This window comes from Lethenteron reissneri, chromosome 51, assembly GCF_015708825.2.
Source record: "Lethenteron reissneri isolate LAM-NWPU_2019-01 chromosome 51, ASM1570882v1, whole genome shotgun sequence".
NCBI lineage: Eukaryota > Metazoa > Chordata > Hyperoartia > Petromyzontiformes > Petromyzontidae > Lethenteron > Lethenteron reissneri.
This window is the reverse complement of record NC_083829.1, coordinates 10,755,410-11,021,840: the sequence shown is the minus strand read 5'-3', so window position 1 is coordinate 11,021,840 and position 266,431 is coordinate 10,755,410. Positions and strand designations below refer to the sequence as shown.

The 266,431-nt window shown below is 47.7% G+C and overlaps 1 protein-coding gene across 10 annotated transcripts; it reads right to left on the bottom strand.

Annotated features, from left to right (window-relative positions):
• Positions 1-36,795: 36,795 nt before the first annotated feature.
• Positions 36,796-216,945, bottom strand: LOC133355618 (uncharacterized). 10 transcript variants are annotated; one of them, XM_061572973.1, is made up of 9 exons: positions 216,915-216,945; positions 194,474-194,539; positions 191,310-191,412; positions 184,132-184,202; positions 167,850-168,526; positions 155,896-155,990; positions 67,328-67,431; positions 51,815-51,911; positions 36,796-36,980 (listed from the first exon to the last, which is right to left on the bottom strand). In XM_061572973.1, the coding sequence occupies exons 2-9, from the start codon at positions 194,523-194,525 to the stop codon at positions 36,806-36,808; spliced, it is 1,374 nt and encodes a 457-aa protein (XP_061428957.1). In that variant the 5' UTR covers positions 194,526-194,539; positions 216,915-216,945; the 3' UTR covers positions 36,796-36,805. The 10 variants fall into 10 exon arrangements, with proteins under 10 accessions (XP_061428957.1, XP_061428956.1, XP_061428958.1 ...); XM_061572972.1 differs by having other exon boundaries at positions 216,803-216,932; XM_061572974.1 differs by lacking the exon at positions 216,915-216,945 and adding an exon at positions 211,036-211,067.
• Positions 216,946-266,431: the final 49,486 nt, after the last annotated feature.

Sequence of the window (266,431 nt, the reverse complement as noted above, 5' to 3'; positions counted from 1 at the left end):
CGCACCAGACCACCAAAAATACATGTGTTCACTGGAATTTACAAATGCCATAATTCCACATGTATTCAACTGGGCAGTGCTGTGGAATCATATTTACAAAGTCTTTGTGTACTGGAAGTTTAAATCTGTCACTGCGCACCAGACCACCAAAAACACATGTGTTCACTGGAATTTACAAATGCCATAATTCCACATGTATTCAACTGGGCAGTGCTGTGGAATCATATTTACAGACACAGCCTCGCCATAGGAATGTGGAATGTCCATGCGTAGGTCTGTAAACGGGAGTTGAGCACTGCTCACCTGTTTATGAGGAATTCACTTCTGTTTGTTAGTACTGGGACAGTGAATGTCTCATGATTGGAACATGGTTGAATCTTGGTGATGATTTAAGTCAGTCAATCATCCCTGCCAGGATCGTAACATTTAGTACCATTCCGTACAGACACTTTGTGGAGAGTCGAATGTTGTTGTCCAATGGAGAGAGAGGCCCCGTTAAAATTAGAATGTGTAATTGTTATATTTAGTTCGGGACCACCAGACGAGATTATTAGCATTGCTCAACGCTGGATAAAGTCGGCACCGGCTGAATGTTGATGGGTTTTTTTGTATTCTGTCAATTCCAATGACCACATTTAACTCAATTACCATTGTCCAGTTTGCATTAAATGCTCTCATTGGCACGTTTAGGCATTTCCATTAGCCTGTGTGAGCTGGATTTTCTAAGCACCTATACAGCATTCAGAATTCCCAAATGCCAATGACTACTGGAATTTCCTGCACCAAATGTGTCGCGAACCGATCAACGACGCTCGTTGAGAGACAGAATGAACCGTTCAATCTCCTGCACAATGAATGTGACATTGGGGGCAGCTCTGAGAAGCTCACTGAATGAGGCGTCTCATCCAGGAGCCGTCCCCCTCCTGGATGCGTACACTTTGTCAGAATGGACATTTGTTTATGTGTGACTGGCTCAAACGGCGCACGACTGAACAAGTACTCAGCTCATAAAGGGCATTTTTAAAGACGGGAGGATAACTATTTCCTGGAGTGATAGTGGGGTGACCAATATCACACGGGTATTAGAATTCACGGATTATACATCAGAGGTTTTACTCCACTCATCTTCGGCGAGGGTGGGACACGTATGATCGCGGATAATAGGACGAATAGGGCTCAAAATCGAAAGGTTGACATCAGATCGCTGTCAGGAGCCATCTCGGCCGTTTCCTCTCTCCAAGATCATTACAATTAAGACGACTCTGTGGGAAGTCAACAATGGTTATGGTCCAGTTAGACCAAAACGCGCCAGAGCATCTTTATATTCTCACAAAAGACCACGAAATGGAAGATTATCAGCACCGCCCTGCACTCCTTTAAGCAGGACACCACTTCGACTTGTCTGCTGTGTTTCTCATTCGCAATGCCTCTTGTTGCGATGATGATGATGATGATGGTAGAGAGCGCTCGATGCACAATGAATGTACCGTCTGACAGGGGAAGGGATGTTTTGTCCTGCGGACTACAACACGACCTCACGGGCCACACGAGACCTACCACTCCTAAGCGGCGCGCAAACGACACTCAGCCGTCGCCGCACGTATCTTGGCCGCACTAATCGGGTACCGGAGGGGAATACATCTGGACGCGACAACGACACCATTCCACATTGTTCTTGTTGTAATGGGGCCACTCTCCCCATTGGACAACAACCTTCGACTCGCCACGAAGTGACCGCACAAAATGGGACTATATTTATTGACCCTGGGAGGGATGGTTGGCTGAATTAATTCCTCACCAGGGTTCAACCATTTTCCAATCACGGGACAGGAATTATGTCCCAGTACCAACAAGTATAAGTGTATACCTCATAAACATACGAGGCAATACTCAACTCCCGTTTACAGACTCTGCCCGTTGTCTTCAAAGTAATTCTCAGCACACAATCGATGCATAGTCCTCGAAAAAAATCGAAAGTGTTCAGGATCAATCAAAGGTATGTGAATATCCTAATTGGTGCTCGGCAAAGATAATATTCCCCACCACCTGGTCCGTGACATCCAGACCCTGGCGCGAACCCAATCCCTGAAGTCAGTATCAACTCGAGGAAGTCAACTGAGAAAACCAATCACACACGCACCCCATGCATTGCCGCCAGCTCGATGTGAATGCAGTACGAGCAGACTGCGGGAAAATGCAAGAAACTACAATTGTGTGTTATCTCCACTGGTATCGGCAATGCTAATCGCTCTAGGGAATTCAATGGTGGGAGCCGGGCTTATTAAAATCAACATCGTCAGCAGCAAATGTTTAAAGCGTCCTCTCAATTGAAACATTTCACATTCTGTGGAATCTATGGGAAGAGTTTGCTGTTACGTTTGAGTGTACGGGCCGACATCTCAAATTAGTCTATGTTGAAGAAAAAAAAAACATGTTTCCCTTGTGAGATAATAATCTCAACAGCCTCTCAATGCATCGAGTTACTTTATTAAAGGCATTAGTGCACCAATTAAAAACAAAATGCATATGTGGCTGTGCCTATACTGCGCCAATTAAACAAGGACTTAGGGTTTAGAGGCTATTTTTGTTCGGAAGAATTATACCGGCAAAGGCATATATTTTGTGTTTAAAATAATATTTCATTTACAATTTCCCATGCATATCTGCTTTTGTTTAATATCTCAAAATTGGTGCCCAGTGCCTTGGGCGGTAACGTGGAACGAATGCAAGCCTTGAACATGATGTCTTCACTGTCAAGTCAAGCAAGACGACATAACAGGAATGCCCCACAAACAACATGCAATTCAACACCGCACGATTGCCTGTGCAAAACAATCTTAAGATGCCCTGTGTCTTATGCGTGTACGATGTGCCGTGCGGCGTCTGTGCTATGTGCGCCCGTGTGCCAGTGTAGGTGTGCATTGTGGGAGCGGTGGTGCAGCGGTTAGCGCTACGCTGCGAAACGAACCCGTCCAGCCGAGTTCGATTCCCGCTCACGGCCAACACCGGTGACAATTATCTGATCCGGTCCTGCGCCTCCCCTAGGTCGACTCAGCCTCAAATGAGGGCGTGGTGCCGGCCACCAACCCCCTCGTGTGCCGTGCCGGCCTTCATAGGTGCTACTCGCTAACAGCACTTAGTGTTGTTCCATACTGCAAACAGTACACATGAAGACAAAGATATTTGCCAAGACCTTACAGGTATGTAATTGGATATTTAAAAATATTAATCTCCAAAGCAAGTGACCAACGATCATGAACAGTGCGAATATGGAAGTGTAACAGCAATTTAATTACCTTTTAGTCCCTGCTTAAGACTACAAAGAAAATGGGATAATCATTTGCGTTCGCTGAATATTGGAGCAACTGATTTTTGTTTTCTTAAATGTAGTCACACATTTACCCAGACTACCCCAAACCTCCTTCTCTCCTATCCTCGTATTATTATTCGCAGCCTCGCAAATTCACAGCGCTCCCTCCGCGTGGTCCAAAGCAAACTCTTTGTTCAAAAATCCCAAGGAGCCCCATCTCTCACGCCGAGTTTACCTTTCATTCTTTTGCGGGAATGCATTTCGTGGAGACTTTGGCTAGAAATTCACAAAACGAGATTGGGTGATATTCATGCAGTGGGTAATTTTGGGGGTCGGGGGGAGGGTTGTTTGGCCCAATGTGCTGTGTGGAATTGTTGGAGCGGTCTTTTATGCACAACACGCAGCAGACAAGTAGCCCGGGAGGGGAATGTCGATGGGAGTTGTGGACTCGCCGTGCTGACACACGCACGGCGGTCACGTGGTGTGAGATGTTCTCATTCGTCAGCCGAGGTGCGGAATTTTAGTTTCTAAACCAAAGACAGTTGAGCGCTACGTAATAACTTAGCGAGATGTCAACTACCTCGCCTGCTATACAGGTGGTCGTGGATTCGATCCCGGCCATGACGGCTGTATATTTGGAGTTTGCGTGTTCTCTCTCCACGTGGTTGCGCACATTTTTCCCCGCGTCCTCCGGTTTTACCATCCACGTTAAGAATCAACGCGCTTAGAGTATTTGGCTGCTATAAATGTCCACATCACAGGCCACTTCGTTGAGTTATCATTTGTGGCCAAGTCGCTGCTTTAAAAGAGCTGTACAGCTCAATGAGCATTACCTGGTAAAGTACAAGATAGTAAAACACAAGTTTAATGACAGATGGTGATGATTGATGATTATGAGAAATTTGATAACGATATGTTTACCCGCGCTCTCATACTCTGATGGTGCATTGTCTTTGAGTTGTGCGCCTTTGGCGTCATCTGGTCCAACCCATGTGAGACTAGGCTCTAAGGAAAGCTGTCTCGGGTGTGGACCAATCAACTTCAAGGACAGTGCATACATTATCAGAGTTATGTTTTTTGTTTGCATTATGACTGCAGCTAATGTGGTCTATGCAAACATGACTCCTCGTAAAAAAGGTCAGTTTTGTTGCCAGATAAAAGGGTAAAAAAACAATTATCATATTTTATACTGGCAAATAAGGTACCAATGGTGAACGATAATAGTAGTATATGATGAAAGATAATTACCACGGTAACCATAATGAGAGACGATGTTGATGATGACGATGCTGATAAGATGAAGATTATAATAGACGATTTCGATGACGATTACGAAAATGACGTTCCACTCACCCAAAAGCCCAATCCCGCGGCAATCCACCAACCCTTTGCCGGATCACAAAAGGTGGGACGCGTGCGCACCGTGCCAGGCACCCAATTAGATGCCGAGAGGCTCGAGGGGAGGCTCTGGGAAGAGGCACTGCTGGTGAACTCAGTCCGCTGGGCTTGGCCCGCGACATTCCCCTGCCCCACGGTCTGGCCAAACAACACAACGTGACTGGCTGGCGTGCAGATGGCCCCATCAAGCGGTGGATTGGGAACAACAACAACAACAGACGGTGTGGTCTGTACACGCCGGAGTGGTTTTTCGAGAGCCATTTAACTAAAATTGCGGTGATGTTGGTTATTGAGCGAGGGTGCTTAGTAACCATAGTGATGGATGCTTAATAATTGCAGTGATGGAGGCTTAGTAACCATAGTGATGGAGGCTTAGTAACCAGTGATGGAGGTTTAGTAACCGCAGTGATGGAGGCTTAGTAACCATAGTTATGGGGGCTTAGTAACCATAGTGATATAGGCTTAGTAACCGCAGTGATGGAGGCTTAGTAACCGCAGTGATGGAGGCTTAGTAACCATAGTGATATAGGCTTAGTAACCGCAGTGATGGAGGCTTAGTAATCGCAGTGATGGAGGCTTAGTAACCATAGTGATGGATAATTAGTAACCATAGTGATGTAGGCTTAGTAACCATAGTGATGGAGGCTTAGTAACCATAGTGATGGATGCTTAGTAGCCATAGTGATGGAGGCTTAGTAACCACAGCGATGGAGGCTTAGTAACCACAGTGCTAGCATCGAAATGCAACTGCTCCTCAAGATTCTGGAAATAAACATGGGACTTGATGAGTATCACTGGGTTTCATGGGGACACAAGGGACGAAGGAGAGGGATAATAGTGACCCGGTCGCTCGAGCAAATTAGATTACCTTGGTCTCTTGAGTTCTCACCTGGTTTCTACGAAAATAAACCTAAACCTAAAGCACATAATGCAGAGGAACCAGGACTGAATGTGGTATCTGTGATATCCGAGAAGAACACAGAGATAGCGTACGTGAGACCTGCACGGGCACACACTTTGAGATGCTAGGGAATGTAATCACCTCGTGTATTACAATCCCCATTACTTGCAAGTTATGTCGGCACATTCCAGCTTTGTTAGAATGGAAATGTTCCATTCGATTGCCACGTGGCGGACAAGGATCGGAGGACGCACGGAATGCCAAGCGGTTACAAGCCACCGCAGAGCCCAACGCTGGAGGCGGCGTTCACGTCAACAGCGTGACAACTGCATCAGAACAACAGCCCGAGATCGTTGAGACAGGGCGTGTGGGGAATTGACGAAGCAGTGGTTAATGGGGGTGGGAGTGACGTGGCTGGCGTGCCTACCCCAGCTCGCGCGCACGACGAACGAGCCTCGTGTTCACGAGCGTCCATTCTCCCGGGCCGGCAGAAGTCACTGAACATCTCCCCCCACCACCCCCCCCCTGTCTCTCTCACCCTGCAGTCTCGCAATGGCTCAAGCGAGCAAGACAACCCTCCTACCTCCCCTGGTGTGATGCAGGTGGCACGCGGGTGCATATAACAAACTATACGGAGATACAAGAGAGGACCGCTCTTTGAGAGGGTTTCCGCGCACACTCGAACGTTTGTCCAGAGCTGCTGTTCGTGAAGCGTTGGTCACGTGGGCAGAGAGAAGCGACGCATGCGAGGCATTTCTAAGTCGTGCTAATGGCGCCAGCAGCAGCAGCAGCAGCAGCGATATGTCCAGGAGCTCTATGTCGCTGTCGAGGTCTGCTGGCCACGGGGAGAGCGCTTCGGAAGAGAGCTCGTGCCGTTCCGCTATTCCTCCGTAGAAGGAGCGCAGGCTGCAGAGGGTTCACCATTCTGGTTCCGTTCATTTGAACACTTCAAATGTCCGCAGAGAAGGTGACAGGAATGAATGTGGAAGAGGGTTTTTTTTTTTGGGGGGGGGGGGGGGTTAGATCGCGTAAATCTATAAATGTGTCGTTAAACCCGCAACCAGCCGACACAGCCAACTAGAAAGGGTTGTCACGTGAACAGAACGTGCTAATTCGTCACTCGTACAGCACACCGGTGTGTTGGAGAGTAAAACCACAACATTTACAATTCGATATTCTTAGGTTTTTTTCGGTAAAGTCACGTAGGAAAAAAATTAAAATTAATAAAAGTAAAATAAAAAATAAAATAAAAATCACGGCGTTTCGGAGGCAACACAAGCTTCCGTCTTCAGGTGGAACCTTCACAGCACGATAGCTGTATCAAGTGAGAGAAATTCCAAGAACACATTATTTGTATATATATTGGTTGAGGGTGGGAGGAGCCAAGCCAAGCTTCAAATCTAGAATTTACAATTCGAGTACGACGTTCCGCCACTAATTGCAACCAGGCGGTACTGCCATCGCCTGGCTGCCCTGGTGTAGCAAGTCTGTCGCGATGTGGCAACCCCTACCTCAAAAGAGCACGACTAAAGATGTGATGACGCAGGGTTTTGTGTGTGTGTGTGCTTTACATGGAGTTTGAAATAAATTGGTTTGAAAATGTTAATTCGCGAATCAACGCTGTCTTGATGCTCGCGTTAAAAATGCCAAACGTGCCCCCCCCCCCCATTCATAAACGAGCACCGCGTGGGCTCGGTCACCATCTTCGTCGTCAGTTTTGAGCCAGTTGTGTAAATTCCACATTCGTATGGCGGGAACCAGTCTGTCCATGAGGACAACCAGAGTTGATTTCCCACAAAGAACTACGCCACACATTTGTGTCTCTATTGGCTTCGGACAGGAGCGATGATTGAGACTTCCATTCAGCAGTGGATTAGAAAATGGATGTAGCATTGTCTGTTTTGCCAATTTCTCTACTATCTACAGGGCAGCTACGGGCAAAGTATTACAGCAACAGTATCACAGTAATTTTCAAAAATTACTGTCATATCAAACGTCTGCACAGACGGTTCACAGCGTATCTTCCTTGTTAAGTATGGGCTTGCATTGGGATCTTTAATTAATTTGACGATCGGTGTGTTCTTCTTTTTGATTGGAAGGAAACAAGAGCTCCCAGAGAAAACACATGAAGGGATCACACTCAAAATCCAGAAATGTCAAAAACACAATTATCGTGCTGCTACCATCTCCTGGACACCTCAGAGCGACACAATCCATTTCACAGGAGCACAAAATCACATCCGCATGACCCTGCTACAGAAGCAGTGAATTATCATCAGTGCACAGGCGGTGCTCGACTCTAAGTGCGGTTCGACTTCAGGTCGATCCGCACTCACCCCCCGGCGTTGCCACTCACGGTGACGACTCGGGCGCCCTGCTTCCTACTGCGGTGCGGTATTAACAAAGACGATTTTACGTGAGTAGTAAAAAAAAAGATCCCGCGATGTGATTGGCAAGAGTTGGAAAAATCCCATGCCAAAATTACTCGATTGGAATATCGAGAGCGATTATCTCCCCCCAATACTCATCCACTTACCCCCCCCCCCCCCCCCCCAACTGGGAAAACTCAGCAGGACCCTCCCCCAAAAGAGTCTTGAGACTCGGCGAGGCTGTCCCGGGCAACAACGAATCGTCGCGACGATCTTTAAAACAACACGGCACCTGCATCTGCCGTGGTTGCCACTTCACGGGGCCGCGCGTGAAAGAAAAAAACACGGCGGCTGGGCTCCCCGTTGAAGGGAATCAGCGCAGCGTGAAACAGGGCGACTTCAGGTGGCCTGGACTCCAATTACATGTCCATGGAGGAGGGCCGGCCGGGTTACTTATCCGACTGAGCGCAGCCTCTCTACCGCTCACGGTGACACGGGCGGGAGGGGGGGGGCTATTGCTGGCTGCTCACTGCAGTGGTTAATTCTCTGTGCATTTGCTCCCCAGGGCGGCTTTAAATTTCATTCTAAATTCCACCCCCCCCCCACTCCCATCTCCCCCCCCCCCTCATCCGAAACACGCATTGTGCAGGGGACATGCCGTGCACAAAGACAAAGATCTCCTGCCCCCCCCCCCCCCTTATATAGCCTCTAACGGACTGTTAGGGCAAGTGCTGTTAGCGAGCATCTCTTCAAAATTACTTACTCAAATGTCACTATAAACTAATTTATCAGGTAAGGCCGACTAAGCCAGCTCTCTTTCAGAAGCGACCTGGCCACAAATCATAGCCCAACGAAGTGGCTTATCACGTGGAAATTTCGAGCAGTCAAATACTCTAAGTGTTTCTAAATGTGGAGGAAAAAATCGGAGGGCCCGGAGAAAAATCCACGCGACTACGTGGAGAACACGCAAACTCCAGATATACAGCAGGTGTCGGGGTCGAGATTGAACCCATGACCTCCTGTAAACCATGCGGGGTAGTTAACATCTCAACACTTGGAGCCCAGTATAGCCAAGCTAAGTCTGCACACTTTTTGTCAGGGGTGTTCTGCTACATGTTGGTCACAATGTCAGTGACAAGGATTCCCCAATATATCCTTGAATAGGCTGTCGGGGCAAGTGCAGTTTGTGAGCATCGATGAATGCCTGTATGGCTCACGAGGAGGTGGGTGGCCAGCGCCACGACCTTTTGCCTCCACTGATGTTTGCACACCAATTGAGGGACTGCTTTAAGGCTGAAGCCCAGGACTGCTTCAAATAATCGCTCCTGAGTAGGAATAAAACTCAGGTCGCTTGGTTCATAGCAGAGTGTGGTAACCATCAAGCTACCGCTAACCAAAGACAAAGACCCTCCATATATCCTTTACCAGGCTGTTGGGGCAAGTGCTGTTAGCGAGCAGCACCTATGAAGGCCGGCAAGGCACACGAGGGGATGGGTGGCCAGCACCACGCCCGGCCGCCTTTGTCTCCCTAGTGGCGATGTTTACACGCCGTAGCAGGTACTCATTTGAGGCTGAGTCGACCTAGGGGTGACCCGGTACCAGTTAAGATAATCGTCACTGGTGTGAGCCATGAGCGGAAATCGGACTCGGGTCGTCAGGTTTACAGCGCAACGCGCTGACCGCTACACTACCGCTCCACACAAAATGGAATAAGGATACATGCACACAAAATCCTGCGGCTCTGAGTGAGCATTCATTAAGACGAGCACAGCAAATGAGGGTAGAGTGCGGTCAGCACCATGAAAGTCCGGCCACCTGTGTCTCTCCAGTGCCGGTGCTCACGCATAACCATCTTAGGCCGAGGTGATGTAAGGCGGTTTGTAAGGTTGCAGAACAAGAGGCAATGACTGTCGGATTGGAGAACAACAGGATACGGGAACCGAGGACGTGTCGTTCCAGTCAGAGTGTCATAAAATTGATCAAATAATAGAGCAAGGAGTGGGAGTTGGAGTGGTTTTTTTTTTAAAACTGATTTTGATCATGAAAAGCAATAAACCAATGTGCATGATGCACATCAACTGCCACGGTACAGGCATACAAATTAATGGATAATTATAAAAGCAACACACATTTATTCTAGATTTGAAGCTTTCGTGACTGCAAGGATTCATATTCTTAGTTTTTTTCTACGTGACTTTACCGAAAAAACCTAAGAATATCAACACACATTTCTCACAATAAAAGCTGAAAAGTATGGAAGGAATCAGGTGCACGCTTGAAATTACACCGAGAGACAGAGAGGAATACAAACTTAGTTTTATTTTTACCAGGTAAGGCCTACTGAGCTACCGCTTTTTCAGAAGCGACCTGGCCACAAATGATAGCTCAAAGAAGTGGCTTATCATCACGTGGACATTTATAGCAGCCAAATACTCTAAATGCATGTTTCTAAATATGGAGGAAAATACCGGAGGACCCGGAGAAAAATCCACGTCACCACGAGGCGAGAGACATGCAAACTCCAAATATACAGCAGCAGGCGTCAGCGTCGGGATCCAACCCACGACGACCTACTGCACACCAGGCGAGGTAGTGGACATCTCTCCACCGTGGCGCCCCCGGATATATGGATTGGAGAAACAATACAAATTCGAGACGTCGCGTTGACTGCTGAGGACAGTGTAAGGAAGAGATCAGCTCAGCCCACGTGCAGAGGCGAGGATGGATTCTGAGATGGTGACGGCACAGGGGAGGGACTGCATCCGTCAATAGAACGTGGATGATGATGATGCATGGATGATGATGATGCATGGATGATGATGATGCAGGGAAGGCCCTTGGTGTGGTTCACATTGCCGGTAATTACAACCAGCATCATCAGGCGACAGCCGGAGTTTAACGACACATTCATATTGACGCGAGCTCACCCAAAAAAATCTCGATCGTGAAATAACATCGGTCGCGAAAACCTGGCACGCGTTAAACCCCTCGATTTGTGGAATTTCCCTTTCCACGTGGCAACGGCGGTGGGACCGAACGCATCGCATCTTTTGTGGGGCAAGTGCAGGCGGGCCGGCAGGGTCTCGCGTGGCACGGCACTGTCCATGGGAAGCGCCCCAGGGAGCACTTCGCGCTGTGCGCACGGTCACGCGGTGGGGGGTGGGGGGGGGAGAATGCGGAATAATTAGAGGCGGTTTATGCCGGCTGCATGGGTGTATTGATCGGTATGGCGCGATCAATACTGTTTTCTGATAAAAGCCCTCCCAGATCTACAAGATTCCACATGTTCTGCAGTAAAATCCCCAAGGGGAAAAAAACTGATTTTCCCCCCCCTTTACCCACCGCCCCTCTTAAATGTATGGGATTCTTGGGGCGGTTTTTTTCCGGTGTTTTTGTTGGGGCTCCCGGCTCAATTGGTCCGATGGTGTTTTTATTGTTGTCTGTTGGTGTTCATTGGGTGTTTACCGGAGAAACGGAGGCAAATGATGGATGCCTTGAAGAGGCTTTTTGCGCCCGCTGTGGGCGACGACACGAGTAGATGCGGCACACTCTACGGTGCGATTGCTTGCGCATGACAGGCAAGGGCGTATTAGCCTCATGAGAACCCTTTGACTTGGAACAAGTGCTTTTAGTGAGCACCTATTAAGGACAGAACCATGCATTAGCTTCATTTTCTCCCCGCTGCTGATTTCATGCGTCAATGTAGTGTAATGGCAGACTGGAATGGAGCCTATTATTAATCTATGATCACCGACACACATAATCATACACGCACATACATGCATATGTACAATAGCACAAACAGAATCACATTAGATACACAATTAAATACGTACACACAATGACACAAACACGCAACGTGTAGACAAACAGGCATATACACACACACACGGCAGATGGTGGTCTCGCCACAGCACTCGTGCCAGGCTAGGTGCACTTTGAGACTATGTGTAATGTGTAAGAGAAGTGTCCCCGTGACAGGTCACGGGGACACACCAAGGTGGTATGGGTTGACTGACTGAGATGACTGGCAGAAGCACCACCTGTGTCAAAAGGTTGTGTTTTAGCAGCCCAGTGTTGTGAGCGTTATCTCTGCACCCCATGCTGCCTCCAACTGCCCATAACATGAGCCTCCGCCACAAAGGCCGATCTTAACACCACTGGTAGCAACTAGTTCCACATTCATTCTGTATCTGCATCAGCCCCTCTCTTCTCTAGCCAGTACCTTGCCCGTTGAGCCCCCTCTATCCACCCAAACGGAAGCTGTTTGGAATGTGGTGGCTGGGCATGCCGGCTACCTGACGCAGCTGCAGCGACCTCACCCACGTGTCCAGCTCCTTCAAGGATCCGTGAGCCCCTCACACGATCCGGCCTCGCGAAACCCAGATGTGGATGTTGGTTGACCAGCCTCAATGGTTCAAGGCGGCGGTAGGTGTTCGTGTAGAGGGGGGGCCACGTTGAGGCGTGCAGACCAGAGGGCGCATGGCTGTGGAAGAGGGGACCCAGAAATAAATGTGGAGCACAGCATTGTGCACAGTTCGTGAAATGAACAATACGCAGGCAAGTGTTGCCTTTTTCTTTCCAAATGAGTTTCTATTTTTTTATTTAAAGCTTTCGTGACTGCAGGGATTCATCTTCTTGGTTCTTTAGGTAAAGTCACGTAGAAGGGAAATAATAAAATGATAAAAATAAAACATAATAAAATTATTCTCACGACGTTTCGGCCACAACGCAAGCAGCCGTCCTAAGGTGAAGAACAGGTCTGTCGGAAAGACAGTGTCTGAATGAACCACTGGCTTTCCGACAGAACTGTTCTTCACCTGAGGACGGCTGCTTGCGTTGTGGCCGAAACGTCGTGAGAATAATTTTATTATGTTTTATTTTTATTATTTTATTATTTCCCTTCTACGTGACTTTACCGAAAGAACCAAGAAGATTTCTATCTTTGTTTTACTGGTGGGGCCCAACCTCTCTGGCCACTCCGTGTGCATGTTCAGGATGAGGCAACAGCACGTGCATACGGAGCAGTCCACGCGTGCATTTAGAACGCACGCACACACGCAGATAATTACATACAAGCACACGAAACGAAGACCTCCAGTTGGCATCACCGTAGGAACAAGTGCTGTTCGAAAGCCTCGATCAGCAACCTTTGTATCCCTTGTGCTGATGTCGTAGCAGCTACTTATCTAACAATAAGAAGAAGAATAACAATAAATAATGTCAACTTGCAACGCGCCGCTGCGAACTTGTCGCTCGTTCTCGAAGATGAGCTGGAAACAAACGCGGAGCGCGGCGCCAGCACCGAAGACATCGCCACCGCTACCAAAGCTGAGAATATTCAAAGCCATTAACAAAAAACAACACCAACAATGAAATTACGTATTTGCTTCTTTTAGCAGGTAAGGGCACCGCTGAACGATGTCGCTCTATTTCGGCAGAGACCTGGCCACAAGCGCGAGCTCAATGAAGTGGCTTATCGCGTGGCAATTTATAGCAGCCAAACGCGTGGTGTTGATTCTAAATGTGGAGGGAAAAACCGGAGGATCCGGACAAAAGCCCATGCGATCACGGGCAGGGAGACACGCAAACTCCAAATATAAAGGTGTCAGAGTCGGAATCGAACCCACGACCTCTTGTATACCAGGCGAGGTAGTTAACCTCTCGCCATTATGGTGTTACACACAAAAGACAAACATCCCCCATATAGCCTCTTACCAGATTGTTGGGGCAAGGGCAGTTTGCTAGCACTTAAGGAGGCCGGAACGGTGAATGAGGGGTGAGTGGCGATCACCACGCCTGACCGCCTTTGTCTCTCCAGTAGCGATGCTTACACACTGCACCAGGTATTCATTTGAGGCTCGGTCGACCTTAAGGGAGGACTAGGACCGGTTCAGACAATCGTCACTGGTGTCGGCCGTGAGAGGGAATCGAACTCGGATCGCGGAGTTATTTGCGCAGCGTGGCGCTAATCGCTGCACCACCGCCAGCCTCGTGCATATAAATGCAAAGACTTTGCCACAAGCAACCCTACCCTATCTCTCAGAGGAGCCCTGCGCAGGTGGCTATGTCACCGTGCTCGTTGAGGGTTGTATTCAAGACGAGGGCAATTTCGTGCGGGTGTCTGTACGTCGCCCAAATAAGTTTTGTTTGTGAGGAAGCAATGCTAATTAATGTCACTCGCGTGGCTGAGCAAAATGCATTTGCGTGGGAAAAGTTGAACGTCAGCACGCGACCGCGAAGCTTGAGACACGGATTGCATTTTCCATGGGTAATTGTGGAAGGGAGCAACGGCGGACGCAGGGGGTGATGAAGAGATCACTTTGATTGGCTTCGTGGAAACAGAGCGATCGCGAAATGAGCGGCTCGTGGGAGTTCAAAGGGAAGCAACCAAAAAAAAATATGAAAGATAAAAAAACAAACACCATGGAAATCCGTTAAATGGTGCTTTGCTTTGTACCGCGAATTTGCACATTAGAGATCAGGTTAGAATGTGTATTCATGTGAATGATAAAACGATGGAGATGGGGCTTTTCTCTCTCTATCTCTCTCTATAATGACTGAGCCGATAGAACACGTGTGAGTCTCAGCTGGGAGTTGACCACCATGGGAGACGAGGCCTCAAGGCATCATTACTCAGTTTGTCCAAAGTCAACAAATTGGCAAGAGGTCCACACGACGAGAAGGGAAATCCACACCTCAATGCATCCCTTCCACTCCCGGTGTACTGGAGGTCATCGGTTCGATCCTGACCCCGACGCATGCACATTTGGAGTTTGCGATGTCTCTCTCCCCGTGGTCACGTAGATTTTTCTCCAAGTTCTCCGGTTTTTCCCTCCACATTTAGAATCAACATCAAGCGTTCAACAGCATTTGGCTGCTGCTATGAATTTCCACGTGATAAGCCACTTCGTTGAGCTATCATTTGTGGCCAGGTCGCTTCTGATAAAAAGCTGCATAGCTCAGTGGGCCTTACCTGGTAAAATAAAAAGTTAAGTTTATAGTTTTTTTTTAGTTTAATAACCCAACCACGGGGGAGACAAGAGCAGGGAGAAAAAGGCAGGCGTGCCTTCAACACGGGGTCACCTCTCTTGGTCGGCGCGAAAGTATCGTTTCTTTACCCCCGATGCAGGAATTACGTCCCAGGGACACCGCGTACTCTCCCCCACCCCCACGCCAAGGGGGAGTCTCAGAGCGCGAGATTAATCTGGAGTGTGTGCCACCGATCCTACCCTCCAAAGCGGCGGATTACACCCACGCGCCAGGGTGCCCGGCTCATCCGTGCCCTGTTGAGAGCTGGAACACATTCGCCGCTGTCTCTCAATGGCCACGCCGGAGCACCCCGTCACCGAACGGGTCTGGGTGAAGTGCCAGGGTCGTTCCACTGGGTGGGGAAAGCAGATCAGCAGCACCACCAACAAAAAAAACGCACTCCGTAACAATTAGAACGGCGCAATTTTCAACTTTGTACGCGTGCAAAAGAGGGAATTTTAAACTCTGAAACGTTCATGTTTCATTATTTTACAACGTCTAATTAGTTGCAATTGTGCTCGAATCATCACGATTTCAGGGGACCTACCTCTGTCAGTGCCGCGATAAGTTTGGTGGCATTTATGAAAAGGGCTGTGAATTAATTTGTTGTCAGAGCGCACGAAATAATCACTTGAACTACTGCGGGAAATGTGAAAGTGTCGACCATTAAATTTGTAAATTCCATGGAAATAAAATAATATTTAGATTCAAAGTATTGGCTGAGAGCAAAAAAAGAGAAACTACGCGCTCAAGTCCAAACGTTGCCTTCGCATTTCGTTACGTGGGGCCAGGTGAAGGGAACCTGGGATTCAGCGACTTGACAGCGAGCGTCTGGGTGAGATGTTTCAAACCGCGATGCTTTGCGGCTGCTTGTGATGGCAGTGCGGCGAAGTCGGCAGGCTCATTGGCCACCTGTGTCAAGTTTTTCTAACGAAATTCCGCATTTAGCACGTGCCGAGTATTTTATTGAAAAACAAAGCACGGGGAAGAGAGCACACAAGTGGGACGGGGTTGAGTGGGGTGATGCGAGGGGGTACAGCGGAACGGAGTAACACCTCCGATTGACGCGGTTGGTTACATACCGTGTGAAAGGAGTTCAACATACACGCACAGAGACGTACGTACGGATCACGACGGGGCAGAATCTCCTGGCTCTGCGCCGTGTTTTCGGGTCGTGTCGCGGCTTGTTCGGCATGATGCCCGACGATTCGCTCCCCCCGCCGAGAGGTCCAGCGCTGAGAGCTTCACTCACTGATGAGCCAAACGTCAGATGTCATCGTCAAGCTCCTGAAGAAGCATGTGGAGCGAAACGTCGGGCACCATGCCGAACTACGCCGCGGCATAACCCCCGAGAACACAGCAGAGAGAGAGAGCTACGCAACAGCACACCCACGAAACATCGACGGCAGCGGCTCTCCCAGTGCCCAGCGTGAGAATATCGCTACAGCAGGGGTCGGCATCCAAAATCACAAGGCGAGAGAGATTTTTCGAATTCGGTAAAAAGAAAAAAACTCAACATTTAAAGATCCGCAATGCACGTGGTTGATAAATGACGTCACGGACAGCAGCCCTTTGAAGGGCCGCTGTGCGGTTCCGGACCCGCCGGTTGCCGGCAGCTGTCCTCTACCCTGTGCGTCAGCCTGCGAACGCGGTTGGCCAGGTACGGTGCGAAAGAAGTCCAAGGCGCGGACACACACAGAGCCAGCGAGTCAAGAGTCCCCAAGCATGGGGGGAACTTCGCGAGTAGAAGGGTCGAAGTGGAGGGGCGATGGCTTTGAGGAGGGGTTTATTTGTTTGAATTAAACTTTCAGTTGGCTTCCAAACTGGGCAGCACTCATGAGGAATTAATTGGCCAAATGTCTCAGTGCAAGAGCCTCCCGCGGAGAAAAGGAAACCCAATTAAATGAAGAGGGACGGTGAGACGTGCATCCGAATTAAAGTGGATCTGAATCCTTTCCCCGGAACGCTTTATGAAGTCGACGACTTGTGAAAAGGGTTATTTATGAATTAAGCCGTCACAGCCCGTACAATGTAAACGTACGACTGTAACAATCTCGCACACGCACTTTGCTGAACTTTCCAGCAGAGACAAGCACGCAATCTTTCTTCTTCTTGGTTCTTTCGGTAAAGTCACGTAGAAGGGAAGTAATAAAATAATAAAAAAAATAAAACATAATAAAACAATTCTCACGACGTTTCGGCCACAACGCAAGCAGCCGTCCTCAGGTGAAAACCAGGTCCGTCGAGGCGACAGAGTCTGAATGAAACAGCACACGAGCTTGGAGCATATATATAAGCTGGGCGCATTGACAAAGGAATTTGCATATCAAAAGGAATTTAGCATATTTATGGGAAATGCAGGAATGTGATTAGTCCTGCATATGCATGTGCATTATGCAGGATTAACAGCATCAAAGGGAGCTGCAGTTACTGCTGCTGCTGAAATTACTGCTGCTGCTGCAGTTTCTGCTGCTGCTGCAGTTACTGCTGCTGCTGCAGTTGCTGCTGCTGCACTTGCTGCTGCTGCTGCACTTGCTGCTGCTGCAGTTGCTGCCTTATCCATTTTAATATAACACTATGTATTATTCTACCCACCCTAATGTGTATCACACTGCTATATGTTTACTATACAATTACGACACCATACATTACTCTGCACACTGCACCAGGCCAGTGAGTGGAACGCGGTCTGAAAGTCACAGTAAACGTGAACACAATCAGTTAAGATCCGAAATGGTTTATTACGTCCTTCCAATGATTGCTAAGCCAGAATCCATCTTTTCGGTTGAAATTGTCTCTGTGTTTGTATATGTGGATCGCCTCATGAACGAATCTCTCATGATAGCCAAATGGCTTGCAGAGAACCTCTGTCTTGGAGAAGTCAATGTCATGTGAGCCCACTGAATTGTAACAGTGATCTGCCACGGCTGAGGTGTTTGTCCTACCGTGTTTCAGGTCTGCCTTATGTTCACGGATGCGGTCCGAGACATGTCGTTTGGTTTCCCCAATGTAACTGCTACCACAGAGGCAACTTAGTTTGTAGACGCCAGGGTACTGTATGTCTGGAACCACATCTTTTACAGACGGGACCAGATCACGGATTTTATGTACTGTGTTGAATCGGACCTGGATCTTGTGTTTAATCAGGATTTTGGAGATCTTTTTTGTGACCCCAGCAATGTAGGGTAAGGTGATGGTCTTGAAAGGCTCCTGAACAGGATCCTTCTTGATGGTTGGAGTGATGGCTTTGCGGATTGTGTAGTCGGAGTAACCATTAGCCTTAAGAGCTTGGCGTACGTGTTTGAGTTCACTGGAAATGTGTTCATGGTCGGAGATGCATTGGGCTCTATGATATAGAGTCTTGATGAGGGAATTCTTCTGGGATGGATGGTGGTGGGAATCCGGTTTTAGATAAGCATCCGTGTGGGCTCACATGACATTGACTTCTCCAAGACAGAGGTTCTCTGCAAGCCATCTGGCTATCATGAGAGATTCGTTCATTAAGCGATCCACATATACAAACACAGAGACAATTTCAACCGAGAAGATGGATTCTGGCTTAGCAATCATTGGAAGGACGTAATAAACCATTTCGGATCTTAACTGATTGTGTTCACGTTTACGGTGACTTTCAGACCGCGTTCCACTCACTGGCATGGTGCAGTGTGCAGAGTAATGTATGGTGTCGTAATTGTATAGTAAACATATAGCAGTGTGATACACATTAGGGTGGGTAGAATAATACATAGTGCTATATTAAAATGGATAAGGCAGCAACTGCAGCAGCAGCAAGTGCAGCAGCAGCAGCAAGTGCAGCATCAGCAGCAACTGCAGCAGCAGCAGTAACTGCAGCAGCAGCAGAAACTGCAGCAGCAGCAGTAATTTCAGCAGCAGCAGTAACTGCAGCTCCCTTTGATGCTGTTAATCCTGCATAATGCACATGCATATGCAGGACTAATCACATTCCTGCATTTCCCATAAATATGCTAAATTCCTTTTGATATGCAAATTCCTTTGTCAATGCGCCCAGCTTATATATATGCTCCAAGCTCGTGTGCTGTTTCATTCAGACTCTGTCGCCTCGACGGACCTGGTTTTCACCTGAGGACGGCTGCTTGCGTTGTGGCCGAAACGTCGTGAGAATTGTTTTATTATGTTTTATTTTTATTATTTTATTACTTCCCTTCTACGTGACTTTACCGAAAGAACCAAGAAGATGAATCCCTGCAGTCACGAAAGCTTTAAATCGAAACGCAATCTTTGTTTCGCAAACCTATTTTTGGACGTCGTGACTCCAGCTGCACCTCCTTTTCCGCTGTATTATTGACCAACTGGCACCTCCTGTCATCGGCATTGTTAAAAGAAGCAGATGCTCTTTTAAGTTCAACATTCCTAAAGGTCCTGGGATCAGTCCAATTCTTTCACTTGCACTGCACGTGTGAAACGTCTCTTTTAAGGGGTGGGAGGGAAAAACACAAGCCTCCGCTCACAACGAGGTAACGTTATCTCCGTTGTTTCAATGATTTCCACAGCATGCTGGTGGCCTGGTGGCTCAAGGGGCTAATGCCTTTGGCGCGGAAACCTTGTCGGGTTGCAAGGCTCTGTGGCTGCAGTTCAATCTACAGGGTGCGCTGCAGAAGCAGCAGCGGCAGCAGCAGCGGTAGCTCGCCTGGGCTGGTCTGGCAGCTCCTCGTCCCAAACGTGTCTCACTTCTCGCCACGAGCACGGCGAGGGAAGCGGTGCCCGTCTGCGAATTCTCGGTCTCCCATCGTCGCTGGGGACAGAATCGCGCAACTGCAGAGCGAACCGCTGCCAGCACCGCCACCACCACCACCGCCGCGACCACCACCAACACCACCACCACCGCGACCACCACCACCACCACCACCACCGAGACCACCACTAACACCGCCACCGCCACCGCGACCACCACCACTACCGCGACCACCACCACCGCCACCACCTCGACCACCACCACCACCACCGCGACCACCACCGCCACCGCCACCACCACCACCGCCACCACCACCACCGCCGCCACCACCACCACCACCGAGACCACCACCACTACCACTACCGCGACCACCACCGCCACCGCCACCACCACCACCGCCGCCACCACCACCGCCGCCACCACCACCGCCGTGATCCGTGCAGGCGTGTGGCGCTCAAGGTGTTGTGTTCTCACTCGCAGCAGAATGCTTCCTCCCGTCGACAGTGACGCTGCAGCGACATCCTCGCATCTGTCGCTTGAGAAATGTCAACATCACAGTCCAAAAATACAGTTATCTTGCGTATGTCTCCTTAAGAGTATTCATTATTCACATCGCAGGCTGTATAATGTAAAGAGGAACACATGAAATATTCAAATATTATGAAGGAAAAAATATTTTGATTTGTTTAGGCTTCCGTATGTTGGAGGCGAAATATATATTCATGATGACGTCTTGTGGGTTATGTCTCGTAAATGTAACAAGTCGTTCCTCCCACTACCACCAGACTCATCCAATTAGTGAGGTTTGTCAGGGAAACAGAACGTGCCAATTAGTTACTACTTCAGCACACCAGCGTGTTGGAGAGCAAACCACAACATTTATAATTGAGTACGACGTTTCGCTGGTGATTGCAACAACATTAGGCGTTCATTTTCAACACACAATGTCGGGTGGAGGTGGATGTACGACACATTTATATTGACGCCACTTCGCCCCGAAAAAAACCCATCAATAATTAATTGTGGTCGCACAAAAAGCCTACGTGTTTCATTTACAAATGATGCACCTACATTTCAAACTTAACGAATGAAATATGCATGCAAAGTAACCAATGGAGAACATGAATATGCATTGAATGTTGCAATGCAATGACACGCATCTTTCTCACCAGAGCTGCGGCGCTATCGTCATTTATCAAGACGCAAAGGTTTGCTGCTCACACACAGCAGGGAGCCACGACTCCCGTCACGCTCTCGTGTTCGTGTCATGTGACCACCACCACATCGCACGTGCAATGCGCCTCGCCTCGCCTAGGCCACCAACACGCAGAGAGCTGGAAACGTGGCCGTCCAAAACGTGACGGGAGCCGTGCCTTCGTGCCGGCTTTTGAGCCACACGCCAACTTTGTGTGCTGTCGAATGCATCTACTTGCTGCTTTCTAGCATTGACTTCGTTCTCAATGTACGGGAGGCCACTGAGAAGAAGTAATACGAAGATTGTGAATGTAAAGGAGTTTGTATGGTTGGGAAGTCTACTGACATGGAGCAACGATCGCACGAAAGACGTAAGGGCGATGATAGCAAAGGCAGCATAAGTAAGGGCAGGATTGATTAACATCCGGAAAAGCAAGCAATCAGCTACAAGACCAAATTGAAAATCCTAAGAACATGCGTGTTCAGTACAGCGTTGTATGCCTGCGAGACTTGGACATCGAAAGAGACCGACAGATTTCAATTTAAACCTTTCGTGACTGCAGGGATTCATCTTCTTGGTTCTTTCGGTAAAGTCCCGTTGAAGGGAAGTAATAAAATAATAAAAATAAAACAATAAAATAATTCCTGGTTTTCACCTGAGGACAGCTACTTGCGTTGTGGCCGAAACGTCGTGAGAATTATTTTATTGTGTTTCATTTTTATTATTTTATTACTTCCCTTCTACGTGACTTTACCGAAAGAACCAAGAAAATGAGACCGACAGAGATAAGATATTGGCACTCGAAGATACTGCATCTCAGCTGCACCCATAGAGTGACCAAGGTAGAAGTGAGAAATAAAGTTTGAACATAGAAGAAGAAGAAGACGACTTGATGATGACGATGCAGGCAGTTATGAGAAGGAAGCCGGCACTATTTGGACACACATCTGTAGGATGGACAACAGGAACACTAAAAGTGTGTTGCTGTTGGAAGTGGAATGAGAGGAAGACCTCACAGAGAACGGCTTGATGACGACACCGCAAGAGATTGGTGCCGGACGAGATGTTGTACGACTTGAAAATACATTCGCACACGACAGAAGAGGAAAGTGGAAACTAATGACGAAATGTGCGGTGGACACCTCCAGGGCTATCTGCCCGTGGATCGTGACGACGACGACGATGACATTTATTTGGTTCCAGCCTTCACGCATTTTCCCATCGCTAGGGGTTTTCTCATAACTTACAGAACATGTTGGATTCAATAGCTGCGACCAACACCTGCACGCCATTTCATTTCCAAAGCCTGCAAAGCAAATCGTATGACCCGAATGTATTCTCCACCCTGCTGTACAGTGGTAGAATAAGGACATTAGTTGGACGATTTTTCAACTCAACTTGTGACCAATCACAGCCACTTATTAAGTCCCACTTGGCCATGAAGCTAGCGTAAGCCAGTGTACCAGAGCATCATGGGACAGACAGATTAATCAATCCGCATTCTTAAATCAGCCAATGGCAGGGGCCAGCTTTGTTCACACAACCTGAATTAGGCCCAGATAATCAATGGTTAATGGATTACTTCAGAATGACCAAATCGATTATTCAAGGCACTGATTGATTGGTCCAAATAATCGGGTTAATTGCCCAGGCTTAGTCTGTAGAGAGGCAAAAAGTTCGGCAAACCCCAACACCCACACGGCTGCTTTCTCTGGAATTGTTAAATCGTCTCCACAAACGGACCTTCGGCTAAGTCAGAAGCAAAGATTGAGTTCAATGAGTTGTTGTTGTTACTTAAGACCAAGGTATTAATCTTCCACGTATTGTCAAAACACATCCGTGTAAAACTATAATTAACACTGGGCACGACCATATGACGGTTAGAACCGCAGAAGGCAGCACAGCAAGTAGTTTGAGGTTTTAACACCCCAATCGTGGATTTTCACGAAGCACGATGTGTTTTTTTTTCATTTTCATGTACGTGGAATTAATTAATATGGTTAATGCAGCTATGCCTTTGATGCTTTGATACTTTGAGCCCATCATCTCTGGGGTGGTTAAACTAAATATCGCTCAGTTGAGGCTGCATCGATCATAGAGACGTATAATTGTCGTCTTATTCAGGCCTGTCCCCAACATAGCAATGTGGAATTTCCACGACTTGTGGATGAGCACTGCCCTGTGCTCTTCAGAGAAAAAAAAACTACTTTGACTTTCACTTCACCTACTTTTTCAAGTCGTGGAGGTTAGGGCTTAACAATTATTAAACCATGATTACCGGTGTCTCAGGGTTTAAGATCTCCTCCCCTCCCAAAGCTCACGAATCTCACCGGCAGGAAGCGACACACGACATTGAGTAACAATACATGGACGAGCAAACTTTTTACTTGATACAGCAAGCGTGCTGTGACGGTTCCACCTGAAGACGGAAGCTTGTGTTGCCTCCGAAACGTCGTGATTTTTATTTTTAATTTTACTATTATTTTACTTTTTTTAATTTTAATTTTTTACCTACGTGACTTTACCGAAAAGACCTAAGAATATGAATAAGCCGAACCCTTCCTCGGTCACGCTCCGTGAGACACCGCGACGGGAGGGCTTGGAGCGCACTTCTCACCAATGACATCGGGCAAGCATTACGACGAGAGGCCATTTCTGGAAGAGCAAAAAAACACGTGTCAAATGCACGCACAAGCTTTCCAGGGTGAATAAATGATATACTTATGGATATTTTGTCGATTGCCACAGACACACTACCTTAATGGGCTGTCGGCTGCTTTTATATATATACACACAGTAAGCCGAAATAAAAAAAATAAACCTCAATAATTAATGAATTCGCGTGCTACTTTTTGTTTGTCTCCTGCACGGCTGTGCATCCCCATGAGGACACGGGGAGTGCATTAGCAGGCGGAGGTGATTGGCACCACACTGACAAAAACAGGATTCCAGGGGTTTAAGTACCGAGACAATATTAATTCAGTGCGAAATCCATCGTGACCGCCAATTTACACAATTTATAGGTGTCACTTTACTTTTCTAGGCCAGAAATAATTACACGTCGCTTCTGACTAATTGCTCACAATTGTACGGCTAATAATTTGCAATTACTAGGCGCGGAGCAGGTAAGGGTGGAGAATTACTGTTGCTCGGTAATTACGCAGAGAAAGCCTGATTCAATCCACAGTGGTTTATGTAACAAGAGTGCATATTGGTAAGGTTCATTTCATCGTGGGGAGGGGGGGGGGGGTTATGGGTCAGCCTCAGAAGAATGAACATTTTTGGAATGCCCCAATGACATGGCTGGTGGAGGGAGGGAGGAGGTATTATATGGCCAACAATTTAATTATTTTTGTTGTTCATTTAGTTGAGCAGGTAAGGCCCACTGAGCTACGTAGCTCTTTTGCAGAAGCGACCTGCCGATCACAAATGATAGCTCAACGAAGTGGCTGATCATCACTCTAAACGCGTGATGTTGAATCCAAATGCGGGGGGGGGGGGGGGGGGGGAACCGGAGGACCCAAGGTGGGCATTGGGTATTCTGGGAAATACTCTTAGTTCTTTCGGTAAAGCCACGTAGGTAAAAAATGAAATTAAAATTTATAAAAATAAAATAAAAATCACGACGTTTCGGAGGCAACACAAGTCTCCGTCATCAGGTGGGACGGTCACAGCCAGATTTGCTGCATCAAGTGACTTGATGCAGCAAATCTGGCTGTCACAGCCAGATTCGTTTCGGAGACTTGTGTTGCCACCGAAACGTCGTGATTTTTTAAAATTAATTTTAATTAAATGTTTTACCTACGTGACTTTACCGAAAGAACTAAGAGTATGAATCATTGCAGTCACGAAAGCTTCAAATCATCTAGAATTATCCTGGGAAATTATTCATAAAATTGGCCAAGTGTCATGCGAGTGTGAGAACCCACTTTGTTACTTGCAAATGTGATGCACGCATTGTTAATGGAACAACATTAATTGATGAACTTTGTTTACACTCCTCGTAAAAATTCTAAAAGGCTAAGCTGCCTTTGTCTCTCCAGTGCTGACGGTCACACGACACATCAAATACGGACTTGATGGAAGGGAGCTTCGGGACAGGTGCAGGCAACGTTCTGGCAGTGTGGGGCAGTGTGGGGCAGTGTGGGGCAGTGTGGGGCAGTGTGGGGCAGTGTGGGGCAGTGTGGGGCAGTGTGGGGCAGTGTGGGGCAGTGTGGGACAGTGGTAACGCTCGTACCTCACACCACGAAGGTCCTGGGTTCGATTCCCGACAAGGGCACCTTACCCCCCCGGCTTTCTCCCGTGGCTGAAACAACCCATACGATGTTAAGGGGCCGTCCATAAATGACGTCACGCGATTTTGGACGATTTTTGACCACCCCCCCCCCCTTCGTCACACGGCGTCACAAAAAGTCAGACCCCCCCCCTCAAATATGACGTCACAAAGCTCTGTCCCCCCCCAAATAAAACATGCTTCAAATCGCTTTAAACTATTGTCATTGAAGTGCGTATTTAATGTGGCGCTGCACTCTGATGTGTTGTAGGAAAAAACATTTATTAAAAAGTTTATCTAATTAAGTAGAACGTGTTGTTCATATTTGTTTAAAGTTGCGCATTGTGATGTGACGTCACATTTCTCACCCCCCCCGCCCCATCGTCACACATCGTCACAAATGTCTGACCCCCCCCCCCCCCTAGGTGCGTGACGTCATTAATGAACGGCCCCAAACGGCTATTGGCCAAACAACATCCCGCTGATGCACTTCACTCAATTGGGATCCCACACAGAGCCGCAACGTCGCTCGCCCTCCTGTGTAAACGTGGCAGGACCCTCTTGAGAAGGAGTCTTGGGACTCGGCGAGACTCTCCCGGTCACGCAAGCACAACGGTGTGAGCGGGTGGAGCTCCGAGGCATTGCCCCTAGGCGGGGCTGTTGTGAGTGACCTCTGACCACGTGGTGTTCTAATTCAGAAACAAGTATAACCCGTAAAAACAAAGTTTTTCACTCTAAATCCTTTATATGCGTGGTGGCTAGAGTCCTCTCGTCCTCTGGCTTGAGATGGCTGCCACCTATGGGTCAGATGATTGTCTGCAGTATTAAACAATTGGTAATTAAATATTTAATTTGTTTTCCCTAAACAGTGTAAAATGTTGGAAAAAAAATTTCACGAACATTAATTGTCTCGCACAACGAGTCTGTGTGCAAAATGTCAGCTCGATTGGATCACGGGAAGTGGGTTAAAAAACGATCAAAAGGTTTGTACGGTCGTAAGCAAGCAAGCAAGCACGCAAGCACGCAAGCAAGCAAGCAAGCGAACTTAATATAAAGGATTTAAAAACCCTCGTCATGTGCATTGGCCTTCCCGTGCAAGTGATGCAGCTGTCTTATCTACCGACGTTTGACGTTTATAAACAAAACACTAAAATGCTGTCCCCATGACCCCCAAGTCCACACTACACAACCCCTTCTGGAGCGTGTAGGCCGTGTGAGCTGCTGTACCTCGCGTCGTGACGTCGTCTCTCATCACTGCCACGGGCGCCTTTCTCACCGCCCTGAATGGGTCTCAAGCGGCGTGGCTACAACGCTCGAAGCTCGTCGCAGTGAACGAAGGGAAACCTCTCACTCGGACGCCTTCACAGCCGCCCCGAGACCTCCCAGAGGCACGGCTGTGGTGTTGCAGCGGTTTCTAACATGAACTTAAAATGTTATCATCATTAGGCAATTCGCGGTTGAAAGAATCGTTATATTTTAACTGCTTTAAACACAACAAAACAATTTCGTAGAAAATGTTTTTTTTATTCGAAAAAAAACACTTCTCATCTCCAGGCGCGTCGTGTGACGGCGGCGGCCCCAACGGCGCTCGTGTACGAGCCGCGCCGAGCGCGAGCGAAGTGATCGTGGTTTGCAGGGACAGGGATTCAATCCAGGTGGCTGGGATAACACCGTGGCAAGCTAACCACTGCACTAATGCCACCCACGTACACACAATGTGGTCTCTCACACACACTCGCGCGTACGGATATGGCCATGTATATACCGCAATAAAATGCACAAACATTTGTGCATTACCGCCTCCGTCTCATCAAACACACGTACATACGCACATCGTTTAATGGATATTTCCCTCGCGCATGGATGCACGCACGGGCTCTGAAGCATGCACAGCCATATGCGGGACATGTAATGAACAATCGCTAACACGTGCAACCTTGCGTGGTGAAACGATGTTTTGGGAAGGAATCATCGAGAGATGGAAGCGCATAATTAAGTATTCTTAGGTTTTTTCGGTAAAGTCACGTAGGTAAAAAATTTTAATTAATAAAATAAAAATAAAATCACGACGTTTCGGAGGCAACACAAGCTTCCCTCTTCAGGTGGGACCGTCACAGCCACAATAGCTGTATCAAGTAAGAGAAATTCCAAGAAAACCGTCCTTGTATATATACTGGTTGAGAGTGGGAGGAGCCAAGGCAGGCACCTGGACATAATAATTATTGTGAAGTTGGTGCGGCATAATTACGTGTTTCAAATATTCTTCAGTGGGTGCAGCAATGACTTCTTCTGTGTCGATGCATATGCACGTACGTGCTAATCAGAGGCGCGGTGCCCTTCTATCTCTCGTGTTGAGCTGTCGGTGCAAATTCCACATTACTTTGGGTAGGGACGAGCCTGTGCACGATGTAACCACTTGTGACTTGGCAATCGTCGTGCGGTTGCAGCCCCATCAGAGGTTGTGTTCCTTTACCCGAGGATGAGGAGTCAAAATAAAATAAGAATAATGAAAGTCCGATTTAAAAGCGCGTACAAAGTTCGCGCAGTGAGCCACTGACGGCAAGTCAGAGACACGGGGGAGTTTAACGCCCCACTGGGATTTGAAGTCACGAACTCGCGGCCAAAATATCCAACGCGGGAGTGTTCGTGGGTACACATCGCTTCGACGAATGGCAGCCCTGTCGTCCGTCCAGAAAGCCGGAATACATAAAACACGTGGCAGGGAAGACAATGACCATATGACCTAGACCTCACCAAAAGGTCACCGCTAAATACCCAACCTATTGTTTAAATGTCGCAACAATGGGGCTGCGTTTGTTATGCCAAGGCTGTATGGACAAATGCAGCCCAATTACGTCCCAGTGTTCCGAGTTATTTAGAGCAAGTTGGAATCCCCAGGTCCGCCAGCATATGTAATGTGGCTCCGTGGCAGGCAGCGTGATCCCCGAGACATCCGCATTATCGATTGGATTTCCATTCCATCTGTACCACGGCGAGGCTCTCCTAGGACACAGCCTGGAATGGCTCCACGGACTGTGCAGTCAAAAGTCACAGCATCTCCTCCGATTACCATAATTGGTCACTTTTTTTGCCATCAGAACCATCCTAGCCACCACCCTCACTTTGGTTGCCTGATTTAATGAGTTCGATCCCAGTCCAATTATCAAAATGGGAAAAAATATCTGAAAATGATGTGGATTTGTGTCACATGCTCAAAGTAGGATTTAGTAGGAATGACAGTCTTTAGCCAATAATCTAGTCACGGAACTCTTGCAGGGGAAGGCCCTACTTGGGATGCATTTGCAATCATGTTTAGTAATTTGTTTATTTATCCGTCACCAATTTTATCCTGACCGTGCTATCGGCCTCTTGTAACGAGCTAAATAATCTACGTAAATCTCACAAAATCGCGAGATCCACGTGGATCTCACGATTTTGCGACCTCTTCAATCCCTTCGTGCGCTACTGTGCGGCCTCTCGTCCACACGGTAGCCCACAGCTCCTTCCCACCACGGGAGGTGAAGGGTCTTGCGACGGAAATTTGGCCAGCATAGTTAACTAGCTCAACTTGAGCAAATATACAATCGAGAACAAAAGCAAAGGAATGGTCAAGGGCTTTGTATTGTATTGCTTACAGTGGCTCCAGAGGCAGAGTGGGATAACCAAAGCCAGGTGGCCGCTGATCCAGTCTCGTGAAGATGTCACGAGTTGCTGAAGATCATCACCATCACGATCCACGTGTCCACTGCACATTTCGTCATTTATTTCCACTTTCCTCTCTGCCTTGTGCCAATATGCTCGGGTGGTGGCCACATCTTGTCTGGCACCAATCTCTTGCGATGTCATCGTGAAGCCATTCTCCTTCCGGTGCCTGTGGAAGAGGCATTCTCCCATTTCATCGAACACAGTGAGCTGGCAATGTTCTCGCCAAAGACGCACACACGTGGTCGTGACGGGCACTGCAAGGTCCGACCGTGTCCGTCCAGTGCTCGCAGAGCTGCATTGGCTTCTGGGTGCCGAACGAACACATCGCTGTAAGTCACGTAGGTAAAAAATAATACAATTAAAATTAATAAAAGGAGTAATAGAAATAAAATAATAAATCACGCCGTTTCGGAGGCAACACATGTCTCCGTCATCAGGTGGGACCGTCACAGCCAGATTTACTGTATCAAGTGACTTGACTCAAGTGACTTGAGACAGTAAATCTGGCTGTGACGGTCCCACCTGATGACGGAGACTTGTGTTGCCTCCGAAACGTCGTGATTTATTATTTTATTTCTATTATTACTTTTATTAATTTTATTCTTTTTTACCTACGTGACTTTACCGAAAAAACCTCAGAGTATGAATCGTTGCAGTCACGAAAGCTTCAAGTCTAGAATTACATTGCTGTAAAGTCGCACTCGTCACACGCACAAAGTGCTTGCTACAAATGATCAATTCTAGATTTGAACGACAACACCTTGCTGGTCTCGTCAAGGAGCATAAACCATCACGCAAATTCCGGTCATCCGAATCCAAAGGAGGTGGTAGTTCCGATCACGACCCTCACGCCTGTATATTCAGAGTTTGCATGTTCTCCCTGTGGTCGCGTGGATTTTTATGCGGGTCCTCTGTCTTTCTCCACATTTCGAAACGTTGTTTTAAAGTATTTGTCTGATGTATTTGCATGATGTTAATGTGATAAGCCACTTGGTTGAGCTATCGGTAGTGGTCAGATTCCTTCTGAAAAAAAGATATACAGCTCAGTGGCCTTACCTCGTCAAATATAAAAAAAAAATAGTTTCGTTGAGGCAGACCCCTCACTGTCGCAGAAATGTAAAAAAAAATTATTCTTGCATGCACGAAAAAATTACTGTTAGTTTTAAAATAACTGTGTATTCCGTGTTGTTTTCTAAACGTTCAGCTATATTTCGATTTAAAGCTTTCGTGACTGCAGGGATTCATCTTCTTGGTTCTTTCGGTAAAGTCACGTAGAAGGGAAGTAATAAAATAATAAAAATAAAACATAAAATAATTCTCACGACGTTTCGGCCACAACGCAAGCAGCCGTCCTCAGGTGAAGACCAGGTCTGTCGGGGAGACAGCGTCTGAAGACAGCGTCTTCACCTGAGGACGGCTGCTTGCGTTGTGGCTGAAACGTCGTGAGAATTATTTGATTATGTTTTATTTTTATTATTTTATTACTTCCCTTCGACGTGACTTTACCGAAAGAACCAAGAAGGGTTCAGCTATATTTTACTCTTTATTTACAAACTTGATTTCTAATTTATGAACAAACAAATGGATTTTATGAACAAATGTTAAATATTTAATAAAAATGACTTTTGACATAAATGGCTTCCCTCGCTACGTCACTCGCCTGGGGACAACAGCAAGACAAATGCATCAGCATCAGCATCATCGGCAATCAATTGTTTCGTTTGATGCATAGAGGCGATGTCGTCTTTTTGCTCTTCCCCCAAACAAATCTCGTCAGTGACAAAGCAGTTCCGTGTGCACCAACTACGAAACTGAAGATCATCACCATGAGACAGCATTTCCCTCTGCCGCATGAGGGCTTCCAAAAGCGTTTTGGCTCAGCGATTATATCGGTGTCACGCCGCTCCCGCTGCTGCGTTGACAGCGGTGTGCAAGCACAAACGAACGTCACAACTCGCACTCGTCAACAGTTAAAAGAAAAATAGCAAAAGGAAATGTGTATAACAGGTGACGTTTCAGGCAATGACCCCATCCGATGTGCTGAGAATGGCCGTTGCGCTAAACGCCGTCTATCACATTCATATTGTTTATTTTAAGGCAGCGTCATTGACACATGTGTTGAGATTGTTTTAGTTGATAGCGGCTGTACTAAGGAGTGAGAGGCCCTTGCTTTGTGTATGTGCCATTTGCCCTCAGCGGCTCTGGATCACTGCCCTGAACTAAAATGAGTGTAGAGGGCAATCACGTGTATTCACGTGGACATTTGCGTAAACGTGCCGTATCTTTATACATATTCTCAACGAAACTATGTCTTTATTTTACTAGGTAAGGCCCAGTGAGCTACACAGCTCTTTTTCAGAAGCGACTTGGCTATCACAAATGATAGCTCAACGAAGTGGCTTATCACGTGGATATTGATAGCAGCCAAATACCCTAAATGCACGTTTCTAAATGTGAAGGGAAAAACCAGAGGACCCGGATAAAAATCCCAGCAACCGCAGGGAGAGAGACACACAAACTCCAAATATTCTGCAGCTCGGTAATACATTTGCCAGCCGTCCGGGAGAGTAGTGAGTTGCGCTGCTTCACTTAACGAGCAGAAAGACAGCCTGAGTAGAGTCCTACTCAGAGGGGGTTGTGGAATGGTGACGTATCTCGTTGACCTCGTTGGCATGCATGGGTCCAAGAGTGGCTGCCAATATTTGACATCCTATCAGGAGGTGTCTTGACCACCTCTCGCCTCTCCATTGGTCCTCGCGAGCGTGCAAAGGACACTGGTGCCAGCCGAGTAAACACCCAATTACCTTGGTAATCTCTCAGCGTTAACGAGAAATGGGCCAGGCAATTACCCGGACACTCTCTGCTCATTCGCGCTCTCCCTCAAGGCGAGCGTTGCATTTTCATCGCCGCCACCACCGGCGTGTCAGGAGGAGGCCATCAGGCCGGGACTGACAATCGCGCGCAAATGAAAGTGAACTCCCAGAGATGAGTCTGGTCAAGCCAGGTCACACGCTGCAACATTCCCATTAATTCGGCAGGACTGGGGGTAAGAGCCACCGCAATGCGACCGCTTAGCCGAGCCGAATGGGAAAGCGCCTTCCCCACGGTTCGTTAACACGGGTGGGGCATGTAGTACCGTGAATCATTATTACGTATTTTTTTTAAACTTACGCTGCCATCAAATAGTGTTGGCACCGCGGAGAGACGAGCGCGAGCTTTGCGGAACGTGGGACTTTTCCCACCGGCTCGCCGAGCTGCCAATGGAGAGCGCGAACAAACGGTAAGCGATTTATTTCTCGCCGCGACAAGTCGCTCGGAGTCATTTGATCGTCTCAAAAGAGGTGCTTCGGACTTCCTGTTCACAGGCTCTGAGTCGGTGGCGGGAAATTCCACGTTCCTAATGGTGACGGCGAGTTCCTCCATCGGACAACCAAACCGGGATTAACTTCGCCGCAAAAGTGTCGCTGGCTGTATCGACACCGCAGCGAAGATGGAGCGAGTCGACCCCCAGAGCCGGGATTTTAACTCGGAACCTTACGATGGGGCCCGCTCACTCGCTCAACCGCTCGCTGGCCCTACCGCTTCGGCCGGTTAAGCGCCACTGCGCTGCTGTGGCCGGATGCAACGGACTGCGTGGAGCTTTTTTTGGGGGGGTGAGGAAAAAAAGAAACACTTCCACGCGCACGGCAGCGCGGCCAAAGTTGTCGTCAGGGCCACCCCCCCGCCGCCCGGCATGGTCACGCGCGAGACCCGCGGTGTCTTCGCTAAACGTGGACATTTAGACGCGGTGGATAATTTTCAAGTGATTTGTTGCTCCTACGAGGGCCGGACGTCCCTGTAAATAAGATCATTAACGCGCCTCCGCGGATCACTTCAGGACGAATGCTTTAAATAACCCGGCGGCTCGTAAAGTGCTCAGGCCCCGACGCGAATGGGTGTTACACCACGGGAGGCAGCGCTGTGTTCGCAGCGCTGGTGAAAGCCCTTTTTGTTAAGCGGCAAACCAGCACGACGAGGGTGATAAATCTAGGCGCAAGGTCCCAAACCCCGCCACCGTGCAGAGTGACCGGCCTGGCTTGATGCCGCATTCTTTTGCCACATTCACGGCCAAGTTATTATATATATTTTTTATCGCAGGGCTTACATTAGTCCCTGTGACCTTCCGACCGGTCAATAAACAAGGCGAATGTTTGAAACGCAAGGGACACTGGAGAAGAGAGAAACCCACCCCAACCGCGCGAGATGTTTAAATGGCATCTTTTATTAACAAACGGCAAATGTAGAAAGCAAACCGAAATAAACGCTAAATCATTACAGGCAACCACGAAGCGATTGGTGCATACGCCAGGCGCGTAACGATTCCCCTTCTCGGTGCTTCTATGAAACTGCCCCAAAATCCGGCAGTCACGATCCGATTCAGGAACCACTCACCGATTGTCTCGTTTTGACGAATCTCACATCTTGTTTCTTGCGTATTTGCTTCTGTCCCACGAGCTTAGTCAGGTCTATTAGCCGAAATATAACAGACTAATGGATCGCATACAATTAGCATGAATGCGTACACATTTAATTCCTCCGGGTAAGATTATGTGCGGAAAGTATTTAATCATTGAGTCGATGCATCGTTACATGCCTCGTACGTATGTCGACGTTGACCCACGAAGGCTGTACACATTGCACGAGTGTACGTACGTGTGTTGAACTTCCGACGCAACCGACGTAGCCCACCATGCTAATCGGGGGGCATGCAGGCGATGCGTCTAAAATGATGCAGCTCAAGTGAGCATTGAGTCACTGGTGCTCAGCTCCTGCTCACAGCCCTGAGCCAGCTGTGTCAATGCCACACTCCTTCGGACGAGGGAGCGAGTCAGGCCATAGGACAACCACCATCGACTTTCCCCACAAAGTGGTACCCGTTTTATTGACCCTGGAGGGATGATGGGCCGAGTCAAACCACGACCAGGATTTGAACTCACAACCTTCCAATTGCGAGCCACGAGCCCTACGGCTGAGCCACCTGCATACGAGTCAAATATATATAGATTTTATATATATATGTGACTCTTCGTTCAAGAAAACACACTGCACGTGTATACACAGCATGCAGGATACGCAAAAACTCGTTTGTATGCACGTTACGTTTTTAGATGACATATTCTGTTCCGAAAGATCAACTCCGAACATCAATGCCCTTATTATCACTATTGCTGCTACTACAATGATCAGTTACATATGCAGGGCTCTGACTGTGCTTTATGTTTAGCAATGGAGAGAAGCGATATGTTTCGTAGCAGCATCATCTGGGTGCTGCTGCTGCGATCAAACCGCATGGCTCATGAATGCGCCATGGTGATGAGACGTTAACTACATCGCCAAGTCCACAGGAGGTCGTGGGTTCGATCCCGACCCTGACGCCTGCTGAGTGTTTGGAGTTTGCGTGTCTCTCTCTCTCTCCCCGTGGTCGTGTGGATTTTTCTCCGGTCCTCCGGTTTTTCCCTCCACAATTATAAACACGCGATTTGGCTGCTATAAATTTCTACGTGAATAGCGACTTCGTTGAGCTATCATTTGTGGCCAGGTCGCTTCTGAAAACGAGCTTCATAGCTCAGTGGGCTCTTACCTGGTAAAATAAATTGTTTAGTTTTTATAATTTAATGCAATGTCACGATTTAAAACACCCCTGGCTCAAGGGTCAAATCGGTCCATCAGCTCACCAGTGGATGACAAACCCCCAAGTTCCGCTGAGCGTTGCTTCTTCTAAAAGAGAGAATTGGCCCGAGTTATACGAATGTGGAACCTCCTTCACTGGCTTCGGGGCTGCCAATCGAGATGAGCAGAGTCCCATGCCCACGTGAGTTCTGTACGTGGAGATGCAATCGCTTGTGTTTAGGCCTCAAAACCTTTGGGCGATCTCTTATAAATGACTGCCCCGCGTATGAACATTGCGTCACGTGCCACTGCTCACGCCACTGCTTGACAATAATCACGCATCATGGGGCCTCCTTTGCCAGTACCGAAATATACTAATAGGGTTTTTCCATTTTTTTTTCTGGCAACAAAACTGATACCTTTTGCAAGGAATCATGCTTACATTAACCACAATACGTGCAGTCAAAGGCTCCAAAGAAATCTGTCTCTGGTGTGGATCAATCAGTTTCAAAGACAATGCATTAATTATCAGAGTATTGTTTTTTGTTTGCATTTTACTGCAAGTATTGTGGTTAATGTAAGCATGATTCCTTGCAAAAGGTATCAGTTTTGTTGCCAGAAAAAAGGGGAAAAACCCTATTAGTAATATGCACGCAGTTTGTTCTTGGCTCTGTGAAGGCACATTGCGCTATTTTAGCAACGTCAGAGACGGAGATCAACGTACGCCCATTTCTGCTTGCGGAACCTCGTGCTGCTGGGATTGCGTAATGATCACGTGTTGCACGACTTTAAAACACAACCCAGACTTTAGTCCGCACCTAGAAGAGTTCAAATGGAGAGGCAACTCACTGCAGTGAGTAAATGCTCAGCCGCAAACGACTGCCGACAGATGATTAACGATGTAATTATGAACAAACAATAACAGAACAACAAATCGGTGTTTTCGTGGCTGAATAATGACGACGTCAAATCCCTTGGACACGTGGCCGAGAGTTGCTACACCATCGTGAGTCTCAATGCTCTCAGCCACAAGTCTGGAATGTTATACCCCCCCATCTGAGGTTTACCAATCGGGTCCCGTCCATTGGGATGATAACGAGTGGCATGTGGAGCGGGCACTGAGCACCCCGTGAAAAACCCACGCGTTGGATGAGGGGCGTTCAAACTCACAGCTCCACACGGACACGTCACAAACTCGGTCGCGGTGAGTGGTGATCACGCCCATCGCCACGATTCCATCTACCTGCAAACTCACGGCCCTTGCGATATGCCCAAGCCACCGGCAAAGCGCTGGTGGTTACCAAGCCAAAAGCTAATCAGGCTTAACACTACACAGCAGCCAAGATCCGATGGGATTAAACACATTCAGGGTTGCAGGCCATTGACATTTCTTGGGTAGTGCCTGGGTGTTGGCAAGCACATACAAATGACCCCAAGAACAAAACTTTGCAACTGACGGATGAAGGAAATCTCGGGTCCACCTTGCTGGAGGCTATCTTTCATAACCCCGTGAAGCACATGGTGTGTGATATTGCGAATAAGTTTGCGAGAAATAAAAAAAAGTTGGCTCCAGCGGTGACTCTGTAACTGCAAATAAAACTGTTTCATGTCAACTGAAACAACGAATATGCACATCGGTTATGCAGATACTGTACCAGGTTTTCAAAACGTTCCGTGAAAATGGTGATTTTGCAAGAGAGTAATCGAATGGCTTCTAAGGACACTTTCACCGTCGCATAGCCACTGGTAGATATAATTAAGCGCAACATCAAAATGTCTGGGAATATCCCAGCGTTCACGATACTTTCATCACTTAAACGCTTCTGCAAGCAATCCGACGGTTTTCCGTGCGTATATCTGCATTTACGCTGCCTTCAGAAGTCTAAAACTGTACCCTTAAAAGTTTGCGCTTATCTCGAAATGCGTTCACACACCGAAACAACAACAACAACAATGAAAGACATCAACAGAAAGTAACCCGAAGACACGGAGCAGCATCAACAACAACAACAAACGCTTCCTTAAGAGTTTTTTTTTTTAAATGCTTCCTTGTTTAACAAACAAAACAAATTCCTGTATCTTCAAATATCCAATGGCTCAGGGTGAGCGAACATTGATGTGTATTTTTTCTTTCACGCTGTATTGAGATACTTTCAAAAAGGGGTTGACGTTACGGAAAATTAACGAAAGACACTTTCCCCCCCCCCCCCCCCCCCCCAATGTTTATTTCAACCATTTTCTTTCTTAAACCTTCCGGCTTTACACACCGCGACGCAAAATACCAACCAAGAGTCGGCCTAGAGCTGTGGATAACACGGCCAGAGCGGCAGCATGGGGAAGAAGAGGTCGGCCCGGCAGCTCAGCGACCCGCCGTGGGGAGCACAACAAGCACATCCTGCGACGCGGGGCGATGGTAGACACGACCGAGGACATCCTGCGGAGAGAGAACGCACCAAAGACAAAGATCCCCCGTGTAGCCTTAACAGACTGTAGGGGCAAGTGCCGTTAGCGAGCACCTACGAAGGCCGGAACGGCACACGAGGGGGTGGGTGGCCAACACTACGCCCGGCCGCCTTTGTCTCACCCGGTGGCGATGTTCACACACCGCACCGGGTACTCATTTGAAGCCGAGTCGACCTAGGGGAGGCCCAGGACCGGTTCAGATAATCGTTGGCGTCGAGCGGGAATCAAACCCGGGTCGCCGGGTTCATAACCGCTACACCACCGCTCCCCGTACACACACAGACACACAGACACACACACGCGCGCGCATGCATGACACGCGTCTATGATGGCGGCGATGACGGTTGCCGAGTAGAGGGGACGTTTCTACCGCTCGTTTGTCGCAGACGTTGTCGGCGGACAGCCAGGTGAAAGTGGCCGATGCCCTGCGGGTGGATCAATGGTGAGGGCCACATGCGGCGCCGGCGTCGTAGTCAAGATTTGTAAAAAAAAATAAAAAGCTTAGCCAAGAACTTTCATTTCCTCTGGCTGTTCACACTGCTGAGACCCTCCGTGCCAAGTGCGGTTTGTTCGATACCCAGGCAGGGTAGAGTTAGCTGAGGTTACTTTTACCAACGAGGCCATCCCAGTCTCCGGAGTTCTCACATCGTTCAACAAAATACGTGCACCTTCTCTACCATTCCATCGTCTCTGGACGATGGTGTTCTACCGTTGGCTTGTCAAAAAATCTAAACCACCTCAATTCCCTCTCCTCCGCTTCATCAAGCTCAAGGTATGTGCTGCACGTGTCGCCCACCGTTTGTGCGGAATCCTGAGATGAGGTCACACTTAAATGAACGGAACACACCAACAGCAAGTCAAACATGTAACAACGTGATCGCAATTAAGACATTCGTCCCAAGCAAAATGCTGTGGATATTTTAAGGACAATTCTAAGTGCTAATCACGCATTACAACGCGTGAATTAGTGTTAAATTCAGAGATGTGGGTCACGCCAATTTACCGAATGTGCACGCCACATCAGACCGGGTAGCACTGCAGCCGTCAAGATGAAGATTGTCATCGCGATCAAAGGCACCGCTGCCGCCACCACCACCACCGCCGCCACTACCGCCACCACTACCACCACCACGACTCGCTACCAACGCTCTATACCCCTCCGCCAGATCTCACACAAGTAGACGCCACGGTGGTGCGATGTTAACGCCCTCGCCTGGTGCACAGGTGGGCATAGGTTCAATCCCGACCTTGACGTCTGCATATTTGGAGTTTGCGTGTCTATCTTCCCGTAGTCGTGTGGATTTTACTCAGGGTCCTCTCGTTCTTTTTCCCTCCACACTTAGAATCAACGTCACGAGTTTGGAGTATTTGGCTGCTATACATTTCCATACGATAAGTAAGCCACTTCGTTGAGCTATCACTTGTGGGCCAGGTCGCTTCTGTGGACCTCACTTGGTAAAATAAAAAATTGTTTTAACAGTTTAGTTTTGGACACGCCATGACAGTCTCCAGCCGTTTCCTCTCAGTTCACGCCCTCGGTCGCCAGATTCGTGGAGAGCACTCCAACGCCCGTCTTGGCAATCGGCCCATCCCGGAAGCACAAGCGCGCGTCCCAGACGACCTCTGGACTTGCGCCGTGCCCTCCGGCGCAAGTCCAGCAGGGTTACGAGTTCAAATCCTCAAGGAGATAACTCGCCCTGATCGTCGCTCTGTGGAGCAAATGACGTGAGTAAATAAATACAAAATAATAATCAAAGTGTACCGCTTTGGTGGACGTCAACCTTTGGGTAAGCTGTGACGAGACCGGGGTCGTGCTAAAGGAAAGCGGAGTTTCCATTGCTAGCTCAGGCCCCACCGATGCAGATTGGGCAAAGCCCCATACCCGTTTGAGCCGTCGATACAATTTTACTGGATGATGACCGTTGAGAAAAAGTGAAATGTAATCCCTAATTACATTGAACAAAGCCTACGTGTTCAACTAAATAAATTTGAAAAGTAAAACCAGCATTGGTTCAAGCAAGTCGAACTATGCTGATGAGACGGGGAATGTCAAAAACCGCACCAGAGTTTCGGTTTCGTTGAACCAACGATGCTGAAATTGCTCACTCCCAGAAGGCCTTTTGCTTAATGGGAAGTATCAACAAAACGTACATTTGTTTTATACGCGAAGGAGGCGCACTGCCCGCTTAGTTACCTTGTTGCTATTGGTGAAGGTGCTCGCCAAATTGAGTACCGTCAACAAGAACACACGCAGCAGGTGTGGTGGGTGGAGGACTACCTCAGCGGCAGTTAACCTTTAACCCCACGGCTGACGTTGTCAACACAACGCCAGATACGACGTTGTGAAGATCAAACAAAAGCCGACCGAGGCAATAGCGAAGACCGCCTTTGACGCTAAGAGTCTCAAGCACCAGTGGTACCCTGCGCAGCGCATCCATTAAAAACGCAAAAAAGTATTTCCGATTAAAACTGCAGACGCGTCATTCAAACTCCTCCGTAATTTATTTTCACTTTAAAGCACCGCGTGCGAGCCCCCCCATCCCCCCCGCACCGCCACGGTCGCGTGCCGCTCACAAGGACAGATTAATTACTCTATTTATGCATTAGGCATTCTTTAACGAGGGCTGGCGATTTTATTATCCGGCACATCTGCTTGAGTTAACACATCGCCCGCCTCCGCGATCTATCGGGGTACCCGCATTCGTGTTGTTGATGGGAGAGGACTTTTTCCACGGAAAATAGCGGAAATTTTGGCGAATTATTTTTTCACACCCTCCTCCTCCCACACCACCCTGCCAACGAAAACTTCATTCCTACCAATCGATGAATTCATCGCGCGGCAAAACAATTTTCTACTAATCTTGATTTGAAGCTTTCGTGACTGCAGGAATCCATACTCTTTGGTTCTTTCGGTAAAGTCACGTAGAGAGAACATTAAGAGATATCACGACGTTTCGATCGCAACACAAGCAACCGTCATCAGGTGAGACAAACACAGCAGGCAAACTGCTGACGCAATATTCTACTATATTAGCGGCGCTTCGGTGAATGCATATTTTGCCGGAATGTCCACCTAACTTTTACCCCGCCTTCGTTTACGAAAGATTGTTCGGGTAGGCGATGTAATTAACCGGCCAAAAGTATGGTTAATATCCCGCCACCCACTGACGCAGCACAACCGCTACTGTGTCAGCTCACTCACCGTGCAAGTTGAAGGACAATTCCCATGAGGACATTTAGCAACTGGATACGCTGTGATGTGATTCTAACAACATAATGTAGCAATAGCATGCAATGCATATAACTGCTAAATGCAGTTAAAACGCATGTACACCACGTGACAAGTTGATTTGTTTGGCCGTGTCTGCTGGTAGAGGGCCTTAAGTGACACAGATTAGTCCAGATTACTATGGAGTGGCCTAACACAAACATCAACGAATAATCATAATACTGGCTGCAAAAACCCACGTGTTACAGTCACACATGCAGGTTCTTTAATGTACTGCTTCGTGACGTTAGTTATTAACGGACCACCGTCTCTAGTATTCACCACACGGTGCATTGGGGCTCTTGAAATATTGAGGTTTTTTTTGTTGTCACCCGAATTCAAATAAAATGGCTCTACCTGTGATGTTTGGTTGCCCACGACCTGGTTTAACCACTTTGGGGGACATCAACGAGAGTTGCGGCAAGCGGAGGCAAGTCGCTGGCAGACGAAACGCTGACGTATCCACTCATGGCCTAGGTGTGCCCACAGAGAGACAAACTCCACGTGCACACACGAACTTCATCTTTATAACTATATTTTATCCTCGCCGTGGCTTTTGGATCGCCATCGAACAAAGGCAGTGGTCACCGCATTATGCGCGGCGCTTTCAGATGCGCTTCTGTGGCTGTCTGGAATGCTCTTCCTTCAGACCTGGAGAAAAATCCACGTGACCACTGGGAGAACACGCAAACTTAAAATATACAGGCGTTAGGGTCGGTATCGAACCCATAACCTCCTGTATACCAGGCGAGGTGATTAACATCTCGCCATCGTGGCGCCCCCAAGCTTCTCAATGAGAAGGGAGTTTCACAACATTTGTATTCGTGTGTTTCACCAGCCGTCGCCTCCAGTGCTGGATTACAGGCGTGCATAGCCACCACCACCACCACGGCCCAGCCGGTCAGCCGCTGATGGACCCTTGAGCGAGCAGGGCGGCAGTGTCTGCAGGAGGCACTGCGGCAAGGGTGTTTGTAACGACGTCTGTGCAGCGTTCGCTATCCACCCCACACTCTGTGTGTGTGTGTGTGCTCGCCCTCTCTTAAGGGGGGATGCAACTTGACAGAGAGCAACAAAGAATCGCTGCTGTATGCAATGGGTTTTCGTGCCAATATATGCAGCACAATATGTAGACAAATTATAATCTCGAAGCAAAGTCCTTCACTTGTAGGGGCTGTGAATTGTTACACTACTATTTAACATTGACTAGCCTTTTGCTCGTCCAAGGACGGGTGTATTGCAGTAAATCTGAAGCTTGCAAGCGAAAAGCAGAGCAGCGATGTGATATTCATTGCATCAATGCGTGCGCAGTTTGTAAGGCTGCGGTGACACAGACCTATTTCATTTTAAGGTTATAATCACTTGTTCATCGTGACGTCCTTTTTACTTTGATGTCTCAACAGCGTCACGGAGATCGCGTGACGTGAGGGTTCTGCCTTTGTAGTGAGGGTTGTAAGTTGACGCTGTGGAGGGGGGAGGAGGCGCCTCGCCCAGCCATGTGGAGTGACGTCACCCGCTAATTATTATTAATGGAGGGGGGGGTGTCTATTTGTAAGACGTCACTTCTTCATGATTACAATGAGGGGGGCTGTTCGACGTGGAGTGACGTCACGCGTGTTACACACTGACATTCTTGGGTAAATATAGTAGTAATATATAACTGGCCAAGTTAATTCAAAATGTTGCACAGACATGGGCTGCCAATCACGAGAACAAGAGTTGAATTCTCACCCACCGTCCACATTCAAAACCACGACTACCACAGTAATTTTTTGTCGTCAATACCATTCCGCCAGCGTGGGTAATACCCACCCCAATCCACGAGGAAGTCACCAGCAGTCGTCCTACGGAGACGATCCGGAGCCAAACAAAAATAAAAATATAGCGTTTCAACTTGTAAATAAGGACCACGGATGTAAACGAGCGGCGCGTTAAACGCTAATTCAGGTGTAGAGACACTCGGCTCATTTCCCAGGAACAATCAGACTCATGATGCCACCATTGGTGACCTTGGGGATAATGGTCCCAGAGTGCACCTTTGAGATCGTTATGACCCCTCGGATGGGGCGAAATGTCACGGGATAGTTTGTTTTCTCTCAGCAGCAACTCATTTTGATCTATTAGCGTGTCAAAGAAATATCTATATCACGGAACAATAAAATCATTAGCATCACTCACGTTGCCTATTGAGGTCCCCTTTGGTGGGATTAAATGTTAAATGTTGTTATTTCCTTTAAACTGGCACATCATAAAATATCACTTTATAAACGAGCACCGGGATTTATTTGAAAGCAGCTCACCTCCACACTGCGAACAGTGAATATTCTCAGAATTAAACACGACCAGAGACACACGTGTTGCGTGCGTACGCTACGTTCATTTTGAGCGGCCGCTATGCGCACGCTTAATCTAACCCGAGGACGGGCTCCGTGCGGGCCGCGTTGTCGCGACTGTGCCACGATTGGACCGGCGACGTCTCCACGAGCGACACAAACCGCTCAAGAATTCCATCGTTGCCGTGTGCGTGCGTCAGCCCAGACGTGACGCGGATCCCGCAGTGTCTGTGCCTTCCTTTCAGCCGCTCGATCGGTTTCACTCGTGGGCTTTCGCGGCCAATGTAATGATTCATAACGAGGGTGGGATTGTCAAAACGTCGCTTGCTTTTCAACATTTCTACGAAACCGAATAAACCGGCGCGATTGCTCACGTGACAACTTTATTCGAATGGCTTCCTGTCGCTGGGTGGTGGAGCGTTTGCGTTAATAAATTTACATTATACCAATACGTTCTAATCTAAAAAGACACTCCAAAAGAGGTTTTTGGGTTAGATCGCGTAAATATATGAATGTGTCGTTAAAACCCGCCACCACCCGACACAGCCAACTAGTAAGGGTTGTCACGTAAACAGAACGTGGCCAATTCGTCACTAGGACAGCACTAACCGGTGTGTTGGAGAGCCAAGCCACAACATTTACAATCTGAGTAAGAGACTAATAATGAATCAATAAATCGATCAAAATAAACTTTAAATCAATTAAATTGAAACATGAATTAGGTTAATCTACTACTATACATTTTGTAACAATAATCTATTCATCTGCAAAAATACCTGGTATCGTTGTACTTAGTTGCCAGGAGAGCCATGGGACTTAGCGAGACTCTTCTTGGTTAACAAGAGCAATAATAAAACAAATATCGTATAAATAAATGGACAGCATATAAATCAGCGGTTTGCTGACTGTGCGATGAGCGCAGAAACACCCGCTTAAATTCTCTGCCACGGCTCACATCGGTGGCACGCAGGAGGGCAACCTTACTGTGGGTGTCACGCGTGTCTGGGCAATCCCACGTGGTTTATCAATGGCTAAGGGACACCCCCAATATATTGACTCCTGATCAAAGACAAAGATTCCCTGCATAGCCTCAGCAGACTGTTGGGGCAAGTGCTGTCCACGGAGCAGCGCCTGTGAAGGCAGGCAGGGGGTGGGTTGCACGTTTGTCTCCCCAGTACTGATGCTTACACACTGCTCCAGGGACTCAGTTAAGGCTGAGTCGATCTAGAGGAGGCCCAGGATCGATTCTAAATTTCATCACCAAAATTGGTCGTGAGCGGGAATCAAACTTGGGCCGCTGGATTCGTGTGCGTGTGCGCGATGGATATCTTCAGACACACACACGCGCGCACGTGTGAAAAGTATCCTGAAGTATACCTCCACGCACACACACACACACGGTAAACATCCATATTGACACACATTTAAAGTCAGCACACGCGTGCATATGCACATTGACAAGTCAACAGATATTCACGAAGCCAGCACACACACATGATCACATTCGTCAGCATACACACGGTCATTAGAGACAAAGATATAGCCTTCTACGTATGTGTGTATGTTGAACCTCTTTCGCACCGTACGTAGCCAACCGTGCTAATCGGAGGTGCGGGGGGAAGACAACAACACTGAACACAACAAGCAGTTCCAAAGAAATTAGTTTGTCAATTTAGAATTATTTAAATATGCATAGCTCCCAGTGGCTTCCTAACATCGGAAGGAAGAGCGTTCCAGACGGCCGCAGAAGCGCATCTGAAAGCGCGTGATGCGGTGACCTCCTTTGTTTGATGGTTAACCAAAAGCCGCTGCGAAGATGACCGGAGTCCACGTGATGGTTGATGCTCCTTGACGAGATCAGCGAGGTGTTGTGGTTCATTTGTGGCGAGCACTTTGTGTGTGTGATGAGTGCGACCTCATAATGTGTTCGCTCGGAAACCGGGGCAAGTGCTGTTAGCGAGTAGCACCTATGAAGGTCAGCATGAAACACGAGGGGGTGGGTGGCCAGCACCACGCCCGGCCGCCTTTGTCTCCCTCGTGGCGATGTTTACACAGCGCACCGGTACTCATTTGAGGCTGAGTCAACCTAGGGGAGGGCCCACGACCGGTTCAGATAATCGTCACCGGTGTTGGCTGCGAGAAGCAATCGAACCCGGGTCGCGGCGTTCGTATCGCAGCGCGCTAACCGCTGACCCACCGCTCCAACCTACACGGTAAACACACACAGATGCACACAGTCAAAGACTCCCCCTCTCACTGTGCTGTGAGTTCACCATGCCCGCGCTGAACCCACGGATATCGGACACAGCAAAGTTTGTCTCCCCACATCAGCACGGATGAGAGGAATTCTGCCGCAGTATATATGTACGTGGTATAGGATCCGTAGCGTCACAGTATTTCTTCAGACTATTGCAGACTGTCATCAGTGTCAATGGGATTGGGGCATTTGGAATTGAAATTCTCGGATAACTTTGTTTATTTCGTCATAAGCTTACACTGCTGTCGTGGAAAACACGTTCAGTACTAGTTAACGATAGCAAACAATTAGCCTCTCTGCGCTTCATAATTATAAATGCGCCGCGATGGCGAGACGTTAACTCCCTCGCCTGGTATACAGGAGGTCGTGTGTTTGATCCCGACCCTGATGCCTGCTGTATATTTGGAGCTTGCATGTTCTCCCCGCGATCGCATGGATTTTTCCCCGGGTCCTCCGGTTTATCCCTTCACATTTAGAATCAACATCACGCGTTTAACAGTATTTGGCTGCTGCTATGAACTTGACAAGCCACTTCGTTGAGCTATCATTTGCGGCCAGGTAGCTTCTGACAAAAAGAACTACACAGCTCAGTGGGGCCTCGCCTGGTTTTCAAAATAGTTTTATGACCCATAACCACCGCAACTATTACGTCTCTAGCAGTGCACCCCCAACCTGCAGGCAGTGGCTACGGTGCCTGGTGGGTTCGTGGCCATCTGGACCTCCTCCCCACTCCCCGTGGGTCAACCCGGTCGGTGAGTAAACATCAGCACCGGAGGAGGGGGACCGAGTCGGCACGGCAACGCCCTCCTGCCGGCCGTAATCGCTGGTTGCGAGCGTCCCCCGGCAACGCGGGGGGAGCACGCGTCTTTGCGCGCGTGCCATGAACTGGCTGCAGCATCTGGCTGCTCGTTGCACTACAGCGGCAGGGGGTCTATGAGAGCAGATGTAAATATCACAGCTTGTTCTTCAGTGGCCTTCAGACGACAGACTAGGGACAGCGAAAGCGGTTTGGCGTTTGACTCGCGGCAGTGAAGAGCCCTTCAGAAGGCGCACGATATGACGCGGCACTAGTCACGGTGGCCGCACGGCTCACGGGGCTCGTGATGCCTTTGTTAGAGCACCGGGCGAGCTCGCGCTAAGATCCTGGGTTTGAATCTGGGCAGCAACTCGTGGTTGAGTGACACATCGCCAGCTTAGCGAGCTGATCGCAGCCTGTCCGACCCCTTAAAACGCATTCAAATTATACCATCCTCATCGTCAGAAGACGAAGAATTAATTTATAGATCCCACTGGACGGAGTGTGCCACACGTGCCAGAGGGTCAACTTGACATCTGTGAACGACTGGACACTCGTGTAAAAGAGTTTGAAGCTCATCGGATTCCTCCGGTCTAAATAAAGATTCTGATTATGATTGTGGAGGGCTGTCGAGGACTTTTGTTCACAAGCCTTTTCACAAAAAAATTATAATAATTTGTTTGGGCTCTTATTATTCATTGCACGGAAGTTGTACAACTACGGATTATTTTTTTGTCATTGGTGATTAGGCCGGGCCCACCGGCTCATCGATGAGACTGCCACATCACCGCGCATAAGGACCCCGCTTAACCCCTTCCCATTCCGATGGAGTATGCGTACGGTTGTAAAGTAACTTTATCGGTACCGAGGCTCCCACAAGGCCATGAGGGAGGGCGTGTGGCACATTTTGTACCCGGCTATCGTAGAGTGCGGTAGTGTCGCTTCGGTTCTCTGCGGTGAGTAGCAACGTCTTTAAAAACAACGGCGCGATCAGAGATCCAGCTGCGAACGGGACCCGCATCCTGCAACTTGCAGGCGTCTCGGAACGGTGAAAGGGTTCATCAGAGGTGGCTGTGCAGATTGGAGCCCAGGATGTGAGCAGCCCTGACTCAACACTACGACGTCGGAGCCACCTGTCCATCACCAGAGCGTGGTGATCGATGATGGCATGAAAAAATAAATCGTATTATTATTGAATGTATTGTAGCCCATCTCAAATGCTTCTTAATGCTCTGTAAATCGTGGTTTGCCACACATCAATGTACATTGGCTAAAATGTTAGCCTCATCGTCAGCCCTCATCGATCCACTGCTGGATGAACGCCTTCCTATTTGGGGTTGCTGGGATACGATGGCGTATCATAAGGAACCATGTCCACTGGTCATTGGTTGGCTACGTACGGTAGTGAAAGAAGTTGAACATTCACACAATGTATTGTCTGTTTAAAAAAATAATAACTTATATCACGATTACCATGGTTTGCTTAAACATATATAATTTTATCTCATGTCAGAAGAGTTCTGAAATAACAAGAGCACAATTGTTAAAGTCCTAAATAAATTGCTATTACCCGTTAAATTCCCGCGTAAAGTTACCCAATAATATAATGGAATAAAAAGTTAGGATTTGCATAATGGTCAAGTTTGCTTCCTTTTAGCAAATTCCGTCTTTGGATTGTTTGTTGCATGCAGGAAAAAAACGTGGGAGTGCTCCAGAGAAAACTCTCGAATATGAGGGGAGATGACTGAGGCTCACACACATTGGTCACCAACCCCGGTTCTGTCCTGACGCTTATCATAACCGTGCTGTTCAGAGACATTTCTCAAACACATGATCTCTGCGTAATCCACCAACCCCATTCTCACGGCTCACGTTTCCCAGGCACGCGACACCACAGACCCTTAAAGTTACGTTTTTTCTGCCTAACCAGGTGGGAACTCAAAGAGACCAGGATAAGTGAAAAGTTCAATCGTGATCTGGGGTAAGACGTTTTAAGTTGTCCGAAAATCTTACTCTGAATGGATTCACCGCGACTGTGTGAAAACATGACGCCGTTTACAAGAACCCACACTCCCGAAACTCAATTCCAAGCCCTAAAGTGGACCTGCGTGCTTCCTTAACCCCAGAGATTGTACACAGACAAGACGACGGCGTAGTGGGATTGGAGAGATGAAATCAGAATATGGAATAAGGAAAAAAAAGCAGCATTACGGGAAAGCCTGACGAAAAGAAGGGCATTTGAAAGAAGGATGAAAGGTCATCACCCAGTGGTAGATGGACGGTGGATAATGAAGAAGAATGCATTTATTTGTAATATATTTACTGGCCAATATTTTCCACTGAGGTGGTGCGCATCTCATTCGCCGAGACGTCCGGCCCTCAAAGGGAGGGAGAATTTATTTGGCGAATTATTCATGCTCGGGGAGCGAAATGTGGCCAGACTCAAGAGCTTATTATTAAGCCGCGGTTGTATTTTATCCAGGCCACCGGGGGTTAACGTCGCATTGCTTTCATCCGGGAGAGACACGGGATCTTCAATGTCTGCAGAGGGTGGACAGGACCGCCCTCCCCACTACCCACGCGCCCCCGAAGGGATACGTGTCATCACCCCACACGACTGGCACCTCCGCCAGCAGCCGTGCGGTCGCCACGAGCGGGAGCCACACTTAAAGCGAACCGTAGGAGCTTCAGCCACAAGAGAGGCTTCTTCCGGCACTGAGCGAGGGAATAGATGCTGCACGACCACTGGCAAGTGAAGTGCTCTCGGTCAAAGGTCAACCTTGTCTCTGAACAGGATGCAGTGCGTAGGCTTTCGCGGCCAATATTGATAAGTATTACGAAGCAACAATTTGTTTTATATCACCAGGTGCAAGGCCCACTTGAGCTACACAGCTCTTTTCCCAGAAGCAACCTGGCCATCACACGAAGTGGCGGCTCATCATGCGGACATTGAAAGCAGCCAAATACTCTAAATGCATTCCGATTCTAAATGTGGAGGGAAAAACCGGAGGATCAGGAGAAAAATCCACGCGACCATTGGGTAGAACATACAAACTCCAAATATACAGGTGCCAGGGTCGGGATGCAGCCCACGACGTCCTGCATACAAGGCGAGGGAGTTGACATCTTGCTACCGTGGCGAGGTGTTGCGTCGGCATAATGCCACACAATATCCGAGCTCGCAGTTAACAACCTGACGATGCTGGATGTAATCTCCTGCGAAACGTCGTGTATGAATTGTCAACATTCCATGCGGTTTCGTTCATAAACCAAATCAATGTCCATGTTTGCCCACGTGACAAGTTTATTGGCTTTGTCGGGTGGTGGAGGATTATAGTTAAACATTGATGTTATACCTGCATAAAAATCGAACCCCAAAGGAAACCGGTTACATTAACCGAGGTTTATAAATCTTGCTGCTGCCACTGCAGCAGAATTTACTTGATTTATTGCCACCGTTGTTGGAGCGACTTTCAGGAGCCCCATGGTTTAGCTGTGTGTGGCCTTTCGCTGTGATACCCCACCCATAACATTCAGAGTGGTCTGTAGCTGAGAGCATATGAGCACTTAGGGAAATAAGTTTTTCTTTCTTTCTTCCATGCAGAGGACTGCTTTGTATGCATCAAAGAACGGTTAGAAAAAACAAAGTGAGTAATATCTGTCAATGAGTAAACTTTACTCGATACAAAAACACATTTGCCTTCAGTATCAGATTTTCCAATAGATTCCTTTACAGTACGAGCTATCATGACACAGAACGCATCGGCAAATGTATTCCGAATGTGATATTTGAATTATGTCGTGCCAAGAATGAAACTTTGTTTCGCGAGCTCTCTTTTGTCGTCAAACAAATGTTCAAGTTTTACATTTATGGTACTCGTCGTCACGTAATGAGTGAGGATCTCACAGGGCTGTGTGTCCCATCTGTCAGTGCAAGCGCTCGCAGAGGCAATTTTTCTCAAGAATTATTCTGAAAACGGACTTCAAGCGGCCGTCTTTTTTGAATTATTAACATAACACGTTCATACCAGCTCTGCTGAGATCGTTGAATGACAGTCTCACCAAGAGTATCGTTATTAATTTTCAGATTAAATTATTCTACAACCGAGTTATATAAGATGCTATTCTCGTGCTGTCACTGGTGGGCAGGCTGAGATCAACAATAATAATACATTAAAGCAAAGGCTAAATGAAAGACACAATTTACAGATAGCATATGAATAACTCAAAAAGATGTGGACAAACAGAGAATAATGAAAAATATTTTCGTTCGTAATTTGCTCTTCCCTCGACTATGGGGTAATATGTCTGTCCTGTGTAGTCGCTGGACATTCTACTTGGCCAGCAACCACTTCCTGACCGAGTACATTTTTTTTGCTCATCAACCCCTTTGCCCTGGTACCTCGTGAGGTACCGAATGGGAGGTACGGGATCAATAATTCATGACGACGACGACAACGGTGACGGTGATGATGATGATGATGACGAGACACTCAACTCAGCAGCTCTTTTATCCCCCCAGGAGGCTCTAATCCCAGGGCCTCCTCTGCAGTGCCGGCTCAGGACGCTGACCTCTGAGCCACCTGGTACCCTCTCACGGAAGGAGTGCGTTAGTTCGACACTTTGCATGTCAGCCTTTTAACTTTACATCGGCTGGGCTATGCGCAACTAAGTTAAAGGCAAATTTAAAATTATGCGTTTTGTTGTTGTGGTTGTTGTTGAATTGGTGCCACGATTGTGTCTGGGCTGCAACCATCGACTTTATGCACTGACGAACCTGGATTTAACGATAGCTGGCTACCTAGATTTGTAGTCGGGATCTGAGGTGTCGGTGGAATGCTTTCGCCCCGTCGATGCGACCCGGCCCACCCGTAGTGGCATGCGTTGCATCAGCAAGGCGGCAAGAGAGGGAGAGAACAAGCCAAGCACAGCACTGACGGAGCGGGCATGCACTGTAATAGCGATAGGGAGAAGCTCAAACACACATTCAATTACTCTTGAGGGCATGTAAGAGTGACAGCGGGAAGTGCTGTAAAACAATATGAGTTACGATGTTCGACATGCAAAAAGCAGCAGCTAGCCGAATTAGCAAACACATTTTAAACTGCACGGCATTCAAGCAAGATTGACCTAAATCTAGAACCAGTGCAATGATGTTGTGCAACACTGAGGAGGATATGGCCTAGGTGATCTGAGCACCCAGTCCATATTAAACCCACGGTCGTGCTTCCATATATTTCCCTGTTTGATAAAATGTGTAGTCGTAATAATAGCAACAAACACACATTGGTAAGGCGCGTTTCGTCCGTAGAGCCCAAATGTGCCATATATGGAAAGCAGGAAGCAAACAGAACCTGCAGGGCAAACGGCCAGAACAAGGGATATGAAGGCGAATCTAAAGAGGTGCGTTACCAAGACAGAATTAAACAGCGCTAACGGCTCTGGTTGTCTTGCTACCCAGAGGCAAAGTGTTCCGTAGTCTGAGAGCTGTACTGTCACAAGCCTGATCACCCTTCAGTAGACAGATCTTCCTGCTAACAGGCAGATATTACTCAAAAGTGACTGGGACAAATTCACGAACATGCCGTGCCTCGTACTGCAAATTATTATCCTCCGTTAAAACTGTAAAAAAAAACATTAAAAAGTAACCATGAATTTTATAACATTAATTTAGTTTCCGTCAGTAAATGCGGCTCTACGTTCACAGAGCTCATTTAAACAGTTCGAAAACTGCTCAGAAAACAGGCGCGCTGGAATTATGTTTGTGTTGGTCCACAACAGCAAGGCACTGGAGTGGAGTGTCAAGAGCGTTGCATGTATCAAAGACAACCATGACCAAGGGAGTTGTGATAGCCAACGTCATTGATCGCTCCATTCGTTGCCACTGCTGTAGTACAGTAGTAGTAATACTAATTGTGACTTGTAACACGGGAGACGCAAGAGTGGTCGTTAACTCTGGAAGGGAGAGAGAGAGGAACGCGGAGGCGCGAGGAACCACAGACAAGGGGCAAAGGCAGCAGCCACGATGTGAGCTCCTGCCAAATTTCCCCCGCCCCAAGCTCTGTGGTCCTCTATATGCTAAGGTGTCATCGGCTAATTATTGGGCGTTTTGCATGCATGTGGGAGGAAGCCGGAACACCCAGAGAGAGCTCACGTGTGGCGAGGGTACCCGCTATCCCATCCGGACGAAACAGGTGGAGTCCACATTTTCCGTACCGCCTTCTCCTGCCAAGCCCAGGGCACGGCACCTCCTGGACGCCCACGAGAAAAGAGTTTCACTGCCTCCACGGTGCTGGATTGCTACAACAACAACAACAACAACCGCCATTCGCCACCAAGTGGCGGTGACGTCACCACGGCGCTCGTTCCAAGCTACGTGCACGTTGAGGCCACGTGAAGTGTCGAACGCCCGCTGGCAGGAGGTCACGGGACAGACCCAGGTGCCACGGGTTGACTGACCGAGTTGGCTGGCCGATGGATTGCAGGCCACTTGCATAGCCACCACTGCCCGACTCCATTGATTTTTGCTAGATCTCACAGCTTTTGCACATCGGACATGTGACACTATCACCCTCTGGCTCCGGATCTTCTCATTGGTCGCCGACAACTGGGCACCACTCCGATAGCCGTCTTCGCGACCTGACCTCCATCTACAAAAAAAAAACATTCCCTCCCCGTCGTTCAATTCCACCAACGGATGGAATTTTGTTTATTTTGCACGACGCGAAAAGTGTAGATAAATAAGCCTCCGTTCTTTCCCATTACTAGCAGCACAGGAGGTGATAAAAGTGACGGTTTTTCGAAAAGCATGCCCTTCCAATGTTGTTTATTACTTTGGTAAGTGCTCTGAGGGTCTATTCATCTATCTAAACAATGTTAATTAGACAAGGTGCAGCAGCAATGTATTAAGCTTCCACTGAGCGAACAAAACACCCATTTTTAAAGTGCACGCGTCTAGACTGTGCGGGGAGCGCAGGTTCACGGCAAGTGCCTTCTTAGAGCTCGGATGCACAAAATATCACAGTAACTTTTTTTCACATACCAACCCGCACTGACCAGCCTGGTAAAGTATGGTCAAATAACCCTCAAGATCTGCAGCCAGCAGTGGATTACTCCTCCCCCCTTTCTTACCGAGATAACCTCCTGCCACGGCAGCTCTCTCCACCTGATGAGGATTGCTTGTGTTGCGATCGAAACGTCGTGATTTGTTTTATTTTATTTTTCTACCTACGTGACTTTACCGAAAGAACCAAAGAGTATGGATTTCTGCAGTCACGAAAGCTTTAAATCAAGATGAAAGGCATGTACGTTGACACATACCAGGGCACCTTTAGTGATACGGCGGTTCATTTGTAAATTAAGATTTACTTACGTTACTTATTTTAAGAATTATTTTGTTTTTTAACCTGGAAAAATCCCTTGGGAACGGAACGCATCATTGGCGTGAGTGCTCAGGGTGTCAATTGCCGCAGATAGCAAACAAGCAATGACACGTACACCAACAATACCCGCGGCTCAGAAGAGAACTGACATCCCCGATATTTTAAGGGTTCGCTGTTCATGCCCGCGGGTTATAAAGACAGACTGAAACGCCTTTACAATTTTAAGGGTTAGACTGTGAACGCTTGAGGTCCAACAAAGCCAGTTGCAAGAAGTGCATGGCTGGAGGAAGCCCAGCTGGTGTGAGCAATGTATTCATATGAAATATTAATTAAATCGTGTCTGCTCATCCGTCCATCCATTCGAAACCTCTTGCATGTGACTTTACACACACGCAAAACTCATCGACGTGAGGCGATGTAAATGTAATTTGTTCGCAAAGATAAACTCAAACTTTGCAGGGGAGGTGAGGTTTAGAGGGATATGGGACGACTGAATCATCAAATTAGTGGCTATGCACACTCAGCACTGTAGAGGCATAGTGGATCACACAGACCACTGTGAAACTCACTTCCCGTGGGCGTCGAGGTGGCAAGCTAATACCCTGGCTTGCCAGGAGGTGGTAGAGAAACATGTTTTGTCTGTATGGGATAGAGCGTTGCCCCCTCGCGGGTTTTCGTCCGTGAGCTACTGGTTTCCTCCTACGCGTAATCCACTCACCAATTGGGGCGATAACACCTTCGCGTACAGAGGGCCACAGAGCTTGGGCAATTGTTGGCACCGGCTTATGGTGTGGCCGCTACCTTCCTGCTTGTCTGTGGTTCCTCCTCGCGCATCCGAGTCGTTCTCCCTCTCTTCCCTCGACGGCGAGTGAAGGCTGTGCAACGGCGTGTTACACGTCGAATTCATTACCGTCGTGTTGAAATGCCCTTATCGAGTAAAGCATGTCAAAGCGATATAAATGTGTCTCCCTGCTCAAAAGAGATGCTCATCTCATGTTGCTACCCATAGCCCAAGAAGAAATATACGCATTTTTTTTTACCCTAGAAACTATTACAAACTAAACGAAGACGTTTTATTTTAACAGGTAAGGCCCGCTGAGCTGTATAGCTCTTTTTCAGAAGCAACCTGGCCACAAATTATGCCTCTACGAAGTAGCTTATCACGTGGAAATTCATGGCAGCCAACTACTGTTAAACGTGTGATGTTGATTCTAAATGTGGAGGGGAAAACCGGAGGCCCAGGAAAAAAATCCACACGACCTCAGGGACAGAGAGACACGCAAACTACAAATTTCCAGGCATCAGGGTCGGGATCAAACCCACGACCTCCTGTATACCAGGCGAGGTCGTTAACATCTCGCCACAGCGAGGCGTTAACTACCTCCGTGGAAGGATAATCGGTTGTGAATTTCAAACCAAGATTTGAACTCACAAATCTTCCCTCTATATGATTATCTTTGATAGCCAGAACATGGTTAAAGAGGTTTAAAGATTTAAGAATTAACTCTAGATTAGAAGGTTTAAAGATTGGCAGCTGTCCACCGCTTAAATAGGTGAAGTGGCAAAGCATGCATATAGCTTAGAACAAATTAAGCAGCTATCCATTATGCAGTTGAAACTGAGGGTGAAAATGTAAACACAATTCCTTGCATTAAACGTATGTATATGTACGTTGAACTTCTTTTGCACCGTACGTAGCCAACCGTGCCCATCGGAGGTGCTAAACGTTGTAAGATGTTGCCACTTTTTACACCGTCGCCGAGCACAGGGCCAAAAGGCCCAAGACGTCAGGGGGCCAGCCGCAAACGGCACTGTTGTCAACGTTGTCATGAACAAGGCGGGAGGACATTCCTTTCCACCAGCGGGACAAGAGCTCCGCTCGCATCAACCGCCCGGCTGGTCGACGGTGGCAGAGCGAGGAGGACAAAAGCCCAAATGTCAGGGCCAGAAAAATGGAGATGAGTGTCAACCGGAGCTCCTGTGACCCGGCGCTCCTGCGCTGCCAGAGAAATTCCACCTTCATATGGCGGGGGCCAGTATCGCCGCAGGAATCTCGCAATTATGCTCCCACTCAAAATTACCCACTCCGTAAAATAACAGGTGGAGTAAAAGTGTTAAAATATGCATTGTGCGAGACAAAAATAACAAACCTCTTAAATTAATAAAGGACTGTAATGCCGCAATGGAAGATTAAGCAGATCGTATTTAAAAGGTTCGAGAAATTGTAATATTTACACATCTAAGGCACGGTAACTGCCTTACCCCCTGAGTGCATGCCTACTGTGGCTTTTCTTTCAAAGGCAGCCATCGCATTTGATTGGTTAGACATGAATCACATTTGTAAAAAAAATTAAATCTTGTTTCAATTGTGCACGCCTCAAAGCCGTTGTGCCATTCAAACTACCAACGCCATAAATTTCGATTTCAAGCTTTCGTGACTGCAGGGATTCATCTTCTTGGTTCTTTCGGTAAAGTCACGTAGAAGGGAAGTAATACAATAATAAAATAAAAAAAAACATAATAAAATAATTATCACGACGTGTCGGCCACAACGCAAGCAGCCGTCCTCAGGTGAAGACCAGGTCTGTTGTGATTTTACCGAAAGAACCAAGAAGATACCAACGCCATAATAATGTTGAATTTTGACCACCTGTTTAGAATCACAAAGTTGATAATAACGATGAACACAGCAACAGGAATGTTGAATTTCCACTGCTGGCTCACGACAAAAAAGTTTATAATAACGATGATTGCATAAATGAATGCCCATGTAAGTCACCGTATCGTACTGTTGTCTTTCCTTGAACCTTGCTATTCCAGATTAAAGTAGTTCAATGACCACGTAGGAAAATACACGGTTTCCGCACATTCTTCGTCGTAACTAGATGCAACTGTTGAGTGTGAGGCTAATGGCGTTGGCAATCAGCCTTCACCAAAACAGACACCAACACAGCTCTGTGGCAGAAATGTTGTGTCAGTCTGCAAGTCTGTGCGTCACTGTGTGCAATAATACCGACTGTTTTATTATCCTAATTTCCACTGCCAGTCCTAATTCACAACTGTAAATTGTACGCAATTATGGTGATGGCAAATCTATCCAGAGGACAACTGCTGTTGATTTCCTACAAAGTGGTGTATCCATTTTCATCGACAAAGGGTGGATGGTGGGCCAAAAAAACCCTTGCGATATTTGTTCTGCTCGAAGGTTGTGTTCATGGTGACATTGATTGTGTATTTTTTTTCTGGTAGAAACATTTAATGCTATTCAACGATACCACGTAGGCGAGATGTTAACTCTCTCGCCTGGTACGCAGGAGATCGTGGGTTCGATCCCGACCCTGACGCCTGCTGCTGTATATTTGGAGTTTGCATGTTTGCTCTGTGGTCGCGTGGATTTCTCTCTCTACATTTAAAATCATGCACGAGGAGTATTTGTGGCTGCCGCTATGAATGCCCACGTGATGAGCCACTTTCGTTGAGCTATCGTTTGTGGCCAGGTCGCTTCTGAAAAAATAGCTAAATAGCTCAGTGGGCCTTACCTGGTGAAATAAAAAATAGTTTAGTTAATAATTTAGATATCCTGTTGAAATGTGGTCAGAAGTTTTATTTCAGTATCCATTTTAAAATGCTGGAGGGCATTGCCACAGCATACTGTTGGCTGTAAAGTCAACATTAAAAACAAAACCAACTGGTGAACTAGGGCAAGCATGTTCTAATTCGAATTACAACTTTAATTACCGATTATAAAAATAAATAAACCTAACTGTGTCTTTTAGCATATACAAATGAAATGCGCCTTTCAAATGGAAATTATTACAACACGAATGAAGGTTTAATTTTGTGAAAAAATATAATTAATACAATTGGATCTGATTAGGCTAAATAATTTTCAACATTCATTTGGTATGTATGGCTTGTGAGTGTTGTTTAAAAGTTTCAGCAGAAAGTAAACTATAAATTACGGCAATCTATCGTTCAACGATTCACAGAATATCTCTCTAGAAGAGAGATGATGCTAAAAAATACAATTAAAATGATGACTATGCTCACAACGCTGGAATCAAAATATCCGTGTGCAAATCCTTATTTATAACAAAGACGTGTTCGTGATATATGGATAGCACCACAAATTCCACGCGTGATCAATCGACTATTCACGCAGAGCAAGGCTTCACTAAGTATTGATTTGAGAACTTAATCATTACCGAATAGTCAATTCAACACGATGTGGAAGGTGTGAATGGCTTCGTCTCGAATGTTAGACCATCGTAGACCTCTAAATTATAACACGAAGTCAAAAACATGGGCTCACGCAGCCAAGTAGTATTGGTATGCGGGAGATCAGAAGAGGGGTCCTACAATTCGGGTCCTTGGCCGTTAAACGGGAATTTTAAGTTGATTTTATTTGTTGGACGGACGGACCTGTGTAGCCAGCTACCTGGCCTAAGTTGCACGGAAGATCCGTGCTGCGTGAGCACAGCAGCAACCAACAGAAAAAAAGAACGTCAACGTTGCAAAGGACGCTTATGTTGCGCTTGAAACGTCGTGATTTATTTTATTTTATACCAACGTGACTTTACCGAAAAAAGAGTTTGAGAAGAGCGTTCTTAAAGGGACACTGCACAGGTAACAAGAGCATCCTTAAGGGACACTGCACAGGTAACAAGAACGTCCTTAAGGGGCACTGCACAGGTAACAAGAACGTCCTTAAGGGGACACTGTACAGGTGACAACAGCGTCCTAAAGGGGCACTGCACAGGTAACAAGAGCGTCCTTAAGGGGCACTACACAGGTAACAAGAGCGTCCTTAAGGGGACACTCCACAGGTAACAAGAGCGTCCTTAAGGGGGCACTGCACAGGTAACAAGAGCATCCTTAAGGGGACACTCCACAGGTAACAAGAGCATCCTTAAGGGGACACTCCACAGGTAACAAGAGCGTCCTTAAGGGGGCACTGCACAGCTAACAAGAACGTCCTTAAGGGGACACTGCACAGGTAACAAGATCATCCTTAAGGGGACACTGCACAGGTAACAAGAACGTCCTTAAGGGGACACTGCACAGGTAACAAGAGCGTCCTTAAGGGGCACTGCACAGGTAACAAGAGCGTCCTTAAGGGGCACTGCACAGGTAACAAGAGCACCCTTAAGGGGGCACTGCACAGGTAACAAGAGCGTCCTTAAGAGGCACTGCACAGGTAAAAAGAACGTCCTTAAGGGGACACTGCAGCAGCTAACAAGAGCGTCCTTAAAGGATCACTGCACAGGTAACAAGAGAGGCAATTTAGGGTTGTAAATGAAACACGTGCGAGTCAAAAGCGACAAGTTCAGGTGGAGCTGCACGTCAGCTCTCTCTCTCTCTTTATTTTAGCAGTGACACTCTACCTCGCGGGATGGAATTTGATCATCGGAGAGAAATGCCAAGCATACGAGGGGACGATGCCTCAACGTTCAGATTGAACAGCGGCCCACATGCTCTTCATCCTATCCGCCGGATTCTGTGCGGAGTCCACCAAGCCCTGGCTGCCCGTGGTCAAATGTAGCTGTTGCACTCACCACGGGCAAAGGGCACGTTTTGACTTCGTGGCTGGGGACACGCAGCGCGATATTTACACCTGACGGACGGCACACATTGTGCCATTGCATGAGAAAGTAGGAAAGTAAGCCAGATATGGACATGCAGAGGATTCAATATTTTTGACCGATGGAGAAGTTGATTTCTTCTTCTTCTATATATATAGACTTAAAAAAAATCATTCTAAAAAACAATGTAAAATGTAAGTTAGGAGTGGACTCGTGTGTGTGTGCGTGTATATGCCGCATATACTAACGTTTTGCCATTTCAGCAACTTGGCAAAGGATAATACAATTAGGGGGGGGGGGAGGAGAAAAAACAATTACATCTGAAAGGGAAAGAGTCACCATTTTGATTGACAGGTCTTTCCAAGATACGCGGCCAGATACGCACGGACCCACAGTGCATTCAGCCACACGCGCACACACTCACTCACTCAAACGCAGAAGCATTTACAAAGGTCCCCTGTTTACCCTGCCTGGACTGCTGTGCCTCGCACTCCGAGTGAGCGTGCGTGGTAGTGCTGAGCGGTGGCGCTGCGGTTAGCGCGCTGCGCTACGAACCCATGAACCCGGCCACCTGAGTTCGATTCCCGCTCACGGCCCAACACCTGTGGTGAATAACCTGAACTCATTCCGAGGCTGCCCAGGGCGACTGAGCCTCACATGAGTTCCTGGATGTGGCGTGTAAACATCACCACGAGGGAGACAAAGGTGGCAGAGTGTCGTGCTGGCCTTCATAGGCGCTCCTCGCGAACATGGGAGCTCCAGTCTTCATAGGTGCTACTCGTTAACAGCACTTGCCCCAACAGTCTCTTCAGGCTATAGGGGGGATCTTTGTCTTTGCAGCAATTAGGACACTGCACCGTGAACCACCACCGGTGACGTTAATTTGAACTGGGCCTCCCCTAGGTGGACTCAGCCTCAAATGCGTAACCGGGAGTGTTTCTGGCCACCCCTTTAACCTCGCGTGCCGCCTCAAGTCTGTGTAGGTGCTGCTCGCTAACAGCCCTTGCCCCTGCAGTCTGATGAGGCTATGTGGGGGACCTCTGTTGTGTTGTGTGTGGAACACACACGCTCACTCACCGCACCAACGCAACAACGCAACAACCAACAACGACTCGCCAGGCTGAATAGATTTAGTTGTATGAACACATTGGTAAGAACAGGTTTTTACCCTGCCTGGCAATAAAACTCGTTAGGTGCTAAGATGCTCAAACACCAAATACAAAATATGCTGCAAAGAATCAAGTCTGCATTAACCACGTGTAATTGTGGTGAATATGCAAACAGACGTGCTCTGATAATATATGCAAAGGCTTTGAAACTGACTGGTCTACACCAGAGACAGCCACCTTCTTCAGGGCAACCCACACGCTTTCTCACTTTTGCCTCCAAAGCAACGACTACGTAGCCAACCGTGCTGAGAACAACGCCAAAAGGCGACCAGAGCATGTTTCGTTTGCATGCTCACCACGAAGTCGTCTGTGTGTGGTCAATGCGGACTTGATTCCTTGCAAAAGGTTTATATTTGGTGTTTGAACATCTTAACACCTCCGAGTTTTATCGCCAGACATCATTTGAAACTGGCATGAAAGCTCCCTGATTTCGTTGTGTGAGCATCGTAATTGTGATGTATCCACTCACTGATTAAAATCGTTTCTTAAGATTTACCCACGCACGGATGGATCGTAAAACATTCATACAAAATGCTAATTGTCAGGGTACTAGCACGGACAAGACTGCACGCATGAGACGGAAACAACAGCACAGACAACAACAACTACACACAAATCATTGATTCGTGCATGAATTTGCACAGTAAACTTATGGCAGCTTCACTAAACATCTGGGGAGGGTGGGGCGGTTAATTGATTAATTGATAGACGCCTCGTGCATGCGTCTCGTAAATGTGTCAGTAAATGGCACAATTGGGCAGACATATGTTCTAGGTGTTAGTGACCGTGACATATACAACATCCACCGTTCGCCATACTGCTACAAAAAGTTCGAGTAGCGGGCGTCGATCAACATTAGAAAGTGGACTCTGTTGCCTCCGAAACGTCGTGATCTTTATTTTATTTTATTTTTTATTAATTTTGATGTTTTACCTACGTGACTTTACCGAAAAAACCTAAGAATATGGACTCTGTTGTCAGAAACCCACACGGAGTCTCAGTTTTGCCTCCAAACCCTGCCGATCGAATTCGCACGGTTGGCTACGTACGGTGCGAAAGAACTTCAACAAACATACATCTCGGGCTAAAGTGTTGATCTGCGGGAAAAATCCTGGCCATCTGCAAATACTCACGGTCATTGATGTGCGTTGATGTGCGGTGCCAGAAATTGAACCGTGTATTGCTGGGATTTAGCCTTGCAACACTTTTGGGCTTGGCCGCCTTTGTCTCCCCAGTGTTGATCTTTAAAAATGTCATCGGGTATTCATTTAAGGCTGGGTCGACCTGAAGGAGGCCCAGGAACTTTTCAGACATTACTCCCCGATGTTGCCTGTGGGCGACAATCGAACTCGGGTGGCCGAGTTTCTAGAGTAATGCACTAACCACGACACTACCAATCCCCACTCACATAGAAAAACAAAGACAAAGATCACCCGTATAGTCCTTAACAGGACTGTAGGGGCAAGTGCTGTTTGTGAGCACCTATCAAGGCCGGAATGATATACGAGGGGGTGGGTGGCCAGCACCACGCCCGACCGCCTTTATCTCCCCGGTGGCGATGTTTACACACCACACCAGGTACTCATTTGAGGCTGAGTCGACCTAGGGGAGGCCCGGGACCGGTTCAGATAATCGTCACCGGTGCTAGGCCGTGAGCGGGAATCGAACTCGGCTCGCCGGGTTCGTAGCGCAGCGTGGCGTTAACCGCTACACCACCGCTCCCCATAATAACACACACACACACGTTTAGGCTGTAAGAATAATTCCACGTCCAGTTCAACTATCACAAGAGACACAGCATAGGCTTCGCGTGCAACTTTCTTTAATCGATGCGCTTGGCCAACTGAAATGAATCCCGGGTCACCACGACCGATGTGAACAACACACGAAGAGGGCGCCCTGCTCACCACCAGTGACGCCTGGCACGCGCGGCGCGTGAACGTCGCATCCGTGCGCACGCCGCTCTCGTCAGAGCTTTGCTCGCGCGTTTCTACGCAGGAACACGCGGTCCGATTACTAAACCTTCGGCCAGCGTTAAACACCTGAGCTCAGAACGGTCGTGACCTGGCCAGACCGCCGCCTTCCGCGGGGAAAATCCCTGCCGCCCGTCGAGGCCCCTGCCGTCCAGAATGTCAGGATGTCGCAATGTATGATGTGAGGGAGGATGTGGGGCGAAAAACAAAAACGATTTTAGAAAATAATACCCCCAAAAAAACCTCGCATTTCAACAGCGGTCGACATGGAAATCCACGAGTCGCGGCCACGAGAGCCGCCGGCTGTCGCCTTGCAGGCCGGTGGCCGCCGACGTTTGCTCCTCAGAAAGGCGCCAGCACGCACGCACACGCGCACGCACGCACGCACACACGCACGCACGCACGCACGCACACACGCACGCACGCACGCACGCACACACACACGCGCTTTCGACGCTCTGAGATACGCGCCAGTAACTTAAGGCGTTCCCGTTGGACACAGGCACAATACTACCACTGCACACACAGTACTGTATGCATACACATACAACAGAGACAAAGCTCCGCCGTGTAGTCTACACAGGCTATTTGGGCAAGTGCTGTTAGCGAGCACCTATTAAGGCCGGCACGGCGCACCAGGGGGTGGGTGGCCAACACCACGCCCGGCCGCCTTTGTCTCCCTAGTGGCGATGTTTACACATCGCACCAGGTACTCATTTGAAGCTGAGTCGACCTAGGGGAGGCCCAGGACCGGTTCAGTGTCGACTGGGAGCAGGAATCGAACCTACCCGCTGCACTACCGCGTACAAAGACAAAGAGACCCCCGTAACGTTGGGGCAAGTGCGGCAACAATGCCGCATACACCCACACCAACACACACAGACATGCCACTTGCAAGGGTGTTTAATCATCTCACATTCCTTGTTACTGCATCTGCCTGTATTGATTGGCGGGGGGGGAAAAATAATAATTATACACAAAGTGAAATACAACAGCCAACGTTAGCAATCAGCTCTGGCCCAAGAACCGCAGTCTCGACTTTTTATTGGGAGAACACGGAGCACGTAGTTTTCTGTTGTTCCCCGGCTGATTCTAACTCCCGTCTCTCTCTCTTGTCTTCTACAGTCACACAATTACACAGGTTTAGCGTTGGGCCCTTTCGTACGTGTGGCCGTGTGTGCGTGTGTGTGGGGAGCGGTGGTGCAGCGGTTAGCGCCACGCTGCGCTACGAACCGGGCGACCCGAGTTCGATTCCCGCTCACGGCCAACACCCCGGTGACGATTCGGCCTTCCCCTAGGTTGACTCAGCCTCAAATGAGTGGCTGGGTGACACCAATGTGGCCGAGCACGGTGCTGGCCAGCCACCCTTCCCTCGTGTGCCGTGCCAATGGTTTGTCAAGGTTACAGGGGGGGATCTTTCGCTTGTTCTGCATAGAGTAAACGTTTAAGGGTGAGCATGCAAATGCATGGACAAGTTTGCGTGTGTGCGGGTGCGTGGAGGAGGCTCGTGAAGGATGCTGCTTGAAATTCGGAAGCAGTCGCCCTCCAGCAACAACGGAAGGCAGAGGAGCCATGCTCACAACAACGAGCGGAGCGCCGGGCGGCTAAAACTGCCGATAGTTGGCACAGTGGGGAGCACAGTTGGTGCATCTGCCATCCATCTCAGTCAGCCAACCCATGGCACCTGCTGGGTCTCTTCCGTGCCCTCCTGCCAGCCAGCGAGCCTTCCACACTTCGCGTGGCCTCAAAGTGCACCTGGCATGGCACAGGCGCCGTGTTGACGTCACCGCCACTTAGTGGCGAGGGGCGGCCGGTTGTTTCGCCTGCGGCAAGCTGCCGCACGCGGGCTCGCGCGCACGCGTTTGGAGCGCTGTCGCGCGCGCTCCCGGCGAGTTCACACGAGTTCACGTGCGGCACGCGCGGCAGTGCCGCGGGGAGCCCCGTGCGGGATCCCGTGGCACTCTGCTCGCGCACAGCGGGGCCGAGAGACCAATACGGCTCAGGTCCACAGGCCGCCAGCCTGAGAAATCCATGACCTTGCAGAATTCCACGTTTGGGTAGGGGAGGGGGGGGATTGCTAACTAGGGTCAGGCGGTCCCTGCACACCCAGGCATCAGTGTGACCTTTCCCTGAGGCCTGGTTCTCAATCTGGTTACAGGCAATACCACAGAACAAAGGCCGTTCCTGTTAGGTTTACCAATAAAACCATGAGCACAGACAAAGGGCCAATTTAGTCGACAGATCTTTTGCTAGATATTTCCACAGCCTTGGATACGCGTTCTTTTTCGCTTGCCTTTCAAGTCTAAGAGTGTCTGGCACAGTGCATGCATGGTCATCATCATCGTACCTTCACAACAAGACTGATAGGGTCTTTGCATAAAATACAATCTTGGACTCAGCCGACATAGTGTATTGTGTGGCACACAACGAATTTCTTAACCATTTAATCTTAATGCGATATGTGTGCTTCCCCTGGGAAATTTAATCAGAAAGCATCACTTTGCTTTTCACTTTTAAGTGGATGAATGGCAAAGCCACCCTGTAATGGGCACAGGAGGGCCTCTTATGCCGTTCCCCACGGTTGAGAATTCTCTGTCACCGATTCGGCCACTCACCTTAAAATTGTCATTGGCAACAGAGTGCATTATGCAACGGCGCAGCGGACATTGCAAAAACCGCCTCTCAAAAAATCACATTCGTGACTATTGCCAAAAACACAGCACATTTCATACACACACTACATCCCGCAACGATTGGTTCGTGCCTGCCTTGATGAAGCAACGGCAGAAACGCCCAAACATTTCGTTGCGTCTCATATCGCTTCCCCCTATGGCGGCTCGACTTTCAAACGGGCTGCAGCTCATGGAAAAACGAAGCCATCGGATTTTTTTTTTTCTTGCAGAGTAAAATTTATCTAGAACACATCCCGCCAGTCCTGCAGCAAGCAATTCCATTCGCTCTCGAGAGAATGCAATGCGTCAATTAAAAAATATATAATAAAATCATGACGACGATGCACGCTACTGCACGAAGCTACACGATAACTTTGCGCGAAGCAAAGTCCTCGCACCCCCCGTGCTCGCTCGCTCGCTCGCGCTCCTCCGACCCGGGCGACTGGTGAGATCGCGGCAATATAAATGTGCCGTTAAAACCCGCCAACGCCCCACACAGCCAATTAGTAAGGTTTGTCACGTATACAGAACGTGCCGATTCGTTACTAGTACCACAGCACGGTACTCAGATTGTGCATGTTGTGGGTTAACTCTCCAACACGCCGGTTAGTGCTGTACTAGTGACGAATTGGCACGTTCTGTTTACGTGACTACCCTTACTAATTGGCCGTGTCGGGCGGTGGCGGGTTTAAACGGCACATTAATATTCACGCGATTTAACCCAAAAAACCCTCTATTGTGGCCGACTTCACCATGCCGCTTGAACGTTGCGTACGTGAGTCGACATCTAAGCCTGAGCCCCCCCCCCAAAAAAATAAAGTAAAACTAATTTTTTGTGGGAAAGCAATTTGCAATCTGAAATTGATTCGTCAAAATAGTGCATTTGATGGGCAAAGTTTAGTTTTCTGCGTGAATGTGTACAACGAGTGATGTAAGCAAGATGTGAAGGAATGTTCACTGGTATCTTAGATGAAATACGCCGATGAAAGGAGCGATTGTCAGCACGATCCTTTCTCTGCTGCAGACCAATTCCCCTGAGAATGCGCCCCCCCCACTTAGTATGTTGATTGCATGACTATAACCACAATTAGTGTTGCGAATAAAAAGTCAAAGCGCCTCGCTGCTCAAATGCAACGCGTGGTGCGCATTCCACATTCCTCTGACCGGGATCAGTTCCCCAAGGATGCTCAGTGCTATCTACGGGACAATTTTTTGCCAGCATTAAGCTCATGAAATTAAAAGGCTTCATCCCCTTACAGCATGAATAACGGTTGTTACGAACGGCTCGGGAGCGAGGAACCACAGACAAGCGGGGGAAGGCGGCCACCCGATGGGCCGGTGTCAACAATTGCCCAAGCTCTGCGTTTCTGAATACATAGGAGCAAGGTGGGTGTCCCGTTCACCGCCGATTCTTTGCGGTGAACGCTCAGCGTTAATTTCACGACGAGGAGACGTTGTCACTCACCGCAGAGACCCACTCTACGATGGTTGGCGCCAAAATGTGCCGCACGCACCTCCCGCATGGCCTTGTGGGTGCCTCGTTTGGCACGGTTGGCTACGTACGGTGCGAAAGAAATTCAACCTACAAACGTACGTGTTCGTGAGCGATCCACCAGCGCCCGCTGCCTCCATAGGGAATGAAGTCTCAGCTGGGATGTAAAAGCATCGAACCAGCGCAGTTAGGTCAACTTCAACACAGGGTTTTGTGGTTGCACATTTAACTGTAACTCACAGGCTGGCTAACATCATAGTAATCATAATCGTACCTATTGTCATCTCCGTCACCATCAGCAGCAGAACTGGCATCAAGTAGCGCCATCAGTTCCAAGAAACAGAGCCACGGCTTCCCGCTCTCTAACTGCTTTCTCCAGCAACCAGGTGCACAGCAACGGCAGAGCTAATTAACCAGGCGCACGCCGGGTAACGAGCGTGCTCTCACTCCTCTCTCGCCAATCGAGCTACTTAGCATTGTCCTTAATTAATAAACCCCGTCCCCCAAGCCCCAGTGGTTCTACACAATCGCGGCTAAATTCTTCCCGAACAATAGGACCAGACAAGTTGGTCCGCAGCCGCATCAGCGACACGCGCGTACACTGCCTGCTGCACGTGTTTGATTTTCCAATGCTTTCTTAACAATACATCAAGAGTGGAGTACATTCTCTGTAGGTCCCCCAACCACCCCTTCTCTCTCCTTCTTTGGACCCCCACCCCTTTCTGAGTAGGGTGGGGGTGCAGCAGGAGTATCAGTGTGCACGAGAAACGCAGAGCTGAGTGGACTTGCCGATGACCGGTACCAGCGGTGTCAAGATCGGCCTCTGTGGAGGAGGAGGCTCGTGAAGGACGCTGCTGCTGCTGCTGGGCAGTTGGAGGCAGTCGCCCTCCAGCAACAACGGAGGGAAAACGAGCGACGCTCACAACAACGAGCGGAGCAGAGGCGGCTAAAACGCGGCGAGTTGGCACAGTAGGGGGGCAAAGGTGGTGCATCTGTCAGTCATCTCAGGAAGTCAACCCATGGCACCTGCTGGGTCTGTGCCGTGAACTCCTGCCACTTCACGTGGCCTTAACGTGCACGTAGCCTGGCGCGAGTGCCATGTTCACATCACGGCCACCTAAATGGCGAACGGCGGCTGTTGTTGTGGTGGGCTAGAGACCGTCGGGGTAGGGAAGCAAGGTGGCTTCACAGCACCCAGAATCCCTCTCAGGGCACCAACATGACAACAAATGTAACGGACACGCCGGCCCGGCCAGCAGCCAGCAGCACCGCATAATGCGCGTGGGTATTACCCAGCATTCCGTGGCACGGGGCCCCAATGGATGAGCTTACCACCACTTAGCGGTCGATGAAGTTTACCGCACAGTGTGTGTGTGTTCATGATCATGCAGGGGTACCTTGCTCCGCACTGTTGCACGTGCCCAAGCACCACGGCGCGACGGAAGGCGCCACATCGCCCAGCCGCTCTGCACAATCGCCGTCTGCAGCGGACGCCGTTGGGCTGCAATGAAACGTGGAACCGCGTAATTTTAGACGTGCCGACGTTTGCTTTGAAATCCCTCACCCGCTTCACGGGGGGGAGCACCGAGATCGCTGCGTTGGGAGTATGAAAGCAGCCGACTGCGTAGTTTGGTCGGCTCGTCGAAGCGTGGGACGAGTCACTCGCGAACGCGAACGTGTTCCTTTGGTTTCGTTGGCACAATTACAAACGGCGTTCGCGAGAATTCGAAACGGCGCGATATAAATCGGAGGATCGTTTTGCTTGCAACTTTCGACGGGCTTTCACCGTCATTTTAATGCGATTTACATCATTGAAGTTCCACCACAGGAAAAAACCCCGTTTTCACAATCGATAAAAATGTAATGTTAAGTCTTCCTCATTAAATTTTGGCCATTTACCAAAACGAAGACTTCTCTGCACATACGTGTCGTCAATATGGGGGCAATCTCCTTGCTAACCCACGCCGTTGTCTCTGTGCAGCAAAACCTTCCACTAACTTTAATTCTGCCCCAATGCACAACGCTGTTTACCTAACCAGAAGTTGGAAACGAGATCACCTTTATCCGTACAATGGAGTCTGGGCCATTCTTGCAGGCATCATATTCGATTCCGAGAATTAAACTCCATGCAATTCCTGCATGAACCGTGCCTTTCCAGTGGGTGATTTGAGTGTGTGCGTGTGTGCAAATAGTGAGGAGCGGTGGCACAGTGGTCTGCACACTGCGCTACGACACCAGTGAAATGAGTTCGTTCCCGCTCACTACCAATAACAGGGGCGAATATTGTAAACAGTTCTGGGCCTCCCCTAGGTCGACTCAGCCTCCAACGAGTACCTGGAGCGGTGTGTAAAACTTTGGCACTGGGGAGACAAAGGCGGCCGGGCGTGGTGTTGGCCACCCACCCCCCTCCTGTACTGTAACGGGCGTTCATAGGGGCTCGCAAACAGCACTTGCCCCAACAGTTTGTTAAAAGCTATGTCTTTGTATATATATATACAATTGAGAGTCTATGTGGGTATGTAAGTGAACAATCAACGACTTGTTAGCCGTGGTAGTCCCAGTTATGGCGGTGGCATCCTGGTAGTTCACGTGGCAGCCCCAGTGGTCTGATCTGTAGTCTTGGTTTTCACGCGTGGTCCTATGTGGCCCCAGCGAGTGGTAGTCCTAGAGGTTCCAGTTGGGAATTCGATGGTTCCAACGGCGGTCAGTGAGGCAGGTGACGGAATGGATGGGGGGACGGGGGCTGGGAATGGAGATGATGTTGCTGGGGTAGGTAAGGCAGAATAAGGTGGAATGTGGCGGTGAGTGAGGGTGTCTGATGGGTGCAACCTGGACGAGAGGCAGTGGGGTATGGGGCATGAGCGTGAAGTGGTGAAATGGGCATGGATGAGGGTAGGTGAAGGGTGGTAGGGGCAGCGGTCTTCAGATCGGGATAATTCACGTCGCTTTTGTATAGAACCACTCCTTCACTCTTTCTTTATCACACAGAAAGTCAGTCAGTCAAACCTGGAAGTTGGATTTAAGAACGTTATTATTAGAGCTGAGCAAACTTGTATATATTTAATGAGGAAACACGAGACTGGGAAATGAAAAAGTACAAAAAGTTAATTAGAGGAAGACAGCGAATTAAGTACAAACGCAAGTTTGATTAAATGGATGAAACTGGCAGTATCTAATGGATGAAACTGGAATTATCTAATAGATTAAACTGGGAGCATCTAATGCAAAGTTCTTGAGTAATATCATGGACAAGGATATGATCGCTGACGACTTTGAGAAGAGGCATGGCACATCGATTAACATTACCCAGAGACTCCCATTATCCAGAGACTAACATTGCCCATAGACTCCCATGATCCAGAGACGAACATTGCCCATAGACTCCCATTGTCCATAGATGAACATTGCCCATAGACTCCCATTGTCCAGAGACTAACATTACCGATCGACGACATTGCCCATAGACTAACACTGTCCAGAGACTTACAATGCCCATAGATTCACATTACCCCACGGAGTAATATTGCCCATTTATTTCATTTTGACATTTTTGCCCACTCAGAAAAATAAATTTGGAAGTAAAACTGGCTGCCATTTTGTAATTTTCAGGCGTTGTTGCCCTGGAGCATAAAATACAGCACTCCCCCTCCCCCCACTGCTGCCCCCCCCCCATCGCTGCCCCCCCCCCACCCCTGCCCCCCCCCCCCACCGCTGCCACCCCCCCCCCACCGCTGCCCCCCCCTAAAATTAATTTCAAAGGTGTCCCCCAACACCCTCTGGAAATGCCACCATGGTACTTCTAACGGCGGCCCTGCCCTTGTTGATGACTGTGCTGTCAAAGCAACGGGACCTCATTTGGACCAATCACAAGGCAACATTTTCTCATTTTCAGGAGCGGGTTCCTAACAACGTCGCGGTCCCAAAAACGCAACTTTTCATTTCCCCGCCGCGAAAGGTCATCTAAGACGGAGCAACAAAAAAAGCTAAAATAGAAACCAATAATGTCGCAAGCCCCGTTATTGGGCAAATATTGCGATGTTTAACTTCACCTTTAGCGGTATGGGGCACCTCAAAAGGTAATGAAAGTGACGACGGCCTTGCTGAAACAAGACGGAATTAATTCGTGATGAGTGCCCCGCGCGCGCTCTGATGAGAGCCTGAAGCGCAACATCTCACAGCGGAGTCCCGGCTACGACCCGCGTTCGATTCCCGCTCGCGACCAATCGCCGTTGCGAATATTTGAACCGGTTCTAGATTTGAAGTTTTCGTGACTGCAAGGATTCATACTCTTTGGTTTTTTGGGTAAAGTCACGTGGGTAAAAAATTCAAATAAATTAACTCACGACGTTTCGGAAGCAACACGAGCCTCTGTCATCAGGTGTAACTGCTACAGCAATTTCACTGGAGCGGTTACACCTGATGACGGAGGCTTGTGTTGCTTCCGAAACGTCGTGAGTTCATTTAATAAAATTTTTTACCTACGTGACTTTACCGAAAAAAAACAAAGAGTATGAATTTGAACCGGTCACGGGCCTCGCCTAGGTCGACTCGGCATCAAATGAGTACCCGGCGCGGGCGTGTAAACGTTGCTCCCTGAGGAGAGACAAAGGCGGCCGGGCGTGGTGCTGGCCACCCATACCGCCGCACGCCGTGCCGTGCCGGCCTTCGTAAGTCCCGCTACTCGCTAACAGCACTTGACGCAACGGCGGCCTAAATGGGGGGTTCGTTAGTCTGTTCCGCAACACACTCGCGCACGCGTACACACGCATGGACCCTGCATGTTCCCGGTTGTTTTTGCGAGCCTAAAATGCGCCACCCCCCTCCACCAACACCGAATGGACTTTTGAAGCAGGGGCGCGTGTGAGCTCACTAATCCTGAAACAAAATGAAATAACAATGATAGAACGACGACCGGCGCAAACAAGCGGATGTGTGAGAGCGGAGATGGAGAAACTTGATATTGAGCGAGAATTCAGTCAGATAAAAAAAATCACCAGAAAAAAACTAAATCGGCGAGGTTAGATAACCCCCCCCCCCGTCACCTCCACCCCTTTAAAGACAAATATCACGAGCATTGCACCTTAATGCTCTCTAAAACAGGGCCGTATGTCGGTGGGGGATAAGCGGAGTTCATCTGATGATGCACGATAAAAGGAAATGAAGCAAATTGATGGGCAGGTTGTCGTAATGGGGCCACACCGAAACTAAACACCCATTCCGAGACCCCCTCGGGATAAGCGCGGCTGAAATCGGCAAAGTTATTCCGCGTCGCTCGGTAACGCGACAGGCCACGCTGCAAAACCCGGCAACAATAGGGGGCATATATTGGAGCTCGCTTTGTGGGTGGCACTCAATGGGCACGCAAGCACATCCGTGCGTTCCCTTTGCCTTCGCCGGTCACGACGAACGAATGCGCGACGGAAGGGACACATATATAGCGTTAGCAAATCTCAACAGATTTCATCCAAACAGCCCGCACGAAAGTTGTATGGGTTGGTCTGCCCGTGAACCTATTTGGAATGATCATGATCAGCCCGTGGGTTGTTGTCATTTTAGAGGCCGCGTGCCTCTTTGGCCCCTATTACACCGTACGGCGGACCCCCATTAAATGCCAAGGCTGCTGTTTGTTTGTCAGAGCGTGGACTGTGTCACGACGAGTGATCTGCGTGTACTCTTATCGCGGCGGATCGTAAAATGGGACGCCGCTGAATGTACAATGGGGCGGGGGGGGGGGCCTCTATTTTTTCTTGAGAACGTCTGAAAAAAAAAGAAATCGTGATGGAATTTCGTAGAGGTCCTTTGGCTTTTGGCTCTTATTCTGTCACCGGTCTGTGATTGTGATTTGTTCCCTGATCCACGGTGTTCGTCAGTGTTTTTAGATCCAAGCATTCCTCGCAGCTGGCAATGACTTAAAGCGTTCCTCTTCAATTAGTGCATCAATGTTTAAAATACTTTGAAAGCGCACGCCGATTTTCAAAGCAAAAATTGCATGAAAGAATCATTATTTTCTTTTTAGAAAAATGCACAAAGCGATATGATCAGCTTTGATAACGGGGATGTGGTTAAGGGGTTTAAAGACTGGTAGCGGCCTACCGCTTAAATCAGTATGCGTGTAGTTCAGAAGAAATTAAGCAGCTATTCTTCATGCAGTGGAAGCCGAGAATACAAATTAAGAGAAAACACTCGTATTAAAAGTTTGAAGATGTGCCACCTTTTACACAGTTGCTGAGCACAGGCCCAACAACGTCAAGCAGGCCAGCAACAAGCGGCACATGTAAATTGTAACAGATAAGAGTGTAAGACGTGGACTTGAACTGAGCACAGATTATCACCGGGGCTCGGGGGGAAAAAAGACGACCATGGGAGACGGGAATTCCAAAATGTGGAGCGGTGCGAGGGAAGCAGCAGGAAGGTCAGTGTTGTGACCGGCAATGTGGTGAGTGGGTGAGTGAGTGGGTTGGTGAGTGAGTGGGTGAGTGAGTAGTGAGTGAGTTGGTGAGTGAGTGGGTGAGTGAGTTGGTGAGTTGGTGAGTGAGTTGGTGAGTGAGTAGTGAGTGAGTTGGTGAGTGAGTGGTGAGTGAGTTGGTAAGTGAGTTGGTGAGTGAATTGGTGAGTCGTGAATGAGTTAGTGGGTGAGTGAGTGGGTGACTGAGTCGTGAGTGAGTGATTTGGTGATTGAGTTGGTGAGTGAGTTGGTGAGCGAATGGTGAGTGACTTGGTGAGTGAGTGGTGAGTAAGTGGTGAGTGAGTTGGTGAGTGAGTTGGTGTGTCGTGAGTGAGTGGGTGAGTGAGTGGGTGAGTTGGGGAGTGAGTGAGTGGGTGAGTGAGTGGGTGAATGAGTGGGTGAGTTGGTGAGTGAGTTGGTGACTGAGACGTGAGTGATTTAATGATTGAGTTGGTGAGTGAGTTGGTGAATGAATGATGAGTGAGTGACTTGGTGAGTGAGTGAGTGGTGAGTAAGTGGTGAGTGAGTTGGTGAGTGAGTGGTGAGTGAGTAGCTGAGTGAGTTGTTGTGTCCGGCTGTGCGGTGGTTGAACACAGTGTGCAGGATGACACAAACAAGGCCGTGTCTGTTATACCGAGTCACCACTGTGGTGAGAATAATCCACAGGTAAATGGGATGGGCACAGTCACCGTGGCAGTAGCAATAGAGGAGCGATGAGGAGGTGACTGGCTACCGGTGAGCGAAGTGACTGAAGTGAATCAGTGAGATCCGTATCATCAATCAAAGCTGATGCTTTATTCTTGATTTGAAGCTTTCGTGACTGCAGGAATCCATAGTCTTTGGTTCTTTCGGTAAAGTCACGTAGGTAGAAAATTTTTATAAAAAATTATATATCACGACGTTTCGATCGCAACACAAGCGGTCGTCCTCAGGAAGAAAAAACAATCCAGCAGTGGAACTGCTGAACCAGGTAGAGTGTTTCTTCCACTCATTTACCCACCCACTCACCCACCCACTCACTAACTCACTAATTCACTCACTCACCCACCCACTCACTCACCCACTAACTCACTCACTCACCCACTCACTAACTCACCCACTCACTCACTAACTCACTCACCCACTCACTAACTCATCCACAAACTCACTCAATCACCCACTCACTCACTAACTCACTAACTCACTCACTCACCCACCCACTCACTCACCCACTAGCTCACTCACCCACCCACTCACTCACCCACTAACTCACTCACCCACTCACTCACCCCCTCACTCACCCACCCACCCACTCACTCACTAACTCACTCACTCACTAACTCACCCACTCACTAACTCACTCACTCACCCAGTGCTTCTTCCTGGTTCAGCAGTTCCACTGCTGGATTATTTTTTTCCGCCTGAGGACGACCGCTTGTGTTGCGATCGAAACGTCGTGATTTATTATTTTATTTTTCTACCTACGTGACTTTACCGAAAGAACCAAAGAGTACTGATGCTTTATGTTGACTTATACAAATGTGGCCAACGATTTCCACCGCTCGCCACATTTGTGCTTTGTAAAGCAGCAGCCGCAGGAATAATTGTTCGGAGCTTAGCTGAGTTTGGCAAAGAATATAAAACCAAGTTACTTTGATGCCTCCGTAGAGAGGTTAGTAACACAGCTACTCCATGACGGAGTGCAATGGGATTTTTGTGCCGAGAATTAAAGGATTACAAAATCGAATTCTGCTTTCTGGATGACAGATTGGCAACTGTGCCTCGTAGCTTTGTTTTTTAAAGAGAAAAACGTCCACTTGGAGCTCCGCTACGGTCACGAACAGGCACGACAGACGACTCCAGGTCACAGAGACAGAGATCCCCTGTATAACCTTAACATACTGTTGGGGCAAGTGCTGTTAACGAGCAGCACCTATGAAGGCCGGCACGGCACACGAGGAGGTGCATGGCCAGCACCACGGCCGACCGCCTTTGTCTCCTCAGTCGCGGTGTTTACACAATACAGCAGGTACTCATTTGAGGATGAGTCGACCTAGGGGAGGTCTAGAACCGATTCAGGTAATCGTCGCCGGTGTTGGCCGTGAGCGGGAATCGAACTCCGGTCGCTGGGCTCGTAGCAAAGCGCGCTAACCGTTGCATTACCGCTCCCCACTCCAGGTCACACACACACACACATGCTGATGAGGCAGCCTCCATTCCCAAAGCAATTACCAATGGGTCTGGGCCTGTGTACTCTGTTGCGCTGGGCTAGCCTCGTAACACGTCGGGGTACTTGCCACGGTCAATGATAGGTGTCCACTGCACGTCTCGTCGTTTGTTTCCACCCTCCTCTGTCTTTGTGCCACCACGCTCAAGTCGTGGCCACGTCTTGTCTGGCACCAATCTCCTGCGATGTCGTCGTAGAGACATTCTCTGTGAGGTTTTCCTCTCTTTACGGTTCCTTCCATTTTTTCGAACATCGCTTAAATCTCGATTGAAAGCTTTCGTGACTGCAGGGATTCATCTTCTTGGTTCTTTCGGTAAAGTCACGTAGAAGGGAAATAATAAAATAATAAAAATAATAAAAATAAAACATAATAAATTAATTCTCACGACGTTTCGGCCACAACGCAAGCAGCCGTCCTCAGGTGAAGACCAGGTCTGTCGGGGAGCCGTCGTGAGAATTATTTTATTGGTTTATTTTTATTATTTTATTATTTCCCTTCTACGTGACTTTACCGAAAGAACCAAGAAGATCGCACTTTTAATTAAAAAGTATTTGCCCCTCCTATATATGCATCCAAATATGCCAGTTTCTTTCTCATCACTGCCTGCATCATCAGGGTCTACTTCTGTGTGCAACATTTTTCTCATTTCCACTCTTTGGGTGCGGTGTAGATGCAGCATCCTTCTCCCGCAATTCATTTCTGTAGCAATGCAGTTGATGCAGGTACAGGTGTTGAACTTACGCCGTCTCTTTTGGAAATGACGACGCAAATCTGTAGGAGCTTCTGTGAAGGACTTAACGCATTCCTATGCTTGGCAATTGAAAGCACAATTATAATTACACAGTACTGATGATTTTGAGAGCTGACGTTGCGAATTAAATTACACGATGAAAAGCGGAATAATTAGTTTCGAGGTCGGTTTTAAATATCATAAAAGCAATTCCAAGGCAAGCAGAAAAGACACAACGCTGCAATGACCCTACATTTTGCCCCAAGAGAAATTAAGGCTCAATTAGAAAATCACCTGGAATTTCACCGTGCGGTAATTATTACATCACAATGAGATTACGAAAGCCAACGGGTTCCTAATAAAACACATCAATCCCCCTAATCGCTAATCTCGGATTTGAGTTGATCTTGCCGACCTGACCATGTATGCATGTGCGTTTAACTTCTTTCGCACCATACGTAGCCAACCGTGCCCATCGCTTATTTCATTGCGTGATGCCCTTTTTTCACATCCGCACCACACATCACACCACATTCGCATCGTACGTTCACTCCCCGTTCTTAGGCCGATCCTCTCTCATTCAGCCCTTCATCGACGTGGGACGATGCCAGGTCCGCTCCCGATCCACTTCCGCTCTCAATCTCGCAAAGGCCCACATCTGGGCTGCCCCAAATTTCCGACACCCTCCAATTGCTCAAGTGTTGCCCAAACACTCAATCTCCTCTTCCACTAACAACTGACAACGATTGATTTAAAAAAAAAAAAATTACGTTGAAACTTCCTCCACACTGGCAAAGGAGGTTCCATGACATATGAATAATGTTTAATACAGCTGAAGGTAAAAATAGTCGGTGATTTCCAAGGTGGAAAGAGTTTCATGGTCAGGACGCAGTAGCCAATGTCTCCCTGATCCTCCGAGGTCATGGAAACTATTGAGAACTGATCAACAAGCACGCTAATTTATTAAAACAAGAAAAACATTTCCTGCCGTTGCTGATATATTCGGCTCCGAATGTGAGAAGCTATTCGTGACTAAATAATATTCCCAAGTGTAGGGAGTCCATTGATCAACTTATGCACAAAATACCACGGTGGTGAATCAGTTTTGCTCACTTCACCACTTTCCATTCCGATAACGTCTTCGAAATTGGAGTGGTTAGTACGGTACAGTCAATACGGTAACTTTTTACCTTGGGATATTACTTTTTGTCTATTTGTATTTTTATTTATGGCAATTTCATAGAGTAAACAAATGTAAAACGCTGAAAAAACATATACACAACACCCAAAAACATGTTACGCAATAATGTGCTAAAATAAGCTGTTATAAATAACGATGACTGGAGATTATCACGCGTTTTGATAATCGATGATCGTCGATTCTAATCTATGATCTACCGTATTTAAATTTTGGTTTAACAAGATAAACTATGGAGCTGATTTTTGTTTAATTCATAGCACAGGATCTTTTCAGACCCGTCATTGGCAGGAGCAAGGACAAGTAAGAACGGTACGATGACCACGACTGACAGTACGCAGCAGCACAAGTCGGAGGAGTCAGAACCTCGTTCTCTTTGGACTTGGACCGTGGGGTCAACGGTGCAGACACAGAGCTGCGGAGAAGCCCTCCCAGACGCGCTAGGGACAGCACAAGAGGAGGTGGAGCTGCTGATGATGGCGAGTGGAGGAGGCTCGCGGAAGGCTTGTGAGCATCCTGCCGCTGCTTGTGAGTTTTGTTTTAAACGCAGCAATAAAATGCAAGCTTCCTTTATGTCAACATGTGCTGTTCAGATCAGTCAATCCCGGTGCTATTTTTAAGATTCAATTAAACGTCCTTATTTAAAAAAAAAAATTTAACTTTGTGATTTTATTTCCTCTCTATGCCCCATAGATATACAGGAGGTCGTGGGTCCAATCTCCACCCTGACGCCTGTATATTTGAAGTTTGCGTGTTCTCCCCATTGTATCGTGGATTGTGCTCCGGGTCCTTCCGGTTTTTCCCTCGACATTCATAAACACGCATTTAGAGTATTTGGCTGCTATAAATTTGCACCTGATAAGCCACTTCGTTAGGCTATCATTTGTGGCCAGGTCGCTTCTGAAAATGAGCTATGCAGCTCAGTGGGCCTTACCTTCTTCTCCCAAAATATTACAATGATAACAATAGAGAGTACTTGTAAATCATTTGAAAAAAAACAGGATATGAGCTATAGAGCCGTGGAAAAACCGGACACATTGCCTTTACATCGGCGATGTGGGTTACATTAATTTTCAATCCTCCGTGGGTCATGGGGGGTTGTTTGACCATACTTCACCATGCTGGTCATTGCTAGCCGGTGAAGGACCAGTTCAGACATCGCCCTCCCCGCTGATGTTAGACGTGGACAGAAATTGAATTCGGGTCGCCGTGTTCACATCTCAGCGCCAAATCGCTGTGGGGCACCGTCAACGAACTGATGTAAGTACACAGAGCAAAAGCAATGCCTTCCCATTAATTCTCAAAAAAAACAACTTTGAATTAGATTTACCCAGGGCAGCCGTGAAGATCTGAAATGTGTGCGCTACGTCTGTTGTCGATGCCACGTGGAGAGAAAGATCTCGCGTAGAGAACTAAACACGCTGTTGCCGCAAGTGCCGTTAGCGATGCACATTTGAAGACCGGCACGACGCAGGAGGGGATGGGTGGCCAGAACCACTGCGGGCCGCCTTTGTCTCCCCCACTCGCTATGTTTACACACCGCACCAGGTTACTCATTTGAGGCTGAGTCGACCTAGGGGCGGCCCAGGAGCGGTTCTGATAATCGTCGCCGGTGTGGGTGGCCCGTGAGCTGGAGTCGAACTCGGGTCGTAGCCGGGTTCACGGCGTGGCGCCCAGCCTTTGCGCCAGCGGGCTCGCTCGCACAGATGCGATGCGCGTTCGCCTGGTGTCCGTGGCACAAGTGCGTGAAAATGATTGCACGGGGATGGAAAACGGAGAAAACGACGGCAAAACCCAGGACATTCAAAGCACACCGCAGCTGCACGGGTGCCGTTAAGACGAGTTGAGTAACCGACACATGGGTGTGCCTCCTGAAAGAGAGCGTACGAAGCAAGTAACAATCACCTCGGGCTGTACAAGTCGTGCGTGGGCAATAATAGTGGCGCTCTGCACTTATAAAGGGGCTCTCAGAAGCTATTTCCTTTACTACTAAGCAATGCAGGAAAGAGGGCACGTAACGTGCCCACTTTCAATCAAGAGATATATCGACCCGTATACCATTAGGGCAAGTTCCTGCATTGGTGTGAGCAGTGGTTTAGTGCTTAAACATGATGCTTTTGAATTCGGGATTAACTAATTCTGTACGGAATGGTGGCGAGTGGGTTACATGAGCCAAATAGAACCCCTGCTGGACAATGCAGCACGATAACCGCTCCACTCCCTCTTCCCACACGTGCACACAAAATACAAAGATCCCCCGTACAGCCTTAACAGACTGCTGGGACAAGTGCTGTTTGCGAGCATCTATGAAGGCCGGCAAGGCGCACGAGGGGGTGGGTGGCCAGCACCACGCACGACGGCCTTTGTCTCCCCAGCAGCGATGTTTACACACTGCACCAGGTACTCATTTGAGGCTGAGTCGACCTAGGGGATGACCAAGACCAGTTCAGATAATCACCACCGGTGTTGGCCCTGAGAGGGAATCAAATTCGGGCCGCCGGGTTCGTAGCGCAACGTAGTGCTAACCACGACACTGCCGCTCACACACACAATCGCACGCAACAAGGAACGCACGAGAAACCACACAGCAAATGCACGCGCACGTGCATGAAGCGCACGCATGCACAGTGCACTGCACAGCGCCAAAGCGTGCAATCACCAGCAATGCTCCATTCTCACTTTAATTCCCTGGCTCCCAATTTCAATTATTAGAACCGCACACTCTGTTAATTGATTTACCTGCAGTGGCAATTCAATTAAAAAATTAGCAAGCTAAATATACGGTGCGGGAGGTCTAACAATCAGAACGCCGTTCACCGGAATGTAAATAAGGCTAGAGAACGAAAATTATCGGTTAGTTGGTGCTCTGGTCCAAAGGTCATCTTGGTCATTAAGAATGAAAGTGCGAACAAGTGAGACTGTGGCCCTTCATGGGTATATTTTACCTACAACCGGCGGATAATTCCAGCGTCTGTAATCCATACAACAGGGGCCCAAACCAGGTCAAACGAGTCGCCGCTAACAGCTTCCCATTGGTCAATTCATTCACGAAATAGTTCTGAACGAGGGCTTTCTTTTCACGGCCCAAGCGATGCCAGGTGAGTGGGTTCAAACGTGACATTACCGGGCCCTGAAATGAGTGCGCTATGACTCCTATTATTCGACAAGCGCCGTTATCTAGAGGGCTCAGCCGATCTGTGATTGGTTGTTGTGATCACAGAGCCCACCCCACCCGCCATCAGGAGTCAAAGAAAACCCCCCCAAAATTTTGTATAATCTTGTTCAGAAACTACTGGACAAGATACAGCGAGGTTTTTCTTTCCAACTGTCAGGATTAATAATGAGAGCAAAAAAAAAACCCCGTCTGCAGCAGTCGGGGCAAATAAAGTGGCGGCGTTGTGTAACAAGCATAAGGCCGTTGGGCAGACGCACAAGTGACTGTGGAGCGCTCCTTACTCATGTTCTACATCTTGTTTGAAAGTCGTGCCTCGGAAAAAATATTACAGAGTGCACAAGCCTGCGCAATTAAGGCTGAATTGACCTAGGGGAGAACCCCCAGGGAATGATGAGATGCTACTTGCCACCGATGTGCATAGCGAGGATTCCAACCAGGTCACGGTGACCGCAGCACACACAAAGACAAAGGTTCCCCACCCTACATCCTTAACAGACTCTTGGGGCAAGTGCTGTTAGCGAGCACCACCTATGAAGGCCGGCACGGCACACGAGGGGGTGGGTGGCCAAGCACCACGCCCGGCCGCCTTTGTCTCCCCAGTGGCGACGTTTTACACACCACATCAGGTACTCATTTGAGGCTGAGTGCACCTAGGGGAGGCCCAGGTTCACGTCAGATAATTGCCACTCTTGTTGGCCGTGAGCGGGGAATCGAACTCGGGTCGCTGGGTTTGTAGCGGAGCGCGCTAACCGCTGCACCGCCGCTCCCTCTGACGCGCGTACACGCGCACACGCGCCAATCACACGCAGCAAGGAGACGCGTGACAAACCAACACATCCCTACATGACACACAGGGATGTTCTGCTTGTTCCGTTTAGCAAGGGCGGGGGGGATAACACTCCAACATCCGCACAGATGGGACATTGTGCTCCCGCTGGGTCCTGACCACCTCACGGGTCACAATTCTCACAGGAGACGGTGACGTTTGCGTGATCCGCTAACCCCGCCTCCATAGCCCTGGTTTGTACGCGGGCAACACCATACATGGAGGAGTCATAACAGCAGTGCTGTAAGCGCGATAGCAAATTAAAACCAACTGTGCTTATCTTCTTGGTTCTTTCGGTAAAGTCACGTAGAAGGGAAGTAATAAAATAATAAAAATAAAACATAATAAAATTATTCTCACGACGTTTCGGCCACAACGCAAGCAGCCGTCCTCAGGTAAAAACCAGGTCCGTCGAGGCGACAGAGTCTGAATGAAACAGCACACGAGCTTGGAGCATATATATAAGCTGGGCGCCTTGACAAAGGAATTAGCTTATATATATGCTCCAAGCTCGTGTGCTGTTTCATTCAGACTCTGTCGCCTCGACGGACCTGGTTTTCACCTGAGGACGGCTGCTTGCGTTGTGGCCGAAACGTCGTGAGAATAATTTTATTATGTAAAATTTTTATTATTTTATTACTTCCCTTCTACGTGACTTTACCCGAAAGAACCAAGAAGATGAATCCCTGCAGTCACGAAAGCTTTAAATAAAAATTCAACTGTGCTTACCTTTCGACGAAGTTGAAACTCATTTTCTCGGGACTCATTTAGCCAGTATCAAGATAATTAATGATAACAAAAGGCTTCTCCCTCTCTGGTTTAAATACAGGGAGGTGTTCAGATGTCCAAAACAACAAATAGATAGACACTGAATACAAGACATCAGGGTCTGCACGAACTACACATGTTCTTTGGCTTTTTCGGTAAAGTCACGGAGATAGGTTCAAAGAAAATAACAAAAAATAACAAAAAACTGCGACATCTTCCTGATGACGATCGCTTGTGTTGCGGTCGAAACGTCGTCGTTTTTTAATTATCTTTGAACCTATCTACGTGATTTTACTGAAAGACCCAACGAATATTAATTCCTGCAGTCATGAAAGCTTTAAGTCAAGATTGAACCACACGTGCTTGTGGGAAAAAAAACACACAAACAAATGTTTGATGATATATGCGCTGTCCTTGAAAGGGATTGGCCTGCACCAGAGGCAGCCCCCACCAGTGCTATCGACCAAAGGCTGCCAAAAGCCGAAACAGTGCAGGAACAATGGAAATGTGACAGCTTGAATAGCTCGCGTTAAGCAGTTGTTAAATGAAGGTGACTGATTAATAAAATGGTTTTGGGTTAAGGCGGCGTAACGACCTGGCTAGATTTGTGTCGTCAAAACCCCCATCAGCCAACGCAGCCGATCAAATTTAATTGTGACGCACACAAGCATTGATCCGACCAATTATTATCGTTATATACTGGAAAAAAATTAAATTTTGTAGCTGTTCACTCCGAGCATCATCGTTGCAGTGTTCGCCTTTTGGCGTTCTCTGGTCTCACACTGGTGAGACTAGGCCCTGGTTTAGGCAGGCAATGCATGTGTTAAATTGAGGAAAAAACACGAGGACCCCGAGAAAAATCCACGCGACCAAGGGAGAACATGCAAACTTCAAATATACAGGCGTCAGGGTCGGGATCGAACCCACGACCCTCTGTGTACCAGGCGAGGGAGTTAACATCTCTCCACGTTTAAACGTGTTTACACGACAGCTCGAAGATTTGCGTCTTGAACTGTGGCGTTATGATCCACTTTTTTTAACTACGCCCCTTGGCCACACGTAAGGCAAACCCACACGCACGCCGATCGCGACGATAATCAACGGGGGGAAAATAAAAATCACCGGCTTTGCTAACAACATCAACAGAGCCCGGGCGCCAATGCGCCTATGCACACTTTGTAAATCCTCAAATTTGTCGACTACAAATGTCCCCTTTAAAATACAAACAGAGGGCACCTGGCATCAACCCGCACATTGAACTCTCGGATCAATGCCACACGGCGTCTTCCCTCCTCCTTCGAAAACAACGGCCCCACCAAGCAACGCTGGCAACCCGAATCGAATGCACATTCAAGTGCGTTCAATTTGCTGTAAGTGCAGCAAACTTCACGGGGAATACATCCACCCTGCTCCGCTAACGTGCCGCGCCCGGGCGCATAAATCAAGACACGGAAATATTTTTGGGGGAATTGGCTTTGCCACGCGGAGTGGCCGTGGCAACGTGGAATCCGCCTCGCTCGCGCTCGCTCGGGCTTCCCGTGCGTGATTTATGCAGTTGCCACTGCGGCAGTCAATTAATTTGGAGATATGTAACCCGGCCTGCCACGTGCACGAGTCGATACTTGCACGTCCGTGTGCGGTGCCCCACGCGACTCGCAAATTGAAATGTAAATTTGAAATAATACATATAAAAAATAAAAATAGGATGGACGTGAATCAATGCAAAAACTTAAATTGGATTGTGGCCTGCAAATTTGAAAGTACACGGGTTGCCAACGTAGCAGACACGCACTCGCAATTGTGCAACTTGCGCGCTGTGTGTTTGCTTGGACTCGCACACAAACACAGATCGCAGTCGGCGTGGCGTGCGTGTGTGTGTGCACACGTGCACTTGTACATTCCTGCTCGCAGCCAACATCGGTGATGGTTCTAGGCCTCCTCTGGATTGGTGTGTAAACATCACCATTGGGGATACAAAGGTGGCCGGGCAAGGTGCAAACCATCCTTGTGCACTGTGCTGACCTTAATAGGCGCTTGCTAACATCACTTGCCCCAAGAGTCTGTTAAGGCTATACAGGGAACCTTTGTCTTTTGTGTGCATGTGTGGGAAGCAGTTAGCGTGCTAACTGCTACAAGGCTATACTGCCCTTACTGATATACATTTGAGGTGGGGATAAATGGCCTTGTCAATGCAACTTTTAATTGGTTTACACATCACCATTGATTGTATGTTATGTATTAATTTTGTAAGTGTCATCTCATTGTAGAGTGCTTTCAGGTGTTGCTGCTCCTGTCTTAGAAGTTGACATTGACGGTGTGACTATAAACAGTTTTTTAGAAGCGTACATTTTTTTTTAATCAGAAAAAATGTTTTATCATCATCATCATCGTTTTGACAATACGGGGTGGCGAATGGTGCAGAAGTGGCGGAGATTGCAGAGGCGTGTGGCTCGATTCGTAACGTCCATCACGAGTGAATGCTGCAGCAGCAGTAGCAGCAGCACTAACCACAGAATACGAGCCGTCTGCTTCACAGAGGACACGGAGACCAGGCCACCGTGGCCTGGCGTCGTGGTCCACATGCGAGTCGTATTGCCTGCCAATTACTCGACTCGAATTACACGCAGCAAACACCGATCCGCAGCACACGGCCGCTACTGCAGACTGCGTCCGTGAAACACACGTGATGGCCTTGCGCTATCAGAAGAGCGCGGCCGCCGTCTCTGCATCGACCCCCGTTGTCTGAACCTTTCTCTCCAATGGCTGCACGCACCGCCAAACCCTTCACCTGTACCTGACTTGTGTTTTTTCGGGCGCCTCTTTCTCCCGCACGCTTGCACTCCAATTTGATTCGCGTGCGGTTAGTCTCACGGCCGTTAATTACTCGGGTGTGCAATATTCCGTAAGGAGCCTGCAGTCGGCAATATTCACGTTGTTGTTGTTGTTGCTGTGCTCACGCACGGCGGATCTCACGGTTAAAATAGCAGGACAACTGGCTAAATGGGATCATCCGTGGTGACAAATACAATAAACTAAAACAAGTTCACACTTGACGCCTTCATCTTCTCTGTCCACGAATTTCTCTCTCTCTCTCCCTATTTCTTTCATTTTCCATCCGACATCAAACGACCTCAAGTTGCACATTCCCCATCGTGTGCATGCTCTCCTTTAGTACGCACGCACGCGTGTCGAACTTCTTTCACACAGTATGTGGCCAATCGGAGGTTACGGGTGGGAGGACAACACGTCACTTAAACACAACAAACATCAGTTCTGAAAAAGGAAGTGAGTCTTCAATCTCGATTTAAAAGCGGTAGCTTCGCAATAACGGAACGGAGCGATGTGGTGTGGGCACATCCGGGGCGATTCGTTTCCCAGCCCCCCCCCCCCCCCCCCATTTGCGGACGAGGCGACGGATGATGGCAACGCCGTGGGTGCTCACGACGTTCACGCTACTGCTGATGCTAGACACCTGACAGGAGCCGGCTCATGTGGGTGCCAATTATCGTACATCGCACGGTGGCCACGGCGGGGACTTGTGCCTTTGTTGTAACGGGTACGTGATTATCCAGGGGGCTATGATGAAGCAATGGCGAGCGGCACATGTGTCAGACGCTGGGATGGTGCAACAGTACCCGCAGACACATTCCGCCAGGCTAACTCTCATTTGGTGGATCCGGAGGGGGGTGGGGGGGAGATTGCAACCTCTCCCATTGTCTAGCCTCAAACAATGGCAGGTGATTGCTATGCTCCGCTCGGCATAAGAGCGGACGAGCACACGTACGGTCGAGAGTGGGAGTAAATATGCGCAATGCACGCACGTTCACAAGCCCACGATCGAGCCCCTATGAACTACAATGAAGAGCTTGTATGCATGCTATTCCCCGAGACAATTGTCACGTGATATCACTGCCGTGTGAATGTCAAGCGCGAAGCTCGGGTTTCACAACGTCGCGAGCAATTGCCAGTCAATGTTATTTCATCGCGTTCAACGAAAGAGAACGCCATCTCAACAACTGTTACGGCTCGGTTCCAAACATGCCTTTGGGTCGCGGCATAGTGTGACACACTGCACGTCGGCGAGTTTCTATGGCCCTGAATGTACAACGAAATAAATGTGCGTCTGTACACCAGTGCAAGTCGCTACTGCGGTACGACACAAATGACCCAATAGTGTGTTGGCAAATGTAGTCTCAGTGCAACTGTAGAGGTGATACGCGCTGGGATTAAGGATCGTATGCACAGTGCGTGATGATTGGCTGTGTAGGTGGTGACGCGCGCTGACGGTGGAGGATCAGGGGTCAGCGCGGGGTCGTGGGTTACGGGGTACCGATTGGCTGTGGGCGGTGACGCGCTGAGAGGGAGTGATCAGGTGGCAGCGCAGTGTGATTGGTGGAGTAATGTTAACACGCGCTGGGGAAAGCGGATCGTAGAGAGAGTGCGTCGTGATTGGGTCATTAAGGAACGACGCTCACGTCGACGCCGCATCAGCTCCGTCCCTCGTGAGCAGGGGCTATAAAAGGGGATGCACACAGGCGTAAGGGCAGTGTGTAACCAGCGAAGAAGGAAGACGGGGATGAAGACCTAGAGCCCTGCGGTACCTAGCCCCGCTGTCCTAAGGGGACCGGGACTCTGTGTAACCCAGAGGCGAGTGTAGTGGGTGTAGCCATAGGTCTACACGAGCCGAATGTACTATGTGTAGCCAGGGCATAGGGCTTACACGAGTCGAGTGTATTGTGTAGCCAGAGGCATAGGGCTTACACGAGTCGAGTATATTGTGTGTAGCCAGAGGCATAGGGTCTACACGAGTCAAGTGTATCGGGTGTAGCCAGAGGCCTAGAGCTTACACGAGATTAGTGGAGTGTGTCGGAGGAAGAAGAGAGACCACACGTTGTATTGTGATACCTAAAGGATTTAATAAAAGTGTGTTACCCGTCAAGAAGTTCCTGCCGTCAATTCCCATACTTCAACTGGCGTCAGAAGTGAAACGGTCCTCCAAGCATGGATACAAGGAGGAACCGTCGGACCCACGGGATTGACCACGAGGACAACCTCGACGACGCGGGCCAGCGGGCATCAGGGGGTGAGGAAGAGGAGCTGCCCACGGGCCAGGATCCACCGACGGCGCCGGTCGAGCGACGGGGGACTGACACCGTGCTTCGCGAGGCACACTCCCGTCTGGCGGAGCTGCTGCTCGCCGCCGCGTCCATCTTGGCGGAGATCAGCTCGTCGGGAGGAGCGGGGACGGCGGCCGACGTGCTACAGGGTCGCCCTGCAGATTCCCGCCAAAACGATTTGGCGATTCCCGCCATTTCATCCGCTCCAACTTTTGGCGGGAACGGCCATCACCACGTGGCAGCGGTTCTCCATGCGCGGCCGCTGACGTCACCAACGCGCGCGGCGGACCGCCATCACACACCCGCCACTGGGGCCGCCATCTTACACACCGACGGGGGGGCAGAGAGGAAGCACGAGGAGGAGGACGACTTTATCTTTCAGCAGCGCCTTCCCACGTTGTCAGCATTCAAGGCGGAAGGCGGGGATTGGAGCCAATTTCAGCGCAGATTTTTGGCGCATCAAGAGATGTCCGCCTGGTCCGACGCTACGGCACTGCGGGCACTGCCTGCCATGCTGGACGACAACGCGCTCGCGGCCTTCACGTCCGCACGCAGGTCGGACCGCTCCACGCTCAAGGATGCGCTGGCTCTCATGGCCAAAGTCTACGGTCCTCCCTCGGCGTGCCGCCATCATTTCTACGCAAGACGGAAGGCGGACACGGAGACCGTGCTCGCCTACCGCACGGCGTTGCTCGCTCTCGCTGACGCCGCGTTCCCTCGTATGGACGAGGAGGGCCAAGATGCGATGGTTTTGGAGCAGCTGCTCAAGTTGGCGCAGGACCTGGGGGTCCCCATCAACACGGCCGACGACACCGATATTTCTTCATTACGGGTCGCCACGAGCATGCAAGCGCACGAGGTCCTTCAACGAAAGCAGGGGGTCGTCTGCAACGCTGCCGTGGCCTCAACTCCGGGTCCGGTTGACACCGTGCCCCAAGTCGTCAGCCCACGAGAGGACGCGTTCATCGCGGGACGAGCGGGGGACTGGAGGTCGGGGGGTCGTTCGCCTCTGCGAGCGGCCCGCAAGCTGGAGCAACCGAGATCTCCGACTACTGTCATCACCTGCTATAACTGCGGCCTTCGTGGCCACGTGGCCTCCGGTTGCCGCGCCCCACGTCAGCGCGCCATGGGACCTCGGCTGGACGACGACCAAGGCCCCAAGTCATCACTGCAAACCCCGGCAAGTCGCGGCACCTCACATGCTTGGCCCGCATACTCGACACGTATGGGTCGTCGCGTTGCGACGAGGGAGAGCCGAGTAGAGTTCGGGGATTCGGTTCGGAGAGGGGGGTTCGGCCGGGACCGGGGAGACATTAAATGGTCGGAATTGGGGCACAGAATAGTGGCTGCCTCAGCGGGTTCATCCGTCGTTACCGGATCGATTGATGGGGTCGAGGTCAGGGTGTTAGTGGACACGGGGGCATCGGCGACTATTATTTCGGATCTCATTTATAATATTCTCCCGGTACAATGTCGTCCGCTTCTTCCGGTGGATGTGCCATTTTACGCCGCTAACGGGGGATCGTTGGGCATTATCGGTCAGATTAGGGCGTCCATTTGCATTGGTGATATCAAATTGTCGGGACCCGTTTTCGTTTCATCTTCCCTGGCGGTTCCTTGCCTATTGGGCACTGATTTTTTGGCGAAAATGCCCATCAAAATTCTCATTGATCAGCGTTGCATTGAACTACCATCGGGTCGCCGTATTTCATTTTTGACGAGCCCTAATGTAATTCGGACGGCGTGCGCTACCATTCAGGCGTTAGCAACACAGACCGTGCACGTGCCCCCGGGTTCACAAATGTTGATTCCCCTCCGGTTACGGAAGCCATGGGGGAAGGAGGCCTCGGAACAGGCCATGCTTTTGGGTCCTTCTAATAGGGCTGTTGGAGGTCTCGATTTATCGGTGGCTCACACTTTGGTTGGGGCAGACAGGGATCCGTTTGTCATGGTTTTAAACGCTGGGGCGCGGCCGGCCGTCATTCAGCAGGGCACCGTGCTGGCTCACGCGGCACGGGTCCCTGCGGAGGAGAGGCTGGTTGCGCAGGCTGATCCGAGCCCCACGAATAGCGTACCATCAAAGGAGGACCTAGATTGGATTGATATGCTGTGCGCGGACTCTGACGATTTGTCAGCGCTACAGTTGGGTGCGTTGCGCGGGTTGCTGATTGAATTTTCGGATGTCTTCAGTAAACATAAGTATGATATCGGATGCACGGACCTGCTACGCCACCACATTGAAACGGGCGATGCGGCACCGGTCAGGCAAAATCCCTTCCGACTGAGTCCTGCTGAGAAGGAACATGTTCAGTCGGCAGTTAACGATATGCTGGAAGCCGACATTATTTCGCCTTCTTCCAGTCCTTGGGGAGCACCTATTGTGCTCGTTAAAAAGCAGGACGGGTCCCTGCGATTTTGCGTCGATTTCCGCCGCCTGAATAAGATCTCGGTGGCCGACGCGTATCCGCTCCCCAGGATGGACGAGTCTCTCGACGCATTGTCCGGTGCGCGATACTTTTCGACTCTTGATTTATTGTCCGGATTTTGGCAGTTGCCACTCGACGAGGAGTCTAAGCCTAAGACTGCATTCCGGACTCCAGGGGGCCTGTTTCAGTTTAACCGGTTACCCATGGGACTTCACTCCTCTCCTGCGACGTTTCAGCGTCTTATGGAATTGGTTTTGTCGGGCTTGCAGTGGGAGACGTGCCTCATTTACCTTGACGATGTCATTGTTTTCGGTAAAACGTTCGAAGAACACCTCCAGCGATTGAGAGGGGTGTTCTTGCGAATGCGATCGGCTAAATTAAAGTTTAAACCGGCCAAATGCCATCTTTTTCGTAAATCCGTGAGGTACTTGGGTCACATTGTCGACTCTTCGGGGATTTCTACCGATCCTGCGAAGACGGACTGTGTCAGTTCGTGGCCGACGCCCACGTCAGTGTCAGACAGGCGCAGTTTCATCGGTTTTGCTTCGTATTATCGCCGATTCGTTGAGCACTTCGCCACCATTGCAAAGCCCTTGCACGCTTTAACGGCAAAAGGAGTGAAGTTCCGGTGGGGACCGGAGGAGGAGGCTGCATTCTGCTCCCTCCGGGACGCCTTGGTAAGGGCCCCACCCTTGTGCTATCCGGACTTTGAGAGTCCCTTCTTGCTAGACACGGATGCTAGCAACACGGGCATTGGGGGAGTGCTGTCCCAAGTCGTTGGAGGGGTCGAACGGGTGGTCGCCTATGGTAGCAGGGTGTTGTCGCCGGCAGAGCAGCGCTACTGCGTCACCCGTCGTGAACTACTTGCCATTGTTTTTTTTGTACAACAGTTCAGGCCATATCTCTATGGTCGTCATTTCACGGTCCGGACGGACCATGCGGCGCTCCAGTATTCATTACGGGTTGCCCAGCCCTCGGGCCAATTGTCGCGGTGGTTGGAAGTCCTCCAGGACTATCAGTTCACGACTACGTACCGTAAAGGGTTGCGACACACGAATGCCGATGCCCTGTCGCGGTTGTTGCCTTGTCACAAATGTGCGTGCTTATCGGGATCGGCGCGCTGTAAACCTCCGGTTACGGAAGGTAGGGAGGCGTTGGTTGCGACCGCGAGCACACCAATTGGGGATGGTCCCGCTACCCCAGGGGGTCAGGACTCGCTGCTCTCACTGTCGTTGATTGAGTGGGGCCGTCTCCAAATGGCGGACAGCTCCCTGCTGGCATTGCGCCGAAAGACGGAGGGTTCCGAAGGTAGCCACGACCGAACTGGCTCCTACGAGCTTAAGCAGGGCCTGTTGATGAGATGGGACAGTTTGTCCCGGCGGCATGCGATTGTGGTGCCTTCTGCTGTGAGGGGGAAGGTTGTCTTGGCCGCACACGAACGCCTCTTGCATTTGGGAGTTAACAAAACGCTTGCCCTGCTTCAGCGTGACTATTATTGGCCGGGAATGGGGGGTGACGTGGTGAATATTCTGAAGGGTTGTGTTGAGTGCGCCAGACGGAAACCACCGCCCGTGGCAGCTAATCCACCGCTGCAATCTATTCAGGTCTCGCGCACTAACGAGCTCGTTGCACTCGATATTCTGGGGCCCTTTCCGGTCACGCCTAGGGGTAATAAGTACCTGTTGGTGGGGGTCGAATATTTTACCCGGTGGCCTATGGCGTGGCCACTCGCCAACCAGTCGGCGGCGGCTGTGACGGACGCCTTTGTCCAGGGCTACGTCCTGGACAAGGGGGCTCCCGAACGCTTGCTGACTGACCAAGGGAAAAATTTTTCGAGTAAATTACTGCAGGAGGTGTGCGACCTGTTGGGTACCAAAAAGGTGCGTACCTCCCCGTACCACCCGCAGACGGACGGGATGGTGGAGAGGCTTAACAGGACATTGACCTCTATGCTGTGCCAGCAGGTGTGTGAGTCGCATGTTGATTGGGACCTGCAGGTCCCTGGGGTCCTTGCCGCGTATAGAATGGCCCCCCATGCAGCTACGGGGTTTTCCCCGTTTTTTCTAATGTACGGTCGGGAAGCCGACCCGCCCATGGAAACGCAGCTGGGTCTGCCCGCACCACGAACTAATTCTAAATTGGCAGAGCATATTAAATTTAATATTCATAAACTGACAGAGGCAAGGGAGGCCGCACGGCTTAATTCGCGGGCTCGCCAAATTGCGAACGAGCGGTTGCGGGCACGGAAGGTGTCCGTGCACAATTGGGAACCAGGTGACAAGGCCTGGCTGCATTGCCCTCAGGCACCTTTGGCCACGTCGCCTAAATTGTTGAAGCCGTGGCGGGGACCCGTGGAGGTCGTGCGGGTGGCACGCCCCCAGTGCGCTCAGATAAAATGGGGGAAACGCCGTTGGTACGTCCACCCCTCCCGACTGAAACCGTTCTCGCCTCCGTATGGCCTCCCCTTGTGTCGTGAGGGCCGAGCATGTGACGTGACCGACGACCCTGAGGGGGAATTGTCCTTGCCTGCTCCTCACATGTCTCCGCCTGATCCGCTCCCAGGTGTCTCGGAACTGACTGCTGCCGACCACCGGCGGCCGGATCTTCACGGCGGGGCCGGTCCTTCCAGGCCCGACCCGTGCCGTCTAGAGCTGCCGGAGACACCGGACGGTCGCCAACGTCCCGTTCCATACGACGGACCGGCCAGACGGACTCGCGCTAGGTCGCGCTACTTTGTGTAACCTACCACGTGCGGAGTCGAGGCAGCCGGAGCGCCTCGGCACTGCGTGGGTCACAGTGACACTTGGCGCGTTCGTTTTACGGTGTTCGCGTTTATTGTGTTGTTCGTCGGGCTGTATATTGCTTCATATTTAAGGTTGTGTTATGTTGTTGTTGTGTTACGGGGCACACTGGGATGTGGAGTTCTTTATTACTGCGTTGCGTTATGTTGTGTTGTAGGTTAACAGCCGGGCCGGCTGCAAGCTATGTGGGAGGGGGTGATGTAGAGGTGATACGCGCTGGGATTAAGGATCGTATGCACAGTGCGTGATGATTGGCTGTGTAGGTGGTGACGCGCGCTGACGGTGGAGGATCAGGGGTCAGCGCGGGGTCGTGGGTTACGGGGTACCGATTGGCTGTGGGCGGTGACGCGCTGAGAGGGAGTGATCAGGTGGCAGCGCAGTGTGATTGGTGGAGTAATGTTAACACGCGCTGGGGAAAGCGGATCGTAGAGAGAGTGCGTCGTGATTGGGTCATTAAGGAACGACGCTCACGTCGACGCCGCATCAGCTCCGTCCCTCGTGAGCAGGGGCTATAAAAGGGGATGCACACAGGCGTAAGGGCAGTGTGTAACCAGCGAAGAAGGAAGACGGGGATGAAGACCTAGAGCCCTGCGGTACCTAGCCCCGCTGTCCTAAGGGGACCGGGACTCTGTGTAACCCAGAGGCGAGTGTAGTGGGTGTAGCCATAGGTCTACACGAGCCGAATGTACTATGTGTAGCCAGGGCATAGGGCTTACACGAGTCGAGTGTATTGTGTAGCCAGAGGCATAGGGCTTACACGAGTCGAGTATATTGTGTGTAGCCAGAGGCATAGGGTCTACACGAGTCAAGTGTATCGGGTGTAGCCAGAGGCCTAGAGCTTACACGAGATTAGTGGAGTGTGTCGGAGGAAGAAGAGAGACCACACGTTGTATTGTGATACCTAAAGGATTTAATAAAAGTGTGTTACCCGTCAAGAAGTTCCTGCCGTCAATTCCCATACTTCACAACTTAAATAACTATTGGGCTATGGGAGAATATCGATTGGTTAACCTTACAGACATTTTTTTGTTCACAGGATGAAGGCTCCTCCCGTGCAATGTCAGCCACGCGGCTTGTTTGATCAGTAGAGGTTCTGACCTCCGGAATAAAAAAAAAGTTGTGAAAATGCATGGAGTTATCCACCCTTTATATTTAATGTGAAATAAATCATGAAGCGCTCTGTAATGTTTGCTCGGTCACTGCTGCTGGTGGAAGCTTCTCCACTCGAGGGAGTTCCAGAGACGGAGCTCTGCACAGGGAACTCCAGAGATGGAGCTCTGCACAGGGAACTCCAGAGACGGAGCTCTGCAGAGAACTCCAGAGATGGTGCTCTGCACAGGGAAGTCCAGAGACGGAACTCTGCACAGGGAAGTCCAGAGAGGGAGCTCTGCACAGGGAACTCCAGAGACGGAGCTCTGCACAGGGAGCTCCAGAGACAGAGCTCTGCACGGGGAACTCGAGAGACGGAGCTCTGCACGGGGAACTCAAGAGACGGAGCTCTGCACGGGGAACTCCAGAGACGGAGCTCTGCACGGGGAACTGCAGAGACGGAGCTCTGCACAGGGAACTCCAGAGACGGAGCTCTGCACAGGGAACCCCAGAGACGGAGCTCTGCTCAGGGAACTGCAGAGACGGAGCTCTGCACAGGGAACTCCAGAGACGGAGCTCTGCACAGGGAACTCCAGAGACGGAGCTCTGCACGGGGAGCTCCAGAGACGGAGCTCTGCACAGGGATCTCCACAGACGGAGCTCTGCACAGGGAGCTCCAGAGACGGAGCTCTGCACAGGGATCTCCACAGACGGAGCTCTGCACAGGGAACTCCATAGACGGAGCTCTGCACGGAGAGCTCCAGAGATGGAGCTCTGTACAGGGAACTGCAGGGAGGGAGCTCTGTGGAGCCTCTCTCGAGGGTATGTTGTCCTGACCAGGCATCTTCGAAGAGTGCTGCAATCCCCACAATTGACTCCACCGCACGCAGCCTGCGAGTTGACTAAAACTGTGCTCCACCCGTTCACACAGCTGCGTGCACGGAGGCGGAAGGGAGATTCGCATTACTCTCACAGCAGCATCCACATTAACCTAGGCAGAGCCGTCCATGGGGGTATGGCGAATCGAAGTGACTGCCCCGGGCCCCGCACTTTGGGGGGCCCTGCACCCCCCTATGAAAGGCCCTGAACCTAAGGCATAGTTTGAGTGCAACCCGATACGTTCTGTTGATACGATACAATAAAATGCGTTGTGTTGCGTGGAGGTCACTCTGGCATATTGTAGAGTGAAAGTCGTACTGTGTCACGGTGTTCGTCAAGAAGTAAAATATATACTTCCAACAAGTTCTATTTACAAGCATCGAAGAGTCAGCGTCCCGCTGTTCACAGGAAGTGTAGGACAGTGCTCAACCCGTGACTGCCATGAGCCTGTGGTGCGAATTCCACGTTCCTATGGCAGGGTCTACTTCATCTACAGGACAACCATAAAAGCGATATTCATTGTATCAGTTGTTCATAATATTTCAATGGTAAAAGTCAGACACGTAGCCAAAGCACTGTCTTGTTCATTTATGTACAAAGATCCCTATGTACACATTTGCATTCCTATTAATAGCTCCGCAGGAAATGCATCCACTGTCATTCACGTCAACATGAAGCACCACTGTACCAATATGACATACTTTTTAATAATTATATTCTGTACACACGCACGCGCACACTCAGCATTGCACTCGCGAGCACGAGAGTGGTAACCCACCCATGCCTTTTGGGCGCCTACACAATTGTGAATGTTACCACTTGCGTCAAGACGCCATTAGACGACGTTTCCACATTTATATTTTTTATTTTTAAGCCCATTAGCGCACACAGAGAGAGAGATACGTCACCAAGAGCCAGAGGCACTCTCAAACCACCCCGGGCATTCCATGAGCGCTTGCATTGAGTGGAAATTGAGCTGCGTCTTGGGCTTTTCTCGAGGTCAGCCACCTTTTGTCATTTCAGGACATGAACAACCACAACGCATGGACGTCAATGCAAGTGCACTATTGTGACCGTGACATCCTTGATAGAAATATAGAACTTCGTAACATTTGTATCCGTAATGCAGTTTTTTTTTGGGTTTGATCGCGTAAATATAAATGTGTCGTTAAACCCCCCCACCACCCGACACAGCCAATTAATAAGTGCATCTAGACGGTACAGTCAACAGTTTGAAAAGTGAATATCAGTGATGTATTAAAAATACGAGACACAACGTATTATTATTAGTTAATCACGTCAAAATTGTTTACATTGGTGTAAAAATAGTGGCCGTGAATACGGTATGTGGGCAAACAAAAATCTGATCGAGTAGATAGGAGAGAGGCTGTGGCAAGTCAGAGACGCTGGTTCTCGGGCACCATCTGACACCTGAACAACATTTGGGGATTAAAGGTAAAGTTTGTCAATCTCGAGTACGCTATGGCGAGGTACCGCAGTACGTCAAACGGGACATCGGTATCAATGGGTTGAGTCCGTTGCCACGGATGTACGCAAAAGGTACGGGGGCTTGAATCGGGGTTTTACTGCGTGAAATGCTTGCGAAGAGCAAGAGATGAACTCCGAAACGGATGGATTACAACACCTCAATGTTTACAGTATGACATGCAAACACATTTGGCGGCATGCGCAAACAAAACACGTGCTCAATCGGTGGATTGATATTCATCCTTCATAATCAGCTCGGTATCCGTCAAGCATCGGCAGCTTCCAGTTGTGAACGCCTTTTCCCGAGACGTTTTACCAGTGCCATACACATGCACAAATTTTTATATTTAAATCTAGAGCTGTCTTTCCCATCCATCCGCCCTCAGTTGTAGGTGAATAACTGTCAACACACTATCAACGATAATGCCCGGGCACTATCGGCAAGAGGCGGGAACCCCTCCTATCACGACGAAGGCTACGATTTAAGCACGAGAAACTGCCCATTTCACCAATATGACAATCACAACAATGACGTACGCATTCGTACGGCCGTGCAACGATAGAAGTGTGAAATGAGGGGTAAGGGTAATCACTGGGTCTCGGGTTTGGACTGTATCATTTCACAGAAAAGGGTCTCGTAATAATAACTTGAAATCTATATCAGATCCTGATTTGCGCGTTGTGAAATTTTCTACGCGTTTCTTATCTCGCCTCAATTATTTTTTGGATGTAGTTGAGAATCATAACAAATGCCTCAAGTAAACTCACACAATGAGGTGTGAAATTTCTGTCCGTGGAGGTCTTTCTTCCACAAGAAATCTAATTATTTTCATGAACAGCCTCGAATACGTGATATGCACAACTTTTCCTGAATCGCATCGCCTCTGCAACGGCATACGCTGGCAACCTGCGATCCTGGCCCTGCCGAGAGCCAAAGTCATTTCAAAGTGATAATTTTATATGATCTCAATGTTGTCGCCTCAGCAATCTGAAGATGGACACATTTACTCGCACGTGGCAATAAATCTGTCGCAAATTATTGCGCAGCCAAAGATGTGCAGAAGTTTCTGGAACGTTTTGGATGTGAGCAAAATTGGTTAAACAGGGCAACGAAAAGATAGTCCATGGTTATAAACAACTCTGCTTCACCAATATCTGATGCTGAACAAGCACTTCTTATGCCCACTACAATTCCTGAATGAGGTATACAGCACTGCTACAAATAAGCAGTGAATCAAAACGATGTGTATTCTAATCACGGTAAGTGGCACTTCGGAATTTTTTGTATCCATAATTTCACCAAGATAAACAAAACAAAGACCCCCTTTATAGCCTTAACAGACTGTCAGGGCAAGTGCTGTTAGCGAGTAGCACCTATGAAGGCTGGCACGGCACACGAGGGGGTGGGTCGGCAGTGCCACGCCCGGCCGCCTTTGTCTCCCCAGTGGCAATGTTCATACACCGGACCAGGTACTCATTTGAGGTTGAGTCGACTTAGGGGAGGCCCAAGACCCGTTTAGATAATCATCACTGGCGTTGGCCGTGAGCTGGAATCGAACCCAGGTTGACGGGTTGGTAGTGCAGCGCCGTAACCGCCGCACAAGAGTTCCCCACTTGAAGCATCATTGCCTCTCTTGCAAAGGCAAGCTGGGAGTGTGTCCAGCAATTCGCGATGTTGTTGAAGCGTAAGCGCCTCTCTCAGCTAAGAAGTCATCCAATGTTTTCCCTGCTCCCAACGAGGTCACGGCAGCAGTGCTCATATCCTCTCGACAGCCCTGTACCACCGGTGAAAATTCCACATTCCCGTGGCAGTGATAAGTCAGCCCATAGGATAACCAATTATTGACTTCCCACAAAAGTGGTCATGATTGAATCAACTTCAGAGGCATATGGAGATTAGAATTTGGCAACATTTTCATTTTCAACCTTCGGACTGTGAGCCAAGCACTTCAAGACACTCGCGAGGCTTCTTGTGCAATTACAAACCGCGCTGATGCCACGAGGCGGGTTTTTTTTTCTTTACCCTTCAAGGATTAACGAATACAATCGACGCAAGAGACGGCCTGACAGGGCCCTGAAGCAAACGAAGCGGCGGAATCACCACGGGCGACATTATGAAAAAATCTTTATTTTTTTATTATTACGTCCCTAAAAATATGTATATCAATTTACTCTTATTTCATCTGCGACGAAGTGGAAGCCGGGCCGTGACCGCGCCCTCTCGTTACCGCGATCTCCCTCGCGGTAACGAGAGGGCGGTCAACGCGAGCGCCTCCGGCCACCGCAGAGCTGCGTGCCACTCCTCCTCCGGGTGCCGCGGATTTCGGCGTCTCGGCAGCCGGCGTCTTTAATTTGTCGCCGAGGGGACGTCTCAGTGGTCTCCCCTCGCTCGCACGGGGAGAGATTTGGGTTTTTTTTTGGAGGGGGGGGGAGTAGGGCGATTTTTTTGTAATGTTTAAAATCATGGTCTTCGCTTCTCTTATAAAGTTACAGTTTCAGTCGCGTTTCATGTTTTGTTTCTTTCTCCAGTGACGGGGATATGCACCTCATTGTACAGAATACAACTATAGTAACAGTTTGAACAAATATATTAATAAAGGGAGAGGTCTGTTTCTCGGCTGAAATAATCTTTTCAAAAATAACATTATTTAGATTAAACAGGCAAACTGGATTTGGTTTCTCTACATTATATCAGCAGGCCATGGCCTGTTAACCCAATGACACCGAGTTGCCTGATGGTATAGACAAGAGCCAGCCACAAATTCAAAAACAAAGATCCCCCATGTAGACTTAACCTACTATTGGGGCAAGTGCTGTTAGCGAGCACTTATGAAGGCCGGCACAGCATGCTAGGGGAAAAGTGGTCAACATTATGCCCGGCCGCCTTTGTCTCCCCAGTGGCAATATTTACACATAGCACCAGGTACTTATTTGAGGCTGAGTATACCTAGGGGAGGCTCAGGTCGGGTTCAGATAATCGTCATTGGTGTTGGCCATGAGCGGGAATCTAACTCGGGTCGCCGGGTTCGTAGCGCAGCGTAGCGCTAACCGCGACACCACCGCTCCCCACAAATGCACACACACGGTCTACAGGCCCCTTGCCTGCCTATGCAACCTACTGCTGTACATGTAGCAATCACATGGCAGATATTATGAACATCGAGTTGCATTGAGGGAAATGGATGTCCAGCAATATTCACTTCCTGTTTACAGCTTTGATCCAGCGGTTAGAAACCCACACTCATCGAGTGGGCCAATCTACAGGACAAGTCATATTTGCCACCTTACTAAATGGTGCTGATTGTATCGACACCAATCAATAGGACGGGCTGAGTCCACCCTTCGACCAGCTATCTGAATCCACAGCAATTATAATGAAACTGCTGTCACAAATGTGTTTGTTCAAAGAATAAACTGTTTAAGTTATCCTTTTAAAGTTTGGCTATGTACGGCACGAAAGAAGTTCAACGTACATCCGTGCATGAAGTGCTTTTTAAAAACCGAAATGAGCACGTGATCTAGTGCACGATGACCTCACGCTAGGGGCCGGCACGCAGTGTTTACTGGACACAAGTGACAAGTGCCAAATATTATGTGAGTGCGTGAAAGATAACTCGTAAATAATACCAGTGTGGATACAATTATAAATACATGTGTGGCCAGCCCATATTTCGGGTGGAAGTGGCTATAGTCATGAGCTTGTATCCATGGATACGGCAGGTTGTATCCATGGATACGGCAGGTTGTATCCAAGGATATGGCAGGTTGTATCCATGGATACGGCAGGTTGTAATCCACGGATACGGCAGGTTGTATCCATGGATACAGCAGGTTGTATCCACGGATACGGCAGGTTGTATCCACGGATACAGCAGGTAGTATCCACGGATACGGCAGGGTGTATCCACGGATACGGCAGGTTGTATCCACGGACACGGTAGCTTGTATCCACGGATACGGCAGGTTGTATCCAGGAAACGGCAGCTTGTATCCATGGATACGGCAGGTTGTATCCATGGATACGGCAGGTTGTATCCACGGATACGGCAGGTTGTATCCACGGATACGGCAGGTTGTATCCATGGAAACGGCAGCTTGTATCCATGCTCGAGGGCCGAGCTGACGGCCACGGTGGTGGCCTGGTGCTGTCGGCTTTGGGGAGCCGGAGATTGCTGGTCGATGTTCGGCATCCCGGGTTGATCAATACAGTCACCATTGCATGAGATTTGTAGCATGTAATGAGAATTAACAACCATCAAAGGATAACTTTTTTTTCATGCAAGGGGAAGTGGAAGAAATTGACTTGTATCTTGATTTGAAAATTGACTTGTGACTAATTGTGGGCTAAAAAATTACCAATTAATAACACGTTTCACGAGTAGGTTTTTTCAACCAAAACTATGATTCAAAAATTATTGCTGGGTGAGCGCACGCAATTTGTGTCGTAAATACCCTCCACCACCTGACCCAGCCAAACAAATGACATTGTTACTACCTGGCTTCATCCCGAAGATGCTCGGTGCAGTTCTAAGCCAAATGTCGTATCTATTTAAAAATGCTGGTTCTGAGAATTGTTCTAAAAACGTAACAGTGAGATGAGACGATACAAATCGCCGCGTTAAATGCTTGTAACACGTGACAATTTATTTTTTTCGGTTGCAACAGGTGGTGGAGGGTCTTGAGAACACAAAATTGACTTGATAATTTTGCTTACCCCCAAAATCAATTCGGAATTTTAGAGTAATCAATTGGCGCACTTTCTATTTCCACCCCCTCGCGAGGGATTTTCCACAGCTTTCCTTTACCGAATCGTCCCCAGTGGCGAATTCGCCGACCTTCCTCCGACTTGCTACATTAAAACAAACTCCGTGCCATTATCGCGTGACGGCAGGCGGGTGGCTCCCTCTGTGCCTGTCCGACAAGTAGACCATCAGAGCCAGGCAAAGCCGCATTAGGGGCAATAAATGCATTCATTTGCCACCAGAAATACACCTCGTTTCCAAGCCAACGTACATAGAATGTGCCGGCTACCTTACTTCCAATCACTTCAATTTGCCGCTCCAATTAAGGGCAGCAAGAGACAGATCCAAGGTGGAGGGGGGGGGGTGGTAATAGGGGCAATGCCCCCTTTGAGACCCTTAAAATTGGTATTTTATTGATATTAACGACAGTTAACCCATTGAACGTTTTATCATTATAATAAAAGTCGGGCCCTGTTTGAAAAAGACTGAAATAGCATTTTTAGATCTGCCTCGGTGCGAGGCCCATTCACTCTCACGTGCAAAATGATGATAAAATTGCAACCATTCTGAGAATTAAAAGTCTTTCAAAATAAATATATATAAAAATAATAATGATTAAGTGGCCCTGAATGCCACTGCTGGCAGAAGGGTCTCCACACTCGAGAGAATCCCTCTGGAGAGCGTTTGGCCTACTCCTCCACGCTGGCCAAGATGTCTTGGAAGAGGTGGCAGTACTCAAACTTTAGCCCACCGCACGTGACCTGCCTATCGACTGACTGTCGTAGCCATGATTACCATCGGGTGGACAGAGGCGGCGGAGGGAGAGGGGTGGGGGGTGTGGAGGGGTGGATGATATGAGAAACGTGAAGCACAAACGTGCGTAGGTTATAAGAGCATCGAAATCCATCATCGAGTTAAAGTTTCGCTCCAGTTCCTCGGTCAGAGACACCGCCATCGGCACAGCCGTTGTGCGGGTGCGACGTTAACCAGATTTGTGTTTTTAAACCGTCAGCTGTGTGCGAAATGGACACGTTACATATCGCGCTCCTTCCAACTTTTAAAAAATAAATAATCATCAAAACTGAGCTACCGACCGTGCAGAAATTGCTAAACCGCTAATATCAAAATTTTTGGCCAAAAAAGGATATCAGCATTATATTTAGATCATCTTTAGATCCACATTCATCACGTGGTTGCATTTTTATTGGCTGTTGTGCCACGTGTGAATATGGGGGAGTGAACACTGAGGCCATCGCGTCTGACATTGGATATCTTTGAATATCACGAGACAATATAAAAGCAATCAGTCCAAAATTGACTGTTTTACGAGAGACATTTCCGTAAATAGAAATGGTGCAAAAAGTACTTTATTTTTCGGTGTTCTCTGTGATTGAAGTTTTGAGGCCCAAACATTGACTTTCGACAAAATGTGTTTGAGTGTTTGCCAAATTAAATGCAGTCAAGTAAAAACAAATGTTCCTAATATTTTCCACATTGTTGCACTTTATTTTCCGTGATTGATTTCGTCATTTCGGTGATCGCAGGTGACTATAGCACGTGACACTATCCAAGTCTCAAATTAACTTTCACCTAAACGTAGATCTTCCGTATCACATCACGTCACGTTTGGGAATCACCTCGGAAGAAGGGTGGAAAAGTCACGCAACTATTTGCATTCTCTTCGAATGCACCCTGTGTAACTGTAAAAAGATACTCATTTACAACGGTATCATAAAGCAAAGTGGCTCAGCGATTGGGCGAGCGGCTCGCAATCTGGAAGGTTGTGAGTTCAAATCCCGGATAGGGGTTTGACTCTGCCCGTCAAACTAACATCCCTCCTGGGTCAGAACAGTGTTCTTCTTTCGTATGGATTCATATCAGCAGATTAAAGAGGTAATTTTCGATGCTGATAGCCACTCCATTGAGTGGATCTCGTCCATTCCACCTTTAAAGGAGTCAAGACAGCAGCTGTTGACAATGTGGTCAGCACAGTGGCGTGGGGCTGGTTTGCGGCCTTGTGCTCCACAGGGAGCGGAGAGGCGTAAACTGTAAAACTAGCTCAGAGTGAACACAGTTTGGCTGGTACACTGGTACCCAACCATGATGGTTGCTGTTGTTTTTATTGACTCTGTGGCGTTCATTTCGCCTCGCCCCTCACCTCCCCTCCAACCCACCCATCGTTAACTCGTCCCTGCCGTTCGTGCACTAGGCCCGTTTGTTAACCACGTCATGTTTTATTATTTAAGCACTGTTTGCCTGTACCTCTCCAACACGTTCGTTTCCGTTGTTCTTGTTCTGAGCACGGATACTCCCTTGCAAACTAAAGCTGGGACTTTCCGTGTAACAAATACGCATTGATTTATTGAAGGAGAAAAGCAAAAATTGTATTTATTCAAACACGAATTGCCTAAAAATTCTAAACAATGCAATGCTTTCTCTTGGTATGTGTGTTTTAATTGACTTCGAACTTGTTTTACGTATAATTGAGAGATTTCATATACAGGTTAACATCTACAAACAAGGCTGTGCGGGCCTAAGTTTATTTTTTAATGACACAGCTGAATTACTGGGCCTTTAATTTCAGCCAAAAATATTGGGCGCAATTATCAACAGCGGGAGAGAAAAATGAGAGGGCTTTAAAGCCTGCATTTCTAAAACTCGACTAATAAATGAATTAATTTGCAATCGAATTACTTAAAAGGAAGCTTCAATCAAGCTAACTATGTAAATCGCATCTATTTTTGTGATCATTGCAGCCAGTTATTGGTAACTCTGGGCTCATGCCGTCAAAGTTGTGATGTCTCAGAGGTTTTTCTAGCAGGAATGATTACAGGATGGGTCAGCAGCAATGATGCAGTGCCCCAACGTGGCCATGAGTGGCCCTATCACCTGTTTCTGTTGCATTTGGATCTCACCGTGTTGTGGAATTCACAATGCTCTCCATCACACAGGTGTGTGGTGTGTTTAAACATGTGCTTTATCCATAATACGTTTTTTTGGGTTAGATCGCATAAATATATAAACGTGTCATTAAACCCGCCACCACCCCACACAGCCAACTAGTAAGGGTTGTCACGTGAACAGAACTCGTCAGTACGGCACAGCCAAAGCAAAAAACCGGGTTGCGAAGTCATCACGCGTGACAGCAATCGCTAGAACTCCTCACTTGCACGCAGGCACCACAGACACGCACTGGCGTGCAATGAAGGGAGATGAGGAGGCACCAAATGGGCCTTCTCATGCAAACGATGTCACTTCAGCATTCCCTCGCTATTCACGAATGTGCTATCTGCGATTTTGGCGATCCGCAAATCGTATCTGGAACTCTACACGACTGTTGCATCGAGAGAGAGAGAGATAGTGTTGGGATAAAAGTGCCGCGAGAGAATGTGATGCGAGAAAGTGACGAGATAAAGTGATGTGGTATTATGCAAATGTTCACGTATTTAATAGCGTATTTATGCATTTATTTAAGGTAATTAATGGAATAGATAGGTTTCCGTTAGCCAATATCATTATCCTCAAATTTTGCTTTTCACGAGCATCTCCGGAACATGTCCCTCGTGAATAACAAAGGCAAACTGCGTTATTATTTTATTTCCTTGAGCAGGAAAGCGTCGTGCGAATTCAAGTTGCAGTCTCCTGACTCGAAGAAGCATATGGCAACTCCTCATCTATGCCAGAGATCCCCGTTGGACCAACAGCCACTATGACCGATGACAAAGTGGCACTCAGTAGTGATGCAGAACACAACGCGATCATTCGTGTCGTTGTGGAGAATATTAATAACAAAAATGGATAAGCAGACATTATAACTACTTCATACATCTGTCTCTACCCACGTAAGAAAAGTAATAATAAAAAAATGTAACCTAACCAACGGCCCCACGGCCTTCTGGGAGTGCCGTGACTGCAGAAGCAGATTCTGTGCAAGCAAACACTGGACAGGGTTCGACACAAAGTCTCTCCATCATCGAGGTGTTTTGGGTTAGGTCGCGTGAATATAAATGTATCGTGAAATCCACCACCACCCGACACAGCCTATCAGTAAGGTTTGTCACGTAAACAGAACATGCCAATTCGTTACTAGTACAGCACACTGGAGGTGTTGGAGAGTGAACCCACGGCATGTACAATCTGGGTGTGACGTTTCGCCAGTAACTACAACGAGTATCATCATGCGACAACCTCTATTATGGATAATTTTGGTTGCGAAAGCCTACGCGTTAAACGCAGTGTCCATCAGCAGAGTGGGGCTTCATTGGATCAATGATGGTGCACTGCCAGACATTAATAGGTAAGGACCATTCCTGTTTTAGTTTAACACAAATATGTGGAGAATATATATCGCAATGTCAGATTCATACTCTCGCTCTATATCCCACTCTCCACAGTGAGTCAATGAATTCTCATATATTCAAGTGAATATTTGTGTTAGATTAAATTTTACTATCTAATTTTCATTTGTATTGGCATTTATTAAATCGTTTTATTTTTGTATTTGTGGTTGGGTCGTTATCTTATACGTTATGTTCGCATATCATTTGCATGTCATTTGAAAGCAATTTATTCTTACAAACATGTCGTTAAATCAATGCATCATTACATACTGCTCAAAATAATCCTACCCTTGACAGTTGTCCAGAGTCTAACCGTGGCCTGGCGATTTGAACATGCAGCCTTCAGATACTTAGCCTAGGCCTCTTCCAAAGTACCACTCGCCCACAGTCGTTTATTTCAGTACCATATTTGCGATGCCGATGATGTCATCACTCGGATCTGTCCGACAACAGAAAGACCGCACGCGAAAAAGTACGATCCCCCTTCTTCCCATGTAACCTAATTAATTCCATCATTCATTTTCAAAATCAATCCAGAGTGATTTAAAATTAATTGTGAAGCACCAATGCCATCGATTTACTTGAAGAGGTAAAGTGATGCCCTTATTTGAAAATGGAAATCATCCGGAGTGAAGGCACTCACGACAATGCACGGGTACTGGTTATACGAGAATGCATGGTGAGTGGTAGGTACTGCTAGAATTTCTTTTATTTTACCAGGTAAGGCCCACTGAGCGATGTGGCTCTTTTTCAGAAGCCGACATGACCACAAATGATAGCGCATCGAAGTGGCTTATGATGTGGAAAAGTATAGCAGCCAAATCAACCCAAATGGATGTTTATAAATGTGGAGGGAAAAACTGGAGGACCCGGAGAAAAATCCACGTGACCTGGGAAGAACATGCAAACTCCAAATTTAAAGGCATCAGGGTCGGAATCAAAGCCAGGACCTCCTGCATATCAGGAGAGAGAGAGATAACATCTTGTCATCGTTGTGGGTGTACCTTTAAGCACGCTGCACTACGAGCTCGGCGACCAGTGTTCGATTCCCGCTCACGGTCAACACGACTGACAATTATCTGAGCCAGCCCTGGGCTTCCCCGAGGTCATTGCTGTTAGAGTCTGTTTAGGCTATACGCGGGGGGTCTTTGTCTTTGTAGGGCACATAGTTGACTATGAAGGGAAAGATGGCCACGGAAAATTGAGAATCACGGATTATCCCAAAATATCCATTTTCCGTGGACCTCTATGCCAAAAAACGAACGATTGACTGACCGATCGATGCGCGTTCTCAGTGATAATAACACTTTCCTGCTCCCACCCAGCAGAAGGCTCGGCCCACTAAGTGGACCGCAGCAGAGCCACGCCAATCAACATCAATCAAGACTCCGCCCACTGTTGTAAAGATATGGCAACTACTGTACTGTTGAGGCGATCACGAAGGTTTCGGATTAATCGGAGAAACATAATTGTTCGGCTTACACACGTGACTTGTCGTAAACATTTACAAGACTAACAACGTACACCTGTTTTTAGGTTATTAATTTGGGCTTAAGGGAAAATCCGTGAATTATTAATTCATGTCAAAACCTCAAGGTGCGCGGTTAATCCGCAAAATGGATAAACCACACGCGGATAACCGAGTCTCCTGTATATGTATGGGGAGTGGTAGTGGAGCTGTTAGCGGGCTGCGCTATGAACCCGGCGACCAGAGTTCAATACCCGATCACGACCAACACCAGTGACGATTGTCTGAACTGATCCTGGACATCCCCTATGTCGACTCAGCCTTGAATAAGTACCTGGTGCAGTGTGTAAACATCACAAATGGGGAGACAAAGGCGGTCGGGCGTGGTGCTGGCCAACCACCCCCTCACGTGCCGTGCTGGTCTTCATAGGTGCTCGCTAGCAGCACTTGTCCCAACAGCTTGTTAAGGCTATACGGGGGATCTGTCTCTTTGTGTATATATATGCGCACGGATGTGTCTGTGTGAGCGTGTGTGTGCGTCGTCGTGTGCATGTGTGCGTTTAGGAACGCCCCAAGACAGCACAGACACGTTTAACGCCGTACGCTTTTGTCGCAATAAAAAAATTATATTGCAATGTGCATTTGCATTTTTTTTGTTACTTTTTACAACAAACGTAAAATGAAAACCAGCCACAATAAACCCAAGGTATTATTAGTCGCGTGGAATAAGGAAGAGTAAGCAGGCAAAGTGAGGTGCAAGTGCTGAGAAAAATGATCGCCCCCGCAGAAAATATTCTTCCCTTTCAGAGCAAAACAATAAACCCTGCCGACAAATGGGATGTCTGCTCTCACGCGGTGGCCCCAATCCTGTAAGACTCTCTCCGCTCGCAGCGAGAGGAGCATCAACCACAGCCTGAACGGTGTACTCGAGGCGAGTGCCTCTCAGCCGAAGGGTGTTGGGGAGCGGGTACGAATGCTTTTGCAGGTACGAGCGAGAGCGTAACAAATACACGCGCACTCGCAGCGACGGGAGGGCATGTGCGTGCAGTGGTTAGCTCGCTCGCTGTGCTACAACCCTCGCGACCTGGGTTCAAAATTCCTACCCATGCGCATCGGTGCCAATTTTGAATCTGAACATTTCCAGCGCGTGCATTGGGCTCGACTCCCATCTGAAATGAGGATGCGTGCGTTGCTGCAGGGGGTCAACGCTTTGAGCGTCGGCAGACAAATGACGCCGCAGGCTAGCTCCCGGACGCGGCGCCTCGCCATGCGCCCAGGCTCGCCTCTCTCGTTCCTGTTTTGGCCAACGCCCCCAAAAAAATAAATCGTAGTGACTGCTGCGGGCATCATTCAAGAGGCTATCAATAACGTCACGTGCGTCGGCGGCACTGACTGGGCACAGAGCCGACGCGCGTTGGGATGTCCCGGTGATAACTTCCACGTGCGGCCCCAGACGCAGCTGCAAATAATGTAGTGAAGCACCACCTTCTTCTCCTGCACAGTATACATGCTCCAGCCTGCACTCCCCCCCGCCCTCCACCCACCGTACAGGCCTCCACCCGCAGGAAGCATGACAGACAGCCTTAGAGCCATAATAGAGGGTTTTTGGGAGGTTAGATTGCGTATAAAAATATAAATGCGTCGTTAAACCTGCCACCACCCAACGAGTAAGGTTTGTCACGTGAACAGAACGTGCCAATTCGTTACTAGTACAGCACACCGGTGTGTTGGAGAGTAAACCCACAACATTTACATTTTGAGTAGCAGGTTTAACGACACGTTGATATTTAGGCAATATAACCCCCCCAAAAAAACAGTTTTATGGATGATATTAGTCACAAAAGCCTTCTACGTGTTAAACAGCCTTACAGCCACTGCCTCCTTCGCCAGTGCTCACTCACAGCACACTCCTTAAAGAGTCTCCAACAGCTACTCAAAAGGTGTTTGTGTTGGCAATTGTGTTCGTGTTTGCCAAGTGGCCGACGTGTGTGACGGGTTGCGAAGGTACGCGTAGGAATGCGCGCTTATGTTGGTAATCCACAGAAGAGTCAAGGTGAACCCCGCAACGTTGTTGTTTTTTTACGCTACACTTTAACTAAAATAGATCATGCGAAGCTGAAAAAGCAATTAGTTGCAAGGTTGACATTGTCAACACGGATGTAAAATCGCATGCGATACCAGTGCCCAACACAACGGCCACAAATAAGGTGATGTCACCATGTCACTTCCGTGGAATCACATTGAAGAACGATTTTTACGACGAACAATGTTGAATGCCGCTTAGCGGACAACAGCAGAAGCCGCACAATTGCAGTGATAATTCCTGTGTGACGTAACTCTTGTAAGAGCATTGAGAGATAATCTTCTCACGTGAAGCGGTGATAATCTTCAACCGTTGTCTGAAGTCCCGTTCGCACATTGCCTGTCCTCTTCAAGAGGCTTAGGAAATGATTGGATCTGCCACGTGGTGTCTTTTTTGACGTTAAACGTGGACCATTGTTTCTGGGTACAGATTCAAGCCCAGAAGTTCCTTTTTGTGGGGTTAGCAATCGAGGTGTTTGTTTGTTTGAGACAACTGAATCAGTCCCCTTCTTGGTTCTTTCGGTAAAGTCACGTAGAAGGGAAATAATAAAATAATAAAAATAAAACATAATAAAATACAATTCTCACGACGCTTCGGCCACAACGCAAGCAGCCGTCCTCAGGTGAAGAACAGGTCTGTCGGAAAGACTTTACCGAAAGAACCAGGAAGATGAATCCCTGCAGTCACGAAAGCTTTAAATCGAAATTGAATCAGTCACATAATCCTTTTTATCCAGCGTGGCTCAGGATTGACAAAGAGGACACTTTACCAAGAGCAGTGTAAACTCGACATATTTTGGCACCTCTGTTATCAAGGTCGAGATTACGGCCTGAATCATCCCTCTGATAGCGACCGCTGCGGGGTGCTGACATTCGTCCCCAGCCTTCATCGGAACAAAGGCGGTCGCCGCATCGCGGCCGTCTGGAACGCTCTTCCTTCCGATGTTAGGACTTTCGAATCAAGACTGAAAGCTCATTTCTTTAGAACTGCTTTCGGTGTTGAGTGTTGTTGCCCTTCCATCACGCACCTCCAATTAGCACGGTTGGCTACGTACGGTGGTGCGAAATTAATTCGACATGCGTACCTACAACAGCACTTGCTTTTCGTGGTCTTTGTGTGCTCCTGTGTGTTTATTAGCATGCAAGTGTGCACATCGCTGTCCGTTCATGTGTTTGCATTAGCGTGAATTGTTGTACGAAACACGCCACGCACTGCTTAGCAATGTTTATAGATTCATTCCAATCATATATATAGAGGCAAATTTAGCTTTTTGGTAGCAATAATTACAGACCAATCTTCCACTCTCATTCCTTCACCCCCAACCTAATTGGCCACCCACACATCGGAATGACTTCATGACTTTGTGAAACAATGACTGGGTTTTTAGAATCCCTCACTCGTCCAGAGTGAAGCCAGAGGCACCCACACAAAGTCGGCTTGCACACTGCCCCCAGGAATCATCAAGAAACTTGCTGCAATTCGATGCGGAGGGTTTTCAGGATATTTCTGGAACAATGTTGCCCCTTCCTTACACGTGTGCTGGCATTACGGCGGTAAGGAGCCCTCAGTGATTAGTTTAAAGATTCTCTGCCACGTTACTCAAAAACTGATGACCGAGAAGTTTTTTTTTGGTTGATGTATCACGAAATGATGAAAGCAAACATGTATAAGTCATACATTTGGCGTCATGTCTGAGAAGAAATTAGATTGATGCATCGTCCTACGGGCCTTTTATATTAATGTATCCAAGTAGTTTTTTTTTATAAAGTAAACTTGTTGAACTATGATTCTTAATAGATTTTTGTGTGGGATCGCCGCAAGTGAAATGTGTGTTGTGCACCTCCCCCACCCGACACAGGCAAATTAGTGACGTTGTCACGTGATGAACAAATGCGGCCAATTTATTACTGCTTCAACAACATTCAACAATTTTTGTACGTGCTGTGGATTGCTTTCCAACACACAGGTCGTCCTGCAGCGGTAATAAACTGGTAAGTTTGTTCACCATGTGACAACTTGATTAATTGGCTGTGTCAGGTGGCGGAGGGTGTATAGTGGCGAGGTGTGCAAGAGATTGTGGGTTGGATACCGACCCCGACGCCTGCTGTTTACTTGGAGTTTGCATGCCTCTTCCCCATGCGGTCGCGTGGATTTTTCTCCAGGTCCTCCGATTTCTCCCTCCACATTTAGAATCAACGTGCATTTAGAGTACCTGGCTGCTTCAAATGTCCACGTGATAAGCCACTTCGTTGAGCTGTCATTTGTAGGAAGGTCGCTTCTGAAAATGAGCTGTATAGCTCAGTGGCTTTAGTTGGGTACGACACACATTTAATTTACACATTCTGACCCAAACGAAATCTATTACGAATCATCCACAAGGTGTGGCCTTCCAAAACAGTCGACGGCCGCCATCATCGTCAACACCGCCATCGTCATCCACACTCAATCCACTTCTAGATGCAGGCCTCCCCAGGCAACCGCCCTCTCTCGTGACCCTGCGATGTGATGGGCAGCTGGTAGCTCTTGATGTTATGAAAAGCGATCATCTGTAAACAGCATATGTTAAAAGCCCCGAATGGTATTTGTGCGTCGTAAAAAAAGAAAACATTCACTGAATTTTATGGACTGTTAATTTTAATGACTGCAAGGAAAAAAAAATCCATCACGTACATTTATTTTTCTGTTTCATTTCATATGGCGATGGCCAGCCATGAGGACTACAATTTCTAAACAGATCTGATGACATCCCAATCGGGTATAAAGACAATGCATCTCATTGTTGTAACGTATTAACAGGTGCCAATCAACACCCTGGACACTGATGAGATATTTCACCTCAAGGGACTTTTTTAGTGAAATATTTCATTTACCGAAATAAAATTTAAATAGAAGTAGAGTCTCTTATTTCGTACGAGAGAGGTCGTTGGGGGTGACGCCGTGAATGAACCTTCCTGGACTGTTTGTCTATCATGGTTTGAGGCTAATCTGACCCACAGAATTGTGGGATTTTGTTTCTCTCACGATATGACACTCTATGAGCACAGTTGGGAAGGGCAACGATTAAAACTCACGAATCGCTGGCTCGGCAAGCCGCCTCGGCTTCATGAAATGTATCTTGCTCACTGCATCTTGGCTCACCTGATTTATGTGTCCCCAATGTGCAGTGTGGGTAAAAGCGAAGGGTTTGAAAACAACATGATTTTGTCTTCTTGGTTCTTTCGGTAAAGTCACGTAGAAGGGAAGTAATAAAATAATGAAAATAAAACATAATAAAATAATTCGTGAGAATTCGTGAGAATTATTTTATTATGTTTTATTTTAATTATTGTATTACTTCCCTTCTACGTGACTTTACCGAAAGAACCAAGAAGATGAATCCCTGCAGTCACGAAAGCTTTAAATCGAAATTTAACATGATTTTGTTTGTAATTTCCCTCACCCCAGTTTTCAAAGCACTTCTTATCCTCGTGTCCTGCGTCCACACCCGCATGTTTATCCAGTGTGAGGCATGTGGTGTCCATACGGTCAGCAGTGTATAGACCATGGTACATGATCATGTGGCGCCACAGTGGCGAGATGTTAACTACCTCGCCTGGTATGTGGGAGGTCGTGGGTTCCATCCCGATCCCGAAGCCTGCTGTATATGCGGATTTCGCGGTGTCTCTCTCCCCGTGGTCACATTTAGAAACATTCGTTGAGAGTATTTGGCTCCTATAAATTTCCAAGTCATGAGCCACGTCATTGGGCTATCAATTGTGGCCAGGTCGCTTCTGAAAAAGAGCTGGATAGCTCAGTGGACCTTACCTGGTAAAATAAAATAAATAAAAACTGTTTACAGTTTCAATTTAGATTTAAAGCTTTCGTGACTGCAGGGATTCGTATTCTTGTTTCTATCACGTGACTTTACCGAAAGTCACGTACCGAAAGAACCAAGAATATGTTTACAGTTTAGTTCACGTGTCCTGGGCTGTCACTCTCGAGACGAGATCTTCCAGGGTGCACGACTCCTCCAGGAGCCGAGAGACCGACAGCTGCTCCGTGGTCTGTGGGTGACGGCAGGCACACGCGTGCCGGTGTCGCTAGAGTCGTCCCCCCCCCCACCCACCCACCCTGCCGTCCCTCGGCTGCCACGGTGCAAGGATCGAGAAGGCCTCGGGGCGTAAAATGCGGCCGGTGGGGAGAGTGTAATGAGAAATGACCGAGGCCACGTAGTATGGCAGGGACGTGACTCTGCCTCGCTTGGCAGTATTATCCCTACAATAGCTCTGCCATGTCAATAACAATTCATGGAAATAGAATAATAATAATGATAATGTTGTTTGCCTTGAGTAACACGCGGGATGGATGCACGTCCAGGACCAGACTTCAGTGTCTGAGAGAAGCTGGCTCGAACACTAACACCCATGGATTGGTTAAATCACCCAGCTACCTCGGTGTAACACAGTCATAAGTGGGCCATTTGGAACAAAGCTTTGCAGAAGAGGAGATGTAAAATTACGCTGTTAACTTGGTACAAACCAATATGCCTGCGAGCAATACATTTTTTAGCTTCTCTGAAGATTGGCTGATTACACGCCTGTTATGTGTGAAGAATAGCTGACGACTGTGTTGGTGAAATAACCTTTATACATCGTGCAATACTTACTTCAGATATATTGCTTGTTCAAGCGATGCATTACCATAATAATTACACTGCTGTCAAGTGAAAAAATGCATTAATATAATAAATTTGGTTGTCAAAGTAACGGCCCATTAACACGACACGCTTTTATATCCGTCCGCTAACGCAGGGTCATAATATATTCAGATGTTGCGTTCAGACAGCAACATGAAACACGGGGTAAAGGTCATCCCCGTGCGACGTTGCTCACATCAACACAGGTGGGCAGTGGGCCCTTCCCCATCCTCTCTCAAGGGGTACTTTGCCGTTAGTTACGCACTGCCCACAGGGGTTTACCCACAACCCACACCCAGAATGACGTGTTAACCCAGGAAGCCACCCCGAGTCCAAAGGCACCTCTTTCAGGACGGTCCTACAGCCATGGCAGTGGTGACTACATAAGTGGGCTGTGATCCAGCACTGTGCAGGCAGCGAGGGTTGGTGGATCACGTGAACATTATGAAACGTCCTTCCTGTGGCCATGGAGGGCATGCCATACCCAGGCTCAACATCAGGATGCAACAGAGCAAGTGTGGGCTAATAACACATTCATGCGGAGGGAGCTGGTAGGAACGTTGGGTTGCTCGGTGTATTCCGCAAATATGCCCGACTTTGAGGGCGGGCACAAGCCGGCGTGAGTAGGTTAAATGTTGAATTTTAAAAGGGCACCACGGGGTGACCAGCCCCTCCCCACCCAGCCGCACCCCTCCCACCCCCACGCAGCCCCACCCTCCCCACCAAGCCCCTCCCCACCCTTCCCACCCAGCCCCTCCCCACCCAGCCCCTCCCCACCCTACCCTCCCCACCCAGCCCCACCCTTCCCACCCAGCCCCTCCCCAACCTCCCCTCCCCACCCAGCCCCTCCCTCCCCACCCAGCCCCTCCCTGCACGACGGACGGACGGACACAATAATCCCCTGTGGGCTGGTGGAACCAGTGGGTTCCTACCAGTATCATCTATCCCTTCTGTACGGGATAGAGCGTTGCCCCCTCGCACACGTGGGTTTTCACCAGGTGCGCTGGTTTCCTCCCACACGTATACACGCTCACTACTAATTGGATGAAAATATCTTAATAGAGAGAGAACTGCAGAGCAATTTTTTGGTGTGGGCTAATATCATCTATCCCTTCGTCTGAATGGGCGCTGTCTTTCCGACAGACCTGTCTTTCCGACAGACCTGTTCTTCACCTGAGGACGGCTGCTTGCGTTGTGGCCGAAACGTCGTGAGAATTATTTTATTGTTTGATTTTTATTATTTTATTATTTCCCTTCTACGTGACTTTACCGAAAGAACCAAGAAGATGAATCCCTGCAGTCACGAAAGCTTAAAATCGAAAAATTGGTGGATTGTGTCCAGCGCGGTGCCGGAAGATCACATTGAAGCGGTTGGCTGTCCGCCTGATGATGCAATTTGTAATTACTGGCGGAATGTCGTACTCTGATTGTAAATGTTGTGGATTTGCTCTCCAGCACACCGTTGTGGCTGTGCTCATGACGAAATGCCACGTTCTGTTTACGTGACAAACCTTACTAATTGGCAGTGTCGGGTAGTGGCGGGTTTAACGACACGTTTATATTTAGCTACGTTTGTTGCTAAACATTAATGTAAGTGCGGCAAATATTCGTTAACCATCTTCTTGGTTCTTTCGGAAAAGCCACGTAGAAGGGAAGTAATAAAATAATAAAAATAAAACATAATAAAACAATTCTCACGACGTTTCGGCCACAACGCAAGCAGCCATCCTGAGGTGAAAACCAGGTCTGTCGAGGCGACAGCGTCTGAATTGTTTTATTATGTTTTATTTTTATTATTTTATTACTTCCCTTCTACGTGGATTTACCGAAAGAACCACGAAGATGAATCCCTGCAGTCACGAAAGCTTTACATCTAAATTCGTTAACCAATTCTTATTGGTTTTTGACTGACACAACATGGGCACGCCTTCATCCAGCAGTGGAGTGGCAAGGGTTGTACATCATCAGGTGCAGTTGGTTGATCACGCAGAGATGCAGCCTGTGTAAGAGACCAAGCTGCGGGTCGAGATGGTGGCTTACGGGAGGCGGTACAGCAAGTAGGTCGTCAGTTCGAGGGTGTAATTTCTCCGGGTGCTTCAGGTTATTATAACCACCACAAACAAGAAATCACCGGCTAAACATCCCAAAGCAATATCATGCCTTTCCCTCTCACTGCTCTGGTCACAATAAATATTAGTCCGATTTTCATTGACCATCTCCGTCCACAAAAAACTTCGTCAACGTGGCGTCGTGACTTTTTAGTTTTAATTTCAAGTAGCCGCCAATTTTCAATAGGGCAAGTAAGCAATGAGTCACGCGTGCGCACACGGACGATGTCCCACGGGCACACACGGGCGGTCTTGGACGACAAACCTCGAGGCACAAAGTCAAGAAGAATGTTACAACCCGTTGCACCCACGTGTGAACTTTGAATTTTACAGAAAAACCCCACGATGTGTTGCGGTCACTTTTCCCAAGCGACACTAAAAAATCCTCGATGGAGAAAAAGCATAATAATTCTCGGCCTGTGCATTGCCATGCAAAAACCACCACGGCCTTCCGATAAAAAAACCCGTCGGAATTTGATCAACGTCCTTTTGCTTACTACGTGCGATCATGCTGTGACGCGTTATCTCTTCTTTCTTTGGCTGTTTTGTTCAAACGATATCTGTTTAACACGTAGGCTTTCGCGACCAATATTATTCATAATCAACGTTTTTGGGTTTAGATCGCGTTATTTATAAATGTGTCGTGTAACCCTCCACCACCCGACACGGCCAATCAGTAAAAAAGTGTCACGTTGACAAAAGACAAATGGTTCACTGCTTTAGCCCACCGGTGTGTTGAAGCGTGAAACCACAACATTTACAATTTGAGTACGACGTTTCGCTGGTAATTGCATCCAGCATCATGGGGCAATTCGCCAGAATGGTGAGGCTCTGCTTTGTCTCCCGTTCTTATATAGAGCAGCAGCAGGGTGACGTCATCATTAACTCATTAACTCATCAGGTGCAAAGATTTGAGGGGGTAGTTATTGTAATTATATACTAGATTAGTTATCAGGCTATTGTTACGATGCGAGTTGTAGATTAGTAGTCATTTGGCATGTGTTTTATTGTGATTATGCTACATAGCTGACCGACTGCTTATTTGAGTACTAACCAACGGCCGTTGCACTCGCGGGCAGTTTGTCCCCACCAGAGGAATGTGGAATTCCACCACTGGACCAAGGCTGCAAATATAAATTACTTATACTCTAAGGTTTTTTCGGTAAAGTCACGTAGGTAAAAATAAGTAATAAAATAATAGAAATAAAAATTATAAATCACGACGTTTCGGAGGCAACACAAGTCTCCATCATCAGGTGGGATCGTCACAGCTAGATTTACTGCGAGCCAATGCTCACGAGGGCATTTGGACACATGTTGAAGAAACTGCAAGGATAGTAATGCAGGTCACCAACATAGATCTGAAAACAATGTTAAAACTTGTTTTTAACCATGGCACATATTTATCATTATATCTATATCCACTGCTGGATGAAGGCCTCTCCCACACCCTGTCGGTCATGTGGGTTATGTTATCATAATTACGTTACCATACTTCACCACGTTACCATACTTCACCACGTTTGTCAGTGCACAGGTTGGCTGAAATGTATGCCTAGGATCAGTTAAAATTTCACTCGACAATGATGTTGTAAGCCACGGTCAGGAATTGAACCCAGGTGGCTTGAGTTCACCGCTAAGCGACCACCACTCCTACACGAAAGATACAATTTAAAGATAAAGACTCCTTGCGATCAAAGGTTCATGTGTTGGTGGGAATAAATCACATGCTTGGCTGCCTGTGATTATGTGGTCAAATTTCCAATCACACGATTCTTAAAAACCCAAAAAGCAGCTTTACAAACCAATCAACGTCGCCGTTGATTTAATTTAAATCACAATCTCCTCCATTCAATATTGTGACCCATTCTCGCCTACGGAATGCTCGTGCATTCCTCTTCTTACCGCAGATGCAGCCTTCATTCAGCGCAGGGAGGGAACACCTCCACCACCGGCTCCCGATTGCCCGAGCGATACGTCCTCCCCAAGCCTATTCAATTCCCTTAACGGTCAATACGTTCTTTCTGATTTATGTTATTTTTCGCTGATCCGCGTGCGTTTAGATATTATATTACCGGCTAGATGGCATTGAATGCAGCGTGTGGTTTGTTTGGCACAACGGTTCAATCACCGCTGGTTGGCTGGTACCAGATTTTTGCAAACCCATTTTGTTTTGTTTTTAGCACGTGTGTAGGTAGTTAAGTGACCTCTTTCTGGGACCTCATTGGAAGTTGCCAAACCATTTGCTCAGGTAGGAGAGCAGCGATCAGACGCATCCACATTTTTGGGCAACTCAATTTCCGAGGGTCTGCTGATAGAGAGAGGGCAAAATTGATTTTGTGGATTGGATCGTGTCATGTACAGAAGGGGCCCCAAAGCTTATGCCGTGATTGATTGTGTACATCGCCAAGCACGTGGCAGTTCCGTAAAACATAAACAAATTAATTGATTAATAAATCAATCACTAACAAAAATGCCAGCGCCACTCGCGGGCAGCGATGTCAATGCACCGTAACGTCAATGCGCGTGGCAGCCACAGCAGTCAAAGTAATTAATGGCCCTGAGAACGATTGTTTAAGGGTGCTTTATACATTTAAATGATGATTATGAAAGACGAACATTTGTTTTTTAAACACGTCACGAAGTTTCACACGAAGTATACATTCTAGTTTTGGTTTCGACACGTATCAAAGTTGAGCACAATTTGTTCACGCAGTTGTGGATTTAGCGTGGCGAAGGAAGCACGGTTGTTAATCTTATCGCAGTCAAAAAGGACTGCGATAAACACTGCCGTGGTTCAGTCGAGTTAAAATGTAAATCAGCTGTAGCCTTTCCAAGAAGATATCAGTTGGTTATTGGGGTTATTATCTCATCGCATAAACTGCAAAGCATAATATAATGCAAGCATGATGGCTGCTCCATCATGAATATAAAACAAACTTACGGACAAACAAATAAGTTCATCAATACAAAAACAACAATATTCTTGCTTCTTTCGGTAAAGTCACGTAGAAGGGAACTAGTAATTGTTTAATTTTTATTATTTCCCTTCTACGTGACTTTAACGAAAGAACCAAGAATATGAATCCCTGCTGTCACGAAAGCTTTAAATCGAAAAACAATGCCATCTTAATAATAGGGGTTTTCCCCTTTTTTCTGGCAACGAAAATGAAACCTTTTTACAAGGATTCATGTCTGCATTAACCACAAAACTTGCAGTCAAAATGCAAACAAAACACACACTATGATAATATATGCATTGTCCTTGAAACTGATTGGTCCACACCAAGGGACGGCTTTCTTTTGAGCCTCGACCTAGAGGAAAAACCCTATTATTATATTTTGACACTGGCAAAGGACGTCTAATGAAACAATGTCATCTGTTTGTTGAAAAAGTGCACGTTTCGTGACACCTCGATTCCTTTGCTCAATCTCAAGTGATCTGAATAGCTTGCGTTGCAATAACGCACATCCCGAATGAATTTCAGTTTCAGTTGACAAACATGTCGACGTACAATATGCCCACGCTGCAAGAAGTGCCGTGCAAGTACCGAAAACAAGTGCCGCCTCTGCTCTTTGAAATGGTGCAGATAAAACGATCAATAACATTGGTCAATGTCGATTTAAAGCTTTCGTGACTGCAGGGATTCATCTTCTTGGTTCTTTCGGCAAAGTCACGCAGAAAGGAAGTAATAAAATAATAAAAATAAAACATAATAAAATAATTCTCACGACGTATCGGCCACAACGCGTAATTCTCACGACGTTTCGGCCACAACGCGTTGGCCACAACGCGTTGTGGCCGATACGTTATTTTATTATGTCCTCACCTGAGGATGGCTGCTTGCGTTGTGGCCGAAACGTCGTGAGAATCATTTTATTATGTTTTATTTTTATTATTTTATTACTTCCATTCTGCGTGACTTTGCCGAAAGAACCAATAACATTGATCAAGGTTGGCTCCGGGAATCCAAGTGTGGTGCTTGCGCTCGTAGGGAACCGTTGCGCACGCTGCCAGCGATTTCGACGTGAACGCCGTCATCCTCGTAGCAGCAGCAGCAGCATCGGCGGCTTGTGACTCACCGTGGAACAAAGACGGTCACTTGCTCTGGTCTCTCACTGTTTCATCATCTACTACCAGAGCGTGTTATTTTGTTTGCATGTTCACCACAAGTGTATGTGGTTAATGCAAGACTTGATTCCTTGCAAAAGGTTTCAGTTTGGTGTTTGAACATCTTAACACGTCCTGTTTATTGCCACAAAGGGTAAAACAATTTTTTATGTTGTCATACTTTGGGACTGGCAAACAGATCCCATTAGGAATTGGAGTGTTTGAAGTTTCTGTAAATTAACTTTACTGATTTTTCTAAAGGTTTCTGAAAATTGTTAATATTATAATTAATCGTGCACTCTTTTCTACTTCTTCTGCAAAACGGTTTTTTTTATCAGATTTTTTATTTGGTTGTTTTCTTTAAATTAGATTTCTATTCTCTCCATGATTGTACTTTGTTTTTTGATGACATTTCTGTGACCCAGGTTATTTTTTTTCCAAACGAGACTCACCCTGGGTTTTCTCTCTCGAGTTCGTCAGCTGGCAAAACAGAATAAATGTGAACTTCAACACGTGGGTTCGGTGCCCAGGTTACCGCTCGGGTTCAAAGAGGTTGTTCGTGCGGCAAGTTTAACATTCCCAACCCAGCCTCCGTACGCGTGGATGTGACCCAGCAGGAGTGAGCCACTGTGCACCGGTACCGCAGCCCAAATCGATATCGGGAACAATTACCAGTGTGCCAAATTTACAACAAAAATACACGCTTATGCATTTATATCGTTTGCGAGTCTCACTTGCATTGATTCTCAATAGGCTGCAGTTAAATAATTGAAGGTCGCTGTAGTGAGGCAGAGTGCTGTAGACCGATGTGACAGAGAGGTCATGAGCTAACATGGCCATGCTACCTTTATAAAGTTTACTTAACTTACAGAATGGGCTCTTTGGAATTTACTCAAGAGGGGAATTTACTTTACCCAATGCCCTTTCATAAACCTATCAAATCAGCGCGCCGTAAAGTCAGGACAAACACAGCTGCATTGATGGGGCGTGGACATTTGGAGAGATGGGAGACTTTGCGATGGCTGTGTGCATTTCCAGACTACCCGGACAAGTGCCCCCCATATCTTAGAACGACCTGGCAAGAGGAACATTGCATGAATAAAAGACAAAACATAGATTGACATGATTTACTTTCCATAATAAACACCGAATTATAGATATCCAAAGATTGTCGCACCTCCCGGCTTTTTACATTCCTCCTCGAAGACACCGGCGGTGGAACCGTCAACCGTGTCAGATGCATCAACAGGCCGATGCGCACAAACTCCGTCATGAATGGAACATTAAAGACACGAGCCAGAGCAGTGCGACTGTGCCCAGGCAACCAAAACTCTGCACCATTGAGTAAACCCACAAAGACCCATTACTCATCCTCTAGTTGCTTTCTTTCTTCTTTTTGAGATAACTTTCAACTGTTGTTCTGAATGGGGGGGGGGGGGGGGGCGATGAAATATTAAACATTGTAAACAATTTACAATGCAAATGATCGGATGAATAATTATCGGAGGTGACGTGTGAGAAGGCGTTTAAAGCTTCGTCTTCCGGAAACTGACGCGTTGAATATTTATGGAAGTATTTATGATCATTGCTGTAACGCTTTTGTTTACCAAAGAAAGTCTAAATGAGTTGTGAGAGTCCGTATGGGTGTCTGCGTGTAAGGTACGAACACTGAAATGCAATGAACTAGAAACTAAACGTTTTTTCATTTAACCAGGTAATGCCCACTGAGTTATTTAGCTTTTGTTATGAATCGACCTGACTATCACAAATGATATCTCAACAGAGTGGCTTCTCACGGGGAAATGTATAGCAGCGAAATACTCTAAACGGACGTTAATTCTAAATGTGGAGGAAAAAATCGGGGGACCCAGCAAAAAATCCACACGACCATGAGGAGAGCACGCAAACGACAGCAAAACAAACACAAAAAGTAGTTCTAAAGAAATGAGTTTGTCAATCTATCTAATGTAAACGCGCATAGCTCCAGTGGCTTTCTAATATCGGAAGGAAGAACATTCCAGACGGCCGTAGAAGTGCATCTGAAAGCGCGCAATGCGGTGACCACCGCCTTTGTCCGATGGTTATCCAAAAGCCGCTGCTAGGATGACCGGAGTTTGCGTGATGATGGTTTGTGCTCCTTGAAAGAGATCAGCGAGGAATTGTGGTTATTTTTTGTGGCAACGCTATGGTGTTGTACTGTGAAGAGAAAACCTTGGGAGATCATGTGAAACACGGTCTCGCAGAAAGAAATTGCACTGTATGACGGTTGTATCAAAGGCATTGGCCTATTGACCTTGAACCAGATTTTTCCATTTCACATTGATAAGGGATTTCTACAATAAAGTCACGCATCACCACACGTGCGGACAGCAACAAGGGCCTTGTGGCGGTTACACCGAGTGAGATCCCGACTAACGCGGCATTGAGGCTCTACCTCATGGCCGACTCTGGCTCAAGTAAGACAACAGAGCTGTCCATCTCGTTGGTGTTCTTTTTTCTTGTAACTTCAATTCGCTACTGGTGGCATATCCAAATTGAAGGCGTGGAAATTCCAGGTGACATTTTAACCTGTGAGAATGGCATCGCGGGCTATTTAATGTTCCAGATTTGAAGCTTTCGTGACTGCAAAGATTCATACTCTTAGGTTTTTTCGGTAAAGTCACGTAGGTAAAAATTTAAATTAATAAAAGTACTTTAAAATTAATCAAAGTATTTTTATTAAAATGTAACGTCCCATCTGAAGAGGATGTGTGCTCCGTACCTCACACCATTTTATGCTGTATAGTGTTCCCTTCTTCATACAATATCAGTTCTGAAAAGCTGTTCCATCTTCATATATATAAATATATACACAAATTTCTCAATACTCTTTTTGGGGTCGCAACTTTTGGGGATCTTGGGTGAATGCATACAATCCCACTGAATCAAATGCCTGTTGCACAGTCTACAAAGGCTAAGCATGAAGGCTTGTGATATCCAAGAGTCATTCCGTAGCGTATCCTACATCCAGCTTCCTCGTGTTAACCGCCCTCTGTTGTGGCATGATGCCTCAAACGTACAACATGCCCCCCTCGTTGTGCGCGACAGACACGTTCCGCAGATGCTTGTGAATAGCAAATTTCGCAGGTCAGAATCAGAATCTTTATTTATACTGCAGGAGGAATCCGATGAGCTGTAAAGCTCTTTTTTTACAGATGCCCAGTAGGGGCGGGTAAGAACGTTACAGCGACAGTACAACAACTTGATAGGAGTGTAAAGTACAAGAAAGGTAAACAAATCACCCAAACACAAACAAATACAAACACTAAACCATGCCCATCTTACCAGGCAAAGCCCACTGAGGAATTAATGATATTGCTATCAGTCTACGGAAATCTATCTTGTTAATGAATTAGCTTACTTTAATATATAAATAAGCTATTAAATAGATTAAATGTACCGTAACACAACAAAACATGTAATTGGTCATAATATACGTAAAGCAAATAAAAATAAATATGACAGTATTAAATACCAGTTCATAAATTAACGTACCTTACATTTTGATGTTAATGTATATGATCATTTTATCTCTCATCACTTTAACTCTTATCACTTTAACTCTTATCACTTTAACTCTTATCACTTTATCTCTCATCACTTTATCTCTCATCACTTTATCTCTCATCACTTTATCTCTCATCACTTTATCTCTCATCACTTTATCTCTCATCACTTTATCTCTCATCACTTTATCTCTCATCACTTTATCTCTCATCACTTTATCTCCCATCACTTTATCTCCAATCACTTTATCTCCCATCACTTTATCTCCCATCACTTTATCTCTCATCACTTTATCTCACATCACTTTATCACTCATCACTTTATCTCTCATCACTTTATCTCTCATCACTTTGTCTCTCATCACTTTGTCTCTCATCACAATCTCATAATTTTGTCTCGTCACTTTCTCTCTCGATTCAGTGGTGTAGAGAGTTCCAGATGCGATTCGCAGGCAGCCAACATCATCACGGATAGACAATGTTGTGAGTAACGATGAACTGCTGTACTTTTAATCAAAACAGGGTGATGCAACTGGCTTGAAAGACCTCTAGAACCTTTTAGCCTTCCTAACACATATATGAAGAGATCATTGGGAACAAACTAATTATAATTTTAGAGGCCAACCAATTTTACTTCAGTGTCACTGGCTTGTAAATAAGGCCAATTATTTCGTTCCAATTTGCAACAGCTATTCTGTCTGGTCGTGGGGCTTCACTCATGGGATATATAAATAATATAACTTTTTTTAACATGAAAAAAAACACTGCATAAAATGTCCCCGTGAAATGCTAAGATTCAGCCAATCACAGCTTCATTCCGTCTACGCTGAGGGTTATCACGTGAATCGCAAACAATCGGCGGCTATGTTTCCGCTTCCATGCTCTCGTCGCTTGCTACGACACCTCCAATCGATTTGCATTATGCTCTCTTGACTTCTGTTTGCAGTCTTGTTGTAACCTGTAACGTAGTTCAATGTACCGCACCTTTTGTTTGACATCATTGTCTAGTTTCTCATCACTCCCCCTACTCACCAGGTGTATGGTTAGAAATTACAGCTTATCCTGTTTGATTGTTTTATTATCTAATCCTGTACTCTCAGTGCATTGTCGATTATCATGTTAGGAACTTGCAGACCCGACCGCTGCTGTAAATCTGCGGGAAAGTAACTTCACAGCTCATCGGTTTCCCCCTGCAGTCTAACCAAACATTCAGACTCCGAGTCACTTCATTATTTCAAAGGTCTCTGTCCTCAGAAACGCCAGCACAGGAATTGATTCCCAGGCTGCATCGATGCGCGTTACCGAGTCTACGTGGCGCCTCAAATGAGCACGTCTGGCTACGTACGGCGTGAAAGACGCTCAACGTCCGTGCACGCAGACGGCCACAGAGAGAAGGCACGCCTGATTTTAAGCAAAAGCCAGGATCGTTAATCTAGGGTAGCATGCGGCTGTTTTTTAAAATTTCTTTTTCAGATAGCTCTAAGTAAGAGATTCAAATGCAGAAAGGATTACACAGAATTAATGAATGTCAGCACGTTAAATCGTGAATTAACTAACGTGGGAATGAAGTGCATTCTAAGTGTGGGGCGCGGGGGGGAAAGGTTAGAAGGCAAAAGCAGACCCAAAAAGCCTGGCGGTTGATCAAGAGGAGATGAATTAAAAAGTGATGGAGAAACAGAAGGTCGAAAATTCACGGCCAAAGAGAGAAGGCGGACAAAACTAATCACAGGCAGAAAGCAAACACGCGTCAAAAGCCTGGGTCAAGTCACAGCAGCAATTACAATAATTCTCAGCAACAGATTCAAACGGCAAGAGATGAGTAAAAAACATAACAGCACCTACGTAAATATTACTGGCATGCCAGCTTGTCACAGCCTCACTTTGCCAACATAATTTAAGAAGCGAGAAGAAGAAGAAAAAACAATTAATCGCAGCCTCTTTAATTTTAATTGCCATTGATTGAAAGTAACACTGCGGTCATCGCCAAAGCCGACGCTATACAAACTGAAGTGAGCATCTGTGCGGGAAAAGCCTCCAGCAGCAAGCAGCAGCTAGCTGCAGGAGCCATCATGTTAATGGGGAAGCCGCGTGCCTCCCCGCTGATAGCCAATTACTGGTGCGGTTTGTGTGGGATTGTGCCCATCGCTCGGGGAATTCTGAATCATGAAAGAGTGGTGGACAGCAAAAAGGAAAAGTCCATCAATTAATAACCGATGTTTGGGTTAGCCACACCAAGCCTTGAGGTATCACTGATGTTGCTGTGTGTGTGGGAAGCACGTGGATTGTTTGTGTGTGCTGCTTGCTAACAGCACTTGCCCTAACAGGCTGTTACAGACTACACAGGGATCATTGTGTTTGGGTGGTTTGTGTGCGAGGGGAGCGGGAGTGCAAGGATTAGCGCGCTGCGCTACGAACCTGGCTACCCGAGTTAGATTCCCGCTGACGGCAAACGCCAGTGACGATTATCTGAACCGATATAGGGCCTTCCCTAGGTCGACTCTGCCTCAAATGGGTACCTGGTGCGGTGTGTAAACAATGCCACGTGGGCCACTTTTGAGACCAAAGGCGGCCGGACGTGGTGCTGGCCACCCACCCCCACGTGTGCCGTGCCGGCCTTCATAGGTTTTCGCGAACAGCACTTGCCCCTACAGTCTGTTAAGGCTATACGGGGGATCTTTGTCTTTATCATGAACGTGTATGTCAGCGAGAATTTTACTTGCGAGGATGCACTCTCACAATGCAATACATAGTCGGCACACTGCAAATAACAACAGTAATGTCAACAAGAACAGACATTGATAGTCTTCTGTCAGCCTACTACTACTGCGTGAAAACGTCCCCATGCAAGGCCAGCTCATCGGGGTTTCGGATCCTACTTCATCAGGCTGGTCAGTGCAGGGTGGTAAAGGGGTGGGCCCAGAACTGGTTCGGATATCACTCGACGCCGATGATAGCCATAGCAGGCAATCACACTCGGCTCAATGGGATCAGAGCGTTGTGCGCTAACCACTTCACCACCACTCCCCTGGGATATGAAGCAATGCACCTGCGAATGTGTATTGTGCATGCACTGTGGTGCCGTGGGTCAAACACCACTGCATTATAATCCTTGCGACCAGAGTTCAATTTCACGATATAGATAACACCAGGCACGGCGTTTAAACATCAGCAGCGGGGAGACAAAGGTGGCCAGGCGTGGTGTCAGCCACACCACCGCTTTGCATGCCGAGTCGGCCTTAATATGTGCTCGCATACAGAACTTAAACCCTCGCAGCCAACGATTGGTAATAATCGTGAATCTGCGTACAAGTGCGGTGTTCACCGCACGCGAAACTAGCGCCGCGTGCGGTGCCTATGGCAGCGTGCGAAGGGCGAGCGACCGCATAGGACCCAAATTGATTCGTAACATTTGGCATCTCAATCTGGCACGGGCCTCCGCTAAGTCTCCTCGATTGAGAGGGATGAGTCTCTGGCACCGCGTGTCAGCATGCACACGGGGGAAGACAAAGGCAGTCGAGCGTGACGCTTCCGACACCGTCCCCCCTCGTGCGCCGTGCCAACTTTTTCTGGGCGCGCGCGCTAACGGCGCTTATTGCGACAGCCCAAAAAGGTTGAAATTGGAAATGTTCATTTCTGTGAGCGCGCTGCGCGTGTGCAGAGGGCGATGGCGGCGTGCGGATGGCCGGCGAACCGCGCCGTGACCTCCGTGACCCCTCCGCTCCCGGGTTCAATGCCCTCTGGCAGCTCTGCCGAAAATGAGCGCCTGGTGCAGTGTCAACAATCGGCACTGGGGAGGCAACTTTGACGACGCTCGTGTGAGGGCGGCCCTCCGTCACGCGCCCGCTCGCCGTGCAGTGTCAGCCCGCGCGCGGTCTCCATCCCAACAGGCCCCATGCCGCTGCAGACCCGCGTGGGAGTTGTACCTAACGTAGTCGTGTGTCAATGGCTGATCCAGGAGCGGGGGGGGGGTGGCAGCTAGGCAATGGAGACAACCGCCCCCCCCCCCCCCCCCCATCGCCGCCTCCATTCTTTAGACCCCGAAAATGTGTGTTAGTATTGTCAACATTTATTTGGCTACATATATCAGAGAAAATGCATCGACTTATTATTTGTGTTAATTATTATTATTATTACGAGCAGCTAGCGCACGTGCTTTTGGCGTGACCGCCCATCCGTCCCTCCCTCCGGGCGCGATGTCCTGCCAGCCGGCTAGCAAGCCAAACTTTTTGCTAATACGGTGTGAAGTATGATTAATGTAGGGAACGATTAAAAGAAAAGGTTTAAATTAAGATTCCCGCATTGCTCACGGCTTGAGATCCCCCTCAATCAACGTGCGGGCCCGCTCACTCCCCCCCCCCACGTCCTGTTTCTTCATCGCTCCCTCACCGCTCCACTCCCATGTCCCCCCACCCCTTCGTGTGTTCATGAACAGAATCGAACGGCCAACCCCGTGACATCACAGAGAGAGCTTCTCTGCGACGAACGTCGCGCACGACGACCTGCAAACGCCGGCCAGTGCGCGCTATTGTTGCTGAGTGTACCGTGCGGTCGGGAAATGTGAATAAACAAAATTATATATTTGTAGATTTTTTTTAAGTTGATATTTCACGACTGCCCCCCCCCCCCCCCGCCCGCCCCCTTTGACAAGTTTCTCTATCCACCTCCGGCGCGTACGGTGTGCCGCTCGCATTGCTACTCCCCCGTCGAGTGTAGCGTGCGTCAGCGAACTCGTCCATCACTACAAACATCGGAAGCTGTTCTGACCGTTAAACAATAAAAAGCATAGCGGGTAATGTTCAGTGCAGTCGCACTGTTATAACAATATTTTGCCTAAAGTACAATGTGGTTGTTCCACCTGATGAAGAATGTTTGTGTTGCGATCGAAACGTCGTGATTGGTTTCATTTTATTTTATTTCTACCGAAGTGACTTTACCGAAAAAACCAAAGAGTATGGATTCCTGCAGTTACGAAAGCTGCAAATGAAGGTTAAAGTACAATGCTTAGAATTCCCGTGATATAATACATTGAACGATGCATACGAAGGAGCATCGTTCCATGAGTGTGGTCCCGTCTCATTATGTACTCGGCACGTCCCATGCTCTCACGGTGGTAGTGACCGATTGTCACGCATTCCACGTCACTACGTGCCACACCACCGATCGGTCAACGTGGACACAGCCTGACTCGTGCTCCTGCAGGGCTTGGCGCCACTACCACTCAACCTCACGCCGCCCACTGGCCACTCTCACGACGTTACGCGTCTCCTAATTCGAAGGGGGTCATGGGGTGAGGTCAACTCAATTGTCGCTTTGCTTTATTTGGCAACACCGTATGTAAAAGGATGTGCAGGAGCGTGCATGTGGACGGATCCTATGTTTTGTTATCGGACTGCGTTTCACCGTCGCTTGCCATGTCCGCTCCGGTCGGGTGTACGGTGATCACGTTTGGTTATTTGGGCCACAAGAGAGGCACAAAATTATGAACTCGTGATGACCGAATCCAATTTTTGTAACTGCGTTTTTTGCGCGTACGAAAATTCGCATTTGCATTTTGATTAAAGGAAAACACAATGGCCAGGCACAGCTGATTGGTGTAATTTTCCAATTTTATATAACGTGCGCTCTTAGAACCTTCATCGGTGCACAATGCACGCAAGTGTTTGCCGAACAAGAGAAACAGGCTTCGCACGCCTGCACACAATGGGGGTCGATAAATCGTGTGAACAAAGCCTATTGCAGAGGGGGGTGATTTGCATGCCACTTTTAACTTTGGCTAAAACTTAAGACGAGTGGTCTTCAAGTAGGCCTCACGGCAGAATTTTTAAAAGGAGGTGGGGAGTGGGGGCGTGATGAACGTATTTCAACAAGTTTTGAAACGAAAGCTGAAATTAACCGAACATTTTAATCCTTTCCCATTCGTAACTTTATCCGTACGTCAAGTAGGAAGACGTACCGAAGCTCCCACAAGGCCATGCGGGGCGGACCGTGTGTGGCACAGATTGGCGCCGGCTATCGTAGAGTGCGGCGGTCGTGTCGATACGGTCCTCTGCGGTGAGTGACGACGTCTTTGAAAACGACGGCGCTGCTACGCCTCTTGAAATAAAATTAATGCCGAACCGCTCGCGGTGAACACCACCCACCCTGCAGACGTCTCGGGACGGGAAAGGGTTAACAGCTTTGTTTCAAGCAAAGAGATCGTCAGTGTAATGTGGTCAAGTAACTGAATGGAAATGTTTTGATTTAAAACTTTCGTGACTGCAGGGATTCATATTCTTGGTTCTTTCGGTAAAGTCACGTAGAAAGGAAATAATAAAAAATAATAAAAATTCTCACGACGTTTCGACTGCAACACAAGCAATCATCATCAGGTGTGAAATCCACCGCAAGAAAATTTTACGAAAATTTAAATTTTCTTGCTGTGATGATGATTGCTTGTGTTGCAGTCGAAACGTCGTGAGAAATTTAATGTTTAATATTATTTATTATTTTATTATTTCCCTTCTACGTGAATTTACTGACAGAACCAAGAATATCAATGGCAATGGTCTCACTAGGAATGCGCTTGGACGTCCACAGAATCAAGCGAAATTTTCATCAGGTGACTGTTCCTCCGAAAATGTATCCGAGAATCTTAAAAACTGCAAGCCTTCACAAATTCAGCTTCAACACCCACTCAATGCATCCGTGGGCTCCAAGGCCTTTATCTTCTGACGTTTTGTGCAGTTAGTTGATGCTTTTAATTAGCGGACTTCACAAGAATGGTCACTTTATCGAAAGCTTGATTGGGCGACTGATTGTGCGATTGCTTAGCATCTCCTTATTGCATTGTGTTAAGACTAACAATGTGTGTGTAATTGAAAACCTAATTACCTGGGTCTTTCGGTGACGTCATGCCACGGTAAGTATCGAGGCCTGCACTTCTATTGCAGTGTACTTCGCCAGCAGTGCTAATTGGAGCTCCACAAATACGGCCACGATTTATAACACTTTGTTTTTCTAATGTTTTTGATGATAAATAAAGAATTGTAAAATCATTCCCCTAATCATCCTCCTCACCCACCGAATTAAACATTGAATTCAAACCGAGATTACTTCAGCATCAACCATTAAAATCAATCGCTTAATCGACCTGCGCCTAAATCAATCCCTCTGCACTCCATTTTGATATAACCTCAAGCAAGGAGGCCACAGAAACCTCGACGCTGTCCTCACACTCACGCGTGCCGACCCACAACTGTACCCGCAAGTCGCGACTTAGCTGCTCCGGGATGTAGGTGATGGGAAATCTGACCAGAAGAGCAAAGGGGAAACCAAAAGCTCAACTTGCGTGACAAAACAAACGCGATGCAAGCTGCTCGACACGGGAAAACTGAGACAACCCAGCTACTGCAATCATTTCCCTCTCTCGTCGACTGCCCAATCACCGCCGATTAGCACGGTTGGCCACGTACGGTGTGAAAGAAGTTCAAAGTACGCAAGCACAACACATTCCTGCGGAGGGAGCTGGTAGGAACGTTGGGTTGCTCGGTCAATGGCCAGGGTCAACGGCGGCGTGGTGTATTCCGCAAATATGGCCGACTGTGAGGGCGGGCACAAGCCGGCGTGAGTAGGTTAAACGTTGCGTTTTATAAGGGCACCACAGGGTGACCAGCCCCTCCCCACCCAGCCCCACCCCTCCCACCCAGCCCCACCCTCCCCACCCAGCCCCTCCACACCCTCCCCACCCAGCCCCACCCACCCCTCCCCACCCAGCCCCACCCTCCCCACCCAGCCCCCTCCCCACCCAGCCCCTCCCTCCACACCCAGGCCCTCCCTGCATGACGGACGGACGGACACAATAATCTCCTGTGGGCTGGTGTAACCAGGAGGTTCCTACCAGTATAATCGGAGGTTGTAGGCAGACAATCAGAGGGGGTGGGGGGGGGGGGTAAGCAGGGGTAAGTCCATGAAACAACTGCGGAAACAATAAACGCGATCGTAAACTTGACTCGAGCGGAGATGGGAAGCCAGTAAAGTGAAATAAAATGGGGGCGATGTGGTCCGGCTTACACGAGCAGCAGCAGTAGTAATAATAATGATGTCGACTTGTGATGAGCTCGCTCTTGTAGAGAGAGAAAGAGAACGACTCAGAGGCGAGAGGAGGAGCCAGAGATGACGCGCGTTGAGCCAGCGCCAACAATTGCCCAAGCTCAGCAATCCTCATTATGTTGAGGCGTTATCACACAATTAATAATTGTAAACATGCGGGAGTAACAAAAACTAAACTCTTTTCGATTTTACCGGCTAACGCCCACTGAGCTGTACAGCTCTTTTTCAGAAGCGACCTGGTCATCACAAATGATAGCTCAACAAAGCGGCTTATCACCGTGTGGAAATTTAAGGCGGCCAAATATGCTTGAACGCGTGATGTCGATTCTAAATGTGGAGGGTAAAAACTGCAGGACCCGGAGAAAAATCCACGCGACGACGGCGAGGAGAGAGAGAGACACACAAACTCCAAATATACAGCAGGCGTCAGGGTCGGGATCGAACCCACGGCCACCTGCACACCTCCTGTATACCGGCCACCAGAGCATTCGGAGAAGACATGTGAGGGGAGGCAGCACTCTATCCCTTACGCACGGAACTGTCCACATTGTCTTGCTGTGCCGCCTTCTCCTGGAAGGCCAATGGCATGGGCACCTCCCCGATGCCCACAGGAAGGGAGTTCCACAACATTTGTGCGGTGATCCAACAACCCCCACCTCCAACACCACCCGGGTCGGGCAAGGGCTGTGTGAGTAAGGAAGATCACGTGAGAGAGAGAATTACAGTGATCATTTCTGGAGGTTGCAAAGGCACGAGAATGATTATCTCATCGGAAACTTGAGTAAGTTTGGAATGAGGAACACCTCGCAGAGATGAAAGATAAAATCAGCTTTGCAACAATAAAGAAACACATGGTCAACTCCGAATCAGGGATGGCTCCAGGATCGCACGCCATGCTTCCTTGATGACGAGCAAGTCAGGGTCAAGTAGATAACCCTCCTAGATGCTTAGAAAGAGGGCTCTGCATGATATGTTGAGGCAATTCCTTGCTTATTATTTATGTATGTGGGAGAAAAGCAGCATGTGTTAATAATCCAAAAAAATATCCACCTATGAAGGGCCGGCACAGCACACGATACAGGTGGGTGGCCAGCACCACGCCTGGCAGCCTTTGTCTCCCTAGTGGCGATGTGTACACACCGCACCAGGTAATCATCTTTGGATGAATCGACATCGGGGAGGCTCAGGATCGGTTCAAATGAATAGTTACTGGTGTTGACCGTGAGCGGGAATCGAACTCGGGTCTCCGGGTTCATAGCACAGCGCGCTAACCGCTACACTACCGCTCTCCACACACAACACGCACACACAGACACACGTTGATCGTATCTACGATGCACCAACCCCTGCCAGCGACCGCTGCCTCGAGAGAAGCGGCACACCACGGCACACCCCCCCCCCGTCACCCAGAGAATACCAACGCGCATCGTCGCGCGGGAGGCGTTAAGCACACAGGAGGCCGCCTTCGGCATCGGACGCCTGGAGCACTCGTCACGTGCGACGTCAACAGGGACAAACCCCGCGGCGGATTTTCCCAGAGGCCTCTCGAAATTTTTCAGCCATAGCGAGTGGCAATGTGTTGGGAGTGTCTTTTTTTTGTCATGGTCGTCGTCTTTGCTGCCGTTTTTATTGTCGTGTGCATTTTTTTTGTTTATGTACTTGCAGGCAAGGCAGGGTAATGCAGGGCTGGCTGCCAACAAACTGTCAAACTGGCCAAACAACTCCGAGGAGTTGTTGATGGGATTGGCTCTGTGTAGCCGGGCACTGCGGGCACGAGCAGTGTGCGTGGCAAGCTGCTACGGGCGATTAGAACCTACAAAGTGTCCTCAGGCCAGCGGCATCCAAGGAAAGTGTACAGGCGTGAGGGACGCACGGTGTGGGTGAAGACAAAAGCGAGGGCGGTGTGATTGATTCAATAGATTTTTTTTTGCACGTGGCCATAATAATACCTGACCGAATTTTGTGACGTCAAGACCCTCCACCACCCGGCGTGGCCGCTAAAACAAATTCAATTTGCCACGCGCGAAAGCGTCTGACGTGCCCTTTTTTGCCGTATCAGTTCAACCAGAGGTCGGAAGGTTAATCCTCACAACCACATTTTTTCAGGAGATACTCCTTTGCAGGAGCGTCTTGGATTGAGATGTTTAGCCCAACACCAATTCACTTCATTTCATTTCATTTATTAGGTATAACCCTGTGAGCCATGTGGCTCTTGACTCGGGTGCAACCGCAACAAAACAAAAAAATGAACAAGAAATATCTTAACATGACTACACGCAACAATAAAAATCCTGGAAAAAAGAGCCAATTACACTGTGTATGTTTTTAGTTATGGCTGACACCAGAAAACCCAGAGGAAACCCATGCAGAACGGGGGGAGAACATTCAAATTCCACGCACCCAAGGCAGGGATCGAACCCAGGGGGCTTGTAGCTGCGAGGCACAAGCGTTACCACCGTGCCACCCTCCTGCCCTCATTAACTATCAGTGGCGGGCAATAGATTTACGCTAAGTCGCTCCTGTTTATGGATAAAGTGCCCAATCCCAGGATCAACAGTTCTTGATCTTGGTTGCTACCGCGTGTCTTGCATACAAGAACAAAGATCCCCCGTGTAGCCTTAACAGGCTGTTGGGGCAAGTGCTGTTCGCGAGCACCTATGAAGGCTAGCACTGCACACGAAGGGGTGGGCGGCCAACACCACGCCCGGCCGCCTTTGTCTCCCTCATGGCGATGTTAACGCACCGCACCAGGTACTCATTTGAGGCCGAGTAGACCTGTATTGTGTGCTTTGTACAATACAATACCGTGCACAAACATCAGTACTTATTCACAAACACAGCTATCAACATGGGGCAGTGGCTCCAGTTATTCTCATCAATGCAAAGGATTTGTAGATTAAATCACAAGACCAACAAATAAATCACAACTTTTAAATTACCACGTGTTTTACAAAGGCGATGCTGGATCACATTGTTACATAGCGACAGCATTTTAGTACACACTGGCTGACATCAACAAACATGTCTCCCGTGTAGCCTTCAGCGGACGTCTGGGGCACGTGCTGTTATAGCGAGCTCCTGCTAAGGCCGGCACGGCACACGAGGGGGTGGGTGGCCAGCACCACGTTCTGCATCCTTGTCTCGGCAGTGGCGACGTTTACACACCGCACCGGGTAATCATTTAAGGCTGAGTCGACCTAGGGGACCGGTACAGATATTCGTCTCCGATATTTCCCACGAGCGGGAATCGAACTCGGGTCGCTGGGTTTGTGGCACATCGCAGCGTCCGTGTGCTCTTCGTGTGTGTACGTGTGTATGTGTGTGTACGTGTGTGCACGTGTGTGTGTACGTGTGTGTACGCGTGTGCGTCCGTGTGCTCTTCGTGTGTGTACAGGCCCTCGCGGTCAAACGCCAAATGAAAACATCACACGCCGGGCACACGCGCAGAGTGTACTGCGTACACGGCGCACTGTGCTGCGGAGTGCACACACTGCGGAGAGACGGACGAGGCGTGGATTGTTTGGCAGCGCGTGCGATCGTTATGTGCGGGGCGGCTGACGCAAGGCGATCGCAGCACGCAGTCGTAAATCACCGCGAGGGAAAAGCGTTCCCGCTGCCACGCTCGTGACGAGCGTCGCAACCGCGGTGCGCTGTAACGAGTTCATGCCGTGCACAGGCTCGTACGCACGCACAACGTACGCACGTGTGTGTGTACGTACGCACGTACGCACGCACACACAACGTACGTGCGTGTGTGTACGCACGCACGTACGTTGTGCGTCGACAGGATGGTGGCTACCAGAGGCGGATCGACAATCAAGAGGTATTGTGGCCAAATCGTAAAGCTATTTTTTGTTTTAATTGGGAGCCCTACTTTAATAAAATAATCAAGAAAAACAATCAATGCATTTTCGACGGTAAATATCAATACCAATTTTTGGGGGGTTTCAAAAGGGGGGCGAGTGTGTAGGGGGCGGGGAGGTGGGTGGGGGGCAGTCACCCCCCCCCCCCCCATTGGCCCCCATGCTCTTGTGTCTGCCGCTGGAGAGTGCGACGAATCGTGCGCTGAGCTGCGCTGCTCTTTCTTTCAGAAGCGACCTGTCTATCACACACGACAGCTCAATGAAGTGGCTTGTCATCACGTGGACATTCACAGTCGCCAAATATTCTCAACGCACGTCTCTAGACGTGGAGCGGAAAACCCGGGGTCGCGGAGAAAAATCCGCGCGACCACGGGGGAGAGAGAGACACGCAAACCACAAATATTACAGCCGTCAGGGTTGGGATCGAACCCACGACCTCCTGTATACCAGGCGAGGCAATTAACACCCGCTGTTGGAGAACGCACGCAAGTTAACGACATCACATTGACTGCGGAGAACGAACGAGTTAGCTTGGGCGGTGCCCGTCGCGTGGAGGTCGATACCTAACCGTGCAGTGGCGGTCAAAGGGAAACGCGCCTGAGAGAACGTCCCCACGGAGATGGAGTGCTGAATTCAGCTCGAGTGCAGCAGCTTGAATGGAGCGTTGCATCGCGAGACTGTGAGAGATGTTGAGACGGTTTGGGGAATCCGTCATTCAGCAGTGAATGTCTGCTCCTTGACAGTATGCCTGATCCTTGACGAAAATTATATTTTGGGGTGCCACGGTGTTGAGACATTAACTCTCTTGCCTAGTACGCAGGAGGTCATAGGTTCAATCCCGACCCTGATGCCTGCTGTATATTTGGAGTTTGCATGGCTCTCTCCCCGTGGTCGCGTGGATTTTTCTCCGAGTCCTCCGGTTTTTCCCCATCCACACTTCTACTCAACGCGCGTTTAGAGCATTTGGCTGCAAAAAATGTTCACGTGGTGAGCCACTTCGTTGAGCAATCAATTTGTGAGGTCGCTTCTGAAGAAGAGCTACATAGCTCAGTGGGCCCTACCTGGTAAAAATAAAAGATCGTTTCATCGTTTTGTCCCAACGGTGTCGTCAATGGTTAAATGAGGGAACCTTCGTCCCTTTTGTGCGCGCATGGGGAAATCGGATGAATACGTTTGGACAGTACCTCGCTCGTAAGGTCGCACGCGCGAGGCTCAAACAAGAGGACTTCCTTCAAGAGGAATAGTCGATCGTGGAATCTCACAAAACTCTCCGATCCCAATGCCACGCATCGATCTTCAGGAAACTAAAGTTTGTTTCACTCATTGGATTGTGCTTCTATCGCCCCAGGAGAAAGCCTTCATTTGGGGGCTTAGAAAACCAACATAACACTGTGTTGGTATTGATTTAAGCCAGGATTACATGTTCATTTTGAGTCTCCGACAAAAGCGCTGACAAATAATTGGACGTAAACAAAAACAAGCTTTAATTAATATAATTATAATAATAATAAACACGATCACTGTCTTTGTCTTCACCGTCAACAGACACGTCTCTGGTGACCAGTGTATATGTTTTGATTGTACCGGATTTCTATTCATGCTTTCGAAAATCCACACCACGTTGTTAAACCGCAGTACATCTTCCAAGTAGAAATTACATTAAATGAATTCTGAATTAGTCGGTAAACCGGTGGTAATCTTTCTCGGAATCGATAACCGGTTTCCCAAGCCAAGAAGCTGTAACCGATTCCAGTGGAATTTCAACAATGAATGAGTCTGAAACTCACACCGTTCAGAATTTAGTCGAAACCCACATTAACTCAAATGGGGCTGTCATTATTGACTGCGGCAGGACCATCAAAATCATTCTCTATGTACGAGAACGTGGATAGCTCCTGGATGGCCCAATGCAATTTGAACTCTAGAACCAAGAGTTCTGGTCACCAACACGCACACCCCGAGCCACCGAAAACGTCACGATATTTAACAATCATGACGGGACGTGTCTTTTAATGTGGTCAAATAATGAAGTTCTCTGCCTGGTGGAGATTGTCATGCCTGCAGGCCTCCTCAGCCACTCTCTCCCAAGTGTAATCCAAGACACGCTGGCCAGTGCTCTTTGCAATACTGTACAGTAATGGGTTATTCTTAAATTGTATTGAGGGTTCGGCTTCATTTTCGAGCAGCCGATTGTTATTGCCTCACGTATTCATCGCACTTTTTAAAATTACATTCATCCATCATTCGACGGATACTATTTTTTAATGTTGATAATGTCGCATTATTATTATTGTTGCGCACATGTGTTTTACACGGTCGTTTAATTCTAAATGTATTTGTAATCACAGTTTTTGTGTGTGTGTTTTCTCTCTCCCCCAATCGATGTTCTTAGCATGGCCCGCAGTTTGCCTTGCTCCCATAGCCCTCCAATTGCTGCTGGGAATTGCCCGGAGCTCACCGCCTACTTGAACGTGAATGTTAAAGGCCCCGTGGTGTTGTAGGGAGCGGTGGCGTAGTGTTCCAACGCGCCGCGCGACAAACCCGGCGATTCGATTCCCGCTCACGGACAACACCAGTGACGAATATCTGAACCGGTCCTGGGCCTCCCCCGAGGTCGACTCAGCCTCAAATGAGTACCTGGTGCGGTGTGTAAACATCGCCACTGGGGAGACAAAGGCGGCTGGGCCTGGTGCTGGCCACCCACCCCCTTGTGTGCCATGCCGGCCTTAACAGGTGCTCACTAAAAGCACTTGCCCCTACAGTCTGTTGAAGGCTACATGGGGGATCTTTGTCTTTGTTGTCTGCATGAGCTGATGTCATAGCCCATAGCCCAAATCTTATACTTAATTACCAGCCAGATTTGCACATAAATACTATCACTGTGTAACAATGTAATTGCAAAGTTGCAATGTATTTGTCCCGTCTTGTGTCGTCGTGCGTTTCTTCGGAGGTGCAGTTCAAGTTGCCATTAAGCCCATTACCGTGAGCAACCTGATGTATGGCGGTGAACTTTCGTCTCTTCCGGCTCCGCGAGTGGTCCGTCATAACGAGGCAACGCCGGCACTCTCCTAATAAGTCTCGTGGGGACCGGGTGCTGTACGAGAGCGGCTATTCATCGCGAGTGAGGCAACATCAGCAGCTAGGAAAGCAAGGGTTGTGCTTGAACACGCTTAACTAAACAAAAAAAATTTGTATTTTACCAGGTAAGGCCCACTGAGCTATGCAGCTCTTTTATAAAACACGTGGATATTTACAGCAGACAAATACTCTAAACGCACGATGATTCTAAATGGGAGGGAAAAATCCGAGGACCCCGAAAAAAATCCACGCGACCACGGGGAGAGAGAAACGCAAACTCCAAATATACAGCAGGCGTCATCAAGGGTCGGGATCGAACCCACGACCTCCTGTATAACCAGGCGAGGTAGTTGACATCTCGCCACCGCGGCACACAGCACCAGACACTACACCAAGCAGTCGTACGACGATGGCAGGGACAGGCAAGCCAGCGGCACTACGAGCCACTGCGTTGACACGACTCCACGGCTGACCACGCGCATCCGGCGTGGGGAAAGATAGGGTCACGCAAAATAACAATAATACTTTCATTTCATATCGCGTCAGTCATGCTAATGGCATCCCGTAACGCTGTACATGAATTATATATAAGGACCAAATCCCATATACAGCCACTACCAAGGCAAACGAAAACCCTGCTACTACCAAGCGAAATCTAAAATGGATAAACAAATTAAGAAGTGGCACCGAAACATGAAGCACAACCAACAACAACAACAACACGTTATTGCAACAAAGACCTCAGTCCATTCGGTCTACACATCCCAGACCACAATCCCAACTTCCCAGCCGAGCCCAAGAAACCCTCACGGGAGGGGCAGTGAAGTGTCAAAAAGTTACGACTCATTTTTATCAATCGGTCCGGATGACAGCTGCCGATGCATTACCGGACGGCTGAAATCAACGCACGCGTCAAGAGCCAGTGAGTGCTCGCCGGAATCGCACCGGCAGGAGAGCGGTCGCAATCAGCATGCCAACGATCGCGACGGCTTAAGGACAACGGGGACATCCGCTGAATGGTCAAACCGCGGCCGTATAGCCGCCCTGAAATCACATAGGTGCCGGTTCCTAACCGCAACAGAGGCGTATACCTCCAACGCGGCTCGACACGAAACTCAGACCAGGGAGCATCTATCGATCTGTCGGCTCTTGGAGTAGTCATGCACAGAGCGGGACCTCGCCACGGCTGCACACTGGGCCACGTCGTCGTCATCGCCATCGTCACCGTCACCGTGCGTCCGCTACCGGATAAACAGACCACTGTGGTGGCACGACACGAGGAGAAGAGGCACGCACAGAGTTGGAAAACGATATGCACGACAATCAAATAGCCCAGATACATCGTGTATCATCGGTGATGTATTCCTATGTGCATCTCATAAAGCGAAACTTTGTTATTTTGCGTGACAAAAACAAAGATCCCCCGTGTAGCTTTAACAGACTGTTGGGTCAAGTGCTATTAGCGAGCACCTATGAAGGCCATCACAGCACACGAGGGGGTGGGTGGCCAACGTCACCTCCCGCCGCATGTGTCCCCCCCGTGGCGATGTTTACGGACACCGCACCAGGTACTCATTTGAGGCTGAGTCGACCTAGGGGAGGCCCAGGACCCGTTCAGATAATCGTCACCGGTGTTGGTGGCCGTGAGTGGTAATCGCCGGGTTCGTAGCGCAGCGCGTTAACCGCTACAATACCGCTCCCACAGCAATGACCGTGCACACACACGCACACACACACGCACACACACGCACACACACACGCAAACACGCACACACACACGCACGCACACACACGCACACACGCACGCACACACGCACGCACACACACACGCACACACCACGCACACAAGCACACACACACGCACACAAGCACACACGCACACACCACGCACACAAGCACGCACACACGCACACACACACGCACACACTCACGCACTCACGCACACACGCACGCACACACGCACACACGCACGCACACACGCACACACACACGCACACACGCACGCACACACGCACACACACACACACGCACACACACGTACACACACACACACAGGCACATACGCACACACACACGCACACGCACGGACACACACACGCACACACACGCACGCACACACGCACACACACACGCACACACACGTACGCACGCACGCATGCACGAGTGACGTGCCACTTGGTACTAGCAGAACAATGAAGACGCGCACCGTACGCTTACGGAGGCAGAAACCGATGGGTGGCTTACAGGTGACGCTGTGAATCCTGGAAGCCGTTGTTGGGGTCAACGCTTCATTAGCAGGCACACGGCAGTCTCATGAATGGATGTTCTTGGTCCAGTAATTAAATTCCTTACATTCTTGAACAGGCCGTGTCAGCCCAGAGCAGCTCTGACGATTGCATTTGAAGAATTGGTTGCTGGCTACAAAGGGGCCTTGTCCCTCCTGTAGTTGCAAGCCGAATGTCTGTGGGCTGCTTCAGTCACCCGTTCCGCATCTTTTGCTTCTCCGCCACTTGGCAAAAAAACAATTCTCTAAATGCCCACACACACACACACCGATGGAAAAATGCAGCTTCACGTTTCCGAAATGTTTAAGACTGAATGCCTGGTAAACATGTAAGACTAATCCGCCTCGAAAGCTATTTCACTTGCAATTATTTTACCGGATGGGAACCCAGTGAGATTGCAAGGGCCGTAAATTCATGCACCGTGGTCTGTTCCCACGCTTTTGCGAATTCCCGTGTTGTGAGGGATTTCTGCAAAAGTTATTTTTTTCAGTTTTTTGGGCTCAATTCTCCGCATGAAATGGTTGGAATCCCCTTCCAAACATCCCCCGCAGCCAATCAGCTCACACCGCTGACAGACCGATGCCGACCAATCGGGCACAAGGACCCGGTCCACTCTCGTGTGGGGAGCGGTTTTGGAAGAGGCGTTCCAGACAGCCGCATGAAGCACATATAAAACAGCGCCGCGCGACGCCGCGGCGATCGTCTTTGTTCGATGGCCAGCCAGAAGCCACCGCTGTGAGGATGAGGTGAGCGTGGCACCACACTTGTTCGATGAACATCAAAAAATGAGGCTCGGCGAGTCTCAGGAGGGCCCTGTTTGGGAATGTTTTTGTCAATTCTTTAACAAGCATTTGGCGGGCGGGAAGAAACTGAAGTATGTGAATTTAAATAAAAATTCACGGTAAGAACACTAAAATATTTCACAAAAAGGAGAGACATGCCCTGCACGACATCTCATGGTCCCTACAGATGGATGTCTCAAACTACCTCACTGGCTTCCCCAATCACGCCTCCAAACAGCTGGATTGCAGTGGTTCAGAACAGCACATGCAGCCAGCACGCTCCAAGTGTGGTTTACACGAGGTTTAATTTTTGGTTTCACATTTTGTAATTGTTTTTGAAGCCAAATTGTTAATTAAATGTGTTTGTGGTTAATTGCATTAATGCCTGCCATGCACAGCCACTGCCTTACCCCGGAAGACCCCCGCTGAATTAAAAAAACAATCCCCACGTCTCGAGAACCTACAGAAATAAGAAAAATATAATAGACATCAAGGATACATGCTGAAATGAATATCGCCTTAACAGACTGTTGGAGCAAGTGCTGTTAGCGAGCATCTATGAAGGCCGGCACGGCACGCTAGGGGGTGGGTGACCAACACCATGCCCGGCCGCCTTTGTCTCCCCAATGGTGATGATTACACACCACACCAGGTACAAAATTGAGGCTGAGTTGACCTAGGGGAGGGCCATGACTGGTTCAGATAAACGTCACGTGCTAATCGGAGGTGCGTGGGAAGGACAACAAACTAAACACAAAAAGCAGTTCTAAAGAAATGAGTTTTCAATCGAGATAATGTCAACGTGCATCATAGCGCCCAGTGGCTTCCTAATATCAGAGGGAAGAGCGTGCCAGATGTCCTCAGAAGAGCACCCGATGGGATGGGTGAAGATCAGGACTGGCAAAGCAAATCCAGAAAGGTGTGGAGCTCACCACACCATCGTCTCACGCTGGGCTGGCCTCAACAGGTGATCTTCAGCACCACGTGCACCCTGACCAGCAACGCAGTGCAGGTTTCCCTCGCTCTCCGCGGGGTTCGGTTTGTGCGATTTCACGCTCCGTACACGCGGATAACATATTTCTAGCCATGATTCGGTCTACTACGTGGTTTTAATTCACGCGTCGGACGTAGGACAATGTACCGTGTGTGTACCGTGTGTGTACCATGTGTGTACCGTGTGTGCACCGTGTGTATCGTGTGTGTACCGTGTGTGTACCGTGTGTGTACCGTGTGTGTACTGTGTGTGTATCGTGTGTGTATTGGGTGTATTGTGTGTACTGTGCGTGTACCGTGTGTGCTGCTCGGCAGGCAGCCGTCTCTTGCCGTTTCGCTTTGTGTGCCCTCTCTTTCGGAAGGCATCCAACAGCGTGAAGCGAAGAGCAACCTGCATATAATTCCTGTCTTTGCAATGAGTAAAATGGCCATCAAAAAATGATGATGATAATAATAATAAGTCCTCCGAATGGCTGCTGGTCATTGGCAGGGCTGTTTCACCAAACTTAGGGACCAGCAGCTGAGGTGTCATCCAACGGTGACGCTACGACGCTTGGGATGGGCCTCGGTGTGGAAGGTTGACAATGCAGCACGCTAACCACTGCGCCACCGCTCAACGCACGTACGATAAATGCCAATTATAAAACGTAAATATGGAATACATGTTTCAAATCTGTTGCCTGCTTTGAATACCGTGATAAATGAAATCCAATGAAACCTTTACGACAGCAATGCGGGGAAATGCATATGTATTTATTAAGATGCATGAGGCAGCATGGGTCCCATGCTGAAATTTAGTTCGATTAAAGCACGCGATGCAAATATTCAAATAAAAACCCAAACGGTGACCTCGACTTGTGACCCGTGAGCTGCTGTCAAGGGGACCAGCAGCTTCCATCACCCCACAGCCGCTGCGGCGAGGAATGTGTGTGGGCGTGCGTGCGTGCACGTACAAAACAATTACCGCAGCACCGTTGTGGCTGTGAGTCCATCTTCATGTCAACGGTGAGCGTAAGTGTAGTGGTTAGCGCTACGCTGCGCTACGAAACCGCCGGCCCGAATTCGATTCCCGCTCACGGCCACCAACACCCGTGACGATTATCTGAACCGAACCTGGGCCTCCCCTAGGTCGACTCGATCTCAAATGAGTAGCTGTTGTGCGGTGTGTAAACATCGCCACTGGGGAGACAAAGGCGACCGGGTGTGGTGCTGGCCACCTACCCTCACGTGTGCCGTGACGGCCCTCATAAGTGCTACTTCGCTGACAGCAGTTTGCTTAATTGCTTTTCGTGCTCAGTTGGTTGTCATTCCCTCCGCACCTTCGATTGTCACAGTTGGCTATGTACGGTGCAAAAGAAGTTCAACATACACACGTACTTGCCCCTACAGTCTGTTAAGGCTACGTGGGTGATCTTTGTCTCGTGTCGTATCAAAACAAGAAGGTAGTGCCAGGCGGCGTAGCGGGGATTTTGCGTCATGATGGCACGTCAAGACGTCGACGTTTAGCAAAACAAAAGTACTTAATTATGCCATAAATATATAGAACCGATGAACAGGGAACGTGAATGAACGGTTATACAAATTAATATTATATATAAGTGTGTGTTCCATATCGTCATACTGGCACAAAAGGGTTCCATAGATAGAACTGCTTAAGCCGAGCTAAATTAATGCTTTGGTATTTCGCATTCTTCTTGTCCTGTTCACCTATTGAGGGCATTTGGTCTCGAGCAATGTTGAGACAAAGAGATAAGACATGCTGTAGGACAGGCTGTCTCTGGTGTGGGCCAATCAGTTTCATGGTCAGTGCGTCCAGTATCAAAGAATATCTGTTGGCATTTTTCCGTACCACAAGGACGTGTGGTTAATGCAGACCTCATAATAATTCAAATGTACAATTGATAACAATTTGAATTTATAAAGCGCCCTTGAAACAATAGATTTCAGTTACGCTTTGCATGTAAAGGCGAAAATGAGTTTCACAACAACCAAGTAAAGATGAAGTGAGAAAGGCTGGTGGAAAATAATTAAAGAGAGAGAAAGCCATTTTAAACAGAGACGTTTTTAGTCGAGATTAGAATTTTTTAAATTTTCTCTGAAGTCCGCTGACCTCGATGGGCAAAGAGTTACAGAGTTTAGGTGCCACAATTGCAAATTCACCGTCACCCCTTTTGCAAGATGTGTCTATTTGGCTTTTGAACATCTTACCACCTCCACCTCCTTGTGCTTATGCCAGAAAGGGGTTGAAAGCCTTTATGTATCATTCAACATTGAATTGGAAGTATCGTGATCTTGGGAACTCTGGTACAGAACTCTCTTTGCCTCAGCCGTGAGCTGAAAGGGAAGGAGTCAAAGGAAGCTGTCCCCCGCTTCTCAAAAAAACTATTAATTATTTAAATCGAAAACTATTAACTATTTATTTTTATTTGACCAGGAAAGGACCACTGAGCTATGTAGCTCTTTTTCAGAAGCGACCTGGCCACAAATGATAGCTCAACGAAGTGGCTTATCAAATACTCTAAAGGCGCACGTTTATTCTGAATGTGGAGGGAAAAACCAAAAAACCCGGCGAAAAAGTCAGGGTCAGGATCGAACCCACGACCTCCTGTATACCAGGCGAAGGCATCAACATCTCGCCACCGTGGCGCCCCTGCAGCCGGAGACGATGGGGATGGACTCCCTGACACTGAATCATTTGAGCAATGTTTCAGTGTCAGGGAGTCTGCTCCTCGGGGAAAACAAGAACGATGAACCCCGAACGTCGGCGCTTTTGTGACTTTTATCTCCCGTTGCCGTTTGGATCACATTGTTCGCTCCCCCTTCCTCCGCCTCTGCCCTCGTGCCCCCTGAACCTGCTGCGCCTTATCTCTGCCCCCGCCACCGCTGCCGCCGCCACGGCGCTAGGTGGTGGGAGCAGTGAGCCCAAGTGCCTCCAGACGGCGCCGCCATCCGAGGGGCTGCGTTGTTCCGGGTTCGACACAGTGCTCACGATTTGTATCTGCCTCTGCGATGTTTATGCTTAGGAATAATAATACAATTTCATTCAATTGTATTATAATACTGTATACGATACTGTTCGAAACAATACACGTTAAAAGCGGCCAGGCACCAAATCACGTAGGAAATTGTAAATCGGACCAATGCTTTGGCGGCTGTAAGTACGTATGCTGAACTTATTTCGCACCGAGCAGGGCCAAACGTGCGATACCGAGGCAGGGTGTGAGGACGAGTGAGGGTGAGTGAGGACGAGTGAGGGCGAGTGAAACGCTCGCCATACGCCGACGTTCAATTCCGTCGTGCGGAGTCTCCGGCCGCCACCGTTGAGCAACAGGCAGCAGCAGCAGCAGCAGGGGGGGAATTTGTCAGTCACAATTTGATTAATACATTTGGCCACGTATAAATAAAAATACCTGTATAACCGCGACAATCTTGTCATGTGCTGGAGGGAAGGGGCTGGGGGGTGGTGGATAACGACAATAATGTTTGGCATGAAACGTGGGTCTAATCCACAGTGGAGAGATGTTAATTATCTTGCCTAGTATACAGGAGGTCGTGGGTTCGATCCCGGCCCCAACGCCTGTATATTCGGAGTTTTCATTTTCTCCGTGTGGTCGCGTAGATTTTCCTCAGGGTCCTCTGATTTTTCCCTCGACATTTAGAGTATTTGGCCGCTATAGATGTCCACATTATAAGCCACTTCGTTGAGTGATCATTTATGGCCAGGTCACTTTGAAAAAGGGCTCTATAGCTCAATGGGCCTTATCTGGTCAAATGAAAATAGCGTTGTTAAGTTTAGTTTAAAAAATGAATATGGATCATGTATGTCACGTGATAGGTGCCCGCTAACAGCACTGGCCTCAAACATAGCTGAGAACGTGGATTTGCTTGAGGGTGGCCACGCCATTTTGTGTCACGTGGCGTGGTGATCTCACCAGCGCGTGTCTGGCACGAGGCGCGCGTCCGTGTGGACATCGTGGTTACAGTGCACAGGTGGTCCATCGCCCAGTCATCTCAGTCAGTCAACTCATGGCACCCGGGCCTCTCCCGTGACCTCCGGCCTTGACGAGCACTTAGCCGGGCACAAGCGCCGTAGTGACGTCCCCGTGACTTGTGTTATCGTACACGCCAGTAGAAGCGATGAGTGGCAATTCCTTGCATGACACGTACGGGTTTTATTTTTTGTGGCATCAAAAATGCATTTGACACTCAGTGTCTCTGTTGACAATGTGTTAAGCGTATGCTGCTACTTCCCGTGCGACTATACTCCGATGCGTGCGTGACGTGTGTGAGTGCACAGTTTGATTCCCAATCACGGCCAATAGCACTGACGATTATCCCAACCGGTCCTAGGCCTCCCCTAGGTCGACTCAGCCTCAAACGAGTATCTGGGGCGGTGTATAAACATCGCCAGAAGGGAGGTGGCCGAGCATGGTGCTGGCCATCCACCTGCTCTTGTGCCGTGCTGGGCTTTCATAGGTGCTCGCCAACAGCACTTGCCCCGACAGTCTGTTAAAGGCTGTACGGGGATCTTTGTCTTTTTTGTATATACAAGAAAACTGCCAATAATGCATGGGGAGTTTTATGTGCAGCATGAGATGAAATACACGTGATGTACACGTACAATTTGGGGCGCGCTGAGTACGCACGCGTGCATGCATCGTGTGATGTGTTTTAATCCAAGCAGATTGACAGTTTAGCTAGCGCAAGCAGAGATACAGAGAGTGCATGAGAGAGGATGATGAAATGTAATCAGGGCTCATTAAAACAAAAAAGCCTTGCGCACTTGTAGCGAACGCGTGCACTCAGCGTGACAGGACGGGGGTAGGAAGTGTGACAAAATCAGATTTAATTTATTGGCATACTGCCGATAGAAATTAGTTGCTAATGTCTACGGAGATTCATCATAATCTCTTTTTCACCGGAAATTTGGGAACTCGAGATTGATGTGATTTAGTCGCGTTAAATAAATATACATTTCAATTGACTGTACCGCACACGAGAACGACAACAGCCCGCCCTTAAGAATGACACCAAAAGGTCTTGAACTTGCAACTCCACGGCAGGCGGTGTGCATTGGTGAATTCCCTGCCGAACCACCCAGGCGGCGAGGTTCGGAGTCGGAGCCACCAGACTCCGCCGCTGGTACAGCTCACGGGAACACGCTACGGGATTCATCTCGAGGAAAACAAAACCGACGTTTTCGCCTCTAAGTGCCATCGGCACCTAAACCGGCAGGTTCCCCCCTGGAATCACGGCGCCACATCAGCACGCGGCGACGAACATGTAACGCCAGCACGCGGAGACGACTCCGGAGTTGTCTCCGGAGACGACTCCGGAGAGGCGCCGCCGCGATGTTCATCCCTTGATGCTGGCGCTGCGAAACATCCGCTGAAACGCGACGGCTTCATTTGGAGCGAGCGAGAGCACATTTGCTCGCGAGCGTGAGTGGTGGGGGGCAGGGAGCGAATGGCTTTGCTTTCCTCCCCCCTCCACCGTAATTGCGCATTAACCTTTCAGTAAACTCACATTCCTGAGGAGACCAACAAAAAAAAACACACGCACACAATCCTTCATATTAAACGGGTGACTTTTTTTTTCCCTCCGGGGCTGGGGAGGAGGCGGCTTTCCACCGACAATGGGAATAGCACGGTAGGGAGCGGTGCCGGTAATTGTGCAAGGCCACGGAGAGTGAGCGGATGTGCCGGCTGCGTGCGTTTCGCCAATCTGTCTTGTTAGCCCCCGTAATGCCGTTGCGCCGTGCGCTGTCATTTTTTTTTATTTAATAAAAAAAAAATTCGCGTGAAATAAAAATAAAACCATTCTGGCTTCAACATCAACGTAACGCGACGACCCTCGTTTCATACGCAAGAGACAGCCCCGTTGAAAGACGTTCGTGTTCGCCCCGCGAAGACCGCGGGGATCGCGGAGTCCTGTTAAGGGCCCGGCGCCCTTTGATAATTGGAAGCCCGGTGCGGGTTAGCGTGTCCACGCGCGGGGTTTGCAACACGAAAAATGTACGCCCGCAAACGTCGACGGTGCCCAAATTGTCTCCGACGTCAACTGCGCTGCACGCGGTCGCTCGCCCGCCACCCGCGGCCCCCAAGCACGAGGAGGAGGCGCACGTACGGTATAACAAGGCGACGCTTTGGCCAAGTGGCGCCTTCTTCGGTACCAGGTTGGCCGTTTAGATTTGGCGAGACCCTCGTCCGCGAGGCGGGATGGAGCGCAAACCGGCAGCGAGGTAGCAAAACAGGCTTCTGGCCTCCCTGCAAAAAGCCATTCAAGGACCAAAATGAATCATTTCAAAACTCCCGCAGAAAGCAATTCACCACCCCTTGTTAGAAAGCATCCTCTGTGTTACATCATGGAACTATTATCTGAGGTCCCTTCATTTTCCCCTTATCCAACCTCATAAATCAAAGCCAATGTTTCGTCCTCAAGAGATGTAATTTGCCGAATCAAGTGAAAATACAAATCGAATGATGATGTCTGTGCAGTCAACTCATTTAATTCTGGGCGGCTGCTCGAATATGAGCCAAGCATCTGAGCTGTACAGTCCCGCTGCTATGATGACACGGTATTGACCTGCTATGCGATAAATTCTGGGTGTTCTCCACTTATTCACAAATGTTTTCTCTGGACACTGCAGTTTTGTCTATTTCGCAAATATACCCACAGAACAATTGAAAATTATATCTTGCACGACTTTCCAGAAACCGTATGAGGGTTCGGTGATGCATTCACCAGGTAAGTGATTGCTCAGCAGCCCTTGATATTCTTAGTGTTCAGTTAGAAGTGATCCATAATACAGGTTTTTTTGGGGTTAGATCACGTAAAAAGTATAATGTGTCGTTAAAACCCGCCACCACCCGACACAGCCAACTAGTAAGGTTTGTCACGTACACAGAATGTGCCAATTCGTCACTAGTACAGCAACACCGGTGTGTTGGAGAGCCAAGCCACAACATTTACAAACTGATGATATTCGTCGCGAAAGCCTCCGTGTTAAACTGAGTTAGAAGTGAGTTTAGAGTCAGATAGTTTAAAAATGTCACTTGACCGAGGATGATATTGGCACGTACAATAAAGGCTGATTTGAAGCAAGCGTCGGAGAGTCACAATCGTCATGTATCCTGGAGAAATCCGTTGAGCTATGAAGCTAGATGTTCCAGTAGGCACTGTGATGTGCTGCATAAAACGTCCTTTGACGTGAAGAAACAAAAAACTGGAGAGCGTGTCGCTGATGAAAGCATGTTCCTTGTAATAAGTGCTGTGCTTTGTGTCACCCACTGTCTACATTTTTGCAAACAAATGCACTTAATGGAACAATGTGAATGGGAGTGAATGTCACGATGTTAGAAGCCGATCTTGTGAGGGTGAAAAACATCCAATCAATAATAGAGGCGACACCACTATTTTAAGAGGACAATGTTGCTTTGAGCCACGTTAAAATGTGAATCGTTACGAGGACGACTTCCACCGTCGTCGTCGTCGTCAGTGTCGTGTTTCCCAGAAAGCGGAATCACCAAAGAGGGCAAGACAGGGCAGAGGAGACCTCTCACATTGCAGACCGAGCCAGGAGACGCTTCCCCAGCCAGCGCTGGGTATAATATCTAAACTGTGCGGTACGCTGTGATCGCGTTCAACGCACCAATACCGTGCACCAGATGTCTACGAGAATTCGCTATCGTGAGAAATTTGAATTCAGACCAATTTGTTCGCATGGCGAGCGGGGACCGACCGACGCAATGCGTTGCGTGGTGGCAGGGAGCGGCACTGCGGCCCACAGCTGTTTGTTTGCCGTCGGTATCGCGCGGCCATTTCAGACGCGCTTCTGCGCTGCGAATCCCGGCGACCCGAGTTCGATTCCCGCTCACGGCTAACGCCAGTGGCGATTAGCTGAACGGGTCCCACGCCTCTCCTAGGTTGACTCAGCCTCGAATGAGTACTTGGCGCTGGTGTGTAAACATGGGCACTAGGGAGACAAAGGGCCGCCGGGCATGGTGTTGGCCACGCACCTCCTCGTGTGCCGTGCCGGCCTTCATAGGTGCTCAATAACAGCACTTGCCCCAACAGTCCGTGAAGGCTACACGGAGGATCTTTGTCCGTGTAAAACGCATTGAGCCTGATTGGTCAGCTGTGTCCGTTAAAAGAATTCCACAAAGGTACAAAACAAAATTTTACATCGGGCCTCATGAGAAAAACAAACCCTAATCTCTAACACGGATTTGCCACGTATGTTCAAAACAAACAAGCAAAATGTGTACGAGACTTCATTTATCATTATTTTGAGATGGTGAGACAAGGGAGTAACTCCACTGACAACCTACGGCGATTACAGTTAACTCCGTGATATGTCCGCAAAACCAGAAATAAGACCGTATATGCACGCGGAATCTACAAGGCCAAAGGCACTGGTGGCTGTGGATTATTAAAATTGCCAATCGTGTACAGAGCCCAAATACACGGCCAGAAACCCCGTTGGCAATCGCACCGGAGGGATGGAAGCCAGTGAGAAAACAGCGGGAAAAGAATTGTGATTTTTTTTACGACGCCAAGTTGACAGGGCACATTACGGGAGACGGCTGCCCGAATGGAATTAGCCTCCATTACCCGTTTCTTAGACTGGGATTAAACGTGAGCACAAAAGCCCCGTGTGAGCAACTACAAATGTGTACTGTACTCCCAACTGTGTGTGTGTGGTCTACGGTGGGGAGCGGTAGTGCAGTGGTTAGCGCGCTGCGCTACGAACCCGGCGAGTTTTGATTTCCGTGTACGGCCAACACCAGTGACAATTATCTGAACTTGTCCTGGGCCTCCTCTAGGTCGACCAAGGCTCAAATGAGTACCTGGTCTGAACTGTAATAATTGAAACTGGAAAGCAAAGGGTGTGGTGCTGGCCATCCACCCCCTCGTGTGCTGCACGTGCCGGCCTTCGTAGGTGCCCGCACTTGCCCCAACAGCCTGTTTAGGCTACACGGGGGATCTTGGTCTTTGTCTTTTCTGCGTAGTCTAGCGTTTCCACCTTTTTCACTATAGCCCAAACCCAGACATCTTTCTCAGTCAGCCCAAGATCTTAAGAAAACTATGCAGCACATGGAAATAAAGTTAACTGCAATTTCTGCCACAGATGCCATCCGAACGCAGATGCCAATCCCCAGACTGTCGGCATCCAACTCAGACAGGTGGCAACACTAAGTGAAGTCCTCCTCGTGTGTGTCTCTTACAGCTGATTTTCAAACCCCCAGCGCACCATCATCATCCCCCATCTGGCGCACGCAGGGAGAGCGACCGTGCGGCGTTAGCTCGTTGTCAGCAGCCCACGTGCGGCCGTTGTGACCAATGGGGACAGTGGCTAAAGCGGCTACGCGGTGCGTGCAACCTTTAAAACGCGAATGCAAAACAAAGGCGCGCAGGAGTGTTCCGCGGGCGGCGCAGCGCACGTGAGCAAATACCAAAATCGGCCGATTGCCATCGTCTTTAGCTCACGGAGAAAGTTCGGCATATAAAGACAATGCAAATGCCAAAGTGGAAAAATGTAAAGGCCATCCATAATTACGGAACGAGCCCCCCCATCCCCCCCACGATGACTCGCCAAATTAGGCGAAATAACGTGGAAAACAAAAGTTATATTTTTTTTAAGGAAAAAATAAATTCAAGATCCCAAAGGCATGACAATGTCTTCGGAACGTAATATTACTGAAGCGCGCTTTTCAAAAGAACATTTTGGTAAGCAACATTAAGCAAACAAAAGAAAATTGGAAACATAACAAGCACACTTCCTTTATAATGACGCACAGTTTACGGGCAATACGTTCACAGAGAGCCGTGCGAGCAAAACCAATATGGATATCTGTCGGAGTGGTGGTGGATGGGGGGGGGCACACACGGGAGTAGAAAACCACGGCTGAGTGCGTTGAGTCGAGCAAACCCAGTGCAGCCGTCGAACCGAACTGGGGATCAGGAATGCGAGATGAAGAGGAGGGGGCAAGGGAGGTGGTCCAGAGTGGCTCTTTTGGTGAAGCCGTAACTTGAAGGACAATGTAGTGGCTCAGTGGTGGTAGTTGTGCCAGAAGAAGAACGTTCGACCCCTTGCTGCGACGACGCACGGTTCAAGAATTCGCAGGTCATTCTCAGGAAACTTCCAGAACACAGAGCGTAAAAAAAGAGTGCGCAAGTGAGCACGGAGAGATTCGCGCTGGGAATTACATTGAGAGACAGAGGGAGGAACACACGGATTCGATGTGCCTCTTGACTACAAAAGTACAATCCCAATATGTGTTGCTCGTTAGCTTCAACCAATGAGCTAATTGCTCTGCCGAGTTGAACACGTAGGCACCGCTGATTTCGCATTAATCGGTCCAACCTGATGCTCAAGCTTAACACTCTGAAATGTACACATCCACAACAAAAAATATCCTGAAGCAGATCAGTGCTGGATACAACCAAATGTTCCAATGTGATTTGTAACTTTGATCCTTACCCGTGTGTCGATAGTTACATTTTCGCAGACAATGTTATCGAGGGACGGTGAGTTGTTGTCTTTATGTGGTCTGGCACTGTTGTTGTTATTGTTTTTTCTGCTTTGCCCAAGGTTGCATTGTTGAAACATCTGCAGGACTTGATATACATGCTTGCAATGTGTAATAATGTACTTTATTTATGTTTAGTGATTTGGTTACTTTTCCAATACTGTGCAGTCCTGTCGTATTTTTGCGTTGTTTGTCGCCGTAACTTTCTGACCCGCCCGCTACTGGACACCTGTGAAAAAGAGCTTCATAGCTCATCGGATTCCTCCTGCGGTATAAATACAGATTCTGATCCTGCTTCTGATACAGCTCGTACCACACGCTCACACAAATTACGGGTGGAGAGAAGTCACGCTATCATTTGTGATATCCAGGTCGCTTACGTAACAGAGCTAGTACATAGCTCAGTGGGCCTTTCCTGGTAAGATAAAAAAAATAGTTGCGTTTAGTCCACTGATTGCGGCGTATCGATGTAGACTCACAGAGGCGGCGGGGGCAGACTTAAGAAACCTGCACCGTCGTTCGAACTGCCGTGCTGGGCGATCGAGCCGGCGACCCTCCTGGGTTGCCAAGTGCAGTGCACTCACGATTGCACCCCAGCAGTGTCTCCTTCATGTTTTGTACTGCAGATATGTTGTATTATGATGATGATGATTATCTTGCGCACTGTGCATAAGTGCAAACAGAAATGCACATGAAATAACACGACGCTGCATTTAGCTTGTTGGAACATTACCAGAGTAAATGCCTAATTGTACACGTCTTGTACATATCAACACGTCTTGAATACACTAACACGTGTTGTACATATTAGCGTGTATTATGATGCATTGTGTGCGAAATGGAAATTCTCAAAGCTCGCTTTCTGAACATCATGCACGGTATTTATGTGATGCATAAAAGGTGTGCGTTTTGTATTGTTATTATAACCACGTTGGAACTTTAAAAAAATTCTGGGTTTTGTTACTTGGAGGTGGTTAGGATGAGTTTAGAAGTGTTTACTTACGGGAATTTAAAGGTATTTCGGTATGAATAAATGTCCGCACACACAGTGAGAGCCACGATAATTGCCTTCTGAGCTGCAGTACAATGGATAGAACCACCGTGATGTCACGTGAAAGAGTGGTGCAATAATGTTCACGTTAAAAGGGATTCCACCTCTTAGCTCTCCGGCTAACCTTAGGCTACAATGCAATGGTTTCCATTGTCACTAATGCCCGTGTAATGTTATTGAATGTGATAGTGATTTTATTTTTTATGCAAGCTATTTTCATGCAAAGTCGAGGGGTGGGGGGTGTTTTAGGCAGATCCACATGTTGCTGCGAAACCATGTTGTCGATGTTGTTTAAATATTTGCAGTTTCAAACAACATACATACACGGTGTTTTTTTTTTCATTTATCCGACCGGCAATAATTTTGAGTTTTCTTTGTTATTCTCATCATTGAAGGGCTGATGTACGTATGTTTAACTGCTTTCGCAGAGTACGTAGCCAACCATACTAATCGAAGGTGCGGGGGAGAGGGGAAGGACACGAAACTAAACGTATGTTTACAGAGCAAAATCTGTCAGAATGGATACAAAAAAAACTAAATAGTGGGATTTTGTCCAAAAAAAATTCTGCCAAACATTGGCCAAAGCATGCATCGTGTTCAAAGTGTCCACTGCTCCAACTAGCTCATTTCTGTTGGCAAGTGGACAGGGATTTCACATCCCCACGGCAGTAAACCGCCCCCTTGACAGCCGCCACGCTTCACTTCACGTGAAGCGCCATGTGCTTGGTTTTTTTACGTTCCTGAAGGTGTTTAAAAACAAAGCACTTCGCAAAGAATACATCCATACGTGCCAAACTTTTTGTTCTAATTACAGAGGCCTCTTTAAAAAGAAATAATCCAGTGTAAACATCACAAAACTTGCGCTACTTTTTGAAGCCGTGCGGAATAAATTGGTGCAAACAACATGAAATATTTACAACTTCCAGAATTATACAGGCAAGAGGAGAGAGAGACTATTCCCACAAAACTGTTGTCTTTCCAATGAGGTTTGCACGACGAGTTTGGTGTATGTTTTCACGCTTTCAAAATGTTAAGTCCACCAAAAAGTTCATGTCGGCATAGCGGTGTTTACGAGGCCAAGACAATAACGAATACAGTTCTCAAGTTTGAGTTTCGTCACCGACCTGCTAGATAATTCAGACGGACCGTAACGAATTCTACACGCAATGAAGTGTAATTCTCCCAGAAAAGAAAAAAACCATAACTTTCAACAATCTGAAAGCTCGGTCGCATGAACCTCATGTTGTTTAGAGCGAGACTGGATCCCCCTTAGCTTGCCGACCGGATCACCTTTCAATCTCCTGATCCGGCTTCCCTGGCTTTCCCGTCTACTCTCAGATTCCTCACCCGAGTTTATCAATCTCTCCGCGGTCTCGCCCCAACGTGTCATCTTCTCGCTTCCCTCACATCGCTCTACGGCCCCTTCTCGCCCTCTGCCTTCGCAATCCCAGCTGCTGCCTCTCTCCGTCTCTGTTCCCTCTCTCCTCGTGCCCAATCACACGATTCCGTTCTCTCTCGCGCCTGGCCCCCTTCCACTAGAACTGCCCCTACACCTCAAACCATCAGCCCCACTGTCTCTACATTGGTCTTCCCTTAAATCGCTCTCACTTACTATCCCTCGCTTTCCCCAACTCACCCCTTCCTCCCTCCCTTGCGCACCGCTAGCTCCATCCCTCTTCCCAACTCCCCTGCCCACCCATTCGTCACACTCACTCATCATCAGCTGTCACTCATTGTCACTTTCACCACCGTTTATTCCACGCATCGTCATGTTCGTCACGCCCTGCCATCCTTCTCATCAACCCATCTCACGCCAACACACTATTCTGCCGTCCAAATAGATCCTCTACTTTTTGTTCAGCGCCTTCTATTTATGGCGCGACAGCAATTAAAATAAAATAAGGTGAGGATCGACTCCCTTTCCCTGTCGCGTTTTTTCCGTCCTCCCGCCGGCTTCTCTTCTCCTCTCTTTCCTCCTCCTCTCGTCTACTTCTTCGCTCTCCTTCTCCCGGCCATTTCTCCCTCCCCCCCGCCCCCCGTCGCTCCCTAGACCGCAGCTACGGGGATTCGCTGCGATCACACTCGGCTACCGTGGGCTCGCATTCGGAAGGAGATGTCAACCCCGGTTGTTTCCGCGTCTGTGCTGGTGGTTGTGGGGGAGAGGAAGACTAAAATGAGAGATGAAACGCTGCTTCACTCTGTCCGGTTCCGGTTGGTTATGTTTAACGGGCTGCAGGTTACGTGCGTGTGTGTGTTGGGTACAACGGTTATGGAGAGCGGTGGTGTAGCGGTTAGCGCGCTGCCCAGCAAGCCCGGCGGTCCAAGTTCGATTCCCGCTCACGGCCAACACTGTTGACGATTATCTGAACCGGCCATTGGCTTCCCCTGGGTCGACTCAGCCTCAAATGAGTACCTGGTGCGGTGTGTAAACATTGCCACTGGGGAGACAAAGGCGGTCGGGCGTGGTGCTGGCCACCCACCCCCTCATGTGCCGTGCCGGCCTTCATAGGTGCTCACTAACAGCACTTGCCCCAACAGCCTGCTAAGGCTACACGGGGGATCTTTGTCTTTTGTAAACGGCGCAAGCTTTGTAAATGACAATCAGGAAAAAGGTTATCGAAGACACTTTCCAAACCAGCTGCCTTCATTTTTTTTGGTTTAAACATCAATGCTCGTGTCATTGCATCCAGTATTGATACAGTAGCCAGAATGGTTAAATGGTGGACCTTGACTATCGATTTAGCGGCCTTCGGGGGAAAAGGCCTTGATTCACGATGCCGATAATATTAAAATTACCAAGGCTCAGACCTATCTTCACAGACTGCAGCACCGTGCGCATTACCCTATTATTGAACCGTGTTCGAAAGACGCATGAGCTTGCCACAGCAGTGTAGCAGTTTTCACGTCAAAGAGTTCCAAAGATTCGACGAACCATACCATACCGGCCGCACCTGACAAATGTGTGACCTGCGCAAAATGGCTCAAGGCTCCGCACGTCCTGCCGGAGAAAAAAACGGGAGGAAGAAAAGCCCTCTTCATGAATAAACGAGCGAGTTGCACGCCGAGACTCACCCTCGCAGGGTCGACATGCCTCGGCTCGCGATCTCCCGCTCGTGCACACGACGCTGGCCGTCTCCGGCTGCCTCCCATGCAGCCCCGGCACGATCCTGCGGCCACACATCAACACACGTGGGCGCCTCCCGTTAGGACGCTGCGGGCATTTTCTGTTATCAATAATCCATCGAGGTTCCGCACTGTGCACGCTGGGGATGATGTGGCTGGCGCCCGTCACGCGATGCGAGCCACACGATGCAATTTGGTTGCGCTGGCACCGTGGGTAATCACTGGTGGTGCCTCACAGCAAGAGGGGTCCGGGGTTAGACTCCCGACTCAGGCGCTGTATTCCGCGTGCCGTTTGTTCGCTCTCCACTTGATCTGCGCGGAATGTCTCTGGGTTCTCCTGCTTCCTCCCATGGCTGAAAGGATGAAACCCAAAATGTAAACTGCTATTGGCCAAAAGGTTGTTCTGCAAATGTATACGTGGAATTAGACACGCAACAATTGTATCATCCAGAGTGCAACAAAAATGTGGCAAGACCCTCTTCAGATTCAGTGAGGCGTTTCTGGGTAAACAAAGTATGATCGTAGTGGCAATAATACCAAATAACAATGCAAGTGAATGAGTTGCATAGTCTAATTAATTATCGACATGCTTATGACTCGGACAAGCAAAGGTATATAAAATGCCCGCGATGATCCGAGCGAAGGGAATTTATTCCACACAATGAGGCACCACCCATGAGAAAAAAAACATCACGCGCGAGTGTCAATCTCAAATTATACATTTATAAATTACACATATATATGTAAATGTAAATTGCACGCAATAAATTATGAGGCAAGGGTGTTATCGGTTCCCTCCATTATGCATTTCAAAAGTTAAGCCTATGGGTTTAACTACGCATGCTCCTCCTTGGCTAGATGCTTGAATACATTATTGGTAGGCACACGTTAAATTACTTAATGGAGTACAATGTTTCTGCAGGATTAATTAAGCCGCCAGAGTTACAAGAAAATGTATCCACCGCAGGAGAATTGTTTTACTTGACCGCGCTGCGATGGTAACTGTGCGGTCTACACTATCGCAGGTAAGAGGAGTTCTCCTGTACGCATGCAGGCTACCGCTGCTTCATAATACCTCCATCATCCATTGAAATGGGACGGAAAAAAACCACATAAGCATAGAATGTTATCATTTCTGAGGAATGCTTAATGAATAAATCATGATCCCTTCCAGTATGCCGATTCCCAATATAAACGGCATCAACAATGCAATGTATTGTATTGCCTGCCAAATATGGAGTATTGTATTGTTAATGATGTACAATACTTCATATCACAATGCCAATATTCTGATAAGGTGAAGAGGTCATCGCGGCTGACATTTAACTTTCCTTCTCATAAATCCCTCCGTGTATTCACAGTCAACAGCTGACCACGTAGGTCCCACTCGAACATCACCCCACCATCTGGCCTTTCCCCATGGTTCCTGACCTCTGGGCCCCACTCTACTGCTTGCCTCAGGATTGCTAAATCTGGAAGGAATTGCCAATTCCCGTGTACCGGATACCAGTATCTGTCATTACGCGCCGATATCTGGGGGCGCCACCAATCCCTAAAACCGTGAGTCACCCAAACCGGCAGTGATCAGGTTCCAAAAATCCTCAGCTTAGTTTGTCATCATGTCCAGTTGAGTAGAAGCATGGCCCGTTGAAATGCTACCCGCATTGGCAACTTCGAGAAAAACAAAGCAAATTCCGTCACATAAGCGCTCGGCAGAGATCTCAAAACTTCACAATCCTGCCGTGCAAGTCACCTGACGCAGCCTCTCAGAATGTCACTGTGCCGGGGGCCAACGAATGCAATTACAAGTAAAAAATGCCCACGCTTACACGGCAAACCTTGACTCACCGCCCATGGGCCTGGCCTGGCCGCGGCAATTGGGGGGTGCGAAACTCTCGGCGAGATTACCGGCCACGCTCATTGACTTGCGAGTAGCGTCACCGTGCCTCCGGCGGGTCTTAGTCGAGAGGGGTTTTGGTGTTAGGCCTCAACAAGTAGGTGCGTCACGCCGCCTCAGCATTACGCACGCCATTGTGCACTGGGGGGGGATTCAACCGCCGCGCTCCCCCGAGCGTCCTCGTAGCTCCAGAGGGATAACGACGTGGGAGGACGGTCACATAAATGCCGAGACGGAGAGTTCGGCGAAGAGCCGAAGTGCTCTTAACATATTTTTAATCCTTTTTATTCAACCGTCTTACTGGATGAATCGGCCAAAGACTTTACTCGTTCGGCTGGTGGGGCCCCGTTGCGCTAAGCGGCTCGGTTACACGGACGACCGCAGCCATGGGCAGCGGCAGCAGTTAGGGGACATTGAAATTATGCACGGAGATATACAAAGTTACAGAGTTACACAGAGATTCTTAGGATTAAAGAGAGATTCATAGTTCAATTAAGACTCGCAGAGACGGCCGGTGAGGTCTATTGAGCGGAGCAGCTCTGCTACGAGGACGACCACAGGCGCAAGGCCGTCGGCAGTGGCGACAGTTACAGAACATCGCAAGCAAGGATTTGCAAACAAGCGCCTCCTCGATTTAAAGCTTTCGTGACTGCAGGGATTCATCGTCTTGGTTCTTTCGGTAAAGTCACGTAGAATGGAAATAATAAAATAACAAAAGTAAAAAAAGTTATTTTATGTTTTATTTTTATTATTTTATTATTTCCATTCCACGTGACTTTACCGAAAGAACCAAGAAGAAGAAGAAGCGCCTCCTCCATACTTCACCGTGCTGGCCGCAGTGCGGTTTGGCGGAGACGGCGGCGTGGAGCACGACGGAGACGAGACAAATGGAACGCGTTGCAGTGACAACGCAACGCACGTTCAGGGCCCAATCGCGCTCAGTTCCCAAGGTGTCACGAGGGACAGGCGCACTGCCGGCGATGTTGCTCAAAGGCGTCTTCCTTTGAAGGCATGTTAGACGCACGCTGCACCATGGCCGTCCTCAAGCATTACCCTGGGAAGTCTATGACAATGGCCCGTGACAATTTCGAAAGCGTTTGATCGTGTCTGGCACCCCACGCTAATTTCCAAGCTGCCACCGATAAGGCATCCACCGCAATCCACAAGCTTGGATTTCTAGCTCTTTAGCCGATAGGTGAATAGTGTGTATGCAGGCAGTTAATAGTGGCAAATATAATGCCTTCACCATGAACTCCGGTGTTCCGCAAGGCTTTGTGTGGCCTCCGACATTATGGCTTATCTTTATAATTGACGTATTACAAAATAATCCACCCATTTTCAATTGACAGCACACTTCAAGCATAATTTTAATTTAAATCGCACAGGGGAATAGACATTTAGTCGTCGAATATGCAGATATTTCCGTGGTGACGCGATGTTAACTCCCTTGCCTGGTATGCAGGAGGTCGTGGGTTCGATCCCCACCCTGACCCATGATGTATAATTGGAGTTTGCGTGTCTCCCTCCCCGTGGTCGCGTGGATTTTTCTCGGGGTCCTCCGGGTTTTCCCCTGTACATTTAGAATCACCGTGCGTTGAGAGTATTTGGCTGCAATCAATTTAAACGTAATATGCCGCTTCGTTGAGCTATCATTCGTGATAGAAGCCAAGTTGCTTCTAAAAAAAAGAGCCGAATATCTTCGTGGGCCTTACCATGCGAAACGAAGAATAGTTTCGATTGTAAAACGAGTTTCGTTTCAAGTAGTTTTTTTTGTGTGTGCCGTTTGGTCGTAACGCGTTGATGTGACGCCACTCCCCTTGCACGGCCTCTTCACTCGCCCCAGATTTCTTCAAGCGCGACCCGTCGGAGCGCCATCCGACTCGGGATATTAATTTGCAGCTCTGCGCTCTCTCACCTCTAGTAATTCGCGACTTGAATGATTGTTACGACTGTAATTGTCGTCGTTTGCTTGCACGACCCAAAAGCAGCCCTTAGCGTACAATCCACACCGAAGCAGCCTTTTCAGTGAGGTTAATTGAAGGTCGCGCTTGGCACGGGGGGGGGGGGTCAAACGCCTATGTTTACACGTGGCTCCCCACTGTAACAGCGGGGGGAGTCACTCGTGTTGTGGTGCGTCGTGTGTGTAACCGCTGCCAGGGCATGACCGGCGTGCACACGGAATTGAGGGGGGGGGGGCAGGAACCTGGAGAGCGCACGCGGTGGCTGCGGCTACGCGGACCGGGGCAGGCAGGCGAGGGGGGGTCAACTGATATTGAACGGCAGTCGCCGCGCGGCTCGACACGCTCGCTTGCCCTTCTCTGCGCGTTGTTTTTCGTCGGCGATTAACTTGCTTGTTTGCATTGGGAGGTTACATGACCAGGGGGCCGAGGTAATTATGGATTAAGGAACACAAACCCCCAGCATTTAAACAACAGCTGCTGTTGAATGTGTGTTTTCCCAGTCGCACCTGGTTGGCCAAAGTAATTATTTCCCATTGCTTTTATTGATCCCGGGATTGACCCGCGTCTGGGAAACAGCTGAGCCGTCATACCATGGGAATCAGACGCGTGGGCAGCCACAGCCACGAAGGCAGAGAGAGAGACTCGCCGCTTCAGCCGTGCCACGCTGGCACATGTCGGCAGGGAAATCTAGGAAGGGAAGTGTGGCGGTGTCTTGCAGACACGTACGTATGTTGTTGAACCTCGCACCGCACGTAGCCGACCGTGCTCATTGGAGGTGCGGGATACCCCAGCATACGTAAGCGGACAAAGATGCCTCCCTCCAATATCTGTGCATCCACGTCTCATCAACCACATGAATCTTCTTGGGACAGCATAATTTCAGCAACATTGGTGCAACAAAAGTAATCCCTGGACTGGTTTACGACAATTCCTGTCTCATCATTGGACCGGTTTTGACATTTAGTGTGTCAGAGCTCGGAGATTTCCTATAGGGGCACGAGAAGGCCGATCAATCTTATCCCATAATCCTCACAGACAGCGCCAATGAGCTGTGTTGTAGGGCAAAGGTCGCATGGTCAGGCCAAATAAATGAACATTGCTAAGCGCGACATTAGCTCTTCATTGTCATAAATATCATCATCATCATCCACTCTCAACACACTGCCAATGCAACTATAATCCATCTGATACACATGGCCAGTCTCCTATCGCTCGATCGCTCCTTTAACCACCACCTCATGCAAACGTGCTCATCGGCTCTCAATGTGTCACGCGTTTTAGCCACCGGTTGGCACTCCTTCCATCGATCCATTCCACCAATTTCGACAAATGCTTAATGACCCGTTTCACAATACTGAGTGGTGGCAAAGTGGTTTGTGCATTTGTCCATGAGACCTCCGACCGGGATTCGACTCTTGTTGTTCGTGTACAGGGCCATACGCAATTGGAATGTGACCCAGTAAAAGCAAAACGCCTGGACTTTCCCGAGGTCCCGGATCCTCCCCGCCACATTTAGAAACATGCGTTCACGGTATTTTCTGCTATGCATCTCCACGCGATAAGCCACTTCGTTGAGCTATCATTTGTGGCCAGGTCGCTTCTGAAAACGAGCTGTATAGCTCAGTGGGCCTTACCTGGTAAAACAAAAAGTTTATTAGTTTAGTTTGAGTTAGTTTAGTATTATTTAAATTTTAGCAGTTAAAGTCAGTTCAGCATACAATGTGGGTTTTGTGGTATTTTTGTGTATAAAACAACAGCGTGTATTCAGCATCTGGCAAGGTTAAGGCGGCTAGGCCACGATGCTGGGACCCACAATTCTCTGTGCTCTGGGTTGGCCACAATAGGGACCCGATTCCAGAACTTGCCCTCTGACACGAAGGCTAAACAGGGAATCGTCTGTGTGTTTGTGCGATCCACCACATCTTAACAGGCACGTTACTGTCTTCCTTCTTAAATTAAGTGACCTTATGCATGGCGGCCCATAAGGCAGGATAAACGGAGGGTTATTTCATTACGTTTAACACTGTCATTAAAAATTTCAAGCGTTTACTCTTTTTGTTAATATTTTGAATATCATCATGCAATAACGGTTGTCCTTCATCCCTTTTAGATGACGTTTAAAATTTGGAATGAACTGGAATTAAGACGAAATATAATTTATTAACGTTAAAAGACAGCGCTTGTAATCTTTAGACAAAGGTCCTAAAATCATTTCAAAAGAGAATTAATGCATGCATTAATGTTAATGGAAGTCAGTTTGAACATTTGTTAAAATAAATTAAATATAACCTTCTGTGATCTGTTCAAATAAACATAACCCTGTGTGCTGACATCTGGGCCACCCTCCGTATCCGGATGCCGAGTCATTAACATCTGAGCAGAGAGCTCAGCGGCAGAGCGAGCGGCACGCAATAATAAGGTTGTGAGTTCAAATCCTGGTTCGGGTTTGACTTGGCCCATCATCCCTCCGGGGTTGATAAAATTAGAACCAATTTTTGGGTAGAAGTCAGAATCAAAGTAAGACTATTTATACTGGATGAATCCGAAGAGCTATAAAGCCCTTGTTCACAAATGTCCAGTAGGAGCAGGTCAGAACGTTGCAACAACAAACAGTATGAAACACGATTGATTATTTGGCTGCTATCAATTTCCACGTGAAAAGTCACCTGTTTTTTAGCTGCCACTTGAGGTCAGTTCGCTTCGGAGAAAGCTACATAGCTCGGTGGGCCTTACCTGGTAAAATAAAACTAGTTTGATAAAATTAGTTTGATTTTAATTTAGTCTATTACTCGAGCAGGAAGAGAGAGCACCAAAACTGATAATGTAGCATGTTAATAAATCACGATGCTATGTACACACAGCAAATGCTATATTATACTGTTGTAATCTCATGAACTTATCAAGGCAGTGGTCACGACAAAGTTTATCCGTAGATATTGTTCAATTCAGGAGAACACCTTCACATCCAATTACCCGCGATCTCACAAATGATGACAGGATGTTATCCATGTTATCACCCCTCATTATCCAACACCGCAAACACTGCATAAATTAAAAAATAAATATGCCCAGCAGCACGTGAACGTCTCACTGTGGTTAGACTCGCCCCCCCCCCCCCCCCCCATCGCACAAATGTCGAATATTCACGACCAGGTTCAGGGCTGCCAACAGGATATAAGCTCCACGTCAGCGCTCATTCGGGCAGAAACATCACCGAGTCCCGAGTCGTAGTAAACGCCACGGAGGTGCGGGCGAGGAAGTACACCTTGCGAGTGGCCCTCAGTGGCATGACTCGTGAGCAGTCAAAAGACCGCCCGACCTCCCTTCTATCACCGAGACGATCACGGAGGTGTTTTCGACCAACGATGGCGACTTCTCGTTAAATGTCGCACCTCACGAGACGCTGCGAAAAACAATAACAGCAGCAGCAGCAAACAATAACAAAAAAAACGATATCGTTTAAAAAAAACTATTCTGGAGTTCTTTAAAAACAAAAACAAAACGATCGTGTCCACACAAAGCGGTAATGAGAAACCGTGTGATCCTCGCAGTAAGAATCGATTGTTCATCCGTGCTCGTGATCACCGCGAAGAACCGTAGCCGCCACACAGAGCTTGGAAAGTTTCATTTTACATCCGCCTCTATCGTCGTTCCTCTCTGCCCCACGGTCATGTTTTTGTTTATTATTGTCGGGGTTTTTTTTTCTTTTTTTTGGGGGGGGGGGGGTTTGGGAACACAGCATGTTTGCAACAAGCTGAAAAGGGCTTAAGGGCTAAAGATGCTGACTGGGCGCATTTTCTCTGTTTATCTCCATAATCCTGCTACATGGGTATTGCTGGAGGGCAGCCAGAAGCCGCCGCCGTCGTAGGCAGGCCAGGAGAATGCGTCACGGCCGACGTGAGAGGCATCTGTGCACGGGAACACGCGGGGCGATGCGCTCACACCAAAACAACTACAAAGATCATCTGTATAACCTGAACAGACTGTTGGGGCAAGTGCTGTTAGCAAGTCGCACCTAAGAAGCCCGACACGGCACAGGAGGGGGTGGTTGGCAAGTGCCATGCCCGGTCGCCTTTGTCTCCCCAGTGGCGATGTTTACACACCGCACCAGGTACACATTTGAGACTGAGTCGACCTAAGGGAGGCCCAGCACCGGTTCAGATAATCGTCACCGGTTTAGCCCGTGAGTGGGAATCGAACTCGGGCCGCCAGGTTCGTAGCGCAGCGTAGCGCTACCCGCTACACTACCGCTCCACCCACACGTATGCACACACCACGACACACAGACACACGTGTTTGTTTATACCAACTACTGCAGCCCTCTTTTAACTTCAAGGCAACATCCAAACAACAGTGATAATGATCCTTTGTTTACCCAGCAAGAGTCTCAAGGTTTAACTTGTCTCACAAGGCTCATGCTTGAGATGTTTGGAAAACAGTGACATGGTGGGGTCGTTGCGACATATATTTATCTATGTATCAGAATCTTGAGAAATAAAGCTCTTTTTTTCAAAGATGTCCAGTAGGGGCACGGGGTCAGAACGTTACATCAATATCAAAACATGCTAGGAGTGCAAAGTATAGGAAAGGTAAATAAATCAGTTAAAAAATAAATATAAACTTTCTTTATCTTACCCAGGTAAAACCCACTGAGCTATGAGCTTATTTTTCAGAAGAGACCTGGCCACAAATGATAACTCAACGAAGTGGCTCATCAAGTGGAAATTGATAGCAGTCAAATATTCGAAATGCGTGATGTTCATTCGAAATGTGGAGGGAGAAACCCTTTTCCTACCAGTATAACAGGACCTGGAGAAAAATCCACGCGACCACAGGGAGAACACGCAAACTCCACATATACAGCAGCAGGCGTCAGGGTAGGCATCGAGCGCATGACCTCCTGCACACCAGGCGAGGTGGTTAACATCTCGCCACCGTGGCACCTTTTACCATCCACTTTCTTCCAGTAACACATTCCTGCGGAGGGAGCTGGTAGGAACGTTGGGTTGCTCGGTCAATGGCCAGGGTCATTGATCGGCGTGAGTAGGTTAAACGTTGAGTTTTATAAGGGCACCAAGGGGTGACCAGCCCCTCCCCACCCAGCCCCAACCCTCCCACCCCCCACCCAGCCCCACCCTCCCCACCCCCTCCCCACCCTCCCCACCCAGCCCCTCCCCACCCTCCCCACCCAGCCCCTCCCCACCCTCCCCACCCTCCCCACTCATCCCCAACCACCCCACCCAGCCCCTCCCCACCCTCCCCTCCCCACCCAGCCCCTCCCTCCCTACCCAGCCCCTCCCTGCACGACGGACGGACACAATAATCCCCTGTGGGCTGGTGTAACCTGGCGGTTCCTACCAGTATAACACACCACGTAGTGCAGTGTGTTCTGTTTAGGTAACCTGGATTTAACTCCTGGCCAAGCGCACCAGTGACGATGCGAGCCTCTAGATTTGAAGTTTTCGTGACTGCAAGGGTCCATGCCCTTTGATTTTTTCCGGTAAAGTCACGTAGGTAAAAAATAAAATAAAAAATAAATAAAATCACGACGTTTCGGAGGCAACACAAGCTTCCGTCTTCAGGTGGCACCGTCACAGCAAATAATGTTGCCGTGTTGCCTCCGAAACGTCGTGATTTCATTTTTTTTTTATTTTATTTTTTACCTACGTGACTTTACCGAAAAAAAACAAAGCGTATGATGTGAGCCTCGTCAATCTAATGTTTGTATTGACAGAGTGCCTTCACTCGAGGAGCTTGACATCGCTTACCAAACGGTGACAGAATACAATTGATTTGCAGCACAGTTTTATGCTAAGCTATTGATTCCTGCAGTTGTATTTGACACGTTTACTTTTTCCTGCAGCTATAATTTGTTTTACTTTGAATGGTTTATAAAATACATTTTGTCGGAGCCAACGTTTGTTCCTCTTTATGTATTTTGTGTAACATTCATGATGTTCCCGCACTGCTTTCAATTTCTTGTGTAATGCCGTTCCATTTGCTTCTCTGTTACACGCACTTTTTTTTACGCGATTACTTTGATTTTTTTACTTTTATTTTTTTTGGTGAGCCAGGTCACTGTTGAAAAAAATTGACTCTCCTTGTCTCTTCGAGTTCTCGCCTGGCTCAACAATATCTACCTGAAACTCGACTCGGGCAATAATAGCGAGCACGTCACGCAACGTGTCCTAAGTCAGCACTCGAGACTACAAAGCAAGTCAGCAAATTACTCAATTGGGACCACACGTGGCAATAATTGCCTCCTGCTGGCAGCCTCATGGCCCACATTGCTCTTGGCAATGAGATTTCCCCGGCCTCATGAGTTCTGATCTGGTTAAAACAAAATCAACTTGAACCGAAGATGCGGGCCCCAGATCGCTACGCATGCTGTGCGGGCCTCTACAGAGGCTTCCTCTCGACCTCGTCATGATAGCTACCGTGCCTACGTACCTGTAATTAATGGGATCACCATTGTGAAATATATGGAAATCCAATGGGCGTTAATGAAAATAAATCCCATGTCGTGCTGATACATTGTACTGCATGTCACATTGTTTCAGTGGCAATAATTATTTTTATAGTTCATCGATATTACTGCAACCAAACCCCTAATTAAACGCCTCCTTTGCCATGCATTCAAACTGAACAACCTTCCTCGTCCACACACGTATTAATGTCTCCCATTTCTTTCTCAATAAACACCGAGGTCAAAAGGTCACCAATTCCGGTTGAAAAACAAAAACAGCGAAAATTAAAGTGAACGCCCAAATGACACTTTAGTTTCACAGTGGAATTGCTCAGTGTGATCCGGTTCAACGCCTCACTTCTACGAGTCTGTGCAGTGTATCCCGCGTGCGAGCCGTGCCAAAAATCTTTCTCTTTGCCAGATTCCTTTATTACGGCACAGTCAACACCTTCCGTCCGAGGCCTGTTGAGCATTTCCCCCACAATAAAATTGCATTTCCACCTTATTTGGCCCAGCCCTATCTCTGAAGGCCAACATCGATAATAAATATTTGTATTCTACCAGGTAAGAAGGAGGTCCAGTGAGCTATGTAGTTCTCAGAAGCGACCTGGACACAAATGATAGCTCAAGGAAGTGACTTATCACGTGGAAATATATAGCTGACAAATACTCTAAACGCGTGTTGATGCTAAATGTGGAGGGAAAAGTTCTGGAGGAAAATCCACGCGACCACGTGGAGAAAGACATGAAAACTCCAAATATACAAGCATCAAGGGTGGGGATTGAACCCATGCGCTCCTGCATACCAGGCGAGGTAGTAAACATCTCGCCACCGTGGCGCCATACAAAAGGCCGATGGGAAAAGAAAAAAAAGTTATTCACGAGGCGTAAAAGGGGCAGCGACAAATCTCGGTTAAGAGGGACCTCATCAAGCGAATCCAGAAGTAGCTCTGTGGTGTCTCTTGCACTGCCATTCCCTGATGCGGCGACACTTTCCTTCACCGAAGGAGTTTAACAGGAACCTTTCTCTGCTCCCTGGCACAAGTCCAATAGTGCAATTCGGATAAAATTGGCGATGCACTCTCAAACAAATATTGACGGGACAACAACAAAAACAATGCACCTGCATTTGCAGTGGGCTGACCGCCGTTGCCAGGAAACATCGTCCAATTCCCCTGCTGGAACGTGGGGAGAGTCAACTGACACGGTCTGGCAGTACAGAGGATCACGGCTCAAGTCCAGCGGCCACCCTGATTAACGCTGCGGGTGTACCGAGAGCGATCGCGCTGGGCGCGATCAGCTCCGCTGTGGACGTTCAAAGGTACCACGACATCGCTCGCACGAGAGGAGAGCTGCGCCACGGTCAACATTTGTCAAATTTGGAAAAATGACCCACAAACCACTCAAGTCGAATCTGCATTTCAATCATTACCCCACCCCACCCACCCTCCCCCCCGCTGCAAAAACGTGGCAGTACTCTCTTGAGAAAGAGTCGTGAGACTCGGTGAGGCATTCCCGGGTAAACAAGCGTAACAACATGAACAATTAAATGAGTGTTGCCGTTTGCGGTTGCGTGTACCTGTACATGATGTGTGAACCTTGCCATTCTTCTTGAACATGCCGCCACTGGGTCCTGTGTGAACTCTGCAGAGTGATGTGGGAGTGACCCCCACGTGTCCTGTGTGACCTCTGCAGAGTGATGTGGGCATGACCCCCGCGTGTCCTGTGTGACCTCTGCAGAGTGATGTGTGCGTGACCCCCACATGTCCTGTGTGACCTCTGCAGAGTGATGTGGGCGTGACCCCCACGTGTCCTGTGTGAACTCTGCAGAGTGATGTGGGCGTAACCCCCCCGTGTCCTGTGTGACCTCTGCAGAGTGCTGTGAGCGTGACCCCCGCGTGTCCTGTGTGAACTCTGCAGAGTGATGTGGGCGTAACCCCCACGTGTCCTGTGTGACCTCTGCAGAGTGATGTGGCCGTGACCCCCACGTGTCCTGTGTGAACTCTGCAGAGTGATGTGGCCGTGACCCCCACGTGTCCTGTGTGAACCCTGCAGAGTGAAGTGGGCGTGACCCCCGCGTGTCCTGTGTGACCTCTGCAGAGTGAAGTGGGCGTGACCCCCGCGTGTCCTGTGTGACCTCTGTGCCTGCCTGAGCGTCTGGTCTGCGTGTCGCCGTGTGCAATGTGTGCGTGCTGCTGGTTCTTTGGGAGTTTCGTCTGGACTTTGCCGTGGCGGTGTCTTCTGCAACTTTCAGCGCTGTTGGACACACAAAAATAAAACCCAAAAGCAGATGAGCTTCACGGTATGCACAGGTTACATTGAGTACAAGTTACTCGGGTTTTGTAGTCACGCGATGATGTTGCAAGGAACAATGTTGTTGCCTGTGTCACATTCAGTTTTGCAACAGCACGGGTAACATGCACCCTCACTGGCCGGGCGGGTTCACGCGGTGATCATAAAGATTTTCGTTCCCCTTATGACCGTCATACTGAATGAGAAAAAAAAAACTGTTCTGACCGTTGTCGCATGGACGTATGCCCTGACGTCAAGGCATACGTCCACGCGACGTCACCCACATCCCAGAGTGGTGAGCCGGCTTCATGCGTCACGCTGACGTGACGCTGGCATCACGCCTTCCCCCGGCCCTCCCAAACCACCAACCCTCCATTCGAGGATCCCGCACAAGTGCGGGACAGCAGAGCGGCAGAGGGAAGTGAGCGGCGAGGGGGGTAGGTAGAGGAGGGAGGAAGAGACGGAGAGGAGAGAAAAGGCGTGAAAGGGGGAGGAGGAATAAGAGAGAGCAAAACAGAAAGAGGAGAGAGCGAGAGAAAGCCGCAAGCGGTGGGAGGGATGACGAGGGAGAGGCAAGCGAGATTGAGATGGGGAAAAGGAGAGGAGGAAATAAGGAGGGTGAGAGGTGAGAGAGAGAAACAGGGAGATAGGGGTAGGGAAATGGGTGAGACACAGGGGAAGGAGGAGAGGGGACAGAAGAATCGAGAAACAGACAGACACAGACAGGGCTCGATATAAGAATACAAGTTTTGCTGGCTGGCTGGGAGGGACAGATGGACGTTCAGAAGACATGCGGTTTGCTGGTATTTTAAATTTTAAAAATGCATTAACGTGTCTTTGTGAATGTGAATAATAAAATTAACTTTTTGTTCATTTTAATCATATCCGATTATTTTTGCCTTAATTACTCTTCTTAAATGCTTTTTTCGGAGGCTGAATAGGCCAGTGGTCTTTCCTTGCCGAGATCTCGTGCTGGGCTCCCGAGAACGAACATACTGTAGCATAACCTGTCTCTATATGTTTCTCGATTAATAACGCACACCCAATATATACAGATGAGCTTTCAAGTTCAAACTAAGCCTAACATTTTGACTAGTGTGACATTTTTAAGTAATTAATTCCCAAGCACATTTTTTATTTTACTGGGGCAGCCATATATACATGCATTAAACAAAGCACGCACGCGCGCACACACCTTCAAGAGACATAAGCGCTCTACTTAATTAAAATCCCGTAAAAAGGATGCACACGTGGGTTTAATATTGCCTCACTAGCAGATGTAGCCCCGGCGAAAGTTAACGTAAATTGCACGGCAACAGCCTCACTCAGATTTCAATTAACTCTGTTGGCCGCACCTGGCATCCCAGTGAGGCTTTGCAAATCCAGAGGTAAGTGGCTTCTTCCCCCCCACCACCGCCCTCTTCGGCTGACTGCAATCGTTGGTGGCTCGTTCCTGAGGGACAAGCCGTGATTAAAAGTCTTAGTTGAAGCCTGGCTGCGCACGTGCGCGCCGTTCCGGCTGCATCCACGTTTCGTGTTGGCTTGGCGTTGCAAAACCACGGGGGGGGGGGGGGGGGGAGGGGGGCCGTACGCCTAATGACATCTTGAATTCGTCCAACAAAAAATTCAGTTTCAACAACTTTGGCGAGACTTTTTTTGTTTCTGTTAGGAAATTGACAATGGAAACATTTGGGAGCCTCCAAAAAGTGCGTCGTGTCCTTGAGGGCGTGTGACGGGCTGCGGGGCGAAACGTAAAGTTCCGTTTGCACGAGACACCACTTATACACTCCCAGCGTTCGTATTCTGTAACACAGGCGGATAGAGAAAGGCACGAACTTTTTAAATTATTTTACAGTTTCAATTATTTTACAGTATTTGGCTGCATTAAATTGGCGTGTGATAAGCCACTTCGTTGAGCTATCATTTGTGGCCGGGTCGCTTCCGGAAAAAAGCTCATAGCTCAGTGGGCCTTACCTAGTAAAATAAAAATAGGTAAACATTTTCTTACCTTTCCTATACTTCTCACTCCTGCCGTGCTTTTGCATTGGTTGTTGTTGTAAATTTCTGACGCGCTCCTACTGGGCATCTGTGAAAAAGAGCTTTATAGCTCATCGGATTCCTCCTGCAGTATAAATACAATTCTGAATGGGTGCTCGCGGGCCCGATTAGCGCAATTCAATTGTCAAAATTAGCCCCAATTACGTCTCGTGAATGAAACGTGCGGTGTTGTCCACCTTTAACCAAGTATTGCGAAGGCGTGATTGCCGAATCGAACGGATTCCATCCATTACCATTATCATGAGTGCAATTATAATGTGCTGTGAGGTGACCATGAGATGGCAGAAATGCTAAATGGATACCCGAATCTATCTGTGCGGATTTTTTATTTTATTTTAACCTCGCAGAGTTTCGGGCACTGGATCCCACAGCTCTCAGTGCGCCGTGACGTAACGTGCGCTCGACGCGTGCAAAAACAAAGGGCCATCATTTTCAATGGGATCAAAATCGTCGTCTTTTGAGGTCATGTGTGGCCAAAAAAACCCCACCCAAAGCGAACGTCGTCAAAGTCGGTGGGAGGCCTCATATACCGAGGGACAACAAATGTCACTGGGATACGTCTCCTCTTCCTCACGCTGTGCGCGACACAACGGCGGCCCCCTTTGCTAAATGTGCCGACGTGCCCATGACTGACGCCGTGTGGCATCGCACGCATAATGAAAGACTCCACTCACTCTTCATTCCACGCTGTCGCAATGTGGAACGTATCGTGCGCGATCCATCACCAAAAGAGGGTGATCTATGTACCCATCTTCAATATTTGCATACCAATTACTCTGCACGCATCCGTTGCAAGAGGCTCATTCCATCATCGGAAGTGCCCCCCGCAACTGACAGCAGAGTGACGGGGCACATCTCTGCGGTGAGACGGCATTCGTGCTTCCAGTGGTGTCCATTCAATGAGCCTTTCTACACACCAAACAATAGCAGCTCCGCATAGCTGCGACGGAGACGCCGCGTGCGTCCATCACAGCGCATGCCACACAAGGCGCCACCGATTGCTGAGGTGTGAACGCCAGTACACAGGAAATGAACGTGCGGGCAGCCACAGCAGCTCGTTGCAACTGAAGCCAGCTGCAGAGCTCTGCGGCGGGTTCGGGTGCGGCAGGCTACCCTGGTTAACACTGCGGGGGAGCGTTGACCACGAAACACCGCAACGCACCGTCTGCTTCACAGGCGGCGGCAAACCCCGACGGGCGCAGGTTGGGAAAGCGCGAGGAGGAAGTCATCCGGAGCCGGTGTCACAAGAATTTTTTTTTTTTTACTAAATTCGAAAGATGGGCCGCAAAATTACTCAATTAGGAGTGCACGCACGGCAACATTGTCCCCCACCTCCTGTGAGACCACTGCAGGCCGTGGATAAAACACAGCGCCTCCTTCGTGATAGCGCTTGCACTGTGACAGTGGTTCGAAATAGCACGTTGTTATTTCTATTATTTATAAGATCACCACGTAAGCGACACACCTAACCGACAGAGCAGAGAAGTGACGAGTAGATGGCGGCGCAATAAGGATGCTGACATTATCCGTATGGATATTTTGTTACCCAATTATGCGCTCCGTTTCCTCCAGAGTGTCCATGGATTGGCCAGGCACCCCAAGCGTGGCCCTATCCCTGCTCCATCTGAGCCTTGATATTCAGACGAAGCTTTGCACGGTAAACAGAAAGACTACTTCATGTTACAAGCTAACATTTTTTGGGGGAAATAAAAACGAACTTTGATCCGTACATCTGTGAGGCTTCTACGTGAATGGTGAATGGTAGTCATTGAGCAAGCAAGGCACTGTCGGGCTGGTTTCACTTTCCTAGTTCGTATCAGCATGGTGTGGCGGTTTTGCCAGAGCAACAAAAAGTCAATTTCCAAAGTGGCAAGAGTGTTTTGTAAACACGAAAATTTTATTTTGCTGCCTCAACAAATCATTTTAATAACCAAGTGCACAAGGTTTGGTATAAGTGCTGACTGGATAAATTATTCCATCACAGTGCATTGCTTTGCACAGTATAATTTATTTCGCACTTGTATGCCTACGATTTGAAATACAGCAAAACTGCACAGATACTTATAACAAGATAAAAATTTACAACTCTTTTTCAATGCAATGCTGGATGACAACCACCGCACAAGGTGTTTGGCCGTACTTCTCCACGCTGGTCAGTGCAGATCGGTGTCGGTCGGAGATATCGCTCGTAACTGATACTAGCCGTGGCTGGCAAATTGAACGCGAGGTACCAGGTTCGCAGCACAGTGTCATAACCACTGTGCCACCATAACACTCCTCACTCATAATGAGTGGAATACATGAACTAAAAAACAAACTATTTTAATTTTACCGGGAAAGGCGCAAGGAGCAATATAGCTTTCTTTCAGAAGTGACCTGCCCACAAGTGATAGCTCAACGAAGTGGCTTATCATGTGGAGATTCATCGCAGCCAAATACTTCAAACGCATGATCATGAATGTGGAGGGAAAAACCGGAGGACCTAGAGTAAAATGCACGTGACCACGGGGAGAACATGCAAACTCCAAATATACAGGTGTCAGGGTCGGCACCGAACCCACGACCTCCTGAATAACAGGCGAGGTAGTTAACATCTCGCCACCGCGGTCCCCCATAAATACGTCAAATATTTAAGTTAAAATTAACATCGTGGCAAAAATCAAAGCCTTTCCCCACGTATATCAGCATAGAGCCATGCTCATCATTATTATAAATTTACATAACTACAATAATAAATAATTCCAACTTGGAACGCTCCGCACAGCGTTCGCTCGCTCTCGCAGAGAGAGGACGACTCTGGAGGCGCGAGGAGGAACCACAGATGAGCAGGAAGGCAGCCGCAGCAGTCACGCAGTGAGTCGGTGCCGACAACTGCCAAAGCTCTGCGGTCCTCTATATGTGAAGGTGTTTCCGACCAAGTAACGGGTGCTGACGCGTGGGAGGAAACCGATGCAAGCGGAGAAAACCCACGCTGCGCGAGGGGGAAACACGGGTGGAACAGATGGGGAGTCCACATTCTTGCCGCGCTGCCTTCTCCCGGCTAGCAGCGGTATACGGCACCTTCTGGACAGCCCACGTGTGCATGTGGTGATCCACCAACCCTCGCTGCTGCCTCCACAGCGCTGGATTACAGGCAGCAGCCGCGTGCGGCAGCGTTGGCAGCGTTGGCAGCGCCGCCCGGCTCGTAAAACTTGAATTTGGTGTCTAATGTCGAATATAGCGGCATCAACACATTTGTGAGACAATCAAAGCGGTTTGATTGTGGGCTGTTATTGGTTTATCCAATTATGTATTTGTTTTCTGCCGACAGCAACCATCAATTTGGAGGGAGTGCGCTCGCCAATAACATCAGTCATACCCAAGAGTGTTTGTTTACACAAACAGGAGCGGTGGTGAGACCCAGAAGCTCCAACCGAGTTTGCTTGCTATAACAAATGCGAATTAACATAAGGTTAAATTATAGGCCATCGAGCTCACATACTAATTTATATTTTAGTAATATATAAAACAGAAGTCAATTAGTTAATTTCATCACCCATAATTGTGATTATAGTTCATTAAAAAGTACAAAGATCCCCCGTATAACCTTAACAGACTGTTGGGGCAAGTGCTGTTAGCGAGTAGCACCTATGAAGGCCGGCATGACACACGGGGGGTGAGTGGCCAGCAACAGTGCCCGGCCGCCTTTGTCTCCCCAGTGTCAATGTTATTACACACCGCACCAGGTACTCATTTGAGGCCGAGTCGACCTAGGGGAGGCCCAGGACCGGTTCAAATAATCTTCACCGGTGTTGGCCGTGAGCGGGAATCGAACTCGGGTGGCCAGGTTCGAAGCGCAGCGTAGCGCAAACCGCTACGCCACCACTCCCCACTACATGCGCACACACACATCGACATGTACAACGGCATTGTTAAATAGAGCAAACCCTCTGATCGATGCACATATTTCTCTCACATGTAAGATTAGCAACGTTAACGAATTACCTTCCAAGTCACCCTAACGTTATGCCGATGGGGGTCTCTTATTACGACTGGAGTATCACTTCATTTTGTACACCCATAGTGTGCCTAAGTGCCACGTTTATTGTCAATGCTGGGCTGCCATGCCCGATGCTGTGATGGGTTGTTTTTTCCACATCAGAGAATTAACTCCAATAGATCAGCACGTGTGTTCATAGCGTCCGTCGGTGCAAATGCCTCCCATGCCAAAACGGCATCGTCATCTGCCGGCGGGTTTGTATGTATGTACGTTTAATTTATTTCGCACCGTACGTAGCCAACCGTGCTCATAATTTCCAGGCCTCCAAAGCCTTAAGATTACCAGCATTAATAGTTAACAGCTGTTCATAATGGAGGGAGGCTAAAAAAGGAAATCTAGGCCAATTTGGGTTACTCTCCGTGTTTCCTAATAGAGCTCTAAAGTGGACCTGTCTGCACAAGGGGCCTCAATAGATCCATCATAGATTAGACAGGCCCAGTATGTTTGATCTTTTATGAACCCCCTAATCCCTTCTTTGCAAAAATACATCCAAGGCTGCCTTGTCGGAAAAAAAAATCTACAAAATCGTTCGCCGATGATAAAGTCAAACCTGGCTTAAGAACTAAATTCTGAAGGCCGCAATATCTTGTAATATCTATTTTTGCTTCATTTTAATGGATTTTGAAATTCCCACCGATTACCACTCACGCTGAATGTTCTATCGGCATTTAGGAATTGTGTGTTTGTCTTTTTGTATTTCTCAATAAACTATAACAGCAGCCCGCCAAACACTGTAATGTGGAACAACCATTAGTTGCAATCAAAGGATTGTGGCCTGATCCCCTTCATTAATCCATAAGTACGTTTAGGGCTACACTCACTTCAGGCGAACAGACCGGTTCGCTTGCCAAAGTGCTTCTTTACGGAACAAATCTGCAGAGGCGGACTCGGTAAACCTACGAGCAATGTCACACCATCACGATGGCTTCATAGTTGCCCAGTCGTAGCTGGGCCATCGTTATCATGCTGCGCACGAGGCCGTGACGTTTGTCTGAACACCTCGGGTGCACGAAACGTACTCACAGCAATTATCGCGGCGCCGCTCCACATAAGCATGGAATTCTACACCTGCTGCGTCCAGCCAACCGAAATTACTTTTTTTCGCATTCTTCTTCTCATGATTATTATAATAACTCTGGTTTGTAATTTGCAATCATCAGTAACACTTCCCCCTCCTCTGCACGCTGCTGGAAAAAAAAAAGTTACGCTAAAATATGGAAGTGTGAGCGTGTTATCGTGCACTCTCCCGAGCCCAGCTCATCGCGAATGTGCCACGCTGATTGCTCAGAGACGGCTTCGTTTCAAAGTCTGTTCCAAAACTGGATGAGACTCCAGGATGGGATGCCGAACATCTGCCGCCAGTCACCGATTCCAGGTGTTCGAGGTCCCCGCAGTGAACGCTCGCCGGCTGCATGGGAGCCACACGAGGCTTCGCGTTATATTGAATCGATGAGCCGGATTTCAATCGGGTCAGTGGCGGCGCACGCGCCTGTAAGTTGAGCGCTGTGCAGTCGGCGGGGAGGGTTGATGGATCGCACAGACGTTGTTTGAGATAGCGTGTTCCCCCCTCGCACGCATGGGTTTCCTCCGGGCGCTCCGGTTTCCTCCTAGGTGTAAAGACTCATTCAATTGGCGACAACACCTGGATATAAAGGGGACCGCAGAGCTTGGGCAATCGTTGGCACCTGCTCACCGCGTGCTCGCATTCCCTCTCGTCTGCGATTCCTCCTCGTTACTCCGAGTCGTTCTCTGTGCGAGTTACACGTTGACAAGACTGTATATATTGTTTTTATAAACTGATGATGGTAAATGTCAACGTTAGAAATGCGCACAGTCCTTCCCACTGCTCTAATCAAAAACAATGTACTTTTTATTACTCTATATTTTTTGCAAATCACTGCAGCGGTGTATGGACGGAGTGAGTCAGTCACGTAGAAATCCACCCCCGAAACGTCAACGTCTACAAAAACCCAGCGATGGCTTTATGAAAATGTTGACGTTGGTTTCCCATTAAAGCCCGTGCACCGTGCAAAACGTTCCCATCTGCATTAAAGTGTTGACAGAGAGATATTTTAAATGGATGTCATTCATTTGCCTCGGCCTCTCGCCCAGCACCCTACCGCCTTGAGTGGAGTAGCCCCGGGAAATATTTTAGCCGCATTGCTGGATGTTTCCTTCACCCCCTTAATTCCCTAGCGCCCCTCTACGTATGTATATTGAACTTTCGCATTGTACGTAGCCAACCGCCCTCGTTGGAGGTGCGGGGGAAGGACAACATACTAGACGCCGTTCGAAAGAAATGGGTTTTCAATTTAGATGTAAAAGTGCATAGCTCTAGCGGCTTCCTAGTAATGGAAGGAAGAGCGTTCCAGACGGCTGTAGAAGTGCATCTGAAAGCGCGCAATGCGGTGAACGTAGCTGTTCGACGCGATGATGGTTGATGAGATCAGCAAGGTATTGTGGTTCATTTGTGGCAAGCACTTTGTGTGTAATGAGCGTGCCTCTACAAAATATTTTCAAACCTGTTTATCATTTTTTTCCCGTTGCTTTTTCCCTCTTGCTGATCTACTGCCAGGTACTCGGAGAAACCCCAAACACGTCCAAGGAAACAATACCAAAATCTCTGCGCAGGAAGGTCAGAAACCTCACGCTTATGATCCCCCCATGACACCACCCTACGCCAATCCTCCAAGCCGGGAGAATGCCGGCATACTCTACTACACCCGCTCATAATAACACAAATAATGATCTGGACTCATTACTCGCCTTTTTTTTTTTACAAAGTCTCAAGGTGCCATGGTGGCGAGATATTAACTACCCTGTGTGACCCTGACGCCTGTACATGTGGAGTTTGCATGTTCTTCCCGTGGTCACGTGGATTTTTCTCCGGGTCCTCCGGTTTTTCCCTCCACGTTTAGAAACATACGTTGAGAGTATTTGACTACTGCTTTAAATATCCACATGATAAGCCACTTCACGGGGCTATCAGCTGTGGCTCGTCACGCCTGAAAAACAGCGATGCAGCTCAGTGGGCCTTACCTGGTAAAAAAAAAAAAATTGTTTACGTAGTTTATAGATAATATAGAAGGAACCAGGTGGAAAAATAATAGTGTCAGAGAGGAACAAAGATATTTACCATTGTGAAAATTACGTGTTTTTTAGTCACGATGTAAATATATTAACAATGACACAGTGAATGTCGGATCGTGCTATTTATTTAAAAAAATTTGTTTAATCGTGGTAGGGTTTTCATTTGCTCGGTAGTGGCTGTACACGGGATTTGTTCCTCATATATAATTAACGTGCAGCGTTATTGGACCCTAGTCGCATGAATGACGCTATATAAAATTAAAGTATTATTATCATCGAGGTTTACACAGAAGGGCACCATCGGCAGATCTTAAAGAAAAGGGGGCGGGAGGGCGGCCGTGAGATTGTACGTGCCCCCGAATGTGAAGTGGCGGCGCTGGACTGCCCGTCGCTTCCACGCCGCTAGGGCCGGCAACGCCACCGAGGTGGTGGTAGTGGTGGTGCTGTTGTGAACCCTGCTGGCAGAAAGTGATTCAACAGTCCCCAGCTGGAGCAGCAGAATAAACACACCCCGCGTGCATGCTGGCTTCGCGACGTCGCGGGCATCTCCGCTCGGCCACACATTTTCTGAATTAATTTCCGTCCGTCCGTCGCTTGCATCGCCGGTTCCAATATTCCAGTTTTTACGTCCCAACGGCTGAAGCTCCGGCGATGAAAAATCCGAGGGTAATTATTTTTTTCTTCAACGCGGCGGTAAAATTTCGAGCCTCGCCCATCTGTGTGCCATGCAACTGCCACTTAAAGAACTTTGAATTGACCGTACAAATCTCTGTGAAAGTAAAAACACATTACCACCCCAAACACGGTACGGACGGCCGTCAGTTGATGTCAACACGTCGAGTGTATAATAACAAGGATGAAACGCCTATACGATGCAACGCTTCGCTTGCATCTACAATTGCACTTTCGTTTTATGTGCACTCATATAAGCAATGCACTGTTAAGGTGGGATAATAAAAAAACTGATATAAATATACACACACAGTACGCATGTCACATAAATTCCAAATATTGTTCATGCTCTGCTCTAAATATGGAGTAATGGCCAAAACATTAGCTTAGTACGTACGTAAGCTTAGTTACAAGGGAGTGCTATAATGAAGATGGCAGCAAATCACTTCCACGTGTGCCATATGTGGGCATGTTTACAAGGAGCCTATGAAAATATTATATGTTTATTTCAAGCCATAATAAACTATAAACTAAACTATAAACTATTTTTTTTATTTACCAGGTAAGGCCCCACTGAGCTACGTAGCGCTTTTCCAGAAGCCACCTGGCCACAAATGACAGCTCAACAAAGAGGCTCATCACGTGGACATTTATAGCAGCCAAATCATCTAAACGCGTGTTTCTAAATGTGGAGGGGAAAACCGGAAGACCCGGAGAAAAAATCCTCACGACCACGGGGAGAGAGAAATATACAGCAGGCGTCAGGGTCGGGATCTAACCCACGACCTCCTGTATACCAGGCGAAGTAGTTAACATCTCCTAGCCACCGTGATGATTATGAGAGAGACACCGCAAACTCCAAATATACAGCAGCAGGCGTCAGGGTCGGGATCGAACCCACGGCCTCCTGTATACCTGGCGAAGTAGTTAACATCTCGCCACTGCAGTGCGCCCATCATGCAGACGCATTACTTTCTAATTGCTTTGCTGGTCTCGGGGATGAATGAATAATAAAGCGATGTCTGGGAGAGGGTAACTTTTAAAAGTAATCCGTTTTTAATGACCGAAAGGAACGTAATGTATAATACAATATTTGTCTCAGATAAATTTACTGGATTACTTTTACCAATGCTTTCTTCGAAATGACAATCATCACGTACATTTTAATACGGAATGAACTTTTAATTAGGAAAAATAAATTAAGAGCACAGGAAAACTCGCCATACGAGCCCATGGTGATATGGAGGGACCGATATTGCAGATTCTATTATCTGCGGTGGGTTATCCACAATGCTACTCCACTTATCCACGGGGTAAAACATTCTGGATAACCCCGTGGCTAATTGGATAAATTTGCCATGCCTAAACGCGCATATTGTGCGTGAAGAGAAGAAAAAAAAAGCCGTCAATAATGGGGAGTTTTCATAGCGCATCAGGGATCGCTGAAATCCTCCGTTTGCACACAAGTGAAAAACGAGACACGTTTCGGTCTCCGTATCCCCCCGTGTAACGACAGATACACAGTAAAATCTCGTCATTTTGGTATTTGATCACTCGTGATCGGGGAAAATTCGGCAAGGCTGCGCTTTCAGCATATATACGGCATATTATACTGGTAGGAACCTCCTGGTTACGCCAGCCCACAGGGGATTATACTGTCCGTCCGTCGTGCATACAAAAATGGGAGGGGTGGGGCTGGGTGGAGAGGGGAGGGTGGGAAGGGGCTGGGTGGGGAGGGTGGGGAGGGGCTGGGTGGGGAGGGGAGGGTGAGGAGGGGCTGGTGGGGAGGGATGAGGCTGGGTGGGAAGGGGCTGGTCACCCCGTGGTGCCCTTAAACGTTTAACCGACTCACGCCGGCTTGTGCCCTCCCTCACAGTCGGCCATATTTGCGGAATACACCACGCCGCCGTTGACCCTGCAGGCCATTGACCGAGCAACCCAACGTTCCTACCAGCTCCCTCCGCAAGAATGTGTCTAATTCGCCGTGAGCCGAACTGCCGTACCGAATGGTCCAATTTCTGGACAGACACGTGGAGCGACGCCGCGCGCTACGACCAGAACAACGACTCGGTCTGGTGGTGGCGCACGTGGTGAGTGTCGGTACAGACTCGTCGTCGCTTTGGACTTGACTTTGCTTATACGCTCTGTGCAAGCCAACCCTCTCAGAAATGTCGTCACCGCCTACATCAAGAAGTAATAGAAAGGGAGTGAAGTATAAATCCCTGAGTCTGCGAGACAAATCCAAAGTTTTGGATAGAATTGATGCAGGGCGTGTGTCAATGCGTATGGTGTGTGAAGAGTTTGACATGAAATCAAGCACCTTTTACGACATCAACAAAGGCCGGGAGAAGATTAGGAAGCGCGCCTTAACCTTGGAAGACCCTAGCAGCTTAAAAAAGTACACAAGAGGATCAACGATGATGGTGTTACTTTTTTTGGAAAATCATTTTTAGAAAACGAATTTCGATTTTTTTTTTTATTAGGGCAGGAGGAGTCACTGGGGAGTATCATTGCACATAATTGGGAATACTGGATAATTCGGCATGGCCAGAGCCCCATGTGTGTTGAATTAACAAGGTTTAAATGTACGAAGGCAAGGAGACACGCACACACACATAAGACACACAGACACGGAGATGCACAAATGTGTAGGTGCGAGATGTAAGCGAGTCTCTCAACTGTAGGTGTCAGTGGCCAGCGACAAGTCCTGCCCAAGCTCCTTTACAGAAAAGCAAAGGGTGCGTCTGCCTGTCTCCGTGCCACTTTGTCTATTTATCTGTGACTTTTGTGTGTCTCCAAGTCTCTGTGAATGTCTTTGTTGTGTGTATGTTGACACAGTAGGGAGCACAGGCGGTGCCTCTGCCAGTCATCTTAGTCTGACCCATTACCTCATAGCAGCAGAGCCTTTGACACTTCGCGTGGCCTCAAGCTGCACCGAGCCTGGCACAAGCGCTGCGGTGACGTCACTGGCACTTAGTGGTAAATGGCAGCTGTTGCTGTCGTTGTGTCTCCATGTTTCTAGATTTAAAGCTTTCGTGACTGCAAGGATTCATATTCTTAGGTTTTTTCGGTAAAGTCACGTAGGTAAAAAATTTAAATTAATAAAAGTAAAATAAAAAATAAAATAAAAATCACGACGTTTCGGAGGCAACACAAGCTTCCATCTTCAGGTTGAACCGTCACAGCACGATAGCTGCATCTGTATTTTACTTGTATTAATTAAAATGTTTTACCTACGTGACTTTACCTAAAAAACCTAAGAATATGTCTCCATGTTTGTCTCTGAAGAACCCCTCGACGCCCACGGGAAGAGAATTTAACAACATTTGTGCGATATCCCAACCACAACTGGGCTACAGGCGGTATGCCGAACATTTATTTGACGTCTTTAAATCACCATGTAGACGTTACTTGTGAGACTGAAGAACGGACTACGTTTATAGTGCAAGAAACCGCGCGCCCTCGACCTGTATCCATCTTGTACAAAGGGAAACAAACGTACAGCAAGGATGGAAACACGAGAGATATATCTCACTAAGAGAGTAGGCTTGCTTGCAAGAACATGAGATGCACAAGATGACAGGATAGCGGAGACTAATACGGTGTGCGCAGCATTGCAATTGTACATTTGGCTAGAAGCGCACACTTTGCAAGTGTTTCGCTCGCCTCTTTTATCAACTCCCAGCTGTTTTGGCGGGCGATAGCCATTTCGATATGCATTACCCATTGCGGGATAATCATTCTTGAATCGTCGGCCTCTTTGATAATTGCTTTATTGCTTCAACGGTGCAGGAAGTGTGCCTTTAACCCTTTGACCTGAGAAATTAATTTCACTCAGTAAAAGCCACCTGCACCATGTAAAAGGTTAGTTTTTTTTCATTTCATGAACTGGCACTGAAAGGTAGAAACGATTCGTGTATTAAATGATGTTGAGACCTTGGTGAAAAGTGATGTTGGCATGCAATTGTTAATGAGGTTACAGTGAACCCCACTCTAATGAATGATCACCCTTGCCTCAATGGGCACATCACGTGCGGGTGTGCGATGAACTTGCTCCGCACCGTGCACAGCCAACCGTGCTCATTGGAGGCAACGGCGAAGGATAACAAACTAAAGACAAAAAGCAGTTCTAAAGAAGTGAATTTGTCAATGTAGATGATTTAAAAGTGCATAGCTCCCAGTGGCTTCCAAATATCGGAAGAGCGTTCCAGACGGCCGCAGAAGCGCATCTGAAAGCTACGCGATGCGGTCACCGTCTTTGTAAGATGGCCGAGCCAAAAGCCGCTGCGAGGATGACCCGAGTCATGCGTGATGGTTGATGCTCCTTCATGCTGAGTCAATCTCAGGCAATCCCTCAACAAGTACTCATTTCATCCTCCGTCTAGTCAGTGGGGACCTTTGGCCAAGCGCTCACTCCCAGATTGTGCACAGAAATCCGGCAATTTTATATCTGACGTGTTTGTGCTTTCCTCCCAATTCAGGAAATGTGGACCATCTTCTTCTCCTGCCATATGGCTCATGTAGATGCAGCGCAACAACTTCAATTTCACAAACAGCGGAGTGTATCGCTGTGACGCCCCCTTCGTATTTGTGGATCGGGGCATTGTGTACGTTGTACAGTCTGTTCTGGATGACCAGTCGCACGCTGGAGAGTTTACATATTCCATTTGTGCATCATCAGGTATCTGCGCATCTGCCATGGTTTGTGCAGTGGATGCGGTTTAGGGTGGACCATGAGCTTCGTGGAAGATCAAACCCAGAGGGATCTTCTGTGTTGGGCCTTTGACATGGTGTTTGTTTGTGAGCTTCTTTTAACTCCAAATTTCATGCGGCCCATGAAATTAGCACACAATACCCTAGATTGATATAGATTTCTTACTCGTCCATTACATAGGAAAGTACACGTTTAAGGAACTATATAGCCCACTTCACTATACAGCTTATTTTCAAGAGCAACCAGGCCACAAATGCTCAACAAAGTGGCTTATCGTGTGAAAATTGACATCAAACAAATACTCGAAATGCACGTTGATTCTAAATGTGGAGGTAAAAACCCGAGGACCTGGAGAAGAATCCACGCCAGCACGGGGAGAACATGCAAACTCTAACTATACAGGCATCACGGTTGGGATCGAACTCATGACTTCCTGTATACCAGGTGAGGTAGTTAACATCCCACCTCCGTGGCACTCCATCTGGCAGTGGATTGACCATGGCTGATGATGATGGTGATTATGACAATGATAAATCCGAATTTTATTGTATATTGCTTCTAAAAATGATTCTGTTTATATCACGTTTGGGCTCACAATGCTGGCAGTTCGATAATGTGCAGCAATGGTGGTCACATCCAGGATCCCCTTCTGCACCTGGTCTCATAGTCAAAGAATTCAGCACACGCACGGGTCAACAGGAGTGCCCTTTTGGGTTTACTCTAGTTTGGTTGTGACTTTCAAAGTGCATTAATAAACACTTAAGGAAAAAAAAACTGACATTCAAGCTGTGCCACTTACAGCATCTTTACAACCCAAGGGAAGGCACAGTAATGCCCTTCCAAAGACTCTCGTACGTTTCTGCCGGACCACGTGCAGACTCCAGCGCATTCTCGCTCTGCGGTGGATGTGAATGCGGTAATGGGTGCCGTCGGGAGTCTTTCAAGACGAAAATCAAATGAAAAAAAATTCAAATACGTGAGTGTGCGTGTGCTCACGTCTGGCCTTTATGATCTTCACACGGACATCTTTGATGTGACTTCTTGCGACATTCAGCGGAGCAGGCATCCTGAAAAGAGGCAGACAGATGTGTGTGTGTGATGAGTTCCCGTGCACGCAAAGACCCCTCCACCTCCATATAGCCACGCTCTGTACCAGCGCTCATATACAGTATGCAGCATGCAGGACACGCATGCACAAACACAACATACATCGCTCTTTTACTCAAACGCACAAAGATAAAGATCCCCCTCCCCCCCCCCCATATAACGTTAACATGCTTTTGGGGCAAGTGCTATTAGTGAGCCACCTATGAAGGCCGGCACTGCACGCGACGGGGTGGGTGGCCAGCACCACGCCAGGCCGCCTTTGTCTCCCAAGAGGCGATGTTTTACACACCGCACCGGGTACTCATTTGATGCCGAGTCGACCTAGGGGCTCAGAGAGAATCGTCACCCGTCTTGCGGAGGGCAGGGCGCGGTTGCCGAGCGACTGCCGAGATTTTGAATAAACCCCGAGGCGGCCCCGGGCATCTTTAAGCGCTGCTGCCCGTATCACTTGCCCGCTCGTTCCCTTCCCACGCATCGCAACCCAATCCTCGCTTATTGGGCTGAACGTCAAGAGTCAGGATCTTTGTTTGAGATTGCAGGAGGAGAAATCCGATGAGCCACCAAGCTCTTCATAACAGGTTCCAAGTATGGGGGCGCGGGTGGTCAGCGAGTTATAACGGCAAACGATACACAAAAATAACGACGGGAGTGCAAATGTGAATACGTAGTAAATGCATTGTACCGAAGGGAAGATTACTCCAGTGTCACAATGCAGATTACCAACAGCGTACGTGGCCGGGAATCTCCGGTGACGAGATTGCAACGCGTCGCATTAAGACCACCTCCATCAACAACCGCTCACAAAAGGGCAATAACGTTAACGCGACCGCAAATGTAGCATTTAGACGCCTGCTGAGGCGGTTGTGCACAGTATTTTTTTCTCCATCCCAATTACAGCGCTGGCTCTCTTTTGCCTCGAGTTAAAATGACATCACCGCTACATTAGTTGCCAATGGCAATCGAGTAACGATGACATCACCACTTTATTTAGTTGCCAATGGCAACCGAGTTACTATGACATCACCGCAACATCCCAGGGAGGATGAACGCTCAGCAGGACCGGATGATTACGATTACGTGGCCTCCAAAACTCGCTGAAGGGCTTCATGTGAAAGTGAAAATGTTCTGTGGACGCAGATTCAGAGCGTGGTGGAGCATTGCAAAAAAATTATTGGGAGGAATTTCTGTATCCGAGGTTCGCAGATGAGGTGACTAACTTGGAAGCTCGTTCAGGATACCAATCGGAAGAGTTAATGGCGAATGTTTTTTTCATGCGAGGTTGGCAATAAGCAGCGCTGATATGAAAGACAAGATACCAGACTTAACGCCGTAGAAATGCAAAGGTTATTGTCCGAGATGTGAGTTTGAAAGTTTCAAATTCTCTCTACGCTGCGTAAGTAAAGAAAAAAAGAGATGAGAGAGACATTTTAAAATGAAAACATGGACAATTTATTGCTTATTTCAGAATAAGAGAAGACTAATTGTTTTACCTGTTTGGAAAAGAAGGTAAATTTGTTTTGGAAAAAACGTGTAGATTTTCTCAGTCAATATTATAATTAAAAATAGCCTTTTTGCGTTATGAGCCAAACAAAATTTAATTGTCAAGTGTGCAACACACTACCTATCATGACGTGCGGATTAGAAACGTGGACACTGACCAAAATTTTTTTTAAGTGTGCTACGAAGCACGCTGGGAAATACACACAGGAGGAAGAACAGGCGGAGCAGAAAACAAGACAGAAATTCGAGGCATCGCGTCGACTCAGCAGAAAGTTCGCTCGGCAAGGGACACAGGTCACTGGGTGTGGGTGAGAATGGGCCGAGGGAGGAGACCCCTCCCTGCGCCAAACGGCACGACCGGCACGGTGGCCATGACGGTACACGGGCAACGAGCAGATGAGCCCAGCTGCAGGAGCGAGATGGGATGATGCGCCGCAGGACCGTGAGGGATGGCGATGATGCGGGTGGGAGGGAGAGGTCTTTGTCCAGCAGTGGATAGCACAAATCTGATGATGACTAATTATGATGATGAGGGCGCCGCGGTGGCTAGGAGATGTTGACTACCTCGCCTGGTGTACAGGAGATCGTGGGTTCGATCCCGACCCTTTAGCCCCACGGTCGTGACGGGTTTCTTTCCCACTCCGCTTGCTCCGTGCCCCCGGTACGGTTCCCGTGCGCCGTGATGTGCACCGATGCACGGCTTTATTGAGGGCGTTATTGGCACGTAAAATAAAGATCGATTGATTGACCCTGACGCCTGCTGTATATTTGGGGTGCGCATGTTCTCCCAGTGGTCGCGTGGATTTTTCTCCAGGGTCCTCTGGGTTTTTTTTTCTCTCTCCACATTTAGCATGGACGTCACGCGGTCAAGAGTATTTGGCTGCTGGAAATTCCCACGTGGTGATGAGCCGCGTCGTACGTTGAGCTGTCATTTGTGGTGGCCGGAGCGCTTCTGAAAAAGAGCTCTGTGGCTCGGTGGGCCTTACCTCGTAAAATAACAAATAGTTTAATAATTTAAATGAGGATATGTGTAATCGCAAGTGAATGGGTTTATATGAAAGCACCTCCAGCCCCCACCCCACCACACACCCGGGAGTTAACCCCACAATGTAAGCACGTTGCAGACGTGAAATACAAGTATAAAACAGATATTACTTGAAACCCCAAAGAAATGCAACGTGAATGCAAACGAATAACCTCGCGTGAAAAAAGAACGTGCACGGCACACGCGGCTGAAAAAAAAACTCGCAAAGGTATTTAAAGCCCAACGCTCAAGAAATTATTTAAAACTCAAGTAACATTGGGGGGGATGCAGAGCGCCACATGGCTGACTTTGTACGGCTCTTCCCAAGCGCCTCCTCGCTCCTAATAAAACCCTGCAGTGCATCCAGATGTGCAGCTCAAACGTCAGCTTTCCTCCCCGACAAGCATTAGCCTAATTAGCTTTGAGGTTGTCTTGCACGGACTTCTGTTTTGAAACGCACACATAAGCGCCCACGTAGCTGCACACCACGAGCGCGCGATGACGTGTGCAAAGAATGCGCACGCATAATACATAAATGCACACCCAACGCACGTATTTGTCAAAGTTAGGTAAAGGCTAACAGCCCCCGTATAGCCTTGAACAGACTGTTGGGTTAAATGCTGTTAAGCGAGCAGCACGTACGAAGGCGGTTGCCCGGCAAAACGCACATTGCTCCAGGTACTAATTTGAGGCTGAGTGGACCCAAAGTTCCTACCAGCTCCCTCCGCAGGAATGTGATTAAATCCCCCCGCTCTTCAAACAAGTTGGACTCACAACGGACGTCATCACATCGACCCCTCCATTTAAGGGTCAAAACAGGAGGATTTCCACACCAATCTGGTGGTCGCCTGATGATGCTGGTTGTAATTGTAATGACAATAGAGCCTGCATGCGGTGTGAGGGGACTAGTGGCCACGGGAGGTAATGACAGGGGAGTCAGCCTGCAGTGCAAATGTACTAGTGGCCACGGGAGGTAATGGCAGGGGTATCAGTTGTGAGTGCGAAGGGACTGGTGGCCACGGGAGGAAATGACAGGGGTATCAGTTGTGAGTGCGATGGGACTGGTGGCCACGGGAGGTAATGACAGGGGTATCAGTTGTGAGTGCGATGGGACTGGTGGCCACGGGAGGTAATGACAGGGGTATCAGTTGTGAGTGCGAAGGGACTGGTGGCCACGGGAGGTAATGACAGGGGTATCAGTTGTGAGTGCGATGGGACTGGTGGCCACGGGAGGTAATGACAGGGGTATCAGTTGTGAGTGCGAAGGGACTGGTGGCCACGGGAGGTAATGACAGGGGTATCAGTTGTGAGTGCGAAGGGACTGGTGGCCACGGGAGGTAATGACAGGGGTATCAGTTGTGAGTGCGAAGGGACTGGTGGCCACGGGAGGTAATGGCAGGGGTATCAGTTGTGAGTGCGATGGGACTGGTGGCCACGGGAGGTAATGACAGGGGTATCAGTTGTGAGTGCGAAGGGACTGGTGGCCACGGGAGGTAATGACAGGGGTATCAGTTGTGAGTGCGATGGGACTGGTGGCCACGGGAGGTAATGACAGGAGTATCAGTTGTGAGTGCGATGGGACTGGTGGCCACGGGAGGTAATGACAGGGGTATCAGTTGTGAGTGCGAAGGGACTGGTGGCCACGGGAGGTAATGACAGGGGTATCAGTTGTGAGTGCGAAGGGACTGGTGGCCACGGGAGGTAATGACAGGGGTATCAGTTGTGAGTGCGAAGGGACTGGTGGCCACGGGAGGTAATGGCAGGGGTATCAGTTGTGAGTGCGAAGGGACTGGTGGCCACGGGAGGTAATGACAGGGGTATCAGTTGTGAGTGCGATGGGACTGGTGGCCACGGGAGGTAATGACAGGGGTATCAGTTGTGAGTGCGATGGGACTGGTGGCCACGGGAGGTAATGACAGGGGTATCAGTTGTGAGTGCGATGGGACTGGTGGCCACGGGAGGTAATGACAGGGGAGTCAGTTGTGAGTGCGAAGGGACTGGTGGCCACGGCAGGTAATGACAGGGGTATCAGTTGTGAGTGCGATGGGACTGGTGCCCACGGGAGGTAATGACAGGGGTATCAGTTGTGAGTGCGATGGGACTGGTGGCCACGGGAGGTAATGACAGGGGAGTCAGTTGTGAGTGCGAAGGGACTGGTGGCCACGGGGAATGTTCGAGAAGGGAGCGTGGTCAGGTGACAGAAGTGGGCGTTGCCGGTAGAGCGAGCGTCGTGTTGATTTATAAGCGGGAGATGCGCGGGAGGCTGTTGCAGTGGGATCTCCGACTGATTTCAAGTGAACGTGTCTTCAATGAAGTGCCATCTCAAGAGAAGTGTGTAAGTCGTCATTACATAAATTGCTGGCTAAACGTCGCACTCAGATTGTAAATGCTGTGGATTTGCTCTCCAACACACCGGTGTGCTGTGCTAGTGACGAATTGGCACGTTCTGTTTACGTGACAAACCTTACTAGTTGGCTGTGTCGGGTGGTGGCGGGTTTAACGGCACATTTTATAGTTACGAGGTCTAACCCAAAAAACCTCTATTATGGATAAATAATGTCATCACATCTATCTCATCCTACAAAACAAAGTCATGCCGATGGCCGATGGCATGAACTCTTTAATTCAGGATTTTAATTCGACAATGTACAACTCAAATTACAAGCTCATTTACCACTAATTCTAGATATGAAGTTTTCGTGACTGCAAGGATCCATACTCTTTGGTTTTTTGGTAAAGTCACGTAGGTAAATTCATTTACCACTGTTCAAACGAAAACTCAATATCCTTAGAATGCCACCGAGAATAAACACAAGAGGAAATGTGTTAGCCCTATGAGCCCCAACTCCGCTTGAACTCACAACCATAGGCATCATCGCTGCAGGGTGATTAAGAATTATTATCAATTTGTAGGAAGTCAACAGTGGCTGTCCAATAGTGAAACTCACCCCCACCATAGGGATGAGGAATTGCCAGCACTGACTGTAAACAATAAGATTGAGCACCAACCCTGATGCTTTTTTGAGCAGTAAATCACTTTGGCTTTGAATGAGTTGAAATGTTGAATTTAAATCCTGGGCTTCTACCAAAGTTAAAATGAGGTTCCTGTGTGTTAATGAGTTGCACAGCACAAGTCTACCTTAAGAACAGATTGGGTTTGAAAGTAATTTGTTGAAGCTGAGTTTTGAGAACTTCGGTTACCCAATATAGCAACTTAATCACGTACACAAATTAAGATTATTTCATGTAACAGAGATTACTCAAGCACAGCGGGCCAATTATCTTACTTCTGCACTGTTTCACAACAAGGTTAGCGTTGTCTATAGTTGCTGAAAGGCTAAGATGATTTTGCTTTGCTACTGGAAGCCAACAGCATAGATGTGCTCTAACTGGAGAAGGCTGTAAATATTAACAATCGCAAGAGATAAATAAAATATGAAGTTTTTAATTGACGGGCGACATCTTGGCAAGTGTGATGCCTCCCTAGGGCTCAACGTATCTCCGCGCACAAATGCAACGTGTTAGGGATGTTGATGTCCTTAAAATTCCACAAAATGGTGAAATTAATGGACATGAAACCTTGCCCACTGGCACATTCATTCACATTTTGTTTTTCTTTATTCAATCGTACAGAAACATTTTTTTTGTCAAGTTCAAAAAGCACTTTTAGATAGTTACACCAGCTGCTCAAGAGTCACCAGGCGGACTGGTGTGCCTCAACCACATTGTGTTCACGCACCCATCCACTCGCTCACCCTCACTCACTCACTCACGGACCACACTGCAGGTCACACTCACTCACTCACACACCACACTGCAGGTCATAACCACCCACTCACCCACCCACTCACTTACTCACCCACCCACACACTCACTCACCACACTGCAGGTCACAAACACCCACTCACTCACCCCACTCACTCACTGCACTGCAGGTCACAAACACTCACTCACTCACCCACTCACTTACTCACCCACGCACTCACTCACTCACCCACTCACTCACACACCACACTTCAGATCACAACCACTCACTCACTTACCCACTCACTCACCCCACTCACTCACCACACTACAGGTCACAACCACTCACCCACGCACTCACTCACTCACAATCACCCACTCATTCACTCACCCACTCACTCACCCACTCACACACCACACTGCAGGTCACATAACTTCTCTCGCTCTGCTACATTCCTTGCAATGCTCCGCTTTGAAATTCCCTCCCAAATTCCCTATCCCCCCCTGCCCACCAAAGCTCTCATTATAACATCCTGGCTCCATTCAACAAATGTGTTGCACTCTCATACAGAAAGATGTATTCCTGCCCCCTTGATGTGTTTGGATCTTTGGCCCTGTTGCCGAGCCTGAATCCCACCTGAGCCTGTGCTCACGGCAACACTGTTCATATTTTAAACAACAACAAAAAAAGATTGCCAGCTTGGGAAGCCCCTGGTGTGTAGAGGAGGCGAAGAAGTCGACTCGCGAACAGACCTCTGGGACTCTCAACTCGCTCGTGGTGGGTGCCCAGCAGTCGTACCTCGCCCGTGGTGAGGTAGGAGGGGCGTCGATGAGCTGCCCCTTGCTCCTCCACCGCGTGGCTACAGGGTCCTCTCTACGCTCGCTTCCGTCCTCTTCCAGACCTGAAGGGATGGAGTCAAATCAACTAAACTGTCTCAAAGAGCTAAACTAATTTTAATTGTTTTACCAGGCGAAAGGCGCCTCCGATTAGCGGGTTGGCTACGTACGGTGCGCAAGAAGTACATCATACGCGCATGGGGCGCCACGGTGGCGAGATGTTAACTACCTCGCCTGGTATACAGGTCACGGATTCGATCCCGACCCCGACACCTGTATATTTGGAGTTTGCATGTTATCTCCATGGCCACGTAGATTTTTTTCCGGGTCCTCTGGTTTTTCCATTCACATTTAAAAACACGCGTTTAAGATTATTTGGCTGCCATAAATGTCCACATGATAAGCCACGTTGTGGCCAGGTCGCTTTTGAAAGAGAACTATATAACTCAATGAGCCTTACCTGGAAAAATAAACATAGTTTATAGTAAAGTCACGTAGAAGGGAAGTAATAAAATAATAAAAAAAAACATAATAAAATAATTCTCACGACGTTTCGAAACGTCATGAGAATTATTTTATTATGTTTTTTTTTATTATTTTATTACTTCCCTTCTACGTGACTTTACCGAAAGAACCAAGAAGATGAATCCCTGCAGTCACGAAAGCTTTAAATCGAAATATAGTTTATAGTTTCATAGTTTTTACAAACAAGGCCCACTGAGATGTATAGCTCTGTTTCAGAAGCACCACAAATGATAGCCTAACGAAGTGGCTTATCCAGCGTAAATGTACAGCAGCCGAATATTCTTATACAAACATTGATTCTAAATGTGGCATGAAAAACCGGAGGACTCGAAGAAATATCCACACGACCACAGGGAGAGAAACATGCAAATTCCAAATATACTTGGCGTCAGGGTTGGGATCGAACCCACGACCTCCTGGATACTAATACAGAAATTAAAATCTGTTGTATTTGTTATAACAGTTAAATGGTTGGGCCATGATGGGTTGAGATAATCGTCACTGGTGTTGGCCATGAACGGGAATCGAACTCGTGTCCCCGGGTTCGTAGCGCTGCACGCTAACCGCCACGTCACCGCTCCCCCACCTACTAACCGGGGCCTTGCTGAATCTCATTACCCTCTTATGGGAAGGCAGGGTCCTGTTTGAAATGTCTGGTCAACTTCTTTTGTTCCTTTGGGAGTTTCAATAAAAAAAAACACCCCATGGACGCAAACAAAAAATAAGACAAGCAATCAGGTTGGCAGCCTATTTCCTGAACTGCGTCCTGTAAGCACTTGGCTGCACGTGCAGATGCGTCTTGCCACGTGATCTCAACGCCATCCGCAAATCCGACCTTCGATGTGTTGGGCTACAAGTGTGAACCGGCCATATCCAGCGGTACACACGGATGGCTACATGGGTGGAAGGTGAGATCGATCACTCGTGAGGATACATGTATTCATGGCGGATATAATGAACCCAAGCCAGTCTTCAAACATCGCAAGTGCTGCCTAAATATGCAGCAATGGCAGCGATGCGGCACAGCTGTTTTTGAGAATTCAGCCTCCCGACCGAAACAGCTACGGCTCAGAGCAAACCCGCACTTAAAATAACCATCTACCGCGTTTAGTCTTTTGAGATTCTATTTTCGGTGGCCAGCGTTTGATGGGGCTGAACGTGCGAAGATGACATTTGTAACAAGAACTACAAAAGGGAAAATTTCAGACAGTTAAAAATATATATGAAAGTTATGCATCTAAATATATATTTTAGCACAAATGCTGAGCAGAGATCCCAAAGGCCCGGAATGTCAAGTGGACAGATCAGAATGATGCGTGCAATGTGTTTGTGAAATTGGCAATATGGGTGGAAGGTGAACTCCTCCTGCCGCCTCCGATTAGCACACGGTTGGCTACGTACGGTGCGAAAGATGTTCAACATACATACATGCGTACAAATTGCGTGCATTTTTGAAGATTCATGAGGGCAGCTTTGAGTGTCCCGTACGCATTCTGTATTTCTTTTCACACCAAGAACTCAAATTTGACTTCTACGTTTGCAAGGTCGTATTTACGTGCCCAATTGTGTGCTCGCTTACATACGTGAGCGAGTTACTTTTATGCGATTCATTATGTTTTTCGGGTGAGGCCGTGTAAATTATCGAATTGTGTTGTTAACACCCTCCACCACCCGTTTGTCACCAGTAATGAGCTTTTAATGTTCCAAATATTACCTAAATTTAAAGACAAATCTCACAATCCAAATATTTGACATAGGCAAAGCCTGTACACGTGACAATTATGTTGTATTGCTCGTGTTGGGTGGTGGAAGATAAGCCCATTATGTGGCATCACTCAAAAATATATCAGCAATCATAACGTTGGCTGCAAAAACCTACTTGTGAAAGTATGTATGTTGAACTTCTTTCGCACCAGTACGTTGCCAATTGTGCGAATCGGAGGTACGGGAGAAGGCACACAAACTAAACACAAAAAGCCGTTCTACAGGAATGAGTTTGTCAATATAGATGGTGAATTAAAAGTGCATAGCTCCAGTGGCTTCCTAATATCAGAAGAGCGTTCCAGACGGCCGCAGAAGCGCATCCGAAAGCACCGGGTGATGCGGTGACCAGCGGCTTTGTTCGATGGCAGCAGCCAAAATCCGCTGCCGCTGCGAGGATGAAGTATTCTCACGTGCGTTTGTGCAAGTGTGCGCGTGCACGGAGTTGGGTGCGCGCACGTTGTGCACGTTGTGTGTTGTGCACGTGTGGGGAGCGGTAGTGTAGCGGTTAGCGCTACGCTGCGCTACAAACCTGGCGACCCGGGTTCGATTCCCGCTCACGGCCAACACCAGTGACGATTATCTCAACCGGTCCTGGGCCTCCCCTAGGTCGACTCGGCCTCAAATGAGCACCTAGTGTGATGTGTAGTAAACATCGCCACTAGGGAGACAAAGGCGGCCGGGCGTGGTGTTGGCCACCCACCCCCTCGTGTGCCCTGCCGGTCTTTATAGGTGCTCGCTAACAGCACTTGCCCCTACAGTCTGTCAAGGCTATACTGGGATCTTTGTCTTTGTTTTGTTGTGCACGTGTGCCGCGCGTGCGAGTGCGTGCGTAAGCACCCGTTGATCTCCGGCTCGCGTGCTTTGGAGCTGTCCGTCTCTGCGTCTTCATATCGGGCTCTTGATCTACATCACAGACGTCAAAAGAGTCGGAACGTATTAACGGACTTGCTCGTCATTGTCAAGTACAATCGCCTTCATCATCTGCTTCTGCAACGTCACCACAAATGTTGGTCGTAAAATTCACATCACCCTGACAAGTGAAAATTTTAATGTTTTATTAAAATATATATTTATATAAAACCAACATTATTAACTGAATGCTGCAAGCTCTATATTTTGCCTTTGTTTCAACAGTAAAGTTCTCGTTTATTTTATATTTGTTTTATACTGTCAATGTCACGAGTATATGAGTAATGTCCATGCCGAGTTACGTGCTCAATTTGCGATTGGCAGGACGTGGGTTGAATTACTCGTCAAGAGGTCGTCTTTATGAAGTCCCACTTCTGGGGATGATTAAATAACGTAACGAGGACACTGCAGGAAATTCGATAGCAGCTTGTTCCTAACGGAGAAAACGGTGCTCGCTAAATGCGTGGGGAAATTTTCACCTCTCGCTCAGGACCTGAACGCAGCTCATTTGATTACAGATCACCGACATTTCCACCACCATCATCATTATCAGTCATTTCACAATGAGGTCCCAAAGCACTCCAACTCAATGTGATGTGAAGACACGCTTACTACTGCATCAGGACCACAAGGGGAAATGAGCAGCACGTAAAATAGGTTTATTTTTACCCAAAACCTGGTCAAAGGCATCTGTTGGCATGTTACAAAGTCTTAAACATAGTCTAGTGCCACGCCAATCCATAAACCTATTGGTTTTAACAGGCAATTGCCATGAGGGCATCTTTACTGTACACTACTGAGGCCCCAGTACTGTATCCACGACCACCAAGACTGCCAACCCTCAAGTGGCTCTATCTATGAAAACCCAAGCGAAAACAATGCTCCGTCATATAAGTCCGTCAAAATTAATGATTTCAACTTTAGATAAAGAGGTTGGCAGAAAGAAACTCTGATGGCTGACGGATAAAAATTCAGATTTTCTCACGTCTCTTTGGGCACCGTATGGAAGGGACTGCCCGAGTGAAGCAGCCGAGAGCTGGAAATGTGTTGAGGTTCAGAACAAACTCGTAAGGATATCACGCTATCGACCACCGGGGAACAGAATTCAGCTGCCTCTGTTCACAATTCAGGAGCGGCTCAGAAGCACGCTGGGTGTGAGATTGAGTTCCCACGCTCCGCGAGACTTGAGGCTTCAAGGGCTCGTTTCCATCTGCGATGATTATGCGAGGGAAAATGCCATGCCTGTATAAAAATCTGCCCGACAAGGCGTGATAAAAGGGTGAACTGTGTTTGCTTAATGTTCTTCTGTTTCACAATTTTGACACCCACTGAGCACAATCCTTTCGGGAATTCAACTGACCTACCCCTTCTGTTGTCAACTCAAACATGCCCACATCCTAATTAGAGCTGTTCTACCCATTTTTAAACGTGTCCGATTGTTCATATTTGTCTCTGTAGTGCAGGTTAATTACTTGATGAATTTCACTCAAGTGTGAGCAGGCATCTTCCCCTTCACATGGCCAATGCTGATGAGGAGAGAAACAGCTATCATTTTTGCGGATTAGTGGGTGAGCCAGATGATTGCGTCAGGAGTAGGGGAGTGGTCCATCGCTGTCGTGACGACGCCTCCTCCTTCGTATTTGTGATTTGAGAATTGATTTGCTAGATGTCCCACGGTCTGTTCTGGGTGACCAGTCACACACTGGATAGTTTATAATACCTGTATTTCATTTGTGCATTAAGAATCCACATTTTATAACAAATAATAATTCAGATTAAAATATTACTCCGGTTTTTTCCCTCCACACTTAGACACACACACGTCTCTATTATTTGGTGGTATAAACGTCCACGTGAAAAGCCACTTCGTTGAGCTATCATTTGTGGCCAGGTCGCTTCTGAAAAAGAGCTATATAGCTCAGCGGACCTGGTAAAATCAAAATTAGTTAAGTTTCATAGTTATTTTTTTTGTGCAAATGCACTGACACATTAGAGGCTGCTTCGCTTCTAATCGCACGATACCTCTACCATCTAGCACAAAAAACAGGTGGGGGGGGGATATTCCACATGCGTACCTGATCTAAAAATAAAAACAGTCTAATGATTAATTTTATAAAGCATCGCTCATGCAAATTGCACCTCGCAATCGCTGAGCTGGAACCACAGACCAAGCTGGAGGGCTAGCCAGTCCGTGAAAGCCGGAGCCAACAATGGCCCAGAAATTATCTCCATATTAAGATGGTTTCAGCCAATTAGTGGCGAGTGTTTATTATGCATGTGGGAGGAAGCCGAAGGACCTGTAGAAAAAGCACACAAGTGAGGGGGCAACGCTCGATCCCATACAGAAGGGACAAGACGGTATCGGCCCACGCTTTTCCGTGCTGCGTTCTGCCGGCGAGCCAGGTTATTACGCCTCTATGCCCGCGGGAGGGAAGTTTCAGGACGCGTGTGCGGTGATCCACCGTAAACCCTCATGCCGGGTTGCAGGCCGCGTGCGTGGCCACCACCGCCTGGAAAGGTCCCTGCAAGAATGGAGGACGCTCTCGCGCATGGCCCTTAACCGCCTCGTGGCCTTGTCGGATCTGCCCTGACATCGGCCTAACATTGCAGAAGGCCTCCTTCTACAACGCTGTGAAATGTGGACTCTCTTGGTTGTGCGTCGCGGGGGTCTTCCGACATCCACGTGATTCTGGTGATGATTCTAGTCTCTTCTTGCGCATTATGACGGCAATAGCTCATGAAGCGAAAAGCCAAAGTACTGATGCGGTCGCCGATGTAGCAGTTGTGCTCTTTTCGTTCTGCAAATTGTTACCGACTTTGTGCTGAAATGTTAAAGGGTGAGCAAGACGTCTCTCTTTGCCTAATTAAAACCTACTCCTGTGGCTTGTATGTATGTTGCAAACCACGCATTATCACACCGATAGGGGATGAGTCACGCATCTGCACAGCTGACAGCGTGTTCTTGTGCTCAGCAAGTCCCATTTATAAAAGATCAAAAGCAGCCTTGGACCCTGATTCCTGTACAGGGCTTTGTGAAGGATCAATACAGATGCAGCTCATCACTGTACTTTGATCTGTGCCTTAATAGCCAATAGCGCAAACGAGATATAATAAGTGAAAAACTTTATAAATTCTTTAAACAATTAGCGAGTTCTGCTCTATGCATATCAGCAACGTTGCAACGTGTCAATGACATGAGGCTGGGAAGGCGGCTTTTGTAAATTGTCAATTTTTCTCGAACGGTGTGAATAATATTGGATCGGACTTTTGTGTTCACTGGCCAAATGAGCTTTCTTCACGAAAGACGAACGCCGCCATGAGGAGACTGCAAGCGTGACCGAATTAGCGAGATGAAAGGAACCAGTAATTGAGCAAATGGGATTGGAGCAGCGATGCTTTTGAAGAAATATTTTGAGCCGAGGAAAACGCGAGGCTGAAATCTATTTGTCAGATATAAGGGATGATACTAATAATTTACAGCACTTAATCCTAAAACTGCTGGATGAATGCCTCCTCAGCCCGACTGACAAGGCCACACGACATTGACTTTTCAACAAAAACGATGCCGTCAGTATTTTCTCAAAGGCTGTCAATAAATACACAAGCGGCTCAATTAATAGGCTGAATGCCAACCAACCTCCCACTCCGTGAGTGAATTTGGCAAAAGCTGTTGTTGCCTGCGGTTTGAGTTGACACGAGGAATCACGTGAAAATTGAATTTCCAAATACAGTGGGAAATGATCTTACCAAACTTGATTTGGGAGGAGGCGTGGGTCGGCATAAAGCGTTGCTCCTATCATCGTCATTATAATTATCGTCATTTATCCACACCCCGAGTGCAAAAGCACAATGCAAAAATAATAACGAATCATCGTCATCAACACCACCACCAACATCGTCATCATCGTCGCCACCACCATCGTCGTTAACACCACCATCAACACCACCACCGTCATCAGCGTCATCAACACCAGCATCAACACCACCACCGTCATCAGCGTCATCAACACCACCACCATAGTCATCATCGTCATCAACACCACCATCGTCACCGCCACCATCATTGTCAACACCACCATCAACACCACCACCATCGTCATCATCGTCATCAACACCACCATCAACACCACCACCATCGCCATCATCGTCATCAACACCACCACCAGTCATCATCGTTGCCGCCACCATCGTCATCAACACCACCATCAACACCACCACCAGTCATCATCATTGCCACCACCATCGTCATCGACACCACCATCAACACCACCACCATAGTCATCATCGTCATCAACACCACCATCGTCACCGCCACCATCATTGTCAACACCACTATCAACACCACCACCATCGTCATCATCGTCATCAACACCACCATCAACACCACCACCATAGTCATCATCGTCATCAACACCCCCATCAACACCACCACCAGTCATCATCGTTGCCGCCACCATTGTCATCAACACCACCATCAACACCACCACCTTCGTCATCATTGTCATCAACACCATCATTAACACCTCTACCATCGTCATTAACACCACCGCCGCCATCATATTCACCACCATCATCATTGCCGTTATGCAGCGTGGGACTCCCCTTTAATTCGGAAAAAAATTGCGGGTGATTAGAAGCCACTGGCGCAGTCACTTATGGGGAATAATTGGAACAGGGACATTGATAACAAGAGTGTTCGCGGATCCTACAGCCCCCGCAGATAATAGGGGTCTCGGGTAATAGGGTAACGCATAGAAAGGAGTTCACCTATCATATTAAAGGCTGTAACAAAGCAATCATAATGGACTGCAGTTCGTGACCACCTAGTTTTATTTTGGGTGAGCTGGACTGTGCACGAAAAATACGACGGAGAATCTCGCTGCAGCTTGTCCACCAACGTGTGAAGAACAAACACATTTATCTTCTCGCGAGCGTGCGAGAGAAACACCGCTTTTATTTAGCTCTTGACCCGGGTCATATTGCTGTCATTCAAACTTGGTGCTTGTTCACAATTCACACCTCCCACGGGGTGCCTTTCGCAGTTTTGCGGAGATCCACGTGAAAGGGGCTACGCGTGTAACGTCCTTGTCAGCTTCTTTGCCAAGGGTCACGGAAAGCCGAAGGCTTCGCATAGGCGAATGAATGGATGTCGTATTCCAAACACACGATCCATAATATCGGGTCGTAGCTTCATTTGCAAGCGACTTACTTTATTTTAATCCATCCTCGAGAGTAGTTTTCCCAAATGAACGGATGGCAAAAGAGAGGCAATGCCCATGTCTCACTGCTGAGCCAGCACAGCTTAGAGCCTCGGTCTGAATCTGGGGCAGCTGCCCGTCAATTAAAATGGGTTCTCATCCCTAGAAATTTGATGGTCTCCTGGCTGGCCATCAATTATGGCAACAACATTCTTTATTTCGTCACTTAATTAGATGAAGTCACATCGCTGGTAGGAACACAATTCGCCCTGGTTCAGCATGGCCCAGGCCTATAAACAGCCCTTTTGTAACTGACCATGAAAGTTATGCATATTCTGTCTCTGTGCATCTGTCTGCATCTCCGCATGTCTCTCTGTATCTGCCTGCTCTCTATCTGATAGACACTAAGAGGTACCGAGACATACACAGAAATACGGAGATACAGAGACATAGCCATAGGAGACACACACTTAAGACACGGAGACCACATCCAGATCAAGGAACACAGCAATGTGTACACAGGCGATCAGGCGTATGTAAAAGTAGGCAGGGGATGGCGGAGAGAGGCGCTGCAATCAGCTCACACCACGTCCTGTTTGAGCCTCCCAGAAATTTGGTGGCCACACAAACCTAAATGCTCCACCGAATGGATGGGGAAAACGGCCATTCACCACTTTGGGTTTCTTTGTGGCACTGTGCCCCATTAATTGCCTCTGCTATGTATCAACCCAACGTGTCTCTATGGTCAAAGGAGTGCAGGTCAGGGAGGGGCCTTCTCATGTCTGTGAATGTCCCCGAGCCTAAGCTAGGAAATGTTGCATTCTTCTAACATAATAAACATGGGTTCAAAATAGCTTTTGGCTCGCTCTACACACTCACGGCAGTGGTGCCAAGTGAGATTTAATGCAAATGTTGACAAACTCCCAAAGGTAAAATCAAGACAACGTTAAAATAACACAATCGTAACAGCGGGGGGGGGGGGGGGGGGAGGAAGAGTTTGGCAGATGTTAAACTGTCCATTCCAGAATTCCGGGCTTTTGAATACTCTGGATGAAGATGCTCTCCCGTTCCTTCGTATAACCTGTGAAATGACAGCCTCCGCTGCTATCTCTACCAACGGTAGGGTTTTATTATAGAAACAAAGGGAGGTTAATACACAGAATATAAACCAATCAAGTTAAAGGATTGTGATAATAACCCTACCAGCAAGAGCCACTGTAGGCGAGCAACACTATTACGCACATTTATATATCGGAAGAAAAAACACGCCAACAAATTGATTATTTGCATGGAACCAGAAAAGAAAATTTGCCTTCATTAATCGCAAAAAATGAAATCAATCATCACCGCCATGCATTTTTTATTATTGTCGGATTCTTCATTAGTCATCAATCGGCATGATCTATCACTGCAATTGGACGCGTGCCATGTGAGTATCACGGTGTTGGCTGCACGGCCTGTGAAGAGCTAAAACGCTTGCCTCGAGGGTCTCAGTAATGGCTGCTGCTGCTGTTGCTGCTGCTGCTCCATCTGTGGACATTTGCAGCCTTCGTCTTTGGTGCCCTTTCGACGGTTATGAAATGAAGAGCTTCACGCAGTCATCGTCGTCCCTCGGGATCTGAGGATGACGTCCATCCGGTCTAGTGGTGGTTCTTGAGGTGGCTGAGGAGTCCAATTGTGGATCTGCAGATCTTTGGACATTGGGGGCACCACGTGGTTCCCAGATGGAAGTGGAATTCGCAGTGCCGGGCCGGCTTCCTTCTCCTTACTTTTCTTTTGTGGCGGCGATCCGCTTCGGCATCGGCACACCAGGCCTCGAAGTGGGTAGCGAGATGTCATCTCCCTCGCCTGCTATGCCAGAGGATCATGGGTTCGATTCCGACCCTGACGACGCCTGTATATTTGGAGTCCACGTGTTCGACCAGTGGTGATCGTATGGATTTTTCCGGGTCCTCGGTTTTTTTCTTTCCCTCCACGTTTTACAAACGTGCGTTGAACTTATTTGGCTGTGACTATAAATTCCCATGGGTGATGATATCAACCACTTCGATGAGCTATCGTGTGTGGTCAGGTCGCCTCTGAAAGAGAGCTAGTCAGCAGCTCAGTGGGATTTACTTGGTAAAGAAAAGAGTGGAAAGTATTATTGTCAAAGGAAACTCGAGTGACGATGCGGAATAGTGTATTGCAGTATGAGTGCATCTTCCTTGGAGACAATGGCCAGCTGACTTACTTTTAAATGTATATGAATCCACGTTATGTTGTAACCTCCACACGTATGGACTACTAGCGCAGGGGTACCGTGTGCCCAATAGTTAAATACAATGGACACGAAGACAGTGGCCAAAGCAGTATGCTATTGCAAGCGTGACAATGCAGCACCACAATCGGTTTATACGTTTTAATGAAATGTAAGGGAATTGCATGTGCAGATTAAAAGGAAAAAAAATATCCAATGTAAGAGAGTCACCCGTGTATGCAGTAGTGTAGCTAAATTGATAAGTACTTGAAAAATGTTTTAAAATTGAACAAATGGCCTCCCACCTAACATTTTGATTAAACATTTATGCTGTGTTTTATTTACCATATTGCTTGGATGTTTGTCATGTTTGGATCGGTGATACGTTTTTTTTGTCACCATTAACCTCAAAAGCATAACGTAACATTTGCAAACGATTTGTATAAATTATGAGTAATCCATTCTCGTGTACATGATTTGATGCATTGTCGTTGAAAACAGGAACCATTTTTATAATCAATTTCCCCCCAAAATGTTTGCAGGATTTTGCCATCGGCGTCACGTCACGAGATGAGAGAATTCCATTCGGGGATCGTTGGCAGAGCAGCCCCGCGTGTTAGAGAACGGTCTATGGATAGCGGATATCACAGAACTACCTCTGAGGTTCTTTCAAGTGACCTCAGGTCCACACACAGTAGAGGGCAGCATCTTCCTCCTCGCTCGGCATATGAGAGTGACGCTATTTACGCATAGCAGCCAATATTTTAATGCTTGCTCAGAGCTGGAATTGTATCTAAATTAAGCGCAGAATCAAACTTAATGTATGGGATTTATGTTGCTGTTGATGCTACAGTCATAGGTGACTGAGCTGAGACAATTAACTCAATACTAAAAACAATATTTACCAGGCAAGGCCCACTGATCTATGTAGCTCTTTTTCAGAAGCGACCTGGCCACAAACAATAGCTCAACGAAGTGGCTTATTGTCACGTGGACATTTATATCAGCCAAATACTCTAAAAGCATGTTTCAAAATGTGCGGGAGAAAACCGGACCCGGAAAAAAATCCACGCAACCACGGGGAGAAAGACTTGCAAACTCCATATATACAGGTGTCAGGGTCAGGATTGAACCCACGATCTTCTGTATACCAGGCGAGGTAGTAAACATCTCACCACCGCGGTGCCCTGACTTGAGGACCCGGTTTAATAACGGGCAACTACCTGGATTCAAATCCAGGCTCACAGCGATGCCATCTAATCCCTTTGACCTCTGAGCTACCTCTCGTAAGAATCAATTTTCATCAACGAGTCGACGCACCGCTACACGCCTAGACATTGGCGAAAAGAAAATTAAGGATTGCTGGATAAAAAAATGTACATGATCGTGCCAAAATAAATATAACAGATCATGTCTGTCTACATATTATTCACTCCTCAAAAGGATGATTGTCGCACGATATAAAATGTATTGTACCGAGACACAGTAGTTTGTAACATTAACAGTTGCCATGCTAAAATGAGCATGGGGCAAACGCCAATCTCTGTTGGCAGTCAATGTTGCTGTTACAGACAACTCCCCAGATGACAGACACTATTAACTTTCAACAAATTGGTGGAACTCCTTCTAATAATGCTCGACTACTAACACCTATAGAGATGATTATGCTGGTGTGATGAGTTGACCTTGGATGGGAACCAAACCCACAATTTGAGCACTATAAAGCCTGTTGTTGATTAATTGACCCATATCTGTCTAGTTTTCACACACATAATAGGACTGCTTGTGCATTCCCAGTTTAGCTATACACCACTGTATACATACACACAAAAGTATTAGTGTGTGAATGCTAATTACAGAAAACAAATCGTACTGTGCTACTAAGTGTAATAATCCAATTAATTTTAAAGAATTTTAAACGAAACATCACTTTGCAGTTTTTTTAACAACAAAGCTTCAGTATTGAGAATAACGAGGCAATTCGTTAACCCAAACATAAGTCGCTTAATTGCTGGGGTTTTTTTTGCAAAGCACATTACATTGATCAGAACGATTGACATTGTAATTTAATCTTGCATTCTGGTGTCTCTTTAAGATAAGATCACTGCAATTAAGCGTGCCATTTATGGCTTTGCTTATTGAGCTTTGTTAAGCAAATCAATGCTGATATCAGCTCATTAGCGGGAAAATACAAGTGGCAAAACAGTGATGGTAAAAAAATATTCATTACATTTCAGGAATTATAAAAATTTAATCTCTACACGTGCAGCATACACAGGGAGAGTGAATTTAAAATACGTTTTCTCAATTTGCAAAGCTGTGACAATATAATCGGACGAGGTTAATTGGAATAATTATTGCTTTTTTACCGCTTTATTTCCAATAGTGTTTCCTCCCGCCCCCCCCAATTCAGCTCTTCTGTGTCAAGCTCTATTCAATTATCTGAATACCCAACTGATAATACGGTGACGTGGCCCAGGCGATAGCGCCTTCTCTGCTCATTTACAGAAGTTCACGGTTCCAATTCCGGGTAGGTGCCCTAGGGGTCATTGCTCATTCGTTAATTCACTCATCGCGTATCGAAGGACCGTTACTGCGCTGTTACTAAACGTTCACAAACAAACAAAATGCCGCACCCTCTGCTTTCACTGTGGACACTTGAGGATCCCGTGGCATCATTGGGCTGGAGCAGGCCATTGTGTGCCGGCGTGACGATGCAAATGTTTTACCCAATTTATACATCGTAAATATCCCCACCCCCACCCCAATGCAGAACACACTTGGCTGGACCTTCCTCGAATAAACGAGTCACCAGTGAGGCTTTTCCTGAGTAAACAAACGCAATAATATTCATACGGTGATACAGCCTGTAGGACATTAATATCATCAAACACTGCGAACATTTTTATCACGAGCAACTGCACATGAGGGTGTTGTCTTCCGTGCCAGAATTGAACTCTCAACGCTGGGCACAAAGCACCTTTTAAAGATCAATGACTTGGAAGTCAAGCTACAAATCAAGAGGTGCCAATATGAATTTGGTGAGCGGACTTCAGGTGGACTCTGTGCACACTGGAAAGCAAACCCTGCTGACTGAATCTATTATTTCAGAGGTGCCTGGGTGTCGTAGTCAAGACACACTGGCATTACTCTCCAAAGATCCTGCAGTTTTGCTATATGAGAGAGGGAAAAAACGACAGCCAACTTCACATTAATCTTCATTGTTACTTCATGACACTGACATAACAAAAAAATCACCAAAAACTGAAGGCGTTGGTCAAAACCAATGTGGACTCTTTGTTTTTTTTCAGTAAAGTCACGTAGGTTAAAAAGGAAAACAAATAATTTAAATCACGACGTTTCGGAGGCAACACAAGCCTCCGTCTTCAGGTGGAACCGTCACAGCAAAAATTACTGTATGGATCCTTGCAGTCACGAAACCTTCAAATCTAGAATCAAAACCAATGTAGCCTAAAATGGAAAAATATATAATAGGCGACGTTTCGGGAAAGGGCCCTTCTTCATAGCACATGCAGCTGCATGTAATTCTGCACAGCGCATGAAGAAGGGCAGCTATGCAAAAACATCAGCTGTTTTGTATTTCTCTTGTTAAAGAAGTGGTAAAGACGAATGCGTTGGGTGTTGTTATTTGTGCTCGTGCACCACTTCCCACACGATATCACCAAATCGTTTGTTGACTCAAAATAAAAATATTTATCCTGGAAAAATCCGATGAGCTAGCAAGCTCTTTCTCACAGATGTCCAGTAGGGGCAGGAGAGATTTTGAACAAAATTACGAACTTTTATCTTCATGGGTAGCATCGCGAGCTCTTACTTCAAACAGTATTTGCAGATAACCGTAGTCGCTCTGCAATCGGACTTCCCGTTCCCAGCAGCAGAGCCACCACAACGGGTGACCGTGCCCTCTGCTGCACAACTCCATGATGGTGCAAGCACTATACCCAGTGTTGTGCAGCTCACTGACTGTGCAGCACCCTGCCCAGTGTTGTGCAGCTCACTGACTGTGCAGCACCCTGCCCAGTGTTGTGCAACTCACTGACTGTGCAGCACCCTGCCCAGTGTTCTGCAGCTCACTGACTGTGCAGCACTATACCCAGTGTTGTGCAGCTCACTGAATGTGCAGCACCCTGCCCAGTGTTGTGCTGCTCCCTGACTGTGCAGCACCCTGCCCAGTGTTGTGCAGCTCACTGACTGTGCAGCACCCTGCCCAGTGTTGGGCTGCTCACTGACTGTGCAGCACCCTGCCCAGTGTTGTGCTGCTCACTGACCTGTGCAGCACCCTGCCCAGTGTTGTGCTGCTCACTGACTGTGCAGCACCCTGCCCAGTGTTGTGCAGCTCACTGACTGTGCAGCACCCTGCCCAGTGTTGTGCTGCTCACTGACTGTGCAGCACCCTGCCCAGTGTTGTGCTGCTCACTGACTGTGCAGCACCCTGCCCAGTGTTGTGCTGCTCACTGACTGTGCAGCACCCTGCCCAGTGTTGTGCAGCTCACTGACTGTGCAGCACCCTGCCCAGTGTTGTGCAGCTCACTGACTGTGCAGCACCCTGCCCAGTGTTGGGCTGCTCACTGACTGTGCAGCACCCTGCCCAGTGTTGTGCTGCTCACTGACTGTGCAGCACCCTGCCCAGTGTTGTGCTGCTCACTGACTGTGCAGCACCCTGCCCAGTGTTGTGCTGCTCACTGACTGTGCAGCACCCTGCCCAGTGTTGTGCTGCTCACTGACTGTGCAGCACCCTGCCCAGTGTTGTGCAGCTCAACTGACTGTGCAGCACCCTGCCCAGTGTTGTGCTGCTCCCTGACTATGCAGCACTATACCCAGTGTTGTGCTGCTCACTGACTGTGCAGCACCCTGCTCAGTATTGTGCAGCTCCCTGACTGTGCAGCACCCTGCCCAGTGTTGTGCAGCTCACTGACTGTGCAGCACCCTGCCCAGTGTTGTGCAGCTCACTGACTGTGCAGCACCCTGCCCAGTGCTGTGCTGCTCACTGACTGTGCAGCACCCTGCCCAGTGTTGTGCTGCTCCCTGTGTGGCGCCCTGCCCAGTGTTGTGCTGCTCACTGACTGTGCAGCACCCTGCCCAGTGTTGTGCTGCTCACTGACTGTGCAGCACCCTGCCCAGGGTTGTGCTGCTCCCTGTGTGGCGCCCTGCCCAGTGTTGTGCTGCTCACTGACTGTGCAGCACCCTGCCCAGGGTTGTGCTGCTCCCTGTGTGGCGCCCTGCCCAGGGATGTTTGCGATTCGGAGATAACGGCCGTGTGGATTGAACCCCGCCTCAAGACGCATTGATTCTCTCTCTTCTTGCTTTCGGGTTCTATAAATGAGCTTCTCGACTGGTTTGTTTTCTCTCCCCTTGGCGAACGTTATATTTATTATGATGTACAGCACCCCGGGTGCTTTGCGTGGAAATGCCCTTAATAAACGTAAGTTATTATTGTTAAGATTAATTTGGAGGGAGCGTGGGTCTGAAGCATTTGTACCAGGGCACCTCACCTGCCCTCAAATGTCAATCAGTCCCAATAATTAACAGATTTCACCTCAAGGGAATGAATACGAGTCCGTAAAAAACCTCCTGTGGGCCCAAAGTGACATGGACCGGTGACACAATCGAGCACGGTGCTTTTTGCACGTGACGTGTACTGTGTACCATGTCACACCCTAAAGTATTACGTACATCACCCCTTGCGCTTTACGTGAACTCAGGTTTAAGTTCAAGTCTCAAGTTCATTTATTAGGTATAGCCCTGTGAGCCATGTGGCTCTTAAGTCGGGTGCAACCGCAACAAACAAAATATGAACACAGAACATCTTAAAGCGACGACGTGTAACAGAAACATCCTGGAATAAACCAGCAAATATTCAAAAGAAACCGTATTAAAACGCTGTGTGCAAAAATCCCAATGTGGTGTAAGCTCATAAGAGACCAAAGGACGCACACGTCATTTCTCTTTTTGGATGCATACCTCCGATTTGCACGGTTGGCTTATGTACGGTGCGAAAGAAGTTCAACGTTCGACGCATTCAAGTTGACGTTGATATCATTAACAAATATTTTTGTCCCGAGAATCGCATCTCATTCCACCCACAAAGAGGAGATGCCCTTGAATATGCCCTATTTCACGTTGGAATAAGTGTTAGCTCTTTAAAACAACACTACGAGTGGTCACTAATTCTCTGCAGAGATCACACATCACACCTTCAGATTACTACCAGGCAGCTTAAGCAGAGAGACAAACCACCGGCCTAAAAAGGCTTCGAACAAAATGAAGACGGCTGCTTGCGTTGTGGCCAAAACGTCGTGAGAATTATTTTATTACGTTTTATTTTTATTATTTTATTATTTTCCTTCTACGTGACTTTACCGAAAGAACCATGAAGAGTTAAACAGACGTCATAAATAATCACAATCAGCAATAAAAAAAAATTGTATTTGCCCTTGACAACAAAAGTGCCGAATCGGCGCATTTGAAAGCACGTCAAAATACATTTAATTCACTGACATTTAGCACAGCAAGGTTACAACAGTGTGGCAGTAATTACAGAGCACAACACTACAGCAAAGCCTTCAATCCGCGGAATATTAAATCCGGAAATCCACCAAAAATCGTGGATTATGGTGGGTACTTCCTCCCGAAATCCGCGCAACACTGCGATGGCAATCGTTTTATTTTGCGTGGGACTTGGTTCACGTGAGAACAGAGTGTTGGGTAATTCATCAGCAAAGCAGGTCAACAGGAACACGATACTATAACAGCAAAAGGGCAACTGAAACATGAGGCATTGTGGATAAAGTCACGAAACTAAGGTAATTTGTATAATAAAATGTATAGGTAGCACGCCTCAGATAAGCATGGGTGGCTACGTATTGTGCGAAAAAAATTCAAAATAACGTACATACACACATACAAAGGGACTCAGCAAATGTAGTGGATGTCTGCATGTGAAGAAAAATAAAACATTGTAAATCTTAACCAAAGACCTTAGGCAAGGTTGTGGAGAAATATGCTTTTATTGATGTGGCATAAAAATGATCGGATAGTGTGCAGCTAGGAATAACTTTGGATGATTTTTTTTCCCTCGGGGTTCCTTCAATGTTCTGTCAAAAAAGCTACCTTCAGAATTTGGACTCCACAGATTACGATTAAAATCGTGGAACTTAAAAGAGGTATAAGGGCATACGAGGACAGACTTCCATTTATTTGGTTATTTATTTGTGACGCTACCTACATTTCCACTGGTGCCCTCCTCCCCCATTAACCTTCAAAAAGACTGTGACCTTTAATGGCCGGGGTATGCATAAAAAAAGAGATTTAGATTCCAAACGTTATCCAATGACGATGTCGGAGTGAGTTCAGACAAATAAACGAAACAATTTCCCATGAACAGAAACCAGTCGAGGTTTGTGGCCGGGCAGGTCTCGAGACAGAGAGATTACTGGGAGATCACGCAAGTGAAATGCTGTGTGCTCTTTTTGCCTTGCGGAGACCCTGTCGGCCAAAAATGTCAAATATTTCTGTTCTATTTGGAAGAAAATTGTGTTTTTCATTATTTGTTATTCTTTTAACCAATATATTGCCTTTGGTAGATGCTGATACAGCTGCAGTTTATATTTGATGTACAGTCCTATAACGTACACATCCTACATCTTTACAAGCACTACATACAGTACAGTATAGACATTAGCTTCATGTGCAGTGCACGGCGTGTCTGCAAAAAATAAAAGTTTAAATCCGACAGCGAAATCGTGGCATGTTTCACCGATGTTCATTCCACAATTCGAAAAATGAGCTGCTTCCGATTAACCATTAATGACATACATATGTCAATGAGTTCGATACATTGAACGCATCAAAACTCCCAATTATAGCGTGACAGAATAATCGCAGTGCAGAACACATCTTGAGAAGAGAAAAAAACATCTTCGCCAAAGTGGACGTGTCCTGCTGCACGACTTTTCACAACACAGGCAAAGTTAACGTCTGAAAAGCCACCAACAGGCCTGCCAATATACGACACTATGTAATTTTCTTTGAAAAGGAAAATGTCCACGTTTTTAAAGTCGGTGTGAAATAGCCTCAATTATATGTGATCTAAAAATATCACTCCGTATGCAAAAGCACAAAATTGTATGCGATTGTTATCGAATAATGTGCATGGCACAATCCGTGGACCTAATGTACATTTTAAAAGGCTCTGTTGGATATGTGATTAATAATGGCCAATGATTGTCACTCTAATAAAATTTTATTTTTCAAAAAACTAATGAATAGTAATATGATACTGCAATACAATTTTGTCCTAACACCCACTATCTAGCAGGCATTACAACTAGACCCATCTTAGACGCTAATGGCAGTCTGCTCAGTAAAGTCGTATCTGGATTTGTAGAGGAGCAGATTTAATTGTTGTGCACCCACACATACCAAAATCTACAATATATATAGCTTCCATTTGAAAACTGTCCATTCTCACAATACCTGTACAATGAAATAAAAAGTCGTACCAGCGATACAGCTGGGATAATTCCAAAGGAATCATATTCACTTTCCTACATTCAATCCGTCACAATTCCAATAGGAATCAAGATTATTATAATGAGAGCACAGCACAAGAGAACACCACAGCAACTGTCACAAGTTCCGCTGCAACAGCAGGCCACAAACAGATGCAGGTATGTGTCTGTGGTTGGAGGAAAGTTACATCACACCATGGGTTGAGGATCCACCAGGGGAAGAAGGGGTGTTTGGGTAAAGAGAGACAGAGGCCTCGCATTGATGACTTTCTGCGAAAGCGATCAAATCAGTCGAATGAAGCACAGCAACTGGACGCAAACCATAGTTTGCAGTGCATCAGTACCACTGTCATGGAGGACGTAAACTCAAGCACCGAAGTAACAACTGAGGTGGAACCAACAACAGGAGTGGAACTCACCCAGCCTCCGAGACCTGCAATCGAGAGGAGACTACCAGGGCACAGACCGTATGTGAAGTGGCCTGGTGCCAGTGACAAGAAGTTGTGGGAAACAGTGAATACTGACCTTACCTTGACCCTCGAGAAACTTCGAGGCACAGTGGAGAAGAAGTTGGAGAGGATGGGGGACATCATCTATGAGTACGGGGCAGAAAGCTTTGGAGTGCAAGAGGCAAAAGGCGGAAGAAAGGTTCCAACCCCACCAGTTTCCAGGAGGCAACAATAAATCAAGCACCTCGTTCAAGAAAGGAGACAGCTTAAGAAACAGTGGAAGAAAGCCTCGGAAGTGGAAAAGGAGGGCATAGAGGCACTTCAGGCTGACATCAAAACCCGGTTGGCATCCCTCCGTAGAGCAGAGAACCTACGGAAGCGCAGAAGGAAGAAAGAACAAACTAGAACTCGATTCTATAAAGATCCCTTCAAGTTCCTTAAAAGTCTCTTCACGAAGGAAAAAAGTGGAGTTCTAAAAACAACAAAGAAAGACCTAGAAGAGCACCTGAGAACAACAAACTTTGACTCAAAGCGACATGAACATCTGGCCATCCCATCAGATATCCCACCCATTGAACCCCCGGAACATCATATTGAGACCAGCCCTCCGACATGGAAAGAGGTGGAAAACACAGTTCGAAGGGCAAGAACAGCATCAGCCCCGGGACCAAATGGAGTCCCGTACAAAGTGTATAAGAATGTAGCAGACGTCCTGAGGTTCCTCTGGAGGCTTATGAGAACAGCTTGGCAAAAGAAGATAATACCCAAAGTGTGGCGTAGGGCAGGCGGGGTCCTGATCCCTAAGGAGAAGGATCCAGTGAACATCAGCCAATTCCGCCCAATCTCCTTACTGAATGTCGAGGGTAAAATCTTCTTTAGGATCATTGCCCAGAGGATGGCCGAGTACCTGCAAAGGAATGCGTACGTCGATACATCTGTACAGAAGGCAGGAATATCAGGGTTCTCTGGCTGCTTGGAACATTCCAGCATGATCTGGCACCAGATCCAAATGGCCAAGGTGGAGAAAAGGGACCTCCATGTAGTCTTCCTCGACCTCGCCAATGCATTTGGCTCTGTGCCCCATGAACTCCTGTGGTCTGCCTTCAGATTTTTCCACATACCGGACACCATCACAACCCTGGTGAAGTCGTACTTTCAGGATCTGCAGTTCTGCTTCACCACCTCAGAGTTTACCACCTCATGGCAATGCCTGAATGTAGGTATAATGGCAGGATGTACCATTTCTCCATTGGCATTCATAATGGCAATGGAGGTTATCATCAGATCCTCAAAATGGGTTGCTGGTGGACAGCGAGTCGACTCTGGTTTTCGCCTCCCTCCACTCAGAGCCTACATGGACGACATTACAACATTGACCACCACTGTCCCATGCACCAGGAGACTGCTCAGAAAACTCGAGGAGAACATCAGCTGGGCCCGTATGAAGATTAAACCATCCAAGTCACGCAGCATCTCGATTGTGAAGGGAGTACTCTGTGACCTGAAATTCTTCATCGGAGATGACCAAATCCCAACAGTGTCTGAGCAGCCGGTAAAAAGCCTTGGAAGGTGGTATGATGCAAGCCTGAAGGACAAAGACCAGGTGCAACAGCTGCGCAAAGACATCAGTAGTAGCCTACAGTCCATCGACAACACCCAGCTACCTGGAAAGTTAAAGACCTGGTGTCTGCAGTTTGGTCTCCTACCCCGGGTGTTGTGGCCCCTAGCAGTGTATGAGGTTCCAATCTCAACAGTGGAGAAGATGGAAAGAGGAGCCACGAGCTACTTAAAGAAGTGGCTCGGAGTTCCACGATGCCTTACCACCATAGGCCTCTATGGAGATGGTGTCCTCAAGCTGCCCCTCACCAGTCTAACCGAGGAATTCAAGTGTGCAAAAACCAGGCTCCAGATGACACTGAATGAATCTCGAGACCCAGTGGTGAGCAACAACGCGCCGACCTTGGCAACTGGACGCAAATGGAGGCCAGGAAAAGCAGTCCAGGAGGCAACAGCAGCCCTCAGACATGCTGACATTGTGGGTCATGTTCAGCAAGGGAGAGGAGGCCTTGGGCTAACTAGCCGTGCTGCTTGGAGTAAGGCCACTGCACCAGAGCGGCGGAAGATGGTAGTGCAGGAAGTACGCCATCAGGAGGAGGCTGCAAGGTGGGCCAAGGCAGTCTCTCTTGCCAAACAAGGACAGTGGACTCGATGGGACAGTGTGGAGAAGAGGAAGATCAGCTGGAAGGATCTGTGGGCCACGGAAGCGAGGCGGTTGAGCTTCTCCATCAGAGCAACATATGACATCCTTCCAACACCAGTTAATCTTCACCAATGGTATGGTGAAGATCCGGACTGTGCCCTCTGTTCCATGCCAGCCAACCTCAGGCACATTCTCACAGGGTGTAAAACAAGCCTCACCCAAGGACGCTACACTTGGCGTCACAACCAAGTCCTTAAAAACCTTGCGTCCGCCCTGGAGGACAAGCGGGCTGCCACCAACTCCCTACCACCCCCAGCAGCATCACACCCCTTACGGACGACCTTTGTCCGCGAAGGGGCTAAACCACCGAAGAGCGGCTCTACACCAATAGAGTGAGACCAGCTGCGCTTGGCCCGCGACTGGAAAATGCTAGCTGACATTGGCCGGCAACTTGTGTTTCCTCCGGAGATCGCAACCACCACCCTAAGACCTGACGTGGTGCTCTGGTCCCGTTCGCTCAAGAAGGTCTTCATCATTGAGCTCACAGTACCCTGGGAGGACTCAGTAGATGAGGCTTATGAGCGAAAACATCTGCGCTATGCCGATCTAGCTGCCTAAGCACGGCATCATGGCTGGAACACAGAAGTCCGACCAGTGGAGGTGGGCTGCAGAGGTTTTGTGGCAACATCTACAACCAGACTGCTTAGAGACCTGGGAATTAAGGGCCAGAGCCAGCGTTCGGCAATCAAAGCTGTATCGGAGGCGGCAGAAGGCAGCAGTCAGTGGCTCTGGATGAAGAGGAAAGACCCCAGCTGGGCCCCAAAGTGAGAGGGCCAGGAGGTATGCAGTCAACAATGCTTGACTCAGGGAGGAGGACGCCCCTGCCATGCATAGTCCCATGGGATGTTGGCTACCAACAACAAGGCAACTCCTATGACTAATTGGGAATGGGACGCAAGCGTAGGATTGATCACCCTGTCACTGGCCGCCTTTGGGGAGGGTGTATAGTATGAAAGGCCGAAACACCCTAGGAACCAAAGGGTCACTACTGACGATGCGCTCCCCAAATTTCACCAGGCTCACTGTTCATGAACTCTTGGAAGTGCTTGCACAAAGGATAGTAACATCTCATCCTGTGTTCTTTGGAATCTAAGATCAATGCCGATGTTAAAAAAGTCTATCAATTAGTGAGCATGTTTGTTCATGTACGCATGTGTAAACGAGTATATAACCTACAGCTCGTCAGAATATCTACTGAATTAGAAGCCAGTGAAAGGGCGCAGTTATGGGGTGACGTGGCCACGTTTACAGGTGCGGGTGATAAGTGTGGCAGCTTGAATTTTGAATTACAGACATCTGGAATTCGGTGAGGAATTTTGAGTAAATACTGTAGAAGAGTTGCCCAAGCTGAGTCAGGATGTTGGTGAAGGTGGTTGAATGAGGGTCTCAGACACGGTGTGGGCAAGGAAACTGTGGATGCGGGCGATAGGGTTGCAGATAGACCTATTGAGATAGGACAGAATGAGATCACGAGATCAGTGCACTCTCCAGCCCTTTGTAAAGTCTGGGGGTGATGGATAAATGTATGGAAGTCGCTGTGGTAGCTGGGATGGATTTAGGTTATATCAGCTGCTGCTATAAATTTCCAAACTTCGTTGAGCTATCATTTGTGGCCAGGTTGCTTCTTAAAAAAAAGCTAATCGCTCGGTGGGCTTTACTTTGTAAAAAAATATATATTATATTTTAGTGATTTGTTTACCTTTCCTATACTTTGCAGTCCTATTGTGTTTTTCTATTGTTTGTTATTGTAACGTTCTGACCCGCCCCTACTGGACATTTGTTAAAAAAGAGCTTTATAGCTCATCGGATTTCTCCACTATAAATATAGATTCTGATATACGAAAGATGTTGCGCTGATGGAGTTACACGGTCCTGGCAAGTTTACATTTGGGTGTCATCAGTGGAGAAGTGATGTTAAGAGAGGCTACTAATGCCATGGATATGTCTGGTTTAGTCTCAATTAATGTGATCGCTATGGACTTAATACTTAGGCTTTCGCGACCAATTTTATCCATAATACAGGTTTTTTTTTGTTAGATCGCATAAATATGAATGTCGCTAAACCCGCCACCACCCGACACGGCCAAATCAGTAAGGTTTGTCACGGAAACAGAACGCGCCATTTCGTTACTAGTGCAACACACCCCCGAGTGTTGGAGATTGTAAATGTTGTGGATTTTAATTTCTACAGACCAAAATGATAATGACGACTGGCTAAAGACGCCGTGATGATAATGACAGGAGTCTATAATTACCGTTGGTATGCATGAGCCAGTGATGGAAAGTCCACATTTCTATGGCGCGACCAAAGACGGATCGACCTTACGACCAAGATTATGATTATCAATGTGTGACAAAACAAATGTTGTTCCTGAGTAGTGAGTGTTATTTCCTAATTGCTTATGCCTCAAAAGTACAGAAAGTGGCTATTATTCTCCACAAACTTTGCTTTTGTGACCAGGACAGTGATATTTTGAAATGTACCTATTTTCAATGAGAAAACGTGGTGTGCATTTGTGTCATTCCTTCACATAAAGTCCTGGTCACAAAAGCAAAGCCATTTTCTGTACTTTTGAGGCTTAAGCAATTGGGGTGGGGAACCTCTTTCATGCCAAGGGCCATTTGGATATGTATAACATCATTCACGGGCCATACAAAATTATCAACTTAAAAATTTGCCTGTTATATTTGGTCAAACATTTAATTAACTCACCCCGAATGTGATGGCTGGAACTGACCAAATGATTTCGCGGGCCTCATACGGCACGCGGACCGGACTTTCCCCAAATTATAAAATAACACTTACTAACAAACATCGTGTTACATCGTGTTATGAACAGAGTTGCTACAAACCACCCCCACCACCACATTCATCTCACGTTTAACTTTTGAATTGAAGAGTTTCCATTTGAAAGTAAACTTTAAACGGTACAGTAGTGGTAATGATGCCCTGCAAATGACCCCAACTTTATAGCGTCACGTGTAACGTGATCCGGAGTGGTGGTTCATTACAGCGCTCGAATCGGCCCAATCATCATCTCGGGGGTGGTTAAAATGACTACCACTTTGTGGCAATTCAACAAGTGATCGTTATATTTGGATGGAATGGCTCATGCCGAATGAATGTGGAATTTGCTCGCCAGATACTCTGGACTTTGTTTTTAAAATAGATGAAAATTTCACCGTACAAACCAATATATATGTACATTTTTTTTGTAATCGCGTACGTAACGATTACATCATCCCAAATCGTAAAGTCTCCACGTGGCTTGCAGCTCATCCAACGTCCGTTAGACGTGGTCACGCTCACGTTATTTAAACAAACATCATTGTTTGTATACATATAAAAGCTACTAATAACAGCTGCACGTGTTTACCTTGTAGATTCATTAGTCTGTAGACAATCACGGGGTCCGGGACCTACAAAATAACACGGATTAAGATTATAAACGTTGACCGTGGATGAAGAACGTCTGGGGCCTGCATCGAACCGCTGGAATATTAAAATGTCACGCGTCCCACGATCCCAGATGAACATTGAGAGAGCTGCGATTTGAGATCGATTTGAGATCGATTTGCGTACCGATTGGCGACGATAACCTGACCCTGGCACGAGGTCTTCTCAAGTCCTGGCGCCGTATTTGAAGGAAGAGAGTTCACGAACAGACGAAATACAAACACGTGAAGACTTTCACCATTTGGGATGATTTTTCATCGCTGCGTTGCCGCCTAAAGCCATCAGCAAGGGGTGGGGACGTGACGTCATCACGCACGAACGCGGCGGTGACGTCACCGCGCATGCGTGCGTGATGACGCACGTGCCCCGCCAGTCAGACAGGAATCCAGCCAGCGAAACTTGTCTTTTAAAAAATCTAAACATAGCATGAGTATGCTACTATATATGAGATATAAAACAAAATTTGCTAATTAACTGCAATGTATTGGTGGAATTAGAAACACCCGCCAACACTTGATTTGTCTCTGCGCGCCAGTTGAGCCAATTAAGACGTTTCTTTTTAAAAATATATACACACACAGATATAAACAAAATATACACACACAGGTATAAACAATGTATATACACATACAGGTATGAACTAAATATATACACACACAGGTATGAACAAATTATCTATACACACATAGATATAAAAAATATATACAGACACATTTTTGTTATCTGACCCAATCGATCTGCTCAAATATGCTATTGCAATGAAGTACAACATTTACACTAACCCACAGATACGAGACACCTTGGAAGGGTTCCGGCAACCCAGGGCATCTCATTTTTTGTCCAAGCCTTTAACGCAGACAAAGAGTGACTCGGATGTTGCACGAAATTCATCTTGTGTGTTTTTCTGGAATTTTCTGGACTGATAAAAAAAACGTACGAAAATTGTCCAATTTAATGTTCACATATAAACATGGACAATGGAATCCATCCCAATCGTGTGCCCCATGTCAAATTGAATAAAAGGATGTGTTGTTGCTATTGTTCAAACCTATCAACATCGTCGTTGCCGAAAGTGTAGGTTGATAAACTACGGCGCAGATTGAAATACCGTGGAGCCAACTGACAAATCCTTTTGAGAGGTCACTGAAAGCATCTCGGCATTTTTCTCTTGTTGGTGTCAACAAAACCGAACATTTATGGCGGTTGCTGTTAGCGTGTGTCCAGAATTGTAATTGCTATGAAATAAGTCATTTTATTACATAAGTGTTCTATAAAATCTGGAACAATGTACACATTTAAAACGGAATGGTCCATATACGATAGCTTGTATGTTTTTACACCACATTTATTTAAACAAAGATGCTCTAAGAATGCATCCAACTATTCCAATATAAATGTAGCATTTTAGAAATGTAAAGGGTGAAAATACCTCATTAGTTCAACAATAAAGTGTGAAGCTGCTGCAGTAATTTGTTTGATTTAAAGTAAATCCTTCTTTACTTCTTTATGACTTGAAGATGTAAAACACTGCAGTATAATAAAGGAGCATGCAATTAATTTCAAGCTGAATTAAATTTAGAGTGCTGGTAAATCCGAGCAATCAATATCGTTGTTTTGAGACCAACGCATCACTGCAGTGTATTACCAATATTGCATTAGTGATACGCTAGCTTATGCTTGCAGAACCTATTGAAGAGTCCTAACTAAGGTGAAACTGAGACAGCTCGTACAGTACAGGATTCCCTCTCTATTCGCGATCTTGGCTATTTGCGAATTGCATCTGGAACTCCACACGACCGCATCGAGAGAGAAAAAGAAAAGTGATTAAACTGATGAGAGATAAAGCGATGAGATGAAAGATAAACTATAAAAAATAACTTAAAACGATTTCATTTTACAAGGTAAAGCCCACCAAGCGATTAGCTTCTTTTTCAAAAGCAACCTGGCCACAAATGATAGCTCAACGAAGTGGTTGATCACGTGGAAATTTATAGCAGCCAAATACTCTAAACGCATGTTTCTTAATGTGGAGGGAAAACCGGAGGTCCGCGGGGAGAATATGCAAAATCCAAATCTACATGCATCATGGTTGGGATCAAGCATACGACCTCCTGTACACCAGGCGAGGTAATTAACATCTCACCACCGTGGAACCCTGTAGATAGGTTTTCGTGGGCCAATATCATTATCAGCGAAATTTGCTGGTCATAACCATCTCCAGAACGTATCCCTCGCGAATAGCGATGGAATGATGTGCAGCATATGAGTCGTCACGTCAGGTGGCATGACTATGATGCACTTGCAAATACCTAATAAGGCTGAAGGTATACTGAGGCATGCTGCTCTGCCACCACGACATTCAAAAAGGCCACGCTGACCGGCATTTCAAGGTTCGAGGCTCAAACATTAGGTCGCTTGGGTTTTCTGACATCCACCATTGGCCTATGTGATACTGTGGGGTTTCCCTTAATGCTGTTTGACCCACAGTAATTATGTTTACAACCTTATATGGGACCACAGCTTTTTTTGCTCACTGAAAAAAGAAAATAGGGGTCATGTCAAAAGTCAGAAAAGGAACGGTGGCAGCAGCGATTTTCGCCGGTTACCTATATACCGGTGGTGAAAACTCCACATTCCTATAGTCTAGGCCATAGTTTGTATTGTACGCAGGCCATAGTGGGATTCTCACGTAGTGGTAGAGAGCTCATTTTGTTGACCTCAGGGTGATCATCATATGCTGAGTTGACGTATTCCCTGTAGTATAATTCACTGCAACCATCCAATTATTATCGCGGTAACAGCAGTAACTTGAACACATACATTTTGTAAAAGAAGTTACAGTATATCTGTACAGTACAATAATGTATTGCATAGTGACTTTACATACATTGTGTATGTTGAACTTTTCTCGCACCGTACGTAGCCAACCGTGCAAATCGGAGGTGCAGGGGAAGGACAACAAACTAAACACAACACACAGTTCTAAAGAAGTAAGTTGTCAATCTAGATGATGATGATGGTGATTTAAAAGTGCGTAGCTCCAACAACTTCCTAATATCGGTGGGAAGAGCGTTCCAGACGGCCGCAGAAGCGCATCTGAAACCACCGCCTTTGTTTGATGGCAGCAGCCAGAAGCCGCTGCGAGGATGCCTGGAGTTTGCATAATGATTTAAAGTATATACTGTATGTTTAACTGTATATGTAAAATGTCAATTAGTTAATAATGTAGGCTGTGCACAACACACCATCTAAGTCATGGCAGTTTATTTAGCAAGTTCTATTATACGAGCTGTGTGTAAACTAGCAATAATAGGGCAACTTGTGTCTCCTTACAATCCTTTCAATATGATAAAAACAAGCTCTTACATTTCTTCTAGAGCACTGCACGTGCATTGCTTTCATTCTAATGCTCGTAACACACACACGCACACATTTCGGCTATTCATAGCTTAATTGTATTAACAGTGTTGAGAAGCCAGATTAGTTGAGTAATTTTAATGTGTTTTTTTTTTGCGCCTTCTCTCGGTCACGTTTAAATGTCACCACCGCCTGCGCTGGCAGGGGCTCAAATCATGGGGCTGTGAGCGTTCCCCCCCCCCTCCCCGTGACAAAGCTCAAACCCCGGCCTTCTCCGAGTGTGGCACGTTCTTCACTGGGTCGTGAACGCCATCGCGCAATTGCGCTTTGTGAGACACCTGAAGGTTCAGTGCTTGCCCCATGAAGGTGGGGGACAAATATAGCCGTTTTTTTAAACGTAGCCTTGTGCAAGTGCACTGACATTTGGAGTCGGGCCGTATAAAAAAAAACCATGACATGATCTCGGCAATGACCACAGCACTATTGGTTTTTTCAATGCACGCTCCAGTATGTATGTGTGTGTATGTTGAACTTCTTTCACGCCGTACGTAGCCAACCGTGCTCATCGGAGCTGCGGGTAAACGACAACAAACTAAACACAGAAAGCAGTTCTAAAGAAATGAGTTTTCACTATTGATGATTTAAAAGTTCACAGCTCCCAGTGGCTTATTGATTTCGAAAGGAGGAGCGTTCCAGACGGCCGCAGAAGCGCATCTATTCCAAGGTTTTTTTTGTAGCAGGTGAACAAGAAGTAGCCCCAATAATAATTCAGGATTAGATCAACAACACCAGTGCCGAAAGATTACAAGTGTCAACATCTCTAGGGGGAGATGTTAAATGCCATGCAGTCGTTGATGATGTGCAGAATCTATGGAGTAAGCAAAGATAATTCATAACTGAGGATGCAATGCCATTTAATTTGTTATTTTATCTAAACGTACATGAATATTTTAAGATATTGTATGTACAGTGCCGTATATTTTTCATTATGGAAGCGGTCGATCAGCCGTTGGTCAATGACTCCCATTTGGTAACTTTTCATATGCCTATTTTAAAACCTGTCACTGGAAAACATAAAAACATGTTTATTCTCATCAGGTCTCAGGGCGTCACGTGCAGTCCCTAACCCTCGTTTTCCACTCCGTCGCTGTGGCCTCACTTGAAGTGCTAAGTAAAAAGACCATTGCCCCGAAATGTCGCCGATTATGTATTTTCTTCTTTGACGTCAGTGTTATTGAAGAACGTTTTTATTTCGTCGCGGATACTGCGATGTACAATTTATTTATTTAGTTTCGCAACACACCAGACAATGCGGTTGTTGTTTGTTGTTTCTTACAGCGTGGCGGTCCACAAAATTTGACTTGAGGCTTGCCTTTGGCCCAATGTGCCCCGCAGTGCAGTTCATCAACAGGGGGGGGGGTAAGTAAAGTGGCCATTAAAATTAACACAAGGGAGCAGACATTTCTTTCTTATAGATACTGCAATACAACAACAACAAATGCCCGTTGAAATGAGGTGGCACCCACTCTTGCACTGGACAGAGCGGAGGACAGTGCTGCGATAAACTAGAGCTGTGACCCTGTTTCCGCATACCGCGACCCCGCGCAATAGGCCTCGTAGCTTTTTTTGCCTGGGGGAAAAAAAAAGCCATGACTTGCTTGGAATTCAGGTTATTAAAGGTGCCACATACCGGATATACAGCACAATTTTGGCCAACCGTGTAGCCTAGATGCTACCACTTTTGTGTAATTTCAAGGTATCACAGGATGCAAGAAGTGCACGCTTTAATCTTGGATTTCCTGGAAATACTGCAGCTGTTTGGTGAGAGAATAGTGCATAGTGCAGCAACACGTTACGTACACATGCAAACCAATTTAATTATGCATCCTGAACATGTCAATTTAAAATGAATGCATTACCCACTTGAAATGATTCCTTTGAGATGGAGCATGTTTGATGGTTTAATATATGCATTGTGAGCGCGAGGACAAAATATCGTAGTTCAACGTGTTTAAATGTGGTTGTGTGTAAGCCCCAGGGAGATAAGCTCTATAGCCTGCCTTGGCAAGGTGCTTTTTCCCATAAATACAGTTTTTTACTACCCATAAGCTTTATTTCAGCATGGGGCATTAATCAATAGCGATGGCTGTCTTCACATAGCTCGCCAGTGGTGCCAAGTGTGTGTGGTCTGGCCATAGAAGGGCACCGGCTGAAAAAAATATATACGGCAAGTCCACTGAAATTTGAGGCAGAATGGGCAATTACAAGAAAAAAAATTAATTCTGCAAATTGAAACTGAACAAATAACTAAACCCAGGTGGCCGTCTTAGTGGGCTAATATCATGCCCGTGTGATTGCGGTTAAGCAGTACAGCTGAGCCCCAGGGTTCGATTACAACGCGGGAAATTAGTACTACATCAGAGGGTGTTTAACCTTGATATTACAGCAATTATGGCTGTCCTGGGATATTGTTTAATATTCGTTAGTCTAGTTATACAGTACATCCAAAAACCTATCTTTTTCATTGCACTGTGCATTATGGACTATTGTCTGATCCTGATTGGTTCTCAATCTGACGCTGTGCACATCAGTCCAATCATCAAATTCGATCAATTAAAAAAAAATCTGACTTTGAATCAAACTGACTGTACATGTCTTACACTAATCAATATTTGTGAATAATCCCTGTGCTTCAAAGCAGACTCAAAGTGCTGATGCAGCCCTTCAGAAATCCCTGGGTTCTCATCTGGGTTTTGCCCCCCCCCCCCCCCCCGTTGTGAAACTGGGTTCTTAAGTGTAGCAAGTTTGTGGTCTCAGTCTGGTGATCAATAACTCCATGACGAAACCACCGTGTTAAATCTTCTTTGTTTCTAGATTTGAAGCTTTCGTGACTGCAAGGATTCATACTCTTAGGTTTTTTCGGTAAAGTCACGTAGGTATTTTTTTTTTAATTAATAAAAGTAAAATAAACCTAATTAAAAAATTCACGACGTTTCGGAAGCAACACAAGCCTCCTAAGAGTATGTCTCCTTTGTTTGTCTAAATTCCAGGACTGTGAACAAAAATAATCCATCACCTCCCTAACTCGTCAAAGGTTCCAAAATGCCACTACAAATCTCCTTACCCATGAGCAAAATCGCATCTCAGATCCCTCCACTGGCTTACCGATCCAGTCATGGATCAACTACACGATATTATACTCACCATTATCGAGGTCCTCTATGGACTCGCGACTACATACCACTTCTCACCTCACACGACTCGCCTACATGTACTCCTCTGTTCAGACAAACGAGACCTCCTGGCTCGGCTGTCATCCATCCTCCGCTCAATGAGAGGTCGTCGCTTCTATGATACCCCCCTCTCCATCTCCCAGTCGTCTGTGTTACTGACTACCGGTCCTCTGTCCAAGCCCCGAATAAAGATGTACTCTTCTCCTCTGCCGGTCCATATAAAGATGCTGCTACATTTAGACGTTGTATACGAACGTTATAATTGTACTTGATCATTGTAATATGCCATGTAGGTTTGGGCTGGGTAGGAATTATAGTTCGCTAAAAAAGGTGTCTCAGATTATATCTACCTTAATTAGGCATTGAACCCTGCACCTCGAGACGATAAATAAATAAAAATGACAGATCCCACTGCACAGTAACTATGAAGGGCATGCATGTTGTGAGATTTAAAAGATCTCAAATTGCCTTCAGGCTTGGTTAAAACTTTTTCGCCAAAATGTATTCGCAGCAACAACAAAGGGTGGCACGAGGAGGTCACTTTTAATCACTAAGCCTTTGCCAAATGTGTTAGTTTTGCCAGAGAAAATTACAAGATTTACCAAAGGCTAATACATTCTGATGGGAGGATTGAGTCTACGTGCCACTTGCCCTGCTTTCAGGGTCACTGAGAATCAAGAATATCCGTAGGCACCATTCTCGAGGCGTAGGGAGAGAGAGTGAGAGGGGAATAAAAACTACTTATGGAAGAGAGATGGCTCCAATTTTCTCCTTAATCATTCTGTCCATCTGTGCGCCTTCGTGATATCGTGTAAGTGGGGCAGCTGTTTCGCAATACACTGCGACCGCTGATGAGTTGCGCGGCGCATGCGTTTACCTCTGCGTGCACAAGTGGGCTGCTTTATTTAAAACAGCCATTATCCACACTCCACAGCCTGGAGGGCCTACATTCGCTCAAGTGATGTTTCGTGCTTTCCATAATTCATTTCATTACCCTTTTTCTTAAACACATGAAAAGACTGTAATTGTCAGCTTTGCCATAAGCCCAACCCACTTTGGGCTATTTTTTAAATTGGGCCATGAATCCTTGCAGAATGGCATACATTTTCTGTGGAATTGACCACGGGTGGAATTACTGAATGCAAATGTTTCCAAATTTGCCAACATTTAGTCACTTTGTTTTTGGCGGGATGACCGCCAAATATGGCTTCATGCAAGAATCATGTCTATTGCCTCGATTGCGAGGGAGACCTGTACAGCTGGCTACATAAAGGCACGTGTTGTTTGTAATTAACTTACCGGCGATGTTAACATTTGGGATGTGGCCCACGATGGACTACCCTTGCAAACGGTGGCATTTGGGTTTTTAATGTCCAGTTTAAAGCGGGCGGTGCATTTTGGTAATTACTTTCCGCAATTAATGGCCGGCCTTGGGAATCGAACCGTTGACCCTTTGAAAATTGATCTAATGGCGAGCATTTTGACCGCCCGGCTATCCAGCCACCTAACTCTACGGTGCTGCGGTCCTCTCACCGCTCTCTCCCCCAGTCACCACATTCTGCCATTTGTGTTCATTAATGCTGTCTATTAAAATGCTAATGGAGCCTTGATTGTCCTGGGGTTTTTTTGTAGAAAATTGTCGTGTTCCTTTCATTCTGGCCAGCTGATGAGATTTTCCATCCATCGGAAAAAAATCGCGCATTGGCCGCGGTCGAACACTGCACTAGTACTGCAGCGAAAGGGGTAAAGGCGCGGCCCTGCAATTGCTTGCTCGGCACCACCGCCGGCAGAAGGGCATCCAATAGAAGGAGCTCTCGAGGGTTGGAAGAGGTCGGAGGACCGACGCTTCACCCCGCTTCATGCAACCGGCCGATCAACAGCTTTGTGCCCTTCTCCACGACAGGGTGGACAGGGGCAGAAGTATAAGTGGCTACACAGGATTGGAGTATAAAGTGAAAAGGTTGTTTGCCTTTGTATGGTGTATGGCATCGCAATAAATTGCCACTATTAGCATGCCAGCCTCACTAGGTTTCCAGAATCTAACACCCCAACGGTTCCAAATGAGATGTTAGACCGTTTATTCCCAGGAGTATTTCACGAATGGAAGTTAGATGAGAGTTCTTGGGGAAAATATACAAGTTTGAGGAGAATAAGACATTTATTTCTTGATGAAGGCAGATATGAAATTCAGGGGAATAGTGATCATTGTCACATGGTTTGCCCATATTTCACCACATTGGTCATTAGGGGTTTGTGAAAGGGGGGCCAGATATTACTCCCCAGTGATGTTGGGCATGACAGAGAATTGAATTCTGACCGTTGGGTTCAACCAGAGTATGCTAACCACTGCGCCACTGCTCAACCCAGGGTCATCACGTGACGTCACTCTCACTGCGCAGTGTGGCATTATCTCGTTGTTGTTGCTGCTTGGAATGTAACTTTATTATTATTATATTAAATCTTGATTTGAAGCTTTCGTGACTGCATGAATCCATACTTTTGGTTCTTTCGGTAAAGTCACGTAGGTAGAAAAATAAAACAAAAGAAAAATCATATATCACGACCTTTCGATCGCAACACAAGTGGTCGTCCTCAGGCGGAAATGTTTCTGACAATGTTGGAAAGCATAACATAATGCATGTGTTTCCTCCTCGTCTCTTCATTAACAAAGGCTCTTAATTTAACGATTCTTCAAACTATGGGACAGGCCATAATACAGATCCGAGGTATTTCTCAAGTACATATACATATTCTATGGGTATGTCGGTAAAGCTACGTAGATAGAAAAAGAAATAAAAATATCACGATGTTTCGATCGCAACACAAGCAATCGTCTCTCACCTAAAGACGTGTGCTTGTGTTGCGATCGAAACGTCGTGATATTTTTGTTATTTTTCTATCTACGTGGTTTTTACCGAAAGACCCATAAAATATGTATTCCTGCAGTCACGAAAGCTTTAAGCCAAGATTTTACAAATATAAAGATTATTTTGAACGGTGTCTTCCTTTAAATAGTGAAAGATGCATTCATATCGTTCACGATATGACAATGGAATAGAATTGTCGTAAAATTAGCCACCAAATTACACTTGCACTAGCCCAAAGCACCCCTACCATTTTATCCATCGTGAACAGCTCAATTTACAATTCCTCTCATTGTATGCACTCCGCATGGATCTTATCTGCAACGCTGTAGACGCGATGAGCTTTTTTTTATGCACCTCATTTTTTTTGTCGCCCACCATGCTAGTGGTTGAAACGTGGCACGTGACTCTTCTTTCGTACAGATCACATTTGTGTAGCAATCATAAAACGATGTCTAAGATAGAAATCCTGCGTGACATGTTTGCAGAGGACACGTTCCCGAATACAAAACAGTCGAGCTACCGTCTGTTGTAAGCACGAATTTGGTTTGGGCCTTATTTTGACTGGACTACGAATTGATGGCTTCGTCATGAAGTAAATCCATTCCATACCTCAATTGCATCATTAGAAATGGGCAGCAAGTGAATGTAATTCTTAAAACGCAGGATATACGTTCTAATTTCGAAGTATCTGTAGTGCTCTGTGACTCTGTGCACACGTAGGGCAGTAAATAAGGGCAAAAAATGAGCAGGCCGTAAGCGCCTTGCAAGCTGGTACGGTGTCAATAGATCAAACAAATGAGATGTGGTGAAGCTATAACATACCCTCTTATACGTAGGTCACGGTCTTAAACATAATTAGTGACATAACCGGCAGCTATCCCATTTATTTCAATGGCAGCCGTGACGTGAACACAATTGCACGCTTTAAAAAAAAGCAATCGAGCATCAAAATTTATAAGCGCGCTGATGTGTTTTTTGTGGTTTTGCAAATTGCAAATTGGGCCCCCCGTACAAGCCACCATTACAATAATCAATACCTGCATGGTGATGGATATTGAAACGTCGTGTTTTGATGAATGTTTGCAGGAGAGGTCCAGCTTCTGCATGTTGGCTTCCTTCTCGGCCCATCGAAATTAAATTGTCTCCACCCGAATGTGATTACGGATTGACAAGTACGCTTGCAATTGTCCTTGAGCCCTAAATGCAGGCTTTGCAAATCAGTTTCCCCCCCGTTTTATAACTAATTTCATTTAGTAATTACATATCCATTTGTTGCTGTTGTTGTTGGTTCACGTTACGTACGGTATTCACAAAATGCAATGCTTTTCACGCAACTTTTAGATTTTCACTGCGAATGTGGGCGCTTATGGCACGCGCGTTTACATTTTACTGTTCATGAGCTCGCATGAAATGCGCGATGTCAAACGTTACACCTTTTAGAGTGCACGTGAGTGATTATTTTTGTTGCGTTTGAACGAAAGTACTCGAGGTTGCGTTACATGAAAAAGGGCGCCTTAAAGTACAGAACGCCTGGACGTCACTTGCAAGGCCCTTGGATGTTTAATGAACACCTGCGATGTTCAGTTTAATATCCTCGAGTTACGCCAATCGACGCCGCACACGAAAGCAACACGCTCCCACTACAGAATCCTCGTGGTTCGCAGTGGTCTCACCCACACCTCAATCTATGCCCCCGCTCCCCCCGCTTCCCCCCACGTTCGTCGGGGCTTCAGGTTTTTGTTTGCGAGGCGTAACAATCCTTCTCGCCCTCCTGCTCACGAGCCGATTCAACCGCCCCGTCGCCACGGCGGACGTCCTCCACCCAGGCGTGTTCTCCCACCTTTGGCTGCCGCTCTTTCGTTAGTCTCGGTCACAGGATCCGGCGAGGAATCACCCCCCCGCACCCCCTCCCAGTGAGGAGCTCGCGTCTGGCTCCAATTCCAAATGGCTCACGTGGCGGAGCCTAAACAGCCTCACCGTACCATATTAATAACAAGTATGGGGCCCTTGCCCCACCACCTTCTCCAACCATTATATAACGGAGTGGTAGCTCCTGCAATCTCTCATTTACTTGATACAGCTGTCGTGGCTGTGACGGTTCCACCTGAAGACGGAAGCTTGTGTTGCCTCCGAAACGTCGTGATTTTTATTTTATTTTACTTTTTTAATGTTTTACCTACGTGACTGTACCGAAACAACCTAAGAATAAGACTGAGATTTGGTTTCGGCAGATGCAACTCTCTCACGAGGTCATGGTGGGGGGGAGGGGGGGCAATCGACCAATGTGCCTGGTCAGGCGGCGATGCATATTGCATATCGCTCCTGCAGATGAGTTGATTCCATGGCTCCACGATGGGTTTCCTCTCGGACACGAATCCCACGTTTGACTGTCACTCCATCGGCAGCAGTGTCCGTCGCCTATCCGTCATTGCGACGTGTGTCTCCTCGAATCCTACTTGCTTTTTTTAAAGTCAATTTAATGTCTCCGATGTTCCACGGTCCGTGTGTTCCCCTTTCTATGGCTCAATGCAATTCCCAGCATGCGTCTCTCCGTGCTTCTCTTGTGCAGCTTTCGGCTTTTGTTCCATTTTCTTTGGCAACGTTCCTGTATCCGCACCACGTGTCGTCGCAAGTAACACTCACTGATATAAATTATTTCTTTTAGCCACATTTGTACGTGATTTTTATGACCAAAGAAAAATTTCCAAAAGCACTTCAACCCGCTCTCATTAAAATCTGAAAATATATATATATATCAGTTGAGAACTTGGCTATTATTGCATTGTGTGTGGAGACGAGGAAAGGTCCAAAGGTCCAACCGAGCTTATTATTGGAGAACTGAGCCACCAAATGCTGGCTTTCACATCTTACGAAGTGCCAAACGATTTTAAGGACCAGAAGTTATTGGAGCATATTCCGTTCTGTAAGCCGACTGACAAGCAAAATGGAATGGTAGATACTGTATTCGGGTTGCCGGGAAATATAATGTTTCACAGAACACTATCGAACTGTCATTTATTATGATTTCATAACGGAGGATTTTTTAGTTTGATCGCGTAAGTAGAAATGTGTCGTTAAACCCACCACCACCGGACACAGCCAACTAGTAAGGTTTGTCACGTAAACAGAACATGCCAATTCGTTACTAGTACAGCACCCCGGTGTGTTGGAGAGTGAACCCACAACATTTACAAATTGAGTACTCTCCGACACATCGGTGTGCTGAACTAGTAACAAATTGGCATGTTCTGTTTACGTGACAAACCTTTATAATTGGCTGTGTCGGGGGGTGGCGGGTTTAACGGCACATTCATATTTACACGATCTAAACCAAAAAAAACTTCTATTATGGATAATATTGGTCCCGAAAGCTTACGATGTGTGAATGATGATTTCAGTTTTCAATAAATTCTGAATTGTCTTTCTCTTCGTTACATAGTTTTTGTGCTTTTTAGTCGTTCCAATACGAAAAAACACGCCTCAAAGTTCGCGTAAACTCAGTTGACTCAACTGGAGCCTGACATAGGCCTTTGAAATAACTACAGTGTTACAGTATGATGATAACGCACGCGTTGATACCTACGCTACAAGGAATTAAATTAATGGAATGACTTTGAAAAAGATGACGTCATATAATTGACGATTCCATCAATTGTTCCAGGAAACATAAAAAGAATGAATGTGACAGAGAAGAGCTATGTATTTCAAACTTTAATCATCGCGTTTGCTATAAGAAATATTTTATCATCAAAAAATATATGATATATTTAAAATGATATGGGCAATGATAATCACAGGATGATGATATGTTAAAACATGTATTATACGAGTATCGTGGCGCTTATATCGTACGGCTTATATCGTGGTATTGTTGCTGTACCATGGTAAATATGGGTTCCGCAGTGGCGAGATGTTAACTACCTCGCCTGGTATACAGGAGGTCGTGGGTTTCGATCCCGACCTTGACGCCGGCTGTATATTTGGAGTTTGCGTGTCCTCCCCGTGGTCACGTGGAACTTAATCCGGGTCCTCCAGTTTTTCCCTCCACATTTAGAATCAACATCACGCGTTCGGAGTTTTTGACTGCTATACATTTTCATGCCGTGATAAGCCACTTTGTTGAGCGCCGCTTCTGAAAAAGAGCTTAGTAGTTCAATGGGCCTTATCTAGCGAACGTTTTATTTATTTATTTATTACAGATGCACAGGCAAGTGTGTGTCTTTATTTTTCAAGTCTCAATATTGCACGGGCGACCTGGGTTTACAAAGACAAATGTAAGACACGTGAAACAATTGCACAACATGCAAAAAAATACATTCCAAGATGTAATTGAACACTTAAAATGTAAGCTAAGTGAAATGATTAGCAGCGGTGAAACACTTCCCCTTGATAAATTAAGTTAAATGTATGCACTTGCAGTGGGCATATAAACTTAATGAGGTCACATTAAAATACAGCACCTGGAAGCGGAGGCATGGGCCATTCCCGCAACATCCTTAAGTGGTCTAAGATAACAAACACAGAGGCTTTGCACAGGAGAGCGGTATCTTGTTCCTGCCATCTGCCCAAAGTAGACATGAGGAATTCATGAAAACAAATCCCAAATGATCCGTGCGTACGTATGTTGAACGTCTTTCTCACCGTACGTAGCCAACCGTGATAATCGGAGGTGTGAAGTGTTGAGTCTATGTTGCAGTGATCTATGTACGTATGTTGAACGTCTTTCTCACCGTACGTAGCCAACCGTGATAATCATAGGTGTGAAGTGTTGAGTCTATGTTGCAGTGATCTATGTACGTATGTTGAACGTCTTTCCCACCGTACGTAGCCAACCGTGATAATCATAGGTGTGAAGTGTTGAGTCTATGTTGCAGTGATCTATGTACGTATGTTGAACTTCTTTCGCACCATACGTATTGTAGCCAACAGTGCTAATCGAAGGCGCGCGGGAAGGACAACACACTAAACACAAAAAGCAGTTCTAAAAGAATGAGGGTGTCAATCGAGATGATGATTTCAAAGTGCATTGCTCCAGTGGCTTCCTGATGTCGGAAGGAAGACACGTTCCGGATGGCCGCAGGAACGCACCTCCGAAAGCGCGAGTAAAATGCGAGCAGCGTAGAATGAGATTGTCAGCTGTTGAGGGACGTGATCCCAGAAACCTCAAACTTCACATTTCCCCATCCATCTTGAGTGGGCACCCCAATCAGCGGTATCCTGGAGAATATAAGGAACGCGATAAAAACGCGTGGGAAGGGACAGATATGTGTGGGAGGTGTGTTGTCTCCTCTTCCATCACGTTGCCTCCATTCTCCACAATGATTATCTTGTGTTGTGTGTCACAGGGAAATAGATTTGCTGCGTGATGGGTGCCAAAACATTTTTTTCATGGCAATGCATTTCCATTAAAATGTTCACCTTATAACGTATCCCTTTCCTTTTAGTTGAGAGTCAGAGTTAGTTTGATTGATAGCAATAAAGTAGTTATTTTCCCATTGAATAGGTGAATCATTATCAGGCGAAATGACAGTGGTTAAGAAACTTGCTTAACATCACGTGGACACGTCACGTGGGCACGTCACGTGGACACGGCACGTGGGCACGTCACGTGGGCACATCACGTGAACACGGCACGTGGACACCGTGGATTTGAGCCTCCAGCTGTGTTCACACAAGGGGACTTGTTCTGTTGACTTCTCCACGAGGTGCTACATCATTTCCCCTAAGCCAACATTTGACCTTTCAACCTTGTGACCCCGCTCTAGCGACCGCTGAGTCACCTGGGCTGGTTTAACATAAGTACGGTTGTGTGATTTTACACTTTGCGAACAAAATTCGAGTCTGCTAACTCCCTAATGGAATAACGATTCGAACGACGCTAAACGTTCAGGGGATTTACACAGTGATAACATCCGTGAGAAGTAGTAAAGAAAGTTACAATAACGATCTCGTATCGCCCCAAAATAAGCATGACCGTCTTCCACAACAAAGCTATTTAGAATTAAACTTTACATAACTTAGCGTCAACCTGAGACCCATGTCGTAAAATCCTCGCCTCTCGTATCGCCAGTTCACCAGCATTGATTCAAGTAAGCCTCACTGCTGGGGCAGGGAGGACGCTTACCATCAAATATCGAACCCCTTCATGATACCCCTCCTCCAGTGGGCATTGATTATCATCATTAAGAGTATTCATGAGGGCAGTGAGGCACTCCTCCCTCCCTCTTCCTCTTCTACTTCTGCAGGGGTATCAGAGCTTAGGAAGAAGACACCAGGCGGTTGTAGAGTTTATTGAATAATTTTAACACGCAGGAGGCTTTTCGCGACTAATATCATCCATAATGGAGGTTTTTGGGTTGGATCGCGTAAATATGAATGTGTCGTTAAACCCGCCACAACCCGACACAGCGAATTAGTAAGGTTTGTCACGTAAACAGAACGTGCCAATTCGTTACTGGTTCAGCACACCGGTGTGTTGGAGAGCAAATCCACAACATTTACATCGTTTATTGAAACAGTTTATTGAAGCATGCGGTTTAGACAGATTTCCATATTTAATGTGTGTTGTGCTGGTGTCAACCCCCTTTCATATCATCTGTGTGTGTCTGTACCTGAATCGTCTTGGTAATAAAATACTTGTGGAAAAACAAAGTAAGCCTAACTGTTGATTAAGCACTGTTCGGTTAAACTGGTCCAGGTCTGCTTGAAACAATGCTGCTGAAATGTATGTACTCCCAGAAGGCTGTGTGTGCACCTGATGGGTTGTGTTAGAAATACGTTTTAGTTGTTTATGCAAGAGACAGACACGGAGACGTATTGTCTGCTAATTAATGTTGTTCGTGTTTACCTGCGGCATGATGCTTGGCAGTTACATGTGTCAGGGTAGTGATTTTAACAGTAAAATTTGCTGGTTTTTTGTTAACATTAACTGCGTAAAACTGGCATGAAATGGGAAACTGACGCAAATATTCTTGTTTTCCAATCTAATTTGCATTCGTGGTGCTTTGCCATTACAGACAATGCAAACGTTAAAAATTATGTTATGGTCTAAATACTACGTGATTTTACGCACAATTCAAAGTCCACTGCACTATAATCCACTTTGAGCAAACATGGCCATTGAAGACACTGGCGTTCAGGTGATGGAATGTACAGTACGTATGTTGAACTTCTTTCGCACAGTACGTAGCCAATTGCGCTGATCGGAGGTGCGGGGGAAGGACAACAAGCTGAGGTGTCGTTTATAAAAAAAAAACCCTTTGAGGAATTTTAGTGCAGAGAGCGCAGAAGCGTGGTCAACACATCTACTACGCCTCTATTTCAGGAACGAAACAGGTGGACTTCTCCACAAATCTGGCTGTCGCCTGATGAAGCTAGTTGTAATTACTGGCGAAACGTCGTACTCAGATTGTAAATGTTGTGGCTTGGCTCTCCAACACACCGGTTAGTGCTGTACTAGTGACGAATTGGCACGTTCTGTTTACGTGACAACCCTTACTAGTTGGCCGTGTCGGGTGGTGGCTGGTTTTAACGACACATCTATATATTTACACGATCTAACCCAAAAAAACTATATTGTGGATGATATTGGTCGCGAAAGCCTCATGCGTGTTAAACTCATTCGTTTAATATTCATAGTCCTATTTAAAAATGGGTCCTCAGAAAACATTTTGAAAACGTTAACCTTAGTTAACCCATGCAATGCGCCAGTAACATCTTGTGATTTTGTATTTCAATATAAAAGAGCTTATTTAGCAATATTTTTTTAGTTATCACTCAACAGCTGATAAATGGGTAACTATTCATACGCCAATATACAACCGTTCATCAGGAAAACAATCAAATACAATAGAATTATCATCAGGCCCCATGGAGTTAAGTGTGGTCTCCAACTCTCATCACTCGCTGGCCTCTCTGTGTGCGGGCCATGGAGAAGGGCTCTTGCCCAAAGCGTCACAGATGATGTATAATGTTTTTTTTTTCCTTTTGAGGCTCGTATTATTGACAAAGTGTCAGGCTTTTTGTTGTTGTTGTTGTTGTTGTTTATTGGGTGCAATGTTTGATGGTTAAAATGTTTGGCGAGGTCAAATTATGGATTAAATATGTGTGTGTGTTCGTGAAGTTGGCCGAGTTTAATTATTCAATCAAATGGGCACACGCATCTCGTGTCGACAGAAAATCAAAATCGCATCAAGTTTTTTGCTTTATTTAGTTCCGATTAACAGTTAATGTGGACATTTATTTAATCATATCTTAGGTAAAACTGCAAACTTTTGAGTCAAACATGTGTTGTACTTCTCACAATATCCTCGTAGCTTTAGTTTGACACAAGATTGTTGCTGCAGAGGAGATATATGAATATACACACGCACATATACCGAAACTGAAATGTGAAGTTTCCCACTCGTGAGAGAAAAAAAAACATACAAAATAACAAAAAGCGAGTTGAAAAAATGGCTTAAGATGTCATTAACAAAAAAAACGAAAACTGCACTGATGCATTGATGATTAACGAATGGTAAATTAAAATGTTTACGACCCATGGTGAAATGTAAGACGTAGTGATTGATTGGTCACTTTCAATAGGCAGTTTGAATAAGTTCGCGTGGATCTTCCCAGAGCAGTTCACAACTGATCCGACATGGACTGATGTCTTGGTGTAAACACGGCTCATGGCGTGAGCTGTTCTGCCTCAGTGCTCTGACACTGGACATTAGCATTAGCCCTCACGTGACCCAACCACCTTTCTGGAATGATGTTTAATGCACATTAATCCCACCTATCAACTTTAACATTATTAACTCTATACCCGAAGCTGGGAGATTATACTTAATATCACGGGGAATTGGGACGCACGGCTTATCTCAGCTGAGCGCAAACACTTACCCATGACCCTTCATGTTCAGCCGATGAGAATTTAATAAGTGAGGCTGAAAGGTAAAACATTTTACTGTGAGTGGGCATTATTACTGGTGGACGACAGGGTGTATTTTTGTGTAATCTACAAAGCGATTTAGAAAATTCGCCGTTTTCAGGTTCATTTACACGAATAATAGATGACAAGACCGACTTTAAGGAAAGGCTAAGGATCAATGCGGATAAGACGTGGAACTCCATGGGATGAGATCAGTTTCTGAAATTCACATGCCATTGAAAAAAATACTTTTGGTTGATCCTTACCCATGGATGTCTTAAAAATAAAAAAGTTACAACTATGATAAAGCGAAAATTAATTGCAATGTTGCAGAGAGACGGTGGTATAGAATTCATATTTTTCCAGAGTTTTCATCACGCATATTTTGCTTCACACAGAATAACTCTCCAAATGTGATATGTTGAGTAGTTAAGGATTTTTGCATGAAAAACAACCTTGAATATTAAGTCTCAAAATAACGTAAAAATTCCTCCAATTGAGTTTTACGGAAAACACGGCAAAACTTGCAGAATTTGCACATTTCCCACGGCTAATCGGAGCCGGCACCCACGAGCCATGCTTCTTCTGTCATCCGCCTTTCCCTATTCATTCACGGAGCAGTGTGCTAAAAACCCCTCAAATCCGCAAAACACAACGATGACGCAAATGCTTTTTGGTGGTGCATTTTTATTTTCCGCGGTTGGTTGTGGATCACAAAAGAATCCGTGGGGTGGACCCCCTCACATCGCTACGGGTGATGGGATTTCTTCCCGTGAAAGCACATTAGCACCTCACGTGCTGTACCACCACACCGTCCACTTCGTGGCCCTGTGTAACGGACACAGAAAACAAAGTGCATGTTTATCTATTTTAGGAAAAATTAAACCCAGCAGTCCGCACGTCCTTTGGACTTGACCGTACGTCCATCCCTCCGGATGGGACGTTCTGCCAGCCAGCCAGCCAGCCAGCAAAACTTTTTTTCTTACGTACGATGGCATAAGCCAGACGAGGCAAACGTCACTTCCCCCCCCCCTTCCGTCTCACGTCAGCGTCAGTGTCGTTCTCAAATCAAGATATGAAGACCCCTCTCTCTCTCGATCTTCCAGTGCCTCGCAATGTCCTCAATTCGTGCGCGCTACAGACTTTATGGATGAACGAGTGACAATGTGCTATGTTTATTCGTGCGTATTGTTCGATCTGTTCACGTGGCAAATGAGAATTGTCAGTCGTACTCCACTGTGCATGGAGCGGTCCTCCGTACAAAGGCCTTGATTCGGTCGAGCAGAGCTCCCCCTCTCATTAATATGCTGATGTTCTCGTTAGTTGTTTGTATTTGTTTTTAGGCCAAATGAACTCTTGAACAAAAAGTGGAAATTTGCGTGCTTGTTATTCTTCTGCTGCTGCTACATCTGGCGCACGCACCTGGCACGGAGAGCTGAACGCCCTGAGGAGAAATTGCCGTCACTTTTAACTTGAGGAAAATGACCAAAACTCTGTATTTGAATAAAGATGATGAATAAAACTTGCTGTAGGATTCACAATATCGAGTGCAAATGTAAAACAAATAGTAACTGCCCTCATTCGACGCGTGCTTACCTGAGTCGTGCGCAATATATATAGCCTCATTGGGGATTTTCATTTGCTAAACAAAAAACGTTCATTATTTAGTGGCTTGTCATGTATCACAGTCTTGTTTATTTGTCATGCTTGGGTTGCGCCTCGGTGTCCCTCAGAGGAATTCAGCGACTTGTTTCCCATTTTGCAGTCTTATTCCCACGTTAATTAATATTCTCACTCATGCCTTGCCGATTTTGGGCAAAAAAGTTTGGAACTTCCCTCACAGATAGGAATTAAACATATCTTGAAATTAACATATTTTTTTCTCTCTCTACCAGTTGTTATAAAAACAAATGCAGTGTGATAGTTGACCGATTACTCGCTGTTCACTCTCTTTTGGTGTGAAAGGTCAGTGACCCATTGTGGCTAAGAGGTCACTTATAGAGGCACTTATAGCACACCTGGAATGCAATTGAGAAAAAAAAATTGCTTTCACAGGAACACATTTTACATGCGGGGCTGCGTATACCAAATAACATTACAGACACGTAGAGTTGTTATCCGTGCCACGTATACTTTATCAAATGCCATTGCAATGTTAAACATACAAATAAAATGCATTCCACAAACAAAACAACTGAAATTCAATTTCTAGGTTCAGAACGGTTTGTAAATAATGTACTTTCTGTTTCCACAGCCTTGTAAATTAATTTAAAACCATGACACAATAACCATGTTGTTATGGATTGTTGCTCTGATTTCTCTCACTGGTAGCGGCACTTTATTAAAAGTATATGCATTTTAAGATGACATTACAACTTATTTAAATGTCCGTTTTTTTACATCTTTAAGAGTCAATGGTTACCAACGGGTATTTCATTTGTTTGTTACAGTAAATGCTTTCCCGGTAGTGGTGTTATTCCCAAAAATAAGAGAGTTGTTAGTGTGCTTTAGGCGCCTTTGTACCAGTTGATTCAACCTTCTATGGAGGCTTCAAGGGTTTGAGGGGAAGGCTTTCCTCTGTAAGAGACATAATGTTCAAGTGCCGTTTCGGGGCATCAAGATTCTGTCCAACATTTGCATTTGTTAGTCGACGGACACGTTTCTGACAGTAACATTGCCCGACAATAATTTATATATTTTCCAGATCCGCGTTTTAACGCATTTACGTGTTTCACTTCTCGTTTCACGAGGCACCACGATTCCAAGAAGATGGAGACAGATGGTGGCTTGGAAGGAGATTGCCCAAACGGAATCCCCATTGCCGTGGAGCGAAGCTAAAAACATAAAATGTGCGATGAATTCCTGAAATCCCCTTCTCTTTGGTCTTCTCAAATCCCTTTTTCTCTAAGCTGCCAAACCGATGCAGGGAGCTGCTGTTGCCGCATATTCCGGCAAATCATAGAGGCCCCGAATGGCTGACATTCCAACTGTGCATCAACGAAAACATTGCCCGGGTCGTGTTATAAATCATAAATAATGGTGAATTTACATTTACAAGGCGCACTTCATCCAGGGATCTCAGTGCGCCGCGCACGAAGTTAGGAAACATTAATACGACAGAGGAGCCTGCGGCTCGTACATGGGAAGTGTAGGGCTGGAGGCGAAACAGGTGAGTTTTTAGAGAAGACCCCAAACAGCACGAGCTCGCTCGCCTCTCTCACCACCCGGTGGCAGGGCGTTCCGTGGTGTTGGCGCAGCAACATGCAGAGGCTCGGGTCACCCCACGTGCAGAGCCGAGTTCTCGGCACGCGGAGCGCGACGTGAATCAGCGGATCGGAGAGGTCGCGTGCGTATCAGCCGTCGAATGTAAACAAGAAAAGGTGCAAGGCCCTTGTACGTTAGCGACGATACTTCAAATTGTACCCGAAATTAAATTGGATAGCCAAATTGCAGAGATTTTGTCGCAGGGTGGGGGTGATGTGATCACGGGATGAGGTTCACGTTGAGAATCGTGGCGGCCGCGTGCTGGATCAGCTGTCGTCGTCCCAAGATCCTACGTGGGGACACCCGCCGAGATGCAACTAAGCGGTGCAATGATCCACGCGAGGGATGATGGGTGAAGGGGGCGCACACATACACACACCAGTCGACCCAGGTCAGTGGGTGACAGAGTGTGGCGTGAGCGGGCAACGTTTGACAGGCGGGAGAGAATGAGATGCGGAGCAGCTTAAGAGACGTTGGGCTATTGAAGGAGACTTAATGGTCAAACAAAACTCCGAGGTTATTTAACCACTTTCACGTGGGGCAAGTGGGTACATGATCAATTTCCAGCTGAAATGACTCACAGGAAAGCGGCTGTTTTGAAAATCCCAATAATAAAATATTGGTTTTGGATATGTTAAATTGTAGGAAGTTCTGATTCAGCCATGACTTTATTAATGGTATTGAAGTAATGTGTTTTGAGTCAGCTGCAGTGGATCGGGGTGGGGGGGTGGTATATTTGTGTATCGTCTGCGTAGCAATGATGTGTACGTCGGTTCGAATCGACCCCAACACCCTGGCTGCCAGTGCTGTCACTCATCTCTCCTCCACCCAACGCTTGGACCCTGCGCAAGTCCCGCGAATCGAGCAAAACAGTCGCCTTCCCATTCATCAGGATCTCGATAATCCAGTGCGTAATAATAATAATAAATACGTCGACAGGAGCCCATGACTGACAGCAGCCTCGGGTGAATATTTCGCAATAATCGCAGCCTGTCGAGGAAGACGTTGGATTCCACGACGCCAGAATGGGCACCTCCAACAACACGGAGACGGGGAGATTGCGAGGTGGATCGGAGCCAGTGGGGATGTGGGACGTCACGGTGGACATCACCAGCGGTCGTGCAGTTCTCAGTGGCCAGAGGTTGCAGAGATCACCGATCTACAGCAAGGGCTCAGCTCCAAGCCAGACAAATTACACAAGACCACAGATTCCACACACACCGCTCATGATACAGCAAGGGCTCAGCTCCAAGCCAGCCAAACACACAAGACTACAGATTCCACACACACGGCTCGTGATACAGCAAGGGCTCAGCTCCAAGCCAGCCAAATACTCAAGACCACAGATTCCACAAACACGGCTCATGATACAGCAAGGGCTCAGCTCCAATCCAGCCAAGTGACACAAGACTACAGATTCCACACACACGGCTCATGATACAGCAAGGACTCCGCTCTGGCTGGTCCAGAGGTCGGTAACCTGTGGATTCCGAGCCGCATGATGTGCCTCTTTGGCTGTCCCCCTTTGCGGGCAGCCGTTTTCATAAAAAAAATACGAAATCTTGAAACAGAATTTAACGTTAAGATAATTGATTAAACGTGGCAGGGGATGGATCACAATGGAATGTCTCGGTGACGACAAAATGTACAACAGTCAAACTGTATTGTTAAAGAATAACTAGGGGGGGGGGACTCAATAGACGCAGTTTATTCCATAACCTATTTTGTTCAAGGCAGAGTGTGTGCTGTTGTTTGATGTCAGACTGCTGTATACCTGCCGCTGTGTTTGTGTACGAGCTGCCGCTGCGTGTGAGGCGGCTCTTCGAGCTCTTTTGGTCAAAGACAAAAATAATAAAACAAAAGCTGCTTTCTCCTTTTTTAAAAAGGTTTTCCAAGCCGGATGTGCATCAGTCAAAACCGAGACCTGAATACCTTACAGGCCTTGTTGAACAGGTTACATTACTAAAAATAAAAAAATAAAAAATATGATTAAGTTTCCATTTTACCAAAAGGAGAGAAATGAGAAACGAGTCAATGGAAGACAATAATCTGGCGTCGGTCTCGAGCAGCAACACTCCCAGCGTCCCTCTGCCCCACTCTTAGCCTGAGCCTCCTCTCCTCGATCGCCTCCATCTCACCCTCCTCACGCCAGCAATCACTCGGCTTTCTCTCTCGTCTCTCCGTGACCCCCCAAAGTTCACCTCCACCCAACGAGATGTTTCTGATCCTCCTCTGTTGTCCGCACTGGTCTGGAGTTTCGTCGTCGAAGACGTCTGCGCAGCGTGACTCCGCGTCTGGACGAGAGACCAAGCCGACTAGGTCAGCATACACCGCTTGTGCGTTTGGAGAGTAAGCCCACCGCAGGACAATTCTGGCTGTCGCCTGATGAAGCTGGTTGTAATTACCTGCGAAACGTCGTACTCGAATTGTTAATGTTTGCAGTGGGTTTACTGTCCAACACGCAACCGGAATTGGCACGTTCTGTTTACGTGGCAAACCTTACTCATTGGCTGTGTCGGGTAGTGGTTGGTTTAACTACACATTTATAAATATGCGATCTTATGGATAATATTGGACGTGAAAGGCTACTACTACTACGTGTTAAACAGACCACGCTTCAATGGCCATATTTGGGCGGTCTTTTTTTTCTTGTGCGCTAAAGAAAAACATTTCTGGTTCATCTCAGAGCGCTGTGCACACGACAAGCGACTCACAATCTCATCTCAAACATTTGAAAGGGCACCACCCAGTGTAAGCTGTCCCATGGGCACAATGGTGACTCAGAACCTGGCCTGACAACTGCCAGCATGGGGCAATGATTTGCTCTCTGTAATCTCGAGTGAGTCATTTGCAGAGTAATTTTTTTAATTTATGGACCGTAACGAGGAGACGCACGATGGCTTAACTCGTTTCGAATAATGTCAGGGGTTCTTAACATGCATTGGGAAGCAGACTGTGTATCGGTTAACCAGTGCTGCCTGCTGGATCCGAACCGCAAAAAAAATGCAGCAAGTGGTGGACGCGCTGCTGCTAAATCCTCGCTCCTGTGCTTACAACTCATTAGTAAAATATCTAAAATCACTTTCAGTGCTAATTGCTTTGAATCAATTCGTTCTATCGGATTGTGCATTTTAATGCTACTAGATCCGACGTGTATGTATTGCATGTATTGCATGAGCTCTTGAAAACAATGATCCAGATTTCAGATCCCTCCATTGAGAAGAAAAATCAATGATTTTCTGATCGTGTGCGTATCAATTTGAAGGAGATATGAGAAGACAGAGTTTTCTGTTCCAATGGAAAAAATTAATAATTCAGAATGTGATTGACCCATGTCGATGAATTATCCAATATTGCACAGAATTGATATCGTGTGTTTCAAGAATTGTATAAATATTTATGAAAATAAGCTATTGGAAACTTTTTCCATCATTCCCAGTTATCACTACACAATGTGTTATATTGCTTATGATTATTAGGTATGCATATTTATTGGTTACTCTTGCTTAATTCTCCAGAGTGCATTCCATTCATGCAACCAGCCTCTATGGATAAAGATCGCCGGTAATTTCCGTTGTTTATACCCTACGAATGTCTCTAAGTTTCATTCCAATGTTTCGCTGTTTTTTTGTTTGCCCGTCTTCATGGTCTGGTGTACTTTCATTTTGGATTTGTAGAATCTTTCTCATCGGTCTCACTTTGTGGGTGTCCTTTGTATTGTGTGTTTTTATGTTATGAAGACAAGGTTGGAAAATAACCCTGCTCCCCCGTTAAATCCTAAAAAAACTCACTGCACGACTCTGATAAAAAAAAAAACATTCTGAAGCGTATCTAATACATCCAACACGTCGTGGGCTTTTTGTGACCAATATTGTGATTCGTAATTGAGTTTTGGGGTCGTAATAGATTTTTTAAAGCCAAAATGCACGTCGTCCACACCCTTCAACAGTTCTGGCAACAGTCTGGTGATGCTGGCTGTAGCTACCAGCTAAAGTTGTTAAATGCCGTGAGATTTCTCGCCAACAACAGCACCGGTGGTGGTGTTGCTGAAGCGGTAATAAATTGGCACGCTGGTTCACGCGGCAACTTTGTTATTTTGTTGTGTCGGGTGGAGGAGGGCGTAAGACACAAATGTTGCTCACACGATGTGTGTTAACGATGGCCTCTGGGGAAAGGCCATCGCTGTAAATGTTTCCCTATTATCGTAAAGCACAGTATTTGTTTTTCTATGAAAAGACAGTGTTCATGATATATGTGGTGAGCGTATTTTGAATTTTGGTATCAACAGGAGCGGGTAAATATTCTTTTGTAATAAATTGCATTTGAAGTTCCGATGATGCAGTAAAACTCCCATAAAAACCATGCGAAGCACGTCCGCAAAATACATTTAAGGAGATTTTAGCCACGCCGACTCCGAAAATCCACGAAAATAATCGGGGATTATAGCAGGGAATGGTCGTGGTTGCCTGTGACTAAAAACACTCCAAGAAATTTGCGGGGTGCAAAGAGCAACGTGTTGGAGCTTCGCAATCTTTGTGGGCACGATGCACGTCGCAACGACGTTGCGTTTGATTCCATGCCGTAGAAAACTGCCCCGCGGGTACGATAGGAGCACAGCGTTAGCCAATACAGGTGAGTGACACCCATTTCTCAAGGACGCTGCTACTGGGCAGTTGGAGGAAGTCGCCCTCCAGCAAAATAACAACGGAGGGATGAGGAGCGACGCTCACAACCACGAGCGGAGCGCCGGGCAGGTAGAATACAGCAAAGTTGGCACAGTAGGGGGTACAGATGGTGCATCTACCGGTCATCTCAGCCAACCCATGGCACCTGGGTCTGTCCCAAGACCTCCTGTCAGCGAGCCTTCGAAACTTCACGTGGCCTCAACGTGCACCTAGCCTGGCACAGGCGCCGTGGTGACGTCACCGTCACTTAGTGGCGAATGGCGGGGATTGGTTCTTCTATTCAATTTGCACTGCGTGTTAAAATACTATTTTTATTTCTGTTTGGTGATGGATTTTTGCTTATTCCTCCATCGGATTTGTTGCATGACTTGAAGGCAGATTACGAAAATGGCATAACGAAACTTAGGCCAGGAAAAATGAAATTCAAAATCTCATAATCAGTTAGAGAGCCCAGCGTGATATATAAGCTCCTTTTCAAAGAGAGATTTAGTAAGCTTAGTTTCTGTAACTACATTATACCGTAGTCGCTGATAATTTTCTGAATTGCTGTATGATGGATGTCTCGAAAAAATGTCCACAAATCTGTGGTGAATGACAACTGTATAATATACAATATTGCTTTCAAATAACGCCATCCATGATTAAGAACTCGCAAAGCTCTTACCATTCCAACCACCGTGGGTGCCACGGGGACGAGATGTTGACTACCTCGCCCCGTATGCAGGATGTCCTGGGTTCGATCCTGACCCTGACGCCTGCTGTATATTTGGAGTTTGCGTGTCTCTCTCCCCGTGGTCGCGTGGATTTTTCTCCGGGTCCTCCCGTTTCCCCCTCCACATTTAGCAGCACGCGTTTAGAGTATTTGGCTGCTATATATTTGCACGCGATAAGCCTCTTCACTGGGCTATTTTTGTGGCCAGGTCGCTCATGACAAAGAGCTACACAGCTCAGTGGGCCTTACTTCCTAAAATAACAAAGTTTATTAGTTTTAGTTTAATAGTTTAAACGTGCCAAACATGAAAAATTACCTGCAAATTACTCGATTGAAATTTACAGAGCAAACATTGCCCCCCTGCCAACCCCTAATGCGAAAACTTGGCAGGAACCTCGTGATCAGAAACCACGAGACGAGGTGAGGCTTTCCTGGGAACTTCCCTCTCAAAGCAGGCAGGACGGAGGAAAGCACGGAATGTTGTACCGTGTGCTGCAGCCTACGACGTGATACGTGTGTATGTATGTTGACTTCTTTCACACCGTACGTAGCCAACCGTGGTAATCGAAGGTGCATAATAGCTCCATATTGAGAAATATCGAGCTATATTAAGCAATATCGTAGGCCGACATTCCATTAATTTATTTTGCAACCAAATTCAATGAGAATGGGTTTATGTGTTTTTTTACTGCGGTATTCATTGATGTGACTAATGAAATAACAACAAAAAATGTACCATAATTGGAAGACAACTGTAGATGCCATGTGTAATTTCACACTGGGGTAAATGTCATCCAGCCCTAACTGGTACATGGTGGAACACACTTCCAATGCATCACTCTGATTTCGGTTTGCCACCCGTCTGGATTTTGACCCAGACAGTCCGGGAATTGGCATCTGTCATTCGCGTGGCCGGAAATAATTTGTGCTGTGACCTGCAATGAGTATTGTGTTGAACGTCGGCACAGTATTCTCCACAGCTTCAATAGACCCGAGGTTGACCGAGAAATAAGTGGGAGTTTTGGTATGCGGAAAAGTTGGAAACCCGATTTTAAAGACAGGGATGGTGGCTCACACAGATGTCATCATACCTGTACCTGTACGCAGAACCGGCCCTAGACCTTTGGGGGCCCTAAGCAAAATTTGGTTGGAGGCCCCTTTGATGTATGATGTTTTTCACCCACTAGCTAGCAGTGACTCTAGGGGGCCCTCTGCTGGCCACGGGGCCCTTTGCAATTTCAAGGGTCGCTTAGTGGCTGGGCCGGCTCTGCCTGTACGTATGCAGTACGGAGACTCTTCATCTGCTGGGCTTCAAGATGACCACGAGGCGTTGCATTGTAATTTTGTGCATTCTTTGTGTGTTATCCCTTCGTATACATCACGAAAATAAATGAGCAATCGATTAATATCTTGTACATGTTCATCTCTCCACATTTAACGTAAAATCATTTCTTACATGACCCATCCACCGCATGGCCTTCTGGGAGTGCATACTTACAGCGCCATTGTTTCAAGACAAGCAAATCTCTCGACCGGTTTTAACATCCAGTGTCTCATCAGCAGAGCTAGCCTTGCTGAGATCAATGCTGATGAACTGGCGATCTTGCAGGCAAGAACTCTCTCTTTATGATATGGTGTCCCCAGTTTGATGCAAAATGATATCGTGCATAACTCAAACTAAGAGCTAGCATCGTTGCAGAGAATATAAATGACACAATAAATAAGGAGACAACGTCTAGTTCACATATCCGTGTCCCCACGTGTCACGTGGGGTTTCTCTGGTTTGCTCTACATTCCCATCGCATACGACACACTCGAGATGAATTTGTACACAGCATCCTACGGCAGGACGTGTTTAAATAGTCTTGATACTCGGTGAATTGATAATTGCTTTGTTACCCTTCTATCTGGCAACAAAACTGACACCTTTTTTACAAGGAGTCATGTTTACATAGACCACAATACCTGCAGTCATAATGCAAACAAAAACATAACTCTGATAATGTGCACTGTCCTTGAAGTTGATTGGTCCACACCCGATACAGCTTTCCTTAGAGCCTAGTGCCCTAGTCTCACATGGGTTGGACCAGATGACGCCAAAAGGCGCACAACTCAAAGACAATGCACCATCAGAGTATGAGAGCTCGGGGTAAGCATTTACACCACTCGGTGAATTGGTCCCAGATAACTGGAGGACGCAATAACCACGGGTGTAAAATATTTAACTTAAAAAAAAACACATTGTTAAACACGCAGCCCCTCCGAAAGCCCTTGTCTTATTGGCCGTTTCACTCTTCACACGTATAGAGTAGCAAGCAACCTTCGCACGTTCAGATTTAAATTATCAAATTACTACCTGCTGATATTTACTGCGAACTGGCTTCACCGTTGAAATACAGAGGTCCTCACCTCTATAATATATGCTGTGTGCTTATGCTTGTAGGTTTCTGTTTATGCAGAGAAAAATATAAATCTGTCCCGGGCTGTTAATAATCATACCCTGGCATGTGGTTTCACCTCACTGTGTTGGATACGGCTTGTAAATAAAATACTAAAGTCGCCAAAACCGCAATCAAAGGCATGACTGTAAGCTATAGGCAATTTTTTTTAAAATCCTCATATAGTACACACCGCATTCATATTCACCTCGAAAAAAAGTGTAAGGCATACCATCCCTATCACACATTGCAGGGTTCAAACCTTACACGCCACCCTGGTAAGATGTAAAGAATGCAGTACAATTACAATGTGCAGTCCTTAAATGTATTTGCATTTTTTAAATGGTTGCTTTTCTCTGATAAGGTGTGTCTTTTTACATGTTGTCAGTATTTGCATGTGCATATGTGTCGGTGTGTATATAATTGTGTATATATATATATTTTTTTTTACGTGGGTGTTTGCATGTGTCTTGAACATGTACTGTGTGTGCATGTGTGTGTGTAGCGGTAGTGTAGTGGTTAGCGCTACGCTGCGCTACGAACCTGGCGACCCGAGTTCGATTCCCGCTCACGGCCAACACCAGTGACGATTATCAGGTCATGGGCCTCCCCTAGGTCGACTCAGCCTCGTATGAGTACCCGGTGCGGTGTGTAAACATCACCACTGGGGAGACAAAGGCGACCGGGCGTGGTGTTGGCCACCCACCCCCTCGTGTGCCACAGTGCCGGCCGTCTTCATAGGTGCTCGCTAACAGCACTTGCCCCAACAGTCTGTTACAGGCTATACGGGGGGTCTTTGTCTTTGTTAATATGTATCCTTTTGAGCATCATTCACATCATTAGCATGCACACACATGCATCGCATGGATGTTTACTGAGTGCACGTCTTCTGCACATGTATAGATGGATGTGTGCATGCAATAATATATGATGTGTGTGTGTGTGCACGTTTTGTGTCATCTCAGTCCACCCAAAAACATCCGGGTCGGTCCCATGACCTGCCAGCGAGCCTTCGAGATTTCGCGTGACATCAAGGTGCACCTAGCCTGGCATAAGCTGTGTGTGCTGACGTGACCGTCAGCATTGTTGTTACGTGTGTCATACCTGTGCGTGTGTGTGAGATTAATGGGGAGCGGTGGTGCAGCGGTTAGCGCGCCACGTTACTAACCCGGCGATCCGAGTTCGATTCCCGCTCACGGACAACACCGGTACGAATTATCTGAACCGGTCCTGGGCCTTCACCAGGTCGACTCAGCCTCCAATGAGTACCTGGTGCGGTGCGTAAGCATCGCCACTGGGGAGACAAAGACGGCCGAGCGTGGTGCTGGCCACCCACCCCCTCGTGTGCCGTTCCGACCATCATAGGTGCTACTCGCTAACAGCACTTGCCCCAACAGTATGTTAAGGCTATACCGGGGATCGTTGTCTTTGTAATTAATGCTTTCATTGCACCGTTGGTATAGAATTCACTAGAAGCGCAGCGGGCAAAGTAAATGTCACACAACGCGAGCATACACTTTACACAGTGGTCGCGTTCAACTTCTGTTCGTCGGCAGTCGGTGAACTTTTTAAAAATCACTGCCCGCGTGACGATATCGGAGTTTTAGCGCGAACGTGCCACACGTCCAGCATTCTCCTTGTGGTCGCACGCATTGGCTGCCCGACGCACGAATCCTTTCTGAGAAAAACAAAAATCCGCGGCAGATCGTGCGGCGCTTGGGACCACGCGGCATCGACGCTTTGCCCCGAACGCACCGCTTTGCCCCGGCAAAAGGTGTCAGATATCACGCCTTGCAGCTCTCCTTCCCGACCACCCTTTCCTCCCCACCTCCACAAAACAAAAACAAAATATGATTTTAAAAATATGTTCTTGGCGAGTTTCAAACTCTCGACTCCTACGTTGGTATTAAAAAAATGTTTTCACAAAACCTGTTTGCAAACCACTCGGCCACTAAGGCTTCCATACAAAATATTAATTTATTTAAACGAGCCAATGAATATGATACAGGCATGCATTGTCTCCCGATCTGAGTACGTGTGCAAAATTTGGGATCGATTGGACAACGGGAAGTGGATGAAATTTTTATTACAAGATTTGACCACGACAGACAAACAGTAGAATCAAGTTCAATAAAACCGTTGAAAACCCACACAAACAAACGCCCACGCCTCCAAGCTGAGACTGGGGTGTGATCGGTGCCGGATGAAGCTAGGGGCGGGGCTTGTAGCATGCGTTCTCAAGGGGCCCTAAATAAAATAGAAACACGTAATTATAAAAAAACATGCAATTTTTTACTTGCATAATAAGGTCATTGTATTTTTTCATTTGCTATACAGCCGGATAATACGACAAATCGCTAATCTTAAACACCCAGTCATACATACAAGTTGAAGGCAGTATAGTACTATAGTAATATAGCAAGTGCAGAATCACTGAACCGGAGTTGATAGCTTGAACGCATTTAGCGCGGGGCCCTTGAAAGTGCGGGGCCCGTAGCATACGTATCTACTTTTTTCTACGAGGATAATCCGGCACTGGGTGTGATCCCCAATCAGCGAAAGACAGTACAGGGGAGTGAACGACTCTCTGAAAGTGACAACGAACTGAGGCCTAAATGATCCGTCGCGTCCGTCAAGGTGTGCATCGAGCCTCAGCGGAATTTTCGGTCACGTGACGAGCCGAGTAGCAAGTCCCGTCTGGCAGGCAGCGTCGAGATACGAATATGACCATCGAACAAAGGCGGTGGTCATCGCATCGCGCGGCGCTTTCAGATGCGCTTCTGTGGCCGTCTGGAACGCTCTTCCCTCCGATATTAGGACGCCACTGGGAGCTATGCACTTTTACATCGAAATTGAAAAACTAATTTATTTAGAAACTGCTCTTTGTGTTTGTTGTCCTTCCCCCGCACCTCCGACTAGCACGGTTGGCTACGTACGGTGCGAAAGAAGTTCAACGTACATACACACGGTCCGGTCATACATTTTCGTCATCTAAACGTTTAAAGTTCCAACAGCTCTACGTATAGACACGGGCTGAAGAAGTATAATTTAGTATTAAAGAGCATTATAGCTTAATGCTTTCTCTGGACAGATTTATCAATGATATTGAATAAGTCACATAGGACAGCGTCCCAAGCCAACAAGATATTTGTTTAAACCTTCAGTCCTCTCAGAACACCTTAAAACAAATACTGCGATCTTGCATCTGCAGCAAGAAGGGTGTTTCTGAGATTGTCCCTCATTTTGTGGACAGACACGCACAGAGACCCACAGACACGCACAGAGACCCACAGACACGCACAGAGACCCACAGACACGCACAGAGACCCACAGACACGCACAGAGACCCACAGACACGCACAGAGACCCACAGACACGCACATAGACCCACAGACACGCACATAGACCCACAGACACGCACAGAGAATCACAGACACGCACAGAGACCCACAGACACGCACAGAGACCCACAGACACGCACAGAGACCCACAGACACGCACAGAGACCCACAGACACGCACACAGAGACCCACAGACACGCCAAGAGACCCACAGACACGCACAGAGACCCACAGACACGCACAGAAACTCACAGACACGCACATATACCCACAGACACGCACAGAGACCCACAGACACGCACAGAGACCCACAGACACGCACAGAGACCCACAGACACGCACAGAGACCCACAGACACGCACAGAGACCCACAGACACGCACAGAAACCCACAGACACACACATAGACCCACAGACATGCACAGAGACACCCAGACACACACAGAGACCCACCACGTTATTTATCCCCATTCACTGTATATTAATCTGTATTTTAACCCATTGTCAACACTTTTTCAAACATGAATAAATAGCATCCTTTTTAATTGATTGCCAAAGAATCGTGGCCGCACACTCCAGGGACACTATGCCCACTCAATTATGTCAGAAGTCCTCAAGCAGTCGTGTCAATTCCATATCACATCTACTGTTGTATTTACGGGGCCCTCTATAGAATGGACACTGCTGTTAATCCACAAAGTGGTTCTCGTTGTACTCAGACTCATCGATAGGAGTATGATGGTGGGTTTATGATGGGTCGAGTCAACGTCAATGGTACTTGAACTCACAACCTTTCAATCATGATTTGAGTGCTCATCTGCACTTCACTCGCTCTCTCTCTTTGTGCAAGGACTCATTGTGTGTCCGCGTGAAACTTGCTGGGATAGTGGGGCCACATTTGTGAGCAAAGCTCTATCCCCGCAGGCAAACTGCCTCGCACGTTAATTCATTTGTCCGTGAAGAAAATTGGGAACAGGCCAATTAAATGAAAACGAAACTATTTGGTTTTATTTTACCAGGTAAGGCCCACTGAGATGTGTAGCTCTTTTTCGGAAGCGGCCTGGACACAAGCGATTTCTCAACGAAGTGGCTTATCACGTGGAATTTGAGAGCAGCAAAAGATTCCAAACACATGATTCTGAATGTGGAGGGGAAAACCGGAGGGCTCGGAGAAAAATCTACGCCACCACGGGGAGAGAGACATGCAAACTCCAAATATACAGCAGGCGTCAGGGTCAGGATCGAACCCATGCCCTCCTGTGTATCAGGCGAGGTAGTTGACTGGCCACTACAGTGCCCCCATTAACCAAGGCAAGCGATGTTTAGGAAATGTTTATTTCCCATGGACCACATGTAAAATATAATTCAGATTCTGCAAACGACAAATGTGTTTCACTCAACATTGTGTGGCTGGCCTTTTGTAGATGATGGAAAAGCATTAGACCCCAGCTCTCCAGGACACTTAAGAGAAGATGAAAATTGTAGTGGAGAAAAAAGGCCACAAATATTAATGGAGAAAACATCTCATGTTTTGTGACGACAGATGTCACACATATTATGTCCAGTGGTAAAGATGTCTATAAAGATCACCAACGACAAGTTAAACAATTGTAGATATCTAGAGCCGGGAAACAACTGCTATATAATACAACAGATCGTGTGAAACTAGGACGGCTCTTGAAGTGGGATGGAATTGAAAAAAAAAATAACGAGGTGGGCGAGAGTGGATTGCAGTGTTTTTGGAGAGTTGGATTTGACAATGTGCCCACAGCAGAGAGTGTCTAATCATTGTGTACTACCTGCTATGACAGACAGAGAGAGGAAGACATGGATTCGAGGATGTACGCAGTTTAATGACATCATCCAAATGACTGCATGGAAAGTCCTCGCTCCACGCGTGTTCACACAACAACTGTTTCTGTTAGGGAACTTTCATGATATTGTTTTCTCCGAGACTAAGGTGCTCTGCAAGCCGTCTGGCTACCATCAAAGATTTGTCCATGAAGCCATCCAGAGATATAAACATAGACGTAACTTCAACCGAGATGATGGATACAAATTGAGCAATCATTGGAAAGATGTTATTAACCAAGTAAAATTTAACTGTTCATAGTTGTCCCATCTTATTTACTAGTCTATTTGACCGAGTTAATTGCATCTTCAGCGTTTAGCAGTGCGGCTATTTTGCTTAGGGCGCCATCATCGATCTTGGCATCAATCGTGTTGCGTCTTTGCTCTCAGCGTCCCTGCAGCGCTCGCCCTCCTCTCCCCATTCTCCCCCACCCTCCCCCCTCTCTGACTTATTTAACTGACCTAACCCTGGCATCTTTCCCACTTCAGTAAAACAAAAAATGATTGCTGTGGTTGTCACACCTGATGATGATTGCTTGTGTTGCAATCGAAACGTCGTGATTTAATGTAAGTATTTTTTTTTCCAACGTGACTTTACCGAAAGAACCAAAGAATATGGATCCTTGCAGTCACGAAAACTTCAAATATAGAATGTCGGGGAACTCTTTCGCACAATGTGTAACGCGCACCGCTATAACGCGGGACGCACACAACACGATTTCTTGGGCGGTCGACGATGAACGACTTTCTTGCGCTGCAAACTTCCCCCGTGTGGCCTTAAGAGACTGTTGGGGCAAGTGCTGCCAGCGAGCACCTATCAACGCCCTACACCAGGGGTCGGGAACCTTTTTGACTGGGAGAGCCATAAACGCAATATATTTATTAATATATTTCATTGACAGCCATATAGTATTTTTAACGTATAATAAATTAAATGTCTTACTTTTAATGCGACTTCTGGTCACGGGATCCGTGACCCGAGAAATTTTATCTTCAAAACTAATTTCTGTTTACTTTAAAATGACACAGTATTATTAAGCAATATCACAAGTATTTTAAAATCAGTTCCAAACTGATTTGATTTTTATTTTTTTATTATTATTTTTTTCAACTCAAAATTGTCTGGGAGCCATATGCCGTCACCGGAAGAGCCATATATGGCTCGCGAGCCATAGGTTCCCGACCGCTGCCCTACACAGACGCCGCAATGCACAGACGTTGTAACGCATGCAACCTCTGCCTCCCTCTCATTCATGTTGAACTTCTTTCGCACCGTACGTCGGAGGCGCGTTAATCGTGACTCGCATCAAATCACTGATTGGCAGAGCGCACGTCCCTTTACAAACTCGTTAACAAGCAAGAAAAGCAGGCTAAATCAAAACAACATTCATCAGCTCTTAATTTTTAATTGCGAGAATTGTTAATGGCATTGACAACACATATCCCTTCTAATTCATTTCCCGTGAAAATGTTTTTTGTCGATAAGCCAAATTTAATTTTGCACCTGCGGTGCCAAACACAATTAAAAGTATCGTCTTAAGCACGTGCACTGCACTACTAATTTATAACGCGTTTATTCCTTTAGGATTTTTTTCTTATTTGAATTGCAACTCATCGCGGAAAATAACCGTCTGTGGTAACGTTGGGATATTTAACTTCGCAAAAAGTTTAAGCACGTCTCTTGATGAAGGCCAATGCCCGAAACGTCGCTAATTAAATATTTTTCTTTGATATTTTCCTTAATTTTTATATATTTAAAAATATGATTAAACATGAATTTGATATATTTGCATATTATATTTTATATTTTTTTATTTATTTAATATTTTATTTAATTTTAAAGCCACGGTCTTATTGACGAACTTGTTGACATTTCCCTGTAACCCGGTGCCTTGAAGGACGCGTGTGTGGATTCCAAAGGCTGCATCGTGCAGCGGCTCTGTCACTCCCAATCTGGAGAGTTTCTCAGTGGCCAGTAGATAACAGAACACAAATTGGTTGCCGACCTATCCGTATGGATTCGAAGGAATATCTTCTCAGATGCATAATGATTTTTTTATTCAGGCACCCATTATTTCACGTGGGGAAAAAAAAACAAAAAATCTCATTACGGAAACCGACATAGCATCAACAGCACTCCTAAACGAGTATTGAGACTCTGGTGAAACAAAACTAAAATAAGTGACATGATTGTTCGTGTTTGATTTCGTTGCCCGGCGTAGGCCCTCCGCCACCCAACACCCCCAATCAACAATTGGCTGAGATCTCGGCCTCCTGTTAACAACCTGAGGATGCTGGATAGAATCTCCGGCGAAAGGTCGTGACGCATTTAAACGTTGTCAGATTCCTCTCCAACAACAACAATAACACCAATAACAACAATAACAACACCGGTGGTGGCGGTGCTGCCGCCGCTGAAGCAGTGAGACACGGTGGTGGTCACACGTCAGGTGGAGGAGGGTACACGACACACCGTTTTATACACGACCCAATGCCAATGTAACCCAATTAGGAATCCTACCATTGGTCGTGAAAAGCCCACGTGAACAACGAAGGCTTTGTGATGGCAGCATGAATAATTGACGCCCCATTTGCCATTGCACTAATGGAAAAGAAAAGCCTCCCGTGTGCTGTCAGTCGCGTGGAGGTGGGGTGTTGTTTGACCATACTTCACCACGCTGGCCTTGTGAAGGCGTGTGGGGGCACGGACAGATCCAAACACCACGTGGGTGCTGAACCTCTTGAGGCTTCACACGCCACTGGTGCTGCGAGCAGTGGCTGTGGCATGGCCACTGCTCCACCAAGCTGGAGTATAAATAATTCTCCTACCCGAGGGTAAATTGTGCCTTTTTAAAATTAATTTCTCTCTCCAGAAGCCCAACTTGGCAGTTGTTCCCAATGCAATTACTCGCACCCAGCTTGAGGGCAAGTGGAATGTCCACGGCTGGCTTGGGGGGAGAGATGCGTGCGGATGAGCGCTGCCCAACACTCACGTGCACCTGGAGAGAGCCTTGGTCCAACATCTTTGCCCAAAGAGACTCGTCTCAAAACGAATTCCCCCGGCTGATTTCAAAGCGACGAATCGAGCTACCGGGAGACAGATAACGCAGACTCAGCCGAGCAGCACAGAGACGCCAACTGCTGGCGGTGTGACTTCATAATTGGTGACATGGTTCATTTGTCTCAAACTATTTCTTTCTTTTTCCACGCAACGGGAAGCGGTTTTTATATATATAGAGAGAGAGAACAACGCAGCAGATTCGAGCTCTCCGCATGATGACTTATAAGCCACCCACGTGACCCCTCAGCTCTCTCGTGGCCCGTTTAGATCTGCCGCCCAGCGAGAGAACGAGAGGAAACGAGAAAGAGAGAGGCTGGAGGTGCCGGGATGGAGGAGATTCGCCCTGCCAGGCGCGCGAAGATTGATTGCCCAGGCGCGAGAATTCTGGGTGCATTTGCCAAACGCATGCCAGGAGACCGTGACGTCTTGGAGTCCACGGGGGGGAGGGGGCTGGTTGGGGGTCTGGGGTTGGGGTTGCGATGGTGGTGGTGGTGGAGGGGGCGAGAGGGAGGTTGCGGTGGAGTGGATCGCGGGGCTCGAAGCAAGCGGCAAGGGTCTCTGTTAATATTCCGAGCGGGCCGACGGGATGCTGTCCGTAGAGCCGGACGTGAGGAGCCACGTGACCATTGTTCCCCAGCACGTGCCCCACCGTCTCCGATGGCCACTGAAGCTGCCAGGACACGCAAACAAAAATTACGGTCGAACAAAAACACGAATACCGCAATGAGGATGTTTGTTTTGTTTTTCACCACGCATCTTTAAAACACGTGTCCGCATCTTTTAAAGAGTATAGTGGTAAAATAAAACAGGCAGAGTGTTCCTGTACTCAAGCAAAGCAGAGGTGTAACAGTGCACTGACTAATATTCATTTGCAAGCATCACGATACCACGTGTTAAGATGTGCTGTGTTCTTGCGTGACTCCTCTTATCATTTGTACTTCGTTGTTTTCTTCAGCCAATCTCGGTGGAGCTGTTAAATATTTATCCGTGCTTTTTGATAAAGTCTTCACAATCTTTTACTCGGTTTGCCAAAGTTCGGATGAACCGCATTATGTTATCCCTGATTCAAATTCCTTTTGCGAAGTCGACATTCTCCTTAGGTCAATGTAATGAGCCTATGACCTATGCCAACAACTGGCTCAGAGAGAGAGACAGAGAGATAAATGGATCGAGAGAGAGAGAGTAACCACTGACTCATTGCCCATTGGAACCATTCTCAGTGTTTACATCACCTCAATATCCACGTGTCCGTTCCCAGCGGTGGTCTGATTGGATTTACTAATCCTGCAACCAGGATTAGGATATGTTAACCACCTCGCCTGGTATGCAGGAGGTCGTGGTTTCAATCCCGACCCTCATGCCTGCTGCTGTATATTTGGAGGTTGCGTGTCTGTCTCCCCGTGGTCGCGTGGATTTGACTCTGGGTTTTCGGGTGAACTGTTCCCGTGAACTTCACTCCTTGATTCCCCCACCCAGACACGTACTGTGCCGTCTCAGCCATTACACAGCAGGTCACAACATTACACTCGCTCACGCAGCCACTCACCTACTCACCAACCCACCCACTCACCCACTCAATTACACACTCACCAACCCACTCACTCACCCACTCACCCACTCACCACACTGCAGGCCCCAACATTACACTCGCTCACCCAGCCACTCACTTACACACTCACCAACCCACTCACTCACCCACTCACTTACACACTCACCAACCCACCCACTCACCCACTCACTTACACACTCACCAACCCACTCACCCACTCACCTACACACTCACCAACCCACTCACTCACCCACTCACTAGACCACTCACCCACACACTCACTCACCACACTGCAGGCCCCAACATTACACTCGCTCACCCAGCCACTCACTTACACACTCACCAACCCACTCACTCACCCACTCACTTACACACTCACCAACCCACTCACCCACTCACCTACACACTCACCAACCCACTCACTCACCCACTCACTAGACCACTCACCCACACACTCACTCACCACACTGCAGGCCCCAACATTACACTCGCTCACCCAGCCACTCACTTACACACTCACCAACCCACTCACTCACCCACTCACTTACACACTCACCAACCCACTCACCCACTCACCTACACACTCACCAACCCACTCACTCACCCACTCACTAGACCACTCACCCACACACTCACTCACCACACTGCAGGTCACAGCACTTCCTCTTTCTGTTTCTTCTCTCGCACTGCTCGACTTTCCCTCCCATCGCCCTTGTCCCCACGTTCTTATCATAACCGCGCTCAATGGGCCTCGCCAGCGGATCTAATGAAGTCTGCAGTTCAGTTTGATTTCTGTATAGTTTACTTTTTTGTTTAACCATCTGTTTGATCTCCCCTTTGTCCAAGCGATTTTGAGCACTTTCCGCTCACCCATAACCCCCAACCACAAACATAACGCTGCCCCAAGTCCAGGAATTGGGTAACCCCTGTTAGACTGCACAATTGTTGACAATAGACCTTAGACTGACTGAGAAATATGTCTGGGTTTTGGATCTACGGTTGAAGGAAAACAAAAATATTAATTTTCTCCGCAGGTGTATAAATATTACACCAGGAAACGAAATCAAGAGATCGTAGTTCAGAGTGCAGTGCGCTAAACGCCTGCGCTACGAGAGAACTGGCCACGTGGTTGCCACTTGTGTGCTCGGGACGTATCTGCCCGCTGTTTCTGCTTTCAAGCAAAAGCATTCAAAATAGTGACCGAGTGTTGAGAGACGCCGTGATGTGTTTCCCGCCTCTACAAAACACCATTTTCCAAAGACCGTATTTCTGATGCACAATTCACAACACCGGTCTGTCTCAACGTGCAACCTTCAAAACACAATTCAGGATGCGCAACCTCCGAGCCAGTGATGTGAACTTTTAACGCATCGAGTGGGAAACTACGGAGGGAGTATCCAAGCAAAAAGACATGTTGAATCGCAGATTGCGTAACATGTATGGAAATCGTTAACACGCACACACACACACAAAATAACATGCAATACTCGAGCATCAAAATAAATAAATAAAAATTCCTTCTCGAATTTATGTAAATGCCCATGCATTACGGCAAATTGCACAGCGTGTATACCATCCATTACGGTAGAACCTCCAACAATCAGCGGTGCTGCGGATGCTGTAATCTACCATGGGGGCTCTGCAGAGTTCAGGGTTATGAATTTGACTTGAAATTCAAGTTAAACAATTATTTTCCTTTAGACTACACGACACACCGCGTCAACGTAGTCACTTTAAGATGTTTTCTTGTTCATGTTTTCGTTTCATGTTTTTGTTTTTTGTTTGTTGCGGTTGCACCCGATTCAAGAGCCGAATGGCTCACAGGGCTATACCAAATAAATGAAATGAAACTGAAACGCGGTTCTGCCGCGTCTGTTTGTCTCTACGTCTCTCTGCTGCATCTCTGAGACACAGAGATGACGAGCTCAGGGTTTTAATCGTTTCAAACGCGTGTCTCTCGCTCTCTGTGTCACGGGTGCATCGTGGTGTTTTACGAATTTTAAGAGGAATTAGCCAAGACTATAACCTGCACGTTTCTTTGCAGGTTTTCTGAGTTTTTTTAAGCCACCCTTCAAATCGTAAATTTAGTGGTGAAATGTTAAATACCTCGCCTGGTATACAGGAGGTTCTGGGTGCGATCCTGTTCCTGACGCTGGTGTATTTAGAGTTTGCGTGTCTCTCTCCCCCTGGTCGCGTGGATTTTTCTCCGGGTCCTCCAGTTTTTCTCTCCACATTTATCATCAACGTCACGCGTTTAGGGTATTTGATTGCCAGAAATTGCCACGTGATGAGCCACTTCGTTGAGCTGTCATTTGTGGCCAGGTCGCTTCTGAAAAAGAACTATTCATCTCAGTGAGGCCTTACCTGGTAAAATAAACTAAGTTTGATTTTTATTCCTTTTTTAGTCCATGAAAACTCGCGGATTTATCACGGCAAGTACTCCAAAATCGAAGGACAGAGTTCCACGATTTAGGAAAGTCGTTTGGGTATTTATTGCCAGGTCGTTCCTCGGAGACCTAATTCTGTCAATCTGCTGCCGTGGGTGGATGCTGCTGGAGTCGCCGCGGGGAGTGTTGCGTGCTGATCTGCATGTCCGAGTGCCAAGCGCAGCGGGGACGTTGCCTAACAGCAGCTGCTCCTACTCGCGACGCGTGGCGCTGGGCACGCACGCTGGCATCGGGGACTCCGTGTGCACGCGTGCGTGTGTGGTTGCGGTGGTGTAGCGGGAAGCACTACGCTGCGCTACGCTGCGCTACGAACCTGGCGAACCGGGTTCGAGTCCCGCTCACGGCCAACACCAGTGACGATTATCTGAATCGGTCCTGGGCTTACCCTAGGTAGACTCAGCCTCTGAACCACTGGACGGGTTCTACAGGATTGGAAGGATGCCCTGGTGGTCCCCATCTGGTGTGGAGTGTAAAACATTGGCACTTGAGCGAGAGAGAATGGTGGTCAGGTGCGGTGTTGGCTACCCACACCCCATGGTGTGCCCTGCCTGCCATCGTAGGTGCTCACTAAAAGCACTTGCCCCAACAGCCTGTACGGCTATACGGGGTTATTTGTCTTTTTTTTCGTGCGAAATGTTGATATAGCGGTTAGGGTCGTGCGTGACGCTTCTGGACACATTCATGAGATAAACGTCTGTGCACAACATCACTTAAAAGTGACAATATGTCCTAGGTGTCCTTTGAGTCAACTCAGTCCTAAATTCGTAACTCGTGCGGTGTTGTCATAAGCCACACTGGCTGGGGGGGGGGGGGCAGAGTAAATCAGTACAATGAGCCTCCTTCACAGAGCCGTCTCTCTACATTTACAAACGAATATAAATTAATTTCGTACACAATCCATCAGCCCCGCACACTGTCTCCTGTGCGGGCACACACTTTCAGCGGCCTTGTTTCGGGACAAGCAAGACTCTCGACTGGTTTCGACGAACATCGTCTCGGCAGCAGATTCGGCCTTGCCCGATCCGACTTGGGCGAACCCCTGCCCGATCTCACAGGTGATGACCCGTCCCCCGTTGACACCGCCAACAGTCGGACGCGCGCATTGTACGCAGACACACGACTCAACGTAATGACGAGCGTCGTTGCGGATAAAAAAGTATATAAAGACTTTGTTTTGTTACTTCTCCTGTAATCTCCACGACGACTGCTGGCGGATTATTGTGGGGGAGACGCAGAGGTGCGATGCTGGTCCAACCCCCGACGGGTGCTCAAGCACGGCGACTGCGCGCCAAGCACGACTGCCCCACTCCCAACCGGTCCCGCCGTGCGTGTTGCCGTGCAGTGCGCACGTGGTGGTGACTGCTACCGCCAGAGCCGTCACGACCACGTGCAGTGCGCGCACGTGGTCGTGACGGCTACCATCAGAGCCGGCCGTGTCCGTACACCAGTGCTCGCCGCTTGCCCAACGAACACATTAAATGTAAGGTCGCAACTCATCACACACACAAATTGCCTGCCACAAATGAACCACAATTCTTCGCTGATCTCATCAAGGAGCATAAACCATCATCACGCGAACGCCGCTTATTCCTCGCAGCAGCAGCAGCGGCTTGTGGCTGCTGCCATCGAACAACAGCGGTGGTCAGCGCATCGCGCGGCGCTTTCAGATGCGCTACTGCGGCCGTCTGGAACGCTCTTCCCTCCGATATTAGGAAGCCGCTGGAGCTATGCACTTATAAATCATCTCGGTTTAAAGCTCACGTCTTGTTTGTGTTGAGTTTGTTGTCCTTCAAACCGCAACTCCGACGAGCACGGTCGACTACGTACGGCGCGAAGGAAGTTCAACGTAGGCGCAGCGCATCATGCCCCGTGCGCGAATCACGCGGAGGGGCCGTGGAGCAACGACTCTCGGTGCAGCGCGCTGCGCTCACCGCCGTCCCCATGTTCCTTTCGCGGATCCCGTTCGAGGGCTTCCCCCAGGGGGCACCGACTCAACACAAGCACTGGGGGGGGGGGGGGGGGGGGGTCTGGCGAGACGGGCGGGCGAGCGCTCTCTCAATGTCCCCTCCCCCTGGGGTGAAATCGGCCAATGAGTCACAACAACAACGAGGATGACGACGACGCTGGGTCAACCATTCCGAGCAGCATTTAAACCGGTCGATCACCGTTGTGGTTTAAGAGGGTGTAAAACAACGCGTCGTCTCTGTCACAATAGGTGCCACACTTCAATGTGAATGCGTTGCGAACGTGAAACGACGGGTCCACCTCGGATTTTTGCCACTGTTGTGGGGAAGTGATAAGTGGTTTCGCCAGGTGGTGGTGGTGGTGGCGGCTCTGCACGCGTGTGACCCAGCACTGGAGACGAGGGCTTGGTGGATCACAAAGATGCTGTCGAAGTTCCCATACCTTGAATGCCGGACAAGGGAATTTCGACTCCACCTTTTCCGTTCGCATGGGATTGAGTGTTTCCCCCTCGCACGTGCGTGGTTTTCTCTGGGCGCTCCCGTTTCCTCCCAGGTGTAAAGTCTCGTATAATTGGCAGGTGACATCTTCATGTACATAGAGGACCGCAGAGCTTGGGGGAGAGTTTGGCACCGGCTCACCGCGTGGCTGCGGCTGCTGCTGCCGTTCCCGCTCAGCGGTCTATGGTTCTTTGCTCCATGTGATTCGCGCACGGGGCATGATGTGCTGCGCACACGTTGAACTTCTTTCGCGCCGTACGTTGCCAGCCGTGCTCGGGAGAAGGACAACAAACTAAACACAACCAGCAGGTCTCAACACGTCCCAGTCGTTGTTCTCTGTCTAGGAAAGCGAGCGAGTGAACACCGCACATCAGCAGGAATTTAAGTACTCATTTATCTAAAGTGACTTGCTTTTCTCGTCTCTATGTTGCGCTCCGATCGTGTTTTTGCGTCGTTTGACTGTTGCAACTCGAAGACCCGCCCCTACTGGACATCTCTGATAGAGCTTCACAGCTCATCGGATTTCTCCAGCAGTCTAAATCAAGATTCTGATTCATTACAGCTTGACATTACGATGATTATTATGTAGATCTATGGAGAGACTCGTCCCTGCGATGGGATTGTCAAATTGCTACCACTCGCTTCAAGGCTATAAAACAGAGGCAACAAAACCCATCACTTTCACTTGACCATGGCAAATCGTGCATCGCAGATTGAACAAGGCCCTGCATATGTCGCCAATTACAATGGGAGCGAGAGTCCCCGCACCCCCAGCGGGGCCTCCTCCTCGCCGCCTGAGCGCGTCTCGCTCCTGCACTGCCACCTCTCGGCTCGTCGCGCTGCCCTGGGATCTCGTCGCGTTGGTGAGTGGGGGGGAGGACGCGGACGGGGGTGAGGGTGGGGGTGGGGGGTGAGGGTGGGGGTGGGGGGTGGGTGGGGGGGGTGAGTGGGTGGAGGGAGGATGAGTGGGTGGGTGGGTGGGGGGAGGGTGGGGGGTTGAGTGCGTTTGGGGAGGGTGAGTGGGGGGGGTGAATGGGTGTGGGGAAGGTGAGTGGGTGGGTGGGGGGGGTGAGTGGGTGGGTGGGAGGGTGAATGGGTGTGGGTGGGTGGTTGGGGGGGGTGAGTGGGTGTGTGGGGTGAGTGGGTGTGTGGGGGGGGGGGGTGATTGGGTGTGGGGAGGGTGAGTGGGTGGGTGGGAGGGCTGAGTGGGTGGGTGTGGGGAGGGTAGGTGGGTGTGGGGAGGGTGGGTAGGTGGGTGGGAGGGTGAGTGGGTGGGTGGGAGGGCTGAGTGTGTGGGGGGAGGGGAGGGTGAGTGGGTGGGTGGGAGGGCTGAGTGGGTGGGTGTGGGGAGGGTGGGTAGGTGGGGGGAGGGGAGGGTGGGTGGGTGGGTGGGTGTGGGGAGGGCTGAGTGGGTGAGTGGGTGGGTGAGTGGCTGAGTGGGTGGGTGGGTGGGGGGGCTGAGTGGGTGAGTGGGTGGGGGGTTGTCCAAGCGAGAGCTTCAATTTAAATCGGGCACCTCCCTCGCCGCGTGCAGCTGGGGCGACACAAGACGGAGTCACCACCACGGGGCGTCTCTGATTTGGCTTCGGCGGGCACAAGGTCTGGCGGTCTCCCTGCGGAGTGCACTCGCACCCCGGAGCAGCAGCAGCTTGATGAGTTGGCACGAACCACCGTCGTTCGTCGCTTACGAGGACGTTGCTTTGTCTCCTGGGCCTGCGTGCCACCATCACGCGAGAAAGCCACCGTCCTCTGCATGTCGCGTCATGGTTTGTCTTCGTTGTTATCAGTCGTGGTGGCTCTCATTTAATTTGGTAGAAAAAATAACAGATCCAGCACTTGTTCTGACCAAGAGCTTCGGTAATTCCTCGGTATACGGCGTGGATGCGTTCCTGGAGCTTAGTTAATTTATTTAAACCTTCGTATATTTAATCACTTAGAAGAGTACTGTTAGCATACGTTCGCAGCCTTCACATTTTACATTTCACACTATAAACATATCATAACTTACTATTCATATTGTGATCAAATACCATTTTATATTGGAAACTTAATTATATTTTATACTGTACAGGTTTAATATGAAGAGAATAAAAAAAACTTACATAAGAGAAACATTGAAAATAAATATCATTCGATTCTTATATAGCACAGTCGGTGAACGAAATATTTATTAATTTTAGTGTATTTATTTTTTTATTCATAGATTTCCGTGTAAAATAATGGCAAAAAAAAATCAAAAGTTCGTGATACCAAAACTTTGTTTGTCGAATATACGCATACATCAAAGTCATATTCAACTCCAATGGAAACGGGATTGGTGCAATTCGGCAAAAGCACGTGCTTGGATATTAAAGAATATTTTCACGTGACCTGAAATGCGTGGCTTTCATGCTGTTATTAACATTGCATTTGCTCGGGTGCATTTGCTGTGCATGTACACCCACGTGCATCCTCACTTAATTAACAACAGTTAATCGATCGGTGGCACCGCATGTGGTGGGGTAAAGTGAAGGTACCACCACCTTACTCTCAGCTCTTCCAAAACGGCTGGCCAGTGTGGAAGAGTAGGCCAAAAACACCATCTGGAGGGGCCCTATAGAACCCCACCACGAGCCCCTCTAGCGGAGGTCCTTCGCCAGCGGTTGCATGAGCAAGCAATTGCAGGGCTGTGCCTTTATCCCCTTAACTATAACCGTGAATAATACAAATGTCAAGTACACTGGGTAGGTGGGTACGATATCCCAGGAGCCCGGCGGATGATCTCGGATTTTCTCTCTCTCTCTTGTTCTAGCCTGGGCTCCACACTCAGCCCGACGTGCCCTGCTCAAAACGAGCATTGATTCTCATCTCCCATTTACAGCCCCTCACCCAGTGGTGGAAAATCCACGTTTCCTACGGTGGAGGGCGAGGACAACTGCTGTTGACCTCTCCGCAAAGTGAAACTCTTTTTATTGACTGCAGAGGGTTGATGATGCGCCGAGTCAAACTCTAACCAGGATTTTAAATACTCTCCTTCGTGATTATGTTAATAGGCGTGCCCCAAATTTGGATTAAACTTGTCTTTTCAAGTGGCATAAACTCCCCACCATCATTGATCCTGCCCTGACCCTGCCCTGACCCCGCCCTAAACGTGCCTATTTATGGGCGCTTCCACAACTCTGGCACGACACATAATTGCGGAGAAATAGCGGTGAATGTTCCTTCGGCTTCAGCCACGCATTCGTTGAAAGATGTGGAATGGGTAACATTTTCTGAGCAAAAAAAAAAGTGGTGGAATAATTGCCGCAACAGTGATATTTGAATTAGGCCCTTTGACTTTACTCTTTGCAGTACTCGATCTGCCAGTGCATCTCATACAGTTGTATTTTCTCTCCCAGTTAAATTGGATGTATGCCCTTGAGTCTGGGTGCTCATGCGGTACCCGTGTAGTGTGGCTTTCCCAGCAACACTAGCCACGTTACGGGAATAAATTACATTTCCATCTAGAACTCTTGCTGCGACCATGTGCCAGAGATTGGCCCGGGAAAATAATATCGCAACATATTTTTTTTGTAAGCCACTCGACTCGACATGTTTATCAAATTTGGGGCACACCTATAACGTGCCCGGCAGAGAGTTACGGTCACATCGCAATCCAGCCACCCAAAACTTTAATTCGCAGAGAAAGAATGAACGACATTGGGTGAAAAACTACATTTATTACGACCAGTTTAGTATTCTCGCCGAGTCATTTGTGGTCAGGCTAAGACCATCAGCTCACAATAAATTTCGAACACGGATGTTCACGCATCACATCAATCGTATATATAAACAAAACTAGAAGTTTGCTGCCCTTCAATATACTACAATTCTCTTGGAAGATCTACGATGCAAACGTGCTGAAAAGAGAAAACACACCAAACAACCAAAAAAAAACCACTTCAACATGTTTATTCCAACTTCACAAAGACGAGCGGGCGGTATCGGGCATTGGGACCGCTTCTAATGAATGCCAAACGTTCACGCTCGTGTGCATTCTAGTCGCCTCCGTTGTAAATGAGGTGGGTTAAATGCGAAAAACGCACGTTCGCTGGCGGTGGCGGTGATAGTTTGTTTTGTTACGTAATCCATCTTAACAAGATTGGCCTGTCCGCAGCGGTGCTTCGCCTTCTGTCCGCAGTTATGACAAACGTGACCTTAGGGAGCGAAGCCTTGTTACCTCCAGCGACCAAAAGCAGGAGAGACACCTTTTTTTCCTATCTCCGAATTATGACTCTAAGTGGTGTCTAGCCTGACCTCTTACCAAAGCCCTTCGCCTGATATTTGGCCGGGCCGTTTGACCATTAGAATGGTCTTATGAAAACAAGATCCTGCGTGGTTATTTATTTGTGCACTCACTCGTAACCTGGGGTGAGTGCTTGGAAAATGCCCCCCCCCCTCCAAATTGCATGGAACGGGTATAATGCGTGCTGAGCTAAGCACGGGAATTGTCGCTTAACAGATAAACGGGCATTGTTAATTCATAATAAAGGCTTTTGGGTTAGATCGCGTAAGTACAAATGTGTCACAACCATCCACCACCCGACACGGCCAATCAGTAAAAAAAATGTGTCACGTTAACAAAACGCCAATTAGTTACTGCTTCAGCCCACCGGTGTGTTTGAAGAGTGAATCCGCAACTTTTAGAATTTGAGTAGTACGACGTTTCGCTGGTAATTACATCTGGCATCTTCGGGCGATTTGCCAGAATAGTGAAGCCACCGCGCGGTGTCCCTAAGGCGGGACGCAACGTTTGCGATTGAACTGCGGACGGGGGTTTGAGATGCGGCGTGGACTGTGACGCCTCCAGAAAACGCGCAGCGCGCACTGAGCCCGCAATCGCAGACCGACGAGGGGGAACGCTGGGGATGGACGCCGCTATCCCTCCTAAGTAAGTCCCCCAGACCGCAAGCCGCATGCACACGACGATGATGACGACGATGATGATGATGACGACGAAGATGATGATGACGACGACGACGAAGATGATTACGATGATGACGACGACGATGATTATTACGATGATGACGACGAAGACGATGATGCACGTGCGGCACACGGTGTGAGGTAGGAGTCCGAAAGAGCCCCCCCCCCCCCATCATGAAAAATCCACGAGTGTTGTGATTAATTACATCCCCAGCAGATACGGTCGGGACTCAGCAAGCTAATGTAGTACAACAACAACAACCACCATTCGCCACCAAGTGGCGGTGACGTCACCACGGCGCTTGTGCCAGGCTATGTGTACCTTGAGGCCACGTGAAGTGTCGAACGCCCGCTGGCAGGAGGTTACGGCACAGACCCAGGTGCCACGGATCGACTGACTGAGATGACTGGCTGATGCACCACCTGTGCCCCCTTACTGTGCCAACTTGCTGTGCTTTAGTTACCCGGCGCTCCGCTCGTTGTTGTGAGCGTCGCTCCTCTCCTCTCCGTTGTTGCTGGAGGGCGACTGCCTCCAACTGCCCAGTACCGTCCTTCACGAGCCTCCTCCACAGAGGCCGATCTTGACACCGCTGGTACCGCTCATCGGCAAGTCCACTCAGCTCCACGTCCT

Bases quoted from the DNA above. Each gene is read 5' to 3' on its own strand.
- LOC133355618 (XM_061572973.1), bottom strand. From the start codon at position 194,525: ATGAAGACGCAGAGACGGACAGCTCCAAAGCACGCGAGCCGGAGATCA. The intron at 155,991-167,849 runs GTACACGCAACC...GTGTGGCCGCAG, and splicing joins GGTTCACACATCATGTACAG to GATCGTGCCGGGGCTGCATG. The intron at 36,981-51,814 runs GTGAGCTCTCTC...CTCTCTCCGCAG, and splicing joins AGCGGGTACCCTCGCCACAC to GATGTCCTCGGTCGTGTCTA.